The following is a 288,358-nucleotide window of genomic DNA, read 5'->3' as shown; positions in this document are numbered from 1 at the left end:
GGTGGAGATCTCCAAGCAGGCTCTGCACAACGAGATGGAGAGGGTCAAAGAGGTAAGGAGACTCATATGAGCTTTATCCTCATTCTAGAATTACAAAAAGAAAACCATCTCAGCGGCTTACACCCTGTTACCGTTGCTCACTGTTAATGCCACTGATTCAGGAATGAACAGATATTATAGGTCTGTGGATAAGAGCTTTAAGCAGTAGCTCTCAACCTTTCTCATTCCAAGGATCCCCGTTTTTATATGGATTCAATATTGTCTTTTTTTCATCTCTAAGACACAAACCTACACTGTAAAATCAAAATATTAATTTGACTCCCAAAAGGGTCCATTTGGTGCGAACCCCTGGTGGTCCCTGGACCCGATGTTGAGAAACACTGGCTAGCTACATAATGTTACTTATAATGATGACTGGCTGCAAGCTTGTGGACATCACTTCCACCCATGATCTGCACATTGTACTGTATCTAAAGAGGACAGAGTACGTTTCTAACTGTGCAGTAACTATGGGCTGTTATTGTGAGACTGGCCAATTATTGTGATGCCAGCCCCGCTATAAGCCTTCTCTGTGCTGCTGATTATGTCTTTTATATTCCTGAGACGATTATCTGACCCAAGGTTGCAATCATTCAAAAATATAGTTTGTCCATAAGCTGGTCCAGATGGCTGTCATTGACTTTAATGCATTCCATTGTACACAGTAGGTGGGTCACAGGTGCATGCCTGGCGTAGAACACTTCTCTTTCCTTATAATAAGTTCCATTGCATGTCACCATCCTCTGCTCTCACCATTAAGACCTGACTCGTACCTATATCTAGTGTGGCACTCGCTATGAGCTTGTAGATCTTTTTTATCGTGAAAATGTGTGTTTTATATATTCCTTCCCAGCGAGCGTTTTTAACAAAAATCTTTTCTTCTGGGGGTCCCTGGAACAAAACATTTTGAGATGGGTGTCTGCGGCCAAATTCGGATAATTCTGGGCGTCCTTGACATGGAAAAGGTTTGAGCACCACTGAAAGAAGACAGTTTTCTAGAATATGGTCTCATGTCTGTCTATCTATCCTGTCATGTGGTCTCATGTCTTAAAGGGTTTTAATAGGATACCTGTCTATCTATCCTGTCATGAAGAACGGCTACTGAAAGGGTCTCAGCGGAAGTACAGGATGTACCGGCCGAGTCAAAAAACCCTATAGGATTCTGAAAAATCCTATTAAAAATCCCATTAGAATTTGGAACCAATCCTAATGGATTTGTTCCAAATTCTAATAGGACTTTTTTATAGGATTATCTCTTACATTCCCCTAAAGTTAAAGAGTGATACGGAGTGATATATATACATTATGGGGTTACGTCTGGCGTCATCACGTCAGCCGTCACTTGCGTCTCGACTTGCTTAGTGTCCTGCTGGGCAAGCAGGGTTGTTGTGACATTTGAAGCAGGCCTCTCCAGGGTCATACTATAAACATAGCCATGGTTAACCTGCTATCTAATATTGTTGACATACCAGGAGGAGCGCCCATCAGAAAACAAGAGCAACAAATTGCAACAATGTTGGAATCACACAGTCAATCAGACACAATTTGACACAATTTGACACAATTTGATACAAATGACAAATGGTTAGTCAGTTCCAAGATGACATGCTAAAATAGCCTAGGATGTCATAACTAAATTATCCATAACTAACAATCAATATATATTGATGAAAAACGTGTTGTGATTGGTAGAACAAGACAGCTTCTGGGGGGAAGTACTGTACATAGGACGGATGTCCCACCCTACAGACAGACACTTTTTGTTTTGGGTGGTTACCAGGCTTTTCTCCTCGTGAGATGCGAAAAGGCTGGGAGCGAGGTTAGTCGAGGTTAATCATGAATAGACTCAATGTTTTATTGATCAACGGCACTAGAATCTGATCTAGTGCCGTTTAGTAGTCGCTGAAATATTTGCCTTCAAATGAACAAACGTTTTTTTCTTAGTAAATGGTTTTGCACACTTGAGAAGTCATTGATTTATAATAACCAGTCAGACAGAACCAAACAGATGGAGAGAATCTTAACCAAAATCTTAAGCGTCTGTTTGCCATGAGAAGCAGAATGTACTCAGACCTTTGAAGCTTTTGTCTTCATCTAATTCACTTACTCCAGACAGATATTCAATCATTAAAATAGAGCAGAAGATTAAAAAAAGGTTCATTGTTCATTGATGTTGGCAGCAATGCTGCAGTGAAATTGACAACACTGCTGAATGTTGAAATGTGATTCTTGTGATTGTTATGCTGGTAACGATTGACATTCAGCCTCTGTGGTGGATATAGAGTTGAAGGTCTGAAAGAAATCGTCTGTAAAGTCACAAGTGATGCCATTTCAAATGGACTGGGGGATCGTTGGCCCCCAGTCTCACTGAGGGGACTGGGGGATCGTTGGCTCAATCACTGAGGGGACTGGGGGATCGTTGGCCCAATCACTGAGGGGACTGGGGGATCGTTGGCCAATCACTGAGGGGACTGGGGGATCGTTGGCCCAATCACTGAGGGGACTGGGGGATCGTTGGCCCAATCACTGAGGTCGCCTGAGTGGATTCAATTCATTCATGCCCGGGAGCCCCGGCCATACAAAGATGATCCAACCTGTTCGTTCAACTGGATTTCTTTCAACCTTTACATAACCTGTCTTAAGCAAACTGAAAGAATTTTCTTATTTACAGAAGAAGCCCTGTGGAGAGTTAAAACCCTTCACCTGTAGATAGACAGACAGCTGGCTAGCTGACTGGCAGACTGGCTGGTTGGTTGATTGATTGATTGATTGATTGATTGATTGATTGATCGATTGATTGATTGCACTTTATGGGAGGACATTCAAGCGTTGCAGTAAACAAGCTGGTACAATGCATATACTGCATAGAACAACAACAAAAATACAAGGTTACAAATAGAACAATCTCATTATCAATCCCAATCGGTCATAGTATAGTACTTGTTGTACATGACTAGGATGAGCTCGCTGCACACCATTCCAGCAAGGAAAGGCTGACTCAGGTGCTTCTCAGGCACAGGGCCGTTTAATGAGAAACTTCAAAACAACTTTAACCTGCTTTTCTTGTGCAAACAGAACTCCCAACTAACGTCTGGACAGCTACTGTGTCTTCACCAGTGACTAAATGGACCTTATAGTGGTCCATGTTTACACTATTATCCTAGCGGTTATTCTATCGATAATTAATTGATTAACCACTTGAGTGTTAATTTATATTGCATCGCACAACAGTGTCATGCAAAGATTTGGATTTATCCTTTTTGAAACTTGTAGCCTATAATGACATCCCTAATAGGGAGCAATTGTCAACTATTATTATTGTTATACTGTTATTATTGTATTAACGTAATGTTTATAGTTTAGGTTTAAATGGTTTAAATAAAGTATCAATTTATAAAAAAAAATGTTATTAATTAGATCGATACGTCTGACTAACTGTTCCAGCCCTATGTTAACTGCATGGTGATATAATAATGAACCTTATCACTCCACACAAAGTGTGGTTGCCTTGGCGACTCTTCCGTGATGCATTCTGTTGCTAATGAGATGAGAGGAGGCAGCTATTCTGGGCACTGCTGCATTACATGGGGCTTGAGCTAGCTTAGCCTAATGGACACTGGCAACAGTGGCTAACGTGACACGTCTGCCACCAGGGTAGGAAGTAGTACAGTTGGAGGCCATCGATATTGTCCTTTTCTTTTTGCTGAGGTTTGCGTGATCTGCGCAAAAAAACAGTTAACCCATTTTGGAGGCGGGAACCCCTTTTGGTGTTTTAAACATTATAATTTAGCTATTGAAAAATAGCAGATCTACAAGCTCATAGCGCGCCACCGAGTGGCGCGCTACGAGCTTTGTAGGTCTGCTATTTTTGAAAAATCGTGAAAATGTTTATTTCAGAAAACTGGTGGATTTAGAAGGATTTAAAAAAAAAAATTGAGGTCAGGCCTAAATTTGTCAAATGATAAGGGACAATATCGGTGGCACCCAACTGTAGGCTACTGCCAAACAGTCAGTAATCATGACTTGGCATGTGTGGTAACTGGGTATAGTACCAAACAGTCAGTAAGCATGACTTGGCATGTGTGGTAACTGGGTATAGTACCAATGGTGGGAAGTGACTAATAAGTGCATTTACTCAAGCACTGTTGAGTACTTATACTTTACTTGAGTATATGTCCATTTCTCAGTATATTACAGTATACTCCTACTCTACTACATCTCAGACCCCATTGTTTTTACTCCACTATTTGACGGTGTTGGTTCCTACTTGCATTGCGGATTTAGATAATTATTTCGAAACCTACATTAGCCACTTACATTAAATCGTGTTTTATACTTTGGCTGTTGGAAAATGACAGATCTAAAATCTCAATGCATCGCATCACAATGCGTTGTGAGCTTGTAGATCAGCAATTGTTTGAAAAAGTGCATTAATACATTTACCGTGGCATCTAAGTACATTTTGATGCCTTTGTACTTTTACCCGAGTAAAATGTTTACTGCTCTGATTTTACTTTCTACATTGGGTTATCGCTACTTTTACTTCTATTAGTAATCAGAGTACTTCTTCCACCACTGGGTACTCCCAGTTTGTGTGACAATCACCTTTTGTCTGTCTCTCTGTCAGACAGACAGACAGACAGACAGACAGACAGACAGACAGGGGAGACTATTGATTTGTCCTTCCCAGATTAGTTATATTTGTATCAGCGTGTTTTTGTTTTGTTTCGATAACATCAGTACAAAAGATCAGCACAAGGACATTAGGTTGTTTAAACCGTAATGGTCTGCAGCACTTCAAATGGGGGAAATTAACTATAGATTGGTTGTTTTTCTTCTATTCTGTGCTTGTTTACAACATGCCATCTGTTTAAAGCAGCTTTTTCACCAGAAAGAAAGGGAGATGGCAAATATGTTGTTGTTATTGTGTCATTAGTGTAGAGCTTGGCACTGTTAGCCTTTTTTTTAGAGGACTGCGATATATGTGTGGGTGGGCACCAGGACTGATCTGACTCAAAAGTCAATCTCTAAGGTTGTTCAAATAAGATTCTTTGGGGGGGCAATTGGGCAAATACAGATTGGAATCAGATTGTTTTTTGTTTTTGTTTGCAAAGGAATGTAACGGAACCACATCCATAGGTGGTTTGAAATGTGATCCAAATCCTTCCTCATCAAAAGTAGCAGATCCCAAAGCGATGCGTTTTGAGCTTTGGGCTTTTTTTATTTTGGAATTTGGAATCTTGAAAAGTATCATTTGTGAGGTTTCCACCCGACAGAGACGATACAAGGTAGTTGTGTTGGCATTCCATGCTTTGAATGACAGAGAGAGAGAGAGTGAGAGACAGACTAGACAGAGACAGGAGCTGCTTGAAAATGAATTGAGATTCTTCCGTGTTTTCCCCATGAGCTTTGTCCCAGAGAACCACAGGCAGTCTATAGTGCCATACAGACAGGCAGCATCATGTGGTGCTTCTCTACTCGTCCTCTCAAAAGAAGTGCTCTTTGTTGTACCAACTCCATACGTTTACATTTAGAAAAGAAAATCACAGATAATTGATTTCCCTTCTTGCACTGCGCTTTTCACCCAAATAGGCATAATTTATCCCTACGATTTGAACAAGTGACTGGGATGTTGCAGACTTAAACGTTTATTAAATGTTTAATTCCTTCACAATCCAGATGGCATAGGTGCGGCCGCGCGGGAAAGTTAGAATTAGCGGTGTCAGTTAATCAAACAATAGATTTAGTCGAGTATAAAACATTGATTATCAATAATGTAATACAATAATCTGATTAATAATCAATGGCTAAAATTGTGAAAATAGCCAATATATAAGCTCACAATGTGTCTAAAAAGTAATCGCTCGAATAGATCTGAAGATCATTGATAGTTTTGCAGCCCGAGGTAAAAGTGTGATGTCTGCTCCATCAGAGTTTGTTCCCATGGCTGTGGAAAGGAGGAGTCCGGCGTTACCTCTAAGAATGCTGTTCAACTGGCCCAGAATGACGTTCCCTTCTCCGTTTAGCTTCAATTAGAGTGACTACTGATGTATTCACACAACATGTCGTGTTGTGAAACCAGGGAATAATCTTAACAGGCACATTTCACGATGACGGCTCCTGATTTTGGTGACATCATGGCCTTTCCTCTAGCTAGCCGCTATAGTGTTACCCTCGGCTTCAGCCAAAAATGTCTGGTTGTGTGTGAGAAGGAGCACAGCCTCTAGGGCCCTCTAGCAGGGCTTCATGACCAGTAGTTCTCAGCCTCTAGGGCCCTCTAGCAGGGCTTCATGACCAGTAGTTCTCAGCCTCTAGGGCCCTCTAGCAGGGCTTCATGACCAGTAGTTCTCAGCAGGGCCCTCTAGCAGGGCTTCATGACCAGTAGTTCTCAGCCTCTAGGGCCCTCTAGCAGGGCTTTGAGACCAGTAGTTCTCAGCCTCTAGGGCCCTCTAGCAGGGCTTCATGACCAGTAGTTCTCAGCAGGGCCCTCTAGCAGGGCTTCATGACCAGTAGTTCTCAGCCTCTAGGGCCCTCTAGCAGGGCTTCATGACCAGTAGTTCTCAGCAGGGCCCTCTAGCAGGGCTTCATGACCAGTAGTTCTCAGCCTCTAGGGCCCTCTAGCAGGGCTTTGAGACCAGTAGTTCTCAGCCTCTAGGGCCCTCTAGCAGGGCTTCATGACCAGTAGTTCTCAGCCTCTAGGGCCCTCTAGCAGGGCTTCATGACCAGTAGTTCTCAGCCTCTAGGGCCCTCTAGCAGGGCTTCATGACCAGTAGTTCTCAGCCTCTAGGGCCCTCTAGCAGGGCTTTGAGACCAGTAGTTCTGAGCCTCTAGGGCCCTCTAGCAGGGCTTCATGACCAGTAGTTCTCAGCCTCTAGGCCCTCTAGCAGGGCTTCATGACCAGTAGTTCTCAGCCTCTAGGGCCCTCTAGCAGGGCTTCATGACCAGTAGTTCTCAGCCTCTAGGCCCTCTAGCAGGGCTTCATGACCAGTAGTTCTCAGCCTCTAGGGCCCTCTAGCAGGGCTTCATGACCAGTAGTTCTCAGCCTCTAGGGCCCTCTAGCAGGGCTTCATGACCAGTAGTTCTCAGCCTCTAGGGCCCTCTAGCAGGGCTTCATGACCAGTAGTTCTCAGCCTCTAGGGCCCTCTAGCAGGGCTTTGAGACCAGTAGTTCTCAGCCTCTAGGGCCCTCTAGCAGGGCTTCATGACCAGTAGTTCTCAGCCTCTAGGGCCCTCTAGCAGGGCTTCATGACCAGTAGTTCTCAGCCTCTAGGGCCCTCTAGCAGGGCTTCATGACCAGTAGTTCTCAGCCTCTAGGGCCCTCTAGCAGGGCTTCATGACCAGTAGTTCTCAGCCTCTAGGGCCCTCTAGCAGGGCTTCATGACCAGTAGTTCTCATAGGGCCCTCTAGCAGGGCTTTGAGACCAGTAGTTCTCAGCCTCTAGGGCCCTCTAGCAGGGCTTCATGGCCAGTAGTTCTCAGCCTCTAGGGCCCTCTAGCAGGGCTTCATGACCAGTAGTTCTCAGCCTCTAGGGCCCTCAAGCAGGGCTTCAAGACCAGTAGTTCTCAGCCTCTAGGGCCCTCTAGCAGGGCTTCATGACCAGTAGTTCTCAGCCTCTAGGGCCCTCTAGCAGGGCTTTGAGACCAGTAGTTCACAAACTGTTTTTGTGCCAAGGACTCCAAAAATGTATTTGGCCATGGATCCTCATCTAAAAATATGTTTTGTGCCAGGGACCCCCAGAAGAGAAGATGTGTGTTTAAAAAAACTAATTATTCAACATTTTCCAATGCTTTCAAGATTTAAAAAATATATATATCTTTGAATATCCAATGCACAAATGGATGAAGTGGTTAAAATGATTGTGAAGCTGGATTAACACATTTTACTGGGGACCCCCTGGAACCCCCCAAGGACCCCTGGGGTTCCACTTTGAGAACCGCTGTTTTAGACTATTGTCTTATAAGGAAATATTCCATTTACTAGGTTGAGCACAAACAATGATGCATAATACAAAACAGACTTTATGCGCATACATAAAGTGAGTGGTAAATCATTGAGTGGCAAAGTGAGTGGCAAAGTCAGTTTAACGTTGTCTAACGTCATTTAATACAATCAGATAGGGCTTTCTGTGTGGATGTATGGGCTATCAAGGCCAGAAAGTAGTGTTTTGCCACTCAGTAGGCGTTCCCGCATAACTTCTGGGTATGGTGATGATGTCACGTGCATATCTTTCACACCGAAGGTTTTCCCCAGAATAGGAACGGACAGGTTCATGTGGTTAACTGACGAACGTTCTTGTTAGGGAGGGGTCCGATTAATCGTTATCAACTATAAAAAAAAATGTAATGTAAAAATGTAAAATCTGTTGCAAAAGGCTATTGTCATCCAAACCCTGACAATAGTAACTACATTTTAGAGGATACTATGGTATCCTCTAAAATGTAGTTACTATTTATTTTGTTAGCTGCAGGTGACTTAAATGCTATATGGTGCAATGTTGAGTCTTCGAGTACAGGGCTACAGGGATACCAAAGTGTGCCTGGTATACCTGTATCATTAGCCTGATTGAGGCAACATTTATGTGGATGGATAACAGAATAAAAATAGACCAAGTTTTCACCTGGCAAAAAAATCCCCCACAATTGATGCTTTTCTATGGTTTATTAACCTCCCCGTTAATATTGAATTATAGTAATCGATTTTCATTTTGGACACTTTTACACATCCCTACGATGGTGGTAAACAGGCATCCATTCAGCCCAGATACTGTGAGCTGTATTGGGGGCCGGCGGGTGTCTCTCATCTTGTCCTTGGGCTGTTCCCGCGGCCGTCTGAACTCTGCTATCAAGGCTCCACAGTGAGGCTCTGGCCCAGGGATTGGCACGGATCCCTCCGAGCCATAGATTAATCCAACTAGAAGGCCTTTTATGAAATGGCCCTGGCATGACACTCCCTCACCGGGGAGGAAGAGAGACAGAAGGGGAAAATAAGAGGAAAGAGTGAGCTACAAGCTAGAGCCCTGCCCCTGACCCATATACAGTATTGGTTTGGCAGACATACCAGTCATTATTTGACTTTTTTGACTGTATCTGGCATAGGGTTGCGATCCTTTAGGATTTTAAACGATTCCGGTTCCTTAACGATTCCCTCTTAACTCATTGGCTGCCCGACTTGACCCCCGCCAAATGGCGGTGCCTGCCACGGCTGCAGCCTGATGTTTTACTCTGAAGACCCCCACATTCACCCAACAGTGATTTATGACGGGCTACCGCCATAAGTCACCCGAAGCGTTGGTATTGTAATTGTATTGTATAGCAGACGTGCAGTCCACATAACCAGCTCTAACAGTTTGATTATAACCGACTTCCAGATCCACGGTTCCAAATGTGATGGAACCGAATCTGGTTCCTCAGCGCTGGATCTGGTTCCTCAGGTCTCCCATCCCAACCCTATTCTGGGACTGGCAGTCAAAAAAGTGTTATTAATTATTATTTCTTCCGTGGTGGGCCTGGGCCGTGGCTGAGCCAAAGGCACAACAAAAAAACAAAAAAACATCTGTGGTCTAGGACTGTCCCGAATTGGGTTGGGCGTCAGATCTAACAACGTGTCATCGGTGGTGCTCTGGGAGGAGACGCGCGGAGAAAGGAGAGAGGTGGTGAAACAGAGGAGAGAACACAGAGCTCATGAAGAGGCTTTAATCAGATGGCTTCAGGCTGTGATAATAATAATGGTCACAGCTCTGTTCAACAGTTCAGGCAGGCCGGTTGACAGTCAGGACCTTCTGTTGTTATTGGCTCGCGGGGTGGGGGGCCCCATTGCAGCCACGGCTGCTTCTCCGTGGGCGCCATTGATGCAGAACGGCAGATCTAGGGGGAGCTGCTTGGTTGTTGGTGCAAACAGGGATTCCATCGCGCTGGCGTTTGAAGAAAAGATGCCTTTTGCTGATGTGCGTAAAGAAACGGTGCTAATGAAGTGCCACTGTGCTTGACTGCTGTGGAGCATCATTGTGATCTTCATAAGACGGGTTTGTGTTTGTGTCGAGGCGAAGAAGATGGTTAGAACTGTCTTTTCTGTTCTGTCTTTGTGGCGCTTCTTCGGTTGACATGCAGTTCCACAGGGACTGCACAGTGCACACACACACACACACACACACAATAAATCTCAGTATTTCATCATCATATATCTGAACATGGTTTCGCTGCACAAGCAAGCATCAATGGGAATACCTAATGGGAACCCCCCCACCCCCCACCCCTAACAGACAGTAATGCTTAATTTAGGCTGCTCGCATCCGCGTTCCCCGTTCATATATATTGCTGTCTGTTTTACCTGGCACCTACTTTTATGCTTTTAATCTATGTGTGCGAAAGTCTTTACTAATGGAATAAAAATATATATGAGAGGGAGATTGATGTTTGAGTAAATGTTGTGATGGTGGAAGGTGGTCTCCTCTTATCTGTCTCTGGGAGGCAGGAGTTCTCTCCTCTCTTCTCCTCCCATCTCCTATCTCCTCTCCTCCCATGTCCTCTCCTCCCATGTCCTCTGCTCCCATATCCTCTCATCTCCTCTTCATCTCCTCTTCTCCCATCTCCTCTGCTTCGCTCCTTTCTTCTGCTGCGGTGTTCCGTTGGATAGCATATGAAGGAATCTCATTGACCTAGTTAATGTCTCATCATTTTCTGATCCACTCCACCAATGAAAGGGAGCCGAGATGGAGGAGTAGTGTGTGTAAGGGAGATTCTACCGCAGTGACACACATCCATATAAAGCTCACCAGCAGCCTGGCAGGGAGAAGTGGATCTTTACAAGAATCAGCTTTCCATGTGCAAAAAGAGAGCATTTAACTGTGTGTGTGTGTGTGTGTGTGTGTGTGTGTGTGTGTGTGTGTGTGTGTGTGTGTGTGTGTGTGTGTGTGTGTGTGTGTGTGTGTGTGTGTGTGTGTGTGTGTGTGTGTGTGTGTGTGTGTGTGTGTGTGTGTGTGTGTGTGTGTGTGTGTGTGTGTGTGTGTGTGTGTGTGTGTGTGTGAGAGAGACTGTGCACAGTACCTACCTATATTAATACCGGTATACATTTATTTATTTATTTAGAGAGAGAGAGATGAACGTATACTGATATTTATATGCTATGGTTTTATATATTAATATTAACACACACACACACACACACACACACACACACACACACACACACACACACACACACACACACACACACACACACAGAGGTGAAATATGTCTTGTTGGATTCCCCAGAGCTCTTGTTTACAGTAGTATAAAAGATATAATCCTGGCCGCTTTTTGGTTGGAGGTGAAGACCTCAACCCCGCTGCCCAAATAGATCCATCTAGAGTGTGTAAGCTCTTAATCTGCTCCTCTAAGATTAATCCTATATGACAGGAGAGATGAATATTTCAGTCCCATTTGGGGTGGAAAACCTCTGCAACCGGAACGTGAGCTGTATCTCTCCCCCCACCTCCCTCCCCACACAGTGAAGCAAGCTGTCCATGAATATGAATATGCACCCGTCAGTTCAAATCTAGGATAGTTACCGTCGCCGCCAGCCGCAGAAACCTCTTATCTCCATATTCTAAAACTTATTACTTTTCCATAAATGAAATGAATACTTGATCACATGACGGCATCACACAAAAGCATTAGAAGTAGCAGATCTGCAAGCTCGAATCGCGCCGCTTCACGCTTCGAGCTTCGAGCTTGACGATCTGCTACTTTTGTGCTATTTTTAAAATTTGAACCTTGAAAAGTAACAGGTTTGGACATATGAGGTGTCCTTCCGACAAACGATATACACGTTGATTAAGTAGTGTGACAGACCTGCTACTTATTCTTCTCTCTGTCTCTCTCTCTCTCTCTCTCTCCCTGTCATCTCCACTGCGCTGTCTCTCTCTCTGCTCTACAATCTGTCTGTTTTGGTAAACAAGAAGACAAATAAGAGGATTCTCTCTGCCTTTTTTTTTTTTACTATCTAGGTGGAATTCCTTTGAAAAAAGCTGAAGTGGGTTTAAAGCTACAGTCCGGGGCTTATTTTAATACATTATTTAAATGTATGAAATTGTGTTCATGTATTCAATTCAATTCAATCTAGCACATCTGCAGTGATTGGAGGTGGCCTACTCTTCCATTGCGAATTTAGACCCATTGTGTTGTCATGTAGAACAAGGACTGTTCGACAATGTCCATAAAGTTATTTGACGCAGACAGCGTACCGTCATCAAAAACATAAAAAAATTACGGATTGCAACTTTAATCTGATGCCCAGAGTGCAAATGCTTAAAAGCCTGGGTTATCATAGAACTGGAGATAGAACTGGAGATAGAACATACATGTGTGAACTGGAGCTACGAGAACATTTTAACTCAAATCTGGGCTTCTGGGGGTCCCTCCCTGGAACTAAATATTTTTGAGATGGAGGCAGTGGTTCCCAAACATTTTAGCCCGTGACCCAAAAGAGTAATTTGGGGACCCAAATTTGTGAAAATAGCAGATCTTCAATAGCTTCACTTAACACTTCCAGTGTGCCGGAATCTTTCAAAAAATAAAGGATCTAGCGTGCCCAGCAGGTGAGGCAGACTTTACTCTGAAAAGCCCCGCCTTCCATTATCCCCCAAAACTGGGAAGCATAATCTTCCATTACTACCTTGCGCTGTCACATCTGATCTCTCTTTAGAAGCGGGAACATGTGGGTACGTGTTGGGCACAAAAACACATTTATTGCCTTTGGCGGAATAATCCCTCATTTAAAATCCAACCGTTGTCTGCTTCTGAGGGATGTTCTTTATCGATATGAAACTGTCTCGCTGAAAATCAACATTTAACATTGACCCAGTTGCTAGGCAACGCCTTCGTCACTCCCAGCACAAGGAGACATGCGCACACATTCCATAAGATCATATGATCATAAGAAAAGTGGAATCGTCTTGGGCTTTAATCTCTGAAACCCACGAGCGCTGTCCATGGTGATGATCATCCATCCGAGGTTGCGGATGTGATCCCCCCCCCCAAAAAATGCAATGCTCAAAAAATGCGGTCGACAGCTCCACTGGCCGAATGGAGATCTGGCCTACAGGCCAAACAATATATATTCATTCTTAATGGGGGTTTTTTCCCCTGATGTTGAGGGTGGGTTTTACTTTCCAGGAAAACAGAGTGAACATTTGCACAGTGAGTCCCTGGAAAGTTCTACTTACTCTGGACTGACGTCTTAGTGGGAGCTATCCGAGTCATCCTCGTGAGTGAGCCCCACCCATGGTGTGCTCCAGGGAAGGCTTTGAAACGACACTAAGAACCACAGTCTCACACAGGAGACCATGAGCTCTACAGTGACATCTGGTGATGCTTATTTGGTGTGTCATAGTTTTGTCAGTGTGTTTGTCATTGGGTTTCTGTTTAACAACAATACAAAGCTTCTATAATAATACATTCAGGAAACCTTGAAAAACAAAACATAAGTGCAATCAAAGCGGGGATCTCTGTTTTTTGCTCATTTCATGCAGCCTGTACTGTTGCATTCACGCTTGGTTTTTCATTTCCAGAGCTAGCGAGCTACTTAGAAACACATCCCAGGGAGTGAGTGCATCCCTGCCTGGTCACGATCACACGCTCACTGCTCCACTTCTGTCCATAGATCAGCCTGAAAGCTGAGCAGTTTAAATCCCAGTGGTGATTTTTCATATAGGAGCGTATATTTAGAAGCCTGTGTTTGAGCATCGTGGGGAGATACAGTATGGAACGATTGTAAAGTACTGTGCGTGCGTGCGTGCGTGCGTGCGTGTGTCTGTGTGACTGTGTGTGCGTGTGTCTGTGTGACTGTGTGTGCGTGCGTGCCCTCTGGTTCCACAGCGGGTTAAGTATTACTGTAGCAGGTTAGATGGTGAGTACTTTTATCCTAAGTGCCTTGCCAGTTGCCAGAGTCCTAAATGCATGCAGAGCCTTAACATGGGTGTCCCCAGGGGGAATTGAACCCATCACCTTGCAGCTTCAGCTCTACGGTGCTCTATCAGTTAAGATGTTGTCTATATAATATTCACCGTGAACATGACAGTTGCACTTTCAACCTATTTTGGGCACGTCATTATAGCAGACCAGGCCACGATGATGTGGCGCGGGTCGTGACCTTGTACATCTGCTATGCTTTCACCATGTAATAACACTTCTGTTGTTAAGCTATTAAGACCTGAAACTGATTCTAAAAATATCTTCTAAACCCTAACATTATTTCTGGGAAACAAAAGACGTTTCTATATCAAAATCTTTCATGTCAAGACCCAAACTTATATGAATTTGGCCACGGACTCCCATCTCAAAATATTTTCACTCTAAAAATGTATATATATATTCAAAGATTTGCACAAATGTTCACTATTAAAAAAAATGGCAGATCTACAAGCTTGTAGCACGGCACGAAGTGAAGCCCTGACACCAACAACCAGCTCCTCCCCTATACGCCCCTTTAATTCAACCAGCTCCTCCCCTATACGCCCCTTTAACTCAATGACCACTTAACCCCCACGAGTCAAACTCAAGGCCCGCGGCCCGAAGTGTAAGTGTAAAGTGGTTAAGACTAAACCACCTGAACCCTGTATATTTCAGTTGACCGGGGGCCTCCCATGGGGTCTGTACTTGGTCCCTTCATTTCTTTCCCTTTCCGCAAATCTCTTGGCTGAAAATAACCAATGTACAAGTTGACAACGTGTCACACTCACAACACAATGTTGTTCGCCTATTTTGACATGCCCAGGGTTCGAATCCGACCCAATGCTCTTCAGTGCAATGTACCACACCCCCTTTTCTCTCCTGCCTTCCCTGTCCCTCTGTTCACTATGACAAATAAAGCAGAAATGATGAAAAAAAGAAAGAAGTAATTATCTGGGCCAATCAGGAGTCTCCATCTAACAGCTGTGTACTTTACACTACAGACTGCTGCTGACACCTGAGGCCTGAGGGTCAGGCCACTTCGTTATGTTTTTATAAGCCTCGGTGGCGGTGGGCCGGCCCACTGGGCTTTGGTAACGGCACAATATATCTCAAATGCCTCCTCCGTCGGTTCTATTCGGCCTCCCCCGCCCACCATTTGCAGGGGCCACAAAGGACCCCATGCGTGCAGAGGGCGTGGGCCCCTCCCCTCTGCTCCCTGATGGTGAAAGGGGAGGTGGAGGGCAATGGGGTTGGGGGGGGGGTGAAGTAGGCCTCATTACCAGCCAGCTGGACACCACTATACACTGACTGTCCCCTCCTCCACCCCCACACTCCCATCCCATCCACCCACCCCGTCCAAGCCTGTCTGACATACACTAATAAGGCTCCATTGTCTGGTGGTCCCCATTAACGAACAGAGAGGCGATCCAGGCCGCCACCCCTGTGGAGTCTATCGAGACAGATCAAGATTTATAATGTTACTATCACACGGATCTGAGATGTACGCACGTTTATCTCCGCTGACATGTGCTTCGGTGGTCACAGAGGAGGCGAGGAGGACCACAGACACCCCTTTAAAAGCAACATGAGTCACACTGATATATTATGAGTGCTCTCCAGTTCATAAACAAGATGCTAATCGTGAATCAGGTTGTAATTAGCTGTTAATAAGAGCTTTAGTTTATGCCCGGCAGCCATTCTGAAGAGGCTGTTTACAAAAAGGGGCTGGATATTGTGTGGAGTGGCCCAAATTAATTTATTGTGTTTTTACACTCACGGCTCCACCGAAGATGAGATTTGATCCAGGGAAGATAATATATCTTGTATAATAAACACTTTTAATAAGGTTGTGTCGTGGCTTTCGCAGCAGACTGCTCCAGTGATCTGTATTCTTCACTTGTCTTAGATCGTTATATCTGCTCTGGCACAGAACACCATGACAGATGTATAATCTCTTTGCCCGCTCTGTGATTTGTCAGTATTATTTTGCCTTGGGGGCCCAAGTCTGGCTGGACGGTCCAATCCAATCTTCCTCCTTGGGAGTGTGGCGAAAAGTTCCCTGTTCTCTGTCCACATTACACACTAGCTGGCAGTGGCCAGTGGCACCCTGCCAATCTCACCATCCCAGAATATCTCACAGGATTTAGCTGGGGAGTTTGCAGGCTGATGACATCATAGGCTCTCCTTCCGGGCTGCCCGCGCTGCAGGGGTGTCATTTATAGCTGTTGGTGTACCCTCTCTCCAGTCTCCACTCTCCACCCCACCTGACGTAGTGCAGGGGTGTCAATCATTTATAGTTGTTGGTGTACCCTCTCTCCACCCACGGTACGGTACGGCACAGCGTCTTCTCTGTACGCCGGGCGGGACATTTATATCGCCATTCTGCTTATAGCTGCATGCAAGTCAATGTTCAGAGAGCGGAGGGTTTTATGCATTTGTCATGACTCATGCAGTGGATCTTATTGCACAGAGAGACCCAGGTTAAGCGCCTCTCAGGTGTCAGGTGTACATACTGTGTGGCCTGTACCTTTATTTATCCAGGAGAGAATTATGCTGAGCACGCTGGGTCTTTTTCAGCAACGTCCCTGCGCTGCACATTCATAGTGCACACACACACACACACTGTTAGTGCACACAGGTGGGAGCCGGACTGTATGACTGTAGCCGAAAGCCTCAGAGATGAGAGATGAAAATATCGATTGTGAGCTTGTACAATAGATCTGCTATTTTCTGTGAATATCTTTCCTATTTTCACAGAATCTTCTGTCATCCTACTACAGTGTTGTTTTGTCCTGTTATCTTGGACTTAGTTCATTCAAAACCATGTTGGCGACATTACCAGACATGCGTCGATTAGTATTGTCTTGTAGATGATTGTGACCTGAGAGGTCTGGATGGTTCATGATGATGCATGTAGAACATCAGAGGTCTGGATGGTTCATGATGCATGTAGAACATGAGAGGTCTGGATGGTTCATGATGCATGTAGAACACCAGAGGTCTGGATGGTTCATGATGCATGTAGAACATGAGAGGTCTGGATGGTTCATGATGCATGTAGAACATCAGAGGTCTGGATGGTTCATGATGCATGTAGAACACCAGAGGTCTGGATGGTTCATGATGCATGTAGAACATCAGAGGTCTGGATGGTTCATGATGCATGTAGAACATGAGAGGTCTGGATGGTTCATGATGCATGTAGAACATCAGGGGTCTGGATGGTTCATGATGCATGTAGAACACCAGAGGTCTGGATGGTTCATGATGCATGTAGAACACCAGAGGTCTGGATGGTTCATGATGCATGTAGAACACCAGAGGTCTGGATGGTTCCTGATGCATGTAGAACACCAGAGGTCTGGATGGTTCATGATGCATGTAGAACACCAGAGGTCTGGATGGTTCATGATGCATGTAGAACACCAGAGGTCTGGATGGTTCCTCATGCATGTAGAACATCAGAGGTCTGGATGGTTCATGATGCATGTAGAACACCAGAGGTCTGGATGGTTCATGATGCATGTAGAACACCAGAGGTCTGGATGGTTCCTGATGCATGTAGAACACCAGAGGTCTGGATGGTTCATGATGCATGTAGAACATCAGAGGTCTGGATGGTTCATGATGCATGTAGAACATCAGAGGTCTGGATGGTTCATGATGCATGTAGAACACCAGAGGTCTGGATGGTTCATGATGCATGTAGAACACCAGAGGTCTGGATGGTTCATGATGCATGTAGAACATCAGGGGTCTGGATGGTTCATGATGCATGTAGAACATGAGAGGTCTGGATGGTTCATGATGCATGTAGAACACCAGAGGTCTGGATGGTTCATGATGCATGTAGAACACCAGAGGTCTGGATGGTTCCTCATGCATGTAGAACACCAGAGGTCTGGATGGTTCCTGATGCATGTAGAACACCAGAGGTCTGGATGGTTCATGATGCATGTAGAACACCAGAGGTCTGGATGGTTCATGATGCATGTAGAACATCAGAGGTCTGGATGGTTCATGATGCATGTAGAACACCAGAGGTCTGGATGGTTCATGATGCATGTAGAACACCAGAGGTCTGGATGGTTCATGATGCATGTAGAACATGAGAGGTCTGGATGGTTCATGATGCATGTAGAACATCAGAGGTCTGGATGGTTCCTCATGCATGTAGAACACCAGAGGTCTGGATGGTTCATGATGCATGTAGAACACCAGAGGTCTGGATGGTTCATGATGCATGTAGAACACGAGAGGTCTGGATGGTTCATGATGCATGTAGAACATCAGAGGTCTGGATGGTTCATGATGCATGTAGAACATGAGAGGTCTGGATGGTTCATGATGCATGTAGAACATCAGAGGTCTGGATGGTTCATGATGCATGTAGAACATCAGAGGTCTGGATGGTTCATGATGCATGTAGAACACCAGAGGTCTGGATGGTTCATGATGCATGTAGATTCTACATGCATCATGAACCATCCAGACCTCTGATGTTCTACATTGTAGAACATCAGAGGTCTGGATGGTTCATGATGCATGTAGAACATGAGAGGTCTGGATGGTTCATGATGCATGTAGAACATGAGAGGTCTGGATGGTTCATGATGCATGTAGAACATCAGGGGTCTGGATGGTTCATGATGCATGTAGAACATCAGGGGTCTGGATGGTTCATGATGCATGTAGAACATGAGAGGTCTGGATGGTTCATGATGCATGTAGAACATGAGAGGTCTGGATGGTTCATGATGCATGTAGAACATCAGGGGTCTGGATGGTTCATGATGCATGTAGAACATCAGGGGTCTGGATGGTTCATGATGCATGTAGAACACCAGAGGTCTGGATGGTTCCTGATGCATGTAGAACATCAGAGGTCTGGATGGTTCATGATGCATGTAGAACATCAGAGGTCTGGATGGTTCATGATGCATGTAGAACACCAGAGGTCTGGATGGTTCATGATGCATGTAGAACACCAGAGGTCTGGATGGTTCCTGATGCATGTAGAACACCAGAGGTCTGGATGGTTCATGATGCATGTAGAACACCAGAGGTCTGGATGGTTCATGATGCATGTAGAACACCAGAGGTCTGGATGGTTCATGATGCATGTAGAACATCAGACCTGAGAGGTCTGGATGGTTCATGAATGCATGTAGATTGTAGAACATCAGAAATGCATTTTGGCTCTAAACCATTCAGTGCTTTATGAACCAACAGTAATATTTTTCTAAAACAATTATTTGACAGGCAGCGAGCCACTGTAAATATCTGAGAAGTGGATTTATGTGATCCACTTTATTGGTTTTAATGAGGACTCGAGCAGCAGCAGTGTTCTGCATCAGCTGCAGCCGTCTGATTGATTGTGTTTTTTTATTTTGGGGGGCGGGGGGACCTGTAAAGACACCGTTACAGTCTACTGAAGATGAATGCAAGGACGGCCTTTTTTTTCCTCCAATTCCCTCCCTTTAATCCATGATATGAGGTCAGTTCGTCCGGCATGACCTTTCCTATCCTGTTTATAGCAGCGACATCACTCTCCCTGTATGGCCAACAGTGGTGGAAAGTACATTTACTTAAGTACTGTACTTAAGTACAGTTTTGAGTATTTCCAATATCCAATACTTTTACTTCTGCTCTACATCTCGGATCCAAATATTGTAGGCCTACTTTTTCTCCACTACATTTATTTGAAAACTCTATAGTTCTGTACTAGATTTTGATTATTATTACAAAACATACATTAACCACTTCAGCCCTATATATTCATTTTGTATTGATATTTAGGGCCCCTAATCACACCTTAGAAAGCACAAGTGTCTATTTCAAACACATGTTTTGACTGGGGGGTCATATTTTGACGGCAGTAACTGCCTGTCATAATTTCCTATATAAGTATTGGACAGTATTAAGATGTTGATATTGATTTTGTATTCTTCTCTAGGGCCCCTAATCACACCTTAGAAAGCACGAGTGTCTTTTTCAAACAGTGTTTTTTGACTGGGGATCATATTTTGACGGCAGTAACTGCCTGTCTAAGTATTGGACAGTATTAAGATGTTGATAATATACATTTCGGCCATTTGAAAATAGCCGATCTAAACTCACAATGTGTCGCGATGCGACACATTGTGAGCTTGTAGATCTGCTATTTTCAAAAGATTTCTTTATGCATTTGATGACTTGAATGGGACATTCTGCATAATGAGCACTTTTGGTACTTTAAGTACACTTTTATGCCAATACCTGTGTACTTAGTATTTATATATTGTATTGATACTTTCACTAAAATAAAAGTACTTTTTCCACCACTGCCCGTTTATAGCAGCAACATCACTCAACACTTTCCCTGCATGGCTAATAGCAGCCTGGGACAGCAGCCATGACCCTTCTGCCTGTCAGACCAGCAGCAGTGTGCTCTTTCCTTCAGGACCAAGGACGGGGTTGCCGGTTCTGTCATCTCTATAGATCATCAAGCAGAATAAACCAGGCCACTGTATAGCTGGCCATTTATCAAGGATGCCATGGTTGGCTTTTAAAGAGTGAAGACTCCTTTTGTGAAAACGACGCTATAGAAAATAGACAAATCCAGGGTGCGCCTCTCGGAAAAAGGTAGAAAAGGACTCTCTTTGAGCGCAGTGCTTCCAAATATGGCACATATTCGACAGCCCGTAGCCATATACTATTGATTGGCAAGGGCAGAATTCCATACTCCCAATGGTTATGTAATAAGTGAATTAGATTTTGTCCAACATTGTGATGTTCAATTCTCTATCCATGTGTAATATTTGATGTCATAGGGTTCAGTCTGCTTCCTGATCTGTGTAGCACATCTTTCCCCTGCCTGGATAGAATCCCTACAGTGCTCTCTCTGCTGTCTCCCTCCCTGCCAGTGGGGAGAGAGTAACCTACTTCCCTGCCTTGTTTAAAAAGAACAGGCCCAGTTGACTACCCAGCTTCAAACACCATTTCCAGTCCTGACTTTTCGATTTCCCAGTGTCCAGCCATTCGTCACAGTCGTCCGGTCATTACTTACTGTACATGTTGTAAGTTCACTGTACCACATGACTGTGAAAAGAAAGAAAATTAACATACTTACCTGACCGGGGTCAGATACCGTTTAGACTTTAGAAACAACTAAATGTTTTTGTTTTGGCCTGTTTGGACCATCTGCTTTGGATGCAGCACATCTGGACAATTCGGATACATCTGTCTGTAAAATTGTCCATTGGGAGAAGATACTTTTAAAGGTTATTGTGTTTGCATCCATCTGGTACTCTACAAGGAGGTTAGATAAAAACATTATGTTGGCAAATAATTTATTTCTTAGCATAATGAATAAAATAATTTACAGTGTGCAATGAACTCTAGTCTATTCTAGTCTACATGCCAGGATGTTTTTACTTGCAAAAGAAAACATCAGGCCTTCGTGATAAACATATTAGTCATGCACAGTGGTGCACGCTCACACACGCACACGCGCGCACACACACACACCATTGTTTCTCAACCTGTAGGATTTTGGGAGGGTCCCCAGATGACAATGAAGCTACAATTGGCTTACAATTAAGACCCATTAAATACCTATATAAAAAAAAAGCAAAGAAAGGGACCATTACTGCATCAAAAGTAATAAACAAACTATACTATAAAAACTCGTCAAACTTTGTCCAAATTGTCAAATAATATAAGAAAGCGGTAACAATTGTGAAAATAGATGATCTACAACACTTGTAGATCTGCTATTTATTTAATTATCCCAAGTTCAAATAATATGATTGTTTTGTGGGGTCACAGCCTGAAAAGGCATCGTAGTGACCTGCTGTTTGATATGATGACAGACAGAGAGGAGTCTGGCCTGTCCCTGTACTGGAAAGGTCTGTCCCTGTACTGGAAAGGTCCATCATTCATTCATGATTCATTCACCGTCTCCTGAAGGTGTAGAACTGAGAGGAATTATCTTTGTGTCTCTCTATCTCTCTCTCTCTCTTTCTCTCCCTCTCTCTCCTCTCGCTGTCTTTCTCCCACCCTTCTTTCTGCACTGTGGGATCCTGCTGATTCAGCACTATTTCCTTCTTCAAGGGGCAGCCTAGCCACCACCAGGCACTTAATGCATCATGCATCATGCACGGCGTGCATACATTTGCGGACGGGCACACACACACACACACACACACACACACACACACACACACACACACACACACACACACACACACACACACACACACACACACACACACACACGATGCACCCTGTGCATTTGACAGGCTGACAAATGACACTGCAGTATTAGCAGTCTTACTGTAGCAGGCAGACAGGTGCACAGCCTGAGGCCTTTCACTTTTATTTTATTGTTATTATCTACCAGTGTTTTTCAGTTTGGGAACCTGTTCAGATAGAATCCCATAATCAGTGGCATTAGCACCAACGTAGCGCAGCATAGCCAAGTCGTTGATGATATTTTATTTGAAACTAGCATGAAATAAATATGCTGTGTACAAAGGGACGAGGACTAGTGGTCCCTCGTTTGATTCACGGAGAGTTGACATGTGATTGAATCTAATAATTGTAAGGCTCTGCTCTGTGGAAGCGTTCCATTCCCTCAACCTTTTTATGTAGTCACTAGTCTTTCGGTCGGTGCCAGTTGGCATGTCGGGCTGCTCCATGCCAGTCTGTGCCTGCGCCAAACATTTCACAGGCTCGTGTTTTGTCTTTGTTTGTTTTTTTGGTGAATGCCATTCGAATGGCCCCATTTTTATGCCTTAGTACGACAGTTGTCACTTGCAGAATGGAACTGTGGTGTGACGTGGTTCTATAACACCTTTCTGCAATGTTTTTTTTAGAAGGGACTGAAAGGGAATTAATGTCACGTCAAAAACCAGCTTATTAGAGACAAACAGCCCTCTGCTGTCATGTGCCAAATATGTGTACAAGGACACACACACATGCACGCACGTGTGAACATTTCAGTTGTTTGTGATGATATACATGCACTGCGTGCTAGTGCACGGTGTATCACTATAGATACAGTACCACCGTTAATCCATCTGAGAATGACTGTTTACCCCCAATAATCGGTGGCCAGGTACAGGTCCCTAGTGGCAATTAACCGAGAATAGCAACACTATTGACGCCCATTTTATTCACCTGCTCTGTGTTTATCTCTTTAGAGGACGGGCCCATTATGTCAGGGGGGGACATCCACGGTTAACACCTTTTGGTGTTAGCATTTTGTTATGCTTTAGCTATTGAAAAATAGCAGATCTACAAGCTCATAGCGCGCCATACGAGCTTGTAGGTCTGCTATTTTTGAAAAATCGAAGAACGACTGACATAGAAACATAGGTTTTTCAGAAAACTGTCGGGATGTAGAAGACATTTTTAGAATCTGATCTCAGGTCAAAATGGGTTAACCTGAGATGTGTTGATCGTTTTACACGGGGTGAGGGCCCCCCCTCACCCCGTGTAAAATGATCAACATATCCATTAAGGGCTTTTAAGTGTCTCTTTCAGAGAATGTAACAGTCGGTAACAGAATGCCAGCCAGACAACCACAGCCATCCCCGGTTTGATTTCCCGTCCCGGAGACATGCGTCACACATCCCCTCCTTTTTGCCCTTGTCTAACCCTGTCTCTCTTCTTGTGACCTGTCCTCTCCAAATGAATCAATAGTAATTGCCGTAAAAACATAATCTTTAACCACTTTTGACCAGGGTCCCCCAGAGGTCTTTTCATGCCTGGAGTCCTGTAGTTCCCAAACATTTTAGCTCAAGTCGCAAAAGAGAAATGTGAATCTATGATGTCTCCCCAGGACCCAAACTAGTGAAAATAGACGATTTGAGTTTGTAGTTTGTGCTATTTTCACTATTTATTAAAAGTATATATATTTAGTAGTTTGAATTAGCTTTTAACTTGTGAATTGTTTGGCAGTAAATGTTGGAAAAATACAGGGGTATTTACTCGTAACCCATAGAAATTGGTCCACAATCCACATGTCCAGACCCACTGTTTGGTCTAGACTTTAATGTGCCTCATTCCATCGAATGTTCACCTATGATATATCCAGAACAGCGATACTAGTGTTCATGTGGTAAAGAATTAGTGAATAATACTGTACATTTAACCCTTCACTCTGTCTCACACAGCAGCCCTTTCTCTACGGTACACATAGACTGATCAGGTCAGCAGGAAATGTGCATTACAATGGAAATACAGAACAATAAGTGAGGATAAAAATGATTAACTGCTGCTTAAGTCTTAACACCTTGAATGCGCCAGAACTTTTCAAAAATAATGGCGCTATAGTGCCAAGCAGATTGGGCAGATTTTACTCTGAAAGTCCCTGCCTTCCATTACCCCCCAAAACCGGGAGGCATAATCTTCCATTACTACCTCGCGCTGTCACATCTAAAGTCTCTCTAGAAGCGTTTATATTCCAAACGAGATGCTCGATCCTGTTTGATATCATTAAAAAGGTCCTAAAGACGCCTATCCACATCATAGGCACCCTGTGGTTTGATTAGAAAAGATATACACGTCCTTTAGTGAGGACTCGAGCAGCAGCGTTCTGAATCAACGTCGTCAAAAGAAAATACATTTCTTTTTACAGAGCCCTGTAAAGACACCCTTTTGTATTAGTCAAGTCTACTTAAAGTATGCATCAACAACTTTTTCCCCAAATCCTCCTGAGACATGAGTCCTTTAATCCTTGATATATAAGGGAATAGTATAGGCTGACGTTGGAATTGTGTTAATGTTAATGTGTAGTCCATCACTACACCATGGTTTTTGTTTTGGGTTGTGGTTTTTAACATTACTGATTGAAGCTGAGTGCTTACTTCTACTCACAATCAGCTCTACTTGTGTTCCCCAATAGTTTAAACATTTAATACATTTTACAAAAAACTGTTTATGATCCTCAGTCTTTAGTTCTGGAGTCATCTGTTGGTTAACCCCTTAAACCCTGAATCGTTGATGTCAATATCTCCATATTTCAACTTTGTTCGAAAATGAATGCCGTACTTCATTATACCAATTTGTCGCACAAAAGTAGTGAAAATAGCAGATCAACAAGCTCACAACAATAATAATAAAAAAAAAACTGTTTCGGCCCGGCCGGCTGGTGTAGCCCTATGGGCACCTAGGCTGCTAATGCCGCCTGACAGCGTGTCGCGGTTCGACTCCTGAGCCCGACGACCTTTGCTGCGTGTCATTCCACATCTCTCTCCCTGTTTCCTGACAGTCTACTGTATCTATCAAAGGCAGAATAAGCCACAAAAATATATAAAAAAACAAACATACATACAAGGACATACAAGGTTTCCAGCCAACATATGCTGACCGGAGGTCCCCAGGGGTCTAGACTAAGCCCCCTCATTTCCCCCCCTCTCTCTATACCAAATTTCTGTCGCATTGCGACTCGTGTAGATCAGCTATTTTCACCGAATGTTCTGCCCTAGACTATAGGGAAGCTATAGGGTTCGTGGGGTTCATTCACAATGGATGAGAGAAAACCTGTTTACTAGATGCTCACACACACACACACACACACACACACACACACACACACACACACACACACACACACACACACACACACACACACACACACACACACACACACACACACACACACTGGGGCTGGGGCTCGCCTGGCATTGGAGTGACCTCCAAGTACCGCATCCAGCCTGTCTCACTGCCAGACATATGCACACGCTAGCGCACACACACACACGCACACACACACACGCACACACAGGCACACACACAGGACACTACTGTAAGCACACAGTCACATGCATGGAAATAGAAATGTGTAAGCGAACTTGATGAATGCAGAAACACATGCATGTGCACGCACACACAAACACGCATGGATGGGCATACACAGACACAGTCATTGCAGACACGCACACACAATTATGCATGCACACGTGCACGTGTGCGGGCACGCACATACACACACACCCTCAGAGCATACTCAACAGGATTATTTTAATGCAGTTAACTTTAATTGGCTTAGCAGCGCTGTTAGAAATATCACTGGAGCAGCAGCTCTTCTGGGTCTCCTGTCCCCCCCCCCGTCTGCATGCATTATGTCTGTCCCCCCCGTCTGCATGCATTCTGTCTGTCCCCACCGTCTACATGCATTCTGTCCTGTCCCCACCGTCTACATGCATTATGTCTGTCCCCACCGTCTACATGCATTCTGTCCTGTCCCCACCGTCTACATGCATTATGTCTGTCCCCACCGTCTGCATGCATTCTGTCTGTCCCCACCGTCTACATGCATTCTGTCCTGTCCCCACCGTCTACATGCATTATGTCTGTCCCCACCGTCTGCATGCATTATGTCTGTCCCCCCCGTCTGCATGCATTATGTCTGTCCCCACCGTCTGCATGCATTCTGTGCTGTCCCCACCGTCTGCATGCATTCTGTCTGTCCCCCCCGTCTGCATGCATTCTGTCTGTCCCCCCCGTCTGCATGCATTCTGTCTGTCCCCCCCGTCTGCATGCATTATGTCTGTCCCCACCGTCTGCATGCATTCTGTCTGTCCCCCCCGTCTGCATGCATTCTGTCTGTCCTGTCCCCACCGTCTGCATGCATTCTGTCCTGTCCCCACCGTCTACATGCATTCTGTCTGTCTGTCCCCACCGTCTGCATGCATTCTGTCCTGTCCCCACCGTCTGCATGCATTCTGTCTGTCTGTCCCCACCGTCTGCATGCATTCTGTCCTGTCCCCACCGTCTACATGCATTCTGTCTGTCTGTCCCCACCGTCTGCATGCATTCTGTCCTGTCCCCACCGTCTGCATGCATTCTGTCTGTCTGTCCCCACCGTCTGCATGCATTCTGTCCTGTCCCCACCGTCTGCATGCATTCTGTGCACCATTCATTTTGAAACAGCAAATTGAATTCCCATTAGGCTGTTATAGATCCACCCCACCATCCCAGCAAGCACGGTCAGGACCTGGACGAATTAGTGACGTCTCGATTGTGGCCAGATCAAGTCAAACCTAGACTAATCCTATCTGATCCAGAATATCGCCTGATTTCAACCAACATAAATTCTGCCCACTAAGACGGACATCCCTGGATGAATCAGAGGCCAAATAAACTTAAGTCATATCATAACTATAGTCGATCTGGCCCAGAATAAACTGTATTATTTCATCTGGTGAAGACGTCCTGAAAATGACGTAAAGATCATCCCATATGGGCTGTGATCTGGCCTAGTCCTGAACGTAATTAACGTCACAAGAGGATGTCATCATAACGTCTTCATGACATAGACATGGCTTTTATCAAGACAAAAGATTAAGAAAATAAGGTACTTGAAGTGAAGATTGTATATAAAGAACTTGTTTGTGAGCTATATAGTTCAGCTATTTTCACTACTTCTTTTTGTTTTCTAATTTCTGGAATTTCTCAGTGAAATTAAGTGTAGATATGAAGAAATATGAAAAAATACAATGGGAATGTTTTTTTTAAAAGGTTTTTTCAATAACAATAATTAAAAACAAAATGTAGGAAAGGGAAAAATAAAGGGACACCAAAAAATGTGTCCCGACCCACTGTTGGGAAATCAGGGTGTTATAGAGAATTAATAAACAGGCCAAGCTGTGTAGTGTTAGTGTAAGTGCACAGAAACACAGCCTTACTGTTCCTCTTAGGTTTTGGCGAACCAACGTCACTGCGTGATGTCATTGGGATTAGGTTCTGAGGAAAGTGCCCCTGGTGTCTCATGAAAACATGGCAGTGCGGATTTTTTTTCATTGGAGAGGAAACACAAATAATACATAAAGTAATATAACTAGCAAACCACTAAATCTACAAGTTCATGGTGTGTTGCATTGCGATGCGTGATCATGGTCTTGTAGATAATGTGATATTTTGGCTTTTTGGTTATTTAGAATTTTGCTTGTGGAGATCAGCTACTTTGTCTGTTTTCCTTTTTGTTTTTCTTCTTTTTTCATTTCACAATCGGGGGGCTGCAGCTTGCAGGCAGCCAGAGGCTATATGGCTATTTCGGGGTCCTTGGCAAAGCAAGCATTTCTTGCTTTGCTCATAATCCTCTCTCCCCGAATGTATTTGTTTGTACGTTATTGACGCAGACAGAAGGACAGTGTGATAGTGTCAGTCATGACACAAGACTGAAGGCTTCTTGTGGTGGGTTTTGGGGATTCTGGTCCGTCTGGTTCCACTGAAAGACAGACAAACAGGGGTGTGTGTGTGTGTGTGTGTGTGTGTGTGTGTGTGTGTGTGTGGGGGGGGGGGGGGGGGGGGGTGTATAAGCCACCGTGCTATTTCTGGGGCTTGGTAGTAATGTGATTTACCCCTACACTGAGCGCCAAGGTACTGGCTGTATGATGCATGTTTATTCAACCGATGAAAACACTCCCCATGAGTCCCCGTTTCACACATGCACGCACGCACGCACGCACGCACCATAATAGCAGCTCGTAATGCTTCATTACTTACACACATAGACGGATCAAAGGTAGAGACAGGTGGATAGACTGGTGGGGAGACACACTATGCATGTGCACGTAGTCGCACACACACACACACACACACACACACACACACACACACACACACACACACACACACACACACACACACACACACACACACACACACACACACACACACACACACACTAATGTTGGTATTACTTGTGTGATGATGCGTTGTGAACTTGTAGTTTGACCATTTTTGGTGCACAACACCGGCATTCAACTATTCAACTGTATAAATCATCCATAACCACCAAACCACCACAACCCCTCAACCTATCCTCATAACCTCAAACCACCACAACCCCTCAACCTATCCTCTAAACCTCAAACCACCACAACCCCTCAACCTATCCTCATAACCTCAAACCACCACAACCCCTCAACCTATCCTCATAACCTCAAACCACCACAACCCCTCAACCTATCCTCATAACCCCAAACCACCACAACCCCTCAACCTATCCTCATAACCCCAAACCACCACAACCCCTCAACCTATCCTCATAACCCCAAACCACCACAACCCCTCAACCTATCCTCATAACCTCAAACCACCACAACCCCTCAACCTATCCTCATAACCCCAAACCACCACAACCCCTCAACCTATCCTCATAACCCCAAACCACCACAACCCCTCAACCTATCCTCATAACCCCAAACCACCACAACCCCTCAACCTATCCTCATAACCCCAAACCACCACAACCCCTCAACCTATCCTCATAACCCCAAACCACCACAACCCCTCAACCTATCCTCATAACCCCAAGCCACCACAACCCCTCAACCTATCCTCATAACCCCAAACCACCACAACCCCTCAACCTATCCTCATAACCCCAAACCACCACAACCCCTCAACCTATCCTCATAACCCCAAACCACCACAACCCCTCAACCTATCCTCATAACCCCAAACCACCACAACCCCTCAACCTATCCTCATAACCCCAAACCACCACAACCCCTCAACCTATCCTCATAACCCCAAACCACCACAACCCCTCAACCTATCCTCATAACCCCAAACCACCACAACCCCTCAACCTATCCTCATAACCCCAAACCACCACAACCCCTCAACCTATCCTCATAACCCCAAACCACCACAACCCCTCAACCTATCCTCATAACCCCAAACCACCACAACCCCTCAACCTATCCTCATAACCCCAAACCACCACAACCCCTCAACCTATCCTCATAACCCCAAACCACCACAACCCCTCAACCTATCCTCATAACCCCAAACCAGTGAAACCACCACAACCCCTCAACCTATAACCTCTAAAATGCGTAATCATATCAACCAGAATCTTGTCATAATTGTACGCCTGTAACTCTACAAACAACCATTTTCTCTGGTAAGGAGCTCACAATGTCTAGTTCTACTGTAGGGGCAGAGCCAGCTGGTGCAGTTAGATGCCAGCAGTACTGCTGCTGATGGTGCTGGGGCTACTTACAGACAGACAGACAGACAGACAGACAGACAGACAGACAGACAGTCTCCCTGGCCCGCTGCCAGCCAGTGGGATTTACAGATTGTAGTCATTCATTACCCAGTCTGGACTTGATGAACCAGGGGGGCCTCCCGGGCGCCGTGGGACCCTCCCTGTCCCATTGGACCGTACTGTACTGTACTGTAGCTTCTCTGTGTCCTCCTCTTGCCTCTGTTCTACTGTAGCTTCTCTGTGTCCTCCTCCTGCCTCTGTTCTACTGTAGCTTCTCTCTGCTGTCTTTCTGCCTTCCTTCCTTCCCTCCTTCCGCCTCCCATTTCCTGTCGCCACCGCATCTCCGGTGAAGGACACCGGAGATGTTCTGTAGGGGGGAAGGCTGTGTGTGTGTGTGTGTGTGTGTGTGTGTGTGTGTGTGTGTGTGTGTGTGTGTGTGTGTGTGTGTGTGTGTGTGTGTGTGTGTGTGTGTGTGTGTGTGTGTGTGTGTGTGTGTGTGTGTGTGTGTGTGTGTGTGTGCGCGCGCGCGCGTGCGTGCAGTACTTGTACTGTATTTCTATATTTGTGAGGGCCAAATGACCCCACAAGTATAGTAAAATGTGGGGTTAAGCTTAGGGTTGGAGTTATGCCTATAAGCGGGGCTTGTTGTAAATCGACTATTTTTAAGTATGTGACGACGAAGCACATCTAGGTACAATTCAGTGTTCGGGTTAGAAGTGGTTTCATACATGTATAGAATGGCATTTATAAAGTCCTAAGATTGTTGATGTCCTCATAAGTCTAGTGATGCAAGTGCATGTGTGAATGTACTAAGGGTGTGCCTGTCTTTTTATTTATTTATTTATTTATTTTAAGTATGCAGCGTGCTGCTGGAAGACAGAGACATCAGATTGGTGAGGGGAGCGGGGTGGCAAGTGGCAACCTGAGGGCCATCTTGTATTAATGACTGAGCGTTTTATCGGTGCACATCCTGTTGCCACTCCAGGCATATTCAACACTCGCTCTCCATCTGTTACGACTAGTATAATCTCGCACACCCAGCAAAGACCCCGAGCGTTCGTTTGCATTCTGAGAGCGTGTAAAAAAGAAAGAGAGAACATGGCCCCTTAACGGTTCACGGTTCCACCGCGTCGTGCACTGGTTCCCAAACACTGGGTTGGGACCCATTTGTGGGTCATTTTGTGGCTTTATTGTTTTCACTTTGTTGTTTTTAATGATTATTATTTCAAAACATTTTCAAAAACATTCCCAAAATAGAAAAGAAAATCGTGAATTTAAAACAAAATTCAATGATTTTTTTTCCAGTGATTCCATAAATAGAAATAGAAAACAAATATTTAAGAAGTAATAAAAATAGCTCACAGTGCGGCGCGAAGCGAAGCATTATGAACTTGTAGATCTGCTATTGTCACTAGTTTGGGTCCCGGCCCCGGGCAAACGTCTAATGTCTCTTTTTTTGTCTTGAGCTAAAACGTTTGGGAACCATTGGTGTACACAGATGTTTTGAATCTCTTTATGTGGTGTCTTCTGGCGCTGTCCCTCTGTAGGCCACTAACCGTGAGGTCTTGTTGTCTTTGTACTGGACTGTGAAATCTGTCAAATCTGGAGGTGATATCGGTATATCTCGGCAGCAGCTTGTCAAACCACACAGAAGACACAATCGTTCATCTCCTGTGCTGCATTACAGTGGAAGTAATGGAGTGTGTAATGTTTGGTAGTGTTTATGCTTTTTAATATTCCCCTCCTTACCTTTATCGACTTTTGTCTCGCACTACTACAGTATAATCGAACTGTACACTTGACCTTGGCATGACCGCCTTTACCAACCATGAGCCCTATTTCATACGTTGTCATATGATGATGATGATGATCTTGTGCGGCAAAAATAGCGAATCTACAAGTTCACAGTCGGCTATTTACACCTGGTTGAAAGTGAATAAACACGAAAGCCAAAAATGAGTTACTATTAAGTTGCCTTCGGAGGGTAGCAGGGCCGTCAGATCTCATATTGTGGTGTTTTAATTGAGCTTTGGAGAGATGAAAAGCCCTCATTAGACCTTCTTACGTTATTATTTAAAAAGAGGGGGAGATATTGTTGCCCCCAATGCAAATGTTTTATGCCATGTTATGCTCATTATGGATATCCCTGATGTCGTTTTACTGATGTCATAGACTGGCCTCCAAGTACTATGAGAAAGGGTACAGTGCTAAGTACTCGGGTACAACAGCGGGTATACCAGCAGGTACAACAGCGGGTACACTGGGTACATCAGTGGGTATAACGGGTGTTGCATAACCAGAGGGGAAAGTGTTCCAAACGGGCATCGTTCCCAAACGCCACCAGGCATCGCCCCAGGCAGGGACTACAAATTTGGGCAAGCTTCCAGACGAATCCGAGCCCCATTGACTTCCATTATGGAATTAAAGTGAAATATTTCATAAAGTACGAAACATCATGTCCTCAGAAAATTAGTGGAGGTACTTATGTGGCCTACTGGCAGTATGTACAAGAAATGTGATGCTGATCGATCGGTGCAAACGTCTATGCTGTATTGATGTGGTACCATAGAACAGGGGTTCTCAACGTCTTTGGCTGGGGACCCCCGGAAATGCTTTGGCCATGTCTCGCGTTGGTTACTAACTCTCCATCATTTAGCTGGGGACCACCTGGAACCCCCTCAAGGATCACTGGTGGTCCAAGGGCCACTGGTTGAGAACCACTGTTTTAGAGCCATGCCATATAAACCAACAAAGACATGGATCACTGTGAGCCTCCCCGACATTGTTGATAATATTACTGAGGCATGTCACTGTCGTCCTCGTGTCCCCATGTGACCTCAGATTTACTACTAAACACATTAAGCAGGGATCCCCTGTAATGGTAGACAGGGCTCCCGAGGCGCTTCATGCAAGACGCTGTAATCCGCTGTCTCCCTGGAGAGATTAGCTGTCACCAGCCGGAGAAATTAAGCCATGGCTGTTAAAGCTCCGACCAGACGACACGCGACTCGCCATCACCACCACCCTTAGAGGCCCCGCCGCCGGTATAGCGCGCCTAAAAATAACCGTATGCATAGATTAGCAACTCTGTGTTACAACTTTCACATTCATCACGAGTTTTCACCTCGCCAAGCGTTTCCCTCCTTCATGCTGAGTTCACTTAATGGTCCCCGAGGGTGGTTCTGTTTCATGCATCTGGCACCGTGAGCTTGTGATGGATCTACTTTTGACAGGGACAGACATACAGACAATCCCTTTTCTGGACGGCTTTGGCCTTTGGCCACACCGTAAAAACAATTATGACTGCTGTGAAAGTGTTGGAGAGAGATCCTGACACAGCAACAACCAACCATCCCCACTGGCAGTCTAGAATGGACGGATGGCTTCATGGCTTGCTAGCTTGTTATAGCAGTGTAGAATGACTTGTTTTCTAGCTTGTTATGGCAGTGTAGGATGACTTGTTTTCTAACTTGTTATGGCAGTGTAGGATGACTTGTTTTCTAACTTGTTATGGCAGTGTAGAATGACTTGTTTTCTAACTTGTTATGGCAGTGTAGGATGACTTGTTTTCTAACTTGTTATGGCAGTGTAGAATGACTTGTTTTCTAACTTGTTATGGCTGTGTAGAATGACTTGTTTTCTAGCTTGTTATAGCAGTGTAGGATGACTTGTTTTCTAACTTGTTATGGCAGTGTAGGATGACTTGTTTTCTAACTTGTTATAGCAGTGTAGGATGACTTGTTTTCTAACTTGTTATAGCAGTGTAGAATGACTTGTTTTCTAGCTTGTTATGGCAGTGTAGGATGACTTGTTTTCTAACTTGTTATAGCAGTGTAGGATGACTTGTTTTCTAACTTGTTATAGCAGTGTAGAATGACTTGTTTTCTAACTTGTTATGGCAGTGTAGGATGACTTGTTTTCTAACTTGTTATGGCAGTGTAGGATGACTTGTTTTCTAGTTTCTATGCGCATTAGGTCTATTAAGCCTGATGTATACTTGGTTATGTGCGAGTGTCACTCAGAATGCTATAGACTAGCTGTGAACTCTGTTGTTGGTGGATTCATAATAAAAAGAGCATCACTCAGGCACTTGTCTGACAGCTTCCTTTGTTGGCGTTTTGTTTGATACGAGGTTCAGGCACTGATCTCATTGATGCTCGACTTGTTTTGAGCATCTGTGTTCAGGTGACGGTCGGTGAGGATTACTCTGCTCCTGTTGAGTTTTAAAGCGTCTTCTGAGTTACTATACAAAGCGCTCTCATAATAAAACCTTGCTGATGTGCTATGTTTAGTATTTCTTGTTGTCAGACTAGTACTTATATTACAGAATAAATCTCATGTACACTGTAAAACGCCAAGATATTTTAACTCTGAAAGTGTGAAAATTGTCCACATTACTGTGTAACGGCAAATGCACCGACCGCTTCTAAAGATTAGACAGCTCAAATACTTTCCTTCTCGCATGGAGGAGGGAGGAAAAAAGCACTAGAAGTCATCCCCGCCCACCTACTTCCCTCTGTTTTCATTCATGTTTTGGGTAAGGTTGCTAAGTGGACTTCCTGTCCTTGTCGCAGCGCCAGCCGGTGGGGTGGGTGGGTGTGTGTGTCTTCGCCCGCCCTGGGCAGAACGGGCTCCACCTCGCACTTTCCATCTGCCTGGCCATGAGGACTGACTCAAACTGCTCGGCGGTCTGTTGAGGCCGGTGCCACGCTGCTCCTTGTGTAATGAGTTCTCCCTTTTTTTTCTTTTTTTTTTAGAACTTTTAAACTGAGAGAAGCTTGATGTCCACAACAATATCAGTGTGACCTTCAGTCGTCTTGTGTCAGTTCCAGGTGACCTTGACTGTACTTAGATAGTAAAATCTGTACTGGAGCGTTAGCTACTTTTTATGCTTATAATTTTATAGTTTTTAACCATTAAATGTATTATTTATCAGAGGCATTTTTGAAAAATGTGGAATATTTTGAGCAATTTAGAAAATGTTTGACTATGTCACATCTGTAAGTGGCTGACCATATATAAGGGTGAACCTTTACACACTCAGAGTTAATTTAGCAATCTTTACTCAGGGTTTAGCGTTTATATGTTAGTCTTCAATGCCATGTCAATTAACCTCAATTCAACCCAATCAGTCACAAGCATTTGTTTCTACAATGTTTTTTTTTTTTAATGAAATGGAGGGACATTGAAGTGGAATCAAACATCTCAGCTGGTTGGCTTTCATCACATCCTGCCAATATCACCCCCATGCCAGCAATCTGCCCGTGGAACAAACACTTGTGGCTGGAAAGCACTACACAGGATTGTGTCATTCATTCAATTACTCTCTCCCTCCCTCTCTCCCTCCCTGTCCTCTCTCTCTCTCCCTCCCTCTCTCCCTCCCTGTCCTCTCTCTCACTCATTCCCTGTCACTGTCCACCCAGGCCTCTCTCTCTCCCTCCCTCTCTCCCTCCCTGTCCTCTCTCTCACTCATTCCCTGTCCTCTCTCTCACTCATTCCCTGTCACTGTCCACCCAGGCCTCTCTCTCTCCCTCCCTCCCTCTCTCCCTCCCTGTCCTCTCTCTCACTCATTCCCTGTCCTCTCTCTCACTCATTCCCTGTCCTCTCTCTCTCTCTCTCTCCCTCCCTCTCTCCCTCCCTGTCCTCTCTCTCACTCATTCCCTGTCACTGTCCACCCAGGCCGTACTCTAAATCTCCTTGCTTCTCTCACCCTCTCTGCTGCTTGCTCTCTCTCTCTCTCTCTCTCTCTCTTTCTCTCTCTCTCTCTCTCTTCTCACTCCTTCCCTCCCTCTCATAGCCTTTCAGGGACATTATGTGTGAAACGCTGTGAGAGAACTGACAGATTTTAAATGAAAATGAATGGTTTAATTTTAGTGTCTTTAAGTCTCTGTGCTAGCGTGCAGAGCGGCCTCATTTGATCCAGGCTTTGTGTGCTCGGAACACTCTGAATTAGTGGACAGATTTTGAAGCGTCGAGGCAGATGCTTCCCCCAGAGAGCATCGTGGGAATAAATGAATGAATGAATGCTGCGTGTTGTTGAATCTGAGCCGGGAACCAAAACGAGTCTGTCTGTCTGTCAAACCGAGCCTCTCTCTGTAATATGCAGTGGTGGAAAGAATACTCAAGTTTTTTTTACTTAGTAGTTCACCCAAAACATCATTATTTTCTATCAATTACACACCCCATGAAGCCTTGAATCAATGTATATTTTTGTTTTGTTCTGTGGCGGCAGTGTATTTATGACCCCTCATTTCAATGCAGAATTAATATCCATCTCCACTTGTAGTTTGCAGATACTGCACCCACTTATAATGTTATCAACCGATATCAACCAGTATGTTACTTATCAAAACGATGCAATCAAACTAGCTGCTGCATACTGGAGCCTCCTGGCTGCAATTAGGAAACACGGAAGTGAAACTGCCTTACGTGGCCGGTTAAGACTGATATGAGGTTAGGGGACTTACGTGGCCGGTTAAGACTGATATGAGGTTAGGGGACTTACCTGGCCGGTTAAAACTGATATTAGGTTAGGGGACTTACCTGGCCGATTAAGACTGATATGAGGTTAGGGGACTTACCTGGCCGGTTAAGACTGATATGAGGTTAGGGGACTTACCTGGCCGATTAAGACTGATATGAGGTTAGGGGACTTGCGTGCCCCGTTAAGACTGATATGAGGTTAGGGGACTTATGTGACCTGTTAAGACTGATATGAGGTTAGGGGACTTACGTGGCCTGTTAAGAATGATATGAGGTTAGGGGACTTACGTGACCTGTTAAGAATGATATGAGGTTAGAGGACTTACGTGGCCTGTTAAGAATGATATGAGGTTAGGGGACTTGCGTGCCCCGTTAAGACTGATATGAGGTTAGGGGACTTACATGGCCGGTTAAGAATGATATGAGGTTAGGGGACTTACGTGGCTGGTTAAGACTGAGGTTAGGGTTTGAAATAGTCGGACAACGCGACCAATGACACGTCGGACGTCTCCGCATTTCCTAATCGCAGCCAGTAGGCTCCAATATACATGTACATTACAGTAGGTCGATTGCATCATCTTGATAAGTAACCTGGACCCTTTACCCTCTGTCTCTGCACGAAGATCCAGATCCCAGCCAGATGTGAGCCCTTGATATGGGCTATTAACAGAGGCCACATGTGTCCGATTCAGACTGTAATTATTATGTCACGTGATCTCTGCAATCTGCATGGCGAGTAAATACTTCCTCATTAAATGCAGATTTGACCTGCCGATGGGCCATTATGTAAGACCGCCTCATAGATTAATGTCCCCTTCGTCCTTCCATACATGCCGTTGCATAAACCAACAGAGCCCTGGTTTTCATCAAGGATGACTGAGATTATGCTCTCATGCAGGGTGGGGTGTTTTCACTCTCATGCAGGGTGGGGTGTTTTCACTCTCATGCAGGGTGGGGTGTATTCACTCTCATGCAGGGTGGGGCGTTTTCACTCTCATGCATGGTGGGGTGTTTTCACCTGCCAGATTATGCACTCTCATGCAGGGTGGGGTGTTTTCACCTGCCAGATTATGCACTCTCATGCAGGGTGGGGTGTTTTCACCTGCCAGATTGTGCACTCTCATGCAGGGTGGGGTGTTTTCACCTGCCAGATTGTGCACTCTCATGCAGGGTGGGGTGTTTTCACCTGCCAGATTATGCACTCTCATGCAGGGTGGGGTGTTTTCACTCTCATGCAGGGTGGGGTGTTTTCAGCTGCCAGCGTTATGCACTCTCATGCAGGGTGGGGTGTTTTCACCTGCCAGATTGTGCACTCTCATGCAGGGTGGGGTGTTTTCACCTGCCAGATTGTGCACTCTCATGCAGGGTGGGGTGTTTTCACCTGCCAGATTATGCACTCTCATGCAGGGTGGGGTGTTTTCACTCTCATGCAGGGTGGGGTGTTTTCACTCTCATGCAGGGTGGGGTGTTTTCACTCTCATGCAGGGTGGGGTGTTTTCACCTGCCAGCAGCATAAAACCACATTTAAACTGTTGCACAGTGTCACGCACAGGAAAGGATTCAAAGCTCACTGCTATTGTGTGTGCGACACAGCATGCAACAATGTACATCAGGCCCCTAAAGTTGCTTTGATTTTATGTGTCTTTGTCTATGTGTCTAATATCTTTGCAGGCATATTGGCCAGTCTTTTGTGTTGTAATGTAATGTAGATAAATAAATGTCACAAATGTTGTCGATTATCTACCGGGCCAACTACTGTCTCGTCTTTTATGTGACGTTTTGCTTCCTGCATAGGATACAATGGAGTGACATTGTCATCACTGACATGTCAACGTCAGGAGTACCACAGAGGAAAAACAGTCCAAATTTCATTCTGACCCCTCCACGGAAAGGCCTCGTTGTCCTGAACCCTTATCTATCATTTATACATTATGGATCAATAGTGTGGACTTAGACTGTTTTTCGTCTGTGGCATTCAGTTATCGCAAATGTTTGCACAAGACCATCCGAAGCGGTATAGATCAGCGTGAGGTAATGTGGGCCTGTGTTCCCACTCATCACAAGCTGCACACAGCGGCTGAGTTTCAGGTGAACGTGAATAGCATACTGTAGCTGGCATTTAGTGTTCTGTCGTGGTTGTCTTTCTGTGCACAGCGTTCACTGTTGTCCTCACTCTCTTTAATGCTTGTCTTTCTGTGCACAGTGCTCGCTCACCTTTCATTCTCTCTCATGTCTCTCCACAGACTACACTGAGAAGAAGAGCAAGCAGGGAAACATTCAAGGACAAGAAGTCCACTTCTCAGGTGAGAGATTAACATTCAAGCTACCCGTGATTGTCTCTCTCCTCCCATAGTGATTCATTAACGTGAGGTCATGATCACATCTAGAATCCCTTAATGTCTGCTTTATACTAGAATACCTTTTTTTAAAGACTTTGAGAAGACTTTGAAAATACTTTAGAAACCCTCTGACATCTACCATAATATGGTAGAAGACTTTTAAAAGAGAAAACTTCGACACCCACTCACATCTAAAGTGTATTCTCACTATTAAGAATACAATGATATTGCCTTTGAGATTATTTCCCATCATGCTCCTGGTGGAAATTACACAAAGAAAAACTGTTGAACAATGGAGCAGAAAACAGAGGTTGCATGGACATTGAATTGCACATGAAAATGCGACAACTAAAGATCTTTGATCATATTTAAACATCTTGGATTTTTATCAGAGGGTCAAGAGGAGAGAAATACTGAGAGAAGACCGCTCATGGAATGCACGACACAACTCTAGCAAAACTCTTCATGATTTTATTCAGACATTGGAAAAGGGTCCAATGGAGTTGTCCGAAGCGCTTTTTACTACTTTTCATTGGTTCAATATTTTTTTTATCAATATTTTTTTAACCAACACACAGACATAAAGGATGTTCAATAGCACTGATTTGAGGTTTTTGACTAAAACCTCAAAAATGGAGTTAGGTGGTTTCCTCCCGACAACAACGATGTCGATATGTAAGTGAGGCCTTACACTGTCTTGTCACCACTATCAGGAGGACAGCGCAGACCTCAGATGCCAGCTCCAGTTTGCCAAGGAGGAGTCCTCGCTGATGAGGAAGAAGATGGCCAAGCTGGGCCGAGAGAAGGACGAGCTGGAGCAGGAGGTCCAGAAGTACAAGTCGGTGTACGGGGACGTGGACAGCCCTGGGCTGCCGCTGGCGGAGTGCGTGGGCGGTGGCCCGCACAGCACGCGCGAGGCCGAGCTGCGGCTGCGCCTCAAGCTGGTGGAGGAGGAGGCCAACATCCTGGGCCGGAAGATCGTGGAGCTGGAGGTGGAGAACCGCAGCCTGCGTGCGGAGAACGAGGACATCCGCTGCCAGTACGAGAGGGACTGCTTCGGGCGCGAGCCCTTCTCAAGGTTAGTATCGTTTTATAAATATATATTCAAAATATTTCAGTGATAGAAATCTCAAGGGCAGGCATACACAATTAGATTTATGATCTCAGATCCCATTCCTTAGGTAAAATGACAGATTAAAGTGGATACAACATGAGATCTGAGGTCTATTGTTTGCATGCAAAAGGCACAAAAACAAATAATGAAGAGACTATGCTGCTGAACACCCCATGCCCCACACAGATAAAAGAAAATATTTTCTCCCCTTTTGTATCCCAATTTGATAATAAGGCAGTTTCCAGCTCGCCTGCCTCTCTACGAGTAATAGTTTTGTATTTTTTATTTTAGTTTTATTTATTTTTTAATTCAGTTAGTTTTAATTAGTATTATTATTATTTTTTTTAAAATGCTAATAGTTTTAGTTTCATGGATATATTATCATAGAAAAAAGGGCTACTCCGGAATTGTCTTTTAACTATAACACCCTTGGCCCCTCCCCCAGCATGCCCTCGTCGCCCTATGGTGGCGACGCCCTGGAGTCTGCGGGCGAGCTGCGGCGACATCTCCAGTTCGTGGAGGAGGAGGCGGAGCTTCTGCGGCGCTCCATCTCGGAGATCGAGGACCACAACAAGCAGCTGACCTCCGAGCTGAACCGCTTCAAGTTCGGCCCGAGCAGCAGCGGCGAGGAAGGTAGCGGAGAAGGTTTCCTGTACATGCCCGGCAACGGGGGGAGTGGCGGCAACGGGTCGGCTGGCGGCGGCAGCTTGACGCTGGAGGAGCTGAAAGCGGCCAGGATGCAGATCAACGAGCTCAGTGGCAAGGTGAAACCCTTTACTTGTACTTTTTGTGGTAAAAGGGCTCAAACTTTCTTCTTTCCTGCCTTGATCTCCTTAACTCCCCCCCCCCCTCCTCTCTTCTTCCCTTTCTGTATTTATTGTTAAAAATGAGACGATGGGAACTATGGACAAAGACTAATTTCACCCACTTTTTACTTGTAAAACTGTGATGTGACAATAAGGTTGATTCTGATTCTGATTCTGAAGGTAATGAAGCTGCAGTACGAGAACCGCGTCCTGCTGTCCAACGTGCAGCGCTGCGACCTGGCCGCCCACCTGGGCCTCCGCACGGGCAGCCCGCGCGACAGCGACACCGAGAGCGATGTGGGGGGGCGCCGTGGGGGGGAGGTGGTGGCAGAGGACGAGGAGGTGGTGGCGGGGCGACTCCTCCTGCTCCAGCCCAAGCGGGAGGGACCCGTCGGGGGCGAGAGCGACTCGGAGGATCTGTTCGAGAAGACGGCCACCACCTCTGGGTTCGGCAGCAGCATTAAGCCCTCCGAGGGCAGCGAGCTCGGAGGCTCGCACGGCGACTCGGCCAGTCGCAGGAGGGAGGACCGCGAGTCGCTCACCAACGTGAAGAGGGAAGCGGAGAGGCTGGGGAAGACGGTGGACCGCTTGATCACGGACACAGACAGTCTGATCTTGGAGGGTCGGCTGCTGGTGACCACCGGGGACGTCCTGGAGGCAAGCTCGGGGGTGAGCTCCAAAGGAGACCCCCAGGTAGGGCTGTCACCATTACAAATTTAGCTTGACGATTAATTGTCACACAAATAATTGTGATTAATGATTTAATGTGTTTTGGGCATTGTGGGAACATGAATTCATGTTGAATATAAATGTAATCTGTATGGCTTTTAGGCTTCGCAAACAAAAGGTGCAATGTGCAGATACGACAAATAACTTAGATAATCTAATAACTTTATACTTTATATGAACAGTACAATTAAACGTGGCACAACGTGGCACGTTTCTTCAAGCTCAAAGCGAGTCACAACGTGACGCATTTTGAGCTTGTGGATCTGCTATTTCCACTTTTCCTTTTTTTTAAATCCAACATGGAAATGATTATGACGATTATGCAAAAACAATCTCTCAAATAATTGCGATGAGACGATGATGTAATAATAACTGTGACGGACCTATACCCCCTACCAGGTCCTGGACACCGTCAACACGCGCATGAAGGCCTTCCGCAGCGAGCTGCACACGTTCGTGGAGAAGGTGGACCACCTGGGTGATGGGCTGAGGGACAGGGCGGAGGACCTGTCGCCCATGCCCAACCTCACCGAGTCCAGCAGCTTCCTGTCCACCGTCACCTCCATGTCCCGCGACTCGCCCATAGGCACCCTGGGAAGGGACCTGGTGACGGACTTCCAGGTGAGCGCCACAAATAGCCCACCTTTTTTCGTCCAGGTCTGTTCCCCCGTGTATGTTGACACGACCTGCGCTACGTCTGGACGTTGCCTTTCGCTGGCGGCTCTCTGCTTATTTCTTTTGCAAAAAATATATATATATATATATTCAAATATATATGCATAATTGCGTATAAATAAGGGAGGAGTACGGCAGTTTGGCAGATAGCCAGGATGAATAATTCAATACCCTAATCATGGCTGGAGCAAAAAGATGGTTCTTTTAAAGGCATGCATTGTAATATTGATTAGCGTCCACCACCTTCAACAAAGCACCCAACCTGGCTGTTTAGTATCACAACCTACAAGGGGGAAGCTCATGAAAATATCGAGCAAAGACGGTGTTCATGACAAGCGACTTTGGGCTAATACTGGTTGCTCTTAACATTGATCCACGGGAAGAGCCCCGATTTATAGAGCCTTCGAAAAACCAACCGGTTGTTGCCGGAGCCCTGTTTATTTGAACACACCCAAGGGAGCAGTCATTAATAGATCATTTTAGGGATTTTAAATGTTAATGTTTATTCTAATGAAGCAAGGCATGCAAATAAGGAGCTATAATTAAAGGCACTGGCGGTCAGAGATACTATACAGCCCACCAGAAATGTCTGCCACAGCTTCCACAGCACAGGTCACAGCTTTGATCCTGAAGAAAGAAGACATTGGTGCTGCTTTAGCGCGCTGTGAAACATGTTAATGAATGGCTAAATCAACCCAGAGCCCTTACTATCTGAACATGCACTTGCAGTAGCCTCAAACATTGTGTACCGATAAAGCCAAACGAGCCTCTGTGGAGCCACCGGACATCCATTACCGATCCAGGGTGATACAGCAGCGCCCTGTCCCACCACGAGCCACCCAGCTCAGCCCCCCTGGCACCACCACCCACAGCCCCCTCCCTGATTCACCACCACCACCACCTCCACCCCCACCGCCATGGCTTGCCGCTGCACTTGCATCCACATCCGCATCCCCATGCACACACCCACCCACATAGCCAGCAGCCCTGCCTGCCTGCCTGCCTCCTTCACCCTGTTGCATACAGTAGCATCTGTAACCCGCCCTGCTTCCAGTCACCCCATAGAGGAAGTGCTTGGGAGTGTGCCGGGAAGGAGTTAAGGGAGTGCACAAGGGCTTAAGGCAGATTCTTCCATTTGGACTAAAAGCTTTTCTTTTTTTTTACTACAGTGTTTTGGTTGCTATTTGCTATAAATGCTATAAATAACTTTAAAATATGTCCATAATATGAGCCCTGCTACGCCCTGACGCCTTATAACGACATGACAATTGGTGTCACTGCTGCTATCTATGTTCGTCCAACACATCAGCATGTGTGTGTGAAAAAAAGAAGAATGGCGTTGCCACGAAGACGATTCACAAAGATCTGTCTGTCTGTCTGTCTGTCTGTCTGTCTGTCTGTCTGTCTGTCTGTCTGTCTGTCTGTCTGTCTGTCTGTCAGCATTATGTTTATACCTCTGCTGCTCAAGCGACTGAACTCAACCCGCTGCTTTGTGCAACTACGACTAGTGTTGATTTTGACAGCAAATTATGATATAGTTATAGTCTTTCGTGTAAAAGAAAGAAAAAATAAATTCGCACACAGAGCTTCTTACGCACAACCTGTGCACCGCCCCCGCGCTCGGTGTAACCGGGTTCCATTGATTATAGTGGCAGCGAGCGTACTGTTGTGGACTCCGCTCTGCGGACGGAGCAGAGCAATTCCGCGCCAATTCCGTGCCCAGTGTAGCACGGCCATAAATCTACAGTTGATTTAGTCGACTTAAATGTATTTTGGTGGGTCTTGATGGCGTCTTAATGGCAGGTTTTACACTTGGTTGCATGCTGAAAATAGCCGATCTAAAGCTCACAACGCTCGTTGTGAGCTTTAGATCGGCTATTTTCAGAGCACAACACCGGAAGGCACCCAAACATAAAATTACTTGTCTTTTAATTCTACTGGATCTGTTCTCCACTAGTCCATCCCTAACATTATAGTCTAGTTTTAATTGTTGATGATATTGTCAATATTTTTAGTCTTAGTTTTAGTCATCATGACGTAGTTTTTATTTCGTTTTCGTCAGTGAAAAAAGGTAGTCGATGAACATTTTTCATCATAGTCGACTAAATCAACAGTAACACTGGCTTAGACTCAACCTGCTGCTTTGTGGGAGTCAGCTCGTCAAAATACCGCTTACAAGTTCTTAAACGTTCTTAATGATTGACATTTTCGCATGATTGGGCTGAAAATGTCTTGGGTGTCATTTTTTTTGTTGTGTTTTCTTTCTGTGTTTTTGTGTTTTTTGTGAACTAAACTGATGGATGGAAGAAAGTCATCAATCCATCTTTCCATGTTGTTCATTTAAAGGGTGTTTTAGGCTATACTGTACTTTTGCCGCCGTAGATTGAAGCTGCTTCCATGTTCATTCTATCCAATTCTATTTTTGTTTTTATTTCTGCTTTTGCTTCACGCAAACAAGACTCCCTGTTTTTTGCTTGGCGAAGTTGGGTGGAAGGGACAAACGTCTAAGCTAACCTCCGTAGTCATGTGGCTCGGACAAATTGTTGTAGAATAACATCGAGTTCCAGGAGTGAAACCTCAAACATGCCCATATACAGTGTATTTAAAGTACTATTATTGTTTTGAATAACACAAACTTGTGTGTCATTTTCACCTATAGGGTGTAAGATCCGAGCTCACGCTTCTTCAACTTTTCACGTGCACGCGCGACTGTGCACGGCCATGCTATTAAAACGAACATTTTTGTCAGTGTGCTACTCTAGCTAGCTAGCTAGCTGCTGCTCTGCTGCAGTCTGCCGTGGTCTCTCTCTCTCAGCTGTTGGTTTGGAACTCATGTATCCCTCATTGCATGCGCTTCATAACCAGTGTTTTGCATTCTTTTCCTCCCCCTTGCCCTTGGACTCCCTCTCCTTTGTTCCTCCTCGCTGTACGTGTTCCTCAACCCCTCCAGATGTTCCAGCCCATGATTTTGTTCATCCTCATCCTCGTCCTCTTCTCATCTCTCTCATACGCCGTCGTCTTTAAGTTGGTCTTCCTCTTTGCACTCTTCTTCATGTTCTAGCTTGTTTTTGTCTCTCTCACTCTCCAAGCTGTCGGTTGATTTTTATTCATTTTATTATTATTATTATTTTTTTTACTTCTCCATCTCTGCTTGCATATTCTTGCACATTCTTTTTTTTACCCATATTTATTTTTAGTTTTTTGTTTGCCTTCTTTGCTCATAACCCCGACCCCCCCGCCCCTACTACCCCCCCCAACCCCGGACCCTCCCTCTAGTTGGTTTGTCTTATGTGTGTTCATGTCCATGGTTTGCTTCATGCTCTCCCAACCTCCCCCCTGACACCCATCATCCACCCACCACTTTGTAACTCCATAACCCCATCTTCCCCCATCATCCCTTCTGACCCCGCCCTACCCCCACCCTCTAACCCCTAACACCCCCCCCCCCCCCCCCCCAACGACCACCACCTCAACCGTACCCGACCCCACCCACCCAACCCACCTACCTCACACTCACAGTCCAGTCAGAGGGATGAGCTGGAGTGGCGTCTAGGACAGGAGCGAGGTGTGATGGAGCCCCCGACTCACAGCCAAGGCGGGGGTCCTTCTCAGGCCCAGAGCAGGGGAGCCCCGGGATTCACTAGGTACCACATGAGGCCCCTGGCTTTAAGAGCAGAGGTCAGTGCCCCCTCCCTTCCCTCCCTCTCTCTTTCTCTCTCCCTCCCTCCCCTCCTCCTCCCCTGTGGGACAGAGCTGACACTGGCTCTGCCAGCCCCACACACAAAGCCTGTTATGTAAAAGGTTAGAGTTGATTTATTGCCATAATACCATAATAATATACCGTACATAAAATGTAAAGGGAAGCATACAAGTATTTAATAATAATCCCCGGCATTGCCTCCTGAAGTGTTATATACGTTTTATTTATTTGCTCAATCACGATGAAACAAAATTGTCAGATTACACAACACGATGGGAAGAAAACGAGACTTATGTAATGGTCAGTCATCAAGTCGTCATCGATGCACCGCAGAGTGTATGGATTCAGGAGGGCAAGGGGGACATAGTTTAGGACCTAAACTTTAGGTCATGAAGGATGATAAAGATAAAAGAACGTCTTAGTGACACTCCAGCCACAGTCACTTAGATCAGTGGTTCTCAAACTTGTTCATGTCGAGGACCCCCAGATTGATATGCATTTGGCCACGGACCCCAATCTGGAAATGTATTTTACCAGGGACCCCCAAATTGATATGCGTTTGGCCACGGACCCCAATCTGGAAATGTATTTTACCAGGGACCCCCAGAAGAGAAAATGCATGGTATTTGTTTTTATTATTATTCAAAATCTTTCAATATCTGAAATAGCACATGTACAAGCTCTCAGTGGCATGAAGTGACATGCTATAGAGCCTGTAGATCTGCTATTTTTAAATAGCCATATTTGATCCATATACAAAATCCATATACATGGATATACTTGGTTAAAATTACCCTGTGGTACACCCCCCCCCCCCCCCCCCCCCCCCCAGACCCAACTTTGAGAACCACTGACTTTGAAGAAGATCTCACTTCATCCACACTCCACTTTGTTTTCCCACTAAATCTTCACTTCCCTCAGCCACTGGTGTTTACTTTCAAGTAATTTCATTTAATTTAGCATTTTATTATCATTTTATTTCATATTATTGTTATTATTATTGTTGTTGTTGTTGTTGTTGTTGTTGTTGTTGTTATTAATATTATTTGTGCCATGCACCACTGGACATTTCATGTTGTTGGTGGTAGCAGTAGGCTGTTACTTGAGTGTTCAAACTTGCAAGTATCTGTTTACTAGTTCTAAAATGGGAATAGCAAAGGGAGTTATTTCTAGAGCAGAGATTGAATTGGCGTACACTGTGAAGACAGAGACGGTTGCTAAACATTCAGGAAGTTGTCCTCTAAAACCAAACGACACAGCGACCGTGCACTGCTGTGTTGACATGAATGTTTGTGCTTGTGTGTGCACTGTGCACGTGGTCTATTACGTGAATCTGCACAGTGCACACTCTACGTTAAATGCTTTCTGACATCGGCTCACTGCCACATGCCCCACCGCGGTGTGATCCACTGCCACATGCCCCACCACGGTGTGATTTGACTCAGCAAATCGTCTGGAATCAGCCTTAATCAACATAGCCCATATAATGGCTATTATCTACCTTAAAATACCCTTTTATATAAAAATGTTTTCACTGGTTTAATTTATTATGGCTTTGCTCATGAATTTTAGCGTACTCGTTTTGACAAAATGAATTATTAAGCACGATTCACGTCGTGCCAAAATCGTTTCTACGGAATGAAACGAATGAGAAATATGAAAGTACTCTAAGTGGAAAAACATTAGCCCTTACTACATTTTGAATCTGACTGACATACATTTTGTTGTCACTGACCCTTCATTTTTCTTTTCGTTTCATCTTTCGAATGTCCATTTAATATTTTGTAAGACGTGCCTCATGGGCAAGTGATGAGCCGTGGCCGGTGTCAGCGTTTTATTGCCAGCGTCGAATTGGATCAATCAATGACTGTGCTGCTGGTCGATAAACGAGCTTAGTCACAGAGCACACTGCAGGCCGTGGTCGCTCGCTGCATCATCATCATACGGGCTTTCATAGAGAAGCCACACCGTTGTATAACACAGTGTCCTGGCAGGAGTGGATGTGAGATCCAGACACCTCCCCGACACCTCCCCTCGTGCTAAAGAGGCAGTGGCGGAAAGTAACTAAATACATTTACTTATGTACTGTACTTAAGTACAATTTTGAGGTATTTTTGTACTTTACTGGAGTATTTCCAATTTCCAATACTTTCAGTTGTACTTAACTACATCTCAGATTCAAATATTGTGCTTTTACCCCACTACATTTATTTTAAAACTTTAGTTACTAGTTACTTTGTAGATTTTGTATTATTACAAAACATTCATTAACCACTTAACCCCTATATACATTTCGGCCATTAGAAATGTAGCCGATCTACAAGCTCACTGAGCTTATAGATCTGCTATTTTCAAAAGATTGTGTGAAATGGGACATTCTGCATAATGAGTAATTCTACTTTTGGTACTTTAAGTACATTTTGATACCAATACTTTGGTGCTTTTACTCAAGTAAATTTAGAATTCCAGCCATTTTCTTGTAACGGCCGGAGTATTGCTACATTGCAGTATTGATACTTTTACTTAAGTAAAACATTTGAGTACTTTTTCCAACACTGAACAGAGGATACACAGTATAATCTATGAGGTACAAGTGAATGAATGAGAAAGGATGTATGCCTAGCAGGATTAGAACTACTATACAGTACTGTACTGTGCTGATCTACTATACTGTATATAGAGTACTCATCCCCTGGGATGTTGCGGAAGTAATTAGAATAATAACATTGGGTCATCTTAAAATCGTCTCTCATAAGCTTTGTGGTCCAAAAACAAAACAACTGTCTCTGCCATATTGTCGGGGAGGTATCTCTGTATTGTTTACGATATTCACTATTGTCACTCACATTTGATAGTATTTTTCTTTAGTCTTATTTGAAACCTTACTAATTCTCCAGTGGTCACATTAGCGTTTTCTCACCGTCAGTTGATTCTTCATATTCATGTAAGTGAAACCGCCGGAATTATTATACTATTAATACTATTAATTAATATACTATTTCCCATTCTGCATTTTCCTTTTTTTGCAAGTGTTGAAAGAAGTCAAGTAGAAAATTGCACCTGCCTGTATCTCCGTTTCTATCTCAACATTCAGCAAATAAAAGTGCTAACCTATATGATGCTCCGTCATTAGTTTGCTCAGCCGTCTAGATGAACCCATTTATAATGGCACCTTGGGGTTATAAGCCTGCTGCTCAGCTCAGTATGAGGTATTAAACCACCATCTATTGGTGTAACTGAAAATGGCTGCCAGCGCAGCATGAATTATATAGCGTTGGGTTGAATCAGAAAGCTTTGATGTAGCCGAATAGCAAACTAATTAGTCTGACGGAAACCGGGGTGCATTTAAAGTCCTCTTGTGTCCTCTAATGAATCTGTGCTCGTGACTGAGGACTGAGGAGACCAGATCTTGCAAGTGATTGTTGGTTTTCAAAGTTTCACTCTAAACGTCCATGGCTTTGAGTGATTGTTGGTTTTCAAAGTTTCACTCTAAAAGTCCATGGCTTTATGATGGACTTTCACAGGAGACAATGGCACATAGCCTATATGTTTTTAACTTTTTGGCTGTTACATATTCAACAGTGGTGGAAAAAGTACTTAATTGATTTACTTAAGTAAAAGTATCAATACTGCAATGTAGAAATACTTTATCATATCACTTTTACAAGTAAAAATACGGAATTCAAAATATATTTACGAAAGTACAAACGTATTGGCTTCAAAAAAAGGTTTTTCAAATAAATGTAGTGGAGTAGAAGTACAATATTAGCATCTAAAATGTAGTGGAGTAGAAGTAAATGTACTGAAATTTAGAAATACTCCAGTAAAGTACCTCAAAATTGTACTCGAGTACAGTACTTAAGTAAATGTTCTCTCCACCACTGATATTTAACGCATCATGACTGATTTAACCCTTTAAGACCACCGGGAAAGCATCTTTGTTGTTTTAGATTTAAGCTAAAAAGCATTCATTATACGGTTTTATATGAAAAAAACAAAAAAAGATTTGTGCAAAATAAATTATAATAATAATAATATATATATTTATTTATTTTACTCAAATCTCTGCTTCTGGGGGTTCCTCGATCAAAATATTTTCAGATCAGGGGTCGGCAACCAAATACCAAAACCTTTGAGACAACTGACATAGAGACGTATGTTTTTCCAGGATTTAGACGACATTTGTGAAATCAGCCTCAGGTCTTAATGGGTTAAATTGTTGTTGTTGTTCATTGTTAATGTGGGTAACTGTGTGCTATGCTGTCATGTGGTTGTGGGCTCAGCTGCGGGATACGTCTGCTTCCGAGATCCAGTTCCGTCTAGATCACGAGCGGAGGCTACGATTGGCTCCGGAGGAGAGGGAAGCTATTGGTTCTTTATCCCAGGTACAGTAAAAGAACCGCCATCAGATGTCCTTTCATATGTGGTCAGATGTCCTTTCATATGTCCTTTCACAGATAACACAATTTAGAACACTTTAATGTTCCTTTGTTACTAACTGGCTATGTATGTTGTATGTTGCTGATTCTGTAACGGGTCCATTTGTACACTCAGTTATGGGGGTCCTTGCAAATGAAACATTTGAGAACTACTAGTTGGACTCCTAATATGCCATAGTGTCGTAGTAAATCAGTGTCATACATATTCTGAAGAAAAGCTAGAGACTGACGTTCAGTAATTGGGTCTTATGATCAAAATAAGAACATTATAATGGTGTGTAAAAAGAGAAAATCTAAAATTTGCCACAGACAAGACCAAGTCTTGCCAAGGACACATTATGTCCGTCTACGAACATATTGATGACCCCTCCTGCTCTGAGATGTAGTGGAGTAGTAGTAAAAGGTATTGAAAATGGAGCTTTACTGGAAATACTCCGGTAAAGTAAAAGTACCTCAAACAGTACTTAACAGTACATATAAGTAAATGTACTTAGCTGCTTTCCACCACTGACTGACTGACAACGACCATGCATTCATTTCCAGGAGGACGAGGCGCGCCTGAGGCTGGAGGCACGTCGCGGGGCGCTGGAGCTGCAGGGCCTGCAGGGCCCGCCCCCCTGCCCCTCCATTGGGGGCGAGGTCCCCTGGGCCCAGGAGCGGTCCCTGCTGCAGCAGGAGGTGCGTCTGTTCAGGCACAACACGGTGGTGTGCTACATGAAGCTGCGCTGGATCCTCATCCACTGGAGGCTGGGGGGCCGGGGGGGCCGCCAGGACCCCGCCGACGAGACGCCGCCCTCGCCACACCCAGAGGTACGGCAGGATGGACAGACACGCACACACGCCGCAATACCAGTGTTTATTTTGTCGACTATAACTATGACGAAAAATGTTCGTCAACTACCTTTTGTCACTGACGACAACGAAATGAAAATTAACTGAAAACTAAGCTACGGTGACTAGCCCAAAAGTACTTTCAAACAGCCGAGTTGAAAATATTTCAGCTCTCCGCTAGCAGAGAAAAACGGCACACGTGCACAACGCGAACGCAAGGTAAATAGCCAGCACCACACTCTGCTGGGGTTTCCAAAACTGCGGCGTTCCCGATTATAGCCGCATGAATTACGAGATCCACATTGGAGGCACACCGTTCCCATGTGGATCCTAAGAGCCACATGATTCGATTTTGTGTTTTCCCTGCTTTATTTGGCAGTGCAAAGGTTGAGACATCCTGGACCTGTGGGAAAGATGGGCAGGACAGAGATGGAGAGCGAGAGTGAGAGAGAGAGAGTAACATCTGACACAGCTCATGCACTGGAGTCAGAATCAAGAATCAAGCCTGTCTTTAGGAGCAAAATGATGAGGAGAAAACCTGCTGCATGTCTGATTCCTCACTACCCTCTCTCTCTCTCTCTCTCTCTCACACATGCACACACACACACACAACCACATGATGAAGAAATATGTAGCATTACAGGACTCATTGATTGTTTGGCTAATCGGTTTCTCCTTTGTGTGTGTGTGTGTGTGTGCATGTGCATGCGCGTGTGTGTGACAGATGCTTTGAATCTATTCAATTAGTCTAATGATTGTCATTTTGTCCTGTCCCGTCATAAGCCTCCATTAAAGCAGTAATCCGGGACGTATTTGAATGGATGAAGTAGATATTGTTTTAAACCAACCTATATGGTAGACTAGAGTATGTTAATAGTCTTCAATATAACTAGTAGTAGTATATCTGCAGTGGTAACTTGGAGGTGGTCTCCATTGACATGATGTAGACACTGGTGTCGGCTAGCATACCGACTGGTTGACCTAGGTGTTACCACTGATACTAATGAAGGCTCTGTTCCATTCAGGTCAAACAGAGTCAGGGTGCTGCTATTGTGCGTGTTGGCTCACTGGAAACACTCTGCTACACCAGTGGGTCTCAAAGTGTCCTTGAGCAGGTGCCAAATGGCCCCGTACGGGTGTGTAACTCTGAGAGTGTACAAAAGGAACCAAATGGACCCTTATGGGTCCATTTGATTTCATTTGAAGTGTCAGAATTATTAAAAAGTTTGAGAACCACTGCACACTAAATGGAACAGAGCTTTAATTAGTATCATCAGTAACACCTGTGAAGAAGTAGGGAAGTGGCCCGGAAGTAGGAAGAGTTATTCTGTGTGCATTATAGCCCATTCAATCTAACATAATTATTGTGCAGCCGAACTAGACCAAAACCAAAGTGGTCATTTCAAGGCCATGTAACGTGTTGTTCCGTTGCAGTTGGAGAAGCTGGAGGATATTCCAGAGCTGGGGTCCATGATGGATCCGGTGGAAGGGGAGCCAGAGCGAGAAGACAGACTGTACACCCCGCAGACCCCAGGGGGGGACATCTGTGAGACGGTGCCGGTGGTGGTCCTGATGGCGTCCCCCGAACGACTGCAGCACCAGAGACAGGTACGCTCCACGCTTCACTTCCTGCTTACCTGGAACGCATCCGTGTCACCTTAGCTTTAAACCACTTTAACCGTTATTTTAGCTACTGAAAAATAGCAAATCTACAAGCTCATAGTGTGGTGCCCCGCTATGAGCTTGTAGATCTGCTATTTTTGAAAAATAGTGAAAACGTGTGTAAATCTTTGAAAACCGTATTCTTTTCCAGCGAATGTTTTTAAGTCATATCTTTGGGGGTGCCTGGAACAACATATTTTCAGATGTGGGTCGGTGGCCAAATACATATAATTTTAGGAGTCCTTGACATGAAAAGGTTTGAGAACCACTGATATAGAAACATAGGTTGAAATACAGGCCCCCCGGTCTGGACATTAGCATGTCAACCCGTAGTTCTAATGGACCACTGTTCCTTGAGATCTTGCTGTATTTGTTCCCAGAAACATAGCAGTGATGAGTAATATGGTACATGCATTTGCATTTGAATATTTTTTCACAAATAATTAATTTTACATGTTGCCTATTGTTATTGAGCACAAAGTAATGTTTCATTAGTGCTGTTTAGTTTGGCGCAGTATGCAAATCAGAGTGACGACCTAGATAGCATCGGGAAGGCAGCGATTCCTTTACTCACTGTAAATCCACATGGATGTACTGTATGCTGTTCATCCACATTGATGTACTGTATGCTGTTCATCCACATTGATGTACTGTATGCTGTTCATCCACATTGATGTACTGTATGCTGTTCATCCACATTGATGTACTGTATGCTGTTCACACACTGTACATCCACATTGATGTACTGTATGCTGTACATCCACATTGATGTACTGTATGCTGTTCATCCACATTGATGTACTGTATGCTGTTCATCCACATTGATGTACTGTATGCTGTACATCCACATTGATGTACTGTATGCTGTTCACACTGTTCATCCACATTGATGTACTGTATGCTGTTCATCCACATTGATGTACTGTATGCTGTACATCCACATTGATGTACTGTATGCTGTACATCCACATTGATGTACTGTATGCTGTACATCCACATTGATGTACTGTATGCTGTTCATCCACATTGATGTACTGTATGCTGTTCATCCACATTGATGTACTGTATGCTGTTCATCCACATTGATGTACTGTATGCTGTTCACACTGTACATCCACATTGATGTACAGTATGCTGTACATCCACATTGATGTACTGTATGCTGTTCACACTGTACATCCACATTGATGTACTGTATGCTGTACATCCACATTGATGTACTGTATGCTGTTCACACTGTACATCCACATTGATGTACTGTATGCTGTTCACACTGTACATCCACATTGATGTACTGTATGCTGTTCACACTGTACATCCACATTGATGTACTGTATGCTGTTCACACTGTACATCCACATTGATGTACTGTATGCTGTACATCCACATTGATGTACTGTATGCTGTTCACACTGTACATCCACATTGATGTACTGTATGCTGTACATCCACATTGATGTACTGTATGCTGTTCACACTGTACATCCACATTGATGTACTGTATGCTGTACATCCACATTGATGTACTGTATGCTGTACATCCACATTGATGTACTGTATGCTGTTCACACTGTACATCCACATTGATGTACTGTATGCTGTTCACACATTGATGTACTGTATGCTGTTCACACTGTACATCCACATTGATGTACTGTATGCTGTACATCCACATTGATGTACTGTATGCTGTTCACACACTGTACATCCACATTGATGTACTGTATGCTGTTCACACATTGATGTACTGTATGCTGTTCATCCACATTGATGTACTGTATGCTGTTCACACACTGTACATCCACATTGATGTACTGTATGCTGTTCACACTGTACATCCACATTGATGTACTGTATGCTGTTCACACACTGTACATCCACATTGATGTACTGTATGCTGTTCACACATTGATGTACTGTATGCTGTTCACACATTGATGTACTGTATGCTGTTCACACATTGATGTACTGTATGCTGTTCATCCACATTGATGTACTGTATGCTGTTCACACACTGTACATCCACATTGATGTACTGTATGCTGTTCACACAAAAAGCAGACCATCACTGCACTGTAGCCACAGAGGACAAAGGAGGCAGTGTTCTTCCGTTGGCCATTCAGTACAGTGTTTGTATTCAACAGCTAGTGAGATAATATTATGTCACAGTTTTTAATGTATCCACTTACGTTCTATGCCATCGTGGTCTACTTAGTCTCTGTCCGAAATGGGGGGGGACAAAAGAAAGTGTGGACATATTCCGGCTTGAATGCATTATTTAGCAGCTCTAAGTGCTTCTGCTTTGTCATGTATATTTTGATTTTGTTTTTGCCACAACTCCACTGTACAGAAATGTTTTTTTTACAGTCAGTGTGATGCTCTGACGAAGGGTTTACATCTTCATTTTGTCCAAAAGTATGAAATGATTGAATTTGATGCCTGCATGTGTGTGCATGGCTGTGTGCTGATCGAGCTGCTCCAGTTGTACATGTGTCCTGACAGTCTGGTGTGACCTCTCTCTCGTCCGCAGCTGGGGGAGAACCGACGCATGCTGCAGGCCCTCCGGGGCCTCCTGGAGGAGTTCCGCATGGAGCTGAGGGAGGAGGAGAGCAGGCGCTGCCAGCTGCAGCAGTCCTATGCCAACGACAAGGCCGACTGGGAGGTCAAGTGGGCAGAGATGAAGTGCCAGGTTGCCCAGGTAACGGAGCAGATGGCATATAGGATCACTGTCTATGCCACTATTGGATCACTGTTCGCGACCCATTCGTGGGTCACGGACACATTTCTGTGTCCCTTTATTAATTATATATTTTTTAACTTATAACATTTCTTTGATTTGTTTGTTTGTCGTTTCAATTGGGGTTTTTTTTATCGTTTTTGAGGGTAGAAATTAGAAAATCTCTCTCACACTGTTTTTCCTTTATTTGTTGACAATGGGTTCTCAGATTGGGAGTTCAGAGACAAGATGAGACTTACTGTACTAACATAATTCGGACTCATTGAACTTCCCTCATTTCATTGTCAGTGAGAGGACAGAACAGAAGTTCATTGAGTGCGAGGCTGACCCCAGCCTGATCTATTAATACAAGCTTTGGCCTCAGCCCTCAGCCCGGGCCTAATCAACCCACAGTGTCACAGGGTCCCGTTGGGGCCCGGCGGGTTGTGCAGTGGTGGGAAAAGTACTCACAATCTTTACTTAAGTAAAAGTGTCAATAATGCAATGTAGAAATACTCTTTTACAGGTAGAAGTCTGGAATTCAAAATGTACTTGAGTATTAAGTATTGGCATATTATTGTATTAAGTATTGGCATCAAAATGTACTTAAAGTACCAAAAATAAAAGTTCTCATTATGCAGAATGTCTCATTTCAAAAGTAAAACAAAATTGTCTACTTAAGTACAATGTGAAGTGAGGGGCGCTCTTATCATCATACATCATCTCATTCCAGCCAATCACAATTTGTTTGTGTTTATTACACAAACCCTCAAAGCTGGACATAGGAGGGGCTAGTGCCCCTCAAAAATGACCAGTATAATGAATTTAGTTTTCCATTAGAAAAGAGGTTTAATTTTACATTATGAAATTGCATTACAGTATAAAAGGGAGCATTCACATACAGTATCGTAGGCTATATATACGTAGAGTAGGCTACGGTAATTTGCCACTTATGTGCCTGTGTGCAGATTAAGTAGCTCCATTCTGCTGCAGGCAGGAAAGACTTTGAATTTGGGAGTCTCTCTTTCACTCTTTTTATCTTCTTTGATCATCGTTGAATCGCTACTGTAAGTTCGTGGCCTCTCTCCCACGAGTTTGACAATCCCCACTCATGTACAGTATACGTAGAGTAGGCTACGGTAATTTGCCACTTAACAAAAGCAAATGGTGCTGCGAGGCACGGCACCACGTGCCCACTAACCAGCTCCACTGGTGCAGTTGTGGATTAAGTGCCTTGCTCCAGGGTACTTAACCACATGAACCCTAGCATCACTATCCTGGGGGTGCTGTGACGCATTGTGAGATTGCAGATCTGCTATTTTCGGTGAAGACATTTTAATGTAGAGCCGAAGTGTAGGACCTAGTATAGAGCCCTGGGGGAACTTGAGGTCAAGTATGGATTTGAAGTGCTTATATGTTGGGTTATTGAAGGAGCGGCGACTGTCGCTCGTTCAACTCCCTCGGCCCACAATAGTAAAACAATGTAACGACGAACCATAAAGCATGGCAACGAACTTGTGCATAATATAGTCGTGTTACAGAGAGTTATATGTGGGCCTTCCGTGGAGGCTTTGCTGTTATTGTTTGCAGTGTCTGGTGTTTTGCCTCCAGACACTTCATTGCAGAGGAACTTGGCAGGGAGATGAGTGTGTTTCTCACCATCCTCTCCTCTTTGGCTCACAGTCACCTACAGCAGTAGAGCAGTGGTTCATATGGTCCAGGTTCTGTTCCATGCAGTCAGCCGGGGGGCATTGTTCAAGTTCAGCTTTGCACAGTAAAATACAGAGTGTTCGTTTACAAGAGCTGAGGCCGATTCTACAAATGCCTTCTAAATCAGTTCTCACCCCTTCAAGATTTTTCAAAGATGTTACAAATAGCAGATTACAGCATTGTAATATATCTGCTATAATCTGCTATTTTTTGAATAACATAAAATCTAAAATGACACAGATTCTTTCCCGGTTTTCATGGGTTAACTCTTGGGAATGTGCAAATGTGACTTAATGATCCCATCATTTCGAGTTGCAAATTGATAGATTAACAGTCGGTCATTTTAGTATGTGATAATATGCGTGCTCTGCAAGGGGTAAAAAAAAGTTCCTGATAACTACATAAAACAATGTTTCAAAATCAATAAAACGTAAACAAAATAAATCTCAATGAATTCAAAGCTTCATGGGCTGTGTAATAGATGGACAATAAGTTATTTTGTAAGTGTTTTACGGATACTGAATAATAAACTGAATTCAAGGTTGTTGTTTTGTTTTTTGTTTTCAAAGTTGTATACATAGAATTTTGTAATAGAATCCCTCATAACTCTTCACCTATCACGTATAAAAATAGTCATTCATTTTAAGCATCCGGTATTAATGACGGCCGGACCGGACGGTCACTTCTTAAACCAGGCGACCTCAACACGTTCTCTATTGGTCACTGGCAGTAAATCAAGCTCCCCTAAATATCGGTCTAATTTTATAATGAGTTACAGCCTGACTTCCACTTAAAACTTAAAACACTGACTAACCATTACTGTGACCACATTCGCCACACATCTCAGGTTATAATTAATAATTAAGATTTTTAAATAACACTTTAATAAGGATATAAAAACATTTATACGAGCATGAATGAGAGCTATGTAAACTTAGGTTTGACGGTCACTGTAGATCAAATTTATCACTAGGCTGGAGTTTCTGACTGCTGTTCAACACTACTTTGTGCCACTGTGTTGTTGTGGGATCAAAGCCTGTGTGCAGATTAAGTAGCTCCATTCTGCTGCAGGCAGGAAAGACTTTGAATTTGGGAGTCTCTCCCTCACTCTTTTTATCTTCTTTGATCATCGTTGAATCGCTACTGTAAGTTCGTGGCCTCTCTCCCACGAGTTTGACAATCCCCACTCATGTTCCTATTGATTATCTCTCTCTCTCGTTCTTTCTCTCCGTGACATGCGCTGTCAAATCTGGACTGCCAATTATCTATCTCCGCCAGCCGAAGGCAGGGTGAGAGATTCCGTTTTCACCCCTGTGTGTGTCTGCCTGTATGTTCAGGGCTCATCTCGTAAACCACTTTTTCCAATCGGCGCCAGACCGTCTGTGCACACTGGCAGTAGGTCAAGGTAGACACTCCCTCCCTGACCATGTTGTTTAATATTTTTGTGAATGCATTACCGCCATCCTACTGACCGTACTGTCAATCCATACTAGAGAGGAGAGTCCTGTGATGTCCCTGTTCATACGGAAGTGCTTCTGACTCTGTCAGCCACACATACAGGGCTGTGTATGCCAGTGGTGACATCATTGACTCTACCTTTATTTTATTCTTTTTTTTTTTTTTTTTTTACAATTCCTCAGACAGATGTAAACACACCTCAGACAGATGTAGACACACACAGCCAACACAAAGTGTCATAGTGACCCTGGTTAACTATGACGCAACACTTTCATGCTTACCCCCCCACACACATACAGTACACAGATACACCACGACACAAGCCGCACACATCTATGAGGCCTGCAACAACACAAATAGACAGAGACTACAGCGCCACACGGATAGACAAACCTTCTGTCAAAGCTGGGGTGACCAACCATCATCCGGTCTTGATACTAGGGATATAAATGCGACCCAGGTAGGATGTGTAAGTTACGTCAGACTTCTGTGCTCTAGGGGTCCTTGAGGGAATTCCAGGGGGTCCCTAGCTAAATGATAGTTAGGAACCAAATGGACACTTATGGGTCTGTAACTCAGACAATGACCCTAACGGGTAATATAAATTGGGGTCTCAGAGATAGAAATGCCATTAAATGGGGGTCCATAGCCTAATGCATATCAAACTGGGGGTCCTTGAAATTAAACAGGTTGAGAATCACTGCTAGAGCCGTAAAAATCTTCATTTATGGGGGTCCCTGGCATATATTTTCAAATGGGGGTCCGTGGGCAAATTAGTGTCAATTTGGGGGTGCTCTACAAGGCTTACAGATTGTAGCTTTAGCTTTGAAAGAGTACAGATGACCCAATTTGTGTGTGTGTGTGTGTGTGTGTGTGTGTGTGTGTGTGTGTGTGTGTGTGTGTGTGTGTGTGTGTGTGTGTGTGTGTGTGTGTGTGTGTGTGTGTGTGTGTGTGTGTGTGTGTGTGTGTGTGTGTGTGTGTGTGTGTGTGTGTGTGTGTGTGTGTGTGTGTATATGCATCTTGGCCCACAAAAAGCTGTGAGTGGAACTCTTTCTGGTCTATTTTGATCCTAATTAATTATACCAGTGATGTGTAGAGAGGCTTGCTTTAGATGAATACATTAACAAACAAACTAGGACATCAATGGCTGTTTACTTTGACCTTTGGTACGGCGATATTGCGTGGAAACCTTGTATGTCCTGTTGTACTTTTACTTACTAAGTACAAAAGTAATTTAATTATTTTGCCACAAGCTCTTTTTTATTCTTTTTAATACTCATAGGTTAAATATTTATAAAACCCACAGACTTAACCACATTCAATCTTTCAAATACAAGCTCGCCAGGCGCAACAGTGCAACGTGTTGTGAGCTTAGCTTGTAGATCGGCTATTTCCGCTACTTCCACGCAGCGCTCTTGAAAGAGAAAGTAGGGCATTCATTTACAAAAAAAACAAAGGTAAAAAAAAGTACAGTTTCATGGAAGAAGTATGAATTGATATGTACTGTACTCTCCCCTACCCCCTCTCAACCACTGACATCATGATTCAATATACATGTACAGTATAACTCCTACACCTACTTAAAACCCATATACCTACTTATCCTCTTATATATCAAAATAGCATACATATACTACTATATAGATATCTATACTTAGTATAATATATCTATACAAATGAGTTAAACTCAATGCAAGACAAGACTAATAAAATACAGTATACACAGGGAAAGCTTGGGCTCACTAAACTACAGCATAAATTGTGCAACGCTCTCTTTCCAGTTGACTACACCTAAGGGGAATAAACAAACTCAATGCAGTTCTCATGTATTTGGCATTTAAAGGACACCAGGCAGTCTGTCCTGTTTTTTGTATTGTTGTATTGAGACTTATCAAACTTATAGGGACACACACTGCGCAGAACCTTCTCTTATTTGAATGAAACAAATTCATACAGATATATCAGTCAAGTGTATTTGTAAAGCACATTTAAAAACAACAAAAATTGACAAAAGTAGAATAGAATAGTCCCCACTCCTTTCCTTTGGGGTGTTATTTTGTCAGTGTTTATATATGCACATACGTGAAATTCGTCTTCTGCTCTTAACCCATCCTATAGCAACTAGGAGCCGTGAGCAGCCATTCTACGGCTCGGGGAGCAATTAGGGGTTAGGAGTCTTGCTCAGGGACACACACAGACACATTGCTGGCCTGGTCTGGAATCGTACCTGGGACTCCCCAGGCAGGCTCACTAACCACTATTATTACTTGCGCGAGCAGAGTTCAAGTACTGTTTTCGGCTGCGTATGTCCGTGACTCCTTCGGCCAATCGGGGATTGTGAATTGTTGGTGACACGCTCGGCCAATCAGAGTTGGCAGCTTGCTGCGTATGTCGGTGGCCCCTCGACCGATTGGATTGGGTCCGTGTGTTGGTGGCATCGCTCGGCCAATCAGGGATTTGCTGATGACGTAACTATGTATGTTTATTAAAATATAACTCAAAAAGTCCATGGATGCTGATAGTATCCGGATTTAAAAGACTCAGTTCAGGGGGAAGACCTATAATAGAAGTGGTAAACTATTCCAAAGCCTAGGGGCAGAATTATAGAAGTTAAGGTCACCCTTATTTTGTAACCATAACCGAGGAACAGACAGTAGTAGAGTACAGTAGGTACAAAGGAGGTCAGAATATTATTTTGGTGCCAAGCCATGTAGTGCTTTAAAAACAAATTATAAAACCTTAAATTGGATCTTGTATTTAAGAGGCAGCCAGTGAAAAGAGGCCAGTGGGAGACTAGCGGCTGCATTCTAAACAAACTGGAGGCCAGATAGAGAATGACTATAATCTAAAGGGAATTACAGTAATCAATATGGGAAATACATTAAGTGTATCACAGTATTACAGTCTCCAGATCCTTAGATTAGAGGAACATTTTAGTTTGACAATGGCTCTAAGCTGAAAGAAGCTACCACCCACCACAGTGTTGATTTGTTTGTCAAAATGTGAAAATAACAAATGACACCTACTGTATACTGTATAGGGCCATATTTCCGTCAGTGCACCAACGGCCTAGGTTGGTGGCTGGCCACGCCTCTGGTGGAGTCAGGAGGACCAGGGGTTCAGTTCCAAGCTTGAACGGTATACCACCCTATAGCAGTGGTCAGTGGGGTCTGGGGACCCCCAGGGGTCTTCGAGGGGGTCCCAGGGAGTCCCTAGCTAAATGATTGATAGTTGGGAACCAAATGGACCCATACAGGTCTGTACATCTGAGATTGTACATTCTGGAGACCCCATAGCTCAGAGTTGTGGGGTCCCTGGTCTAATGTATACCAATCTGAGGGTCCTTGAAATTAAAAAGGTTTTTTTTTGCACTCTCACAACACTTCACGTTTCTCTTCATGTCTTCTCTGTCTTTTTGACCAGCTGGAGGATGCACGAGGGGGGTTCCGAGGGGAGGCGCAGGGCGAGGCGGAGGAGGAAGAAGAGGAGGAGAACCCAGAGGAGGTGCCCCTCATGCAGGCGCCGGCGCCCGGCGAGGAGCCCTTCAAGCAGGAGCGTGAGGAGCACCGGCGCCTCCTGGCGGACAGCCACAGCACCTCCCTGGACCTGCGCTGGAAGCTGCAGCACGGCGAGAAGAGGTGGAGCCGCGAGAGGATGGAGCTGCTGGAGCGCTTCGACCGCGAGAAGCAGGAGTGGGACGGCAGCATGAGGGAGCTCCACCGCAAGATGGAGAGAGTAAGAAGAAGCACAATGTTAACCTTCTCATTGTCATCTTTAACCAATTAAACCCTCTGCACATACTTCATTGACCCCCAGACCTCTATACTTGGTGGTCTCCTCCTATTAACAAAATAGTAGATCGACGCGCATTGTGTCGTGACCCGTGAGAGAGAGAGAAATAGAGGAGTGTAGGGAGGGAGAGATCTAACTACTAATTCTAGAGATTGCGTCCTAATAAGCCCATAAACTACACCAAACCGTTTTTAACGGTAACTCATTGCAACTCAATGAGTTGCATTGGGGTGGTTGATCTTAAAACCTGTTTTGTCCCGACGTGATCCTTTGGTGTGGTTTGGCCCAGCTTTGTGTGCTTGTGAGGATAAAAAGTGTGGAAAGAAAAGTTAGGACACCAAAAGTGATTGGCTGAGAACGGTATGTGAGGATAAAAAGTCAAAAATGATGGGCCGGAATGTAATGATGTATGATGATAAGAGCGCCCCTCACTTCACAGCACTTCAAGCAGGCCAGCAGTAGAGGTGCTCTTTTCGGGGGAAAGTTGACCAGGGGCCTCCACCTGAGTCCCCTGGCACTCCATGGCACTCCCTCAGGTCGCTGTGAGTGATGTGCGTGCCGAGTTTGAATTGGACAATTCTTGAGATACATGAACTACAGACGAACGTACGGACGGACGTACATACATACAGAGATTTTGCAAATGTATTGTGCGATGTGAGATGGGTGCTGTGTATAGGCGAGTCCACAACTTATGGACACCATATTTGGACATAACAGATAGCGGTAAATGGTAAAATGGTGCATTTATATAGCGCCTTTATCCAAGGCGCTTTACATAGATTGTGCATTACATTCACCCATTCACACACACATTCATACACCGATTGCGGCGGAAGCCATGCAAGGTACCAACCAGCACATCGGGAGCAATTTGGGGTTCAGTGTCTTGCCCAAGGACACTTCGACATGTAGACAGGACCTCTTGAGCCACAGTCGCCCCGGTCAATTTAAGATTCCATATTTGGAGATGGATGACTCATCACGACTTGGGTCACCACGATGACACATGTTGATGACATGTTGGTCTGTATAAAGCAGGCGCAGATTCAGTGAGGGCAGAGTTTTAATTGCGCCTTCAAGAACAGTGCTCTCAAGTCAACCTAATTCTTCCACAGAGTAGACGGCTGCTCTTCTGAGATAATCTTCCAATTACGTGGGAAAGACTTCTACTATACCCAGATTAATCAAGAACCTCACTGCAACAAATCCTAACCACTCGACTAGCAATCAACCTTCTACTTTTTCAGAATGGCTCGGAATGCGGGCGTTATTCAAAAACTGGACATGATGAAAAGTGAATTTGCTAAAAAGATTGAAAGGGTTATGCAGGCAATTCAAGAAGTTAAAACGGAGATAGAGTGTGTGAAGAGAGAGACGCAGAGAGAAGGGGAAACGGTAATGTCTAAGGAGGACATATTATCCACCACCACAAACAGACAACTTCCATCACAGTCCAGCAGCATTGATGATGAACGACCACTCATGAAAGGAGTGATATCCCAATTTTTCCTGACTCAGGCTTCCTGTTCTGAGTGTAGATGTGCTTTGAAATCTCTCTTCAAACACATGAAGGGGAGCCACAACGACCTCTACTGCCAAATGCTGAGGAATGAACTACTCCCGTCAGCCGGTCAGAAGATCAACAACTCCGTGACCAGCCAAATCCAAGGAGACACAGACGAACCAAGTCATGAACGGGTTCCCAAGACTTTAGCTCATACCGGAGAATCAAAGGCACTTCAGCTGTCTTCCGCAGGAGAGACGCCTCTCATCTGTAAAGAGTGTGACAAGAGTTTCAAAAACGTATGGACGCTGAAGAGACACCAGCAGGTCCACACTGGAGAAAAACCCTTCCACTGCACTCAGTGCGACAAGAGTTTCAGTCAGTGTGTTCATCTGAAGACACACATGCACACCCACAACGGAGAAAGACCTTTCCAATGTACGCTGTGCGACAAGGGTTTCAACGACAAACAGAATCTGAAGCGACACCAGCGTATCCACACTGGTGAAAGACCGTACAGCTGTAAAGAATGCGACAAGAGTTTCCGTCAGTTAGATTACCTGAGGACGCACCAGCGTCTTCACACTGGGGAAAAACCCTTCGACTGTGCTCACTGTGACAAGAGATTTAGTCAGTCGGGTACTCTGATGAGACACAAGCGTATCCACACTGGAGAACGGCCATTCTACTGTAAAAGCTGTCACCAGAGTTTTGTTCGGTTAGCTCGCTTGAGGACACACCAGTGTCTTCACACTGGAGAAAGACCCTTCCACTGCGAACATTGTGACAAGAGTTTCACTCAGTCGGGTGATCTGAAAAAACATCAGTGCATCCACACTGAGACCTTTCATCACGGTGTGACAAGAGTTTAAAATGTAGAGTGACACCTGCATAATCCACACTGGAGACTAATCTCGGACACTGCTGGACTGATCAGCATCAAACTAAAATACATTTTTAGAGATGACCTTCTTCCTTTTAACACATGCACTGCCATGTATTCATCATTCATTCATTCATCCATTCACCAGTGCCGGTCTTTTCAGCCGTATCTTATTCAAGGGGAAAGAAATTACCCCAGGTCCGTGAATGACGGAAATGTTAAATTTATAGCACCGTTATAAGTCACCTGTAATTGTCAGGGCCGTAATTGTAGTCTGGACCCTGCTAATGCACGGTTGGCTGTGGGAGTAGCATTGACAGACAACCCCTTCAGCCAATCAGCGTAAAAAGAAATGTACGTCATCTCCAGTCTCCAACCAGAGAACGCCTTATTGTGCATATTGCGTATGCTGCTTGCAGCTATATTATTATCATTGCAATATTAGTGTTTTGTCAATTATTTTGGGACCCACATACACTGTCTATCCTCACAGCCCACTCCTGGGCCCCAGCCCACAGCTGTGCTCTGTATGCTTGGTGATGGCTGATTGAAGCAGTTAGGACTGTGTGCATTACAAGATAAATCATCCACTCACACACACTCAGGCAGAGGCGTGTTGACAGGTTGTTTTATCTGCTCTTGTTTTGGATCTTTTTTTCTGTGGTGACTACTACCAATTATACTACCAGGCATTGGCAAGCAGGTGAATGTGGGTTTCTGTTGCAGCACAGTAATAATGAGAACTTTGAAGAAGCACCTGCTGTCATCTGTTCCCTGCTTTTGAGCATGTTACATGATTAAACCAATCACAGAAAACTACACGGCTCAGCTTACGCACTGCTACGCCAGTCGCAGCTTATCATTGAGCTTTTTGACTAAGAATCGTAAAGGTTGTAGTGTGTGTGTGCGTGCGTGCGTGCGTGTTTTTCACTTCATCATATGTCTTCACAGTGATCAGAGCAAAGTAGAAATGTTTTAAAATATAGAAGAGAGAAGAGAGGTAGGGGGAGGGGCTTTGGAACTGTGATTCTTTTGTTTGGTGTCTTCATCTAAATGTTCCTGTTTTAATCAAGTCCTTTTTTCTTCATGAACTCATTCACTTCCACTTAATGCGTGAGAGAGAGGGGGAGTGATACGCAGCAAAGGTCGCCGGGATCGGGAGTTGAACCCACGCCACGTCAGTCTGCAGATGGCTTTGCCAGCCGTCCGGGCCGATAGTCAGAGACTTTTGAGTTCTTCACAGAAAGGTCTCAGTGAAAAACCTGCACGACCAGAGACAGTGTTAATCGAACTCGCTAAAGTGTCACAACGTTTTGACACTCTCACAAGTTCAATTAACACTCACTGTCTGGCCGTGACACCTTGACTATAAATATTCTCGCCTCACACCTGGTGGTACACACCTGCACACTGAGAGAGAGAGAGAGAGAGAGAGGGGGCTGGGGCGTTGTGAAAGCAAGATGGAGTAATTCGTCAAAAAGAAAGAGAGGAATATGGGTGGAGGTGGGGGAAGTGTGAGAGGAAGTGAAAAGAATGGATGAAGACATGCAGGGTAGACAGCCGATAAGAAAGGGAGGGTATTAATCAAGTCAAATGGACTCAAAAATCACTTTAATATCGAGATGCGTGCGTACGTGCGAGAACGAGTGGTGGGGGGTGGGGAGAGTTGGTCTAATAATGATGTGAGAAAACGTTTGAATCCTTGGGTTCCCTGCTGGCTACCTTGCAGGAGAGCGTTTTTCTGACGGTCTGCACAAGGAATGTGTTACAGGGAAGTTGTGCTCTAGTCGACATGGCATCACTGCTGTCGAGTCAACGTGTCCTTGAGCCAGGCACTCCAGTGCAGCCGCTCAGAGGTCAGCAGCATTGGAAGACCTGAGGAGGTTGGACGGGACAGGTCCCCGGTGTGAAAATGTGTAGCCGGATGAATATAAAGCAGGTCATCCTCGGCTCAACCTTCCCTGAATAAGGATGCAGTGTTATTTTCAGAATCTTCTCATACTGTACGTATGTCTGCTACGACTAGTAGGCTGCTGATAATCATAGAAATATATTTGCCAGTTTGTCCACGAGAGGGTGCTGAAGTGGCTCAACCATGCACACCTCTAAACCTTATTTATACTCCTAGTATGGCCATGTCTCTTAAAGGGACATTTCACCACTGGAAGAAACTCCAGTCACTCAATGTTAATAGTATTTGTAGTAGACAACAGTAGCACAATTTGAAATTTGAACTCTATGGCCATAAAAATAATGTAGTCTGTGTGTTTGACTAGGGTTTGACTGGATTGCTGGATTACTACAAGGACCATAAACCATAATGCTTTGGTGCACTCACCCCACCTTGTGGAGAGGGGGATGGCTGTCATGTATAGTCCAGGAAGGAAGTGAGACCAGTGTCTGTGACATCACAGACACTTTGAAATACTAAAATATCTAAAAACACATATTACCCACATAAAACCCCCAGTAAAGTGTTTCTTGTATCCCAAACATAATTAAAATAAGATCTGGTTGCAGAAGGGGTGAAGTGGCCCTTTAACAAAAATAACTGATATTTCATTCATCATGATGTGAATATCATTCACCTGTGTTTATGAAATGGGCAACTAAACTGAAGTATTTAACCATGTAATTGTAATTCACAGAAATAAACTTTTCATTCATGCATTAATTTATGGCAAGCGGCACCAGCGTGCAATAAAATAAAGCTTAATATTAGTAGTAGTCACAAACTAGTTAACTAATTTGTAATTTCACAATCCTTTGGCACAGTTGCAGAGAGAGCTCGGTGCCCGGCGAGGGGAAGGCAGCGACACCAAGGACGGCAACGGCAACGGCCACCGGCCGGTCTTCTCCCCGCAGGACAGCCCCTGTAACGCCCCTCGCTCCCCGCGGTCTCCCCGATCGCCGCGGTCTCCTGTCCCTGCCCTGGTCCCCACCACGCGATCCCACTCCGACTCGGAGGCCATCCTGGAAGACCAGGGCGCCGCGGCGGCGAGGCTGAAGCCCCCGAGCGAGAGCCTGTTCCTGGACGCGCTGTCTCTGGACCCCATGAGTGGCCTGGAGGTGTCCCCGGCCTCCAGACTGGACAGCGAGAAGAGGTTCCCCTGTATGCAGGAGGTAAGCAGCATACCTAGCATAGATCTAAACAAGTTGAGGAAGAAGTGCACATAGTGGGTAAGTGGAGGAAGAAGTGCACATAGTGGGTAAGTGGAGGAAGAAGTGCACATAGTGGGTAAGTGGAGGAAGAAGTGCACATAGTGGGTAAGTGGAGGAAGAAGTGCACATAGTGGGTAAGTGGAGGAAGAAGTGCACATAGTGGGTAAGTGGAGGAAGAAGTGCACATAGTGGGTAAGTGGAGGAAGAAGTGCACATAGTGGGTAAGTGGAGGAAGAAGTGCACACAGTGGGTAAGTGCCAGACATGATGGTCAGAAATGTCACCAATGTTAAAAGAAAGAAGTCGCACAGCTCATAGTCACGGTGCCAATCAATACAAAAATGTCATGAGCACAAACCTATGCTTTTGTATTCTTCAGGGTTGGATTGAAACCTTTTTTTTTTGTATATGCATTGTTTATTGCATTGTGGCTTTATTTTACTTACTCACTGTGGTCAGCACCTCTACAACACTGGTGTGTGTGTGCTCCTCAAAACCGGTTCCTCTACAATACATGTACCCGTTCATTAATATTTGAGGTTACCTCAATAGTCCCCAGAGCCACCATTTAACCATTGTACCATTGTACCAACCATTGTACCATTGTACCAACAGCTACTGTACATAAGTGTCCCATCAAAGGCAATGAGCTGCTTGTGTGTTGAGCTCAATTCGTCGTTCGTCGCAGAAATACAACCCAGAATTACACTGATGTTTTAGGGTTGAGAATCGGTTCTTTTCGGCAAGCTTATAAGAGCCGTCCAGTGAACGAGAACGTCAGCTAAATGTCAGCCTAAAATCTAAATGAAGATTGTAACACTGAATACTCACTCCGGAATCAAATGTGTTCCAGATGGTCATTATTGTCATTTAATGACACCTCATCTAGTGCCAGGCTCTCATTCTAGCTAAGAAGACCCTCCTGACCAGTGATTATGCATTATGAAGACGAGGTTCATTCCAAAATGAGATAACTGCCGTTGTGATCCATACGCTTCTCAGAACAGATCATTGCGTGAATGTTAAACTTATTATTAGGGGCAGCTCTTCTTCCTCTTGTATTTGTGTTCCTTCGCCTTTCTGCCAGGAAATCTGGCTTCCCATGCATGAAAATCAGTTGTGGAAGAAGTAAAAGTACACAAGTATTGGCCAATACTTGTATTATACTGACAGAAGAATTACTACGTTTGAAAACAGCAGATCTACAAGCTCACAGCGTGTTGCAAGGCGACACGTTGTGAGCTTATAGATTGTCCTCTTCCTCCTCCTCCTTTTTCTCCCGTTGCTGCACAGCAGCTATAATCTGGATTGTTATTGAAGCTATTTTATGACCATAGTGAGTGAGATAAGAACATCGGGGAGCAACTCAACAGCTCTAAAACACGTTATGTCCATTTTAGAGAGCAAGGGAGAGTTGAGATGTTCATTCCAACATATAAAATGTCCATTATTTATCTTACAGTGAAAAATGGGAACGCATTGAATGACTCAATCTGCTGTATTTTAGAGTTGTGAACGAGATAATGTCACCATTTGAAGTTTCCAACTGCCTTAAAGATACAGTATGAACATCAGATCCCCACACTCCCCAAGAATAAATATATATATATATATATTTAAACAGTGTAAACCATTCACACAACTCTGTTAACAGAGTTGTGTGAATGGTTTACACTGTTCAACCCCAGGCTATTTCAGCCTGGATCTATACTATATTGTAGAGATATTAACCACTTGAATCCCACCAGCATAGATATTCTGGGGGGAACATTGTGAGCTTCCAGATCGGCTATTTTTGGAGAAGAAAGTTGGTGTTTTGGAGGAGAAAAAGTGGTCCAAGTTGTCACTCTAGTCCAGCCCCCATTTTGTTAAGACCCTGGCCTAGGGGTGCCAGGAAATACAGCAATGTGTATTTATCAAATAATCCAAAACAAATTAACAAATAAAGGCTGAACAGATCATGTGTGGAAATCACTAAAGTCAGTAGTGTAATGCGTGTAAGCATGCCTGGTTTGTGTAGTGTGGGTGAGAGTGTTGCGTGCATTCACGTAAATGTTGGAAAATGTGCATATAGTGGGTGAACTGCCAAAGGACTGAGAGACAGACTTTCAAGGGGCATGAGCACCCAGGCCCATGTGGTCCCCAATTTCAATGAGCATGGCCATACATGGTAAATGGTGCATTTATATGGCGCCTTTATCCAAGCCATGCAAGGCACCAACCAGCACATCGGGAGAAATTTGGGGTTCAGCCCGGGTTCGAACTGGCAACCTTGCGGTTACCATCCGGCCACTCTACCCTTGAGCCACCACCGCCCTATCACACTGCTCCCCTCCAGTCCTAGGAACCAATGAGAGAACATAACTGAGAAGGACAAATACACAACTCATAACCACAGAACCTAAGAGTGAAACAGAAAAGGTGACATAACTAATAAGCAGGGAACCGTCACAGCACCTTTCACAACATCGCTGCGTGGCCTTTCTATTCCAGGCCTTGAATGAGCTGTCGGAGAGAGACGAGCCACCCGCCTACGGCGCAGAGGAAGACATGGGCACTGGGAGCCTACACAGGTACAGTACAAGAGAAAAGCTTTTTAACAGGTAGTCCAGCGGTCAATCATTGTACGATCAATCTGCTTTGCAAATGAGGCTCATTGGTGTCAACAGCGAACAGACCTCTGAATTCTTTCCGCTCATACAGTGCATGCATACGAACAAATCCACCTGGAGAACGTCTGGTGCCTCTGTTTCCACAGTAACCAGAAGTGACAGTGAAGTCCGCCCTGGTGATATTTTATTAAAACTGATCTTTTGGAGGGCGTTTTATCTGGCTCACAATGCTGCTGAATAATTCAGCTCAAAACACTAGAGGGGAAGATAACTTTTTCGGGGGGGGGGGGGGGGGGGGGGGGGGGGGACTGCTGGACAGAAGTTCAGACTTTCTTTTCCTTGCACTGAGAAAGCAAAGTAGCCTATATGAAATGTCACTGTTCACTCTTCTGATTTCTGTTTTGTGTGGGGACTTGACACAGACACCTCCAGTCTTGTTGATCTTGTTGCTTTGTGTGTGTGTGTGTGTGTGTGTGTGTGTGTGTGTGTGTGTGTGTGTGTGTGTGTGTGTGTGTGTGTGTGTGTGTGTGTGTGTGTGTGTGTGTGTGTGTGTGTGTGTGTGTGTGTGTGTGTGTGTGTGTGTGTGTGTGTGTGTGTGTGTGTGTGTGTGTGTCGCCCCTCAGAGCCAAGTCCGTGTGCTCCATGAGCGACTTCCAGCGCTTGATGGACAGCTCGCCATTCCTCCCCGACAAGGATCACCGTGGCGACCGAGGCGTGGACGATGTGACCCCGCCCCTGTCCCCGGACGACCTCAAGTACATTGAGGAGTTCAACAACAAGGGCTGGGACTTCCATGCCTCCGGCCCCTCTGGCCCGCCGGGCCCCTCCCTGGAAGCGTGGTCAGAGGCCAGGGGGGAGGACCCCGGCGTGCTCCTCGATTCATTCCAGCCTCCCGCCTGGCTCCTCACGACCAGCACCACCCTGACCACCAGCACACTGAGTGGCAGCGAGCACTGCCACAGGTCCCCGCTGAGGGGCAACGGAGTCCACCTGCTGCACAGCCCCACCAGGACGGGGGCCGCCGAGCGACCCTCTGCTGCCGACTCGGACTTCCTGTACGCCAAAGGGCGGGGCGGGGGAGAGGCCGGAGCCGGCGGGGGGGACGATGGGTTTGGCGGCGCGAGGTGGCCGTGCGGGCTGCTGGGGACTCCTCCCACGCAGGCCCCCATCTGCTCCGCGGTGGGCTACGCCGCCTCCCTTGACCTGCAGCTGTCCCGGAACCTGAGCGACGACATGAAGGAGGTGGCGTTCTCCGTGCGGAACGCCATCCGCTCTCCGCCGGGCCTTGCGGTGCGGGACACCGCCTGTCAGACCAACGGCTTCACCACGCGCAGCACGCAGACCATGCAGAGCATCAGCGTGGGCCTGCAGACGGACGCGCTGCGGAACCTGACTAGCAGCCCGCACCGCTGCCTCACCCCGAAGGGCGGCGGCTCCACCCCCATCTCCTCCCCCTCGCGCAGTCTGCGGAAGATCCAGTACTCACCCGTGGTGCAGAGCAAGTTTGAGCGGCCCTGTTGCTCTCCCAAGTACGGCTCGCCCAAGCTCCAGCGCAAGCTGTCCACCTCCAGCAAGGCGGAGCTCCCCGCCGCGGCCAGCAGGGCGCCCACGCCCACCACACCCCAGAAGGGCAACAGCGAGTCGGCCTGGGCGCGCTCCACCACCACCCGCGACAGCCCTGTGCACACCACCATCAATGACGGCCTCTCCAGCCTCTTCAACATCATCGACCACACCCCAGTGGCCTACGACCCCATGCAGAAGTTCAACAAGTCCCCCAGCCGCACTCGCGCCAACCCGCCCTCCGCCACCACCACCACGCAGCCCAGCCCGACACACGGCCCCACCGGTGGCGCCACGGACCCCAAATCCCCGTTACAGGAGCTCTTGAGGACCGCCCGCGGGCGCTCGCCCAGCCCCGTGCAGCTGATCGTGGAGATGCAGGGGGGGGAGAAGACGCCGGAGGTTGTGACTGTGAGGCAGGACCTGTCGGCACCGCCTGGCTACACGTTGGCGGAGAACGCGGCCCGCATCCTCAACAAGAAGCTGCTGGAGCAGAGCTTCAGAGAGGAGAGGAGGCTGCAGGCTGGGGGACGAGACGCCAGGACACAAGCCGAGTCGGACAGAGGACAGTCTGGATGCATGGAGGTAAATATGTACACTCACTGGATTCAAAACTTCAAGCATATGATCTCTGGGTTTATGACACGATGACTTTTGGATTTTTCCTTGGAATGGGTTGACGACAAACTACGTGTGTATATATATTTATTTGTATATATTTATATGATGAAGCATGTGATGAGGAATCTGCAATGATTAATGAAAACAAAACAAAAAAAACAAAGCTAAACGATAAATTAGGTACATACACCATAACGACAATAGTCATGTCTTTTTCTCAGATCGAAAGCACTGATTGATGCGATGGTAATGTTTTAAAAAAAAGTATCTCACAATGTTTCTACTTGGCAGTGATACTGTACTCTTTGCTTCATTATAGAAACTTCAAGGCTTGTGCTGTATCTTTTAACTGTCTTGTAGTCAGGACTTCCATCTTTATGCTTCAACTGCTACCTGCTAGCCTCTAGGGTCCGGCCGATACCTTGATTTCTGCACCCAATAACTACAATGATGACCTATGATTACTCTGTCTAAGTTAACCCTTTATACCTACCTGCCACGTTATACTTGCTATTTACATGTCCCACATACAGGGCATAGCAGTGGCGGACATTTTGTGGTTGCACCGATCCAAAGTCCATTCTTTTTTTCTTTTTAGGATCAAGCCATCTGGTGAATAATTCATGACCATAAAACACTTGATTCTGTGAGAAAAAGAAAAGAAGAAAAACACAAAACAAAGGGTATTTATTAAATATATGATGTCGTATTATTACAAATTAATTTTTCCTTTTCTTTTTCACAAAATCTAATGTTTTATGGTCATTCACCAGGTTGATTCTAGTGTTAAATGAATTGATATATGTAAATGTATATATTTTTTGGTTTTGAATTTTTTGGAAATCTCTGTGGGCTTTCAATCGGTGGAATCACCAAATGGCCGCCACTACAATGTGCTATATTCTTAACCAGAGCTCTATACCACAGATTTATTCTGGAATTTAGCTTGCACAGTAGTTATTGCTTATTATTTGTTCTTAAAAGAGAAGTAAATATTATAATCTTATGAAAACAACCCAAAGTTATCGTGCCAAAATGTAATTTCAAAACCAGCACATAATAACTTCCAGTTTCATCCTCCTTATATTATATATGACTGGGAGAGGCCAATATCGCCTGAGAAATCGGTCAGGCCCTACTCACCACCCCATACAGCTGAAGTTGAGGAAAATAAATAAATGATAGATGATGTAAACCGAGTGGGAAATACTGCTGGTTATTTTGTAGATAATGATATTAAGGGGCATAAACCTTTACTATCGGACATATATGCTGCTAACATGTCTAATGTTGCCATTTGGAGTGTCACAATGATTTGGAAGTCAAGAAGAAAGTAGACCATGTTTTATATGTACACTAGACAGATAATTGTAATCTGCAATATGTAGAGTGAGAGGCATAATCCCTGATAAGATGATTGTCTGATGCCCACATTAGCAGGAAAGATTTGCTAGCTGCTGTCTCGTGTTCCCTGGTCTTTCCAACAGACAATACAGTACAGAAGTGTGTGTGTGTGTGTGTGTGTGTGTGTGTGTGTGTGTGTGTGTGTGTGTGTGTGCGACTGTGCGTGTGCGTGTGCGTGTGCGTGCGTGTGTGTGTGTGTGTGTGTGTGTGTGTGTGTGTGTGTGTGTGTGTGTGTGTGTGTGTGTGTGTGTTGCATGTGTGTGCACAGTGCACCATAATGTTGATTTTTATATAATAATGTGTCAAATGCTGTTGTTGTTTGCACCGCCCTGAAAACATTGACACACAGGGTGAGGACAATAGAATTGTATTAATCCACTGCATTTTCTGCAAACACAATACTGGCATTTTGACGTGTATTTGTGTGAAGCCAGACAAATGGCAAAATGTGTTCAGTGGCGAAGTGGCAACGCCCCACTACTGTGTATATGAAAAGTCCAGATGGCATCGTCACCCGCATGGATGCCATGCCACACAGGCTGCTTGAGGGCATGTTGATGTGATGGTCTTTGGCCAAATAGAAATATAGCAATCTTTTATCATTATTTACACTCTATACACTGCTATATGACATTCAAACTTCCAGAGTTTCACTTTGGGGTTTTCTGGTTGTTAGACTGGTTGCTAGTCCATGTTCATGTCTTGAGGACACATGCAAACAAGCCCACAGGCCCTGTTACAGTATAGGTGGCTTGGCCATCATGTACAGTGTAAAAATAAGAATATATATATTGTATACAGTATTATCCTTGTGTAGACAGCCCAATCAGAGATTTCCGCCATCCGATCATCTGGGGAAATCAAAATTCAAAGCTGGGCCTTGAAACGGAAACAAAGCCATATGGCCACTGCTTTAAAAACCCATCCTGATACTGTCCCAATAGAGTACCAAAGTCCTGATTCATATCAAAACCCATCCTGATACTGTCCCAATAGAGTACCAAAGTCCTGATTCATATCAAAACCCATCCTGATACTGTCCCAATAGAGTACCAAAGTCCTGATTCATAAACCCATCCTGATACTGTCCCAATAGAGTACCAAAGTCCTGATTCATATCCATATGAGTGAAACCGCCATGATCATCTGTTTATTTTTGGAACACAGTTCTTATGAGACAATTCTAAGATGACCCAATGTTATATGACGCAATATTAAACACATCTATGGGAATTCAGAATGGGGAGAAAAAAGGAGACCCAGATGGGATGTGTAAATGACGTCAGACTTCGGTGCTCTATACTGTATGAAGGACCATCCTAAAGGGTTTTCATTGGTTGCTCTATACTGTATGAAGGACCATCCTAAAGGGTTTTCATTGGTTCTGCATTGCAGTTTGTTTCTGAATCGCAGAATGTTTTCCACTCAATTCTAGAATTTACAATTTGGCATTTAGCAGACACTCTTTATCCAGAGCGACTTACAGTAAGCAAGGTAAACACATGCATCAAATGCATAGAGACAGTTGTGCCTCAGTAATAGGAGGACCATAGGTAAACCAATAACCTAGCATCAGTCTAATAATAGTATTATATAAAGATAATAATAATCTGTACATTGAAACTACAGGATGCCAGGTCAACAAATGAACCTTTCATCTGTCTAAATAACATGCTATCTAAATTATTGTAACTTTGCGTTAGACTGCATGGTTCTAGAGACCCTGCATGGCATTTTGATGTCTCCAAACGTATCGGTAGGTGGCGAAGTCTGCGTGCTGTCTCTTTGACAGCATTCTAAGGCACACTGGGTAGAAGGCGAATCAAAATGTCCCCCACACATACTCAGATGGCCTGTGTCTCTCCATGGCTCTGTAAACTCCCCTTCAAAGTCCTGGTGTTTCTTCCAGGTACCTCAGCGTTTCCTTATTTCCATCTGTGTAGTGCTGAAATCAGTTACCTCACTGCCAGCAGTCAACCTCTCTAGCCGATATGCTAGCCGAGTAGCCGTATCCTTATCCATACCCTTTCCTCTGTCCTCTGGCCCTGATTTCACTGATTAACATATCCCACTTTCCGTTTTCCTCTCCCCTCTCCTTTTCCCCTCTCTCCTTTCCCTCCCTCCCCCCCCCTCTTATCCCACCCCTATCCTCTCCTCTGGTCTGGGCTCTGTCTCTCCCTTCCTGCTTATCTTCTGTGTTCCGATCTAGAACCACACTGTCATACTAACAGCTCCTTGGGGACTCTAACCGCTTGTCTCCATGATGTAAGTTCCTACTCCTGCCTCTAGTCTGTGTCCTTTGACCTTCCTCAATATGGTGGGTGGGTTTCACAGGCTACACGGACCCTCCCTCTCTCTCACCTCACCTCACCTCCTCCTCATTGACGCATGCCTCACAGGACACTGACGACCCTAACAGTGTGTGAAATTGAAGCCATCGGAGTGGTGCGACGCTGTGTCATGCATCTGTGTTGTTGTTTTGTTGTTGTTGTTGCTATTGGTGTCTTTTTGTTTCTATGTCTGCATGCCTCGTTTCCTCTGTATTGATCACTGTTCTCTCAAAGTTCACAACCGCAACTCACGTGACCCAAAGAGTCATCAAGAGATTGTATAGGGAATCGATATAAATCAATATCAATGGTCTGTTGATATAGAGGGTATGCGCATGCATAACGTGAGTGTCAAAGTGAGTTTAACATCGTTTAACGTTGTTTAATGCAATCAGATAGGACTTTTCGGTTTGGATGTATGGGCTGTCAAGGCCAGAAAGTCGTTTTTTGCCACTCAGTAGACATGCCCACGTAACTTCCGGGTACGATGATGATATCACACGCATACCCTCTATTTATTGGGACTGATCGTGGGTGTGGGCGGGTGTGGATGGGGCAGGGTTTACAAGGAAACAGCAACTGGCTTCATAAATGTAAATGCGCAGCCGGCAGGTGTTCACGACATGAAACGGTGACTCTTTTGGACACGTTTGGTCTGACTCTTATAGCCTCACCCTCCTCGGCAGAAGTTGTTCTTGCGAATTACGGCCACTTCTAGAACATTCTAACATGAACTGCCCCCCAACCCAACCGTTGTGTTCCTAGCAGGTCCCTCTAGCTGCGTCTCCGTCACCATGCCTGCCAGTGGATGGAGTTTGTCCTAGCCTTCAGTTGTTGCTTCCATGCCTCTCTCTCTCTCTCTCTCTCTCTCTCTCCCTCTCTCTCTCTCTCTCTCTCTCTCTCTCTCTTTCTCTCTCTTTCTCTCTCCATCTCTCTCTCTTTCTCTCTCTCTCCTCTTTTTACAGTTTCGCCCCCCGCCACCTCTCCTCCCGCGCACTAACAAGCCCTCGAAACGACTCATTGACGAAGGCGGTCCTCTTAACACATCGGCCATTTCCCTGTTCCCTCTCTCACCTCTGTGGGTTGTGTGTGTGTGTGTGTGTGTGTGTGTGTGTGTGTGTGTGTGTGTGTGTGTGTGTGTGTGTGTGTGTGTGTGTGTGTGTGTGTGTGTGTGTGTGTGTGTGTGTGTGTGTGTGTGTGTGTGTGTGTGTGTGTGTGTGAAGAGGCGTCTGGTCTCTGCTTTGCGGTCCATTGTTGCATGCTGGACCCAATGGCCCACACAGCATCTACGGAGGAGTGGGTGAGACGAACAGCAATGGCGTTCGTTAGGTCACATTGCTGTTTTTCAGTCGGCCGCCCTGGTTGTTGACTTTGTTGTAGGCGTCAGAGCCGCATGATTCGTGGAGTTCTGTGAGTTTGTGTCAAGAACACACGACTTGTGTGTTATCACCCAGGCCACAGAATGTGTCATTTTAATAACCTGGTTAAACATGCTGTGCACATCATGGACCCATCATATAGTATTTATTCATTCATTCATTCTCTCTCTCTTACTCTGTCTCTGTCTCTATCTCTCTCTGTCTCTCGCTGACTCTTCAGTTAATTTAATGGTAGTTTGACTAGTTTCATATACCACTTATGATTTTGTCCATTTCTCCTCTATGCTCTGTCTCCATCTGCCTCGGCTGATCCAGTCATATAAACAGTGTTTGGCATATCATCTACTGCTGACCCAATCTGTTCTGTGTGCACTCCATCCGTCTTTCTTGACCTGATTTCCTGTCAGTTCGTCTGGGTCATCCAGTTCATCATCGCTGCAGACTGTCTGACCAGTGTCTCATTTCCTTCATCCCTCGGCCGAAATCTAACACCGGGGGACGGGGGGGGGGGACGGGGACGGGGGGGGGAGAAAAAATGACTAATTCTGAATCAGGCCAGCGTGGTGTGATGTCCTTGTGTGATTGTTCACCCCCAGCGTGGTGTGATGTCCTTGTGTGATCGTTCACCCAATCACTCCTTACTCCACATCATTCTGTGTGTGTAGTATGGCAGGAGTGACTAACGCAGTGGGTGGTTCTCAAACTTGTTTAATTTCAAGGGCCACCTATAACCCTGATACTAGTGTGCATTTGCACAGTGTCAGTGTTACAGACCGATACATACGCTTCCAACGTTCCGGTTCGGACATGCTTTCCGAACTATAGTTAGGAGAGTCAGGACATCTGGAGGTGCACTGGTTCCGACAAACGTTCTGAGACCGCCCATCAGAACTTCATAGTTATACTGTATCACCTCCCTTAAAAAACAGAAAAGTTCGGACGTTGGAGGTATGTATGGAGTATGTATTGCGCTTAAGGGTCCATTTGGAAACCCCTGAAGGACCCCAGAGTGGTCCCTAGATCTCACTTTGAGAACCACTGGACTAACGGCATAGCAGCAGACCTCAGACACCACTCACAATTTCTCTTTAATCATCATCTCATGAATCCTAATCAATCATGGTGCTCATCCTTTTTTGCCCATAGTTCGTTTCCCATGCCTCATGGTGAATTCTCCCAGGATGGATTTCAACATCCATTTCTCGAATTCACGTCATTTCTGTTTTTGCTCGTCTTTTGCTCCCCCTGTCCCCCCCGTCCCCCCTCCCCCATCCCTCCTCTCTGACGCTCCCCCCTCCCTTCTTGTCCTATCGCCTGCCAGGACCTGCCGCGCTCGCCGGTGGCCCCGCCCCTGGACTCCTGCTTCCTGCGGCCGTCGCGCCCCGCCAACCGGCGCCCGCCCTCGCGCTGGGCCGCCCACTCGCCCTCGTCCTCGCCCAAGTGGGCAGACAGCGACAGCGACATCCACAGGCTCCAGTGGGGCGACAGCAGCCACGGGTCCAAAGGACGAAGGTTCACCTACCCCCCGTCGGGACACGGCAGCAGCAGCAGCAGCACCATCACCATGCTGGAGATGGAGGAGCCAGCAGGACGCGGGCAGGAGCTGCTTCCTCTTCCCCTCAAATGAAGGTCTTCTACTCCGCCCTGCTCCTCTTCCTCCTTCCTTCCTTCCTTCCTTCCAGTGTTGATTTCGTCGACTAAAACTATGACGACTACGACTAACATCCACTGACAAACAAACAACAAACAAATTAAAAACTAGGCTAAAATGTCAGGGAGGGGCGTGTGGAGAAGAGATCCAGTAGAACTAAAAGACAAGTAATTTATGTTCGGGTACTGCGCTTTGAAAATGGCAGATCTACAAGCGTCCTACGCTGCGACGCATTGTGAGCTTGTAGATCGGCTATTTTCAGCATGCAAGTGTAAAATCTGCCGTCAAAGAGCCGGCGATATATGTTTTTTTAATAGACAAAATCAACTGTAGATTTAGTCAACTAAAAGTAGACTAAACATTTCAGATGATAAAATATGACTAAAACTAAAGGATTTTTTTTAAAGACTGACTAAAACTAACTCAAAATTTGCTGTCAAACTCAACACTGCGTTTGTTCGTTCGTTCCTTCCTCCATGGTGTGTCATCACTCAAGTGTCATCATCTCCCCAGCCTGACTCTCCTCTCAGAGGTTGAACAGACCCAACCAGTACCTCATCATCAACGTTAAGCCCTGTTTAAGTTTCGTCATGCGACAACGGTGCCACCCGCCTGAAAATCATAGACCGGCTTTATTTTCGGCTTGCGGCGCCATCGCACGACGGGGAATAAATTAGGCTTCACCTCTCTCCAGAGACACTCCCAAAGAGGGTGGGGGTGGCGGGGGGGTTGAGCTCCACCCACAGTAGCACCAGCCGACCAATGAGGAAAAAGAGCCCAGAAGTTCCTCTGAGAAGAACCTGGATTGTACTGTAACACCGACAAGAAAGAAAAACGACATTTCCATAAGAGGTGCCTGTAGACAGTTATTCACAGCCCTGTGCGTGCGTGTGTATACATTATATACACACACACACACACATTATATGTATGTATATGTTTTATATGTATATATATATAGACATACCGTGTATATATATATAGTATATACACACATTTCAATCACACTTCTGAATCTTTTTCTTTTTTCTCAATGGAAAAACTGTAGATCAGCTGTTGTATTTGTCCAAATCTGAAGTTTACACCGTCTAATGTCTATTTTTATTGTTTGTTTATTTGTTTGTTTTCTTTCTTTCTTTGCTCGGGGTGTATTTTATTTGTTATAATCGGTCCTGTGAAAAATTCACGTTAAAATTATTTTTTTATGTTAAGCGAGGGCATACCTTAAAATGTTGTTCCTAGCCTTTGAAACTTGAACTTCAAGAACTGCTCGTGTTTTGTTTCAAGGGTGATGAAAAAGACAAACAAAAACATGCCCTGCTTCACTGGGACTGAAGCAGGGATAGCAGGGACACATGATGTCAACTACGATACGCTAATGTACTTTATTTATTTTATATGTTCAGATGAATGTCCCGCTCTGTACTTCGACAAGGGGGGTGGTTGCTAAAAGAACAACTGAATAACCTTATTATGCATATTTGGAAGGCAGTTGTACAAATATCGGTCAAATATTTGCATGCCTTTTTTTTAACACTAGCACTTTAGTGCATGTACATAAAAGCTGTAGTCATTTGTGATCACACAGCGCTGCTGTAAAAGATCACACAGCGCTGCTGTAAAAGATCACACAGCGCTGCTGTAAAAGATCACACAGCGCTGCTGTAAAAGACGGAGAGAAAAGAGAAAAACAACTCATGAGGGTACGCTAACGGCTTATTAATACTTTGTCACTCGACTAACAAACAAACAAAACGTCTGGAGCGTCAAAAGGGTTGTGCCGACAAAGTACCAATTAGCCACAAAGCTGTCCTTTTGTTGCCACATGATTTGCATTGACTTTAAGTAAGAACATTTTTAAGAAAAATAATATAATCTACGGAGCTGTATTTGTACAGTTGTTACAATGGGATATGAATTACTTTTTCTTTTGAGAAGAAAAAGGGATTGTGGGTAGGGTAAAAACAAAAAACTATGAATGTTTTAAATGAAAAGTCTATGTCGGAAGTCTAACGATCTATAGTCTCTGTTTAATTGTTAATAAACATGAATGTGTATTTACAAGACCTTCTCCTTTGTGTTTATTGATGATTATGAGTGGAATATCATACGTACTTACACAGTACACATACCGGTGTATATATATATATATATATATATATATATATATATATATAACCAACCCCCTGGATTCGAACTCAGGTCTCGCGCGTGAAAGTCCAACATCTTAACCACTAGACCAAAGGGAAATCCCTATGGAGCCACTCTGCTACATATATATATATATATCTGTTCTCTGGAGTGTCCCTTATGGAAGGGACTGCACACTCAGAACAGAGAGATATATATATCTGTTCTCTGGAGTGTCCCTTATGGAAGGGACTGCACACTCTGCTACACATATATATATATATACAAGTAAGACGTGCGAACGCGGGAAGCGAACGCAGCTCGTAAATTGCAATAACAACAATTAGAATAAATTACGTACTTTAAGGTTTTTCTTTTTTTTTAAGATTTTTTTTAAGTTAAGTTTTTTTTTATTAAGTTAAGTTGTTTGTGTGTGTGTGTGTGTGTGTGTGTGTGTGTGTGTGTGTGTGTGTGTGTGTGTGTGTGTGTGTGTGTGTGTGTGTGTGTGTGTGTGCACGCGTGCGTGTGTGCGTGCATGTGTGTTTTTGTGTGTGATACATTCGTTTTTTTTTTTTTTACAATTTTTAAGTTAAGTTTTTTTTAAGTTAAAGGAGCATTCAGTGATTTGGGGGATTTGGAAAACCACCCAGTCCGCCCCGGTAACAAAATGTGCACATGCACGCTCTACAGTGGGGGGAAGTGCAACAGGCCAACAGCATGTGCACCAAGGCCCGCCCCCACTCGATCATGATTGGAGGAAGGCCCCTCTCATCCTGATTGGATGAAGGCTTTGCCACCCGCCACCAAAACTGAAACTAGGGTTTTTTGACCCCAGGGGCTCGCTGGGGACAGGGAGGAACTCCTTATATGGTCAGCACACTCTATAGTAGGGAGGATTATCCAGAAAAAAAGAAAAAATAAGTGATATTTGAATTAAGTCAAATCACTGAATACACCTTTAAGTTTTTTTTTTAAAGTTTTTTCTTTTTAAGTTTTTTTTTTAAGTTAAGTTTTTTTTTATTAAGTTAAGTTGTTTGTGTTTGTGTGTGTTTGTGTGTGTGTGTGCGCGTGCGTGTGTGCATGCATGTGTGTGTGTTTTTGTGTGTGATACAGCTGCGCCCTCTGGTGGCGGGCGGTTGGTGTTACAGCGTGACACACACACAGACAGACAGACAGACAGACAGGATCTGCTGGGTCTCATAGTAAATGCTCACTGCGTTCGCAATAATATATATATATATATATATATATATATATATATATATATATATATATATATATATGTCCCTTATGGAAGGGACTGCACACTCAGAACAGAGATATATATATATATATATCTGTTCTCTGGAGTGTCCCTTATGGAAGGGACTGGAGTGTCCCTTATGGAAGGGACTGGAGTGTCTCTTATGGAAGGGACTGCACACTCAGAACTTACTACTGCATCCAGGGATGTACAGACAATGTTAGAGAGGCAGGGGCTGAAATTCCGCTTTTGGCAAATGGTGGATCTACAAGCCCACAACGCGTTGCCACACGTTGTCAAGTGCACACCTCTGTTCTCTAGACCAGAGGTTAACCACTGGTATGTGTACCTGTGCTGGTATGCGGGACATGTCCCACTGGTACGTGAGAAGTTTTCCCGACCAACCGTGATCGAGTCACCAGGATCAATGATCTGGTCAATGACAATGATATAACATTATGTTGTGAATTGTGATATAATAATATAATAATAATATAATAATATATACTTGAGGCCATGGTCAACTGTCTTCCGTGTTTTGGTATGATGATGCGGTAACAGAAAGGTTGGGAACCCCTGCTCTACAGAGTGCAGTCCCTTCAGTTGTATGCCTGCTGCTTAGACTTGCTACAGGGTTTTATGGACATGCACAAATCCTCTTTTATTGTAGAGAGATGTGTGTGGATTACAGCAGAAAGCACAGGATTACTGTCGGTCAAGGTGGTACATAGTGAACCCTCTTGCATCACAGTCAGATTTGTTTTACCGTGGTCATATACTAACCTCTTTGTTATCCATCGCAGAAGATAGTCAATCTACACGCTTGTTGATCGGCTATTTCCAGGAGTGACACACATTGTACGATAATGTATGAATTATATGAGATCATCACTGGACCATGGAGGTCAATTTGTCTGTTTGCTGTGCCATCAGTAATAATACTGTATACTGTAGATCACGGATGGGGTCACGCTGTTCACGAAGGCTACAACAATTTATTATCTTACTTTTTCAATAATCGAATAATCAAGAAGTCTTTCGGGAGATGCATGTTTCTATTTTATGAACAAATCAACACCAAAGAATTCTAATATTTTTTTAATAACTGACTAAATCTATAAAACCGCCACGTAACCCCTATTTTGTACATCATACAATGGTGTTGCGTAAAAATAACTAATCATGAAAGTAGCGGATGTACATACAAAGTCACTTCACGATTTGCTATTGTTTGAAAATCGTTTCATTTATTATCTTTTGTGATCAATTCTATTTCATCGGTTCGGTTAACCCTACCGTTCATATTATCTCATATATTATCTCATATTATCTATCTTGGTTGTCAGTACAGTATAACCAACCATTAGGCATGTATCTGTGCTGTCAACTTGGAAGTTTACATTTTGGAAAGTATCAAAACTGACATTGTACAAATCATGTCCTTTATACTTGCAAGCCAGCACTTTTGTTGGTAAAACCCGATCCCTTTATTTGTCTCTATGGGAAACACAGACTGGATGATAGCATAGGAAAGATGCTGATGAAGACATGGATGGAGAGTAGTAGAGAGAGAGAGAGTTATAATGTTTAATAATTAATTTGGCCCCAGGCTCAGCTGGATGCTGGTGGCTACTGATGGACCAGTATCTAGAACTAGTGGTGGGCCGCGATGATTTTGCAAGTGGGCCCCCAAATAACATTTAACCACTTAACCCATTAAGACCTGAGGCCGGTTCTCAAACTTTTTCATGCCAAGGACCCCCAAAATGATGTGTATTTTGGCCCCAGAAGAGAAGATTTGTGTTAAAAAAAAAATTGCTTACAAGATCTTTTAAAACTGTTCAAAAAATAGCAGATGTAGCAACAACCTTGAAGATCTGCCATTTTTGAGAACCACTGTTCTAAATCCTGAGTTTTCTGAAAAATCTATGTTGCTAATATACATACCGTAGCTAAAATCCATCATGCTTTCCTAGTTTTAATGGGTGGTTAAGTAGTTTTAATGGGTGGTTAAGTAGTCAGATACTAGTTTTAATGGGTGGTTAAGTAGTCAGATACTAGTTTTAATGGGTGGTTAAGTAGTCAGATACAGAGACTTTCAAGGCCCAGAAAAGGTTGAGAACCACTGGTGTAAAATGTCCTGCATTTTTGCTTTACTTCTCCCTGAGAACCAGGAGGAGATGAAACCAGACTAGAACCAGACCATGAATTATCCTGAGAACCAGGAGGAGATGAAACCAGACTAGAACCAGACCATGAATTATCCTGAGAACCAGGAGGAGATGAAACCAGACTAGAACCAGACCATGAATTATCCTGAGAACCAGGAGGAGATGAAACCAGACTAGAACCAGACCATGAATTATCCTGAGAACCAGGAGGACATGAAACCAGACTAGAACCAGACCATGAATTATCCTGAGAACCAGGAGGACATGAAACCAGACTAGAACCAGACCATGAATTATCCAAGCAGAGCTTACTGGCCCCAGGCAGTGTGATAGAAGTGTGACAGACAGTGACCTGGATGCAGTGAAGGAAGAAGTACTCACATTTTAGCACAACTTGTGTTTACCGTAAGTAAAACATGTGCAGTATTGATACTTGTGCTGCACAAGTATCAATACTGCAAGGCCTGCCGCCTACTCTATTCAATGTCCTATATTCAAAATGTACTTGAGTAGTACACAAAAGTAGGCTATCGACATCAAAATATACTTGAAAGTACCAACAGTAAAATGACTCACTGTGCAGAATGCCCAGTGAGTGCCAAGTTAAAAATGTAAAGTATTTTGAAAATAGACAATCTACTTTGAAAAATAAAATTGGCTATTTTCAAATGGCCAAAATATATATACTGTATGGCTGAAGTGCATGTTTTATAATGATAATCAAAATGTACAAAATAACTAGCCTACTATCTAACGTTTTCATACAATTGTAGTGGAGAAAAAGTACAATATTTGCCTCTGAGATGTATAGTGGAGTAGAAGTAAAAGTATAGAACATTGTAAACAAGCCAGATAGTCTGTGGGTAGAGAATAGAGTACTTATGTGGCAGCGGTGGCCGAACGGTTTGCGGAGCGGTCTTGATACCGGAAGGTCGCCAGTTCGTATCCCCGGACCGGCACGTTAAAATGACCACCGCTGAAGTGCCCTTGAGCAAGGCATTGAACCACTACCATGAAATGTTCTATGAGCAGGGCCTGGCTGTAAACAAGTATCTGATGCTTAGTCCAGTTACCCTGGGTAAATATAGTAACTTTGCTTTGCTTTGCTTTAGAGAAGAAATCTTCCCCACTTTCCCCGTCTATTCTGGCCTTCATAGAGAAGGATACTTTCATACTTTCTTATTTTCTGATGTGATAACAGCATCCTGTTTTAATCATTAATATCAAGTAATATCATATCATTATCACATACATATTTACTGTTCATTGAAATTGCATTTAACTCTACAAGAGGAAAAAAGATTAACTTTCATCTTATTCCCAGCAATAACAGCCAAATTCTCCCATCGCTGAAATTACATGGAAAATTACAACGGCTAAGCCACTGCTAATACCACCCAATTAAATGATAAGATGTCCGAAACTGAATTAGGCCATTGGTCCTTTTGATAGGGGACTGTGGATGTTCTTGTATAGGACGATCATGAACAATTACACTTGATCTAAAATTATTCTTGCTAGACTCCCGCGTGCTCGGCTGATACAGACAATAAAGCCTCTCCGACCTTACTGCGGCCTACTTAAAGTCACTTTAGTTGGAATTGTAAATAAGCTCATCGCACGCAGATCCCATAAATATGTGCATTCTAAGTGAGTTGATTTGATATGGTAATATGTGTGGAGTTATCAGCCTGTTGCCCTTTGCTCGTTCTATTGTCTGTGTCACGAAGCCAACAGCATGAAACTACACGAATAATTAAAATCAGCAGGATGTGAACGGTATCTGATTGCCTTTTTTATTTTTTATTTTTGACACTTTTTAGACCTTTAAATATGGTTATGCAGGTCCATCCATCAATCAATGCAACACTACTCCCATAAACAAGATATCTAGACTAGAACAGTTCTCTCAGTGGGGTCCAGGGACCCCCATGGCAGGGTCCTTGAGAGGCATCCTTGAGACTGTACAAATGGAACCAAATGGACCCTTCTTGTTCCCTGGAGGAGTAAGCCTACTGATTTAGATTTGTGTACATTTGTAGCCAGCATTATAGTTCTGCAGAAAGCCTATTAATGGGGGAAATAGGCTCTATGTACACAAAATAACAATCCTTACTTCCGGGTCCCTTCCCTACTTCCTTCACAGGTGTTACCGATGTCCGATGATACTAATGAAGGCTCTGTTCCATTCAGGTCAAACAGAGCCAGGGTGCTGCTATTGTGCATGCTGTCTCACTGGAAAGTCTGGAAACAGTCTGTCTGCTACATCAGTGGGTTAATGGGTTCCAAATGTCCCCATACGGGTGTGTAACTCTGAGAGTTATGGGGATCCTTGAAATTAAAAAGTTTGAGAACCACTGTACGGAAAAGAGCCTTAAAGGGATAGTTCAGATTTTTTTTTACTTAAGATGTAATACTTACCATTAATATATGGGTTACAACTGTATTAATTGATTGCCCGATTCCCGTGGTGGGAGTACTTCTCTGGTTTTGGTGAAATATTAAGTAGTTCCGGTCATTTTGTGGGGGGCACTGGGGCCACGCATTAAAAGTAAATGAATTCACAAAACTAGTGTCATTTGTATTGTTGACCTATTTCTACCATATCGTGCAATTTTCGTTCAGTTTCTATCACACGCAAATTATGTTTTTTGAACTACTTAATATTCACCAAAACCAAAGCAGAACTCCTACCACGGGACTCAGGCAATCAATTAATACAGTTGTGTAACCACTATATTAATGGCAAGTATTTCATATAACTTAAGTAAAAACATTGTGAACTAGAACTGCACTCTGTCGAGTGCCTACTTGCTTGTTGCACACAAGTAGGCCATAAATGGCCTACTAGTGCGCAAGCAGAGCGTGCAAGTACTGTAGACCGCTACAAACTTTCAAATCTCAGCCTCTCTGTGAAAGAACGTTTGCAATATTGAATTATTAGGTTTAGCCATTTGCTACGTACCTTGCTTTTGGAGGAAAAAAAGTAGTATTTTGAAGTATGGTAATGATTACTTATGCCTGTTATGGCAGTGGTGTCAGATTACATACATGTATACATAGGGGCATTACCTTTAGTCCACCCGACACTGAAACATGTCATCATTACGTCACCATCGTAAACCAATTATACCCTGGCATTGGTACATATCTTCATCACGTCATGGGACATACGCGGAAAACATACCTGCACGGTCTGCTTCCGTATGTCCCGTGCCAGCATATGGCGTCATATCTTTTGCTGCTAAGGGACATTGGTACATATCTTCATCACGTCATGGGACACACGCTTCGTAGCATGACGGAAAACATACCTGCACGGTCTGCTTCGTGCCAGCATATGACGTCATATCATATGCTGCTAAGGGACATACGCATCATAGCACCTGACTGATAACATTACTTGCACGCTCTGCTTGCACAATTAACTATCCCTTTTAGGATCATCAGTAACACGAAGTAGGGAAGGGGCCGGGAAGTAGGAATTACGGTATTCTGTGTGCATATATATATACAGGCTATATTGTGAAATGCTATTTGGTACTTTTAGTTTATTTTTGAATCGGTGAAGGAATTTCATATGACAATCTCAGTGACATGGCTGTTTTTGACAAATAGCTCTAGATTTTGAGGTATGAGGCTGAGGCTGAGTTAGGATACTGTTATGAAACATTTGTTTGATATTTCATGTCGTGTCACAGAGCTGAGATACTTGAATACATGTATTCTTTTTTTTATTAGCTGTCTTGACATCCTGACTTTGATTGAAATGGACATGCAGGGAGGGAAGGAGAGAGTACGTTTTCTGGTCTGGCAGAGAATAAATGATAAATCACTGCTGAATTGTTTAGACGACTTGGACCCCTGTGTTCTCGGAGCTCTGTCGGCTGAACAGAACAGATGAGACAACTATTGTCGTTCTCTGTGCCTTTGTTTCTTGTGCAGACTTTGCTGCTGACATTTAAGGACCCCGGGTGACATTTAAGCTGATCGCAAAACATGTACCGAGTTAAACCTCGATATATCACACAGCTATTGATTTGGAGTCGCCTCAACCAAATGGAACTTAACGTATGTTAGACATGTCGAGGGAAGGTGGGACATTTTTCACATTAAAGCTTTTTCTGGGGGGAACCATTTGCTGAAAAAATTCACAAGGCATGAAAACAGAATGTCTCTCCAGGACCCAAACTAGTGGAAATAGCCCACAATGTGTCGCTCTGCGAGACGTTGTGACTTGTGAGCTTGTAGATCTGCTATTGTCAGCAAAGACGTTTCGTGTAGAGAGAAAAAGAGCAGATCAAGTACAAGTTTGCGGGTTTAAGAGGTTAACTCATGTCTGAAAATACACATTAACATGAATTAAACAACACTACACAATGACAGTGCTGTCAAACAAGTATATGATATCTGAGAAAAAGTATAATCTGCAACACAATTTTATACAATATGTAGTGGGGTTTCCCTGCTTCATCTGTCTCTTAGCTATAGCTTAGCTTAGCTTAGCTTCATACTCCAGTTTGAGGTGAAATGGTGGTTAGTAAAAACGGAAGATGTGTTGGGCTTATCACCACGGTGTGATGTGTAGTTTTTGATATTCACCATATCACCTAAAACTGGAGTATGAATAGGCCTTTAAAGGCCTATTCATAGTCTGGATTTTCGGTGGTGAGCTGACCACCGCTCCGGTGGTGAGCTGACCACCGGAGCTGAAATAACGTTGAGCGGTGGTGAGTAAAAACAGAGAGAAGGGCTGGAGCGGTGGCGGTGGTTTGCTCTTCACCGCGGCTCGTGACGTCATGTTGTAGTTCGGTGGTCACCTCACCACCGAAAATCTAGACTATGTATGAGCCTTAAGGCTCATTCATAGTCTGGATTTTCGGTGGTGAGGTGACCACCGCTCCGGTGGTGAGCTGACCACCGGAGCTGAAATAACGTTGAGCGGTGGCCGGTGGTGAGTAAAAACAGAGAGAAGGGCTGGGGCGGTGGCGGTGGTTTTCTCTTCACCGCGGCTTGTGACGTCATGTTGTAGTTCGGTGGTCACCTCACCACCGAAAATCCAGACTATGTATGAGCCTTAAGGGGTCCTTGGCCTTGGCCTGAAAAACCTTGAAGACTAATGAGGTCTGATGACGCTGCCACTCTTGTGTCTCCTCCAGTCCTAAGAGGATCAGTTCTAAGCTACTGAAGTTTCCACTCCGCCCTGTTCAGCGTGTAATCGGTCAAAATCTGTGCTCTGTAAAAAATAAAAGCCCAAACAACTGCAGCTGTGTGCAAAGGGGCTCAAGCAGACAATAAGCGACACACACACAACACAGCCCTGCGTGGCCGCGGGGCGATTAGCGGCTAGAGGTTGTCATGCCAACAATACAAAAAGCCCCACGCTTCTATCCATCCGAGGCAAAAAGGTTTGTCTCAGCTGAGAATTCCTATTGAGCCGAGAGTCTTGCCCAGAGGCCCTTCACTTCTGGCTTTCTGTTATGTCATTATTCACAGAGGGGAAAAAAGAAAAAAGCTGCATGTTCTCCAAGGTTGCTGTCAAGGCCCGCTGCAGACACGCAGAGCTGCGGTCCAATAGGCAGGGGGTGCTTTACAAGTCCTGTATTCAAAATTATACTTGACTTGAGTCAAGTAGGCTACTCATGGTGCAGAATGTTTTTAATTTTTCATAAATAATCTTTTGAAAATAGCAGATATACACTACAAGCTCACAACGATGTGTTGTAATCGATCTTGTAATGTAGATCGTCTATTTTTGAATAGTGAAAGTATACAATATAGGGTTTAAAGCGGCACTATGTAACTTTTTCTTTTACTGAATCAAGTGTATTTTTTCCGAATCTAGGGTAGAGTCTGCCTGCTCTTCTATTGAGACATTTAGATACAGACATAGGATCTGACTCGAATTTTCACCTGATGGTCAAGATTGAATTCATCCTCTGAGCAAAGACCTGTACGTGCCCGTCAGGCCGGCCTACTTGAGAACGATGCAACTTGGGAACCTAATAATACCCGTTGTCATAGCACCCGTTTTAACTATCTGTCTGTGTCCCACATGGAGATCTCTGTATCTGTCTGTCTGAAGAGTGACTGTGAAAAGTGGACTGGTTAAGTAATCAATTGGCAGGTGTGGGGTTGCCATGTCAATCAATTGGCTGAGGCAGAGGCTGGAAAATGCACAGGTGAGGGGATTTAGGCTGATTAGGCCCACTGGCAGAGCCTGACCAGAGCCTTTTGTGGTGGTTCTGGAGAACTGTGGGTCCGACCGACTCGATACTGGGCACTGCACTCCCTGCGGCCTGCGGGGGTCTGGAACGTGTGTGTCGATTTTGAGTCGGTGGGGCAAACGGTTCTCGAGTTACGTGCATTACAACCGTACACACACACACACACACACACACACACACACACACACACACACACACACACACACACACACACACACACACACACACACACACACACACACACACACACACACACACACACACACACACACACAGATGTGGCGCATTTATAGTAGGATGGTAAAAGTTCAGCACTTAAAACCAGGTTCAAATCCGGGGTAGAGAGGAAAGTTACATAGTTCAGCTTTGGTTAATGTATGCTTTTTATAGTATAATAATCTAAATATTTAAGTAAGTTGTAACATTTTCAATAATTGCGGGAGAGTGAAAGGCACATTGAGATGAAGTGGAGTACTCTGTTATAAGAAAGTACTATTCAAAATGTACTTTAGTAAAAGTACAAAAGTATTGGCATAAAAATATACTTACCAAAAGTAAAAGTACTGTTTGAAAATGGCAGATCTACAAGCTCACAACGTGCTGTGTTGTGAGAATATGTGACACATTATGAGTCTGTAGATTTCAAATAGCCTATGTATAAAATAGGCCTGAAGTGGTTAATGCATGTTTTCTAATATAATAATTTATATCGGCAAAGTAACTCAAGTAACTCAAGTTTTCAAATGACTTGTAGTGGAGTAAAAGTACAACATTTGTCTCTGAGATGTAGTAGAGTAGAAGTAAAACAAGAAGGCCTACTGAAATTTTAAAATACTCCAGTAAAATAAAGATTTCTCAAATGTGTTCTTAAAGTACAGTACTTGAGTACAGGACCTTTGTTACTTTTCAGCATAGTGTGACAAAGACAGGGGCGTAAGGTTTTAGGGTTTCAATTTGACAAGACGGACACCATTGTGAAACCAAACAGAAAGGCCCATTGTGCACGACAGTGGTAGGACTGTTTGAACCTTGAATCACACTGCTGTAGACAGAGGGCCGGGCTATATCCCCCATAGTCCATACTAATAATTCTGGCTGCTGGCATGATATCAGACAGAAAACAACAATTCATCACAGCAAATGTTTGTAGAAAATGTGTAGCCTAATCTGTGAGAAATGGCACAATGTGATATTAACCTATCATGGGGAGTTTGGGGGAGATATATAGTTTGACGATGTGAGTTCTATAATAATATACTGTAAAAGCTCTAAAGTGCAGATTACTTTATTTAGCCGAAGTACTGAGGCAAAGATTTGAATGGGTTAAGGACTAGCTCCCACAAATGTTGTTATCTGTACGCCTGGGTGACAGTCTAAAAATGACAGAATGACATGGTTGGGCCTCTTTTTCAGTTATGCCATCTGTCCAGCTTCTGAAGGCAAAAACAAAAAGCAGCCATTCATCTGGTGACTCCATGACTTGTCTTTTGTGTGCACATAATTGGCCTTGGACCCCCTGCCTTGGACCCCCTGCCTTGGACGTGCCCAGTGTTGCTCAGGACTTCATCTGCTCCTTGGACGTGCCCAGTGTTGCTCAGGACTAACCCTAACCCTTGGACGTGCCCAGTGTTGCTCAGGACTAACCCTAACCCTTGGACGTGCCCAGTGTTGCTCAGGACTTCATCTGCTCGGCGGCTGCAATGCATTGTGGGTATATGCATTGATGCAGGTTGAACTCAACTTTAATTACCATAACATACCGGCAACGCCGACAAATGCAACCATTTCAATGGCTTTACAGATCATAGAGAAGTAACAAGTGACCATGTTCTACAATTTTGACCCCAATTTGACACATTGGCAGACCCCATATATGGCGTCATTGGCTGACACACGCACACAGTCGCACACATGCGTACACACACATGCACATACGCACACGCACACACACACACTCGCACGCGCACACACACACACGCACACGCACGCGCACACACACACACACACACACACACACACACACACACACACACACTTAAGATCTATTTCATCGACCCCCAGGATCCCCCTACCCCCCGAAAATAGCCAATCTGCATCTTCTCCAAGCTTTCGACGCATCACATTTTGACATGTGAGCTCAGCTTGCCAATCGATCGGCTATTTTTGCAGAATGCTCACCTACTAGTGTTATGACATGCCCAGCTAGGGTTCACAACGTGGGTTGTCTGACAAATATAGTGTAACTATTCTTAGAACACACTGCACACACACACACACACACACACACACACACACACACACACACACACACACACACACACACACACAGCTACAGTAAGCTCTCTCTGCCATGCACTTTGGGTCCTACCCCCCCCCCCCCCCCCCCCCCCCCTCCTGGGATCTATAACAGAAGCCTAAAGCTGTTGCAGCAGCGGAGGGAGTGTGTGGAGGAGGATAACCAGTGTGTCTCTCCCGCTGAGCCTAGGTGATGCTGTATCAAAAACAATTCAGAGTATTTGGGGTCTTAATCCTCGGGAGGCTCAGGGAGAGGCTCAGGGAGAGGCTGCATGGAGACGGCTTATATTGTGCTTTTTACACGCAACTGTTCTTTTTCGTTCTATTGAAGTCTATGCCAGCGGTTCCCAAAACATAAACATACCAACATACAGTATAAGTGTATAAAGGGTATCTGCACCTTTTTTTTTTTAAGTTACAATTTAATGCTTTTTAAAACCTTTTTAATACAAAATTGGCCAAATTGTGAAATATTGGCTGGGACCGTGGCTACCCTGCCTAACAACAAGTCCTTCCATCCAAAAACTGCAGCCCCTACCCTAACTCTGTAAAATTATGTAAAATAGACAATTGTGGACACCAATTTTGTCCCCAATTTGACAACATTTCCTGACAGCACATTGGCAGACCCCATATATGGCCTCATTGGCTGACACACGCGCACAGTCGCACACGCGCGCACGCACACATGCACATACACACAAGCACACACGCACACACAAGCGCGCGCACACACACACACACACACACACACACACACACACACACACAGAGGTCTGTAATCGAAGCATGGCGTTTTGAATTTCACAGGTAGTGACTTTAAAAGGGCTGGTGGCTGAAATGAAGATGTCCTCTCTCAGCTGACCATGCAGTCCTTGACCTGACACAGACAGACACAGTGACAGTGTCGCCACAGCAGCAAGAGGGCACTGCATTACACACACTGTCCTAATGTAAGTCACAATGTCACATATTATAGTGTAATATATTCTTATTTTTACTTCCACACAACGTCTACAGTTTGCAGAAAAAGCACAGGAAAGTACAGTTCAATACAAGGTCTGTTAGAGGATTTATAACCTCTTATATATTTATAAGAGATTGGGGTCCTTCATATTCAATTCATCTGATTGGTAGATTGTTGAGCTGGTCATTTTACAAGTAGTTCTCAAGTCTCAAAGTGTGGGCAGTCTGGGCAGCCCTGGGCCCTGCCATATAAAGCCCGCAGTGAATGCGTGACATTCAGGGTATAGCAGTGCAGACATGTTAGTCCCCATTCAGGTCACATGGTATAGCTGCAGTGCAGACATGTTAGTCCCCATTCAGGTCACATGGTAGCTGCAGTGCAGACATGTTAGTCCCCATTCAGGTCACATGGTAGCTGCAGATACAGTAGGCCATTGAAACAAACCTCTGCGGACTAAATGCTGCTGCGGTGTGGGGTGGGGGGGGGGAACGTGCGTGCATGCTACAGTACCACTGTTGTCAAGGCAACCACAACTCTGCTGCCAGAAGTGATGATGTAACAGTAAGGTTTCTAAGGTGTTTCTTGCACTTGACACTACGGTGAAGACGAGCTAGTCGCACCACGCCTGCTGGTATCCTACAATATAAACATTTACATAAGGATAACATCACCACCTCATATGTACAAAACTGTTACTTTTCAGGATTCAAATTCAAAAGTAGCAGATCTACAACCTCGAAACATGTTGCTATTAGAGCTTATGGATCTGTTACTTTTGATGCTTTTGTGTGACACTGTGGTATGGATCAAGTAGGGTTAATTTACGGGGGGGAAACACAAATTATTTGAATATGGAGATAAGAGACTTCTGCCCGACAGCAATGATATGCTGGCGTCAACGCTCCTGGCTTTCCACATCACACATCATTTAAGGGAAACTGGAGATAAGGGATCTGCAGCCAGACAGTGACCTGCACCTCTTTTTTTCATCTTAAAAAAAAAAGAACCAGGTGATTGTTTTGTTCTTCTCAAGAGCCACTAATGGTTGTGATTTTAGCTCAAGCTAATCCGAGGCACTTGGGATAATGTTGTTAATCCCAACATTTCTTTCCGTCCCTAATCGCTGCTTCTCCTCCTCCATCCATTGGACCGATGAGATCATCAGAGTCCCCGGTTTCATTAGTGGCTCAATGGTAGACTGCTACACAACAAAAGGAAGAAGGCTTTGGCATATGGACTGAATGGCTTTCAGAGTGAACAGCAGGGCAGCTGACAGTGAGCCCTTTCTGTCACAAGGGGGCAGTATTGAGAAGCTGATCTATTTTCTAAATACATGTCTCTGACTCTCTCTCTCTCTCTCTCTCCCTCTCAAACAAGGATGATGAATTGGTGTGCAAAGTAATTACAATGGGCACTAAGTTGACCAGATCCCTCATAGAAGCCATGAGCTACGGATTTATATTTATATATTTTTGAGTGGTGCAACCACCCACACACATAGTGTGTGGGTGGGTGGCTGGCTGGCTGGCTGGATGGGTGCGTCTGAGCACGAAAACAGCATGGTTGTTTTTCACCACCTGTGTGCAACCTAACACACACACAAACACACACGCACATATTAACTGTATGTATGGTGATTTCAGGTGTACCAGTACAGTGACAGTACAGTACAGTAGAGGATACAGTAGAGGGACCCCCACACGGTAACTCTGTCATTTCTCAACCGTTTCGGACGCGGGGCGGCTTGCCGGAATCGGGCCGGTACCCTGGGTGTGTTTCTGTGGGCCTGGAGCTCCCCCCCCCCCCACCAGTCACTTCACACGGGTGTGATTTTTATATTTTATATTGGGGTCCATTGGTGTCCAGCACTCAACCGCAGTAGAAAGAGTGGGTTGGCGAAAAGGCCTTGTTGTCCCTGTGTCCCCTACGGTAGGAACTCTCTGCAAAAAACATGCAGTAATCCTGGTCTCTATACCGCCTCCCCCTGGCCAGCTGGGGCACCTGATGGAGGGGAAAGGAACTGGTTGGATTAACGAGTAACCTTCCACGTGCTACGTACTACAGTACCTAGTACCAGGGAACTCTCCCCTGGCAGGTGATAAGACGCCTGCTCACTCATCATGCATTGAAGGAAGCATGAGCTCAGTTTGGGGCTCTCCCCAGGTTGGCAGAGGGAGAATAGCGCCCAGGATTACAGTTTAGGCAATTGGCACCGGGTGAAAAATGGATTACAAAATCGTCGAGAAAGAAAGAAAAAAAAAGAAAGAAAAGTGGGACAAGAGTCAAATACATAGATAATGCACTTTATTTGCAGGTCATAGAAATACTATATCACACATTGAAAAAATATACATCAAATCAACCTTCCAATACAAGCCACTATGGAAACTGTGCAAAGCTGGCTTGCCTGGAGCTGAGAGCACCTAGGGCTATAGAACATTATGGAAAGACAAGTTCTAAGCAATGACAGAATGATTGTTTTAGAAAAAATAAACTGGCAGCAAGAGAGAAATATTCTGTGTCAAGAATATCTGAAATACTGTGTAATCAATAACTCGCCATTGAGAGTCATTTAAAAAGCGACAGAGTCATGCCCATGTACCGTACACGGTAAATGTGGACATTCAACCGTTTAGGCATGTGGGTCATGAATGATTTATATTCTTATCATTTTAGACCAGTGATTCTCAAACCAGGAGTCCCCCAGGAGTCCTCAAGGGAGTTCCAGGGGGGTCCCCCAGGACTCCTCAAGGGAGTCCCCTACTAAATGACGGATGGATAAGAACCACATGGACACTGTGGGTTCCATTGATACACTCCCAGAGTTACAGTAACCCATTAAGACCTGAGTATCCAATTCTAAAAAATGTCTTTTCTGAACAAAAATAGCCAATGTATAAAATAATAGAAAATCTAAAATGAGACAGATGCTTTCCCAGTTTGAATGGGTTTAACTGTGTAGATTTGGGGTCCCAGAGATACTAAATTCTTTATCATGGGGGTCCTGGTTGGGAATCACTGGTCTTCTAGACAGCGCGCCCTCTCCGTCTAGACCGAGGGCTTATTTATTATGCATTATGCTTATCTGTCCAGAGCAGACAGAGGCCTCCTCCTCCTCAGGCTGCAGCTTCGCACCTCTGGCTGATCAAGACCTCCACCACCTTGGGGTCAGCCAGGGTGGACAGGTCCCCCAGGTCCTTCTCGTGGCGCGCAATCTGCCTCAGAACTCTCCTCATGATCTTACCTGCAGAAGAACACCATTAGCCTAGTAGTTAAGCACTTGAATGAACCCTCAGCCATGCATCCCTAAATTCTGGGGTAGACATTGGTCACAAACAGCAGATCTACAAGCTCACAACGTGTCGCAACATGACACGTTGTGAGCTTGGCAGTGATGTCATTATTACATTGATGATTATCAATCGACATACACAGTAACTATTACAATTAAACTTCATGGATACGTTCCATCTGGCGTCCCTATTTTGGGCATGTCCTTTGTAAAACATGACCTTGTGAGCTTGTAGATCTGATATTTTCGCTATTGTCTCACGACACCATCGACTAAGTATAAAAGGCTTAAGTGGTTAATGAAGTCACATTAGGTAGATGATGCTGCACACAATGTCAAAATTACCTGAGCGAGTTTTGGGGAGTGCTGGGGCGTTCTGAATGAAATCCGGAGTTGCGATTGGTCCAATTTTTTCCCTCACTAAAATAAAAGAGGAACATTTAAAATATTTACTTGCATGTGAAATTTTAATAGAAAAATGAAACACACTATAGAGGAGAGTATAGGAACATGGGAACGGTCAAACATATTGGGTCAGTTGGTTCACCAGAGTGAGCTTCACTGATCTCATTCCCCCCACATTCAAATTCATTCTACTATTATGCCACAAAAATGTGGAATGTCCTACCAACAACAGCCATCAAAAAGTGTGACTCCCTATCCTCCTTCAAAACCACCATAAAGGAGTACCTGTCTGCAATTTGAAACTGGACCTATAGTCTTCTATCTTGCCAAAATAAATCACCACCCACTGATTTTTTTTACTGCTACTGCTACTGTACCGCTGTACGTTTTTGCAAACTGGTAATAAAGTATTCAATCATATATGAACTGGGGACCCCCCCCACACACACACCCTGATAAGCACTTGTTATGTAGTAGTTGAGGCATAACATTTTCCGGATGGCAACCGCAAGGTTCCCAGTTCTAATCCGGGCTCCCCCAGAGTTAGTGTCAAAGTGTCCTTGAGCAAGACTCTGAACCCCTAATTGCTGTGCCGATGTGCAGGTTGTATTGGTGCCTTGCATGGTTTCCTCCGGCATCGGTGTGTGAATGGGTGAATTGCACAATCTATGCAAAGCGCCTTGGATAAAGGCGCTATAAAAATTCAGTATTCAATCAATCAAAAGGTTCTTGCACTGACTCCTCTCTCTCACCCAGTCTCTTCAGCTCATCCGCCAGCGTGCCGCTGAACTCCCTGCTGTTCTTCAGGGTGACGAAGCAGTACAGACACTCCCCCTTCACCTGGTGGAGCCGGCTGACCACCGCCGCCTCGGCCACCGCCGTGTGCTGCGTCAGCACCGCCTCCACCTCTGCCGTGCTCATCAGGTGGCCTGGAGGACGCAGGCAGGGAGGCAAAGAGCAAGGTTAACATTGAAACGGAGGAAAACGCCTGTCAGTACAAAAATTTACTTTTAAGAGATGGCGCTGTTTTGAGGGTAGCCTGAAAGAGACCTATGCTTTTCTGGACATAGAGGTAGAGGGGCGGAATCATCTCCCGGCAGAGACCGCCGGGTGACTTCCTATTGGTTCACCAACCTATGTTTTGGAAACATAGATTCAAAAACTTTTTAGGATTTTTTTAAAAATACACTAGGGACACCGGGGTTAAAAGTTAACACTGTGCAGGCGTGCACAATCGTGGTTTTAGTGCACTGACCAGCATTGCAGATACAAATCCAGTAAGAATTTCTCAATAGCAATGTTGAGTTATGTCGTATGGAGAGATAACATGATCTTATCTGCCATCCGTCTGAATAAAGGATAGTGTAACATCCAGTAGCACCTGAGACGTTTAGCATGTCGTCTATCCTTCCGGTGATCCAGTAATAGCCGTCCTTGTCCCGCCTGCAGCCTGACAAAGAACAAAAACAAGACACTAAAATGATTAAAACACAAAGTAAACAAACGACTGCCTGGCATTCATCGTCCAACCTCAGGCAAGGCTGCTGATATGAGAACATTAGTTTTGGATAACATTGAATGTCTAGGTGATGATGGAAAGCCTTGTATGTCCAAAATCACTCCTTTTGTATTCAATGTATAAACAATATATAGTGAAAATAGCCGATCGACAAGGTCACAACACATCACAATATGAATAAATAAATAGCCTAAACAAACAAACATAAGTTAAATTATGGATTGGAGATACAGGGTTTATGCCCGACGGGCGACGGCAACAAAATAAGTATAAGTGAGTATTGGCATTAGAATGCTTATTCGCTGACAGGTTGACATGTTGCTTACCGTCACCAGTCACATAGAAGCCTGGGAATTTCTTGAAGTAAGTGTTCTCAAAGCGTTGGTGGTTGCTGTACACGGTACGCATAATGCCTGGCCAGGGTCTTCTGAAAACCTGTCATACACCCACAGCATGTGTACCAATATTAGACATTAATATTACTTCAATATTAATAATATGTGTACCAATATTAGACATTAATATTACTTATGATGATACTTCTCCTGCTACTACTACTACTAATAATAACAATAAGATCAATAAGATCTGAGGCCAAGGCCGATCTTGTGACACGCTGCAAGCTTGTATATCTGCTATTCCTGAATAGCCAACGCTAAAATATAAAATGACACAGATGCTTTCCTGGTTTTAATGGGTTAAATAGTACGCGCGCGCACACACACACACACACACACACACACACACACACACACACACACACACACACACACACACACACACACACACACACACACACACACACACACACACACACACACACACACACACACACACACACACACACACACACACACACACACACACACTACTACCAGTATGCATCCGCCTGGGTGACAGCAGACTGCTGGGCGAACGCTGGTGCTTTGGAATGGGGGATCAGATCAACATATCTGCCTGGGGACAGCAGACTGCTGGGTGAGCGCTAGCGCTTTGGCATGACCCTAATTTTCGGGCTTGTTGAATTGATTTTTGCCGGCTGCCGGGCATGGCTGCATTAATAACTTTGGGGCAGGCCCGTCTAGAGTTTAAATGGACAGGTATCAGTCAAAAGGGAAACATTGAAGAGGAAGGATGGATGGGGAAGGATCAACATATGGAATGTCAGAACAGGTCAGCTCCATATATGGAGATCTAACTGTTTGAGGTTTGAGGTCAGATCTAGAGTTGCTGGCCAATATTGATGACATCAGGGATCTCCATATACAGTATGGGCTTAATATTGATGACAGGGATCTCCATCCCTGATGATGTATGAAATGCACGATTCCATAGTTAACTGCGACCATCGGTCGCAACAATACATAGACTGAAATGCTGCATGCTAGAAAGTTACATGACTATAGCCAACGGGCAGAAAACGTCTATTGCGTGTCAGCAACATACGATAAGCACCAAAAGCAGACAGCAGAGTTCTATATTATGAACATGAGATGCAGTTACCAGGTACCCCTCCGCCTCTCCCTCCAGCTCCTCTCCGTGCTCATTGAGGATGGTGGGCTCCACGCCGAAGAAAGGAAATGTCTGAAATGTCCAGATGGATGGCCTCACATTAGCTCACCCACCGATGTAGATTAGATCACAGTGTGTTTTCAATACCCCGGCACAGGCAGCACAGCTTATCCCAGATCACAATCACATCCCCATGCACATATGTCCTGTATTAAAAATGTTTATGAAGAAAAGGTGTGTGTCTCATTTAATAAAAATGTTCCCGGTTGTCCCAAACGTTAAATCATTTACAGGCGGAAATATTTTGGTACTTATCAACTAAATCTACTAACTATAGTATTGTTAAGATATGCTATTATTGAGGTCTTGTTTTATTTCATAAACATTTCTAAAGCAGTGGTTCTCACCATGGGATCCAGGGACCCCCAAAGGTTACTTGAGGGGGTTCCGGGGGTCCCAAGCTAAATTATTGATAGTTAGAAAGCAATCTGACCCCGGGTCTGTAACTCTTGAGAGTGTGGAATTGGAACTGTTTAGAATCATTGGTCTACACACTACAGTGCCGTCTCTCCCATGTTTTCTGTATGGCACTGGACAAAAGCTTCAGCCAACTGACATCCAGGATGCAAGAGGTGTGGTTACTTACAGCAGAGCCAGGTTTCAGAGGCGTAGCAGCAGGAAGAGGAGTCAGGACGTGACCACCCTGTGGAGTCAACCGGGACATCCCAAAGGTCAACGACTGACACAATTAGCTGTGAACCGAAGTTATTTCAACTGGACTACAACTGATTTGGGTTGTAAATGATAAAATGTTGCACATTTTGCAGCTTTACACAACGGGCACAAGATGAATGAGCTATAAATTAAAATATTCATGTAGATGATGCCTTATTTGTGGTGCAGAAGCTCAGAAAATGTTCCAAATACAAATTGTGTTGTGCATAATTTATTGCTGCGTATTATTCTCGTTTTGTATGAATGTAGGCTGAACATGTGAAGATAAACTGTGTATCAGCTGGATTTACATCGGAAGCTTATTGTTTCAGTGCAGCTATAATTAAACTTAATTTAAATTAGGCTTTTATTCTGTGCTTTGTTCAGCCGCACAGTATTTACTCTCTAACCACAAGGTCAACAGCCGTCGTGTTCCACTGCTTGTATTTGGCAATTTGATTGAGCCATAACCACAGATTAAATATTGAGAAAGACCATGTACTGTAGGCTAAAGCCAACAATTAATTTAGCAAGACATTAGTTAAAGGGCCACTTCACCCCTTTTGCAACCAGATTTGATTTATGTTTAGGACACAACTTCACAAGAAACACTTTCCTGGTGTTTTTATGTGTGTAATATGTGTTTTTGGATATTTCAGTCATGGTTCCATGTTCATGACCACACTTTGTCATGAAAATGTGGTCTCACTTCCTTCCTGGACTAGTGCCACCTCCACGCACCTACACTACACTAGCTTTGAGAAGGAAAGGAAATGGTCACGTGACTTGGCTGCGCCATGACACTTTCATGGACGCTTTCATGGGAGCCAAACTACACCTGGAAGTTCGGCAGAATGCATTGGAGTCAATGTCAGCTCAGTGACAAGCTCATGAACAAACACTTTCTGAATGACTGAGACCTTTTGTAAAGTAATCGCTTCTGGAAAATGACAGAAGACATATAACACATTATTGTCTGCTGTGTTGCTTTTTGATGTGTACACTGTGTCATTTTATAGAGGTATGGTATCTAAAGAGCACAAAGCACCTTTCTGAACGTACCAAGTATCGCGAGACTTCCCGCCGGTTCCTGTCTGTCAGTCAAATCTCGCGATACCTCCGAGCCAGAAACGGTACCTGCTGCTGTTTAGATCCTCAAATAAAATGATGTACTGTGCACATCGAAAAGCAAGTGATTAGAAAACAACCTGTGATATGTCTTCTTTTATATTCCTGAACTGATTATATGACAAAGGTCATAAATAATGTTTGTTATGAGCTGGTCCAGCCGGCTCCATTCACTGCCATGTATGCATTGAACTTCTGGTGTGAGTTTGGCTCCCATGAAAGTGTCCATAAAAGTGTCATGGCGCAGCCCAGTCACGTGACCATTGCCTTTCCTTCTCAAAGCTTCCTTGTCCACAAGGAGGGGAAGTGTACCAAAGCATTATGGTCATTGTAGGAATTCAGCAATCCAGTCAAACCCTAGTCAAACACACAGATTTCATTATTGTTCTGGCCATAGAGGGTTATCGACTACAAATAGGCTACTGTTAACATTGAGTGACTGCTATTTCTTCCAGCGGTGAAATGTCCATTTAATGCTTACGGTCTCGGTTTGCCAGAAGGTGTCGACCACGGGACACCGGCGCTGGCCGACCACCTCGTGGTACCACTGCCACGCCTCTGGGTTGATTGGCTCGCCTACAGTACCCAGAATCTTCAGGCTGGAGAGGTCATACCTAATAACATAATGAAAATATTACGTTTTTAGTTATTGCAGTGCGGAGCTCATATAACAACAGATACAAATGACAGACTTCACAAGCAAGTGATGTAGTAACAAAGTACATGTACTGAAGTAGCAGTACTGTACTTAAGTACTTTTTAAAATATATATTATTTCAGTATTTACAATTTTCAACACTTTTACTGCTACTCCACTACAGCTCAGATCCAAATACTGTACTTTTACTCACAATGCGTCGTGATGCGACGCATTGTGAGCTTGTAGATTGGCTATTTTCAAAATATTTGTAAACATTTGAAAACTTGAAATGAGACATTCTGCATAATGAGTACTTTCTACTTTTCGTACATTAAGCACATTTTGATACCAATAGGCAATACTTTAGTACTTTTACTCAAGTAAATTGTGAATTCCGGACTTTTACTTGAAACAGAGTATTTCTACACTGCAGTATTGATACTTTTACTTAAGTAAAACATGTGAGTACTTCTTCCATCACTGAACACAGCTCAAGAATGATAACATCCCTTGTATTTCATGTACAGTAGATCCTAACGGTCCTGGCAGACTGGATGCGTTTTTTTTTCTTCTGAAAAATGCTGGAAAACACGCAGCTAAAACACAGCAGTGTGAAGGACCTTACTGTGTACCAGCATGGACAGCTGGCTCCACATACAGTTAAGGACCTTACTGTGTACCAGCATGGACAGCTGGCTCCACATACAGTTAAGGACCTTACTGTGTACCAGCATGGACAGCAGGCTCCATATACAGTTAAGAAAATGCTGGCCTGGCAACACCTACAGTAAATAAAACACACCTGCACTTCAAAATGATCACCGTCAGCTGTATCTACCCTATTGAAAAGGGTTTCTTAGCAAACACTAAGTTACGACATCAAACAGTACGTTATATAAGTTGAATTGTAAGTGTTATGTAATGAAATGTGTAGTACGGATCTGGGTAGCATGACTGTACCCCGTTTACACTTATTATGCATTAATTAACCACTTTCAACCTGGTTCAAGGTGAAGCATTTTCAAGCTGAAGCATGTAAGATTGTAAAACTGTTGTTTAAGGAACTTGAGCAATCTAATTTAAATCCATTTATAATGTGCTTTCGGTGCATTTACACATAGGTTTTTCAGTGGTTGGACAATGAGATATCTCTCTGATTTCTCAAGATGTAGTTCATGATCAGAGCGGCTTTCTCCTTTTGGCCAAAAGATGGCAGCTTGTAGTGAACGTGTGCTCCTAAGCACAGTTTCCCACGTTGTTCTTGGCAGGTGACCCTGGAACGAAGGCCGGCCGTTCCTGTGGCCCTCGCATAAAAAAACAACATGAAAATTGTATGTTTACACTCCTCTGATTGCAAATTGCCTGGAGAGCATAAACAATAATCCCCTTTTCTCTCCGGGTGGCAGAAATCTAACTGCTTTTGTGAACTAGTCAACAAGCGTGTAGTTGTATGTACAGTATGTAGCTCAAAGGTTATACTATTTTATTTTTTAGTTGACATTGACAAGAGTGTGCGTTTGTGTGTGTGTGTGTGTGTGTGTGTGTGTGAGTGAGTGTGTGTGTGTGTGTGTGTGTGTGTGCCACGTGTGCGTGCGTGTGCGTGCGTTCTTACTTCTGCAGTGGCTCTCTCCCATACTTCATCAGCAGGCGGATGGCTGTGGGCGCTGTGTAGAACTTGGTCACTTTGTACTTCTCTATGATCTCCCAGAAACGTCCCACGTGAGGATGAACTGGAATGCCTTCAAACTGTGAGACAAACACAGACACAGATCAGTATTACTATACTTGTGAAGACATCAATGTTTTAGGACAGCATGGAAAATAGCAAAGATTGCTAAATCTACAAGCTCACAGCGCTCGTAGATCGGCTATTCTTCTGTGCGTGACATAAGTGCACAACCAAGTATAAAATAGGCAAAACTCAAATCCGAAACCCTAAACCTAACCTCTACATGTCTAATCCTAACCCTACAAACTTTTACTTTTTTAACCATTTTTAACCTTTCTCAATTTATCTTGTGAGGACCAGGAAAATGGTCCTCATAATGTCAATTTCTGAACGATGGCTGATTCTTCGCTTGCGAAGATCATAGAAGGAGTTTAGAGTTAGGGGTCCTTTAGCTTTGCTTTGCGGCAGGCACGTTCATGTAGGTATAGCCCAACATTTAGACACTCGTAGCGTGTCTAAATCTTGGGCTAATGTTGGTATAATCCGATCCTTGATTCACAGATTTTCAGGCAACTGGTGTACTTGAGCTCCTGTCCTGATGCGGCTGCGGTAGAGGTCAGATTTATTTTATTTTTTATTATTTACTATAGTCCTACTAGACCCCAGGAAATTACATCTGGCCACAAAAGATCACAGGATCTACTGAATGTGAAGGGCGTGACAAACTGACATGTTGAGCCTACAACACAGTATGGCTTCCTTTTTCTATCTGCAAAGTTTTGTTTCATAAAAATCCACCGTAGACAATAGACATGTAATGTTATGAGCTACTTTCTGTCAATAATTTCCAATTAAGGGTCAGAGTTTGGAAGCACTCATTTTCAATAACGCAACCTCCTGCTGCCTCCTGCATTATTATGTGACATTTAGAAACACCGTTTCTAAATGCAAAGAAAACCGAGGTCATAACCTATAACATCCCCCAAGAACATCTGCCCCTAACAACAATAGAGGGTACTGCGCTAAAGGAAGTCAGTGACTTTAAATATCTGGGCGCATGGGTCGGCTCCACAGAGAAGGACCTTAAAGTGAGGAAAGCACTTGCCTGGATAGCTCTTAATGGTATGACCAGTGTGTGGAAATCCAACCTCCCCCGACATATCAAGATCAGTTTCTTCGCTGCGACCGTGGAGTCTGTTCTCCTCTATGGCTGTGAATGCTGGACACTAACACAAGCCCTACAGAAATCCCTGGATGGATGCTACACCAGAATGTTGCGTGTGGTTCTGAACATCAACCAGGACGAGCACATCACCAACAAGCGTCTGTATGGAGCATTACCAAGTGTATCAGAGAAGATAGCAGTAAGGAGGATGAGACTAGCTGGCCACTGCCACCGACACCAAGAACTCCCGGCCAAAAAGCTTGTACTGTGGGAACCAACACACGGGCATCGATCGAGAGGACGCCCCACACCTACCTATGTAGACGTACTAAAGAAAGATGCTGGTGCAGAAAGCACAAATGAGCTGGCCAGATGTATGGAGAACCGAGATGACTGGAGACGCCGATGGAGGGCTCGTCTGAGGACGACGTAGAGAGAGAGAGTTGAGTGATTTCCAATGAGCGCTTTCAATCTCCAACGCTCCATGCTGCTCAATGTTTTGCCATTTAATCTAGATGATTGCAGCACAAGTGCTGCATATTGTGCATACCCTCTATGGACACTTTTAACTTAAGTAGTAAATGTGAGTACTTCTTCCGCCATCTGCCTGTGACGTGACAACACATATGACAGATGTTCTCACTCACCAGGACGCTGGTGGCTCCGTTGGCCAGGGGGCCATAGGTGATGTAGGAGTGGCCAGTGATCCAGCCGATGTCCGCCGTGCACCAGTACACGTCGTCATGGTGATGGTCAAACACGTACTTGAAGGTCAGCGATGTGTAGAGCAGGTACCCGGCCACAGTGTGGAGAACACCCTGTGTACAGTACAGTACACAAAAAGACAATACACATTATTCATTTGTGTACAAATGTCATATCAAGAGTGTCACGCAAAAGTAGCGAAAATAGCTCATTTGTGAGAAAAGGTTGCATTTTTCAGAACATGTTTATTTTTATTCTATCAATCAATCGATTGTGTTCTGGCATGGAGCAGTGGAGCTAACATATTTTTTGGTATCAATACCGTACCTTAGGCTTGCCAGTGGAGCCGCTGGTGTAGAGGATGAACAGAGGGTCTTCCGCGTCCAACCACTCCGGCTCACACTCCTCCGAAACGCCTGTGATGACGTCATCCCACCACACGTCACACGAAGAGTCCCATGGGGTCTGAACACACACACACACACACACACACACACACACACACACACACACACACACACACACACACACACACACACACACACACACACACACACACACACACACACACACACACACACACACACACACACACACACACACACACACACACACACACACAGTTACTCAGTATCAGTGGTGTAAAGCACTGATAGTGACCCACAAACAGATTTGTTAAGATATTTTTGGGCCTTTTTGTCTTCATTGATAGTTATACAGTAGGTTGTATACATTTTAAACAAACAAACAAACAAATCTAAGATATTCCATAAATTGAAATATAATAATTAAGAAGTAGTGAAAATAGCCGATCTACAAGCTCGCAGTGCAAAGCGACATGTAGAACTTCTATTTTTAGGAGTTTGGGTCCCGGCAAATGTCTAATCTCTCTTTTGGGAACCACTGGTATAAAGTAACTAAGTAACTCCCGGTATGTACTCAAGTACTGTACTTAAGTACAATACTTTTACTTCTACTCCATTACATCTCAGGGGATGTAACAATGATATGAAGATTTTAGTTGACACTTCAGCCCTAGATATATTCCGGCCATTTGAAAATAGCAGATCTACAAGCTCACTACAAGCTAAAATCTAAAATGGCACGATGCTCTCCCGGTTTCGATAGGTTAAAGTGCCCACCTGTAGTTTGTTACAAGCAGCTGCCCGGTGCTTGACGACCAGGCATCTAGTGACGCTCACTGGGCCTCTGTAGGGACAACATGAGGAGGCTCATAAAGTCAAGCACAGAGACAAGACAAAAATCCTCCCCAAAAGCATGTCATGCTTTGCCTAAATTTCCAAATTTATAATCAAATGGGTTTTTCAAGCATGGCGGATTGACGGAAAAGACATTTCAAATAGCTAATTATTTTTTAATTAATTAATCTCTCCGTTAACCTCAATGGTTCCCTCTTCGTGTTTTATTGCAGATAACCATTAGCAGCACAGCCTTTTATTATTGCACGTCAACCACTTAAGGCCTACATACTTTTTCATACAATGAATAGCAAAAACAGCCTGTCTACAGGACATTGTGAAGATAGCGATGCTAGGCTGAATGTGCTTCAAACCTGCAGTGTTAATTTATTAACCAAATGACCCTATTTACAATGTAGGCTTTTAGCAGATGCTCTTATTCAGAGCGATGTACAATAAGCAAGGTAAACACATACATCAAATGCAGAGAGACTTCGTAGTGCCTCAGTAAACTAGGATCGCATGTAAGCCAGGCACCTAGCATCAGTCTGTAAACATTGTACTGTCAAAATAATAATGAACTCTAGTGTCCCGATTCTGGGCATGTGAACATTCGGCAAAAAGAGGCAAATATTTGGTGAAAATTGCCAAACTCACAATGCATTGCATTCTAGATCGTCTGGTTTCAGCAAATAGATGTATAGAGGGAAAAGGAGGGGACCATGTAGACCCCAGGGAGACACCAGGTCAATGAAGTATATATGAGTATGTTATGGATGTTACTTTGTGTGTAATTCTAAAAATTAATGATTGCAAGCTGCAGGTATAGCCATGCATGCTGTTCTACGCAGTCACCATGCTTCCCTGATGAGTCACACAATGCTCCTTGTTGCCCGGCAACCTGGCGCTGTTTCCCCAACAACCCCCAATAACAGCTGATAGGGGTCTGAGGCGTGTGTGCGTGCGTGTGCCTGCGTGTGTGTGTGCGTGTGTCAGTGTTCGCGTGTCTGCAACTATACAGCCTTGGTTTGGTCCCATCATTACCAGTGACTAGTGTCAATAGGAGCTTCTGTTTGAGCTGTAAACAGGGGCCCACCTTTCACAGCATTTTTCCAGAGCCTCGTCTGCAATCTGTTTAAGATTAATAAACTTCTCTCCTCTGTATACACCGTCTGTAAAATACGAGACACAGAGAGGAGAGAAAGAGAGAGACAGACAGAGATCGAGTAGGAGAGGAAGGATAAAAACAGAAAGTCAGTTGTCATGATTCCCTGATGGGCATGATTAGTCGAGAGGGTGTGTTTACACTCTGACACACTGGCAGTGTTCATATTTACTACCAGGACAAAGTCGCCCCAATAATGACAACAAACCATTAGACCCAGTCACCCAGATGCCGTCATGCTTGGATGCTCAGTGGTTAACCACTTAAAGTAAACTATCTAAAAAGGGGGTCTGGGACCCCCTCTGGGGTCCTCTGAGTTACTATGACGGGCCTCCAAATATGTTTGTGATAGGATATTTGTTTTTGAGTGGCACTAGCCCCTCCTATAAACAGCTATAGTGTAGATTCTGTCTGAACACAAACATTAAATGCCATTGACATGCATGGAGAATTTACGTCATGTGTCTGAGCAAATCGGCAAATGGCGGTGGCCACCCTTGGCCAATAAGGGACCACAATTCATGATGATGATGTACGATAATTAGAGCGCCCCTCACTTCACACGGGTGTGATTTTTACATACCACTTGAACCCTAGCATTTAGCCAAAAATAGCCGATCTGCAAGCTCACAATGCCTTGCAGCGAGGCAAAGAGGTTTGGTGTAGAAGAGAGAGTTTTGATTGATTGATTGAATACTTTATTAACAGTTTGCAAAGACAAGGCTTTGACTTTTTACATGGGCCAGTTCAGTTCCCATTGCAAGTTGCTGTACTGTAGTTGGAGATGTAAGGCCAAGCCATTGTCTGACCAGTTTGTTTTGGATGTCTGGAGTGAAAAGGCCTCTTTTGTCATTAGGGGAGCCACGTTATGTAATGTTAGCCATAATGTTGCATTGTAATTGTACTGAACCTGCTGTCACCAGGAGGCTGCTCTGAGCGTCTACAATCCTCTCACACAGAGACTCTGAAGAGAAGCCTGCAAACTGGAGAGAGAGAGAGAGAGAGAGAGAGAGAGAGGGGGGGCCATGTTTGGATCTTTACAGAATGTTGAAAGGAAGGATTAGCCAAACTGTATGGGAAAATAATTTCATTGGCGGTTATGTAACCTTTTTTGTATAGAGGCAGCCAGTTGGATGGCCTTATTATTTGATTGCCAGTTGGCAACCTTTCGTGAAACGCACTTGCGTCCTGGCTCAAGTTAATAGTTCATCGAGTTGACGACAGCTCTACAAATCAGTTCACCAGGGGACTCTGTACTCTGCAACATGTCACTGAAACCTCCAAGGTGCTTTTTATTCAGATTATAATTGTATGCCAAAACCACTTTCTATCAGTAGCAATATGGACACCTATAGAACTGAAATAGGAAGGATGGCCTCATCCCAACAAGTCTACCTGACATTTTGTATACTAGAAGATTGGATGATATAATATCCCACAACAATGACCATGGCGAGATGAGGTTGTTTATATTTAATCCTGTCAAAAGATATCCCTGGCAGCGGCGGGCACACTTGAAAGAAATCCCAAGAGCAGCCAGGGAGTATTTTTAACAGCAACACAAACCTCTACATGGATATGAAAGGTTGAATGGCTAAATGGCTAAAATAGCTTTGGCGGGGTGTCAGAATTTACTGTACGATCCCTTCATGAGCTGACAGTAAATGTTTGACCCATATTTCAACCCTTGGCGAGGTGAGGCCAACGAGACCCATCTGCTGGTGTGCAGGTGTTGCGAATGCTGCTGTTCACAGCCTGAGCAGCTGATCACAGGACCAGAGCAGACCAGACTAAACATGTATTCCCCGGTGAAATGGGGTCACATACAAACAAACCCTGCTGCTGATTAGGGGTGCAACAGTTAATCAAACTAGTCAACTTAATGGATCAAAAATAACGGTTTTAACAACATCATCGATTTGGGGCTAAATAATAGCTTTTTCTGTCATTTATATGGGTGACAGTGCTACAGGAAGTTTCATGACGACATGTAGCCTTGTACTTCCTGTAATTCTGGTTAGACACTTTTGCCAGTATTTCTTTTCCACACTTTATCTCCTCGTGAGATGGAGATAAAACTGGGAAGGAGGTTAACTTGTCTGTTATCACTTCATTGAATAAGGTTGAATGATGGAGTGGTTTCCTTCACACACACTGATAGAAGGCCACACAGTGTGAAGTGAAGGCCGTTTGAAAGGCAATGTTCGGACAACTTATCTGCCACTTGGAATAGACCTGACGGGGTGAAGCCCTCCCGCCTCGCAAACCAAGCAGCTTTAAAACCCTAAATGACCACTTCCAGATTCATGTTTAACACTGCCTCTTAATTAACCCTGGCATCCCTATTTTGGGCATGTCGTTGTGTAGACAAAAAGCTGTACGGCTTAATTGGTTTTTAGAATGAGCTTACCACAATGGAGTGAACAGCTCCTATCCGGGCACACGCCAGCATTGTGTACACAAGCTCTGGAATCATGGGAAGGTAGATGGCCACCCGGTCTCCCTTTTTCACACCTATAGTAGAAGACAGAGGGCGTGCGAGGGTCTAAGACTAAGTAAGGGCTGTGCCACTCTCCGTGGATTTGTGTAGGAGTTTTGTTTCAAAATAAGCACAAATGTATTGTATTATGCTTGATTTCAATAACATGTATAATAGTCCACAGGGGCTCGTGAGACACTGATACGGCACGTGTATCAGTCATTACAGTTGTGTTAACGATACCATGATAATGTCACTGAAAATGTAGACGGGTCTATGGCAGATGTAGAGTTAGGTTTCTTACCCATCTGTTTGAGGACATTGGCACACCTGCACACCTGGCTGAGCAGCTGACTGTATGTGATAACCATGTGCTGATCGGGTGAGTTCCCCTCCCTGGAAAAACAACAAACCAGCAATAAAGACAGCAATATTGTACCTTTAGCAAACAGTTCTCACATTTGTCTGTGATACGCTGTATGATAGTTTGACTGTGAATAAGACTCTTGATTGTCAACCAGCTGGAGAATTTTCATATTTTGGGAAATAGATGTTCATTGCTCGCATTAAAGCTGCAATTCATATGTTTTATGGGAGGTGATTGCAACTGTAACACGCAGGATTCAAACCCTTTTTTTTCACCCAATTTTCTTTGCCTGGAAATATAACCACAGACTTTGTGAACAAGCAAAATTGATCAATATCGGTGGATCACCTTTGAATTGTGGAGAAACTATTTAATAGCATCACAGCATGAACCTCTAGATTAACCTCTAACAATGTGAGCTCATACAGGAGATAACATGTAACCATTGCTGACTGCTCAAATATTGGGTTTGGATGTGTGTCAGGCTTGAAAAATTATGGTAGCACAATGTACTGTAGCACAGAGCCAGTAGGCACCGGCCAGGGCAGCGCCAGCATGCCTGCACAGCGCTTGCCTCAGTTGTGGGACAGACGCCAGAGAACCGCAACAACTTAACATTGACCTTATCGCCAGAACAGAAATGGTGAAACAAAGTGATAACAGTGATGAAACTATGAGTAACTGTGGACTGACTCGATATACAAATTCTGCAAGTGGGCAGATCAAGAGATTGGGAATAATCTTGGCCTAAATCCATCTGACATTATGAGTCAAACCTCCAACGGCAACCTGGCGGTGTCTCTTATCTAATGCTTGCGGCCATTAAAGATACAATATAACTTTGAGGCATACAATTTAAAAAATGAAACCTAGGTGTGATTTCAAATAAATACAATGTTATAATAATAATAATAATAATACATTTTATTTATAAAGCGCTTTAGTATCAAACCACCGTTCCGGTAAATAATGCACCACTTTAATTTAGTTTAAGTTAATATTCTACCTCTACAAGCACAGCCAGGTATAGTCTCATGGCAACCACTGAAGAGAACTGCACTTTCTCCACATTTCCTCACTCACAGAGACACACAATACACTGACAAACACATTGTAGCTGACATTTAACAACATGTCTTGGCAGGCACCATTCTCTCCAGTGAAAATGTCATGGTTAAAATTGTGTAATATTATACCACTGGCTACTTGATGAAACCATATATGTTTTGTCTAGTTTTTAATTTTAATCTATTTTTTGTCAGAATTTTATTAAGAGGGTGGCCCTAGACTAGAGGATGAGAATGGTCTATTTCTAAGTATGCTTCATAAGGACACAAAAAAACAATGAAAGGGTTCATTTAATTCTCAGTCTGCAGTAAACAGTAAAACATGACAGTAAAGTGACAATTTCAGGTAATACCTAAAAAAAAAGACCATTACTGCATCAAATGTTATCAACAAACTATACTATAAAAACTGGTCAAACATCAGCAACATTGTCAAATAATACAAGAAAGAAAGAAATCTTTCAATTAGCAAACGCCTCGCGAACTAAATGTAATTGCTACAATCCCATTTGCTTGTCAGAGTGGGGGGTACTCAATTCAAATATGATTACTTTGGGGGGTCCCCAGTTCAAATATGATTATTTTGGGGGGTCCCCAGTTCAAATATGATTATTTTGGGAGGTTGCAGCCTGAAAAGGTTGAGAATCACTGGTCGAGACTCTAGGCAGTCTCAGTGGAGAAGAATTCCCATCACTTGTGAAGTCCTTAGAACAGGGCGTTGATAAGACGTGGTGGGCTTTGTTGATGAGCTGTGATATGTTAGCCCTGTTCCTTTGCCACAGTTCCGTCAGATTAGATAATAATGTGAATGGCATGTAGTGGCATGGAACCAACATGACAGTTGACATTACATATAGACACTGTAATGTAACTTATGTGCATACTGGCCGGTCTTAAGTAGCCCAATCACTCTTCCAAGCTGGCCGAACAACAATTCCTTGTTTGCTGAGTCGTCAGGTGTACATGGTAAATATTTGCATGTAAAATGAAACCCTATAACAAGTACAGCCTTATACCGTAGCTGGCTTAGGATGTGTGGCTTTATTGTCTCAACCTTGGTCAAAAAGTCCTTAAAGGAATATGAATTCAATGAATCCATTCGAGGATAAAACTATTTTTAAACTGTAATTAAACTCCTTTAAGGTCCTTTAAGGTCCTCGTCAGAGTGTTCCTGTAAATAGACACAGGGAGACCGTAAGACTTTATTTGGGTCATTGGATCAGACTCTAATTATTCTATTAATAATAGGACAATATTATATTAAAACATATTATGCTTTTGTATTATGTATTTTTAAATAATATCTAAAGGGATATCTGTCTCTGGCGGCTGAATTAGTGTCTCCCAACGTGATCAATAAAGGTATCTATCTTAGCCAAGATTCTAATTAATTCTAAGAATTTTGGACTAAGTGGGTCACAGTCAAAGCTTGTTTTCATGCACTTGACACTGAGGGGACATTGCATTGCCATTGACACACATAACTCAGGGTAGTCTTTCAGATGAGGATGTGTAAATATTGTTGCTTACCAGTAATAGGCAACCTGGTCACCAAGATTCTTCTCCCTCACATTTCTATCAAGGACATTGTAGCACATGTTGGTTTTGGCGCCCTCCATGCACTTCACGAAAATGTCCCCTTTTGTCACGTCAAAGTTGTACTGCAGCATTGGTCCTGTTGCGGGCTTCTTCCAGAAGAAGTCACTGGCAACCTCTTTCCAGAAAGCTGAAAGAGAGTGACTTTATTGAAAAAAAGGTTTTTGCATGTTATATTCTAGCATCGCAAAAAGCGATGTCAGACAGAGAGATTGAGGCAGATATGGAGACATGCACACTGTAGGCAGTCAGAGGGAAGGAGGGAGAGGCAGAGAAAGGGGGAGATGATGATGACAGAGATGTTGAACTGCAGGTAAATGGTTTCAAGTACAACCAATAGACCTACCTTCAGGATCATCCAGAGACTTCCTGTAAAGTGCTAAATAGGAGCTGAAATCAGGCACATGAGCATCCCTCTTCAAGTCAGGAGGAGGGTAGTACAGTGTGTCCTGTATATGCTGGGATCCAGGAACAACCATTGTTGCGGATATAGATGCTGGCCTGGCCTATAATAGCATTGGAGGATGAAAGAGAGAGAGAGAAAAGGGGTTAATCCTGAGCCACTGCTGATCAGACTATTCTCCTGGGGGCCAGCAGGTAAGAACACTACAAGGCCTCTGGTATTGAAGCAGAACACTTCAGTACAAGTACCACCAACAGGACCCGCCCCTAAGACCGCTCTTCCCCAGTCTGCTTGGTGCCAGGCCAGCCAATCGCATCACACGCTTCGGCACTCCCACTTTTTCATTGGCTGCCCTGTCGCTCGTCTGTTGGTGGCATTATGCTATGGGGGAGGACCATGACTGTAGGGGAGGACTGACTGGCTGGCTGGCTGACTGACTGCACTGAAGGATGAATGCTGGGATTCACTGTGTGGTGTACTGTGTGTGTGTGTGTGTGTGTGTGTGTGTGTGTGTGTGTGTGTGTGTGTGTGTGTGTGTGTGTGTGTGTGTGTGTGTGTGGGGATGCTTTCCCCGAAAACATAAATCAAGAGAGAGAGGATCACTCCTGCTCACTACTGTACACAAATATGATCTCTGTACCTCTCATATCGTACAAATGGACTTGTATTACTCGTGATTTATATTCATAGTTTTTTTTAACAAAGACCAAGACTAGGCTGTCCTTGTTTTAAGTAATTTGGTTTATTATTATTATTATTACTTGCGCAAGCAGAGCACGCAAGTAATAGTTTTCGTCCATGTCGCCGTGTGATGCGTATGCGCCGTGTGATGCGTATGCGATGCGTACGTATGACGTAATGACTACTTGTGCTTGATATGGCAGTGGACACTAAAACATATCGTCATATTACGTCATCATCGAAAACCAATTACACCCTGGCATTGGGTCCTTTAATCCACATCTTTATTACGTCATCATTGAGAGCTAGTTATACCAGTTATACCCTGACGTCATATGCTGCTATGATACATACGCATCAAACGGGGCATATGCAAAGTAACCACAGTATACCGCTAATCAACTTACAAATTACATATACATATACATAGAGGCATTTCCTTTCCACCTTTCACCTTTCCTTTAATCCACCCGACACTGATCGACATATACGTCACCATCGAAAGCCGATTAATCCACATCTTTATTACGTCATCATTGAGAGCTAGTTATACCAGTTATACCCTGACGTCATATGCTGCTACGATACATACGCATCAAACGGGGCATACGCAAAGTAACCACAGTATACGGCTAATCAACTTACAAATTACATAGAGGCATTTCCTTTAATCCACCCGACACTGATCGACATATACGTCGATCAGTATACGTCGGTCACCATCGAAAGCCGTCTCTTACCTTCTCTTACCAATACTACTTTTTTACCTCCAAAAACTAGGTACGTAGCAAATAGCTAAACCTAATAATTCAATATTTCAAACGTTCTTTCACAGAGAAGCTGAGATTTGACAGTTTGTAGCGGTCGACAGTACTTGCGCGCTTATGTTAAAAGGGTGCCATTTCTTCTTACGCCCAAAAATGTGTTTTGCAAAAATTCACCTGTTGGTGGCGCTATAACAGATCAATGTGAAAAGGGTGGGATATATTCCTCAGCCTAGTAGGAAAATGCGTGAAAGATTTCACGTAAATTGCACGCTGCGTTCATGATTTCAGGCTTTTTGTTCAAAACGGGCCAATCCTGCAAACTCGGACAGGTCCGTCTTGAGCACATGACTATAGAGATATAGCCTACTGTGTAACGATTTGCGTGATCTTTGGACAGAATCTGGAGGAGTAATATAAACATTAAAAAATTGTTTTACAAATGTCGGCCTCCTGGTGGCGCTATAAAAGGCATATGTGAAAAATGCAGGTCATGGCCTCTAGGGAGTGTGCATGCAACGTTTCACGAAGATCGGTGGAGTTATAGGTAAAAAAGGTGAAAAGCTGCCTCATGGTGGCACTATAAAGGTGGTTGCACACCGGCCGCGTTTTTCGGAAAACCGATGGAGAAACGCAGCTTAAAAATCCGAATTCGCGCCCGGTGTGTGGAGACCTTAACAGGCCGTTCTGGAAAATTTGGGGCAGAGGTTCATCATTGGTATCCAGGGAGTGTGTGCGCAAAGTTTGGCATCGACCGGGTTAACAATCACTGTAAATTGTGCCACTGTACTATTTGCAAACTGTTAATAAAGTAGGCATATTCATATTTTTCTGATGAATTGAAAATGGTGTAAACAAGTCTTAGTGCTTTTTCTGGTTTTATCCTCATAACAGTTTTTTATCAACCTATACTTTCGTTTGAATCAATCAATCAATCAATCAATCAATTACCGGCGTCATTGTTGGGAAAGGGAGCACTTTAAAATAAAATGTTTATTTATAATACAATTGAGATACGAACTAACTTTCCAGATAACTAACTTTCCCTCTCTTTCCAGAGAGAGAGAGAGAGAGACAGAGAGAGAGACAGAGAGAGAAAAGGTTAAATGGCCACCTTAATATGGTTCTATTTACACTTTACAGTCATCTTTACTCGGTCGATGCCATACTGTAATCTGTGATTGATTGAGTTGAGAGCGAGATGTTACCACTACCAGAGCCATATAATAGAAGTGTTGCGATATTGAGGGGGCAGAAAACAGAACATTTATGAAGTGAACGGAGTTTGCGTAACTCTGAGGCTCTGGATGTTACGTACGTCTAGCGTCAGACCCTCTCAATCGAGAGGAAAAACATTGATGCGGTCGGCCATTGCAGTGCTTGGTCGCTGCTGTTAAAACACATCGGGACTAAAAGCTCGCTCCAAGATGTTTTTATCCTCCGTCGTTCGGTCTGCTGTGTCGCGAACGGTATGAGTGTTTCATATAAACAGTTATATCACTACGGATATTGACATTATAGACGTTAATGAACAGTCTTACAGTAATATGGTATGACACCTTCACAAGGGCAAGCTGTGTGTGAAGGCCAAGGCTGTCAAGCTACAGCTAACATTACTGAAGTGTTAATACTGCTTTAAACATAAGCGTTATGGCATTAATTAATATCAATAACTTAAAGTCTTAAACAATAATGGCGCACGACATATTACGAATTAACGGTACCATGTCCGACCTATTTCCTATAATGTGACTGACTTTAATACTATCACGTTACTATCACTGACATTAGCCGGGTAACCGACTAGCTAATAACGGGACGATGTAAACAGATTTAACACTAGCTCTGGTCTAGCCGCAATTTGCAACTCTAGATTTGTTTACAATGGGATGAATCTAGAGTTGCAATACCCTCCATTGACTCCCCACTCATCCAATTTGGTTTGTGATCTGCTTGTCTTAAACAACGTTAAACTCACCAACATTGCAGCTGTAGTCCAAGCTTGAATTATCCTCTTTCAATCTGCCGAGCTTGTTATTCATAAAAATCCCCCGTAGACATGTTATGACCTACTTTCTGTCAAGAAATTCTGTGCAGGTGATTCTTTTTCTAAGTGCTGGAGTTTGGAAGCACTCGTCATAAGTCACTGAACGGCCCAGCGTACCACCTGTTTCGAATTTGTACATAATGCAGGAGGCAGCAGCGCGACCCGTTAACAAAAACGAGTGCTTCCAAACTGCAAAAAGAATCACCTGCAGAGGATGTCTTGACAGAAAGTAGCTCATAACATGTCTACGGGGGATTTTTATGAAAAACAAGCTCGGCAGATTGAAAGAGGATAATTCAAGCTTGGACTACAGCTGCAATGTTTGAGTTTATCGTTGTTTAAGTAAGACAAGCAGATCACAAAACAAATTGGATGAGTGGGGAGTCAATGGAGGGTATTTCAACTCTAGATTCATCCCATTATAAAGAAATCTAGAGTTGCAAATTGCGGCTAGCTCTGGTCCATAGCTCTATTTGCAGAGCTAATTTAACACCTTGTTGCAACCACAACATATAAAAGATTAATGTTACCTCATTGACATGTACATTTTAGGGCATCCTTAACTGCAAACTGTCCATTACAATGTGATTCCCTTTATTTGTTGCAATTATAATATGAACCTACTACGTAGTGATTCCCCACTGATGAACAGTGCTGTGGTTGTATTTACAGTTTATTGTTCTGGGGAAATGTGTGTCAAATACACTCAAATTCTGTATTTGCACATTTACTGTCGTAGCAAAAAAATAGCCGATCTACAAGCTCAAAACGCGTCGCATTGCGATGCATTTTGAGCTTGTTGATCAGCTATTTTTTTAATTGAAATCGTGAATATTTTTTTTTATATTTTAATTGGAATCCTGAAAAGTAACCTATAATGTGACTGACTTTAAATTACTATCACGTTACTATCACTGACATTAGCCGGCTAGCTAATAACGGGACGATGTAAACAGATTTAACACTAGCTCTGGTCCATAGCTCTATTTGCAGAGCGAATTTAACACCTTGTTGCAACCACAACATATAAAAGATATACCTCATTGACATGTACATTTTAGGGCATCCGTAACTGCAAACTGTCCATTACAATGTGATTACCTTTATTTGTTGCAGTTATAATATGAACCTACTTATATATTGTGGCAAATATCTGTAGTGATTCCCCACTGATGAACAGTGCTGTGGTTGTATTTACAGTTTATTGTTCTGGGGAAATGTGTGTCAAATAAATACACTCAAATTCTGTTCCTCCCTAGCCCTGGTCCAGTGTAGCCCTGAAACGTGAAGTATGAGCAACATGTGAACCATGGCTAGGTCCAGTGCGTCAGCGAGTCTGAGGACCAGGGCTAGTTCCTCCCTAGCCCTGAAACATGACTGTCATGATTATCATGTGAAGTACGAGTGTCATGTGAACCATGGCTAGTTCCTCCCATACATTGGAAAACACTGACAGTATAGTTTGCAAGAGCCTTTTATTTAAATTAACATTAGGTCAAATTTCAGCTTTTGCAATAATAACTGTGTGCTGCTTGTTTCACATTAGATATTAATCTATAAGATTTAATAATATTGTCCATCTCAGATACAGGGATAGGGTTATTAGGCACGGGTTGTATGTATTAATTTATTAAACATTTAAAACAAAGAGATAATATTGTCCATCTTCAAAATAAATTAATGGAAATGAGCTAGTCAAGAAGTCATTGTCATTCCTTTTAATAAATATATTTATTATTGTTGGAATAATTCATTTTCTATTCTCTGTTGTCTGTTCGCTATATGGAATATTTAACATTTTGTCTTCCATGTCCACAGGCCAGACAAGTCAGGAGTTTGCATCAATCTGCAGCACGTGCTGGAGCTGGAGGCATCTTTGTGGTAAGTCAGAATCCAGTGGTTTTAAGTAGTTTTTTTTTTTTCATTCTTTTTTTAACTATACTGGAGTTGTACAGAATTGTACCTCCCAGTCCCGGCAGAGTAGTTCCGGAGTGGATCCAGCGGATTGTGTGGCCCTGGTCTTTCCCTAGTGGGTCTGATCGAGGGTAGCTACTGGGACGTAAGTCGGGACTTGATCACCCCGGCTGGGTCACCCGAGTGAGGAGTATGATGTTTGCGAGACCCGAAACCCCGATGACCTTGGGATACATACTATACGTCTTAGGTGCATCCAAGCGATCTATTTTCGTTCTGATGACTCATAGGAATAGACTATGTGACAACCAGGTATAGTATAGAGACGGGTGACAGCCGGAATGTAGACGGCACCCCGGGAGCAGTATGGGTTGGCGCCCCAGCCTGCATCCTCCGTGAGGAGGAAGCCCAAAAACCTTCAATGAGGCCTTTAGGAGGGCCATTCGAGCCGCAAGTGGAGCCACCAGTACCACCGTTGCCCAGGTGGAGCCTGCAGAACCATTGCGGCTCAAGAAACCACCACTCCTGAATTAAGTGTCTGGTGCTGGGAGTCTGGTGCAACGCACAGGTCCTGGCGGTACTCCTGGTGAGAGCAGGAGTGAGTGGACCTGGTGAGACGTAGGAGGGGCCCCGGACAGGAGTCAACCCACAGAGCCTAGTCCCTCCACATGCCAGAATTGTACCTCCCAGTCCCAGCAGAGTAGTTCCGGAGTGGATCCAACGGATTGTGTGGCCCTGGTCTTTCCCTAGTGGGTCTGATCGAGGGTAGCTACTGGGACGTAAGTCGGGACTTGATCACCCCGGCTGGGTCACCCGAGTGACGGGTATGATGTTCGCGACATCACTGAGGATACGTCCTAGGTGCATCCAAGCGATGTATTTTCGTTCTGAGTATTAACAATTTTCAGTACTTTTACTTCTGCTCCAATACATCTCAATGCAAATATTGTACTTTTTGACAACTTTTGTTACTTTTCACTTCAGCCCTATCTACAACCAACACTCTCCATTGACCAAAACATACTAGAAGTGTGTGACTCAGTAAAGGTTCTGGGGGTCACCATTCAAGCGAACTTGAAATGGGACAGCCAGGTAGACCATATGTTGACCTCAGCCAATAGAAAGCTCTTTGTCCTATGTCGCCTGAAGAAATTTGCGGTCCAAGACCTTGAATTGGTTTCAATCTACACAGGCTACGTGCGCCCGGTGCTGGAATATGCAGCCCCAGTCTGGCACAGTTCCTTGACTGCCAGCCAGACTAAAAGTCTGGAAAGAGTCCAAAAACGGGCTTGCAGAATCATTCTTGGCCGGAGGTACTCGGGATACACAGGAGCTCTCCGCACCCTCACATTGTGCACCCTAGCAGAGAGGCGCACCCACCTATGCCTTGACTTCGCCAGGAAGCTGTTCAAATCTAACTTAAGGAACTGGCTACCTCCCCTCAGAAAAGAGATCTCTGGACGTCAAACTAGAAATGGAGACGACCTGGACACCCCATCATGCAAAACTGAGAGATACAGAAAATCACCAATCCCATATATGTGTGGACTTTTAAATGATAGTGGATTTTAGATTTGAGTTTTACACCATTTGGATTTTTAGATAGGATATTGCATTTTAGATTTGAAGTTTTATATTTGTGATCGGCAAAATAATTCAGTGTTTTTAATGGCACCTGTCTTTTAAAACCTGTGATCATGCTGAAAGTTGAATAAACAAACATAAACTACCAACAGGTTGGAGCTTGTAGATCTGCTATTTTCAAAGCTTCTATACATTTGGAAACTAAAATTTGTACTTTTACTTCATACATTAAGTAAAAGTTAAGTATTTAAGTAAGTAGTAACATTAAGTATATTTTAATGTGATTAATTAATTAATTAATTAGTACTTTTACTTAATATTTACGTTTGTAGTAGTACATTTTGAATACTTTTATGAGTATTTCTGCATTGTGGTATTGATAGTTACGTACAAAATGTGAGCAGTACTTAAGAGACTCATACATCCTGTGTGTGACCGCAAATTATCTATTATTATGCAATTGAAGACCGACAGTGTCAGTTTGTCACAATGATGCGTTATCTTTAGCTTCATTTGGGAGTTGTCATTTTTTTCCTCCAATATTTTCAAAACTACACAATTTGCAAATTTTATTGTAGAACAGTGTTTGGACAACCATAATATTATTTTCATACACATACAAATCCTGCTAAAATGTAGTGGACAAAGGTTGCCAGATGTGTATGCCAGATGTTTGTCTTCTGAGCCAGCTGTGATGTTGCCGTTCTAAAATACATTTTCAGACAACAAAACAAAAACATGACACGTGGAAAGCCTATGTAATGGGAAGATGTCATGGTTACAGTCCCTTGATACTAGTGTGATGATGGCTTGTTAATTCCCTGTTGGGGGGGGATAAAAATATTGTAAGGCAGAATGCTGTCATCAATCTACATTTGCGCATTAGTGGTGGGAAGTGACCTTTTTCTTGCAATTTATTTTCATCATGAAGCCAGGCCATGCATTTTAAGGTTATATATTATTGAAAGAGAACACAAGTTATCTTTGCTGCTCACAAGGGGGCAGTATGTGCAGATATACAAACAACCTCAGTATGTGTACTTACTGTACTAGCTGTTGAGGTTGCTGTTTATGGTGTTTGGGTACCGGTACATGTCTCCCCTGTGGTCTTACATATGGGAGTTATTCCATAGTTAACTAGATGTCTCTCATAACCCTGATGCACTAGATCATTGTAAAATGAAGGTCTATACACAAAAATGAAAATAAAAAATATACATCATTCTGACTGTAGATCAAATCAGGATCTTTGTAAACAAACAGGTAGGGGTCTAGGGCAGTGTACATGATGGGTATGATATGTGTAGAGTGACAAATATCTGAGTTGCCTGTAATGTGACTGACTTTAAATAGGCTCACTGACATTAGCCGGCTAGCTAATAACAGGACGATGTAAACAGATTTAAGATTTAGCTCTGGTCTATAGCTCTAATGTTATAATATGAACCTACCTTTGTAGCCTAATATTATTTATATTTATTTTTGGGGGGTATGATATGTGTAGAGTGACAAATATCTGAGTTCAAATGACAAAGGTTTGACTGACAGACTGAAAAACAAATGTATTTATTGACAAACTAACACAAACTATGCTCTTTGTTTTTGTTTTGTTTATAGCACAGGGACACGGCTGACAACAATGCAGACACACCTTTTGAATTCACAGAGGAGAGCAAAAAGGTAGGCATTAGAGGAGTCACAAATATCTTTATTATTTACATTGTAAATTGGCATAAAGGGTTGAATACAAAGTGAATACAAAGTGATTGTTTTAAAATGAAAATTGAACTGTCTGCAATAATTTGACATCCTCTCTGTTAGCGCATCGAAGCAATCATTGCTAATTACCCAGTCGGATACAAGCAAGCAGCCACCCTCCCTGTGTTGGATTTGGCCCAGAGGCAGCATGGTTGGCTCCCCATCTCGGCCATGAACAGGGTACAAGGTCCCTTATATCACTGTTGGATATTGAGATTGGCTTCAGTTTGATTCTTCACTCTAAACCTGGGGTCCCTATTTTGGGCATAACATTGTTGGCATTTTATACCCAGTGATGGCTTTTATACATTTTGTAATGTAATATTTAATGAAATAATTTGCACAAACTAGACTACTGTGTAATGTTGTGCATTGTATTTCCAAATAATGCACACTGATAAATCCTGTCTCAAAGAAGCAGATTTAGACCTGAGGCCGATTCTAAAGAAAAAAAAATCGTAACAGTTTTCTGAAAAACCTATGTTTCTATGTCAGTGGTGCTCAACCTTTTTCAATTATCTGTATTTGGCTGCTAGTTCCAGAGACCTCCCAGAAGCAAATATTTGAGTTAAAAATGTTCACTGTGAAAGAATACAGTATATATCCAAAGATTTGCGCTACATTTTCATTTTTTTTAAAAAAATAGCAGATCTAGAAGCTTGTAGATCTGCTATTTTAATAGCTAAAGTAGAACATAATGCTTAAAACACCAAAAGGGGTTATTAACCCATTCTGGGCAGGAACCCCTTTTGGTGTTTTAAGCATTATGTTATACTTTAGCTATTGAAAAATAGCAGAGCTACAAGCTCATAGTGCGGCACCGAGTGCCGTGCTACGAGCTTGTAGGTCTGCTATTTTTTTTTTAACCTGAAAATGTGGTGCAAATCTTTGAATATATATTATTTCAGAGCGAACGTTTTTAACTCAAATCTTTGCTTCTGGGGAGTCCCTGGAACAACATATTTTCAGATAGGGGTCGGCGGCCAATTTAATAGAATTTCTGGGGTCCTTGACATGACATAATTTGAGAACCACTAATATAGAAAAATCGGTTTTTCATGATTTAGAAGACATTTGTCTTGACATAAAGGCGGTGTAAGTGATAACTGGTATTTGTTTTTGATACTAGTAATCATTGCTATAGTGTTTGTTCAGTAATGGGTCTCCTCACAAAATATATTTTCAGGTTTAGATACCAATTATATCCAATTAGAAGAGAAAACCCTGCAAAGACGACTTCAATCTTTTATTGTGTTTTGTTTATCCGGTGTCCTGTATGAGTCCTCTCTCCTGATTGGACCAAATTGATATCATGACCTGAAAATTTATTAAGGAGCTGGAGAGATCCCGGTTAAACTGAAATCTCTTGTCTCTAAGTACATGTATATAATTGCTCTATTATTTTTTCTTAAGTAACTTACTGTATATAGTACTGTACTGTGTATCCCTCAGGTTGCAGAGGTGCTGGAAATTGCCCCAATGAGAGTGTACGAGGTAGCAACATTCTATACCATGTACTTGCGTCAGCCGGTGGGGAAATACTTCATTCAGATCTGCACAACAACACCCTGCATGCTCTGCAACTCGGACAGCATACTGGAGGCCCTCAAAAGCAAACTGGGTAAGAGAGTGACAAACCAGTTCACCCCAGTATTAGAGAGAAAAACATTCATCAAAACAGAGACTTTGTAGTATGCATATTCAATGTAAACAGAGGTTGGTGGAACAAACATGTAAATATACAGTTGTCATTGCTAGTCAAACAACAGTGAGCACTCCGGTCCAGTTAGGCCTAAGCAAACAAGCTGAAGTGCAAATTTGGACGAAAGCCAGGAGAATGTTACTGGCGGGATGAGTGACTCTGCCTCAATCTGTGTAACATCTATGAAGTCAACATATTGCACTTCACTTTTAATCAGATGAACAGTGAGGTTATACTTTTGTTATGATTCAGGTGTTGTATTACAGCTGTGTAATGTCAACCCACACTGCCTGTGTCACCAATATAGTTTGTTTCAGTAACCCAATCTGCTAGGTTGTCGGGAATAGATCGGGCTAAACGCAGTGTGTGTTAATTGTTTTTCCACAGGTATCAAGGTTGGAGAGACCACACCAGACAAGATGTTCACGCTAATAGAAGTGGAATGCCTGGGTGCTTGTGTGAACGCTCCAATGGTTCAGATCAATGACAACTATTATGTGAGTACACGGTGCTTGACTACTCCCCACAGGCAGCCTTCTTAACTGAAATGAATTAAACTAAATTAATTTAGTTCAAAATGCCTTCTGAGGCACGTGTTTGCCCCTCTAATGTATAAGCATGTGACGTGAATGAAAGTCCATCTGCCTAATCACTAGATATGTTAGCTCATAGTTAACAATGAATGGAAATATTTAATAATTTTTTCTTTATTTGATTCATTTAGAAAAAATAAATCCAATTCGGCAGTCTTGCCTTGTGTCCCCGTAAATCCCAGAGAAAGGATCCAGTGATCCAAATGATGATGAGAAAGTCAGAGAGACACAAAGACAAAAGTTTCCATGCACAAATGTTTTGAGTTTACCTGGCTGTAGTTTGACTAAAGAAAACATTACATTGGCATAGTGTTACATTTGCACAGTTGCAGGCAACACAAAATGTTCTGCACAGCATTGGAGCAATCATTTCTGTCTTGGCATTGATTTCCAAAATGATGAAAATGCCGGTTCATAAGATGTTCAGCAGTAATTAGGACTAAAACTAAAAGATCCTACTTCTTACTTGTTTTCAGGAGGATCTTACTCCTAAGGACATGGACGATATCATTGATGATCTCAAAGCAGGCAGGGTGCCACTACCAGGCCCTAGGTGCGTAACATACAGATTTCACTAGGAGTCCTAGCACTCGTCATCTTGTATGTTTCTTTCTATTTCATCAGAGAATGTTATAATATAAACTAAAGCATTATGCTTTTGTACCATCCGTCTCACTCTTTTGTATGCTCTGTTTACCATCTGTTGTGTCAGAGGCAGCCAGGCAGGTATACATACTAAATGTATGATTATTCTACTGTTTGACTTGTTGTTGTCCATTCTCTACTGTGGATAAGAACATCAGGCCCATTGCTCAAATGTAATGTAAATTTAGTATGTTAACTGGTTCTGTTGAAGCAATTATTAAATATTAAGCTATACTGCTGAAATTAGTTTTTTTCTAATTGCTGTTTACAATGAACATGTCTAAATACAAACACTTTGTTTGTTTCTTTCAGAAATGGCCGTTTCTCCTGTGAGCCTGCAGGTGGCTTGACTAGTCTGATCGAACCCCCACCAGGACCAGGTGTTGGTGTGAGAGCAGACCTGTAGTCTCATGCCGAATTTAGCTTATTTAAGAAGCGAACCCTTCCCATACATGTTTGTCAAGTCAAACAAAATGTGTAAATAAAATGTTAATTTACCTGTGCTCTAGGTGTCCGTGTGTCACTTTATAAATGAGGTGGTTGTGGTTGTGTGTGTGTGTGTGTGTGTGTATATATATATATATATATATATATATATATATATATATATATATAATTGGCAATGGATGTTTTTGGAATAGACAGTGAGTGGTCTGGAATGCAGAAGTCATGAACCACAGGACACCGCATATGCACCTACTACTGTACATTTATATCATATTGCAGAGAAACAGAGGTCTCAACATTTAAATTCTCAGTACCATTTCAATGACAGGCAGCCCTTTACAACAACAACCACTGTCTCCTGTCATTTCCAAGTCCACCCTGGTGGCTCATTCATGTCTAGCCGGCGCCCCTCCCCCACTGCCATTTACAACTGTGATTTCAAGCTTGTTCTGCAACATAATATTATGCACCACTGCGCATGTGCGTCAAGCCCTCCGTGATGTAAATGTCACTGCGCAACAATTCAAAACTGGCCGACGACGCAATGAATTCACAAACACTGGTTTGTTTTAAACCTGGCCAGTTAGTTTATATGTAGGTATTATATATATATAGACGTTTACACCAAGAAGGAGCTCGTCTTTCTGCTATTATGTCCCCTCAGTGTGATGATGTTCCAGAACGTTCCCAGACTTCACACTGACCGCAGCGGAAAAGATGACGTCAAGTGTCCATTTATACTGCCCTGTGCTGCTTCATAACGTCTCTCTTCCTTCCAGCCACAAACTGGTTTAAATACTCACCATCAGATGATTATAAGACACCATCCTTTCGGCTATTATAGAACCGATAGTGTTCTCGACCACGGAGGTGAAGTTGCACCACACTACGCCTAGACCTAAAGGAGACTTTTATGTTTTTTTGACACATACACACCATGTCCATTCCGGAGACGTAGATAGACCTCGGTCGGTCGGTGTGTGTGGCAGTGAGGGGGATTAAAAACCTCGCGTCACGGAAAGCATGGCGTTTCGGATGCTCCGATCCGGTTTAGAGCCCGCCCTACTGTATCCGGCGACCCCTCCGCACACAATTCAATTCATATTAGCTTTATTGGCCTGAGAAAACATACGTTTACATTGCCAAAGCAGTCTCAAAATATAATAATCACTTTTGAACAGTTGGGGAAAGTGTATACAGTTGGACGGGGTACGGCATTTTGTAAACGGAGCAATGTCACGTTGCGTCGTCATATATATGTTATATACACACGCACTTACATCGGCCGTTTCCGCGTCCGCCCCAAGAGCGGATGCGCAAACGTACAAACGCGAATCGGTTCTCCTCGAGTCTTTTTAACGGGGATGGGGCTCTTCGTCACTCACAGCCAAGGACCGCGTGACCCGCGTTCGGCCAATGGGAGCAAGGCTCGCGTGTTTTGCTGCTGCTGGGGCTTTTCTCTCGGAGACGAGAGCGAAGCGAACGACGGAATGATGTTTTCAAAGCAGCAGCGAACAGACGTCACACAGCCGTAGGCTACGGTTATAAACGTCCAACATTTGAGCAACAACACAAACCCCATACCTAAACCGCTCCATATTTATATTGCGCAATATTCACTAGTTTAACAGCCGCGTCCGAATGACTTGGCGGGAACCTCATATAGGTCATATTAAAGGTAAGCCTTCTTTTCTTGTGAATATTTAAAGGTTTTGCTGCGATATAGTTTGATATCATAGACCAGCTAGGTTTAGCTAAGTAGGGGGAAGAGAAGAAGAAAAATCCCAGTTAGCATCCGGGCTAGCGAGTGAGGCAGGAGGAAGCTAGCGAATGTGCTAGCCTGACTGGTTGTGTGTGTGCGCTAACTTTGACGTAAATGGAATGTTGTGTTGTGTTGTTGCGTGGGGTTGTGGTGTATTATAGTTGTGTGCCACGTGCGTTATACACATTTCGAGTCTCTAATTAATTCGTGTTTAATGCCGAGCAGGTGCAAATGTGACCAGACGGACCCCCCTGGTCCATCTGGTGACATTTGTACCTTCTCGGGAGTTAAATGAACAGTCTGGTCCGGTGGGATTGGATGGTGGGTTCTCCTGCTAGCTTAGAAGCTATAGCTTTAGCTGGCTGCTGCCTGACTGGGAGGAGGGGGACGTTGTAAGGGCAGTGGGAGAGAGAAGGGGCTGCATTGGGGGCTTTTGTTTGAACGCGGGGTCTGTTGTTCTCCTGTTAAATGTGGTGTAATTAAAACGTTTCGCCTCGTTTTCATTTGACGTTATGCCCGTCAACATGAGACACTCGTCTTGTCTGCCAGAAAGCAGCGTTTTTTTAAAACGTCATTTACATGTGCTGGTGGGTGTTTTCTTAAAACGACACATTCCCGTTTGTTTTCTGCCTCAAAATGTCTGTTCCACCATGGACAATAATCCGTCATTATGATTCGGATGAAGAAAAACAAAACATGCAAAGTCCTCCAGCAATTAAACAGTTTTGGCTTGAATAAATGGGATCTCGTGCGCCTGCGAACCGTAGCTCGTGTGACACCATAGCGCGAGGGTTTTAGGGGGGTGTGTTGCTTGCTGCTCGATACAAAAGCAGTCTGTTTTACATGGCCGTCCTCTCTGCACAACCATGCAACCCCATGCAACAGAACCTGCAACACCACCTCCTTGCCTTATGCACTGTTCACATAGGAAGCTTTCAATTGTATACAAACATTATACTTTCTGCTCTATATTACAGATTATTAGACGAAGGATTAGATCAAGGTATATATATATATATATATTAAAAGACACTATTCAAAATTGAGATCATGATTCTATTTTTTAACATGGATTTTTTTTTGTCTTTAGTCTGTAGTTGTTGAACATAGTACTACATTAAAAATGTGGCACCTAGAGGCTGGAGCCAACTACTGTGGCTTTAAACAGACGACATCAAAGTGCTTGACTTAAACCTCTCTTAAATTCTCTGTCTTGAATGAGATCGCATAGGTGCCTGAATCTTGATTGCAATCTTTTTTCGATTAATTGTGCAGCACTACTCACACTTAAGTTTTAGTGACATCTGAAATGTGTTGTTGAAAGCACATGCAAAGAACTGTTGTCTGTCATTAAAATTATGGACCTGGCTTCTGATTTAAGATTAATTTAAATATACAAGAACATGCATAAAATTAAAATACCCTACTAGTCATTGTGCAATTTATTATTGGATACAAGGAGAGAAATATGACAGTGATTGGCTAAATGCAGGTAGATCTTCTAACATCTACTTTGGTCAGGATCTACAAATCAAGTTGTTTTGTAATAAAGTGAAAGTGACTGTTAAAATTCTCACTAACCAGCAGAAAACAGATGCCAGTAGTTAGTTGGGTTGGCAAAAGGACCTAGCTAGAACTCAGTCCTGCTCACAAGACACTGAAAGCTTAATCTTTTAAGATTTTGCACAAACCCTTTCTTTTTTTCTTCTAAACTCTGTTAACTTAGAAAGGCCATACTTTATTACTTTTAGTGAATGGTTAGGATTGTTACCAAGACAAATTGTGTGTGTGTGTGTGTGTGTGTGTGTGTGTGTGTGTGTGTGTGTGTGTGTGTGTGTGTGTGTGTGTGTGTGTGTGTGTGTGTGTGTGTGTGTGTGTGTGTGTGTGTGTGTGTGTGTGTGTGTGTGTGTGTGTGTGTGTGTGTGTGTGTGTGTGTGATATATATAAAGTCAAACTGCCCTCTTAACATCTTAGTATAGCATATAGCCCATACACAATGTACGTTATTTGAGATACATGGCCTTTAGTATTAAAGCCATAGATTGAGGTAAACCCAGTAACCCTGTGTGTGATACAGCTGTCTAGATGTTTGGGTTGAGTAATGTCATACGGTATGTATGCTTTACAACAGTTACACACATGAATTTCAATTTACATGCAGGTCAGTGATGAAGCTAGGGACTAAGGGTCCTCCCATTCCAATGTGTCAGTCAAATGAGCAAAGAGAGAAATATTTCTGTTGCCAGGTTTAATAGTATTTGTTTGCTTTTCCAATTATGTCGCTCCTTGTGGTTGTATGGTCATCAGGCAGTGCTTTTAATGGGCCTTCTTATCAGATGTGGCTTTTCTGGATAATGGTACTGTTTTGCAGCATAAAAGCCCAATATTTGTCAGAAAACCAGCAGTCATAAATGGGTAGCTGACTAGCAAGAAATCTTAATCAATATCAAATGTCAAACTAGCCTCAAGCAATTTGAATATGAACCTTTTATTTAATTTTAAAATGTGTTCTTGCTTAGAAGAAAGATATTATATAATGGAGGCAGCCAGCTACCTCCAGAAATAGATATTAACAAGAACAACCAGTCAAATGCTAACAAATCATTCAACTCTAGTCTCTATCATCATCTTTTTCACACAGCCAGGGTTTTGTGGTTCTTTTACTATACCAAATTTAGTTTGCTAGGGAAACCATAGAAGTAACAAACTCATAAATGCAGCTTGCAAATCACTGTGCACTGCACTGTAGACGATGTATCTTCCTGTTTTTCATGATGATTACCAGCTGTTTGTCTTCTTGGTTATCGGTGTGATGCAGAGGTTTCACTCTGATGTAGGCATACCATCAAGCCAGGCACAATACATTGTTTATAGACATTTTCCACTGACCATAATCTCTTGGCCTCGGAGGTTATTGTATTCTGTACACCTGGCATTCATGTATTTGCTGATCAGATAGCAAATTGATTCCATTTACGTGCATAAAAAGTCCAGGTGTAAATGCTACCGAGAGGCTTGGGGTGATTTCAGGAACATGTACCATCTCTACAAAACCGCAAATCGACAGGTGGGACGGTTAAAGAGTTAATTGAGGAAGAACAATTCCTCAATGTAAGTGCTGGCAAGAGGGTAATTTGGATTTCTATCTGGCCATCGTCAACACATTTTTTGACAACAGAATAAGGATAAATATCCAGATGTAATATAGATGCAAGATCCATTAAATACAAATTGTTGGTCGAATCATCAGACCTCAGTAATAAAGCTTTGATGAAAATTATCGTATATTATTTTTACCTCTACAAAGGTGAATGAGCAATTGCTCAATAGAAAGGGCTTTTATAATATCCCAAAGTTTTATTAGCCTTTGGTCTTAAGGCTATTCTTTATAAATTCACTTGTTTCTCATTATACGTGAGAAGGCTATAGCCTACTTTAATGTTTAGTGTGGAAACTGTGGATCCATCACGATTGCCAGACCCACAGGAACACACCCAGGGTGCTGGCCTGGTTCCGGCGAGCCGCCCCGCGTCCGAAACGGTAGAGAAATGACAGTTACCATGTGGGGGGTCCCCAGGGGTGGGGGGGGGGGGGGGAGTTCCAGACACTGGGAGTTCCAGTACACTGGTTCCGGTTCCAGTGTACTGTCACTGTACTGGCAAACCCGAAAGCATCATATATATACAGTTAATATGTGCGTGTGTGTTTGTGCATGCGTTAGGTTGCGCACAGGTGGTGAAAAACAACCATGCTGTTTTCGTGCTCATACCCAGCCAGGCACCCACCCAGTCAGCTACCCACACACATAGCTCCGTAAGGGAGTGGTTGCACCACTCAAAAATACGAACGAAAGGTTCGGATGTAATTTGTGGCGAAAGATAAACGGCGAGAGCTAACTGCTAACTAATAATAGCCGATCATGACTTGAGGACCATCAACTTAAAATTTGGCGTGTGTATCAGAGTATATGAGGGTGTGTTGTTGTTGTTGTTGTTGTGCTTATTCTGTGGCTCAGGAGGTAGAGCAGGTCGTCCAATGATCCATGGGTCGGCGGTTCGAATTCCGGCTCCTCCTGTCTACATGTCGAAGTGTCCTTGGGCAAGACACTAAACCCCAAATTGCTCCCCATGTGCTGGTTGGTACCTTGCATGGCTTCCGCCGCAATCGGTGTATGAATGGGTGAATGTAATGCACAATCTATGTAAAGCGCCTTGGATAAAGGCGCTATATAAATGCACCATTTACATTTACCATTTACTTATTGGGCAGTCTGTCGGAACCGAAAATCCTCAAATTGTTCCCAACGGGCATTGGCCTAGTTTATACAAATTTTCATTGCAGTGCATCACTAAAATCAAACTTAACTGAAATGTATATACTGTATGTAGATCATTTCAACCGTAATGTGCCACATGTTCTGATATCGATATTAGAGGATTTGTGGGGACCAGCAGTCATGAATATTACATGCATTGGATGAATTTAACCTAGAGTCAAATCACCAAGCTTTAGATGAATCCAACAGGATCGTGGCGCTGGCTAGAGAAGGCACTTCAGCTGTCACTAGCACATGAAAGGGCAGTGCACATCTAACATTAGAATGAAACGCTTGTGGGACTAATTCATTAATGTGTTAAATCCAGTCTGAGAACTACTGACGATAACTATGACATGCGCTACTGTGCAACGTGTAACACTTGAAGAGTATTGTATGAATTTAAATACATTCTATACAATATTTTACCTTTCGTACTTTTTCACTGGCAGCAGACACCTTCTAATGGATACTGACCAGTTCTGACGTTACATGTGGTATGTGCAGCATTTTCTATGCAAAATATGATGACACGACAATGATCAAATATTACATTAATTGAAATGCATGAGTAAAGCCATATCAAACACTACCATATAACTATATATAACATATATATATATATATATATATATATATATATATATATATATATATATATATATATATATATATATATATATAAAATTACTTGAGTGTGTGTGTGACCCACCTGGATTACCACCCTGTGGGTCAGGTCTTGGCTTCAACATAACTGAATGAAAAACATACCATACTATATTGTAGTAGGCTGTAAGCTTCTTAGCTGTCAAGAGTACAGTATGGACTCCATACTATGCTGTAAAGTGCAATAGAGCTGGAACATGGATAACAAAGCGTATTATTAGTGTCTGTTTGGAGACTTCGGGTGCTCAAAGACACGTGCCTTTCTTTGAAAAGATTGATGTCCCTCTTAAGGGAGCAGCGAGTATAAATGACAATGCTTCTATTTTTATGTTCTGGTTTCAACATGACTTGACACTTTTACAGTTTTGACATTCATCAGGTGCATATCCAAAGAAAGACATTTCATTAATATTATCATAAATGCATGTTACATTTGTGCATTTCACATTAAGTAAAGATTACACTCATTGCTGGAAATTACGAGTAAGAAAGCATTTATATATGATGCAAGGTTTGGATTTGTTAATGTTGACTCTTGAAAAGGCTATGAGGGTACTGCTGTACAAACATAGACAAATGGAAAGTATTGCCAACTTCCATTTACAATCTGGACAACACAACCCCTCGTTAAGAGAAATGGGTGTGTAGAATACCTCATAATATGGTAGCCTCTGTTGCAGGGTTGACAAGAGAGTACATTTCCTCATGAGTCCTGTGTGAGCCCCGTCTTTTTTCATGTGAATCACGATAAGAATGAGTCATAGTGTTTCTCTAATGGACGGTGCCCTTTGTGCTCAAGACTTTTTCCCATGAGAGGCCCTGCCTACCCAGCAATGATATGTTTGGGCAGATTTGGCTGTCATAGCTGGTCCTAGTCTATCTTTGCCTGATCTTAGTGTGTAGGCATCGTTTTCCTAGGTTGTTTTTTAAAACGAAGGTATTTCCACAATTTTCCAGCTTCATATGGGCACTGTATTCTCGAATGTTTTGCATTTACATTCTAAGACCTCAGCTGCAGCTTGTAAAGAGACTTGCAGAGAGACATGCAGTGATTGAGCATGTGGGGTTCAGTGTCTTGATTCAGGATATTTGACTGTGGGTATAGAGCGTCGCAGTCCCGCCCCCTACCAGGGCCCAGGAAATGATTCTCCGTTCATTTTCCTCATAGACATTTCAGAAAGTATTTATTTAAAGACGTTTACGCCGCAGACAAAGCCAACTCTTGTCGTGACAAATCATGACAACAAACACACTTTTTTGGGCCGAACAAATAATTAGAAAGAAGAAAAAACGGCAGGTTACAACACTTTTGTTGTTGTTTTTCTTCTTTGTAATTGTTTGGTCCAAAATATTGTGTTTGTTGTCATGAGTTGTGACTCGAGTAACCGTCTTTAAATACATTATTTTTGAAATGTCTATGGGGAAAATGCATTGGGAATCATTTCCTGGGCCTGGCGTCGTCATGAAAGTGGGCGGGACTGCGACGCTCTATTGAACCTTTGACCTTTTCCAACCAGTAGGCAATCCTGTTTCGCAATTGCGTCAGTATTGTTGAGGTGAAAGCCAGTTGTTTTAAGACGGCTTATGTGGTTGTAAGATGGCATGATGTTACAACCAAGTTCTACTTTTCTTTGTTTTGAGTACCATATCTGTCCTTTATCTTTTAGGGAAAGCCCCTTCAACGGTTAGTTGTAGTTTGACTCTCAGCCAACAAGGCCAGTACTGGGACAACTTTGAAATGTAAAACTGCTGTCAGTGATTATTGTGAACCATAACACACAACATTTTGGTGTCATTTAGAGCTGCTTGAACAGGATTTATGCAGAAGGGGAAGATCAGGTTCTGGAAACTGTCTTATAGGAAATTATTATATTTTTTAATTCCCTGACAAAAGTGACCAAGGAAAAAAAACCCTTCTTACCCGCCCTAATTCCAGGCAGGGCTGTAGCTTGGAAAATCTGCACTGTATGACTTCCCCCTTGAATTCTAGAGGATTGGCCACCTTTTCTAGTGCGTTGCAGTTCAAATAAGATTGTGAAAACACAAGTGCTGTTCATGATATGAAGTGCCTCTAGCAAGGCCCAGGCATATCTGCAGTTGAGTTTGGCAGGCGAGTATGTATCTGCGTCTCTGAGAGGCCCAGCAAGTGTGTCTGTGTGTGCGTGGAGGGTAGAGGGTGGAGCCTGCTGATTACACAACGTATGTGAGCATTGCCAGCAGTAGACTCTGTGCGGAGAGCGTTGTTTTGTTTAGTACGTTGACAGTCAGCGAGAGTGCCGTGTCTCAGTGTGTAACGGCTGCGGGTCATACTGATGTTGACTCGATAACCAATAATGTGCTTTCCGAGAGCTTGGCTCCTATGGCCGTTTGAATGCAGGGTGTAAATTCCAAGCAAACACGAGTGAGAGGGGAAAAGGCCAGGCTGTTTATCTGTTAAGTGGCTGATTAAGGCCCAGAAGTGAGTTTTTCTGAATGAGGAGATTGGCTGCATTGATAGTTGATGATTTTGACGATGGGTCCAAGGTTTTCATTCTTAATTGCCTGGGAATGGGACGCTCTCATTTTACCAGTGGCAAAGAATGCGGTCATATCCTGTTTACTTTTGCACTTTTAGTGACCAATGACCATGCTTTCATGCAGACCTGAGAGGATGACCAATGACCATCCTGTTCCTAAATAGGTTAAAAAATAATTTGCTCATGAAGGAAGTGGGCAAATGACTCCCTGCTATGATGTGACTATTATTTGGAACACCATGTGCCTTTACTGTATCCTTGTATTTTTGGAGCAGATTTGGTTAACATTTACAGTTGTGTGGTTTTTGCCACTGATTTCTGCCATTGCCTTAAAACGTAGTTTGTAGTAAAAGTGTTGTTTCACAATTCCATTCCATTATTCCAATCAAAATGATAGTTAAACTTCAACTGTGCCATAATGTTTTGGTGTAAATTATATTGGGATGATGTTTTGATGATGTTTCCTTCTTCCATACTGTACAATGCAATAATATTGTGATAGTCCCAATCTCAGTTGCATCACCAAGTAAACATGTCAGCATGTCACATCATTAAGGTCAAATTTAGAATACTCTGTTTGGCAGGAATTTACAAGACATTTTGAGTGTTCTACAATGTAAACATTAACTACACAAGTCATGAAAACCTGATGCTAAATGGGATAAGTTTACGTGCATGCATCAGTATGTCTGCCTAATGTCTGCTTGTCCAAGCTTATCATATCTGGGTTAGTAATAATCAGGACATGGGCTTACATCGGCTGTTGCAATAGCAGGGACAGTAGGACATAGTGTTTACATGTACAGGAGTCTGTCAAGCAATATTGTAAAATGCATGAGCTAGCAATGCAACACACTCATTGTAATGAAGGGTGCGTAGCCCTGCTGCCACATGATGCATCGCTTTAACTGTGAAAGATTGATTGACTGGAAATGTTTGTTGTTGAGAATGAGTTGCAGCCTCCAATCAGCAGTCCTTCGTTTATAGCACCATTATGTTAGTCTAGGCCTAGTGGCCTACTAGTTACTGTTCTGTTTTTATTCAGGGAAGAGAGATGGTAACAACATTAAAACATCATGGCACCATTGATAAGTATAATTTCTTCTAGGAAGCTATTTTAGAAAATGTTCAATGCTAGACTTGCTAGTGTATATTTAGAAGGCAGGCATACATTTCATCAGTGCATTTATTCGGTGATGATACTAATTACTTTAGCCTATTGTTTATTATGTTTAATAGACAATGTGACCCTGGTTCTCAATATCAAAAGCACTGTAGCTTACTGGAAGCGGAACACATCTGGTTCCATTAATCTCATTCTCATGGTATAATACTCAGTTAGTTGATCAAGGATCTTATATATGAAGGCTATTCCTTCGTTAAAGGACCACTTCACCACTTTTCAACTTATCTTCATATAATTAGTCCTCACTAATGTTCATGATAAAATACCACCATTTCTTACCAGCTGCTTGGAAAGCGGCTGGTTAAAGACTAACCAAGAAATGTACGTGACCAGTCACGACCTAGTCGACTCCACGGTTGCCCAAGTCTGCTTATTTCCAGCAAAACTTGGATTGTTTTTCCCCACGGTTGCTTGCCTGGTTTTTGGAGGTTGGTTAGCTTATTTCAGTCAGGACAGTTGCCAACACTGGCAACAACCCATAACATCCCATCGTCTGCAAGGCATGGCTAGTCGAGCAGTTCTGATTGGCTGCCTCGTCTCCAGCCATGTTGCCTCAGAATTCTTTAGGGCCACTAATTTGAGCATATTGTGGAGCGCAGCTAAAAAGTGCGCCGAACTCCGCGGGGACCCCCGCAGCCTGTAGGACTTCTACAGGACTTCTTTATACCTGCCAAGCCTGTCAACACTACCGACAGCCTGTGCGTGAGGAGCGATGAGGATCATGCAATATATGATGGTTTGGAGAATGGGCTACCTGAGTGTGTACAAATACAACCAAATGTATTTTGACTCTTGTTTTAGGAAAGATTGACATGTCAACGTGTTCAGGTGTCAATCAAATCAACTGTGAGTGAGTCGGACATTTCCCGCTGTTAAAAAAAGAGAGAAGGAAAAAAAAACATTTAGAGGTTGGAGTAGCTTAATTTTTTGAGTCGTCTCATTAACTCTTAGCCTGCCGCCATTAATTAATCCCTCGATTGCGTATTGCCATGGTTTAATCACGCGTGACACTTACTTTGAAGAGCCAAATATCCGTAATCGCATTTTACTATGAAACCATTCCGTGTGTGTTGACGAAGCTGGTGCTCGTTCTCTCGGTCGGTGGTGGAAAAAGTGGACCGCGAGTATCACAGCGCCTGCTACAGGCCGTTGAAAACGCTTGTCTGGGACAAAGCGTCCTCTGCAATGTCGCTTCTGTGAGATAAAGCCGTCTGAAACCAGAGCCGGCAATGTAAGTGGATGCGCGCGCATTTTCAAAATGGCCGCGCCCATTGTGTCAGAAGCATAACAAAGCTAACTGACGGTAGATTTCGATACGATCGTATTAAAACATGCATTAATGAATACATCGCTGTTAAAACGGCTTTTCCGTTTGTGGCAGGCTACAAGATTCTACGTTTTAAAATTCCTATGTTCCTGGCGGGTAAACGATTAAGAACGCCATTTAGGTCGACATCATGGTATAACTTCATGTTGTGATGATAATATAGCAGCAGCCTATGCTACACCATCATCCTATCCTTGTTTAAACATTGATCTAACTGGGAAGTTTTGAGCTTTTACATCATGACATGATTCGGACGGTGCGCAACAGAGACGACTCACTTGCTGTGCGCGCTGAGCGGCTGGGCTGCATATCCCTGCCAGGCCAGGTTGTATATCCCGGCCGGTAGAATTCATAGGCAGTCATAGTAGCCAATTTGAATGGAATCTGCTCTAACTGACAGATACTGATACAGAACAATATATTGCTGTCAGGTGGAAACCTTGTATGACCAAAACCATTCCTTCACAAAATATATAATAATAAAAAATTAAATAGTAAAAATAGCCTTTCTACAAGCTCACAGTGCATCATATTCATATCTCAACACGTTGGGAGCTTTTACTGTGGACCACCACCGCCGCAAATATAAAAGCAGCTGGTAATAATATGATATTTCTTGTTTCTACTCAGTCTGTGAGGGCTGTAGGTAGTTCAGAAACCCGTCCACATCATCGTTAGGCAGATTTTTTAAACAAGATTAAAATATATATATATTTAGATATTTAGAGTACGATGGCTTCCATTATCGTATTCCATAACCTTTCAGGAATAGAAAGCCTGCAATTTCTATTAGCTTCGATTCCCCATCGATGATGTCACTGGTGGACGCGTGTCTGAACTGCCCACAGCCCTCCCATGAGACACAGACCAATTATATGAAGGATGGTTGAAAAGTGGTTAAGTAGTCCTTTAAGGTTGAAAATAAGCATGTCAACCATTCTGTGTTGGCTTGCCCTAATGTCCTTTCTGACATGGACTGGACTTGAAAATAAACAAAATATTCATCTTAAAGATGAAAAGTGAATTGGCCATTGATATATATTTTTCAAATATGATCCCATTCCACTCCCAGTCAGGCAGTGGGCCTTTAGCAAAGTGGCTGATGCAGGCATAAGCTATGTCCATGTGGGGCTTTAGGTCACTGCATGGAGGGCCATGTGCAGAGCCGAGCCTATGATCGGATCGACGCCTCATGATGGCTGATAGAATGTGACAGGTGCACACTGCGTCATGTCTTGAATGTCATAATGCAAAGTGACACAACATTTCCCTGTAGTTTACTCTGCACTTCAGACCAAGGCCTGCTAGTTTGATCCAATGGAACCTAATAGCCAGGGATCCCCATGTGGTTGTAACACCCTTATAGCCGCAGACGCATTTCTGCTTTATGGTTGCGTAGCTTCTTCTCAGACTTCACGGCTTTAAAATTGCCTTCATCTTTTACTTGGCCACGTTAAGAGGCAAAGAGTTGAAAAGCTATTTGCTTTAAATTGCCAGGCATAGAATGGGAAAATGACCTTGAAATGATTGTTTTGAATTGTTCATAGAGGAGGTTAAAGTACCAGGCACAACTAAAGGGATTGACCAGCTTAGATTTTTGGTTGTCATCTTTGTTCCTATGGTATAAACGGATCCCGCACACGCACATGCTATTCCCTGCTGCTTTGCTTTGGGAATTGTTAGTAGTGTGTCTGTGTATATCATAGGAATAGAGCTGACTCTGTATATCATGGTCTGTTTTGGAAGACGTTTAAAAATGTTACCTTTTTATATTGATCATAAAATGAGCAAAATGTTTTTTCAAATGCTCTCTCGGTCAAAATGTCTTTCTCAATAAATGCAGCAATGTTGGTTGTCCACAACAAATGTAAATAAATCAGCAAATGTCTTTGAAATCAAGCAGTCTGATGATGCTGTGAAACGATCCCTTCAAGATACTTTTTCTATCACTTCATCTTTCTATACCCAAGGACAGTAAAATCCTCAGTGTTATTATTCTACTCATTTGTAACTCTGAACCAAATGAACCCTTTGGTTACATTTGTACACTTGAGTTAATTAGGATTTCACAGTGTAGCATTGCTGTTGCTTGTCTAGCCTTATCTAGCCTTGAAATCCTCAGCGCTTTGTCTGTCACGCTGCTCATGTGAGTCTGGCGCTGCGGTTGAAATCTGAGGACCGTCTGTGCAGAGCAAGACCCACGCCTAGGTCTTAACCTTTGGCCTGACCCCCCCCCCCCCCCCCCCCCCCCCCCCCCCCCCACCTCCGTTTAAACCCATATTCAACAGTAAAGGCTTCATTGTTCTCGTCCACTACTTGGGTATCTGATCATTAACCTACATTCATAATGGTGGTGATAGGGTTCTTAAGGCTCTCACTGACTCTCCCCCTTCCCTCACCCATTTTATTTCTCTGATTCTCTAACACCCCTCTCTCTCTCTCTCACTCACTCACTCACTCACTCACTCACTCACTCACTCACTCACTCACTCACTCACTCACTCACTCACTCACTCACTCACTCACTCACTCTCTCTCACACACACACACACACACACACACCATCTCTCTCTCTGTCTCGTAACTCTCGTTCTCTTATTTCTTCCTCTCTGCCTCCTTACACGCTGTCTCTATCTTGCTATTTCTCTCCCTCGCTTCCTGGCAAACTTAAAAAGTGTGTGTCTCTCTCACACTGACTCAAAGGTTGGAGCTGAGCATCTCTTCCTAGCAAAATGGCTGTCTGGGATATGCAGCCCTAACAAATGAGTGTAACGAAGGCCAGACATGGTGGTTAGGGCCTGCGTGTTTAGTCTGTCAAGGGGTTAGGCTAGTGAGAGGTGAACAGACGCCCCAGGGCATAATGTGTCACTTTTTGTTTGTCCATGTCGAAATGAGTCCAAAACCAGCTTGACCAAATCAGACATTTCTATTACGGTGACTTGAGAAGACGACAATAATGGCATTATTTAAAAAATATATATCTTTTGAGACTACAGTGTCAGCTAAAGCTCCCATGTCAAGTGCAATACAATGTATGCTTCTTTTCTTTTGTGTTTTATATATATATATATATATATATATATATATATATATATATATATATATATATTAATTTTGTACAATTGTGTTTTAGTTGTATTTTGTTATAATGTATGTATATGATCTTCTTCTCTAGTCACGTGATATTCGGACAAGGCATTGAGGTCATGGCTAGTATGCTACGTATGGTGTAATGCCACTGCAGGGCCAGGCGCGAGTCCAGTTGATTTCCCTCTCTGTCACCTCCATGTTGCTACACAGACATTGGGATTACTGACCACATGTTAAAGCATGGGACCCCACCCCCCAGCATTTTCCCTGCAGCAAAAATAATTTGAGTAGACAGTTCTAGGGCATGGTGCAGAATCAGATTTGGTGTACACACATACACATATGTGTGTTGTTGGTGGTGTGGTGGTGGGGGGGTGGACGGACATTGTGGTTTGTGTGTGTATGCTGAAGTGTGCAGTCAATGTATGCATGGATGTCTGCAGCCTGTGTGTGTGTGTGTGTGCGTGTGCGTGCACGCTTATGATGCCTGGGTCTTTTTGCTAGGTTATTGTTGTCTCTCCGCCTCTCTTCTCCGGTCTCGATAATCAGGATTTGCCTCCTGGCTTTGTCCTGCTGCTCATTAGGGGGTCTGAGGAGGAGGAGGTGGCTGAGTGGTGGGTGGGAGTACAGCTGAGAGACCTCCCCCATCATTTCTAGCAGCCTGATGGTACACAGCACCGTGGCCACGTGACCTGCTGTTTACTGTCGCAGCCAACGTAGTGTCTCCTTGAGCCCATTAGACGATCTATCCCCACTCCCTGTCCCTTTGTAAGAGGGAGGGGAGAACGTGGCGTCGCTTACGCTAGATTCCAGACCAGAACCTCAGATGGTGTTATTTTACAGCTGTTCCTTCCTTGTGTAATATTGAGCTGCATTTGATGCATCCTGTGCTTTTATTTGACTTGGTTTCTTTGTGTGCGGCCATTATACATATGTGTGCGTGCGTGCGTGCGTGCGTGCGTGCGTGCGAGCGTGCGAGCGCAAGCCTCATGGGAGGCCAGAGGGAAGAATCACATGTATTTTCCACATGGTGTGTGCGTATGTTTAGGTGTATTGTATGCACAGCAGGCGGTACAGTGGTAAAGCCATACTGCGGCCACACTGGTGGTGCTGGAAGTGCTGGTGTTCTCTGCGCCGTGTGTCAGGCTGACTGCTATTCTTAGCCTAACTCCCTCCCTGTTCCATCCTGCAGTCAGTGGATCAGGTTACTGTGTGTGTGTGTGTGTGTGTGTGTGTGTGTGCGTGCTCGTACTTCCATCTCTCCCAGCTTCACTACCCCCCCCAACCTCACTGTGCACACACTCCACCACTGCCACCATAACCCACCCCGCCCACATCTCTATTCCACAACTGTGGTGCACACGCAAGGACGTGTTCCCCTGTAAGTATTAGCACTGGGTCTCAGGAACAACATGCACCACCAACAAACCAGCTGCTACTACAGACAAATGTCTGTCATTGTTGTCAGTCAGGCTCGGCAACCAGCAGACGTAAAACACAGGAACACAATCGGGGTGTTCCACAAGTGCTGACCGCTGGCTGGATAGCCAGGCATTGAAGCATTTCCAGCAGTCTGGCTTTTTTTGTGAGCTGCTCACAAAAAAGGCTGCTGTAAGGAGCCTAAAATCTAGTCTACTTTGTGAAAGATCAAGTGTTTCCCGGATCATTTTGCAATTTGCCACGTCAAATATTTTATTTTTTATTTTATTATCGCCCACAAAATTATTTAATCATGCTACACATAGATATGTTTAGTTGATGTACACTAATATACATATCTATCACCCATGTTTGTTTATTAAGCCAATTTGTACGACACATTTTTGACAGTCCTATATGTTTTGCCACAATACACATTGGTAATTTGCTTAACCTACTGTATCAATAGTATTTTGTATTCGTAACGGGCAGACGGGCAGTGAAATGGTCACTGTCATATTAATATTTAAGTCAGTTGGACCATCCTCTCTTCTTTTGTTTTTCCTCAAAAGCTGAGTATCTAGTCTAGCCTGTTTAATTATTTACTATACCATTTGATTTACAGATCAAAGAACCCCAACACATCCTTTTTGTCTCGTTTTAATAATACTGTACAGTGCATCATAGAGACGCACTTGATGCTATCACTGAGTTTTTCCGCACAAGATGGAAAATGTAATAACTCGGCGCCTGGGTTTTGTTGTGGGATTGCAGGAATTTGTATTGATTATTGCTAATTTTGCACTTGAATGCAGGAGATTCCCACACACACACATAGCAATGTTATAATCGGCCAATGTGGAATGCGTAAGAATCAAGATGAAACAAACCGTGCACTACGTGCACTCGCTCTCCTCACACAGAGCCACTGTGGTCTGTGCCTCTATGGGCTACATGATGCACCAGCCACCCTTCCCCTCCCCTCCGCTGGCTATGCTTGTATATACTTGCGCTACCCGTGCACCGAAAATAACATGGCTTGCAACGCATTGTGTGCTTGCAGATCAGCTATGTTCGGCATGCGACACTGACATACCAATACAATACAGGCGCAAATGTCTCTCCCCCTTCATCTTTTACTTGGAGCACCAGCGAAAATGTAATGAGCACCAATATGTAATCCATATATGTTTTAATGAAAACAATCATAACGGTACGGTTTACTGTCTACAAGTAACATAACATTGTGAACATAGCCTTAAAAGTTATGGTAGGCCACTACTGGGGATAGGATTATGCAATAATCTGAAGCCAGGATCTATATTATAATAGCAGTGCGCCGGTGTGTCCCTCATCTCTGACTTCTCTGAGACTAAGGCATCTCCATAGGAGGACCCTTTACTCTGATTCCAAAGACACATCTGTGTTTTACTGTTTTGTTCAACTTCAAAGCCCATTTGGTTAAATATAGTAACATGTTGTATGAGGGTGTATGTGTCATTACATTGGCCAAATGTCTTATACCTAACCACTTTTAATGTGTGCATCGATCAGGGTTTTTTGTTGTCAATCAAGCATATAAATGGTAAAGGTGCATTTTTATAGCACCTTTATCGAAGGTGCTTTACAATGTGCACTGCATTACATTCACCCACTCACACTCTCTGACGCTAGAGGAAACCATGTAAGGCACCAACCTGCTCATCGGGAGCAATTAGTGGTTCAGTGTCTTGCTCAAGGACACTTGGACACTAACCCTGGGGGAGCCCGGGTTCGAACTGGAAACCTTCCGTTTCCCAAGTGGCTACATATTTATTTGGAATATTTCAAACTCATTTGCTGAAATATATAAGTCTGCGTTGTTCTATGCCTCATCTCTGCTTCCGACAGTGGCTGACACACACACACACACGCACACACAGCTTGGAGTGAGATATTTGTCATTATATATATATATATATATATATTCATAAACTTTCGTCATCAATGGCCTATAAGCAGCAGTGCTGGATGCAAATAATGCTTTATTAAGTAATGTATTATTACTTAGTTTAAACAAAGTAAAATATGAGTTATTAACAGGGCTGTACATAATTATTTTGGGCTAGTTCTCAAAGGAGCACCTGTACATGCAAGTTGGTGCGCATGGGGGGGTTACGGACGTTTCTACTCGGCCACAATATTATGCTGCCCACACGGGCAGATGCAAAAGATAAAGATGCTCACAGAGTGTATTTGTAGGCTAGTCGTTAAGCAGCAGGAGGACGTTTGTTAGTAGCTCTAGGGATGTTGAAAAAAGTTGAAAATCGACTCGATTTTCGACTCATGCCTTCCGCGACTCAAAAACGTATGAGTCGAAAAATCGTTTTTATTTTATTTTTTATTTTTTTGTAATGGCTTATTATAAAACGTTATAAACTTTACTGTTTCAAATGTTTTCCAAATGGGAGAGGTACGTGTTTGTCTGTGTGACACTGCTGTGCTGCGCCTGTCAGGAGCGCCGCTCCTCACATGCATGCCCTGGCTGCAGTGCGGCTAGACCCCATCGTCCAAGGGTGTGGGGTGAAGGGGGAGGGTATCTTAGCAACACTGAATGCTCTGTCCCATTGGTCGTGTGCTCGTATCATGAGCCAATGGCTGCAGCTCTGAGCCCCCAGACCCCAGGTTCGCATTTCATTGCTCACGCTCAAAGACAGGTCCGCTCTGTTCTGAGCTGTGAGCGCTCTTCTCTTCTCGTGAAGAAAGCAGGACAGCGTTGTCAAATAAATCCCGCCGTCATTCATACTGTATTTATTCCCCGACCCGACATTAAAATACGGAACAACGTGCGTCCCGTATCAGTTCATTACGGGACTTGTGACAGGCTGCTGCAGACACTTGAAAGTTGGGACTAGCTGATAGCATAGCAGCCGATAGCGCCGCTGCTCCTTCAGTGTCGTTGTTTACAAAATAAAGTTTATTTTTTATTATTGGGCTTTGATCATTGATGCAAATTCTAAACATATGGATGCAGCTGCAGAAGTTGTGTTGCTTAAAGGAATGCATAGTTGCGTTCTCCTCAACTGCTGCGCAGCAACAACAAAACAAAAATAAATACAAATAATGGAAAATAAATAGGAAAAAAAGTCGATCGACTCGTCGATTTGCGGCCTCGATTTATCGATTGGCCAAATATGAGTCGTTTGGCATCCCTAAGCTCAACCACTTAAACCAAAACATACGTCCAACACAGATAAAAGTAATTTCTCACCTACTGCTGCAGGTTTCATTTTTAAGTAATCCCAGTGTTGTTCAAGATGCATGGTTTTCATATTGTGAATAATTATGGTTGCGTGGTTTAGCAGGAGCACCGCGTAACTTTGGGAAAGTGTCATAGTAGCTTGTTTACTTCCTGTGCACTGACTTCCTCTTCAAAATAAGAGCAACGTGTAATGATTAGTTAACACTAGTTTTATTTCTAAGTCTACTTACAGGACGTTAACATCACATTTGAGTTCCTTTTGTTGGTTCCAGTTGTTGGTGCGCAAATGCGCCTGGCATGCCTTTGATATACCGCAGAGGAAACATTTTGACGACGCATGCACACTGGCGCTGGCACTGGTGGCCGCTAGTGGGCTAAATACGGAAGCGATGTTGTAACGTCAACGATTATCCTTAGTCCATTGGTTAGGCTTCAGTGCCGAGGTGCAGACAGAAAGACAGGGATATGCACCTGTAACTGTTCTCTGCTGCCTGAGTCACGGAACCCGTAGCCTGGCCCGACCAATCAGCAAAATGTAGACAATGTTAGACATTGAGGGAAATTACCGGGTTGGGTCTGATTTGGGCAGAATTTTAGCACTCTAAAGGCCTATTCATAGTCTGGATTTTCGGTGATGAGGTGACCACCGCTCCGGTGGTGAGCTGACCACCGGAGCTGAAATAACGTTGAGCGGTGGTGAGTAAAAACAGAGAGAAGGGCTGGAGCGGTGGCGGTGGTTTGCTCTTCACCGCGGCTCGTGACGTCATGTTGTAGTTCGGTGGTCACCCCACCACCGAAAATCCAGACTATGTATGAGCCTTAAGACAGCCCAGTCGAGGTAGGAGGTTGACACATGGAAAAATGAACAAATCTACAAACTATCAACAGTCAACGCATTGCCAATACGACATATTGTTTGCTTGTAGATCTGTTCTTTTTAAGAGAACGAGAGGGAAAGAAGAGAGGTGGACAGAAGTAGTAGCCTACAGTTTTAATAATAATTTGGAATTAGGTAGGTGAGGTATGAGGATTTATACAGTATATTTATATATGTATGTATTAGAGCTGGGACTTTAACTGATTAATTTTGATTAATTGTAGATACAATTACGTGATTAAAAAATTAGTTTTTGCACCAGGGAACCTTTCTCACTGGTCGAATTTCAAGCGTACTGATTATACCGGCGGCGGTGCACTCAATGGGAGAATAAGCCGACCAGACCATAGATATATATTCGAAAGGCTAGATGGCTCACCCATGCTGCTGGCCAATGGAGAGCGACATCGCTACGTGGCGGCCATCTTACTGGGGTGCAGCATAACATTGTGTCTAATGGGGCAGCATGTACTTTTTAAATAACCATAACTTGCTCAATTTCAACCTTGCTTGCTTAAATCCGTCAAGATTTGAGCGAGTTATGAGTATTTTTGTTTGAGCTGCCATAGAACATACTGTACCTCAGCAAGATGGCCCCCGGGTGAACTACGTCGGAGACGCCGCCTCATTGATTCACTCCTGTACCCTATTCTGTTTTTAATTTATTTTTTTTATTTTTTTTATTAAAATAATATTCAATTTTATTTTAAATCAATTTTAATCCTATTAACAAGGACCCATCCCTATGCATGCACAAACCATGTTTCTTTCCTGAACTTCATGTGTGGTAGAAGATGCATGCACAAGCCACGTTTCTTTCCTGAATATTGGAAACCTTTACATGTGTTCTTACTACTGCTGCAGCATCTGTGTGTACAACAAGCAATGTGAGGTGCATTGTCTCGTCATGACGTGCACAACTGTCGCAGCTCTTTTCTCCGTTGCTGTTTACCTATGAGCTATTGCCATCATGTATTCCTTGTCTGGTCAATGTGTCTGCGGTGACACTGATAGCAGTAACTCAGCACTCCTCAATGTCACTACATATGTTATGTTGCAGAGCTGCCGTTCTGCCTCTATAATCGCATTCAAATTTGAAAGCTTTATTTCTGTATTTTTGGGTGATAGATTTATTTTATTGCTAACATTTTAGCCTTTTAAGTCACTCTTCATGTGACCACCGCACTCTGACTGTACAGTTGGGTGCCACCGATATTGTCCCTTATCATTTGACCCATTTAGGCCTGACCTCAAAATTATAAAAAATCCTTCTAAATCCTCCAGTTTTCTGAAATAAATATTTTCACGATTTTTCAAAAATAGCAGACCTACAAGCTCGTAGCGCGCCACTCGGTGGCGTGCTATGAGCTTGTAGATCTGCTATTTTTCAATAGCTAAATTATAACAATGTTTAAAACACCAAAAGGGGTTCCCGCCCAAAATGGGTTAACTGTCCTTTTGCGCAGATCACACAAACCTCAGCAAAAAGAAAAGGACAATATCGATGGCCTCCAACTGTAGGTGCGCTACCCGTTCAGCCTATTAAGTCAAACACCACCAGCCTTCAAGCATGTACATGCATTCTCAACTGCTGTAGTATAGCGAAACAAACTGGTTTATCTGTGATTTGGATGTTCGATGTGTGGGAATGGAGAACAACATACGTTGGGGCTGATCAATTTCATAAGATGGCATTGGTGGTGAATCCATATTGCTAGTAAGTTACTAGATGCCAGTATTTCTATTTGGATTGGTAATGGCTATATTAAGCCTCATCAATCAACGATTATTTGTATAGATTACCTCAGTCTGTCGATATGAACATATGAACATTATCCAGAACATGGGGCAGCAAAGCAAAAATCTGTTTACTTTAGCAATGTCAATTATCGATTCATTAATTGATAATTGATACGATAACCTTATCGATTGATTAACCGGTTAGTTGATAACGCAGTTTAAAAAAAATCTGAGAATCTTAATTTCCCTCAATGTTTAACATAAACATTTACATTTTGCTAAATAATACAAAAGGGATATTATATTTATATTTACAAATATTTATTTGACCATTTGAGATACAGGGCCAGGAAATGGCATCTTTGTATGAGGAATGAAATAAAGTGCACTGTCTTGTCACATCACATGCAAAAGCAGAAATGTTTCTGTGGCTACCAAGGTGGGGGGGACCTTTACATTCACAGTAATTCCCAATGATAGAACCGCTGAATTTTCGATTAATTGTTAACTGTTACGTTTAATTGAATTATTTCTTAACGGCGATTAACTATTAACATCCCTGGTTTACTAATTTACTTATTTTGTTATGTCCTCGCATACCGCTGCCTGGAAAAAGTGCCTTGAGATAACTTATATCGTGAATGACTATACAACATTTTTGAATTGTTAATTATTTCAAATACAACATTTGGTTACTTTAACAATCCACTATAGCAGAGCAGGAGTGAAAACGGCTCTCCCTTTGCTGAGAGGCATAAGGTCAAAATCCGTGTCAGATCCTGGGTCTAGGTGAGACATGACCTTTGACACGAACTAAATGTCTCTCTCAATAGAAGAGCAGTGAGACAAAATACAACCATCATTCAGATTGGACTAAATTAAATTGTATTCATGAAAAAAGTTACATAAATTATTGAGTCTTTAATCATTTCTCTTTCAAATTAAATAAAACATTCCATGATATGAGTGTTGCTCTTACAACTACATTTATTACTTTATTTTTTCCAGTACAACAAATATTACTGGGGCCACTATGGAAAATTGCAGATGAGTGTTTTATATCCATGGATTCACATTATAGACACTGATATCATTCTAACAAATGCCCACAATTTCATACATTACCCATACAAGGTTCAGCCATAATACTGTGTTTTTGACCCAGTTTTGTTTGATGTAGCAAATGTCTGGCATGTATAAAAGAGATATGTTAGAATTAGGTTGCGTGCCAAGCTGTACTCTGCTTCAGTCTTTGTGAACTGTAGTGGCTGTCAAAGTGATTGTTTTGATCTTGCCTCTAAAAAGGCCAAGGTTAACGGCAGTCACTTTACGCCGTCCATAGTTGCTCATGAAACACTGTGGACACTGGACACGAATGGGCAGAAGGCCCAAATACCTCTGTAATTATAGTCACACCCTCCTGGCTGTGTCTCTGGGACACATTGGAGTCGTGTCAGCATTTGTTTTCTGGTCTGCTCTCGAGCCCTCCGCACTGCTTTAATACCTAACCCCAACACGCATCCCCCCGCCGCGTCCCGGCCCGGCCCCCCTCCCCAAACACTGGTCTCTCTCTTTACACTGGTCTCTTCACACCTACTGCCGCTCTGGCCCTCTCAGCTGTCTGAATGATAATGCTCTGGCCCCCTCAGCTGTCTGAATGATAATGCTCTGGCCCCCTCAGCTGTCTGAATGATAATGCTGGCCCTCTCAGCTGTCTGAATGATAACACCTACTGCCGCTCTGGCCCCCTCAGCTGTCTGAATGATAATGCTCTGGCCCTCTCAGCTGTCTGAATAATAACTCTGGCCCTCTCAGCTGTCTGAATGATAATGCCGCTCTGGCCCTCTCAGCTGTCTGAATGATAATGCTGCTCTGGCCCTCTCAGCTGTCTGAATGATAATGCCGCTCTGGCCCTCTCAGCTGTCTGAATGATAATGCTGCTCTGGCCCTCTCAGCTGTCTGAATGATAATGCTGCTCTGGCCCTCTCAGCTGTCTGAATGATAATGCTGCTCTGGCCCTCTCAGCTGTCTGAATGATAATGCTGCTCTGGCCCTCTCAGCTGTCTGAATGATAATGCTGCTCTGGCCCTCTCAGCTGTCTGAATGATAATGCTCTGGCCCTCTCAGCTGTCTGAATGATAATGCTGCACGGTGGCCATTTGCTGACTAATGCTGGACCCCTCACTGGCCTTGCCCAGCCACAAGGGCTTCGCATCAACAAATGATGTTGGTACTGTGTGGATTGTTGGCATTATTATTGAGTAAATCTTAAAGGATTTTGGAGAACTTAGAGATGTTGTATACTTCCAATGCAATGTTTTAATTAAGGGTTGCTTGAACTGTGGAAATCAGCTCAGTATGGTTTCATTGTTGTAAATGTTTAGGAAAAACACATTTACTTGTATGAAATATGCCTTGTCATTCGGCAAGGTAAGGTATTAGAAGGTCTGTTAGACCAGTGCTGGAACTGGTATCGCTATGCAAACATGTCAGTGGTGCTCAGCCAAACTGCTGACTAATGCTGGACATCTCAATAGTCTTGGCTGAGCTGTGAGGCTGGACTGTTATTGGAGCAACGTGGCTACCATAGCTCAGTTAGTTTTCACTCCATGTATGTATGTATGTATATATGTAAGTAGAGCTGAAATAATAGAGGTCAATATGGCATAGTTACTACTCGGCAGTAGGAGATTTTCTTTGGTTCTTATGTGTGTACACATACAGTAAAATAGGCCACAAAAGGCAATTTCTCGCAACCTAGAATAGATGAAAGGCCTTTTTTGGCCTTATATACACATGTTCACTACAGCATGTAAACTGATGCACTAAAAGTTGTCAGTGCCGGAAAACAATAACATGCTAATGAATGAACATGGTATATCACCTGCCTAGAAAACCAACATTCTTCATTAACTCTTATCTTAAACTTAGAAAAAAAAATTGAAAAAAGTCATACCCACAATACCCCCATTGATGTTACTGCTTTTACTACCAGCTTAATCTGGTAACACAAACCACATCACAAAACTGCTTGGTCACGGCGTCAAAAGGGAAGTTTCCTCAGAGGCCTATATGACGAGAGAGAGAGAGCCCCTTAAACGTTGTAATATCCCTTGCACTGCCTCTGTTTTAAGGTCAATCTCGAAAGAAATGAAATGGAAATCTCTGCAAAATTCCCCTTATTACTGCCTGGCACAGGCAGCTTTCATCAAGAAACAAAAGTTGAGCTCCACACATTGACAAGACTGTTAGTCTCGGGCTCTGATATCCTGCTCCTTGCTTCCTATGTGAAGCAGATGTTTTTCCGGAAAAACCAAGCTGCATGTATAAACAGTATCTGTAAAGCATCTGTATTTAACAGTATCTGTGCTTAAATCTCCGTCCTTGGCTTGCCAATGTTTTATGCAGGCCCCTTCTCAGTTTATATCCAGTCAAAACACTGGAACAGTTGTTCGCACAGAGTGAAGTAGCAACATGGGAGGGGATGCAAAAAATAAAGTCATGCCTAATCATACATCATGCTTTTCAGATTGCACAATTAATAATCATAGAGAGAACTGGCACTAGTGAAAAATGTCATTTGATTTAGAGAGCCTGCTGCATAATATGATAATGTAATGTGTGATATCTTGACCCACCAAGTCATTAATCAGGGACCCCTCTCATCCAGCCAATGCACTTTTTGTCCCGCTTCCTTCAGGAAAATGGTTACAACGTTAAGACCAGAACCACTCATTTCCGTAACAGCACATATCCTGAGGCAGTGAGGGCCCTTAACTCCTCATAATCAGTCCAGATCATCAATTTCACTTAACTATGTCCCCTAGTGGGGTTTGCTTTTTAATGCAACGATAAAGTGTTGTTTTATATATTTAGTTAGTTATGATGTTCATGCTGGGGTGTACTTGTGTTGTTTTGACCATATTCATTCATTCATTAAGGCTTCTGGCTAGGGTAAAGACCTATCTGCCCTAGTGCTGCCGGAATTGTCCAAAAATTACATTCGGATATTCGTTTTAAAAACCCACGTGGATTCGACCCATTCGGATTTCGATTCCGATTCGGGGCCATTCGGGGCCATTCGGATTTTTTAATAATTATATTTACACCAATACAACCTGAGACATAACATTTAAGATCGCATTGCTGGCGCAACTCTCTCTCCGCGCATTGGCGCTGCTGAAAACCGAGTTGGAACACAACGCATGCATTCTCCCTTCTCCCATAAAACTTCACGGCACGGAGGCAGTATTAATTCACAGAACAGAACACTGCATTGCTGCTGCTGCTGCCGGACCGACGCCGCAGTTCATCCATTTTATTTATCTTTTTATAATTTCCTGAAGGATAAAGTCGCTTCATGATTGAAGATTGATGAGTGATAGATCTGTGTGTTGTCTAAAAATATACTCTCCCGTCCGTCCGAAACAACACAACACAACACAGCAAAATAAGTTTCGGTGTAGGCCAGGCCTGTCTCTGATTCTGATCACTAGGTACGCTGTTGACGGAAGATTTCACCCTCCTGAGCAGCGTACACTCACTGCGCAAATAACGTAAAAGGCCCCGCCCGCCCTGTGCTCACCGTTATTTGCGCACCGTCCGTACGCAAATAACGTAGTGCGCTCTTTGCCGACTTTGCGCAGGGCGGGCGGGGGCCTTTTGTGAATCGGAACTACGCAGCCTGCGTAGTCTGCGTTTAGGAAGAGTGCGAGGCAGCTGATTTATTCTTCAATGTATGCCGGTGTCGGCGTGTCGCGTGGCAAATATAACTAATCTACAAGCTCACAACGCTTACCCACGGAACCGTCTCGCGAAAACTTGCACAGCATTTTTTTTTTTTTAATTCGAATCTTAATTTTATATATTCAGTTATTCATTTCTTTTTTTGATTCGAAAATTCGTTCGAATATGGAATATTCGTTGGCAGCTCTAATCTGCCCTGTACTGACCTTGAGAGAGTCATTCACGCTTTCATATCATCAAGACTCTACTATTGTAATGCTCTTTGCGCAGGCATTGACCTGTTCAGCAATTAGACGTCTACAGCTCGTACAGAACGCCGCCGCTGGCCTCCTCACTGGCACGAATAGGCGTGACCATATCACCCAAGTCCTCGCCTCCCTCCACTGGCTCCCCGTCCATTTTAGAATTGTCCCCTCCATATTTGGCGGAATTGATTAATCCGTATGTCCCAACAAGAGCCCTGAGATCAGATATAATGCTTTTCCTTCCTTTTTTTTGCTTTCATCTATCTTCTTAATCTTATCCTCTTCTTTTTTGCCTCCATGTATGTTTTTATGCTCTGTGATGTGAAGCACTTTTGGTCGTTGGAAATGTGCTATACAAATAAAGTTTGATTTGATTCATTTGAAATGTACATTATTTGAACTGGAAGCTTAAGACCAGTAAAGCTGTGATTCTTGGCAATATTGTTTGTTAGTTACTGCAAGAGTGAGGTCTAGTTTTTGTTCAGCTCTGTCAGTGAGTCAATGACTGGAGTTTTGTATTTCTCTTCAGATATGAAGGTCGGCAAATTTAGTTTACACACTCAGGTGTGGTGGAGACTTCATTTATGTTTTAATAGCAAGCAATAATCAGAGAAGATATCTGTGGTAACTTTCAAATCACACGGTTAAACCCAGTTTGCAGCGAGGTTTATCAGGGAGCATGTCATGTTGACATGATACTCACTCGGTGTGATCTTGTTTTCTGCAGGTGCATGATGAGTTCACTGCGTAGCTGTCGCAGCTAGTCAGGTGCCACACCATGGCCAAACCTGGGAGTGACCGAGATGGAGCCATGGTGGATAAGCAGGCGGGGAAGAAGGTACAGAAGAACGCACACATGCACACACACACACACACACACACACACACACACACACACACACACACACACACACACACACACACACACACGGTAGCACTGAAGGTGGCAAAGTGATGAGGTGTCTGCTTTTTTGACTGGGCTGCAATGTGGCGCAGCCAACCCTATAAACGTTAAAGTCTCTAACTGAGTCACTGACTAATTTATTTAAACTATTGGTCAGCCCACCCGAGTGTTGGCGTTTGGCTACACACTCGTTCAGCGCAAACAGTTTCCTATTATGTAATCAGGGTGCCATTCACAGAGGCTCCACAGTCTTCAATTACGCCTGCAGGGGTCTTCAATTATGTCCTAAGCGTCCTCAGAATACATTCCAACATTATTATTGTATGCTAAAACCGGAATATTTTGCTGCTTCTGTATCATTAATATCCTGGATTACTTTAAATGAAAGAAGTTGGCAACACATTAACCCTAACCCATAGCACATTATTTATTTTGATTATTGGTATCGTTCATTGTTATTTATTTTTTTGTGATATCTTCCTCACGCAACTCTTGTTTAAGCCACACAATTAAATCCTTAATCGCAATCATCCGTAAGACAACTAATCGTCAAGTAAAATGTAATATAGCGTGACAGCCCTACTGAGGAGAAGTACTCGTCTCACGAGCCACCTCCAGAAGGTACAAACACCTCTGTAAGCCCTCTCTCTAGTGGCTATGCATGAACACAACCTGTCACAAGAAATGGCAAAATATGAATGTAAGGGACATGAAGTACTCAGTTGCAGTGCTTTATTCAGATGTGGACACGGCTGAACAGTTGAGCTGTTAGATTTTCACGGGTCATGTAGATACTTGTGTCACGCCGCTACACTAATGCACTTTCAATTACTAACCATTAGCATTGCAAAGTTATTATAAAAAAGTTATTATAACAATACAAATAAAATGTGACCGAGTGTAGATAAATGAGCAGCAGTCTCATGGAACGAATGAATGGCTGGGTAAAATATGTAATTGTCTTCTTTTTGCTTCACCCAGCTTGTCCGCGTATCCACGGAGAAAAACCCTAGAGTGAGTCACTTATATGCTTTCTCCTGACCTTTACTCCTTAAACACCAGCTTGTTACAGGCCCTGCCCTGGGAATAGTGAGGCAGTATCCAGTGAAACTGGCCTGCTTGACTGCACGATCCAATACAACAACAAATACGACTTTAGAAACTCCTCATTAGCTGCCTGTAACATGACCACCATGTGCACTGTGGTGTGTTAGTGTCATGTTTTAGCAAAGCTTTAGTCCTCTCTGAAATATTATCCTGTGCTGCTGATCTCTCGCCCATTGTTATGGGCCAATTTCCTGCTAGTTTGCAGAGCTTTGTGATCAGATTCTCCTGTACTGGATTCACCGTCGTCGTTTACCCGGAAACTACACATGGGATGCTGCGGTGAATCTGTCAGGCACTTGCATTTTGAATGGAGGCAGCGGCCACCCCCAAAAGAAAAGAAAAGGTTGGGCCGTATTTGATCGTGCAGAGCTGCTTCACTTTGCAGCACGCACTGCCGATGTAGCATGTGCAATTGATTAGCATGGCAGCAGCCCAGCAGCAGTTTCTGATCGCTTCCATGATGGGGCTGGTGTAGTTTGGGATGTAGATTCACACAACACGTAAAAATATAGACACACCATGTATTTGTTTTTATTGATTGATGTCTATCCTTCATATATACTGTATGCTTAAATTTCTCTGATTTGGAATTAATTCATACTTTGTGTGTGTGTGTGTGCGTGCGTGTGTGCGTGCGCATTTTTTAACATTTTTGTATTAATTGTTTATTTCAGAGCAAGTTGTCGTCCTTCACCAAAACTCCGAAGCTGGATCGGGGTGATCTACTGGGGAAGGAAGGGAAAGCCAAGTCTTCCATGAAGCGCAAGCTCTCCTTTACAGCCAGTCCGCCACGGACAGAGGAGCGAGACTCGGACACGGGTAAGAAAGAGTCTCTGTCTGTCTCTCTCTCTCTCTCTCTCTCTCTATGCTTCCACTGCTGGCTGGGGCTCCTCCCCCTTCTTCCAGCCATGCTGCTGGCCCCCTGCCATGTCCCCACACTGCCCCCTTGTGGTCAGCTGTGGAGTTGAGTCAGATTCTCTTGGTTAACATCCACTCCAAACCTCAGAGACCAAAATATGTGTGTATATAAATGGATGCGGTCCAGTGAACTGAATATCTGATTAATATCTTAAAAGTTTAGGACACTGAATGGACCAACGATCTGTAGGGCTGCAACTATCAATTATTTTCTTAGTGGTTAATTTATTTATTTTTTTGATGAATCAAATGATCAAGAAGTGGTTTTGGAACTTATGTTTTTATATATCAACAAAACAACGTGATTTCTTTTTCTAATTGATTTGGTATTTACTAACTCACTTTGTCTGATTAACTGCACTTTATTAGTTCGTTTATTAGTTTAGTTTACTTGTACAACATGCAAAAATACGTGTTGTGAGCTTGTAAATCTGCGAATCCCCCCCAGATTTGTTCAATTAACCTAATAATAATTCAGGTCAAGTTCAACCACAAAAAAAACCTATGTCTGTTCAGCATTCTGTTCTCTCTTAGCCAAGTAATTTAACCATTTTAAGAACCAAGGCTGATTCTACAAATGTCTTCTAAATCAGTGGTGTGCAAACATTTTAATGTCGAGGACCCCCAAATGATATGTATTTGGAGCGGACGCGCATCTCAAAAGTATTTTGTACCAGGCAGGGACCCCCAGAAGGAAAGTATTTTGTACCAGACAGGGACCCCCAGAAGGAAAGTATTTTGTACCAGGCAGGGACCCCCAGAAGGAAAGTATTTTGTACCAGGCAGGGACCCCCAGAAGGAAAGTATTTTGTACCAGACAGGGACCCCCAGAAGCAAAGATTTGCATAAAAAGGTTTGCGTTAAAGTATACATGTATCCATAGATTTGTCTATGAATACTGAATTTCCCCTACAGGATAATAAAGGTATCTATCTAGTATCTACCTAATGTAGCACATCTACAAGCTCATAGCGCGTCACTTTGTGCCACGCTATGATCTTGTATATCTGCTATTTTTGAATAGCCTTTTCCGGTTTTAATGGGTTAAATGCAGTCAACCAATTTACAATAAAAAGAGAAATAGATTTTGTCAGTTGGTCGTCTGCAATAGGGATGTAAAACCAGCCACTTGTTTGTAAAATGTAGTAGTAAGAACACGGGACGTTAACTTTCATGCATTCTGAAGATAGACGGCTTCACACAGGCCTGTGCTTGTTGTTAGAGGCGTTGCATTTTCTTTTCTTTTTTCTTTTTCTTTTTAAACTTTAAACCTTAATCTTTCGGGTTGTTTACGTCTTTCCTTGTGCAAATACACTACATTCTATTACTGTCATTTAGTTAGAAGTTTTAAGTATAAGTTTAGGTCAGATCTGAAAATGGGCTGTTGTATGCTGCAGCTATAATTACAGCAATTCAAAAAACCCAGAGGCTTTTTAGCTGTGTTTTTGAGGACCTACTGATTTGACTGCTCTACGCTGTAGAGCAAAGCTATATAAACCTAACGATTTTCCATTGTGTGGTCCTGCCTTAGATGGTCCTTGCAAGCACCATACAGTGCAACAAGGCCTGTCACAATTATAATATAATCGCCCGATCGCAATTATTTGAGCTAATCACAATTATTTAACAGAATAGTTTCCATTCATCTGTATAAGAACAGCTGGATGAAATTACGAGTAATGACATTGGTATGGTATTTTCCGATCATTGTTTCCACGTTGCTGTCCACGCTATCTTAGCCACCTTCAACCTAGCGTCCACATTTTGTGCATTTAGGACAAAACATTTCCAAAATGTTGAAAAAGGTTCATACTTGTCTCCAAAATTGTGAAAATAGCCAATCTACTTGTCACCGTGGCCTGTTTTGGTCATACCGTCATTGTACATTAATTATTTGGATTATTGCTAACGATCACTGTCAGTCATTTCTTTGTGTAGTTCAGTAATAGGCTTTGCATTTTAAAGTTGTTTGTCTTCTCTGCCCTGTGCAGTTTCAGTTTACAAAGCCTAAAAGTCAAAGAAACATTTAGTTTTATTTAAATTCCAATGTACAATGTCAAAAGCCGAATTGAATCATTTACCATTCAATCTAGCACAGAAAAAGGGCTTTGCCTCTTTCTCACAGGGATTCAGGTGTCCTGTGTCAATCAGCTGTAGGATGAAGGGAACAGAGCGACTACTGACCTTCCGTAGGTCACCAACATCTCCTGTGTTGCCATGAGTCATGATCTGTGTGTGGTGGGTGTGGCAGTCTGGTCTTGTGTGTGTGTGTGTGTGTGTGTGTGGTGGGTGTGGCAGTCTGGTCTTGTGTGTGTGTGTGTGTGTGTGTGTGTGTTGGAAGTGCGTGCGAGAAGCGATGAACCCAGGGGAGCGTGTGGTGTAACACGGTGCTTTCCCCTCTGTGTTCCCTGCCTCCCTCTTCTCTCTCCCCTCCATCCTCTTTGCCTCGCACTGTAGATGACTCAGACCCAGGCCAGTCCAGTGAGACCTGGGGAGAGAGATTAGTGCCTCCCTCCAGGATATATGCAGGTAAACTGCTGCAGCCCCCTTGAGCCTCGCCCCCACAACCCCACCCTGCTCCGTGTCCTCAATTCGAGACACACACACACACACCTCATCTGTCTCTTAAGTTGCTATGCTGCAAAAGAACACACACCAACTCTTGTGCACGCTCTCGTGTGTATTTCACCTTCCCTCGTTGCCTGCAACTGGTCACCCCGTAGCTGCCCACGCATGTTTTCTTTTCAGTAGCAATTGACTTGACTGACATTGATAGGAATTTTGGAAGCCGAAGCAGCAACTGTTTGCACTTGGCTGGCTTAATAGAGAATGCTGGTTGTTATTCTTTTCTTTTCTTAACCCCGACCCTCTTTCTCTCTCTTTTCGAGCCTCATGCTTGTAATCTGTCCTCCGCTCGCGCGGCAGATACAAGGGCAGGGCGAAAAGACTGCACCGCCGTGCCATTGACGTCCCTGTTAGAGAAAGAACATCTTTCCCAAATTCCCACCCTTCTATTCCTTTTCACTCTACCCTTTTTTCCCTTTTCTTAATTTTTTACCATTCCTCCTCTGTTTTCTAAACGGCGCATTTCCCTCGAAACGTTCTTCTCGTAGATAAAGATGGGCCGGACAAGAAGAAGGTGAAGAAGGACCCCAGCAGTAAGAAGTCCCAGGCTTCAACCCTTTTGTTCGGCTACCCGCTGTCGGAACGCAAGCAGATGGCCCTGCTGATGCAGATGACTGCCAACAGTCCAGGTCTGTATTGCAGTGCCCTCTTGCCCTTTCCTCCACTTCCTCAAGATGCCTGCTGCTATATTTACTATGATGATGAGTCACTGTGCTGAAGGAGCGAGCAGCCCTTCAAATGTGCTCCACAAAGCTTCAAGGTTGTTGGACAAAGGGCTTTGAAAAGCTAACTGTCCTGCTGGTTTTACTGGTTTAACTGTTGGTTACGGGGACACATTTTTAACACTTAAGTCCTGTGTACTTAACGATGAATAGCCAAAATAGCCCACCTACAAGCTTGTGTTGTGAGCTTGGAGATCCACAATTTTAGTTATTTTTGATCTTTGCAATAAAATAAACAGTCTGCCTATAGGTAGAAAGGGATTAATGACTGGTTTAAATATACTGTAGATAAAACCTGTCTGGATACAAGTGTAAACGGTGCATATTGCTCTGTGCTTGTGTGCAGATTCTACTCCCAGTCACCCCTCCCAGACGCCCCCTGTCCAGAAGAAGCTTCCCATCAGCGCCTTATCCAGACAAAAGGATAAGGTTAACAAGAGGAACGAGCGAGGGGAGACCGCACTACATATGGCTGCCATCCGCGGAGACGCCAAGCAGGTCAAGGATCTCATAAGTCTTGGCGCCGATGTGAACGTCAAAGACTTTGCAGGTACGACGATTTTAACCCTAAAACACTAAACATAACTTTTCTCAAACCATCACTACACACGTGTATATTTTATCATCTTGAGCAAAATCAGTGAAAGTTTGGGGTATTTTAAAAATATTCATTAAAAAAACAACGGAGCTGGGAACTTCTCCTTTGCTCCACCCATTCCTGGGTCCACTGAAGAAAAAAAAAACATTGTGGGTCTATGGGATTATTCACTATCAAAATTTGTTCGGGAAATTCACCCTAACACCTGCCTGTAGAACAAAATAGTCATGTGGGCAGGGAAACAAACTATGATGTCACTGAGCATCATGAAGGTGCTGAAAGACCCACTCTCCTCCATCAGCAACATTATGAAAATTACAAAAATGTAATTTTCCGTGAAAATCACCCGGGTCTAGTGTTCTAGGGTTAAATCAACTAAAGCTTTCATCACGACACATGATCACATGTGTTTGTGTAAATGTAAATTGATTCAAATGCTTTATGTGGAGTTATGATTGACGAGCAGCGAGGAAGCATAACACAAGCCACACTAACCTCACCACTAGCCCAAGATTTACCAGCATGAAAATACATTTGCCTGTGTTTATACGGGTTGGGGTTGCGTGGCTTTAATGGCTTTCATACTGTCAAACGATTCCCTCAAATGACTGGTGTAATTAAAATAAAGAAGAGTGGGGGAAAAAGAACATTGCCGGGGGTTCGAAGGAGCTGTAATGCAAATGTTGCAGACTACAGTTCATACGCTTAGTATAAAAATAAAAAAACACCAGATGGTGGAAATAAAGGCACTCCAAAAGATAAAAAATGAGTGAGACTAGCTCAGATTCTCCCTTTGTGTGTTTTTGCATTAACATTCCATTGAATCTTGCTTCATTAAAGTACCACCTTCCACCCCACTACAGTATGTATCACTAGGAGCATATTGAGGGGGAAGTACAATAACAACTCAATAACTCTCAGCTCGATGAGTCTCTGAAGTAGCTTCCATGGAAGCCAACATCCACTGTTTCTCTGGTGTTGTATTAGCTTTGTTTGGAACCTCACTCTCCGCTATTGGCTCCGAGATGAGCTTCCGCTGCAATGGACCCCGCGAGAGGTCGGGTCCGGAGAAAGTCCCAAATGATTACCCCATTCCACACATCGTATCCAAAAAGTAAAGGTATTCTGAGACGCAAACAGATGTTTGCTAAATTCTCGGAAAGTAAATATTAAGCGACGGTTTGAAACAACCGGTTAAATAAATCGCTTCTTTAGTCAGCCTGTGCCATGTTTTTCCCATTCAACACTCGGCCGTGAGTGTCGGTACTCTGTCGATGCGGCTGCAATGGGAAAGCACAGGATGTCTAAATACGTGAATTTGAATTACATTGTAATGTAAAGCGCTTTGAAGAAAAGCTCTATATAAATGCAGTCCATTTACCATTTACTCTACCTTTTACATTTTGGATAAGATGTGCGGAAAAAGGTAATCACCGGGGACTTTCGCCAGACCCGACCGAACCTTACTACATGCTGTTCCACACTCTTAACTGTCTGTCTGTACGCTGTTATATGCTTTCCAGGCTGGACTCCTCTTCACGAGGCCTGCAACCTTGGTTACTATGATGTGGCTAAGGTTCTGATAGCAGCAGGTGCAGAGGTCAACACCCAAGGTCTGGATGATGACACGCCCCTCCATGATGCTTCCAGCAGCGGACACAAAGATGTGAGTTCCATACACTTCACTGTGTGCTTAGCAGTACACTTCACTGTGTGCCTAGCAGTACACTTCACTGTGTGCCTAGCAGTACACTTCACTGTGTGCTTAGCAGTACACTTCACTGTGTGCCTAGCAGTACACTTCACTGTGTGCCTAGCAGTACACTTCACTGTGTGCCTAGCAGTACACTTCACTGTGTGCCTAGCAGTACACTTCACTGTGTGCTTAGCAGTACACTTCACTGTGTGCCTAGCAGTACACTTCACTGTGTGCTTAGCAGTACACTTCACTGTGTGCTTAGCAGTACACTTCACTGTGTGCTTAGCAGTACACTTCACTGTGTGCCTAGCAGTACACTTCACTGTGTGCTTAGCAGTACACTTCACTGTGTGCTTAGCAGTACACTTCACTGTGTGCCTAGCAGTACACTTCACTGTGTGCCTAGCAGTACACTTCACTGTGTGCCTAGCAGTACACTTCACTGTGTGCCTAGCAGTACACTTCACTGTGTGCCTAGCAGTACACTTCACTGTGTGCCTAGCAGTACACTTCACTGTGTGCCTAGCAGTACACTTCACTGTGTGCCTAGCAGTACACTTCACTGTGTGCCTAGCAGTACACTTCACTGTGTGCCTAGCAGTACACTTCACTGTGTGCCTAGCAGTACACTTCACTGTGTGCCTAGCAGTACACTTCACTGTGTGCCTAGCAGTACACTTCACTGTGTGCCTAGCAGTACACTTCACTGTGTGCCTAGCAGTACACTTCACTGTGTGCCTAGCAGTACACTTCACTGTGTGCCTAGCAGTACACTTCACTGTGTGCCTAGCAGTACACTTCACTGTGTGCCTAGCAGTACATTTCACTGTGTGCTTAGCAGTACACTTCACTGTGTGCTTAGCAGTACACTTCACTGTGTGCTTAGCAGTACACTTCACTGTGTGCCTAGCAGTACACTTCACTGTGTGCTTAGCAGTACACTTCACTGTGTGCTTAGCAGTACACTTCACTGTGTGCTTAGCAGTACACTTCACTGTGTGCTTAGCAGTAGTGTCAGAAAGTGCCAAATCAATTCAAATTAAAAGACCTGAGGTCGATTTGACGAATGCCTTCTAAACAAGTAGTTCTCACACTTTTAAAATGACAGATACTTTCCCAGTTTTAATGGGTTAGATCAACTTAAAAGCTTTGATTTGGTTACACAGTGTGTAGTGTTTGAGTTACACAGTTATGCATCCATTGAGAAGTTGAGATGGGTCATCATCATGACTGACTCATGAGCTGTCGCTTTTATTGTTGTCAAAATACAAAATGAAGTAACCCTATGCTTTCAACATGGTACTATTAGGAATTAGCAGCTCAAAACATGTTATTTAATAAATCTGATATATACAATTAAAATTGGGTGTTATTGTCAATCACTATACTGCGACGAATGCACTACTATGATTTGAAAACACTGCATCGTGGCTTATGTGTTGAAAGTGAACTTGCTCTTGGTCAGCCCTGTGACGATTTTAATCTGCAGTTCCTGTATTTTCAAACCCGTTCCTGTTCTTCGCTCAATTGCAGTATTCCACACTTATCTCCCCTCCTGTTATCATCCAATGCAGATCGTGAAGTTGCTGCTGCGACATGGCGGTAATGCCTTCCAGGCTAACAAGCGTGGGGAGCGGCCAGTAGACGTAGCGGACTCCCAGGAGCTGGAACGGCTGCTGAAGGGAGAGCTGCCCCTATCGGACCAAGAAGACAGCTCCTCAGGTACACAATCTGCACTGACTAATTCAGTGCTTCTCAAAGCTTTTCATGCCAAGGAAAGGACCCCTGAAATGATATCTCAAAAATATTTTTGCCAGGACCTCCAGAATAAATAATAATAATATACCAGTATATTCAAAGAAATCAGACCTGTGTGTGCGTGTGCTCTACTGGCCACTTAAGGCGTTGCAGCTACATACACAATACATACACGTACATACGTACACACACACATACATACACACATAGCTCCTCAGCACCACTAAGAAATATAACACACACCGAGGATCCCTTGGGGACCCTGGATCCCACTTTAACACTCCCAACGCGGATCGCGTATCAATACGTTATCAATTAATCAAACGTCGGGTGCGGATCACGTATCAATACGTTTCAATCACTTTTTTATAGCATACTTTCATTCATCTTTTTACCCACCCGGACAATGAAGATCCATCGCCCTATCATTGCTGCTTAGTCCCGCTCACGTGATCAGAAAAAAAACCAAAAAAAAAAAAACCCCCTCCCCTCCTGAAAACAGGAGGGCGGGCCGCTTTACGTGTAGTAGAAGCCAGTGTAATGGATGCGCCCATGCCGATGTGTGAAAAGAATCACATTTCACCTAACCTCGCCTCACCAGGCTTTCCACCTCGGCTCGGACATTTGATTCCCCCCTCCCCTCCTGTTTCTCCAGGAGGAGGATCTTGCGAGGGGGTACATGCTCTCCTCTGTCTCTCGGCCGCCACGACAAGACAGTGTTCCGTTGGTGGATCACGTATCGCCATGCAGAGCCGTCATAATCGGAGATCGCTCAGACGTGTGATTGTAACGCTTTTTTATTCATTATAATTGTAGTGATAAGACCGCAATGAACGCGTCGGGGACGTAATCGACCCGGGTGTAATGTATAACGAACTTTTCCGCGACCTAAACCGTGGTGTTGTCATCTGTGGAAGTCATTTTTTCCTTCTCGTCGACATCACAGCCGGGTGACGCTTTTTTCCCCCTCCATCGCCCCCAAGCTGCATGCCCATAGCCTGGCTTGGCCAGCCTCATAGCGGGGATTCACTGAAGATTCTTCCCCGGAGGAAACATCAGTGAACCCTCGCTATGAGTCTGGCCGTGCCAGGCTAGCATGCCCAGGCATGTTCCCCTACACTAGCTTGAAAAACAAAATCAGCTGATGACAACGCGTCTCACCGTTCTACTATAGTTCTGAACCGAACGGTGGAATGGGACTTTTTATAGCCGTACGGATCAAGACTTTTGCTGCCCAATGTGCCCATGACCCCCCCCCCCCCCCCCAATGTTACTGCGATCAAAACAATGAAAGCAGTGAGATAGATTAGGCGAGGCGGCAATCATCATCAAAAAGAAAGCATAGTTATGAAGGTTTATAGTCAGACATTGACAGGCAGATATAACAATAAACACAATAAATATGCTATACATCCTATACATCGAATGAAAGCCCTGAATGTGTACTTTTACGAGGAAAATAGTAAACATTGATCCCATGTACAGTTTGTCATAAATTGGATACTGGGTGGATGCACATTGCGCCCACCAGATATAACTGCAGAGAAGACATGGACCCGAACTCAATATTCACAAAATAAGGCCTATAGCGACATATAAATACTATATACCGTATGAAACAGAAGACTCTCTGCTTTCATAAGAAAAAAACTTCTACTGTAGTAATAATAAAAATCACACCCATGTGAAGTGAGTGGTGCAACTCTGACAGAGTTGCACCACTCACTTCACATGGGTGTGATTTTTATTATTACTACAGTAGAAGTTTTTTTCTTATGAAAGCAGAGAGTCTTCTGTTTCATACGGTATATAGTATTTATATGTCGCTATAGGCCTTATTTTGTGAATATTGAGGAGTTCACGTCCATGTCTTCTCTGAAGTTATCTGGTGGGCACAAGCTGCATTCAATAACCAATTACTGTCTAACTGTACATGGGATCAATGTTTACTCTTTTCCTCGTAAAAGTACACATTCAGGGCTTTCATTCGGTGTATAGGATGTATAGGATATTTATTGGGTTCAATTTTATATCTGCCTGTCAATGTCTCTGACTTTAAACCATCCATAACTCTGCTCGCTGTTCAAGATAACCACTTCCAGGCAAATGCAGGTGTTGCAAAAAGGTCAATATCTCCAGAATGGAACATGGTAAAATCAAAATGTATTTTTTTAATTGAAGTGGACAAGTTCAGCTTTCTTTTGATGTAGGCGTGTGATTCTCGCTATAAGAGAACATTTTACTGTGGGCCCCCGACCAAGGCCTTTGTGCAATGTTAAATGGCAGCAACATCCAAATAGGCCTGTTGAGATCTTCCAGCAATCAAAGTGTTAAGAACCAATGGACTAATTAGAGGTGGTCGACCCCTAAATATCTTTCACATTTTGTAAAATATACAGTATACTGTATATTCTTCTGGGAATATTTTTCACATTTTGTGAATTCATAAGCTCAGATCTCAGAGCCAAACTCTGAGATCTGACAGTCTTTGGAGAAAAGATTATGTGAGTAAGGGGTAATATTCTCTGCAACATTCTAATAATATATAATTTATGTTTTGTTGTATGAACGGTGTCCAAAACAGTTTGATCAGTTCATCTAAGCAAATCTTTGATTGGGTGATGGTAGTGGGGGTGGTTCACCTCGGCAATCTCCCAGCGGTCTAGCACATTTCTAAAGTAGGTAGGCACCCTTGTTTTTTGGCTGTTCTAGTTGTTGAGGGGAGCTAGCCCCAATGTTCCCCCTAAGGTGTGCGCGCGTGCGCACATGGCCAAATGCTCTCGCGCACATCTGAAATGTGTCGCACACAGACACAGAAGCTGGTTTAAAAAAAAAGTATTCTTAAAAAAAAAAAAGTGTCCCAGTATCATCTACACACTACTACAGTAATAATACCTATCCCGAGTCGACATTTGCCCACACTTTATTTAGATTAGTACACAGGCGAGGCGACGGACAGGTCTCCTCCCCTCTTTTTATAACTCTATGGTCTCCTCTCCTCCTGTGTGACTGCGCGCAGTGCGCGGCGACGCAACAGCCTCCTGGCTGCTGCTGCAGGCAGCATCAAAAGTAATCTGCAAACCATGCTATAAAAACTGGTCAAACATTGGCCAGATTGTTAAATAATATAAGAAAGAGGCAACAATTGTGAAAATAGCCGATCTACAAGTTCACAACGAGCTTGTAGATAGGCAATTTTCACAATATTTATCTGTGGAACCATTCTGTTGTTTGTCTGGGTGGGGGGTCCCCAGTTCAAATATGATTACTTTGGGGGGGTCACAGCCTGAAAAGGTTGAGAACCACTGATATAGACTACCTGAATATTCCTAAAATTGCTAGCCTACCACCTTTGATATAAAATAAAAATGTTGTAACTTGTAGTGCGTAACCTTATGTAACTATTAATTGATTCACTCGTATACCAAAATCCATTTAGAAAAAAGGAAAAAATCACACCTGTGTGAAGTGAGGGGCGCTCACTTTGCATTATCTAACGTTTGGATAGTTGGTGTCAAGGTGACGTATGTTGCTGATGTCTGCTCAGGAGGTTTGAGTGTTTGCTCAGACCGAATTTTTTTTGAGGGATCTTTGGCTAGTAATGATTGTTTTTAGTTAAACAATCATTACAAATCACACCCGTGTGAACTGAGTGGTGCAAATCCCCCACCCCCACACTCTCTCTCTCTCTCTCTCTCTCTCTCTCTCTCTCTCTCTCTCTCTCTCTCTCTCTCTCTCTCTCTCTCTCTCTCTCTCTCTCTCTCTCTCTCTCTCTCTCTCTCTCTCTCTCTCTCTCTCTCTCTCATTAGCAGGCAACAGCGCAGCACCATCTCGCTCTCTCTGTTTCTGGCACAACAGCGCCACTTTTGGTACTCATTGGTACTGGTGCTCATTAACGTCGCACACAAACATAGTCACACACACAGTTGAACTTCACACATAGTTGAACGTCACAGACATTGCTGTTCCTTGGAGTGGTTGCACCACTCAAAAACGCCATTGACAATGGACAGTTTATTATTATTATATTAATGAGTCTTTACTTTTCCCTCCTTAGACTCTGAAGACCCTCCATCAGTGAACCCCTCCAGTGTAGATGACATCATGGAGGACTCTGAAGGCGAGAAGGACTCGGACGGCAAGCCAGTCGCCATGAAAGCCTCTTCATCCGTGTCGGGGCTGGATGAGTACGAGTTCAAGGATGAGGAAGAGGAGGAGGACCTGAGCAAAGCCCTGAACGACAGGCACATCCTCCGGAGGGAGCTACGGCAGAGGGAGAAGGAGGAAAAAGATAGGAACCATGTTGCAGGAAAGCAGGGTGGCAAGGGGGATACCTCATCTTCCTCCTCCAAAGCCAAAAAGCAAAAGGCGTCTCGTGTTCTGCACTGCAACTCAGACACGTCCAGTGACGAGAACGAGAACGTGTCCGAGAAAAGGAACTCGCCAACCTGCTCTCAGAGCTCGGAGGGACTCAAACCAGATGCTCGGTCTAAAAAGGAGATCGTAGAGCCACAAAAAGACAAGGGTAAAGTGAAGAGGAAGAGCAAAAGCCAGAATAAGAACAAAGAAAACCAAGAGGATGGAAAGGAGAACAGCAAGGCTCTGGTGTTCTCGGTCGCCACAGTGTCTGACACCACGGACAAGAGCCGGGACGAGGACTCCTTCAAGATGTCATTCAGCCCCAAAGACGACTCGTCCGTCCACCTCTTTCACCTCTCCTCCGTCAAGTCTCCCAAACTGAACCACAGCCTGTCGGACAAGCAGGCAACGCCACTAAAACAGGAAAATACTAAGATCGCCATCAGTGACAGTCCCTGTCCTATGGACGGTATGAAATACAACCACTACACGGACACAGATTACTGCACTGAAGGCTCCAGCTCCAAGGGATGCAAGCACAAGGAAAAGAGCAAGCACCAGCAGAAGGACCCTAATGTTGACGGCGACGATGGCGGTTCCAGCCCTTACAAGGAAAGCAGCATAGGAAACAGTTTAGACAGCGCTGAGGGCATCTTACGGAAGACCGATGTCGACGGCAAAGTAGTGAAAAAGCATAAGCTAAAACACAAGGAGAAAGACAAACACAGGAGGGATTATGATGCTGAGAGAAGCCGCCACAGGCCGAAGGATGCCAGGAAAGACGGCAGCCACAGGAATTTAGAGTTTGACAGGGAGTTCTGGAAAGAGAATTTTTTCAAAAGTGACGAGACGGAGGAGCCTCTGTCAGTGAAAAAGGAGAGCGAAGACAACGGCCTTCCGCAGAAGACCTCAGACACTTCCCTGGTCAAGGAGGAGAGAGGCGCAAGAGAAAAGCACTCTGCCAACAAGGAAAAGAAGCTGAGGGCAGAAGAGCGAGAGAAGGACAAGGCTGTTAAAAAGGATCGCAAAGAGTCCTCCGGGAAGGAGGAGAGGGTTAAGGACGAGAGAGCAGACAGCCACGGCTCAGCTCGGATATTAGAGGAGACGCCGCAGCTGAACACCGGCATGAAAGAGGAAGTGGAAGAGAAACCCATCAGCGCAAGCACAGCTGATCAAGACCAGCTGGGGCCTTCAGAAAAAGGCGCACGCGACAAGGCCGACAAGAGGCTGCCTGTAAAGGAGAAGGAGGGAGAGAAGATGGAGCGAAGGCATCCTGACAAGGAAAAAAAGGTCAAAACGCAGGAGCACTCTGACAAGGCCGAACCGCAGAACTCAACAGACCGCTGGAGGGAAAGGGAGCGAACGGCAGCCAATTCCTCCCACGCACTTGGTGATAAAAACCACAGAGAAGGCGAGAAGCTGAGATCCTTGTCCACAACAAAAAAGCACGACGACAACAGGAAAAATAAAGACAAGCTAGACAAACGGAGTGATAGAGAGAGGGAGTACAGTGGAGGGGAGCACAGAGAAAAGGACAGGGCTAGCACTGACAAGAAGGGTAAACCCCAAGATAAATCTACAGATCACTGTAAATCTGATCGCTCCAAAGACAAAGACTGTGATAGGAAAAAGAAAGACAAACTTAAAGACGCGGCTCTGTCCTCCAGTTCCAATCTGAAGTTGCTCTTGGAAGACAAGAAGGGCTACGTTTCTGAAAGCAGCAAGGCCATGCCCACAAAGTCAAGGGAGGAGGTCTTGAAAACACCAGAGAAAGACCGTGACAGGAGAGAGAGAGACTCTGACAGACACAGAGACAAGGACAGACACAAAGACCGCTCTCAGCCGGTCAAGGTCACTAAGCCCAAGCCCAATGAGACGGAGGTGGACAAGGTAAAATCTGACAGGGCGAAATCCTCATCAGCGTCACGAGATACCCGGCCCAAAGAGAAAAGGCTGGTGAATGATGACTTGATGCAGACGAGCTTTGAGCGCATGCTTAGCCTCAAGGACCAGGAAATTGAACAGTGGCATCGAAAGCACTTGGAGAAAATAAAACAGAAGGAGCGTGAAAGATTGAAACAGCGGCCTGCGGCAGACCTAGCAAAGACCAAGAGCAAAGACAAGGCCAAGACTGAACCTTGCTTGAGCAAGGATCTGCTACGCTCAAAAAGCTCAGAAGCCTCCGATAGCCACAGCAGAGACGCCAAGCCAGTCAAGGACAGCACTGGGTCCAGGACAGTGTCTCTGGATGGTAAGAGTCTGTCATCGATAAGTTCAAAGGTCATGGTGGGTATGGAGAACAGCGTGTGCCGGTCGCCTAGGCCGGATAGCGAACGGGCTGGACACATGTCCAGGTCTGTCTCTATGATTTCAGTAGCCAGCTCGGAGGACTCATGCCAAGCAACGACGCTAACCCCAAGGCCCTTCGAGTATGACTCTGACATCAACCTGGAAGCCTCAGACTCACAACCTCCATTCCTCCAATCTTCCCTCGTGGTGCAGACGACAAGGTCGCCATCTGTTCATGATAAAGAGTGCAACAGTCTTCCAGATGTGCCACAGCAGAGTAACTGGACACCGCTGTCTGGCAGACACGAATCTCCTTACCTTAGGGCTATTCTGGACGAGGACATCAACTCATCACCTATTGATGCTAAGCCCACTGAACATCCACCAAAGGCCAGTGTGTCTTTGCAGCCAGCAGAGGAGACGAGAACGGCACAGGGCCCTGCAGATACGGAGGAGAGTGTCATCAGTCATAATGCTGATGATGATAATTTGACTCCTCAACAAAATGTGAAGTGTGATGTCGATGCTAGCTCTGAGAGGGAAGGGGCCACTCTTGGCAATGGTACGCAACACATGTCCGCCAAAGACACTCCAACCATGGAGCTCGTGCTTCCTCAGCCCAGCCTTCCCCATGCTAGTGGTCCCCAGGCAGAGTCAACAGATCAGAAACCGCTTTCGATCCCTGACCTTCCTGTAACAAGGGAAGTCCAGTGTCTCCCCGTGGAGAACGCCAGTGCGGAGTCAGAATGTAGTACAAAAGACTCTCCTTCCGATCCACCACTGGTTTCGGCAGCTTCTCTGTCTGCAGAGTTGTCAGCTTTTACCAATGCAAAGACCCCCTCGCAGAGTTGTAGCCAACCGAGGGAACCCCTCCCAAGTGCCAGTATGGAGAGTTTGTATGAGTCAGAATCTGTATCTGCACCAAGCCCTGACCATAAAGAGACTCCTGTGGAGAGTGCAGATAGCAACGGCGCTGAAAGAGTAGGACAAGACATCATAGAGACCATTCCGGAAGGCTACGGATCAGAAACAATTGACACTCCTGTGCCTTCTACTAGCACACACATTAACAGCTCCAGCACAGAGGAATCAATGCCAGGCGTTGACAAAACTAACACTGATGTAAAACCTTCCCACGAGGACGTAGATGTAACTAAACAAGATGGCAAGAAATTAAGACCTTACATTGACATTGGAGGTTTGTGTTGCAGTCTGCAGATGGACAGAATGGACAGCACAACGCCGATGTCGTCAGTCATCTCAAACTGTGCGAGCCTTGAACAGAAATCTGAAGAGGCAGATGCTCCACTGAGCGCAGAGACGAGTGCTGAGACCCCTATGATGACTGAGTCTTCCTTAACCGAGGGTAGCCTGGTTTCAGAAAATGCTCCCGAGGTAGAATCAGAACCCTGCTCCGAGCCGATGGATATATCCCCTGTTAAGGAGCAACCTGAGACGTCACTGTCTTTTGCTGCACGGGAGCCAGGTCAGAGTACTGTGCAGTTGTTGGCTCAAGCAAGCTCTAGTTCCAATTCCTCAGGAAGTTCCTCCCCGCAGTCAGGAGAACGGGATTCTGATTCCTCCGGTGCCACGGCCAAGGTCCGCTTAGCGTATGAGGAAATGGATTTCCCTGTGCAACATCCGCACAAGAGGAAGATGGCCAAAGTCAGCGCCTCCCAGACTTGTTCTGACACTGAGCAGGGAAAGGAGAAGGGCGAGCAGTCTTTCGCTGAAATTGTGGACGCCGTGAAGCTGGAAGAGATAGAGCCCTACCAGACAGAGAGAGCCAACCCTTACTATGAGTTCCTGCATATTCGCAGGAAGATCGAGGAGAAGCGCAAAGTGTTGTTAAGCGTCATACCCCAGCCACCACAGTATTATGATGAATATGTGACCTTCAACGGCTCCTACCTCTTGGATGGAAACCCGCTCAGCAAGCTCTGTATACCAACAGTGAGTCTTCCCTTTTTTTCCCTTTTCTTCTCCATTGGCATTTTTCATAGATTGGTATTTGTTTTCTCCTGCTTAAATTTCACAGAGGATGCGGTATACCACATGGGCACAGTTCGGTATCGGATACGGATAGTGTCAATTAAGTTGTCTGCCACAAAATTGTGCTTTTACACCAGATTGTGTAAATTCCCCAGTAGTTAATTGTGTTGGCGTATTATGCCTGACCATCAGGCACCTAACTAGGGGGAAACATTCTATATAACGATTTGTATCTACAGACTAATCCTTCTGTTAGTCGCCATGTCTCAGGCATATGGATCCTTGTTAAGTAATGTTGAGCCATCCAAATAATATTCAATGAATTGTCTACATAATTGACTGACTAATTGTCTACTGAATATTCAATTAAATGTCTGTTTATTTTGTCTCTTCTTTACACAGATAACTCCTCCGCCATCATTACCGGAGCAGCTCAAAGAGATGTTCAAACAGCAGGAAGTTATCCGCATGAAACTACGTCTACAACACAGCATTGAGAGGGTATGTTTGAAACTGTATTTCCTTGGGTATTTTCACTTTATGTAGATGTTGTATTGTTGATTGACAAAATACATATACCGTACATCAGTGGTTCCCAAACTGTGGTGCGTGCACCCCTTGTGGTGCGCGAGCGTCTTCTAAGGGGTGCGCGACATGAAAAGGTTAATGTGTTTTATTTAAAATATATTAACATATTATGCCAATATATGGCAAGTATATGCAGAATATAGCCTATGCTGCATATATGTGGATAAATAGGAAATGTATGTGTCTATATAGCTTATGCAATTTATATTTCCATGTGGTCAGCTAGGTCAGGAGATAACAGGGGGTGCATGGCCAAAAAGGTTTGGGAACCGCTGCGGCTACATGAACATATATATATTTGTACATATCTGTCAAAAGGATAAAACACAAAGCTTGAGAGCTTATTTCCATTGTGGACAACTAAAACTCAAATATAACATGGGTATATGGAACTTGCTATAACTCCACTCAATTGATGGTTATAATGGTAGGACGAGGGGTGCGGAATTATGACAGATCTCCAGCTGGATCTCAAACTATGGACATTGGAGCGATGTGGTCATCACAGTAAACATTCAGCAGTCAGTATGTCCTCAGAATGTACGATTGACTTAAATTAACATCCACAATAAAAGCACATGCAAGATGGAAATGAAAGTCACAGACATTGGTACCTAGAAACATCCTTATCATGCTTGTAAAATCAGTTCACACAAAAAAACATTAACCATGTGAACCCTAGTGTTCCTATTCTAGGTATAAACAAAAAGAAGGGGAAATAGTCTTTACTTAGAAAAGTGCAAATAGTGACATGGTGAAAATAATGTGCCGCAGAGAGGACGTTTGGGTCCTAAGACCATCAACACTGTTGATGTTGGTAAAAAGAGAAGAGAAGATAAAGAGAAGAGAAAAAGAGTTGGTCTGAGGACCGAAACGTCCACTATGTGTCAAAGACTATTTTTTCCATCCAAAGAGCCTCATTCTTCCTCCAGTGTGCGAGCCCCTTCTTTTGCTTATGGACTTCCATGCTGGCCTCTCACACCTGTTTAACAGCTCTATAGTAAGCCTAGAGTTTACAGCGCAAACTTTGGTATGTCATAATAGGCGAAAATATAAGTGAATGTTCTGCGGACATTCTGCAAAAATAGGTAAACATTTGGCAGATCTACAAGCTCACACAATGTGTCTTAACATTTTGTGAGCTTGTAGAGCTGCTATTTTGGCGATTGACATACAGTGAAGTATAGAGGGTTTAAGTGGTGTTTAACTGAACTCATTCATTTCCCTCCTCAGGAGAAGCTGATCGTTTCCAATGAGCAGGAGGTCCTGCGGGTCCATTACCGGGCAGCAAGAACACTAGCCAATCAGACGCTCCCTTTCAGTGCGTGCACCGTTTTATTGGATGCTGAAGTGTACAACATGCCTCAGGATGTCCAGGCAAGCAACACAAAGTCACTCTTGTTTATCCCACTGTCTTTTAGATGGTGGTGATGACCACTGAAACCTCCAGAGCTAAAACAGACACTGCAGCAGATGTTCTTGATAATGCAGATGTTTAATAACACATTTGATTGTGGTTTGATGCGGCAGCATGAGGCTGATGATCCTGCTAATGCAGATGTGTTTAATAACACATTTGATTGTGGTTTGATGCGGCAGCATGAGGCTGATGATCCTGCTAATGCAGATGTGTTTAATAAGGCAGTGTCTGATTTGATTTTGCTCGACAGAATGAAGAAGGCAAAACGTCTGTGAGGGACCGGTTTAACGCCAGGCAGTTTATGTCCTGGTTACAAGATGTTGACGACAAGTTTGATAAATTGAAGGTAAGCAATGGTGATTCACATCTGTTTTCTGGCAAATCTATTTTTATTATTGGCCCATAATAATGCTTTCGTCATGTTGTTTCCATCCCTTTCAGATGTCATGTGTATTGTATGCACTATTATGTGTATCATGTATTTCTATTGACATTCCATTAAAGGTACAGCATTACTATAGAATATTCTAGAGGACAATATCAGTTGCCTGTTTACATATATAATGGTAACAGGTACGGTCGCCCCTTTTCCATCTCACCCCACTACTCTACCTAGCTGTAAATGACAAACATAATTCATGTTATTAATTTATCATTGTTAAGTTCACTCTGTATATCCATGGGCATAATAGCATGATGATGCCATTACAAAACATGAGCTACATGGAAGAAATGTGTTTAATAAAACGAAATTAACTGCTAGAAGGTCCTAAATTAACTTCATTAAGCAGTCACCGTCTCTCATGTTATTCTTTCTTAGTATAGAGATCGACTACTATACAATCAAATAAATCTGTATACAAGATAATTTCAGAGAGGGCGGGAAATACTAAATTAACTGTTAACTACATTAACATTTTTCGCGGGGGTGAGTTGGTAAAGGGGCGAGTCGTCTGGTATTCAATTTAATTATATAGAAATTACTTTAGATTGTTATGTTAGAAGATGTATTTGGAGTTTCGCCCCTTGGCCACCCTGGGAGGCACCCCAGGCACCTAAGGCGACAGTACAAAGTGGAATCACCGACCGGGCAGGGACCAGGGGCCTCCACCCGAGTTCCCTGTCCAGGGAAGAGCACTGCCTGGCGGCCAGGCGGAGGAGCTGCGCCGCCCTGGAATTCTCTGGCACTAAACCGTCCACTTTTTAACTCTGACATCTCGTTTTTTTTCGGCCACAGCTTGCCCACAGATTAGAGTCTGGAAAAAGTATGGAATTTTGAAATTCCAAATCGATAATCAAAAACGTAATTGTTAGAATATTTGCTAAGAAGATAATGGCAGCCCTATTAACACCTAGAACGCCCGGGGTATTTGTAACCATTAAATCAGGACGCCCAGGGATTTTGTTTCTTCAGGGGCCATTTCAAGGTGCACAAGGCGCCATCTTGGATGTAGCTAGATGTAGCCAAAACATCCCCGAGACGAACAACGGGAAGTATGATTACTTCTAACACGCCAAGCGACAGGACCGCGATGGGCCGTCAAAAACATAATCTTTGGTTAGAATTGGATGGATTGATTTAGATCAAGAGTTATTCACATTAGAAGATTTTTCCTCTCATCCACTAAAATGGAGGGGGACCACTTTGGATGACGTCCCAACCAGAAATGACATCGAATGTTGCCCAACAGGCACTCCCAGGCTGTGGAGCGGTGCGCTCGTTTATTATATTAATGTTCCGTCCTGTGATTAATCTCCGTCCTGGGTGACGAGCGGAATTATTTGATAGGACGGAGACCTCCGTTTATGCCGCTCGGAGTGTTAAGCTACATCATGTGTACGTCTTGTGAAGTGGCTGGGTGATGATGTTGTGTTCCTTCCCTCCTTCCTCCACAGACCTGTCTACTGATGAGGCAGCAGCACGAGGCGGCCGCCCTCAACGCTGTTCAGCGCCTTGAGTGGCAGCTCAAGCTGCAGGAACTGGACCCGGCCATGTACAAGTCCACCAGCATCTTTGAGATCCCCGAGTTCTACATCCCGCTGGTGGAGGTGAACGATGACTTCGACCTCACCCCGATATGACACGCAAGACAAAGACGGGACAAACAATGCTCCCTTTGCGGTGTCACAGCAGAGGTCTCCCTCGGCAACGTTCTTACGGAAAATGACATGAAGCACTTAACGTCAGGAGTGTGTGAGAGTGTCACAGAGAGCACTTAACAAAAGCGAGCATTTCCCTCCAGAGCGCTTAGGGTAAAAATAACAAGTTAACCGCCTTCCGCACGGATGGGACCCTCTTCCACAGGCGGCAGACTGACCTGCTTGCATATCCACAACGCTACCCCATGCCCTATTGGGCCTTACAAGGGGTCCAGCCCTCAATTTTAGCCCAGGGACCAGTGTCCGATGTCTGGGTAAAATTAGTTGCAGTGTGAGACAAGAAGCACTGAGGCCTCCCTCCATAACCGCCTGCTATCGCTCTTCATCAAGCAGGGTCGCAGAGCTGAAAAGATTTCATTTCTTTGTTCTTTTTATTTTATGGTTCATTTTGTCCTTTTTTTTTTTTTATCCTCAAGTGAGTGTTCATACATTATGTACAGACTGTGCTCTTAATTTTTAACTTATTTTATACATACAGATTGTGCATTTGTAAATAGCCATTGTAATTATTGTTTTGAACTTGTAATAAAAAAGCAAAACAAAAAAGGTAATAGATATTTTGATTGTAAAACTTTTTGTTCTGTCTCATGTTTTAATGGACCAAAGTTGGTTTTTATATTGTGTCCTATTGTCCTTGATGTTTATTGTTGTTGGCTTAAATCTTAAGCATGTGTTGGCTTTTTTTCTCTCGTAGCTTTCTTTCTTTTTTCTTTTTTTACTGTTTTTTTTTTCTTTTTTTTTTTTTCATTCAAACACAACACAGCTGGTGTTCCGTTTTTGAATTGCGATTTCAATGCTGTGCATGCGTTGCATTGTTTGTACTTTTCTTTTTTTTCCTGAAAAGCTGTTCTGTGGACTAATTGTGAGGTTTTAACTGAAGTGTTCCAGCTTGTTTTTCGTTTCGTTTTTTATTTTATTTTATGCCATGGTGTTCTGTCTTTTCGCAGCCTCACTCCTTGTGTGTTGTCCATTGTGTCTTGCGCACATTAAAAAAATAAGAAAGTTTGTTGTGGCTTCCAAGGAGGAAAAACATACTTTTACAGTTTCAATGTGAGATCACAACAAAACCTATTTTTTCAGCATAATGCCTTTTGAACGATAGTTCTAAAAAATATGTCTATTTTAATATTTACTTGTTACATGACATGTACATATTTGTAATATATAATTGAATAAATTTTATTGGTTGTGAAATTCAAACGAGTGTCTGCCTTTTAAATACATATATAATGCTGTAATAGGATACACTATAGAATACAAACGAATGATCTTAGCTATGTGTGTGTATATATAATATATATATATATATACACACTGTATACAGTCTTATTACATTTATACAACTGTCAGAACTGCAGTCTGCAGGTACTTTATATGATATACTTTACTGAAAACACAACTGTGTTCCTCCAGCAGATGGCAATGTACACATTCAAAGCATGGCATATTCAGTGCAACACAACTCAAGTCCACCACGCAATGGCTGAACACAGTGATTTCATTAAAGCGGTGATTTATTACAAATAACGTGCCAAAGTAATAACATTAAATCAAGTTAATGTGCATGCGTACGCATATAAATGTCATGCGCGAGCTTAATGTATCCCTGTTGTATTGTACAAACCATGGCAAGAATGTGTGATCAGATCACTAAACTACAATGAAAGTCCTGCTATTTGTCACGGTAATGGTCCTGACGCACACATGCAGCCTATGGGACAAAACTTGGCTTGAAACTGAAAAGCGGAAAGCCTATACATTATTATTTTCAAGGGGTTTTGAATGAATTGATCAAAGTCGCCACTGGCGAGCTACCTATAAGTTATAACTAGCCGTAAAGGCTAGGGGAGAATTCTATAGAAATGTTTTTGGAACAACATTCCCAGCGGGGGGGCGTCTACAACTTCAAGGCTTCACACCTAACGACGAGAACTACTGGAACATCATTCATGATGATGGGGCTCTGGATAAGATCGGGTACAAAGGGACGTCACCTCTGAATGGTTTGATTGTGAGATGGACTGGTATAGATTATCCAACTACTAAACGCGTCCCGTCCATGTGTTCTGCTGCACGTAGAATACATTTTACGCGCGGGGTTTTACGCACACGAGTATACTGGAGAGAGCAGAGCAATTCGTGCTAGTCCAGCTCGTATCCATAAACATCGACGGGATCTTTAAGTCCCCCTTTATTCGACTTTTTTAGAGGCATTGCCGTTGTTCACCTGGCGCCCCGGCGGTGCCTCCTTCTCTTTTTTTCCTCTACTTATTGAAAATGGAGTGTGCGCCTTTAAGGCGCCCGACTGCCTGTCGCTTTGTGTTGCGGAGAAACTGACGCCCTCTGGACAGTGTGGACACACAACTCCATCCTGGAAAGTGGAGAAGTTTTGAAAAGGGAAAAGCCATTGTCCTGTCCTCCTTTAAAGAAGAAGACCTGCGCTTGTCGCGTCGCTGTGGTAAGTGTTATGTGTGATACTAGTAATAATTGCCGATCTGCCCGGGGCAAGCAGTTTATGTGCGTGGAAAGTGAAACGGGGGTCTGGGTTTTCTGGCTGTGGTGGTGGTTGCGATGAGCTAAAAAAAAAAAAAGGGAAAAAAAAGGAATCGTACTAATGTTCCTCACATGTTTTCTCTCTATTATGGGGAATGACTGCACATTGTGCAACAACAAATGCGTGTCACAGGATGGAACGACTAGACCACGGAGTGTAGAGATCACTTTAGCTCCTTGGAATTAGTAGGCCTGGTAAAGTCCAAGTTGCCGAATATAGTTTTATCTGGTAAAGGCTGGAGCTGATGTCGCCAGATGTGTGTGTGTGTGTGTGTGTTCTGTAAACCTGTGATGTTTTACTTGAAAATGCGTTTGCTTTGCCTTAACACGTTATTATGAATGCATGCAAAAAAAATGATGATTGGCTACACTTTGCTGTCTTGACCCGACTCTGAGTCCTGACTGAGTTGTAAAATTCTTTCTCCATGTGTTCCTAATTTTCTGATTCATAACTCAAGAGTGTAAACATGTATGTAACCAAATTAACACTTACGGGTGCATTTGGGCCAATTTGGTTACATTCAAATTAACACTGATGATTTTACAGTTTAAGAATGTGTGTGTGTGTGTGTGTGTGTGCGCGCGCGCGCGCGCGCGCGCGTACGATATGTATGCTACCTAATACCTATACTGTATATTTTGTAGGCGAACAGATGCTCCATATTAACTTGTGTGACAGAGTATTTTTCCATGGCATCTGTCTGTCATAGGAACAGTAATTCTGTGTTGTGTTCTTACTAGTAGTCTGTCAGTCAGTATCACTGTGGTGGTCTGCTCTGCTGTGTGTTGGTCACGTAACACTGTGGTGGTCTGCTCTGCTGTGTGTTGGTCAGAAACATGGTGGTCTGCTGTGTATTGGTCAGTAACACTGGTGGTCTGCTGTGTGTTGGTCAGTAACACTGTGGTGGTCTGCTCTGCCGTGTGTTGGTCAGTAACATGGTGGTCTGCTGTGTATTGGTCAGTAACACTGGTGCTCTGCTGTGTGTTGGTCAGTAACATGGTGGTCTGCTGTGTATTGGTCAGTAACACTGGTGGTCTGCTGTGTGTTGGTCAGTAACAATGTGGTGGTCTGCTGTGTGTTGGTCAGTAACAATGTGGTGGTCTGCTGTGTGTTGGTCAGTAACATGGTGGTGGTCTGCTGTGTGTTGGTCAGTAACACTGGTGGTCTGCTGTGTGTTGGTCAGTAACACTGTGGTGGTCTGCTGTGTGTTGGTCAGTAACACTGTGGTGGTCTGCTGTGTGTTGGTCAGTAACATGGTGGTGGTCTGCTGTGTGTTGGTCAGTAACATTGTGGTGGTCTGCTCTGCTGTGTGTTGGTCAGTAACATGGTGGTGGTCTGCTGTGTGTTGGTCAGTAACATTGTGGTGGTCTGCTCTGCTGTGTGTTGGTCAGTAACATGGTGGTGGTCTGCTGTGTGTTGGTCAGTAACATGGTGGTGGTCTGCTGTGTGTTGGTCAGTAACACTGTGGTGGTTGCTGTGTGTTGGTCAGTAACATGGTGGTGGTCTGCTGTGTGTTGGTCAGTAACACTGTGGTGGTCTGCAGTGTGTTGGTCAGTAACACTGTGGTGGTCTGCTGTGTGTTGGTCAGTAACACTGTGGTGGTCTGCTGTGTGTTGGTCAGTAACACTGGTGGTCTGCTGTGTGTTGGTCAGTAACACTGTGGTGGTCTGCTGTGTGTTGGTCAATAACACTGGTGGTCTGCTGTGTGTTGGTCAGTAACACTGTGGTGGTCTGCTGTGTGTTGGTCAGTAACACTGGTGGTCTGCTGTGTGTTGGTCAGTAACACTGGTGGTCTGCTGTGTGTTGGTCAGTAACACTGGTGGTCTGCTGTGTATTGGTCAGTAACACGGTCTGCTCTGCTGTGTATTGGTCAGTAACACTGTGGTGGTCTGCTGTGTGTTGGTCAGTAACACTGGTGGTCTGCTGTGTATTGGTCAGTAACACGGTCTGGTCTGCTCTGCTGTGTGTTGGTCAGTAACACTGTGGTGGTCTGCTGTGTGTTGGTCAGTAACACTGTGGTGGTCTGCTGTGTGTTGGTGTGTACTATAGGTGTTCCAGAACATTGCTGCGGAGGAGCCCCCAGGATGAGGCCTGTTCATCTTCTCATCCCAGCCACGGCTGCCCTCCTCTTCCTCCTGTCAGGGATATCCGTGACATCCGGCTGCAACAAAGCCCTGTGCGCCAGCGACGTCAGCAAGTGCCTCATACAGGTGAGAAACATGAGTGTGGTTTGGTTTGGTTTACCTCCCCCGGTGTTTTCCATTGTCAAGCCAGGTGTTAGAACTCTTTGCCTGAGCCGACTGACGCTGAATGGCTGGATTTGCACAACAATTGTGTAATGCCTGTACCTACAGTAGTCACGCTGATTTCCTGAGTCACACAACCAACCATTACAATTTTAAATTTAGGCATTTAGCAGACACTCTTAATCCAGAGCGATTTACAGTAAGCACGAACAACACATGGTAATACATCAAATACATAAAATAATAGTCGTCAAGAATCATAAGGAAGCTAAGAACCTCCGTCTAACAGTAGAATATCTGTACAATAAAACTATGAGTATACAATGACTATAGAGTTCTGTCTGTATAAAATTCTATGTAAATTACATAAATTGAGCCTTTCCATATACCCCTGTAAGGTCGTCGAGGCTAGGGCTACGGGCTAAAATGGAGTCTGAAGAGGTGGGTTTTCAGACTACAGTGGAAGATTGGGAATGAGTCTGCATTAAATGTGTAGTGGACTGTAAAGTCACCTGATTTTGGTTTTAGGTCCCTTGAAGTGGAGTTTGAACTAAAGCTTCTCCACTTTTGTTTTACTTGATGTTTGTTATTGGTAACATCCCTGTGGGATGAAACCTTTTTCATCGACATCAAACTTACACCAGCATTTTAATCTTTTGAAGAAGAAACCACTTAAGATAATAGCCTTTAATCAGATACTTCAACACACAACATGGCTGTTGTTTATACATAGCGTCATTACTTTTTAGTTGATCGGTACTAAGAAGGTCCATTTGAGTGCAGCCAAGCATAATTGTCTTTCATCTTGGAGCGCTCAGGTTTTCCCATGTGAATAGTGACTGTTGTTTCTCTGAGAGTAAGAACAAAGATGGAATTTCTGCCCAGGCCTGTATTCAGCTGCACTTTTGCTGAATCTGAACCACGGCCAAAGAGAGACAAGACAGAGTAGCTGAACCTATTTCAAGATCACACTATTTATTTGGCTTGATATTACAAAGTAATATGTCACTGTATTTAAGTCACACTTTTATGTGTAGAGTATATCAGTCATTCAATCATCAAAATCACCATTTATGTAGCAAGTCCAATTATTTATTTTCAGTCGGGCTCAGCTATAAATTACAATTAAACACTGCTAATAATAATAATAATAATAATAATAATAATAATAATAAGAGGAACAACTCAACAGAGGCGATGTCAAACAAATTACATTGAGTTGAGACTGTAACACAGTTTTAAAATGGCTCTATAATAGAGTGGATATGGGCATTTATAGATTTGAGGACTTGATGTGCCTGACTGTGCTACAAGTAATGTCCAACATACATACAACATATAAAATTCATACAAAATATAAAGTAGGTAATAAAAAAGCTATAAAAGGCTTACATGTAGTACGGTACTACTAGCAGTAATATGTATACAGTAAGTAATCTAGTGTAGGTAAACCTATAAGTGTGCAAAAACAGTATCAGTATAGGTAATGGTGTGTAGTGAATAATCATAAGATATAATTAATACTGTACAGTATCCAATTTAGAATTGCACATTGGGCAAGAACTTGGAGGAAAAAAAAGTTCAAAAAATATAAACATCTTTATACGCTTCACATAGCTTGTTGTAGAAAGCCTATTTTCACTATTCATCATATGAAGAAGTACATAGGAGTTAGAAATGTGTCAACTAGAAAATAAGCAGACACGCACAAACCAGAACCAGAAACATAGAATCTGTGTCCAGGTACAGAAGAATGCAGATTCAGTGCATTCCTCTTGATAAGTCAAGTGAAGTTCTTGAAAGGGATCCCAGAATGACTTTCCCCGCAGCCCAGGGGAGGATTTATCCATCTGTGTTCTCTTTGTGCAGGCCTATACCTGTGGTATTTAGGTGGTTTGACATAGTTATAGCCATGGCTCCAGAGATATCATTACAGGACTGCTAATCATGTTTAAATGTGCAGTACAATAGTGCATAAGTATTCCCTGGGTCAGGAGAGGGATTGCTTGTGGCCGGTTAGATTTTCAGTCTGCACCTATTGACTGTGTTGACGTCACTTTCTTCTGTGCAGTCACAGTTTCCCTCATGCCCAAATAGTACCCATCTGGGTGATTTTCCATGGAAAGGGATGCTAGCTCCCTTGTGTTAATAAAAAACGGTGACATCCACATGCCGTCTTTTAGGAAAAGATGAGAACGTATTACTTTTTGCCTTCCTATTATCTGCTCTGCTGGAATTGGACAGTTCAGCTGCTGCTGATGTTTCAGATTTTTATTGAAGGGATAGCCCTATAAAATATTTATGTTTGACAAGTGTATTGTTGGTCCCGTGTGTGTGTGTGTGTGTGTGTGTGTGTGTGTGTGTGTGTGTGTGTGTGTGTGTGTGTGTGTGTGTGTGTGTGTGTGTGTGTGTGTGTGTGTGTGTGTGTGTGTGTGTGTGTGTGTGACTGTGTGTGTGTGTGTGTGTGTGTGTGTGTGTGTGTGTGTGTGTGTGTGTGTGTGTGTGTGTGTGTGTGTGTGTGTGTGTGTGTGTGTGTGTGCGTGCGTGTGTGAATGAGTCTGTTTGACCCACTAAGTGTTTAGTGGCCCTGCCTTGCCCATTAACACCTTCATGTAGCACTGTTCACACTCATTACTGATTTATAATCTGTAGTAGTATGGTGCTGTTGCTTGCCAGCAAGAACTACAATGATTTACAATCAGTCAATCAGTCCTTGACTGTCAGCATTGCAAGCAACACTGCCATGGAGCATAAATAAAGCTTTAGTTGTCTTTTAACCTTGGTTTGTCTGTAAATTAAGGCTAAGATCTGATCATAGCTAGTATATACTATAATGTATGTATATAAACTCTTTCAAATAAGTGGTATTTCTGTATTCAGGCCCCATCAAAATGCCCAGAGTCTGACATGGCCTGGTTTGTAAAGAAAAGGTTAATAACTTTAGCCAACATTTCCAATGGTGTCTGTATCTCGTGATGGATGCTTGCTAGGACAAGATCTCCTGCCAGTGTTGCCAGATTTTGCACGAGAAACAAGCAACCCAACCCGGTCTACTAAAACTAGCCCGGAAGGAAGCGTTGTTTATCAGTTTAACCACTTGAAATAGATTGGCTATTTGAATATAGCAGATTAAGATTATATAACTTCTATTTTCTCTTTCTTTTTTTCCCCCTTTTTTCTTTTTTTCAAGATGTGAGATATTTTGAATATCTTTTAAACATTGTATGGTCCCTGGCACAACATAGTCACAGATGGTGGTACAGGGACAAATACAACAATTTGGGGGGTCCTTGACATGAAAACGTTTGAGCCCAAACAGCAACTACCAATATTTAAAAGTGTAAAAAACAAGCCCAACGTTGCTTATAATAAGCGGACATGGCAACACGGTCTGTGACCCCGCCGACACAGACCTGCTAGCTGTCAGGGGCAGCATGGCTAGCCGGGGTGCCCCCCCCAATGCCCCCATATCCCCCCCCCCTGGAAGCTCCATGTTGCCGGTGATTAGTGAGATATGTTGTCTCCACGTTCACTTACACTCTGCTGCCATCTCAAGTCATTTGTCTGAATTCCCCAAACCCCCGAGGGGGAGAACATGAGAGGAGGAGGGTGTGTGTGAGTGAGTGCGGGGGAGATGGTAGGGTCACGAGGAGGTGTGTGTGTGTGTGTGGAGGTTGGTGGTGGTTTGGAATAACACCCTCAGTGCCTGTAAAGCTTGTAGAAAATAAAGGCTCATGTAATCCTTGTTGCGCGCCAGTATCGCGTACCGGAAATAGCCGATTCAATTTATTTCAATTCAAGGAGCTTTATTGGCATGAGAAAACATACGTGTGCATTGTCAAAGCAAGTGTCAAAAGTTGAAAATGGGGAAAGTATATATACAGTTGGAGGGGTACAGCATTGTGTAAAAAGACAAAAGAGCTATGTCACATTGCTTCGTTACATGTTATATATAAGGTATAAAGCTTTGAAACAATTAGCACCAATCTTTTCCATTCACTTTGGGACAAATAGCAAAAAAAATAAAAAATAAAAGTCAAATCGATTTAAATAGTAGGCCTATACAACAAGGCCTCAGATTTAAAATGTGTTTAAAGGTAGCAGCTCTGTTTATATATGCAGTAGGTAGTCCTTAAGGTGGTTGTATTCCATTTTATCGCAACAGTTCACAAATCTTGCTGTGTTAGTGTGTTCACACATTGTTGTATTTCTCCCAAATAGGTAGGCCTATGGGAGTTTCACAACACGAAGCACCTTGGGTGTTGTGAGCTGTGGTTCGGTTAACTTTCTGAACATGACACCGAACTGAGTATAAATCAGGCTTAGGCAATAAGCTAATAGTGGGGCTGAATTTATTCTTCATTCCATGGGCAACATTGCTCACCCAAGATGACTGTTAAAGGGCAACACTTTGGTAGAGGTTTGGGTTGTGTAGTAGTTATGTTGTCATGATGTAACTCCAAAGGTGGACAAGAAATAAATCGATAATTCAAAGTATGCTCCCCTTGACTTACATGATCCGGCTCTCAAAATCACTCTTTTAGCCTGAAAACAAAGGCAAACGAAGATGATTCTGTCTTCTTCTTCTGATTTTACAATTTGAAATAGCAAAATCTACAGGAAGTTAACACTTTTATTTAAAAAACAAACAGTACTGGTTTGTGTAATGTTCTATACTATACTGTCAGAATCAGCTTTGTTTGCGTACATTGCTTTCGTAGACGTGCTAAGAGTGACTTTGAGAGCTGTTTTGCCAAACAATTCAACAAGGAGCCTATTTTTTATTATCAATTTCTAATCAATTCAAAGGAGCTTTATTGGAATGAGAAAACATAAGTTTACATTGTCAAAGCAAGTGTCAAAATATAATAAAAACAGTTGAAAATGTACATTTGGAGAGCATCATAGCACAGTAACTACAGTACACAAAGTGTTCTTGCACTATTACTTTCGAGAATAGGTGATTAGGCGGTCATGCGGCAACATATACACATGTGTCTTTTTGATTGGCCTGTCTGCCTGCGGCCCAGCCAGCTTTGTCCTGACCCAGCCGTTAGACAGAGGGTGGGGCAGCAGTTTTCAAAGTATTACACAGCAGCGCTCAGCAGGACATGGCAGCACACGTTCACTCTCTCCCTCCACACACTTTCCCTAACGACTCCCCTTCTCTCTCCCCCTTGTTCACCCTTGACTGATTGCGGTGATTTCCGCCGGAGAGCTACCACTTGTTGCTAGGTTAATAAGGCTTTTAGTTTAACTCCATCCATCTCAGTTAAAAGGCCTTGTCGACGGTTGCAATGTACATAGCGCTGCCAGCCCATGCCGGCTGACGACCTTGTGATTCCAATTTTTGGTGTTGGAGGAGGTTTTAAATAGCCCCAACTGTATATTCAACATCGCATTTAACAGTTTTAAACAAGCAAAAAACAAACAGATGTTTGTCAGCAATTAAAATAAGGTTTTTAATTGAATGAATCCTTAAAAGGTGACTTCTTCGAAATGGAACGTGTTGTTTACGACCTGACTGCTTTGACGCTATGTGTGCCGTACAGTTTCCCACCATGACGAGTCAGTAATCACAGCATAGGATCAGACCTGGATCAGAGGAGGGCAAGGAGGTTGAGCAGCGAGAGATAAGCCGACTGTGTGTGTGTGTGTGTGTGTGTGTGTGTGTGTGTGTGTGTGTGTGTGTGTGTGTGTGTGTGTGTGTGTGTGTGTGTGTGTGTGTGTGTGTGTGTGTGTGTGTGTGTGTGTGTGTGTGTGTGTGTGTGTGTGTGTGTGTGTGCGTGCCATCACTCACTAGTGAGTCACCGAGGGTCTTTTATCTCGCCTACACTGTGTGTTTATGTTTAGGAGATGGCTTCTCCCCAGGCACAAAGGAATGGCCAGAAAAGGAGGGAGAGAAGAACAAACAGAGAGAGAGAGAGAGAGAGAGAGAGAGAGAGAGAGAGAGAGGCAAAGAGTGAAAGAGAATGAGGGGGAGAAAAAGCTATAAAGGTATTAGAGAGAAATCATGGTCTGAAGGAGAAGAAAGAGAGAGACAGGAGAGGGAACAAGGAACCCGAACAAGGGAGGCCATGTTCTGTTCACCAGGTGTTTTTGTGTACCCACTCACTCTTTTTTCTCCTTCCTCCCTCCCTCCCTCCTTCCCTCTCTCCCTCCTTCATCGCTGTGACCTTGACTTTGTGGAATGTGCTCCCTTCTCTGTCAGGAGAGGAGTGTTGGTGAAATAGAGACTGGCAGTCCGACCCGACATTACATTACTCCTTGCCTGGTTTCTCTCCATGCACACAGCTAAATCTGGAGTGTTCGTTTAACTCAGAGATGGCCAATTTTTACATTCTCTTGAGTTAACCGAACACCGTGTTGCGGCAGCCATGCCAATAGCCACAACCTGGCTTCAGTTTATAGAAGGAATGCTGGATGCTTTTGTATCCCGCCTCTGAATTTTCTATTTTATTTTCTTGATGGAGCCTGTATAGTGTATATACCCTTCAGATATGATTGCTGCAAGAAGCCTAAACTGAAAAACAGGCAGATGTTTGAGTTGAGTTTAGGGTAGGGCAGGCGTTCGTAAGTTGCATGTTTTGGATATCTTTTGTTTACTGGTCTTGTGACAATATCTATATCTCTGCTGATGAAGCCTTTTTTAAACAGGTTTCAAATCAAACCTCTGTCCTCTATGCCCATATGGCGATGATGACACATTGGAACAAGACGAAACAAAAATGAATAACTCAAACGATCAAACATTTTCATAAATAGCTAAAATAGCCAATTTGTTTGCCCACAGGCACAGCGTGTCACAATGTGATACATTGTGAGCTTATAGATAGGCTATTTTCACTATTCGTCTTATAACAAATCATACAGGGCATAACTGCTTAAAGTAATAAACATGTGGGTGCAACTATTTTAGTCAGACATAAAATAAATACAATTTGTTGGGTCTGCATGTTAGACATATATTCAAGTCATTTGCACATGCATAGTATTGTATCTAACAGTACATTTCTAACTGTAGCTACTTTTTCTCTCCCTTCGAAAACATCTCTGTTCTCCCTCATAATGCTGTCCCTATGTGATGCTGGGTCCTTTATGTTGGATTGTGTGTGTGTGTGTGTGTGTGTGTGTGTGTGTGTGTGTGTGTGTGTGTGTGTGTGTGTGTGTGTGTGTGTGTGTGTGTGTGTGTGTGTGTGTGTGTGTGTGTGTGTGTGTGTGTGTGTGTGTGTGTGTGTGTGTGTGTGTGTGTGTGTGTGTGTGTGTGTGGGTGGAAGTGTAGCTGTCTGTGTGGAACTCCTTTGCATAATTGACTTTGACTTGCTTCATTTGGGTTACAAGTCAGTGTGTACTGTGTACGGTACGGTATACATCTGGACACACATGCATGCACGCACGCACGCACACGCACACACACACTGTGGCCAGTTGGCTAGACTAGATTGAACATCATGTGATGGCTTGTCACGTTACACCATTGTAAAGTTCATGAAAATAGTTTTGTTTATACTCGTATGAACGTTTGACGTGCCGGAGCATGTACTGTACTGGAGTGAGTGTACAGTTCATTCTGTTAACAGAAAAGCACTTCATGAGAGCTTGTGATGACTGTTTGTTGTTGTGCACTGCTGCATCACATTGTTAACTCACTCCCTGGCATCTTTTGTGTAAACTTCGAAGAAGCAAGTTTCTCTCAAAGGACATTGATGGTTGGAAATAGACTTTTGTTGTTATTTTCTGCAGGCTTGAAGCTACTATTTTGTGCCTGCGCTTTGGAGGGTGTCACACGTTTGGATAGATACCATACATACCATGTGATGTGTACACTTCAGCTGTCTTGTAATTTCTTTGTGTCCGGTAATGGCTGTGCTGTGCTGGACACAAACCTGCTGTTGCTCTACTTGTTGACATTTTAATGGTATGTTTCCTGTTTGTATGTGAAGATGCTGTAGCTGTACACCGTGTTCCGCCTGTGTGCAATGTGTCTTCCAGGTCTAATAAAAGTGCTCCTTCCAACAGACGCTCTGCTCTGTTCAGATCCTGTACTTAACAGAGGCAGACTTTATCTGTTTCTTTATGGCCATATTATAGTGTTTTGGTAACAAGAGGTGAGAAGTTCAATGCTGTTCATATAACTCTTGTATTTATTCTTTCCACAGAAAGGATTATCGTTGTGAATAACTTTATTACAATATTACTTTCCATAGCTGTTAATACAATTATTGTATTTTCCCCCCCACAGTATTAGCATTATTTGTATTATGTGCCTCAAAAGGATTTGCTTTGTGAATAACTGTTTATCTCAGTTAGTTTCCACAATTAATAATATTAAATGCATCTACTAACAATACAATAAAGGGATACATACAAATAATACATTATTTAACCTTGATCAGGGCCCAAGAGTTAAAAACATTTTATCCCTATCTGAATGGATCAGATTCGGATTTATGTATATATTATTTGATTAATCAAACTGATATTTCTTATTGATATAATGTTTGCTTAGAAAGTTCTATGATCAACGATCGGATATCAATGTTAACTACTAACTACTGCTACTTTTACTTTTACTTTTCCCAGTGCTAATTTATCCAGTTGTTCCTTATTTCCAATCCTATAGTCAACATCTAACTCTGGGAGTGTTCAAATGTAACCAAATTAACCTACAATAACAATAATATGCAGTAAAATTATCAATGTTAATGAATCAATTTGTTTCTTATTTCCTGTAAACGTCTAACTCTGGGAGTGTTCAAATGTAAGTAACCCTCAAATGGACCCTCACGGGTCTATTCTCCATGTCTATTCTACCGGATAGACATGTGTCAGTACCTTGCTGATGGGTGTCTGTTTGTGTGTGTCACTACAGGAGCTGTGTCAGTGTCGACCGACCGATGGAAACTGCTCCTGTTGTAAGGAGTGCATGCTGTGCCTGGGGACCTTATGGGAGGAGTGCTGCGACTGTGTGGGTGAGTGCTGCCGACTGCCGTGTGACCGTTCATTCACTGGATCCTAATAATAGCCGATGCCCAAATGAGTCAGTGTATTATTTTTAAAATAAGCCATTGATAACCGCTATTTGTAAGAGTAAAGCATACTGTGCTTAGAGCACTGTTGACGTCACAAAAGGATTAAAATAAATCATCATGATCCTCATGCTTGGAGGCAACACAAGCCTCCTGGGTTTAGAGAATTGTAAATGCTTCGAGTACACTGCGTATGCTGTATACTATTTGAGCGATTCGGGCGGTCATGTATTTTTCCGCCCCCAAAATACATAAACGTTTGGAAAATAACTCCTCACTTGTGTGGAAAGTGCCGGTAGAAATAGTGCCCTTACATTTATAGTGCACTTAACATTTAAAAGGTGTGCCGGTTTAAAAAAGAGCACCAGATAAATCTTGAGTGTGAGGTGAGGAAGGCCAGACAGGCAGACACTGAAGACAGGCCTCAGCCTGGAGGTTAATCCAGGGTAGAGTCCGTACCCATCAACCCTGGTTAAGGACAACTGTTCAGTGGACTACAGGAAATTAAACTAGCTCTAGCTAGTAGCACATAACCAGATGGACAGGAAGTCTCCGGCAGGAGATTCAGAAGATCAAAGAGAGAGAGAGAGAGACAGAGAGAGAGAGAGAAAGAGAGCGAGACCTCTCCCAAATGAACTCCGACCTCGCTCTCTCACCGAGGCACAGTGGGGAGTGAGCTATAGTCACACAGGACGGTACTTGGAGAGATTTGTGGAACGGAGCAGCGTTTCAAATCGCCAAACCCTCCCACTCGTCATTTGAAATCTCCTTCATACTTATGGGTTTTTCAGATGTGTTTTGATAGACAGATATTGGTGCAGGTGTTGACAAGGAGGCTTTCTTAAAGCTCCTTCATGTGTAAGACGAATGGAAGCACATGATGATGACACAGCTGAGCGCTGCTCAACCCACTGCTGCTATACAGATGTTTTGCGGCGAAGGAGCCTTTGCTCCGGGAGCCAGGCTTTACAATACACAGATGACTAGTACTCTCGTAGCTTCGTGCCAATGTATAGATTCCTCATTTATGTGATTCCTTTGACGGCACTGTATCTACATCAGCATTTCAAGTACATTTCCACTCTAAACATGATTTCTGTGCCGAGCGTCGGGCTGCTTTTGAAGTGCGTATCTGTGAGTGGTTAAAGGCTACGGGTGCAGCCCAGTAGAACAGCGGTGGGGAAAGAACAGTTTGTATTTTAGGGGATGGGAGGACCCGTGTGTATGCTTTATCTGAAACAGCTGTTTCCCCTCTGCTTTTAGCGTTGGTTTGTAATCCAATTCTTGGTCAAACTCCGCTCACCATTAAATGATTTACCCATTAGCCCTAATTCACTTTGCCTCATTTAGGGGGGTTATGAGAATCATATTTTAGGCTGCAGACGGAGACATTGTCAAAATGATTGCTACTGTGTTTGGAAATGAAAGTGTTTAAATGACACTTAATGTAGGACAAGATCAAGACGTTTTTTGACTGGCATTTGATTTAGTTTTTGTTTATCACATTGCAAAAAGTGTTGCTGGTGTGAATTATGTTTAAAGTCAGAGCAATATATCAGTAGGATGATATTGGCTTATTGCATACAGTATATATTATTTTATCTTGTCGTTTTATGTTGTCTTGTCCAATCTAAAAACAAAAGCAATATGTAATGCAGAGATAATTATTTGTGTGGTGTAATCTATTTAAATCAACCAGTTAAAACTAGCGGGAATTTCAGTAGTTTTTTCAATATATATATATATATATATATATATATATATATATATATATTCCCGTAGAAGCAGACTGAGGAATAGTTTCCTTCCCCCAGGATATAAGACTGCTAAATAAGAAAAAAATGATGAACACCCTCAATGGGCCTCATGCGCCAACCGTTCTTAAGAAGTTCTTAAGAGGAAATTTGTTCTTAGACCCACTTAGGAAGTTTTTAAGAAGGTTTTGGGATCCCTCAATCTTTTCTTAGCTGTGATTTGTTCGTAGGTAAGAACAGAATCTACGCACACTGTGGAGCACTCTTAGGGTGCCTTTTTCGTTCTTAAGTGCAATCTGAAAACATAAAGGGAAAACAGCACCATCTGCATGATGCTCAAAGTTTGGTCTGAGGACCTCAAGAGGTCCTTGAGGAAGTTCCAGGCAGTCCACAGCAAAATATGGACTATTTTACCACTTTAATCCCATTTTATACTTTGAAAATAGCCAATCTACAAGCTCACAAACGCGTCCCATTACTGCCCATTTTGAGCTTGTAGATCGGCTATTTTCAAAACATTTAGATAAATCTTCAAAACATTACCCTAGCAGAAAATATTTTCATATGGGGGTCTGCAGAATGCATGTCAATTTGGGGGTCCTTGACATGAAAATGTTTGAGAACCACTGGTTTAGAGTTCACAACCCAACCCAAACAAACGCACCATACCCACCACATAACCCCCCCCCCCCGCCATCACCCCCCCCCCAGTTGACTATTGTGAGATAAATAATAAAATACATTCATGAATATTGAAAATATTGAAAATGTGAAAATTTCTGTTCACTTCAGTACCTCCACAGTATTATTGATTTTTAATGTTTGGAGTCTGGTGTTCCACCATATTTAGACTTTAGTTTAGGTATTCTTGACTTCACTCAACTTTATTTCTATGTGTGATGTCCTGTGAGCTGCAATCACACACAGGTGTGACTGCAGGCAAGGCCATGGAGTCATGCAAAACTACACCCATCTGGGTGAACACAGGTAGGAAAGTGAATTCCCAATGCCTTATATGGGATTGGTGGGGCGGTTCCCTATGGTAATTAGGATGCTAATTAGGATATGTGGGGCGTCTACCTATGATAATTTAAATGAACTGTCACACCCCTTCAAGTTACGAGGATTTGGATTCATCATCATAAGAACATGCTTACGAACAATTCTGCCTACTTAAGAACGTTTCATGAATCTGACTGGACTTCTCTTAGGAATTAACTTAGGAAGAAAGTTTTTAAACACCGTTTCAAACTCATTTTAGAAAAGGCTTTTAGGGCTGTTATTAGTTTAGTACTGTTATTAATATATTTTAGGTCTGTGAAAAACCCAAGTTTTTCCACAGACAGTGTACTGTATGTACACGTACATCCTTATTAAATCTCTTGAATCTGGGATGTCCCCGACAACTGTCATGTCTTTCATGCATGCATATATTACAATGAATGCGGTGTTAACTACTGTAGCTAGTTAGCCACGTACGTACGTAGCTACATTAATGTGGTGTTAACTACTGTAGCTAGTTAGCCACGTACGTACGTAGCTACATTAATGTGGTGTTAACTACTGTAGCTAGTTAGCCACGTACGTACGTAGCTACATTAATGTGGTGTTAACTACTGTAGCTAGTTAGCCACGTACGTACGTAGCTACATTATTGTCACAAGTTCACAACCCTACTAAAAAAAGCATTGCGAATATCAGCTGATATATCATTGTATCGTTGTTGTTGTTGTTTTTTCAGATATAAATATCCACATTGGCCCCAAATATCCAATATCTGACCGGCTAATAGCATTATAATGAATCTCTGCTTTCCCCACCATGCACCCACATGTTTATTTACTTGTCTGTGGTTGTTGTTTGCCAGGCATGTGCAACCCCAAGAACTACAGCGACACTCCAGCCACCTCCAAGAGCACGGTGGAGGAGCTCCACCGGCCCATCCCCTCTCTGTTCCGTGCCCTCACCGAGGGCGACGCGCCCATCAACATGATGGTGGTGTCGTTCCCCGTGGCCGAGGAGCTCTCCCACCACGAGAACCTGGTGTCCTTCCTGGAGAGCCTGGATGACCAGCACCAGAACGTCTCCCTGCCCGGCAACAGCATCCACGCTAGCTACGACACGCAAGGTAAGCAAGCACTTGAGTAAAAGTATCAATACTGCGATGTAAGAAATACTAAGTAGAAGTCCGGAATTCAAAATGTACTTTGAGTAAATGTGCAAAACTATTGGAAAATGTACGTAAAGCACCGAACGTAAAGCACAGAAAGTAAAAGTACTCATTATGCAGAAAAGTCCCATTTCAAGTTTTCAAATGTACAAAATATTTGGAAAATAACAGATCTGCAAGCTCACAATGCGTCACATCGCGACGCATTGTATATAGGGCTGAAGTGGGTAATGTATGTTTTGTAACCATCAAAATAAGTAATTAGTAACTAAAGTAGTAGTATAGAGTAAAAGTTTTGCCTCTGAGATGTAGTGACGTAAAAGTATTGGAAATCGGAAATACTCGAGTAAAGTACAAATGCTTAAAATTTGTATTTAAGTACAGTACTTAGTTACTTTCCACCACACAAGGTAAGCACATGGTTTCACTGTTAGAACTGTCAACGCAGGATGGCGACGTACTTCCACACATCACCACGGCTGTTTGTTTGAACTCACGACTTAGCACGCAAAATCTCAGAAAGATACACAAGAGCTGTTTAATATTTACGCTAAATGCCCCTCGCATGGAAGGCAGCTGAGGACTTTTGAGTCTGTAGTGAGTCATTAGTGTTTGGGATGGCAACGTGAACGTGGTTATAAACGTTGTACTGAAGCCATTTCTTATTTTCTTCTGTGGCTGTTTTGGCTCTCTACTCCTCCTGACCCAGTGCTTATTTACTATAAAAAGACACACTCATTGAGAGAGAGTTCCCACAGAGTTTAGCTGTGAACTCATTAAGCCCACTGAAACACATGGTCGCACTTAGTAGCTGCAAATTTATTTTTCTCTGCAGTAAAAACAGCAATGTTGAGGGCTAATGTTAATTGCTTTTATATACGTTCGAGATTACAGTCCAAGATGCTTATACCATTTTACAAGGTTTGTGACTCACGTCTCCTGTCCTTTCTCTGCAGATAACATGTGCACGGTGGTCTACTTTGACGACTGTGTGTCCATCCGCCAGTGTAAACTATACTGCGAGTCCATGGGGGGCTCCAAGTATCGCTGGTTTCATAACGCCTGTTGCCAGTGCATCGGCCCGGAGTGTCTGGACTATGGCAGCAAGTCTGTGAAGTGCATGAACTGTCTCTTCTGAAGTGTGGGCACATTATGTCTGGTACTAGATGTCTGGGCTATACCAGAGGACTGAAGAAATTGGAGTCTATGACTGATATGTGCTAACATTTACCTTGTAAAGTAATCCCCTTCACCCCCTTATCTCCTATAAATTGTTTTTTATTCTGCTGTTACGATTAACTGTATATTTTCTAGATGCGTTTTCAATAGTGTGTTTGTTTTGTTTTGTTTTTACTAGAGGTGTATATGAATAATGTATTTTTACAATAATGCTCTGCTAAATCCCCGTGTCTCATGCCAAATAAAGAAACGTTTGGTGACTTGGCATGTGTGGTGTTAAATGTGCACAGATTGTGTGATAGAATGCGAGCCGTTGTTGTTAAAATGTTGAGCTGAAGCCTCGTGTTCAGGGCAGGGATTTCAGGGAGGCCACGAAGGCCATGGCCGTCGTTGCCCCTCAGTTTGGCCTTATGCCCCTCAAAAAATATGGCATGCCCGAGGCCATAGTGACCTTAATGCCCCAGCTGACTGTACCACTTTCCTCCATCTTTAAACCAATCCAGTTATTTTGATTGGTGCAGGGCTTCACTGCAGATAGTCTACACATATTAATCCTTAACCCTTAAATTCAATTAATTATTTAAATGGATTATTTCAATCTTGTTTTATTTAATGGTCTTCCTCCCCTGGCATTTGGCCTTTGTGCCCTCAAAAATGGACTCCAAAGGCCACGGTGCCTTTCCCCTAAATTATGAAATTCCAGGCTTGCTCATGTTCATATTTTTTTAAATTGCTAAAATAGCAGATGTACAAGCCAGTATTTTATTTTATTTTGTCGCTATTTTTGAAAATGTTTATTCATGCCCAAAATAGGGACGACGGTGATTTAAAGGCATGTACAACACTATATATTATATATTTAATGAGAGTTAAACAAGAGTTGAAATGGCATGATGGAAATGTTTGTGTATCCCGTGTCTTTGGGACAGGCGGCTCCTGGGAGACCCAGTCTGCCGCTCTAATCTTAGCTTAGTGTTACCCGTGTCAGGAAACGCATCATTTCCTGGGGAAACAAAGTTGTTATTATACCATTCAGGCCCACAGGTGTTCCAGCAGAGCTGGCCGAGCATGTCATGCGAGTGGAGCTGTGGAGGGGGAGGGAGGGGGAGGATCGGTCGAGAGCTCGCTGATGCCAATCTCTCACCGCTGATACACACAGCCCACTCTTTGTAATGCCAATACTATGTTCAAAAGACTGCAGGGTGCCCTAACATTGATGCTGTTCCCAATTGGCAAGCAGGCGGTGGTGTGCAAAAGACTAATGTGCCAGACACACAATGAAGCTTTGTTTGTCTTTTTTTATGATATTGAATCTCGACCTCATTTCGCCGGCGCAGCTGTGGGGATCAGAGAGCCCCGTGCCAATGTGGAGACGGACTTTAATGTGTTCCATATGTTCCCCCGATGACCATCAGGCTTCTGAATCCAACCACAGTGTTTGGGGAGTTACACGTGATTAGGAATAGCATGTGGTTATTATACATTTAGATCAAAGTGCTTATTCAAAACAACTTTTGACAAGTTTTTCTTGTACACTAACATATGCAAGCAACACTTCTGTTTAGATCAAAATGATACCACAATCTAAACACGCTTTATGCGTTCCAGATTACTCTGGGGAGAGGGATCTACTTGGATTACTTGGGTGGGGTAGCCAGCACAGAGCACAGCAGACACACCACACCACACAGACACACACACACACATTCACACACACACACACACACACACACACACACACACACACACACACACACACACACACACACACACACACACACACACACACACAGCACTTGTAGGCTGGCTGTGTTTGTAGTTCACATCACATCCCATAGTTAAACTACACCTCCCACCATGCAGTTCGCGTCACTCGCGCAGACTCCGATTGGTTTATTTGGTATCTACAGACAGCCGGAAGCGTCGTTTTTCTGTGAATTGACCGAACGAACGGGATAGTAGTTGGTAAAGTTTATTTTTCTTCCATATTTTGAGAATTGGCCATTCATACGTCGATTGCGAACCACATTCGAACACTTGTGTCTGTCTGTCGGTTTCATTTCGGGGTTTGGCCGTCCAAAAAACACAGCATGTACTCAAGGAGGGATGAATAGGCTTGCTAATCAAATAGCTTTAGCTGCTTTAGCAGATAACGTTAGCATATGGGCCCTTCATGCAGGAGAATAGCTAGAGTTGTGTTGCTTTGAATGTATTGATGATGGCGATGGTTATATGATGATGATTGTGGGTGCCAGGTACGTATGGACAGGTCCTCATTCGTCACCCACACAGCTAGTGAAGTAGGCTGTTCACAATGATACATGTAGGACCTAGCCCTAGAATGCCTGATATTACATACATGCAGTGTTATTACATTGTACACAACACATCAAACCATGGCGGGTCGCACTCATAATTAAAAGTCCATCTTTTTGTATTATTTAATATCTTTTTTGTATTTCATGCTATAAATTGACAAGATGACAAACGTTTTAGGCTACCATGAAGGCTGAATAGATGGATCATTTATACCCTTGGATCAAGACTATCTTAGATGTATTTTTATCGAGTCTTATTTTTACTTTCGTATCATAGATATGCACATGTTAAAATCGATAAAATACATCTACTATAGTCTTACTCTTGATCCAAGGCTATATGATTTGTTGAATGGATCAGAGGGCTGTGGTTACTTAAGTTTGTTATTCTGTGCATAGACATAGATCACTCCGGACCCATGGGCATGGGTAATACATTAAATCTATGTAATAACACGCATTCGCTGGGGCTATACATACGTTGGTCAGACCCATCAGGGCAAAATGAGATCTGACCATTCACATCGAAGGACAGACAGTTCATAAAGATCAGATATTATGTACTTGGAGAAGCTGTAGGCTACATCAGTTATCACACATGTCTTGTATTTGGGCATATATGTAGCCTATATAATATGTAACAGCATGCTAGGTCTTGCACAAGTACAGGGTGTTACACTCCTTCCTTATTAGGCCTGAACTCTGCTCGGGGTTTAAATCTAAAAATATAATTAAACATTTGATTGATCCTGACAGACATGGTAAGGTAGGTATTAAAATTATGGTCCACAAGAAGCCATCTCTTCTTTTCTTTAACAGAGCTCCCTCTGCTGGGTAGACCTTACCACTGCAACTTACCAACAGTATACAATGTTATACAACTATGTATAATGTAGTGTAACATTGTAATAATCACACACAAAAAGAGTTGCATAGTATGTAATACATGAATGAATGAATTGTTTCGGTCTTTATTTACAAAAGAACCCCAAATTGTGCTCTTTATTACAGTTTGTGCTTTGTTAATATGATTAATTAATTGTCATCATCTTACGGTATCACGTTTGACCAAGTAAACGGAGAACACCAGTTCCCATGGTTTTTAACCAGATAAAACAGAGACTACTAGTAAAGGAATCTGGGCCATAAAACACAAAGTTGTGTGTTCTATTCATTACTATGTAATATATGCATCTCTGTCGTGACTTACAAATGAGTCTTAATAAATGAATAAAGGGCCAATGTTGGAATTGCCTTGCATCGCTCACTGTTCCTCAACCTTGGGTCCAGGGACCACAATGGGTCCAAATGAGGACACTTGAGGCTAGGGATGTTAATAGTTAATCGATTAATCAGCGTTAAGGAATTAGTCGGTTAAACTTAACGTTAATACCTAATCGTAATTAATTGAAAATTCTGCGGTTCTATCATTGCGTGGTTTTCTGTGACTGTAAAGCATACAAAGATGACATTGCCTGGCCCGGTATCGTCAATGTTCAAATAAATATTTGATTAAGGAATATAATATGCTCTTTTTATTATTTCTGTATATCAGCAAAATGTAGATTTGTATGTTAGACATTGAGGGAAATTAAGATTATCAGATTTTTTACAAAAATGCTGCTTATCAACTAACCGGTTAATCGATCAATATAAGCTTATCAAAGCTTATCAATTAACTATTAATGCATTCATCGATACTTCACATCCCTACTTGAGGCTTTTACTGTGAATATCGGCGTCCAAGATAACAGATTTGATCAAATCGTACTAAAGCGTCACACAAAATTATCAAAAGTGCTTCATGCTGCGTTTCCAGCTTGTAAATGTGGATCTGCTGCTATTTTTGAATTTGAAGTACTCGCTTTAAACTTATGAGGTTTCCACCCGACAGAGACGATATCAATGTGGTGGACCTTGAAATAAACAAGAAATGATCACACAGTGATATTTGTCAGGTGAAATAAGTGCTGGTTTCTTTATTTAGTAAGGCACGCTCCTCTCAACTGACCGGTCTCAATCATAACATTACGTTACATACAATTGCGTGTCTCTAAAGATTTCTGTTACCGGTTTCCTGGTCATGTGACCTGAGTAACCAATACAAGCAGCGTGTGTGGCAGCCAATCAGGACTAGGTCCCGACTAAATTGTCATTAAATTTGACTACCGTAATTCAGGTAATGTCAGGTTTCACCTGACAAAAAGGTTGAGAAAGCCCTTTCACATGCACTGTTCTCTTACTAACGACCAATCTGTCTCTTTGCTGCCCTCTGCAGGTGTGATGGAGAGGCTGGCTCGTCCCCGGCAGTGACAGAGGAGTGACAAGGGCACGGAGCAGCCATGACGGAGTGCTTCCTGCCCCCGAGCAGCAACAGCCCCGTGGAGCAGAGGCGGGAGCGCAGCGACCACCCGGGGGGGGTGGCCCGCACTCCGAGCTCCGAGGAGATCAGTCCCACCAAGTTCCCCGGGCTGTATCGCACCGGCGAGCCCTCGCCTCCCCACGACGGCCACCACCATGACCCGCCCGACGCGTACGTCTCAGACGACGACAAGGAGCATGGCAAGAAGAAGAACAAGTTCAAGAAGAAGGAGAAAAGGAGTAAGAGATGTGCCTGTAAAAGGAGTAGTTCACCCAAAAAACGACATATTTTCCAATCAATTACACACCCCATGAAGCCTTTTTTTTATTTCATCAAATAATAGGCTCGGGAATGCAACAAAAACCAGTTAAGGTGGTTAGTAAAAACAGAGATGTGTTTGTGAGAGCGGTGACCACCACGGCGTGACGTCATATTGTAGTTTTCGGTGGTCACCTTATCACCTAAAACCGGAGTATAGGCCTAAGGCTTCATGGGGTGTGTACTTGAGAGTACTGAAGTTCAGACATCAGAATCATGCCACCGACCTGGATCATGAAGATTTTTTTGTCCCAATTCAAAATCCCGTAAAGATGGATTAAAAACAAAAATCATAGAATATAAGAACTGTGTTCCAAAAATAAAAATGTCTATGATATTTAGGTAAATTTTATACCATCTGTGTTTGAGACAAAATATATAATTTTGCGGCGTTGGATTAACAAATCGCTTGATTCGATCTTCCCACTGACGTCACACTCAGTCAAAAACATTCCTGAGATCATTCCTTAGATTCTTTTACATGTGTGTTATGTGTTTTGGTATTTAATTTGTTTGTCATTTTAAATTCTTTATTCTACCTTGTCTTTTAGCAGGTCAGTCCCAGCCAAAAAGAGTAGCAGCAAACCTAGTTACAATAAAACATAAAAACTCACATGGAAAGAAATTGTGATTGATCATTGAGCTAAAAGTGAAAATACAATCGGATGCAAAATAACAGAATTGTAATTATTAAACAGAGTCTGATACCATACATAGACTGTACAGAGCTTAACTAGGCCATGAAGATTAACTTCCATCTGCAGCCTTTTTCATCCAAGCTGAGGGTGTAAATAAATATTGCCTTTGTAGGGCATTGCTCTTACTTGAACAGTAGTTGGGCCTATTGTCCCATATTTTTAACACAGTTTTCCTAGTGTCTATATTTAGCTCCACTTGGGCATGGTGAGGGAACATAAGAGACAGTCCTTGGGCAGCAGCAGAGAAAAGGGGAATAGAAAAAAAGACCAACCTATGGGGTGATCATTAACAGTCACTGTTTGGCAGTTATTCACTCAGAGGAACTTCAGCAAAGGTCTGTTGCACGTGAATAAAAAGAGATCTGCCAGGTGCCGAGGGAGTTGTGCTAAATTGGTGCCTGACCTCTTTTCGGAGTCCTCATTCTCCCCCTCCTCTGTCTCTCATCTACACTCTCATTTCCTCTTTCCCTCCTTTCACTGTTCTTGTAGCTCTGTGCTGTAGGTGGAGAATGTGAGATAGGGGAGTTCTTCATCCATTCTAACCCCAGGTCTGCTCTCCCCATCTTTCTCTCCCGCCTTTCTCATCTTCAGCGGAGGGCTACGCCGCCTTCCAGGAGGACAGCTCCGCGGACGAGGCGGAGAGCCCGTCCAAGATGAAGCGCTCGAAGGGCATCCACGTGTTCAAGAAGCCCAGCTTTTCCAAGAAGAAGGAGAAGGACTTCAAGGTGAAGGAGAAGGGCCCCAAGGAGGACAAGGCCAAGGACAAAAAGTCCAAGGACCTGACGGCCGCCGACGTGGTCAAGCAGTGGAAGGAGAAGAAGAAGAAGAAGAAGCCGGTGGCAGAGGCGGAGCCGGTGCCAGTGGAGGTGCCCACCTTCCGGCCCATCTTCGGTGCCCCGCTGGCCGAGGCGGTGAAGAGGACGTCCATGTATGATGGCATCCAGCTTCCCGCCATCTTCAGGGAGTGTGTGGACTACATCGAGAGCTACGGCATGAAGTGTGAAGGCATCTACCGCGTCTCAGGTAAAGTCACCGCAGGAAAGAGGCTTACAGGCTTTTAAAGGCATAGAGAAGGTTTCTAGAACATTTGACTGTATATGTTCCTTACCTCCATGTGACTCTCAATAATAATCATTGTATCAAATCAGAATGGATTAATTTGTTACTAATAGTGGCTCATGAGGTTGGAGAGTAGATTGTGTGTAGTAGGTCAAAAACGCATGTTTTTTTGGCATTGTACCAATTGAAAGGTTTGACCAAGAGGCCTTTCCTCCTTTTTCATTCTGCCAGCGTAAAGGCAGCTTATTAAAAAAGAGTATTTTGCTGTGCATTAGGCAGTGAATGCGAATTTCAAAATAAGACCCATGTTGACTAAAAACCCGCCTGCCATCTTGTGTTTTTGAGATTTAGCGCAAAGTCACTTTCGAATGGCTATCCCGATGTACTGTATGAAAATAAACAAAAATCGAATCCTTAGATCAAACAGATTATCGATTACCCTAACCCTTACATACTGACGTCATTCAACCTCCCCCTGTCCCCCCCGTCCCCTCCCAGGGATGAAGTCCAAGGTGGACGAGCTGAAGGCGGCGTACGACCGCCAGGAGTGTCCGTGCCTGGAGGAGTACGACCCGCACACGGTGGCCAGCCTGCTGAAGCAGTACCTGCGCGAGCTGCCCGAGAACCTGGTGAGCCGCGAGCTGGCGCAGCGCTTCGAGGACGCCTGTGGCCGGCCCACGGAGGCCGAGAAGGTGGCGGAGTTCCAGCGGCTGATGGCGGAGGTGGCGCCCGGCGTCCGGCTGCTGCTCGGCTGGCTCGTCGCGCACATGGACCATGTGATCGCCCGCGAGACGGACACCAAGATGAACATCCAGAACATCTCCATCGTCCTCAACCCCACCGTGCAGGTCAGAGCAGGGTGGAGGGAGGGAGAGGGGCGAGAATGGAAGGACATTCGGAAAGAAGAAGTAACGATGTATTGTCGATCATAGATTTTGATGGTACGATTATACTGTTGTCTGGGGGGAAAACACAGTTTCGTGATTATTATGCGTACGTTTATTCCACAACACTATTATGTATAATATATGATATAACATTAATATCAGTTGTTTATGTAATTACCTCAAAGTGTCTTTGTTGGCTTTCAAAACACAAAAACTACAGTAGACAAATAATACATACAGAAAATTAAACAAGTATATCATACTGTATATTATATAAGTTAAATCTCACAACCCTGGTGTCCTTATTTTGGGCATGTCATTATAGGCGAAGATTTCCAAAACCACAATTATTTAATTTGTTTTAAAGTCTAAAATACATACTTAAGTGATTAAACGTCCATGTCAGTATTATACTTATTCTTTAAATCCACTTGGTGTTGCTAAACCTCTACGGTTAGATAACCGTGACGTTTTAATAGTCAAATCGTGGCAACCTTACGAAAAAGTGAATATTGCACTGAAGGTGATAGGTGACGTGTAAAGGAAAATGTCAAACGAAATGTAAACGCCGACTTTCCACAGAATACAAGCGGTGATAAATGAGAGGAGAGACCATGGGTATAAGAAGCATTTAATGCGAAGCAAAGGGGCAACATGGGAAATCTCCCCTTATCGCATAGCAACAAGCCAGTGAAGACGGTGGGTTTTTAATGGGTCACACAGTTCATTCATATGTGAAACTCTGTCCCACTTTAAAGCGGCTAATGTATTCCCAAAGGAGAAATACTAGTTTCTAGTAGTGGTCATAATCAATCAATGTGGGCGCCGTGCACAGTATGTTATTCAGTGTATATTTACAGTAGAAACGTGATTTGTGTGAAAACGCATTGAGTTGAGAATTTCACAGTAGTAACATGGCAGCCAACCATAGTACAGAGTACAGACTAGACTCACTAGAGACAACAGGAACGTGCATTAAAATGCAAGAGAGACGTGCAATAGATGTATTTATTGGAAATTTGGTTATATTGACATGGTGTTTGTATATTTCTGTAGAATTCCCATGTATGAACTGAATAGTGTCTATTCCACAATTTTCTGTAGGATTAATTTTACAATTGTGCCCTCATAGTAGAATAATTTCTACTTAAAGCTAAATTAATTTATTTCTTGCAATATGACCATATCTCTTGGAAACTCTTGATATAACCCTTTAATTCTACCAGTCCACAGGCCAATCGGCTGTAGCCAACTAGCCATTGTGAATTAAATAATCTAATAAACATTAGAATGTTTAGTTCTCAATCTCACCAACCTGACAAGGCGGTTCTATGCTTGACTGTATGGATCAAACACAGATCAACTAATCACTTATTCTAACTAATTCCACTACATTCTATGATTATTAGTTAACTACGAATAACTATATATCAGCGGACAGCCCTAATGTGACTTGTGTTCTGTGTTCAGATCGGGAACCGTGTCCTCTACGTGTTCTTCACCCATGTGAAGGAGCTGTTTGGGAACGTGATTCTGAAGCCTGTGGTGCGGCCACTTCGTTGGTCCAACATGGCCACCATGCCGGCACTACCCGAGACCCAGGAGAACATCAAAGAGGAGATCCGTCGACAGGTGGGTTGATTTTACCGACCAGCCAGTTGTCTGATTCTTGGGGAAGCCTGAGTATATAGGTAGTTGTGCGTGAGTCACACAGCCGATCTACAAGCTCTGAACGTGGCACATTGTGAGCTACTGGAGTCCAGCTGTCGCTGTGGCAACAGATGCCGCACCGCCCATGGTCGGGAAAAGACAGGTGTTGACTCGGAGAGAAAGTTCAGATAGGAAATCGAGAGCAGAAATTCTGGAATTTTCATTCAAGTTGTTACGTAATACAATGGCCGCAAACTATACCAGAGAAACCCAGCTTATTTCCCCTCTTCGCAGTCTGTCTTTGGTGAATTGAAACAATTCCAACATGGACAGGTACAAGGAAAAAACATCACTGCTGAAAACGGAGTCAGAATGGTTTCCAAGTCCTCAGTCAGCTTGAGAAGGAATTCTCACTCTTTCACTCATCGTTTGTGGACAACGCGTCACATGTGCTTGTAGAAACTCCAAATGGAACTAATTGATGTTCAGTGGAATCTCAAATGTAATTTTAGATTGTGAGTCTGGACTCATTCTGTCAATACCTTGGACTGCAAGATTTCCTGAAAGATAATTTTGCGTGTTCAGGACAACGTATCTCTGTGAACAGGCATGTCCAGAATGAACATTGTGAATGCTTCATTCACAACAACTGACACACAGACATCTAAATGACATTACGAAAATCACAACAACCCTGAAACCCAGTTAAAGCCAAAATGTGTCTGGAAGAACTATTAAGTGCACAGTGACATTTGCACCTGGAAATATTGATATGTGATCTCTAGAAGTACAAATTGGTAGCTGGAAGAAGGCCTGGCACATAACATTTTTTTTACCCTTTTGCAATATCTTTTGTTAGTTTTATGTTTGTGTCTGCTAATGTTAGAGGCTACCAAGACAATCATAGTTAATCATAGGTTTTTAATCTTATCATCACAACGTTCTTGTAGCATAGACTGCCTGTAAGTTTACTAAGTTAATACTGATCATAAAACTAGTGCTTAGTAGCTCGGAAATCTTCATAATAAAGAATTAAATCGAAAACACTTTGCTGATACAGTACATGGCTGATTCACATGAGACCTGTTGACCTGCTGTGGGAGCAAGCACGTGTGCCTGACCCACAAGAAGTTGTGTTTTGTCCCATCAGGCCCTTGACATAAAATGAGTTTGACACCCCTGACATAAACAAAGCACTGGTCGTTAAATATTGCGTAGCCAGCCAGAACTCTCTCTTCAAGCTCACGTCTCTGTCTCACTTTGTGAGCTTGACAGTTCTGGCGATGTGAGATTACCATGTCATGTAATGCTTTTGAGGGCGGTAATGATCGGAACGGGTGCCATTTATCTTGAAATGTGAATGTGTAATGATTGCTTGTGTCCAGGAGTTCCTGCTGAACTGCTTACACAGAGACCTCCAGGCAGGCGTGAAGGACCTGTCTAAAGAGGAGCGACTGTGGGAGGTTCAGCGCATTCTGACGGCTCTCAAACGCAAATTGAGGGAAGCCAAACGTCAGGCAAGTTGTCTCATGCAGAAAAATCATCAAAGTCATCAAAAGTGTCCGCAAAGTCCTACCAGTTGTCTATACTCTATATAGGGTCAGAATAAATGAATAATGTCAGAATACTACACATTTAGCCTATTTATCCTAATAGTACTCCAAGTATCACCAACGAACACCAAAAGCAGGATTCACACAGAGTCTGGAATTTCTTGAAAATGCTTGATTTTGGAAAAATATTTTATTAGGCACATGGAAAAGCACTTGAATGTGCCTTGGATTCCTTTTTTCTTTTCAAGTCTGCAATTTACACCTTTGGGTATCAAACAGTACAACTTGAAGGAAAGATACCGTAGTTTTTTGTACATGGTTCTACCTGTATTACCAAAGAGCATCCATTTAGAGCCACTAACTGATCCCTGCAGCGCTTCCATTTCTCTATTTTTAAACCATTCAAATGATATGTCTTAATTAAAAGTGACGTCGTCTGACCATTTGATGTGCTGCTGTTAGGACTGTGAGAGTAAGATCGCCCAGGAGATCGCCAGCCTGTCAAAGGAGGACGTCTCCAAAGAGGAGATGACTGAAAATGAAGAGGAGGTGATCAACATCCTTCTAGCACAGGTACTGTATATACACGCACACATCATCATCATCTGCTTCATTACTTGTCCTAGACATGCAGGCAGATTTCCAAATGGATAAAACAGAAGAAAAGGAAGAGTCTACTACAGTCTAGAAGAGGGTCTGTCTCAGTCTGTGTGTCCACATCTGTGAAAAATATTCAGGAAGTTCCCATGTACTGGTAGTACGTTGGAAATTCTTGAATATTTTTCACATGAAACTTAAATTTTATGCTGGTAGTAAAGGGTGGGGTAAATAATTACATATTTGGAAGTCACAGCATACCTACCACCTCACTCGGTCAGAGTTCATTCCCATGCCGAGTCATACCAAAGACTATACAAATGGTACATAATGCCTTGTGCCTTGGCACTCGGCATCAAGGGTTGGATTGGCAAGTCCCCGTGACATACTAGAGTCATGTCCAGGGGGAGTACTTGTACATCATGGCTGGGGGATCTATGTCTACATCAAGCTGCCCCACGCTACAGAAACAGGAGATGGGCTCCTGACCTGTGGGCTAAAAAGCTCGAGAACCGATGGTTCCCAGGCCACTTGCACAACATTATAGCAATCACAGATCCACACTGAAGACGCTCCGTTATCAGACCCTGTCTTGTTTTCAATTGCCTCTCCAGGAGAACGAGATCCTGACAGAGCAGGAGGAGCTGATCTCCTTGGAGCAGGTGTTGCGGAGACAGATCGCCACCGAGAAGGAGGAGATTGAGAGACTGAGAGCTGAGATCGCAGACATCCAGAGGTAACAGGTTATTTTTCACTACCAGTATTAGAGATAGATGATTAGAGATCAATTTCAATGTACATATTATTTATTGTTGTTATTGCAACCGAAGGTCTGCAGTTAATTTCCCGTCAGTGTGTCGGGCACCATATATGGTGCCCAGGTCTCGTGACATCATGTGACATCATCAGGGATGGAGATGTGGAGACCCTGATGTCATAGTAAATGCGACCTGCTGTCACAGTTAAGCCCATATATGGAGATCCCTGATGTCATCAATATTGGCCAGCAACTCTACATCTGACCCTTAGATCTCCATATATGGATATACTGTATGTCGGAACCTGTTCTGACATTCCATATGTTGGGGTGTGTGTGTGGGGTGCAGTCGCCAGCAGGGTCGCAGTGAGACAGAGGAGTACTCTTCAGACAGTGAGAGTGAGAGTGAGGATGAAGAGGAGCTGCAGATCATCCTGGAAGACCTGCAGAAACAGAACGAGGAACTGGAGGTGAGTCACGCTGCAGACAGACAGACAGACAGACAGACAGATAGGTACCGCTTACTGAAGGTGAGACACGGTGCAGACAGACAGACAGACATGTACCGCTTACCACTGCAGACCATTTAGTATCGGCTGTTGTGCCGTTAAAGAGGTCTGAACCATAATATTTCTTGCACTAAAGTTTATTATATATATATATATATATATATATATATTATGCATAGAGTATATATGTTAAAATCTTAAAAGTGCAGAACTGTACAACTGTCTCTATACAGTAGGTGGGGAGAGAGAAACCTGTGATCCCCTGGAACCCCCCGAAGGACCTCGGGGTGTCCCCGGACCCCTCTTAGACAACCACTGGAATACAGAACAACAGTATAGAGCTAGCCTGGGTTCCAGCCTGAATCGATGCGTTCCGTGATTCTGAATTGTCACTCGCTACTTTGGAGAGAGGCTCGCATTTCATAAAGTCAACTGTTATGTAGCCACGTTGTTGATCAGCAACAGAGTGGCAGAGCGCCACTCTGTCCATGCTTCTCACTGTTGAAAAAAATAGCGCCGTTCGAGACTTGAGAGTAAAAACCTGCGGTAAAAAAAAGTAAACGATTCAGTAGTCCACTGTCAGATTCAGTGGTACAAAAAAAATGTACGGCTGTGTGGGGTGAGTTTAGTGAATGATAAGGGGACGTTGCAGGACAACAGCAGTAGCTGCGCAGTGCGCATTGATACAACATCAAACTGGTGTTTTTCCTCAACCCGCACCACAGACCAATCAGAAGCCATGGTTCCATTTCAACCTTCATATGTCCCGCCTACCTGTGGAGAATAGGAGACTTTCCAGACTGAGTTGCGCAGTGACATTTTCAGATCCGTGGAACGCAGAAAAACAGGCTGGAACCCAGGCTAATATAGAGCAGTGGTTCCCAAACTCTTTAGCCTGTGACCAAAAAGAGAAATGATACATTCCCCTGGGACCTAACATGGCGAAAATAGCAAATCTACAAGCTCACAATGCATCGTTTGGGCCACGTTGTGAGCTTGTAGATCGGCTATTTTCACTACTTCTTACACTCGTTTTCTAATTTATGGAATTTCTTAGATTTTTCTTTTATTTATTCAAGAAATTACTTATTCAAGAAAAACGTTACTGTTTTTTGAAAATGTTTGATTAATTAAAAATTTAACGTAGGATACAAAAAATTAAAGGACCCCAAAAAATGTGTTCCCGACAAACAGCGATTTAGAGATCTACTCTAAATCCCTGCGTTCCCCTTGCAGAACAAGAACACTCACCTGAACCAGGCCATCCACGAGGAACAGGAAGCCATCTTGGAGCTCCGCGTTCAGCTCCGCCTGCTGCAAAGCCACAAACTGCAGCAGGAACTAACTGTCCCGCCCCCGGCCGAACAGGCCCCGCCTACACAGCCTAGCCCGGAGGCCCGCAGCGAGGAGCAAACCAAACGCTCTGTTGCCGCCACCGCCGTGGCGGCAACAGTCGCAGAGCCCGTCGCCTCAGCCAATGGCAAGGACCCCTCAAAACCTTCGCCAAACAAAGACAGGAGAGAGAGCAACATGTGAGAGGTGTCATGTCTTGTCATCATCGGGCGGCTATGTATTGCTATGTATCTCTGTTGCTAGTCAGCTGTCCTGCTGAGTCACGCGTAGCCCGTTAAAGGTTTTTGCGCCATCAGCGAGTGCACGTGGCCGAGACATTTGAATACCAGAGTTGTTTCCGTCAAATAGCCAACAATGAAGAAGCTTTAAATTCTACTCTTGGCATACTGTCCGTGTCAATACAAATTGAGGGCCTTGGTTTTCCCTGATCTCTGCCACATGAACACATAAGCGTGCACACACACACACACACACTGATAAACGTAGGGATAGTGTAGTCGCTTTTAGAGGACAATTGGCCACTGTGTGACACAGGGTGGGACCATTCATTTAGATTGAACATCGGTGCCAAGATAGTGTGAAGGAACGGAGTTGTCAAGTGTTTGGTGACAAACGTAAGGGGGTTGGTACACAAACTGAGAGGAAGGCACTTTACAACTAACAAACAAAAAATATCTTCTTTTTTGTCATTGGAGCTCAGAAAGATTGTCATTTATTTTTCTTAGATAATTTACTTCGTCCTTTGCGTAGTTTCTATTTGGACACATTAGGATTGCAACCACTGTGCCATAACTGACACTGCAGAACTGGACAAGTTGCCCGAGAGAACCACTAATGCAAAAGGCTCTTTGATTTATGAAGAATTTGTTACATTATGTTAAATAGTATTCTGGATGATATGGGAGACTATTCAAAGAAAGACGTTGATTTTAAATGATATGCTTTTTAGTAATATATATATACAGTATATATATATAAATATATATAAATATATTGTAGATGCTTTCGTTTGTTTGAACTACAAATGCACATAAAGGTTGCGACGAATTTTCCTCGTGACTGCCCAGTGGAAGAAAAACATGTACAGTGTGTGTATAATACGTATATATAAATATGCAACAGAAGTGCATGTGTCACTGCGAAATATAAACATTTGGACACACATCACTGCTGGAGGCAACCTCAACACTTTAGCGGCTGTGTCCACCGTTTACAATGGAAACCTCCTGCAGCGGGCTGAGGTGCAGAGCAGTTAACGGTACCCATTGAGACCTGAGTCGTTCTCACACTTCTAAAATGACACATTTTTAATCTGCTTGCTGAGAGATGAAATGTTTTCAACTCTTGAGTGTTTACTTTGGAAGCATTCTTAGACGAGCACCTTGGTGTTTTCAGCCAGGAAAGAACTCCTCCTTGGTGGACACGGCTCTTAAGTTTGTACGTTTCCAATGCAGTCGCCATAACATAGATGATATTGTTTTTTGTTTTTTTTGTCTGTTACCCCTGCCTTTCACAAACAAAATGGAAAGTGGAATGTAGACAGACTTCTAACTAGACGGACATAACTGAAACATAGTGAAACTCGACGGACATAACTGAAACATAGTGATGAACTAGACGGACATAACTGAAACATAGTGATGAACTAGACGGACATAACTGAAACATAGTGATGCCAAGTGTCTTAAAATGGGTGTAAAAAGATATGCAGGTGATGTATTGACTTTTGTTGCATATTCAATGATATTTTCATCTCTCAATGGAGGGGAGTCATCGTCTTGGATATCGGTTTCGAGTGGAGTACTGTACATGGGGGTGGGGGGGGGGGAGATGAGATTACAAGTCAATCATTTCAGAGTAACTGGTCTACTACGACTATTACAAAGTGCTGTCTTATCTGTTTCATTCTTTGTGATAAGTAAAGCGAAGGCACAACCTACTTAATGTTCATATGTATTGTTACAATTGCAAACATACTGTATTTTCAGCTCTTGATGTTCTTGTCATGTTTTTTTTGTATTAATAATAATCTCTTAAGGCGTAGCCTGCTCTTGGTCGACTGCCCCTTGCTTTGGACACGGGCAAATTGAAGCAATCTGTCGTTAAGACTCATGATTTGAAACGTTCATTCATTGTTTTAATACGGTAATCACCTGTGATTTAAATGGATTAATTCCAGATTTGGGCTCATAAGCTTCTCATAAGGTTTATTTTCATATTGTTCAAGGCTTTTTGTAGCTTATTGTTGCAGACAGAATACCTAATGCTGTGAAGAATAAAGTGTCAATCTGAACTGAATAAGATGGACATTGAATCTAATTGTAATATCCTAATTGCCTCTAAAAGTCTTAGTTGGGTGGGTCTGAGAGTGGACAAATGGAACGACCTTTGATTCCACTTTGATGAACTTGTAACGGTCCATTAGGTTCCATTAATCCACTCAAGAGTTAAATAAATAGGATTTTACAGTAGGCTATAGATTGGGATCAAACTTGAGGTCCTTGGAATGAAAATGACTGACCTAAACCACTTCTCTTTTTGCTTGGAAGTGTATTCCCAATGTGCTGCCGTTTATTTTCCATCCTGTGGTCTCCTATGCATTCCTTCTTCCTTAACTCATCCTCAACCTTTTATAAGCTGTGGAAATGTGTTCTCCTTTTCTTTTTTGCCCACACGGATCTTTGAAGCCTTCACATTTTCTATATTGTCGAAGCCGATGCAGTGATGCACTGCTGAATGTTTTACGGCTACTTCTCATTGTAGAAGTCGTCACACAAAAATAGTAAATTGTGGCAAGCGACAACTTCGAGTTCGTGCTACTGGGACAAATCTCAGCCTTCAAACCACGTGACTGAAAGACGTCCCTTTCCGTTATATTTGGAAAGATGGTCAGTCTCATAAGGGGCTGGGTTTCTCTTCTTTAACCCACGACATAAAAAACACATCTGTTGTAGGCATGACGAGACAAAAGCATTAAGAGAACTCTAGGAACTATGATTAAGAAGATAATCGCTTAAAAATGGCAATAAGGGAGCTCAAAGTGTGTCTTTTAGGGGTAAGTACTAAGTGGCAGATGTTTTTTCTTCTTTCTGTGTTGTCTGACTGATCACCGTTTTGCACATCGACAACATTTTTGGGGATTCCGCGTTACTTCGTCTGGTTGCGGCGATACATCATTAAATAATTGAGTTTATTATTGGTCTTTAAAACTTGGTCAAAACAACTCGTCCCAGTGGTCGACCCACTTTCTTGCGGATCAGAACGGTTTGCTGGTCTGCCTGCAGACAGGCAAGCATTTATGAAATTCTGTTTATATACAGTAGGCTATATTGTCCGGCTTTTGGGATTTATTGTTGTCTGCTGTCCCCTTTTGCCATCTTTACTTCTTTTCCGCCCCTCGCCTTTGTCCTTTAAAATGACCAGGCATGAATGACGTCATCATCCGGCTAGTTGATACAAGTTAACCAGATTGTTGCTGTGTATGCAAAACACCACCAGACCAGTGTCTTTGTAAAGACAGTTCCGTTTAACGGTGTTCTGACAGTGACACGGAACAACGACGAGGAATGTGCATGACTTTATTCACTTTAGAAAAACGAGGAACTCCATCCACATACCACTGTGGTCTCATGCATTCCAAGATGTTTCGAATTAAAAGTTGAGGCAGTGTACTCTCAATAATCTCTCATATGATGTCTATTGTCTATGTATGTCCATGTTTACGTTTGTGTGTGTGTGTGTGTGTGTGTGTGTGTGTGTGTGTGTGTGTGTGTGTGTGTGTGTGTGTGTGAGAGAGAGAGAAAGAGAGATATTCACAAGATTTTAGTTTATTATTTTTTGTTACAGCTTATATATACAAATACCCAGGAGTCATTTGTTTTGTTTTGGTTCCTCAACTGTAGCAGCAAATAACAACAAATGCATTTAAGAGTTAAAGCTAAATATGTGTGCATTACTCATGTGGGCTATAGGCTACTGTGTGTGTGTGTGTGTGTGTGTGTGTGTGTGCGAGTGACAGGCAACAGTCAATTTAGTCATCATTTAGAAGGCCACAATGGAAATAAGCCTCAGGCCTTTGTTGTGTTTTTATAATTTATATTATATATATTTATAAATATATTATTTATAATTATTTTTTCAATGTTTGTAGATATTTTGTCTGATGTATGTTGTGGAAGTGCTGATGTGCTCTTCTTTTTATATGCATTCATCAACCCAACCTGATCGCTGCTATTGAGCCTATAACTATACTGCGTTTGGCCTTGTGGATGAGGAAGCACTTTCCATGTATCTGAAGCCATTCGTGGTTCGGATGGATAGGATCCTCACAGTGACGTTACGTAGTCTCTGCGGTCTCCTGTAGTAGTAGTCCACAGTCCACACCACGGTCAGCTCCTTGGTCTTGTCGACGCTGAGAGACAGGTTGTTCTCATGGCAATATTGGTCAGGTTCTCAACCTCTCAAGTAGGTCATCTCATAATCTGCGATCAGTCCTCATTTCACTGTCAAGACGTCGGCAAACTTGACCACTGGTTTGGAGCTGTGTGTGGTCTGTCCGTACAGGGAGCAGAGCAAGGGACCCTGTGTTGAGGGGATGGGACGATATGAAAATTACATGTCACGATTATTGTGGCAAAAATAATTGCGATTAATGATATCACGATAATCAAAATAATTTATGCTAAAAACTTAAAATGGACTTTTGTCAACCACTTGAACCCCCAACATCCCTATTCTGGGGGGAATGTAACACACACTGCGTTCTGAGCTTGTAGTTGTAGATCAGATATTTTTGGTGAATCGATTTGTGATTTTGTGTACACTGAAATAAGAGTGTACCAAGTGCGCTCTTTACAGGTCCCTTTTATCAAGTATAAGAGGGTTTAAGTGGTACTGAATTTGCAGCTCAACAACAGTTAATTCATCCTAGTGTATGACGGAGGACAATTTCTCAATACATTTATATATCCGCAATACGGTTATTTTTTTAAAAATCACGATAAAAGATAACTAATATCGTCCCATCCCTAGTTGAGGGTCGAGGGCAGAGCTGTCAGAGCCCATCCTCACCACCTGTCGTTCTGACTGAAAGTCCAGGATCCAGCTGCACAGGGTGATGGTAACCTGATATTGATCAGGTCCTTTATATGATTATAGTAGTATAGTATAGTATTTACGGTGCTCACTATTGAGGCAAGGGCAGCTAACTGTAGATGACAATGTCCTCAAATGCTCCATACGAATGGGTTGTGCAGCTGACCCCCAATGTGTGTGGGTTAACCTGTTGGGGGGGGGGGGGGAAATACCCAAGGAGCAATGATGTCTTTGCCGAATCATAAGTTGCACACTTGAGACATCATTGAGACATCATTGCTCCTCAGCACCGATCCAGCTTTTGTTAGCTGATTTGTTCGCTTTTTTGTTAGCTGTTTCGACACCTATGATGATCTACTATTCTACTTGAATGTTTACATATGCAACAATGATTTTATTGTATGTGTACTATCATGATCTGCATACATGTTTACATGTACTATATGTTTGCACATCCACGTGTATGTTTACATTTTGACTAGTCAAGACAAGTGTAATGACCTTTGATGCCTTGCTGTCATTTCTTCCATTTTTAGGACACTGGAGTTGGGAAGTCCAGTATTGTGTGCCGTTTTGTACAGGATCACTTTGATCACAACATAAGTCCAACAATAGGGTAAGATCATCACAGTTATTAAATACATTGTACGTAGGTGTGATGTACACAAACGTTAGACAGATAGCATTGAGCAATCAGCACTTTTAATCAGTTAGCAGGCAAGACGAAGCCAGCTTCATTTAGACCCAACTTCAAATTTGTTTGTAAGTAGCATTTCAGTAAACATTCTCAAGTGAACTTTAATAAATAGCAGTCAAGTATATTCTCTTGGCTTGCATGTGCACATATACTGTTAAGCCTAACTCTTGGTTAAGTCCACTATGAAAAAAGATAGGCTACACCAAATACCTATATCGCATTCAAATGCCTGTATATGATCATTATCTTTCTGGGATTTCGTTTTCACCAAGCCAGTATTCTTTGATCACCGCCAAATTGTGTGACTTTGTAGTAATTGCAGTAATTATAGAATACATTGTGCTGTAAACCATGCAAAATGTTGTTTATTCTTCACAGTGCATCATTCCTTACCAAGACAGTGCCGAGTGGACATGAATTGCACAAGTTCCTGATCTGGGACACAGCAGGACAGGAAAGGGTGTGTACTTGCACTACAGAAACATTTCACCTACCAATCAAGTTTATTATTATTTATATGCACACACATGGCCACTAGCCCAGGGGTCAGCAAAAGTTTGGCTTTGGGCCAAACTCTTTCAAAGACAGTAGATGGTGGACCAGAACACAATCAATGGCTAATTTAGGACCTGAAAGCTTATAACTATATTGTTATAAAAGTTGTGTGTATGGTATAACAATAGATGGAAAACCATTGTGGAACAAAATGTTACAGGTGCTAGCCTCATCCTTGAATGTGGCACTTAGAATTATTTAGTTCATCAAAAAGTTTCAAAAGAACATTTTATCTGTAGAGATATCATATATCATGCTCCTTTTGGAACAATAGCACTTTCATGTTTTTAAGGTCTCTTAAAATGGAGAGAAACAAATTGTTTCTCGTTTCAAACAATGTATAATTTAAGGCATGTGTTGACAGTTGACAGTGAAAACACAATTTAAAATGTGTGCATGCTACCCGGTTTCATAAATTCAACACTATTGCTGTCCATAGCCTGCTCTACGTGGACTGTCAGTCAGCTATTGGAAAGTATTTACAAAGTAATTTGTCAGGCAAAATATTCTCGCTGGCGGGCCAGTTCTGGCCCACGGGCCGACTGTTGCCTACCACTGCACTAGGCAGAGGAAGACATTCCCCCCTACACTTTTCAAATTGGCCTTATGGTAGCACTATAACAGGCCGATTCACGTTTTTACCTATAACTGGACCGATCAGCGTGAAACTTTGCACGCACACTCCTTAGAGGCCAAGGACTCCACTCCACCTCTGCCCAGCATTTTGCACATTGGCCTTTTATAGTGCCACCAGGAGGCCGATTTTTGCAAAACACATTTTTTACTCCTACAGATTTTGTCCAAACATCAGTCAAATTAATTGCTACACATTATCTCTATAGTCATGTGATCAGCACAGATCTATCAGGTTTGTCATAATCCATTCTGATTGGCTAAGATTGGCATCTAAAGTTTGCAGGATTGAAAAAGCATAAACGCAGCATCCGATTGCCGTGAAACACACACTTTCAAAGATCACCCAGGAGATTAAAAAAATGACAGTGAAAATATCAGATCTACAAGCTCACAACGCTTCACATTGTGTTATGTTCTTTTGGAATTAGACGCCCCCCCCAACAAATACACGAAAAACAAAACAACTACAAGCTACAGTTGCATGATGTGACTTTTATTTGAGGTTCACAAAAAGGCCTCAATCAACCCAATAGAAATTCATAATAGAAATATTCAAGACAATGATGAGTAGATGATACTCCCAGTGTCTTCCTTAAGATGCTGTGGGAGAAGCATTGTGTTTTGCCATTGCTCATAATCTAAGAAATTATTCTTTAATATATTTTTGCTGTTGTCCTAATAAATAGGAGTAAAACATTCACTCTGATTCACTGATGAAAGATGTTGCTGGACTGTTGGGTTTAATACATACATACATACATACATACACGCCACTGTTTAACATATTGAAGAAACGTTTTCAAATAGCTCAGAGCAATGTTCAGGGTTATTTGACACTCACACAATTATTGTTCCAGATACCATTATTTAATGTTGTGCATTTTTCATTGTTGCAGTTAAAATACAAGTAAATAAGAAAGATAAAATGAAAAACTCTAAAAGGGCTGTGTTGCGACCTTTCATAGCACCACCATGAGGCCGCTTTGAAGCATTTGGGGTGCTAGATTTTCCTTGTGATGGTTTTTCTTTTCTTTTTTAACGATAATGCTAAATAATTGTGATTATCTCAAATATTTCTGATCAGCGATTATGTCAGCAAGCACGGTCAGGACCTGGACGAATTAGTGATGTCTCGATTGTGGCCAGATCAAGTCAAATCAAGACTAGTCAGATCTGGCCCAGAATATCACCTGATTTCAACCAACATAAATTCTGCCCATTAAGACGGATGTCCCTGGATGAATCAGAGAGAGTCTGATAGAGGCCACATCAACTTAAGTCATCATAACTAGTCAGATCTGGCCCAAAATAAGCTATATTATTTAAACTGGTGAAGACGTCCTGGAAATGACGTAAAGATCATCCCCATATTGGCTGTGATCTGGCCTAGTCCTGAACGTCACCGGAGTCACTGGAGGACGTCATCATAACGTTATCATGACATCATTTGGCTTGCTGGGCTCCCCTAGCCAATAGGTTGGTAGCAACAGGGACAGCAGCAGTATATGCACAGGGAAATGGCACTGACTAAACCAGGGACAAACAACATAGCGTATTTCAGTATTTTCAACACTGTTATACCTTACAATTACATGATGTCCTGTTTACAAATCCACAAAAAACGAACTCTTCATTGATTGCAATGATTTAATCAAAAACAACATCTCAGGTGCTGTCTATACGAGGACGTATTCTGCGTTACCCGGACAAGTATTTAGCCGAGCTGCCCTTTCTGCCACACGGAGAGGCGTTTTTGGGGACGTAACCGGCTCTTTTTGAAACCACCTCCCAGAGTGGCAAACTTCCCCTCGCCCCTCCAAACTAACCTCACGTCACCAGGCTTATTTCCACCTCCAGTATCACAGCTATTTTATATTTGCACATAATGTCTATAAGTCTCTTCTCGGAAAATAGCCGATCTGCAGCCAGTGAGCTTGTAGATGAGCTATTTTCGGAGATTGATATAAATTATGGTGATTACCAATCTGGAAAGACAAGAAAAAAACGGATGATCTATTATTGTTACTAATGGTGTAGTGTAGAATAGATTAGTATATAGGCTATAAAGATAGGCAGCACGCAGCCACCGCTGTCTGTCCGATAAACACATCGTTTACTGTCCATATTCCTCTATAAACCGCCTGTTTTCACTGTTTCTAATTCCTCTTTTTTATACTTTTGTATAGTAGCCTATGTGCAATTTCTCTTGTTAACTAGCTGCAGAGTGCAGATTAGGCAAAATGTTTAGCGCTGTGCAGGCAGCAGGTGGAATCAATCTATTAACGAGCAATTATCTGACATTCAGCGGTGTTGCGCACCGGTGAATATATTCAATCTCCAAAGTCAAACTCAAAAGTTCACAATGCATCATGCCGCCCCTCGTTGTGAGCTTTAAGATCTGCAAACTATGAATCTCATGCTTATGTATACTTTGTAGCCTAATTCTGGCAGAAGAGGGTAGTTATGAGAATATTAGTAGGCCTATGTAAAATCATTAAAATTGTAATGATTTGTAATGAAAAGAAAGAAACATCAGCTACAGTTGAGTATGCCCAGTAGTCTACTGAATGATACTGACATGATACTGACCAGTGACCATGATACTGACATGATACAGACATGATACTGACCATGATACTGACATGATACAGACATGATACTGACCATGACACTGACATGATACAGACATAATACTGACATGATATTGACATGATCCTGACATGATACAGACATGATACAGACATGATACTGACCATGATACTGACATGATAGTGACATGAACCTGACATGATACTGACATGATCCTGACTTGATACTGACACGATAGTGACATGAAACTGACATGATAGTGACATGATAGTGACATGATACTGACATGAGCCTGACATGATACTGACACGATAGTGTCATGATACTGACATGATAGTGACATGATACTGACATGATAGTGACATGAGCCTGACATGATACTGACACGATAGTGTCTTGATACTGACATGATAGTGACATGATACTGACATGATAGTGACATGATCCTGACATGATACTGACACGATAGTGACATGATACTGACACGATAGTGACATGATACTGACCTAGCCTCGCGTAGCGATACTAATGTGTGTGGATATTAGTCTTGTCCCTCTCAGTGTTAGATTTATTTCCTGCAATGTCCCGCCCCATATTTGCATACTGGGCCCTGGTTGGTTATAGCCTGATCCAGACGAATCTGGTTGGCCTGTCACCCTTTCGGCCGTGAAGTCCTCCCACAATTGAGAGGGGCCAGGCTTAATCTGCCTGGGGCAATATGCATTGCAAAGGCAGATGAAGGCTGGCTTACGTGAGGCTGATACTGACCATGATACTGACATGATAGTGACATGATACTGACCATGATATTGACCATGATGTTGACCGTGATACTGCCATGATACAAACCATGTCTTTATTTAAAAAAGTAAAACATATAATGTTTGTTTACATCTGATAAAGCCCTTTAAAATGTCACATACGCCCTTGATCCAAGCCCTTGATATGCAAACAAGCCCTTGATATGCAAACATAACATAACCACATAGCCTGAGGTATTAATATCTATGTAGATACTGTTTGTTCTGTATAGAAAGTTAAACATACGATATTTACTGTACCATACCTACAGTAGGTGTGTCTGGTGGATCAGCCAGTTAGTATGTCAGTAGCCTTGAGCAGGGCTTGGGGGGTTTCAGGTAGAACCCCATCAAACTTAATATAGCATCGAAATCAGTTTATAAACCTTAACCATATTGGCATAGGAGCCTATCTCCTGTTTCTGTAACGTGAGGCATCATGATGTACAGTACAAGTACACCCCCTGGACATGATACTAGTATGTAACAGGGAGTTACCCCTATCCACGATAGACTTTACATTTATATTTATACGTACAGTATGTACATTATGTTAACTCATTCAGACCCAGTTCAGATGTGTAGTGTCAGAATCTAAGTCCAACTTATTTCATTTGATTGCATCAGGTGCCTGTGGTTAGTGCACTAACTCATTGGTTCCCAACCGTTTTATACTGAAGTACCACCTCAGAAAATATTTGGCCCTCCAAGTAGCACCATAATAACTGATGTTAAAATACAGGAGCGTATACTTGCCCTTTTTGTTCCATTCCTAAGCCAATAATGCTGCTGCTCTGACAAAACTCTGTCTAATCACTATCACTAATCAGCACAACTGATGATATTTCTAATGTGATTAATCCGTTCTCATCTTCTATTAACGGCTAGGTGTGCTTGTCATGCTCTGTCTGTCTGTCTGTCTGTCTGTCTGTCTGTCTGTCTGTCTGTCTGTCTGTCTGTCTGTCTGTCTGTCTGTCTGTCTGTCTGTCTGTCTGTCTGTCTGCCTGCCTGCTTGGGGCACCAACAGGTGAGAAAGTGGTGCTGTTGAGCTTTACACTGTGCACAGATGCATGATGGGAAACCGAGTTTTTTGTGTAACACCAATGTCTTTCAGTGACTATAATAATAATAATATAAGTATAGTTCCACCGCTCAGTTCAGATGGGTCTGATTTTATTGTCTGCCACACCAAGCTCTGGAGATTCCAAAAACGCTGAGCTCCCATTATGAACAATTAAAAACATACGCTGCACTCTCAAAAAAATAAACATCTTGGTGAACATGGCGACCTTACTGTGAATTGTTTTCCTTCATCATTTCCAGCTACAGTGACACGCACATGTTGAACAAATAAAAAAGAAAGATCCACTACAATTCAAGTGCAGGATGAACTGGTCAAGATGGGTAGTATCCTGCTAAAAGTCTGCACACTGTCAAATACAACTGCTCTCAGACTATTGATGTGGTTATTGTTGTGTTGAAACCACATACCATAGATGACGTTACTTAGGGAGCATGGCCCTATAGTTCACTGTATAGAGTAGCATGAGCTGAGCTATGGCTGGTGTTGCAGCGTGAGCTGAGCTGTATGGTTTCGGTCTAAGTCGGGCGGCGGTGGCTCAGGGGTAGAGTCGCCGGATGGTAACCACAAGGTTGCCAGTTCGAACCCGGGCTCCCCCTGTCGAAGTGTCCTTGAGCAAGACACTGAACCCCTAATTGTCTCCACCAGGCCGAAGGCATGGGGAGAGAGTATGTTTTGCACTCCGTCCATGTGTGTGTGTGTGTGTGTGTCCGTCCTTCCGTCCGTCTGTTACCAGCTAATCTCCGGCACCGTTAACCCGGTCGATGCCAAACTTTGCACACACACTCCCTGGATGCCAACGATGAACCTCTGCCCCACATTTTCCAGAACGGCCTGTTATAGCGCCACCATGAGGCAGCTTTTCACATTTTTTACCTAAAACTGCACCGATCTGTGTGAAACGTTGCATGCACACTCCCTAGAGGCCAAGGACAAATCTTTGACCTGCATTTTCCGCATCTGCCTTTTATAGCGCCACCAGGAGGCCGACTTTTGTAAAACACATTTTTGGATATTACTCCTCCAGATTCTGTCCAAAAATCTCACAAATCGTTACACAGTATCTCTATGGTCATGTGCTCAAGTCGGATCTGTCCGATATTTCATATTCCATCCTAATTGGCTATAATTGGCTTTCACAGTTTGCAAGATTGCCCCGTTTTGAACAAAAGCCTCAAATCATGAACGCAGCATGCAATGTACGTGAAATCTTTCACACATTTTCTTACTGGGCTGAGGAACCCTTTTCACATTGGCCTGTTATAGCGCCACCAACAGGTTGATTTTTGCAAAACACTTTTTTGGAACAAAATGCCTCAAATCATCCAATTGCCATTAAAGGCGTATGAAGAAATGGCACCCTTTTCACATTGGCCTATTATAGTGCCACCAGGCACTCTGCATTTCCTCAACAAAATGAAGACAATTGTTGCAAAAAACTAACAAAAAAAAAAACATGTTTATATTACTCCTAAACATATTGCCAAACATCTCACACAGTCCTATCCTCCTGTTGGAGACCTGTGCCCAGAAGGGCACTTTTTCTAGTTGCTCCTGATGTGCTGGTTGGTGCCTTGCATGGTTTCCTCCGCCATCAGTGTATGAATGTGTGCGTGAATGGGTGAATGTAATGCACAATCTCTGTAAAGCGCATTGGATAAAGGCGCTATATAAATGCACATTTACCATTTAAGTCTAGGGTTCGAATCCACCGCAGTGCATCTGTCTTTCTGTATCGTCTAAAATGGCCACAATTGGCTGTGTTTGAGGGATGGAAGTGATCTTTGTCACTGCAGAATAGATACCCCTACAGGCTTGGGCGACGCCTGTCAGTGGGGATTGTTGAACGGAAGGAGTAGGTGGGAGGTGCTACTGTACGTCTTCCCAGTGGGGTCTCCTCACTGGCAGTGAGCAATGTAGGCTGCAAACAATAGCTGTGGCAAGCAGAGAGAGTAATTAATTGACATAATGATTAAATTGAGGGAATAACTTTATTTTCTTCCATAACACAAACCCTTAATTTACAGACCAGCTGTTAATATGTTGTTAAATAAAATTATTTGGGGGCACTCCCTGAATATAAAAGTACAAACTTTTGTGTATGTTCACATGACCTGATGAAGATCAAATAGATCGAAACGTTGTCAGAATTTTCAATAAAGAACGTCTTTCTTATACCCATGGTGTGCGGGCTCCATCCAATACCTACTGAAGTTTCTTTAGCCCAGCACCCAGCCTGTTGATGTGCGTGTTCTACGTCCGCTCTAAATAAAATTATTTCCCACTGCTCAGTGGGAAATAATTATTATTTTTTTGCTCTGTAGACCAGGTGTAGCTACTAATCTATCTTAATGGTACACCTCAGTAATGGCTGCGCCCAGGGCACCCCTCTGTGGATTCGTCTATACGATGGAAAGCGGGTGATATTGTGCCATTATGGTCTTCACCCAGATTCGAACCCACAATGTTGATTCACACACTAATGGGTTGAGACCACTCAGTGTCCTTCAGCTTATCAAGCAAAGCAACTTCAAAGCAAGTCAAACTTATTCACACTTCATAAATCATGCCTGAATATTAGTGTATTGACACTCCCATTTTGTCGAGGAATGCAGCAGTTAGTTACACAATCTCTTATCTGCCATGTGTGTCATCGTGAAGTGGGGTGATTTGTTTGCATGAAGAGGATTATTCACACAGGTCCGGAGTTTGAGGAGCTGTTTTGTCACAGTGCAACATAACAGGCACTATGAGGGGAGGTAGGATTACTGGATGGACAGAATCAATCCTGTTCACGTGGGAAAGGCTAGCTTGAACATCATGGTACATGGAACACCAGTATTAACTCCTTCAACCTTATTTTAAAATTAAATCTAAAATATCTGATGTACAAGCTCACAACACCTCGCATCACGACATTGATGAGCCTGTAGATTATGCTATTCTTGTGTTTTGTTTGGAAAATGTTATCTATTTTCATGAGACGCCACAGTCTGAACTGATTCATGCTCAAATAGGGACTCTTTTTGTTATAGCCTAGTCGTACATACATGCACAACTCCTATTTATTTTGCACTCACTTTGTTATGTCATGCACTTTATGTTCTCTCTCTACCTCTTAACTGCAATATGAGCCTGCACAACCACGTTTTTCACCCACCTTACTTGTAATGTGATGTGACAATAAAGATTGATTCTGATTCTGATTCTGAAATAGGGAAACCAGGGTGACAGGGGTTAACCTATTTAGACTTGTTGTAACCTGGTTGTAACCTATACGTTGTTATACCTTTCAATCCGGGAGCTACCTCTGTGTACATGTAGCAACATCATTATTTTTGAATACGAATTTGAAGGTTTTGAGAAAGAGAAGGTTTTAAATGGTGTTTTTAGAATCGACCTCAGGTCTAAATGGGAAATGTCTGTCTTTTTTCTTCTTTTTTCTGAGGCATTAGCGTTTACATGCTTAACAACTTAAGCCCTATGTGATCGTATGACAAATAGCAACAAAAAAAGCCAAGCTTGTGAGCTTATAGATCTGCTATTTTAGCTATATTTAAATTCTCTTTTAAAATTGTGAACACAATTAAGGACACCAGGGTTAATGTGGTTTACCATGTGCCACCCTCTGTAGTGTTAATATTGTTTGTCAAGTTAAAGGTTTCCTTACAGTCTAAGTGCCATGTGCCACCCTCTGTAGTGTTAATATTGTTTGTCAAGTTAAAGGTTTCCTTACAGTCTAAGTGCCATGTGCCACCATCTGTAGTGTTAATATTGTTTGTCAAGTTAAAGGTTTCCTTACAGTCAAATTGTTTAGAGATATTCATTCAATGTGCATTCTTCTAATCATTGCATGAACTTATCCAAACCTTCAGGAATCAATTATGTGATATGTTTAGCATTCATTCTGTGACATTCCTCAATTATAGACTAGATCTCTAGTTGATCACAAGACTGTTGCATAGCATGATGAACTGATGAAGCATGCTGAATAATGTGATGTTCCATATGATGCCATTTTTACCAGCTGCTTGCAAAGCTGCTGGTCAAAGAATACCCTGGAAATGTACGCCACAAGTTCGCCACCTAGTTTGTCGTCTGACGTTCACTTCATGGGGCCAGTCCAATGGCGGCTCACATGCTTAAAATAATAGCCATAGTAGCCAATTTGAATGGAATCTGCTCAAACTGACTGATACTGATACAGAACCATATATTGCTGTCAGGTGGAAACCTTGTATGACCAAAACCATTCCTTTACTAAATATATAATAAACACAAAAAAAATACAATAGTTAAAATAGCCTATCTGCAAGCTCACAATGCATCATATTCATATCTCGACACGTTGGGAGCTTGTAGATCTGCTATTTTTTACTGTGGACCACCACCGCCGCAAATAATTTAAAAAAAGCAGCTGGTAATAATATGACTGTCATCATTTCTTGTTTCTTCTTCTTCTTTTCTTGTAGTTTCACTCACTAGCTCCTATGTACTACCGAGGATCTGCTGCTGCTGTTATCGTCTATGACATTACTAAACTGGTAAGAAAGATGGGAAGCTCTTGTTTGGGACATATCGGGGTAGTACTCATCATAGTATCTGTTAATTTAACATCATTGTGAAATACAGTAATAACATTTAACTTTTTTCTGTTGAGAATTCATTGTTTTGGTCTTTTCACAGGCTATGTTGACAATGAGAAAATATTCTTTAATGACACCGGCCTTTATCCTTTAACCACATACACCCTAGCATCCCTATGCTGGGGAAAATAGCCAATCTACAAGCTCAAATGTGACGCAATGGGCCATGTTGTGAGCTTGTAAAGTGGCTATTTTCAGTGAAGAGATGTTGTGTAGAGGAAGGAAAAGGGAGCGGAATCATGGGATCAAGTATAGAGCCATGGGGGACATCGGTCAGCTAAGTGTATATGGTTTAATTGTTTAATCAAGACACTTTAGCTTCAGTTCTCTTCAGTAGAACAGCAGAGTCACCAATAGCAGCACTAGTGGTACTGGGTGCTCACAGCTGTCATCATGTTTAACGTAGTGGTATTTGTTGACAAAGAGTATGTTTGCTCAGAAAAACATCCCAGTTAAAGTATTTCCTAGCCCTGAGGTGACTGTTATTTTGCTGTGTTGTCTAGGACTCTTTCCAGACACTGAAGAAGTGGGTGAAGGAGTTGAAAGAACATGGACCAGAGGACATTGTTGTAGCCATAGCAGGGAACAAGAATGATTTAGGAGACATCAGGTGGGTCAATAACTATGCTTCTATATTGTATTAGTGCAGTATTGATATGAGAGAGAGAGAGAGAGAGAGAGAGAGAGAGAGACCTTTATTGGAGGGAATATCATGTGTCATAGCAGCAACAACAATATGAATAAAACAGAAGCTACACTAGGTACAGGTAAGAGTAAAAAGAAAAAAACAATCTATACATTCCAGGATTGTCTGTTCTGTGTATCTGTATCAGTAATAAATAAATGCATACAGTCTATTACCTATACATTATATGAACCATCTATCAACAGTGAATATAATTGGATAATTGGATATACATATTGGCAATTACTTACAGAGAAACAAATGAAACCGGGTTAGACAGTTCATGGGCACCTAAGGGCCTAAGAGCACCTTTTCCTCCACACAGCCAAACTGCCTATAGCAGCTGAAACAGAGCAATATATAAGTTGTTTGGCTTTGCTCTTTGTCATGCCAGCGATTTTCAGGCCACTCGTGGTCAGTTTATATATATATGGCCTTTGGCCTAGGCGTCCAAATATGAGTATGCAGAGTCTACATCTGTACCCAAAGTTTGTTATGATTCGAGTGAGTGAGTGAGTGAGTGAGTGAGTGAGTGAGTGAGTGAGTGAGTGAATGAATTAATGCATTACATTTAATTGAAGGTGCTTTTAAGGTGCTTTCAATAAAAGCATCTACCAAATTGCATGAATAACAAATTTAAATCAAACCTGCACCCCAGTGATATTTAAGGTGGACTCTTTGACTGAAGCAACAATAGAAGATCTCCCAATATTGACAAGAATGCTGATTGCGGTGCTCCCGTTCCACTGTGGCCTACCACTTGCTGACTGACTTTAATTTCCCTCTCATTTACAGGGAAGTGCCTATGAAGGAAGCTAAGGAGTTCGCTGAATCGATTGCAGCTATTTTCATTGAGACCAGTGCTAGAAATGCTGTCAACGTTGAGGAACTCTTTCAGAAAATCAGTACGTTTCCTGCCACTTGTGGTTAACATCATGTGTGACATGTGTCACCAGGTCATGGTGCGTGCTGTGGGTCTAGAAATTGTCAGTGTTTCAAGCAACGGTCGGTCACCCATCAGAGGCCCCCTTTTGACCTAATTCAAACTAAAGGTCATTTTATGGTTGGTAGAAGGGTAATCATGAGGTTCCATGGAAATGACTGGATTATTTCCCTGTGTCAGTGTGTTATGAATTTAACTTGCTGAGTATATGCTAGGCAGGCCAAAAGGGATGAAAAAAATAGATAGATATACAGTTCTTAGAGATTCATAAAAGAATACAGTTAACAATAAATTCCAAACAATCCTTTGGTATTTGGCACGTCACTGGTAGAATAGACAGTGTTGCTTGCCCTAGTCAAAATACACTGGCATTTGGCAGTGGTGTGTGGTGTTACCATTAATGGAACTACTACTCAAACTGCTTTTTGGTGCTAAAAATGACTGATTAGTGATTACCTAATCTCTCAAGACGGATTCTGCTAACAGCTGACTCTGTCAGCACCACTGCCCTAAACATGTAGTCATCAGCTTTCGTGTATGGGTGTGAGGCTTGGTTACAAATTCCCTTAAAGTCTCTTGAAACTCTCGACTGGGGTGAGGGTTACTACACCTAACTTAACCTGCCTGTTGGAAGCAGGACTGCCCATTGGAAGCTTTCGTGAATCGTGAGAGAAAAGCCACGTTCTTCACCAAAATACAGCAGTAGAATGGCATGCTTGATGACCCCTTGTGGTATGTATGTTCTTCAATTGCGAAAGAAGTAGAACCAAGTAATGTATTCTCATTCATCTGAGATAATGGAAAAACGAGATCATATTGAGAGTGACCGAAGGGACATGATTCATAAATTGCAATCCAAAAAAGCAACAAGATATAAGCCCAGAAGTATCTGTTCTTTCACTCTATACCAGCACAAGCAGTACTCCTTACATTGATGACTATTTGAGGATAACCTTTACGCGGTTCCGGTTGTCCTCTCATAGACTGCGTGTGGAAATGGGGAGGTGGAGTTGCATACCACCTGAATAGCGTATTTGTCATCAAAGTTTTGTATTGATTTTACAATAAAGCAATAAAAAAAAAACCCCCAATGGACAACACCCCTCCATGAATAGCGTATTTGTCACTGTGAGACTGGTATACAAAACGAACAGTACATACTGGTGTGTCCCCTCACACAAGACATCAGAGTGAAATATGGACATGAGTTTACTGATTTGAGCTCACTCTTTGTGGGCACTAACAGAGGAACTGTGCGTATGCTACATGCTTGCCTGTCACTGTTGTATGTGTATAAAGGGATTTTTTGTTGTGTATTGTATAATGTATTGTACCTATTTTTAAGTTTGTATTCATGTGTTATCAATTATTGTTTGAACCCAATGTTTTATACATTTGTGTCAATAAAGTAACTAACCAACTAGTGTTGTTGTAAGTAGGAATAAACACAGAAGCACCCGGTATGAGGTAGTAGACTAAGAAAGGTGAGGAGCCAAACCGAGTTTCTGTTTCTACACAAAAAACTAGGGGGTGCCCACAGAGAGGCAAAAACAAAGAGAAATAATTTGGGTTCCCACTTCCCAGATTGGTGATTATCTAGTCTGAAAACCAACTCTGATTCTGATCGCTTTTCTTTGTAGGTAAACAGATTCCGCCGCTGGAAAATCCCGATGCAGAGAGCAACGAGTCCTTCAAACTTAACCGGCAGCCACCTCCATCAACCAGGAGATGCTGCTAATGACACTCCCCCACTGCACACCACTCCAACACACCACCTCATCTCCTCAGCATGCTGTACACAATATTCACAATGTGCTGGTCTGTGGCAATAGAGAGGAAGGTAATATGATAATGAACCTTATGAATAAGTTTAACACCCATCTGAACACTGTGTTGGACCAGGGGAATAGAGGAAGGTACACAACAGTTGGAAGAAACGTGATAGAAGTAGAAGTAGTAGCCTGTCCCCTGATTGGTCTTTGTGCTTCCTGATTTTGTACCTTCTGATTCTGATGGGGAACGGGAACAGAAAACATTTGGTTTGTCTCCCTCAAGTGGCCTTATGTCTGAATTACAATACAGTAGTTTGTTGGATGTCTAATAGGGCAGTTTTTAAGCATATCAGACGTAACCACTTGGTAAAATAAAATAACTGTTATATCACTAAAAAGTAAAAACACATTCTCACTGAAAACTAAAATAAACATTAATTGATAGCGAATCATCTAGTAACAGTTGATGTGCTATTGACAGGCAAATCTGAAAAGTGGAGGCAATATTAGTTTATTTTTGAAGTGTCAGTTGCTCACTTGCTCTGTAGAGGCTGTTGATGCACTGTGAACCTTAAATTACACTTTTTAGTATTATTATATATTTTTCCTCATGGAGATATTGTGTGTGTGTGTGTGTGTGTGTGTGTGTGTGTGTGTGTGTGTGTGTGTGTGTGTGTGTGTGTGTGTGTGTGTGTGTGTGTGTGTGTGTGTGTGTGTGTGTGTGTGTGTGTGTGTGTGTGTGTGTGTGTGTGTATATATATGTATAGAACTAGTGGTATAAGTTGTCGCTTCTAACTATATACATTTTATATTGCTAAAATTACAAAGGCTTTACATTCCATTGGCTCATGAGGTGTTGTGAGGCTGTGTAAGGATTTTACTGTAATGCCATCGACAGACCAGCTTAAATCTGTAATAGCAAGAACGGCCCCCAATAGAGCACCGAAGTCTGACGTCACTTTCAGTAGAGGGCGCCAATACACAGGTTCATGTATTGTTTTAGTTGCATTGAGATCCCCATAGGGCGATTGTAGGTCGTTTCATATAAGAACTGTGTTTGAAAAATAAACCGACTACCCCGGCCTTTCTGTCAGGGGAGTGGCTGTGCGTCGTTAATAATGTCCATTCATATTTGATACAGCCAGTTTCTGGAGAAAATGGAATTAATGTGGCCGCAAAAGCCTTGAAACTACATATGAAGGCAATGTCGCTGCTAATATACACCACGCCCAGCTGTCAACACATTGCGTTCCTGAGATTCCTCGTTGACGTAAGCTCAGCTGGTGGTGACTCCACCTTCAGTCGATGCTTCATATCCATATGAGTGAAAAGGCTGGGGTGATCGGTTTATTTTCCAAACACTGTTCTTATATGAGGCGATCTAAAATCCTCCTATGGAGATTACAATGCAAATAAAAAGTAGACGAACCTGTGGATTGACGCCCTCTACTGACAGTGACGTCAGGACTTCGGTGCTCTATGCTGAAACACTGCTATTCCATTGCCATTTTGTTTGCCAATTGTGTCATCTGAACTTGAGATACACACACTGCCACTATGTAATAGCCATTCACAAGTGTCAAATACATTTTAGTCTATTGAATCTTTAATTGTATTGTTTTTCTTTTTTTACCCTTTATCCTCCTAAATGTAAATGGTTAAATGATAGTTAAGGAAGTAATTTAGGCACCTGCGCAAACATGGAATTTGACCACTTGACAATTTTATAACAATTGTCTCTGTATCCCGACAGTATTGTTAATTATTTGTAAACTGCATAATTAATTGCAGTATAATTGCCACTTTGCCTTAAAGAAAGTCTGCACATGTATGGTTTAAACATGATTGCCAATCTGAGTATTAGTGAAACCACAGTTCCATACATCGGAGATGTTTACAGTTGTATTGTATAGTGAGTGAGTTACAAAATGTGCTACTTTTTACTCCCAGGCCGGTTGAGTTTTGACTTATTATGAAAGAGTATTTTACTTTGCACATGACTGACCACCATTCAACAGTGTTTATCATCTAATAATGTCTTACAGGTTATATGATATGTAGCACTATAGACTATATAAACAGTTTTGTGAAAAAAGAAAAAAAAGGAAAGGAGAAAAAAAAGAAAGATTTTTTTCCCATTTCTCGGATTGCCATTACGATGTTCATAGCCAAGTGCCTTAAAATAAAAATAAATATAATAATCAAAGCTGCTGTATGATGCAGCTAAAATGAGCATACTGCAAATTAGGTAGAGATGCGTGTATTCCTTTAATGCACTGGTTCTCAAAGCGGGATCCGAGGACCCCTTGATAGGGTTCCAGGGGGTCCCACACTAAATTAGTTAATATAGTATCAAACCATATAACCTTTTGAAAATGCAAAATCTACAAGCTTGCGACAAATTGTAAGCTTTTTGATGTGCTATTTTCAAAAATCTTGAAAAACATTGAGGGTCCTCGAGATGAAAACATTTGAGAACCACTGCTTCAATGTATGCCTGGGTCATGCAGCTAGATGCTACCCCCCTCTGTAATGTTTGTAGACCAGATGAACATTTGTACATTAATCTGTGTAATAAAGAAGTAATAATACATTTTCTTGGATATTTTCTTTGTGTGTTGTTTTTACTGTAGTGGAATTATGGAAATAATTTGATCTAATAGTGTTGTATAAGAAGTCTAAATGTTCCTGTTTAATGCTTTATGGCAATTCTACTCAAAATAATGAACTGTATGCAGTGCTGCAGAAATGGGAGGAGGCGAGGCAGAGGCCAAAAGTCAAACGAAAGTCATGAGCCAGATTTGACCCTATGACGACACAAGGGCATGCTTTGTCGGCCCAGGAAAGGGAAAAGAAAAACATGATGTGGCTGCAGTTCTTTCTCAAGCCACAAACACGTGAAGTAAGCATCCATTTTCCTTCAACTACAAGTTTGGCCACAAAACTGAATCACAACCAGATCTTACAGTTTACCACCTCCAACCACTGGTAGTTATATTGTGTTAACATGCTCTACTATACAGATATTTTATTTATATGTTCTGGGATTGCAGCTTTAAAGCGAGTGGAGCAGGACAGCAGGTATACTAATTGGAGATTAGTCTCAGTTAAACAGAATGCCAATGCACTGGACAAAAACATCATGATGCACTTCTGTCAATGTTCCCAGCAAGTTCCTATTTTTCTGCTTTCAGAGTCACACATGACATCAACCATCACCAATACCTCAATAAGTGTATAATCTAATCTCCTGAGGCTGGTCACGATAACCTTCTGCAGCTGGACGGAACATATGATGAAAACATCTTGCCGTGCAAAGCAACAAACCCCGCTCAAATAAATGGTGCATTTATATAGCGCCTTTATCCAAGGCGCTTTACATAGATTGTGCATTACATTCACCCATTCACAAACCGAGGGCGGCGGAAACCATGCAAGGCACCAACCAGCACCTCAGGAGCAATTAGGGGTTCAGTGTCTTGCTCAAGGACACTTCGACACTAACTCTGGGGGAGCCCGGGTTCGAACAGGCAACCTTGCGGTTTCCATCCAGCCACTCTACCCCTGAGCCACCGCCGACAGACCAACAAGAGACAGTTTAAAATCCTGAGTCTTAAAGGACAACTTTAGTTTGTTTCAACCAAGGTTCATGTTTTAGGTTGTTATTAGAGAAAGTAAAAGATGAGTGTTAATTTTCATTTGCTGCTTTCTTTCGTTTTAGGGATTTTAGCTGTTTTTGACAGGGGGGTAGGGGCATTCGAGCATGGGGCTAAATATATATGTTTTTCACAACATTTTATAGCGATATTTTTTGAAATTATTTACTATAGTCCTACTAGACCCCAAGAAATTACATCTGGCCACAAAAGATCACGGGTTCTACTGAATGTGTCAAACTGCCATATTGAGCCTATGACACACAGTGTGGCTTCCCCCAGTAGGCTACCTTCACATTCAGTAGATCCTATGATCTTTTATGGCCAGGTGTAATTTCTTGGGATCTAGTAGGACTATACACAGACACCACGCTAGACAGGAACGCCCAAAAACGAGTGGGCGGAGTCACAGTTTGAGGCGTTGTTTACGCGCCGTGGTGTCAGTGTATAGTAAATAATAAATAAATAAATAGCTATAAAATGTTGTAAAAAAAATACATATTTAGCCCCATGTTCGAATGCCCCCACCCCCCTGTCAAAATAGCTAAAATCCCTAAAACGAAAGAAAGCAGCAAATGAAAAATAATTAATACTCATCTTTTACTTTCTCTAATAACAACCTAAAACATGAACCTTGGTTGAAAAAAACGAAAGTTGTCCTAATTTGTTAGTGTGAAAATGGTATTGTACGTTTCCATGATCAAATTTACACCATTCTTCATGTCTATGTTTGTTACTGACAGTATACTATTGGGCTTGAGAAACTGAATTTAACAGGGCGCCACTTTGCCATTGAACTCAATGGCTGCGGCCGCAATGTTCTTCTGTCGCCCTATTACTTTCAATGGTGGTGTGCACGTTTTATATAGTATACTGTATATACTTGCATGTAAGCTGTGATTGATTGATTGATTGATTGATTGATTGATTGATTGATTGATTGATTGCTTGAATACTTTATTAGTCAAAGATACACAGAAACAGCACAGAAGTAGTGTAACACTTGGGCTAAAAGGATAACACCAAAATGTTTCCATTGTGGTCCTATGTATTCAATTCATCAACACAATATGTGAATAGTGCTTCCATTTAGGGTTCTGTTTCCACTGAGAGTTGTAACTTGCAAGAAAATGCAAAGCTCTTGACAGGGGGAAATGACAAGCAAATGACAAGGGGAAGAAACTACTTTCATTTCATTCTCCTCTCTCTCCCTCCAGATAATGAGGAAGACAAACTGTCCACAGCTGGAAGGGACACATGACAACATCTCTGTTGTATTCTACTGACTCGCCTGCCAGTGAGGAGCCTTCGTCATACTCCTCCCACGAACACTCCTGGCTGACAGGTGCATGCACATGCAGTGACAAATATCAACCTCCCTGCCTGGCTTCCCTCCCCAAACATGGGCCAATTGTGTTCATACAGACACTCAAAAAAGCCAGATGCACTGGGGAGGATTCGAAGTTCGAACCCCCTGCCTCCGCGGCAGGCACTTTTACCACTGCATCACCTGAGCGCCCGGAGGGTATCTGTGCATATATTTTTAGACTGTCATTATTCTTTTTGGCTTGACATCTACTGTATTGTATTGCTATACACTGTCTTGCTATTTTGCAAGATAGTGATCATAGGGTCTCCTCTGATGAGAAAAGCGAAAGCCTGTCTGCTAGGTATACCTGCCTGCCCCTCCACCTCCTCCTACTAGAGGAGGATGACTCAGAGTTATCTCAACCTGAAGATAACTTGGACATCCATGGTATATCCACCACCAAGTTTACTTTGTGCCCTCCTACCTCCCCAGTAACGAAAATATATTAAGACAGATAGGAAGCGGAAAGCTAACAACAGGTATACTCACATCAAAGACAACTTTTAGGATGTATTTCAATACTTCCTTTCCTTTTCCTTTATTTATTCAGGGAAGCCCATTGAGAACAAGCTCTCTTTTTCAAGGACTCCCTGATTACAGCATGAAAACAAGTACAGTTATAAAATACAATCCATTGAAAGACAATAACAAACATTTGGGTTACATAAAACAGGTGCAGTCACTATGTAATGTGTCCTCAAGAAGCACCCTATATATGTCTCTATAGAGACCAATCAAACCAGTTTCAGAGAGTCCTTAAATTTGTTCCATTTGTGTGGAGCATATGAAAGCAGTCCTTCCTTTTTCACTGTTGTAACTTATGGTACTGTTCAATACCATTTGTTATTCAATGTATAACTGTACTTAACAATAATCACAAGTTGGTATCCTTGTTTTTGTTTTGTTTTTTAAATGTTATCAAGGATAATTTTCAACTGGCCCGAATCATTATGTGATTGTAATGATAATACTGATAGTTGTGTTATTCCTGTGGGCGGGGGGTTGGACGGGTATTGATTTATGCTGTCAATGGCATACGTTGGAGCGGATCATTCCACTGGGGCCTTGTTTTGGTGCATAGCAGTGGATTCATCTCTCAAACAGTTCACAAAGGGGGAGGTCTGGTCTGCACTTATCACGAAGATGGACTTAACCGTGGCCAAGACTGTCAAAGGTCTTAAAGAGAGTGGAGCGGAATACTAACTGGAGATTAGTCTCAGTTAAACAGAGTCTAAATAGCTAAATACGGTGTACCAAAACCCCAGGATCCACTTCTGTCAACTTCCTCCTTTTCTGCTTTCAGAGTCACACATCCACCACCACTGATACCTCATTATGTGTGTAATCTAATTTCCAGGACCGCAATGTAAATCCTTCATGTGACTTTATTGCAATATCCTGATTGATTAGCTAATAGACTAGGCCGCTATATATCAACCAAATCAATATCTCAGTTATAATAGTACCCTCATTTAGTCATTTGGGAAACTCATGCTTAAATTATGGGCGCGTTCGGAAATAGCGCACTGAGCCCACTGTGCAATGAAAACTAATAGGCGAGTGCGCTCCGGTGCGGTATTTCCGAACGCGCCCTATATATGGCTGGTCCCTGCAGGCTGCAGCAAACCTTTTGTTTAGTTTTTTTTAGTCTTATTAGTCTAGAAATTTGTATTATGTTGTATTATATGTTGAGCACTGCCATTGTTGTCCCATTGTGAAGCACTTGAGGCATTGGTTTAAAATGGTGCAGTCAGAATACCGTGCTATTAAAGAAGAGTTTCGTGCTGCTGAAATGTCCAAGCCACATATAGGCCTATCTGATAAAAAAAACAAAAATGTGAATTGAAAGTGAAAGTGTCAGTGAAAGCAACAGGCAAAAAAATAAAATCAGCACGATTTGCATATCATATCAATGCTATTAGTGCACTGTCACTGGTGCTTGAAAAGGTTGTTAAAAGGAAAAACTGTTGTTCCTGATACTGCGTGTGAACTAATCACATCAATTGGTTAGCCACGCGGGGACGCGCAACAAGGCCGCGCGCACTCGCGCGTTCCAATATTTGTAGCCACATGCGCGTTCCGGGCGCCCAGTCAGCGTTTGACTCAGTCAGTAGTGGCAGTAGAGAGGGAAGAAGCAGGGATCCAGGATTTCCACTTGTCAGTGTGTGTGTGACTCCCTCATATTGCTATCAAGTGCACCCCCCACCCACACACAGCTAGAAAAATGTCCAAGTTGGAACAGATTCTAATTCTTGACCCTCCCGTCGACCTCAGATTTAAAGGTAGGTGAACGTGATTTATTTGTCTTGTTGATGTTGCTGCTGGTTTGCGGGTCGCGAGGGAGAATTTTAGCCTGAATGCTAAAGGTGGAGGAATGATTCCACTGCCACACTCCCTCTTCCGACGACTTTTTCTCCCCCCCTCCCCACCACACCCCCCGTTGCTAGTTAGCTTAGCTGGCTAACGTTAGCTAATAGCCTCCAGACCGTTCAAACCGCCATTTTACGTTAGCTAGCCCAGTAGCGAGCGACCTGGAGGCCGTGGTGAAGTCCTCGTGCTGCCGTGACGTGGAGGAGCTCGGGCGGCCTGCCCGTCATTCATTCTCTGTGTGTATGTGTGTGTGTGACTGTGTGTGTGTGCGTGTGTGTACACTAGTGACATTAGCGCGAGGCGGCTGTCAGTCACACCGAAGGATGAATTCAATGGAATTGCCGGGTTGACACGCAATCCCTTCACAAAAATGACGTAATTTCGACTAAAATGACGTGTAAAAATGAGAAGTGTCTGTACGCGGCCCGAGGTAGACACCCCGAGAAAAGTTGTGCTTCGGTGTCACACATTGCCGACATAAAGAGCTAAGCAACAAGCTAACACCACGTCACGTAAAGTGCTGTTATAATAAATTAAGCTATATGGTAACGTTTAAAAAGAACCAGTGATGTGTCAGTTAGCTGCAGCTCATGTTGGCTAGGCTAACTGTGCTAGTAGTAGTAGCCACTAGTAAAAGTTGACATGCATGTCCTCAACAACACTGTCCAAGAACAAGCTGCAATAATGCTTTTTTGGGGGTCTTGCTTGCGGTGATGTGGTGATTGAAGGGTGGACTGCTACATGCTCACATTTAATATCATTGTTGGACAAAAGCACGTGTATGAACTCTGTTCTTATTATGACATAACCTCATTTGCAAGTAGTGCCCATTACGAGTGTTTATTATCTCGTTGCCTGGCATTTGAGCTGACGTAGTAAAACTTGTGTGACTTGTCCCACTTATTGTGTGGATGCCATTTTTGCCAGTGGATGTGACTAATGACTATACAAAGTTGGTAATATTAATGAGGAAATGTAGAAGAGCATTTATGCCAGAGAGCCTAATTTATTTTTCCATAATGATTGTAGTTTTTCTTTGTATAATGCATTTAGTCCCAATTGTAAGGCTCACCTCCAAGGTTAGTAGTATTGGACAACCAAGAACTCTTTCGGGCCATTGTATTATGATGTTCATCAAGTGAGGAGGGTGAAACCGGCTTGCCCCCAAATATATAATATTTGTTCCAATGTTTTGGTTAATCTCACGTGTAGCTTTTCAAATTATATTTGGCCTTATCGTCACTCTTAGAATTGGACCAGAAGTGCTCTGTCATACATACTTTGGTGGTTATGCGCCAATTTGCTCATCAGTCACACAGTTTAGAGTCTCCTGATCAGATTAAAAATGTTGGAATAGGCACAAACAAGACTGATTTGCAATGCAATTGCATATGACATATTGGCAACACTGACACTGATTGATGTGATTCTACATTAGGTGAAAACAAGTCCATTTCAATTAAGTCCTGTGTACATTGTCGAAGACGGGGGAGAAAAACGTGAACATATGGTGACTTTGAGATGCAAATGAAAATGCAAAACTCTTGCAAATACATTAACATGCATTTTATTTTTTAGCAGGCTAAGTAGCAAAACCTGCTTTATGCAACTCCAGCACTAATACCACACATGCCCCTATGCAATTTGAGTACCCTTGAAGTGAATTTTAAGCTCTCCTGTATGTTAGCTTAGGTCTGAAATTCTGAATGCAATGTTATGCAAGGACCTGAGTTTTGACACAAGCTTATAATTCAACACTGTTAGGGTGCATTCTGCAAACCTGATGCAAGCCCACTGTGTTGCCACTGAATGTTGAAAGGATAGTAATTGAAGCGTAACACTGGAGTGAAAGGGCAGAGCTCATTTCTGAAAAGGTACACCAATACTAGGCAACATGAGGAGGCGGTGGAGGATGGCTGCAGCTCCTTAACTGTCACAGAGACGGTGCTAAATCTGTCCGTGTTGAATCTTGGAGCTGCTCTGTTTTAGAGACTCTGCTGGGATTCCTCCAGCAAGCTAGAGGGGGCAGCCCTCCTTTTCTTTCTCGGTTGATATTTTTAGAACGGGACTGGCCTGGGGGACCCTAACTCAGCAGCATACATGCAAGGAGATGAGGGATACTGGTAAATGTGGTCATGCTGTTTGAGCAAAAGTGGGACCTCAGAGTTATGAAACAGAATGCAAATGCAGGCTAGATTGGTGGGTGTGAGCCTGCACATTTTCTTTGCACTATATACTGCCTCTCATGGTTTTTTCTTTGCAGTTTGCAATGTGTTAGTCCCCTGGGGTATGTATGCTGAGTGTCTAAACTTTAGACACTTTAGACTTCAAAGTATTATGAATATCTTCATGATTGAGGTGCAGTATCTCATGCCACATGGCTGGTACGTTTCATTTAAAGTACAAATGTGTTAATGTTCATCTTACTATCAGATCGTTGTGATTACTCATTTGTGTGTATTTCCATTCCACTTTTTTTGTTTCAACAGACTTAATGGGATCTTAATTACACCCAATGCTATTCACAGAATTTGTACGAGACTAGTTAAAAATCAGACCTGTCTGAAGTGAGTTACTTGTACTGTACTGTACAAGCTCTCCTCCCTGGCCTCTGTCTGTGTGTTAGGCTGCACAACAGTGACACTTGGTGGTGACAATAGGCTATTACCGTGCTCGGACACAGGGACACACACACAGCTGTCTATAGGAGTGGTTGCACCTCTCAAAAAAATGCATTCTCATGTGGTATTTCAGGTTTAGTGGAATTCCTTTGACACACACCACCAGTGTTGTAAGTGCTGTAACCTTCCATCCACCACCATAGCTGTATGTTTTGCCCTTAGCTGGGTGTGACCACTCAATCTGGTCATGCATTTCTTCTTATCTCTGGGTAGTGGGACTGTGGGAGTGAAGAAAGGCCTAGCTTGTAGAGGCAATCTGAACACCAGGACTCCTGTCCTGTCCACATGCAGAGAATTATAGACATGTTTTTGTTGGTCCATTTCTGTTAACTAATCTGGGTATCATATGAGAAATATGAGTAATCCTGAAAGTTGGTCTTAAATTCAACACCACATGACCACACTGCAAATTCCTTGCTCTTCAGTAACACTATTTCATATGCATTGGTCATTTTCATAGTTTGCAGTTAAAGGTGTGAGAAATCTGGCATTAAATATTTAAAATATGTTGTAACACTGGAACACCCATGCAACAGATGGACATGGATGCAAATATTTAGAAAGCTGAATAAATTGAGCGCATATATATATATATATATATATATATATATATATATATTAAAAAAATAATATGCGCATAGCAGTGTTGTGGCGTTTAGCCTTTGCATATGCTGCACCATTGCAGTTCATCCATGAGCGTCCTGCATTTGCCGTTGTATGCCGCTGGTTGGCCCGGCGCCTGTGGGGAATGCAAGATTCTGATAAGGGCATATTTAATGACTAGAGAATCAGGCCTGACAGCACTGTATGTTGGAACATCACTTATTGGTATAGATTGCATCTAACTGGTTTAGCAGGGCATTGCTTTCGAGTTAAAGCTTTCAACAGGTTAACAGGTTGTGCTGGCTTTAGTTTCAGTCGTTTGTCAGATGGTCTACTCTTGTCCAATGGTTCCCAAACCTCTCAAGACCCAAAAGAGATATTTAGACCTTTTCCCGGGATGCAAATAGAGGGTATGCGTATGCATAAAACCAATGACAAATCGAGTGGCAAAGTGAGTTTAACATAGTTTAACTTTGCTTAATGCAATCAGATGGGACATTTCTGTTTGGATGTATGGGCTGTCAAGGCCAGAAAGTAGTTTTTTGCCACTCAGTAGCTGTTCCCGCATAACTTCCTGGAATGATGTCACACGCATACCCTCTATTAGCGAAAATAGGAGATCTACAAGCCCACAACACGGCACAAAGCTTACTTCTTCATTATTAATGTTTATTATATTTTATTAATAATAATAATTCTTATGGAATTTCTTAAATGTGCTTGCTTTTAAAACTGCCGGGATTGTTTAATTACCTTTGACCAGGTCCGCGTCAAATCCACTTTCTTTCTTATTATTAAAAAACGGACAATTAAACACATAAAACAAATAGCGGGTTTAGCGTATTAAGCAGGGGAAGAACATGGATTATAATGCAGGATTAGCGGGTTATGTAGTCAATGTGTTAAGTACATTTTATTTATAAATCAAATCTGAAGGAAGAGCAACATTTAATTGACACAATGTGTCCATATCTAGACTATATAAATAGCCTTTCTTTAAATTATTATATGGGAATGACTTAAATTGAGAAGTTGTGCATCACTGCTGAATATGTAGCAGTATGAGACTGTAGCAGAATGGAATTGAAGAATCCTGATCAGATGTCACAAGGGGAGGAAGTTGCTAGTTGTAGGCCTAGGTCAAAATGTACATATCTATTAAAACAGTGTCACATAGAACATATATGCAGAAACAGAATCAAGCACAGTTGCAGACCAAACTTGTAGGCTTAAGGTCTATTCATACTCCAGTTTTATGTCAGAGACCACTGACCACCGACACAGTGGTTACTGGTTACGGTTAGTAAAGGAGCAGAAGGGTGAAATCAGCCCTCAACGGCTTCTGCCAGAAATCTGGGTAGGGAATCCTCGTTCCGGGTGTTGTCATATTCTAATACAGCCCGAAAACCCATTCTGGCAGCCAGTTCGGTAGCATGTCTGGCTAGTTATTACACTCTGAATCCACACCTCAGGTTCGAATCCTACTTGTGCCACTATTTTTGTGCCAACCCCAACAAGTTTTAGACCATGGCCAGTTAAGACTGAGGCGAGGGAGTCCGACATACATGGCCGGTTAAGACTGAGGCGATGGTGTCCGACATACATGGCCGGTTAAGACTGAGGCGATGGTGTCCGACATACATGGCCGGTTAAGACTGAGGCGAGGGAGTCCGACATACATGGCCGGTTAAGACTGAGGCGAGGGAGTCCGACATACATGGCCAGTTAAGACTGAGGCGAGGGAGTCCGACATACATGGCCAGTTAAGACTGAGGCGAGGGAGTCCGACATACATGGCCGGTTAAGACTGAGGCGAGGGAGTCCGACATACATGGCCGGTTAAGACTGAGGCGATGGAGTCCGACATACATGGCCGGTTAAGACTGAGGCGGTGGTGTCCGACATACATGGCCGGTTAAGACTGAGGCGGTGGTGTCCGACATACATGGCCGGTTAAGACTGAGGCGAGGGAGTCCGACATACATGGCTTTGGGGTATGGTTAGTAATGTCCAACGTTCACCTGTGGCTTTGTGCGATGCCACTCAAAGTGACTACTGGGTTGGGCTGCTGGATGCAAGGGCCAACCCCTGTTATGTCTGGCAGAAGCCTTGAGGGCTGATTTCACCCGCATGCGAAAAACAAGAGTTGTTTGGGTGAGTCGCTTACCACCTGCACCACAGCGTGATGTCATGTTGTCGTTTTTGGTGGTCACCTTATCAGCTAAAACTGGAGTATGAATAGGCCTTTACGCTCCACAAATCACATCAAACAGTTTGAAACACTAATGCATTGAAGGTGGTGCTCTGAACAGATGGACCTGATTGAGTGGTATGCTAGGCTGTTCACAGCTACCTCTGTACACTGATTACACCTGAGCAGATGTATTCATTAACGTGTGTGTGTGTGTGTGTGTGTGTGTGTGTGTGTGTGTGTGTGTGTGTGTGTGTGTGTGTGTGTGTGTGTGTGTGTGTGTGTGTGTGTGTGTGTGTGTGTGTGTGTGTGTGTGTGTGTGTGTGTGTGTGTGTGTGTGTGTGTGTGTGTGTGTGTGTGTGTGTGTGTGTGTGTGTGTGTGTGTGTGTGTGTGTGTGTGTGTGTGTGTGTGTGTGTGTGTGTGTGTGTGTGTGTGTGTGTGTGTGTGTGTGTGTGTGTGCGCGCGTGCCCTTTTTTGAATCCACAACTTAACAGCAAATGTGTATTGATTTCTAATGTTCTATTCAATAACAATTGTCCATGTCAAGTTTTTGGATTTAATTAGGTTTAACACTCCAGATCAGCAGGTTCACACAGAGTATCTCTTGTTTTATCATTAAACATAACTGTGAAGTAAATGTTTACATTTTCCACTTTCTCTCATGTACCCCCCCGGTACCATGCACATATCGCCCCCATTTGAGAAAACTGTCTTAGGGCCCGGGAAGAGTGAGTGCAAAGTAGGTCAGTGATATAAAATATAATAATCTAAAACCCTATTATATTTTGTTGAGCGTGGTCCTGACTCCTCCAGGCCAGGGGTCTATACTAGGAACGTTCCTTTTTAGTGTGGTTGCCTATGGCAACTGGCAAGCATTGTCCCATTTTATTTACAACTTATAGATAAACTTTATTTTGCCATGGTACGCCTCAGTTTCCCACAGTGGCTTCATCAGCAATCGTGTGCTTACATTTTGCTAAGAGATCCGTTGTATAATTTAATTGCTATTAATTTATTAGTGAATTACTCTCTTCGACAAAAATGGACCATTTTCAACTTCACAACGTTGGTGAGCTTGTAGAGCTGCGTCCCTATTCTGGTGAACAGTCTGTGGCGACTGTTCACCAAAATAGGAACACTAAGGCCCGGGCACATAGGCTGCTATGCCTGACAGCATGTCGCGGGTTCGATTCCGCATCCCGCATTCCCCCCAATTTCCTGCTTACTGTAAACTATCAAATAAAGGCAGAAAAAGGCCCAAAACTATTGTTAAAAAAAAAATCTGCCGAAGAAGCCATTGCACACCCACTCTGGAGTGGGTGTCCCAGTGTTCCATGGTCAAAAACAGACTGCAGGATGTGCTAGTCAGTGGTTTATTTTTATTTTTAGGACAGCATGAAGCGAGGCTTTTGTATTTTGTGAGCGCTAGAGGGGATGCTGCTACCGGTATCGAGTAACGCTTCTACTGCAGTGATGGCTTATAAAATAGCCTTTTGGTTATTTAAATGGGTATAAACCAAATTCACAAGAAGGGACTGGGAGTCTGGGACCTCCAGTTGAGGGAGTTGCAGGATTCAATCATTCAACAATTCATCTGCGATTGACCGTTTTTATGAAGTCCAAACTGAATCTATGATAGATTTGACCAACATTACCTTTAAAGTTTCCACCCTGAATACTTGGGCTATAGACAAATCCACGGAGGGGTGCCCTGGGCGCAGCCATAACTGAGGTGTACCATTAAGCACATCTTGACACCTCAGTATTGATTGCCTATGTGGATTTGTCTATATGAACGTTTCTACAGAATTCCTACTAAATGGATGCATAAAGGGCAGGCATCTTCTCATGTAAAGTTTAATTTACATTTTCCAGATTTGTTTTTGTAGTTGCTCAGACAGCATCATACCTATCATGAAATGGTCTCAGAATGCGGATGACTCTTGATTAAGGTATCTGGGTTATGGTTAACTGGCAGTAACGGTTCCTTGACTTCCTCCCATGAATCATTTTAGTAGAATCAAATGGATTTTCAAGCAGCTGTAAGCTGCCTTTAATGGTGATCCGTCTCGCATTCAGTCCTGTGTTTAACCCTGTCAAACATAACATAACCCCTCACAGATGATGTAAGTGGGACAGAAAATCTGATTTCACAATCAAATGTCCTCAATGTAGACTATGGAACAGTAGCAGGGGAGTGGCAGGTAGAATATTATTCACCATGTCTATATAGTGCTAACTTTGGACCAGTACCCTGGTCTATACCACAACAGAATGAGGTCATTAGGATTTGTCATGCTGTGTTTGTGTTAGCCTGGCTAATAAACCAGACCGAATCAGCCGTTGGCAAAAAGAAATTGCCTGCCGGCGGATTACGGTCTGGAGAGGCTTAATTGTACGCCCATTTCCTACACCAGAGACCTGGTGTGGCCAATCGGGACACGGTATGCAATATGGGCGGGCTTTGGTACAGTGACGTTCAATGCTGGAGACCTTTGACTGACAGTAGCTCTGACCAATTGCGTCAAAGAGAAAATGTTTGAACCATACACAGCATCTCCAGACTCAAATACCACACGACAGTGTGATTTGAGTCTGGCTTATTAGCCAGGCTATGTTTGTGTAACTGCAGCATCATGGGTGCTATTTGTTTGACCCTGGCCCTGTACATGAGGCATGAGCACAGGTTCACACAGCACTCTTACCTGACCCTGGCCCTGTACATGAGGCATGAGCACAGGTTCTCACAGCACTCTTACCTGACCCTGGCCCTGTACATGAGGCATGAGCACGGGTTCACACAGCACTCTTAGCAGTAATTGTGTTGATTATGTTTGTGGCCGGTAGGGGCTGACGATGGGGCTTGCCGTGGTGTTCAAGTTGTGTTTTTGACAAAACATGGATCCATCACTGCCGGACCGTTAAAAGTTAACAGTCTAATTTGAAGCAAACCTTGTCACACAAGAACGGACCATCTACTCCCGATAATTCAACTGTATAGGTCAGGCCTTCAATTTCCAATATGGACATGAGGTCTCCATATGAAAAAGCATTAGCTGTCTGTGGTGACTGGTGAGGTGGTGATCTTCATCTTAGATGTCTGAAGATATGTGTCCTACTGATGTTCGCCATCTATGGGACTATGCTTGATAATGACTGTCTAGTGTCTATCAGAGCACAGATTTTAGTTTGCCATTTGAAAGAGGCTGTGATTTTCTTCCTAGCCCTGTCCCTTTCAGAATCCATGTGTGATGGTGAACGAAACTGAGTAAATATTGCAGAGATCTGTACTTTATATCTTATTTTAGCCTAAAGGACCTTGCTAAACACACCAGGAGAATACATAAATAAACAACAATACAAAATGTGTTGGTGATTTTTAAACAGAACCATTCATTCATTTTGTGATGCATGTGGATCGTTCGGGGGGGAAATCAACCTTGTTTTGAAAGATTCAAAAGAATTGCATCCTTTTATCGCTGCGTAAATCATGTTCAGTGTGGATGAACTCTTGACACAAACAGCAGTTTATATTAATGCAAATTAATTGCACAAAATAAATGCTGCTGGTGTCTAATTAGCCATAATTCAGGAGTGGAGCAGGGTTGGAAAAGAGGTTGAATTCTCCAATATGCTATATCTATCTATAAATGCACCAAGTCTCTGTGTGTAGTGTACGTCTGTAATCCCGTTCACTCCACCAACTTCAAATTCGACACACACGTTCCACACCACCACAGGGACTGCAGTGCCCGGTGTCGAGTCCGGATATCACTCCTAGATCTCCATATATGGAGCTGGCCTGTTGTGACATCACAATGTTGTTCTGATATCTGTATAGACTCCATATTTGGGCATGCCTGACAGAACTCCATATATGGGCATAAAAGTGACACAGACATAACGGGGTGGGGCATTCATTTACAACTTGCATCGTTCCAACTAGGCTAGTGCCCATTTGCCCAATGGGCACCGCTCTAGTGTATTGTAATGCCAATTCCGTGTCTTTATAATATATTGTATAAATGCATAAAGGAGATATAAACAGTTTTGTGTCAATTGTAGAAAGTTGGTTCCATAAATATCACCTATAAGCCAAGGCATGTCTACCATTTGACTTTTTCAACTGCTGAAGCAATGTTGTGACTCAGTCACTACTAGCCGAGGAGCTCTCTGTTTACTTAGTGAATTTAAACTACGGTAATTGAAGTTGAGTTACAGCCTGATGGCATTATTCAACTAAAAGACTTGTTTAGAACTGCTTTTCTTAGCCAGGCTGGAAATGACTGTAGTGTAGACGACGTATAGTACACTTTCCACTTGTCCATGTTTGCTTATGACTGCTTATGACTGTAGTGTAGACGACTGTGTAGTGACTGTTGCTTATGACTGCTTATGACTGTAGTGTAGACGACTGTGTAGTGACTGTTGCTTATGACTGTAGTGTAGACGACGTATAGTACACTTTCCACTTGTCCATGTTTGCTTATGACTGCTTATGACTGTAGTGTAGACGACTGTGTAGTGACTGTTGCTTATGACTGCTTATGACTGTAGTGTAGACGACTGTGTAGTGACTGTTGCTTATGACTGTAGTGTAGACGACGTATAGTACACTTTCCACTTGTCCATGTTTGCTTATGACTGCTTATGACTGTAGTGTAGACGACTGTGTAGTGACTGTTGCTTATGACTGTAGTGTAGACGACTGTGTAGTGACTGTTGCTTATGACTGTAGTGTAGACGACTGTGTAGTGACTGTTGCTTATGACTGTAGTGTAGACGACTGTGTAGTGACTGTTGCTTATGACTGTAGTGTAGACGACGTATAGTACACTATCCACTTGTCCATGTTTGGAGCACAACTTGGAATATTGAATTGCCTTTTTCTCTTTTGGTGTATTTCGATATAAAATATATCTTGACCGCCATAATATTCTGTATTGTACTGGAGAATGGTGTTTAATAATAATGGGCATACTAATTCTCTACTAAGTCTTTGGAGGCCTCCACTTCATATTTATGGATATTTGCAAAAGTATATGCTGTTGTTCAAATCATTTTTGTAGCAGTGGTAACTAGTAAGCTTCCCGAATATCACCACCAAATGAACTAAAGGAAAGGGGAACCCCCCACCACACACAAAGCCTTTGTTGACTATACTGTTAACATTTATCTTTCTCTCTCTCTCTCTTTCAAGGTCCCTTTACAGATGTAGTCACCACCAACCTTAAACTGAAGAACCCTTCTGAAAAAAGAGTATGTTTCAAAGTCAAGACAACAGCGCCGCGTCGGTACTGTGTACGACCAAACAGCGGCGTCATAGAGTCTGGAGCCACCGTCACCATCTCCGGTGAGTGGGTTTGCTCACAAGACCCGAACAAACTAAAACCAACAGCCCTACCTACCAGCATTATGTTATGCAGTCAAATCCAGTGTTAACCATTACGCTTTCACAATTATATTTACACTTAAGAATTTGTGTTTCATAGTCATTTAGATATTTAGTTTCTTGCAATGAACCTGCTTGCGCTACTAGTACATCATTGTTACATTAAGATATTTAATTGATGTTCTCATCCAGATGGATTTTAATTGAGGGAAACAAAGTGCAAGATTACTAGCAAAGAGTGCAGGAACCACAAGTCTTAATATTATTATACTATGGGATAAAAGAGATCTGTTATCCTACAATGTAAGGAAGTGGTAGGAGGAGAAGTGTGACAAAAGAGCAGAGACATCAAGATATAGCATACAGTAGGAGAAATGTAAGAGTGTGCGACTCGGTTGTGGGGAGTGGTCATGTTGATATTTGTTGGAGTTTGTTGGGGGGGGGGGGGGGATTCTGAACAAATCCTGAACCTATGTAACCCATCACCGTGGGAAATATAGATGGTGTGATGAGCATGATCATCAGGCCGATCTTGGATTTACATGGGAGAAGTTATCATTTCCTAGTCTTAAAGCAATCATGGCACCAGATCTTTCCGAATAACAAATTTGAGCCGCTCCACAAGTTGAAAAGAGTAGAGAGGCTTTCGATTGAAGAAGTATTTTTTTTGTTCCTCGTTCCGGTGTCACATTGGCCCTGATCTGATGATTTTGTATGTTTTCTTTTTCAATGCAGTACAAATATAAATTGGATTATATGAACATGATTGAGTTAGTCAAGTTAGACGGCAAGTTCTGGATGGATGCTGGCCCGTTATGGATGCTAATTCTGTACATCTGCCCTGTCTGGCACACAGTACCTGCTACAGTACAAACACGGGATGCTGTCTCAGCTAGGCGTGCAACGGTTCAGTTGGGATACTAACTGATCCTAATAGTGGATAGCACGGGCCCCAGATACGCATGTCTAAAAATGTGATCGGTTCAATTTGTATTTGTATGTGTGTATGCCTCCATGTGCCCAGCAGCAGCTAACTCATTCACCCTTGTTGTGCGCCATTTTACCCATTAAAAAGTGCTGTAAAGTAAACGGACCGCTGGGAGTCCTCGAGATAGAATATATGCTAATAACACATCATAATGACCGCCAGCGAGAGCCCAGCAGCAGATAGCTAATTGTGGCTAGTGATTCATCCAGCGTTGGGTACATAAATAAATAATAATATTCTGAAGTGCGGTGCAATAATTGTTTTTCCCGCATTAGCCATTAGTGTTTATCGGTTAAAACTTTCAGTTACAAAGGAGAGCATCGGCCCCTTGGGAGTATGGACACCCCAAGCACCTTTAGGTGGCACTCTTCCCCGGGCAGGGGACTCTGGGAGGACCAGGGGAGACCCCTGGTTGTTGTCGGTTGGTGATTCCAGGTCATGCTGTCACCTGCCCGTGGAAGAGTGCCGCCTAAAGTCCCTCTGACACTGAACAGTCCACTTTTTCTCTTTCACCTCGGTTTTTCGTCCGCAGCTTACAGACATTATTTTCTTTAATAATTTTTATCCCACGATTTTGTAACCCATTTTTCACCCGTGTCAATTATCTAATAGTCTCCATATATGGGGGACATGGGGAGAGCAACGGACTTGAACTCATGCTTCCTTCATGCCTGAGTGTCCAAGATGCTCCTTTACACCTGACAGGGGGGAGTTTACCTGGTTGGATGTAGAGCGTGAAAGGAACACATTATTCCAACCAGTTCCTTTCCCCTCCATCAGGCGTCCCGGCTGGCCAGGGGGAGGCAGTTTAGAGACCAGGATTACTGCATGTTTTTTGTGAGCGTACCTACCCTAGGGGACACGGGGAGAACATGCAAACTCCACACAGAAAGGCCCTTTCGCCAACCCCGCCTTGTGTATGGGCACTGATGACGCAGAGGAGGAAACACACTGCCAGCACCCACAGCCAGTCCCCAGCGTTAATCGAACCCAGGACCTTCTAGCTGTGAGGCAATGGCACTACCAACTGTGCCACCGTGCCCCAGAAATTATTTTCAAGGAAAAACTAGGGTCACTGACTTCACCGTGCGAGTTGAACACATGTACAGGAGGGCATAAAAGTGGACAGCATTTCTGCCACGGAAAGAGTAGAATGGTCTTCAGCCAGACTATTTTAAATTGTTCATAAATCACATTGTGGAGAAAACAAGGCAGGCTCTTAAACAAATGTTGCACTCAATTCAGTGAGTTTTATTTAATTCCAGATCCTTGATCTGGAATTCTTTCCTTATAGTAGAAAATAAGCAATGCCTGCAACCATAGTTAAAATAGTGTTACCGGCTACATTTTCATGTAGCTTAAATTAACAAGATACATGAAAATGTACCTTGAGAACGATCCTGATTCTTGATAATAATAATGGATTGCATTTTTATAGTGCTTTTCTATGCACTACGTGCTTAATCGAAGCGTTTTACAATGGTCCATTCATTCATACATTGGAGATGAAGCGGTGAACAGTCAATGCCAGCGTCCTCACTTGCCACATTCACACACCTATGGTGGCAACCACTGGAGGCAAGGTGTGGTTCAGTGTCTTGCCCAAGGACACTTCGACATGTGGACAGGCGGAGCCGGGATTCGAACCGCCGACCCACAGATAATTGGACTACCTGCTCTGCCTCCTGAGCCACAGCCGCCCCAATATTGATAATATTGTATTGGTATTTATTTTAACACTGGCCATAACATTTCACTCCTGTCCTGTTTTTTTTAATGTCATTTTAAAACCAGCATAACGGCAACTTGGATTAAGAAAACAGGGAAAGGGGATGCCGACTGATGCTTGGCATTCAGATGTTGACCACCTCATTATTATTTGTATGTGTAATGTATGTACTGACGCTGTTTCTCTTTTCACTTCACAGTAATGCTACAGCCCTTTGACTATGACCCCAATGAGAAAAGCAAACACAAATTTATGGTGCAGACCATTTTCGCCCCACCGAACGTTTCTGACATGGATTCATTGGTAAGTTAATTTAAACTAAACTGCACGAGGAAGCTCGCTATGAAGATTGCGTCTTCTGACGTGATCACAGAAGCATTCTAATACACTCACAGGCAATCCATTGGCTGGGTCTGGGACTAAGGTGCACCTTGACCACCCCCCCAGGTAAAGGTGATAAAGGTGCCAATAAACCAATTAGTCCCCACTTCTGTGTAACTTCTCATGAAGATCACATGCATTGCTACAAAGTCTTGATTTCAGTGTGTTTGAGTTTACTAGGACAGGAGCGAATTCTGGTTCCACAAACTGCACCACTGGTGAGTTCATGACTTTGGGGTTAAGAATTTCCTTGCACTATAAAATTCTATTGTTAATCGGACAGCCAGCAAACGGCCCTGATTATAAATCTAGCAGCTACAGCTACACTATATTCTAGTGACAGCTAGGCTAGCTACTAGCTACAGCTACGGGCTACTAGTTGGACGGCCAGCACACGGCCCTGACTAGCCACAAGCCTGCTGAAGCTAAGCTAATAACAACTTAGCGTGGTTCCTGCAAAAGGACGCCCGGTGTTAGCTATTGTTAGCATCCCGCTAAGCTACCCTCCCCTTGTACTACTCCTGCTAACGGCCTGCAGAACGCCAAAGCAGTGATGTCGGGGAAGAGCAGAAACCAACGTCGCAAGGCTAACGATAAGCCCGCGGTGCTGCAGAAGCACTGTGAGACATGCTCCAACTGGATGGCCGGCGAGGACAAACACGAGGACTGTGTCCGTTGTTTGGGCCTGCAGCACGCTTTCGACGCCGTTCATAACCCGGGTGCCTGCTCCCTGTGTGACGGCGTCGACGCACGCATCATAACCCGCAGGCTAGTGCGTGCTAAGCAGTTCTTCGACGGAGCCATCCGACAACCAGAACCGGCAGACGACCGAGAGGTGGCCGATCAATTGGCGGAGGAGAGACGGGACGCATTGGACCCCGCTCGTTACTCTGAGGGTGATTATGCCGACCTACCGTCTACTTCCCGCGCGAAGCGGGCGGTTAAGAAAGCCAAACAAGCAGCTAGAAAAGCTCTGGCTGACGAGGTTACGGCTCCAGCGGCTGCCGAAATCCCGCACTCCCCGCCTCGCCAACGTAAGAGGCGCACAGATCGTCCTTCCCCCGTCGAGCAACACGCCGGCGATGAAGAACAGTCCTCGGAGGGAGATCAGAGCCAGAGCTCCAGCGGTAGCTCCTCTTCTTCCTACTCTGAGGGCTCTTCTGAGAGTGAGTCAGAATCGGAGTCTGAGGGACGCCTCAGAGCCACTCTCATCGCAGGAATGCAGCCTCAGACGGCGGCCCGGACTGAGCCCGAGCCCCGGGCTGGGACTGAGGCTCTGGCTACAACAGCTCCGGATGTAACCGAGCCACAGAGCACGGCGGTGCCTGACACGGCACCCCAGACCGATGTTCAGAACCGAGCCCCTGCTCGGTCCCGAGTCGTCCTCGAGATGGACAAGTCAGAGCTGATTGATGTCTTCAAGAGGGCTACTGAACGCAGCGGTCTAACGTGGCCAGCTGAAGCTACTCCGGCGGCGGCTGCGACGGACACGGCCTGGGATGATTTCGGTAAGGATCCGGACGCTCCCCGAGCCAAACAGATCCTACCCTTGGCTAAGGGTTTCACGGGGGCGCTCGGTGAATCCTGGGAGCACCCCTACACCCACTCCTTCCTACCCACACATAAGAAAGAGCTTGATTGTGTCGCCATGAAGAAAGTGGGTCTGGAATCTCTGCCCGAGATGGACAGATTCCTAGCTTCTCATCTCCTACATGTCCCCGAAGTCGCCCCACCGAAGGAGCCGAAATTCGCTCTCACACAGGAAAACGACATGTCCACAATGGTGAAGAAGGCATACGCGACGCTTACGGGCTCCGTGAAAGCCATTAACGCCATCACACTACTCCAGGGCTCTGTCTCCCACATTTTCAAAACATCGGGAGAGGCATTGAATCTGGAGCAGCTCTACGAGCTACGGAGGCTCCATAAAGAGGCGCTCGCGCTGACAAGGTACAACACGGAGATGACGGGAAAGGCAATGGCTACTCTAGTTGTACTAGAACGGGCTAGATGGCTAAACCACTCCGAAACCAAAGAGAGAGCCTCTCTCCTGGACCAACCCATCCTGCAAGACAATCTTTTCTCTGGCACGGTGGCCGATCTCACGGCCAGACACGAAGACAGAGAGAAAAAGAAGCAGGCGGCGCAGGCTTTCATGCCGACGGAGAAAAAGCCTCCGCCAGGTAACAAAAGAAATAGATCCTCGTACGGCCGCTCTATGAACCGGAGGGACAACGAGAGGGAGCGCGGCTCCAGGCCTCCTTTCAAGGCTCCGGCGGCTGCCAGAGCCCCCTCTGCTTCGGGAGGCCAGTACCAACACCGACAACAGTCACAGCAGGATCGCAAGAAGGACACCGGGCCTCACGGTCAGCCTCCTTCCGCGGCGGCGGGACGGAAGCGTCAACGCCACACGCACAACAACAACAAGCAGCAGCGTAAGTGACATTGCGCCGAGCCTCGGGGAGACGTTGATGGAATCCGTCTCCCTCCGCCCCCACGTTCTGGGAAGAGCTTACGCTGGCGGCGTAGTAGCCTCGGGCTTTACGCCACTGGCGCAGAGAGCACCGGACAGGATGAGCGTTGTTGCACCGATTTTTGCGAAAAAGATGTCGTTGCATACTGTACCTCCCCTGTCCCCCTCCCTGATTCAAATAAAAATGTTGTGTGGAACAAAATGTTTGAATCCTTGCCAGAACACACGGGGTATGAGCCCACTGCCACGCAGGTCAATGAAACGACCCGCGGCAGTGGGACGAAACGCAGATATTTTGACAGCGCATCAGAGCGCTGCAAAAAGGCACAAGCACCATGCCAGTTTGATGGCCCCGTCGCTAGGGGGCGCCGTTTTACCACGGCTGAACATGGTGCCAGTGTTAACCAAGGTAACACAATGCCTGCCGCGGGAGGCACCCACTCTAACTCAAAAAAGAGTAGGGCTGACAATGAATCCTCTGACGCGGTGCGTTTCAAAATGGATAGAGTGCGGCGCACACACCTGGGTGGTGGACACCGTGAGAAAAGGCTACAAGCTGCAGTTCTCCGCAGAACCACCCACATTCGAGAAGATAATATTCTCTCAGGCAAGCGGACAGGCAGCCGTCATTTTGCGAAACGAAATAATTTCCCTGCTGGCCAAGAATGCCATTCAGGAAGTACCTCCAGATCAGAGCCTAAACGGTTTCTACAGTCGGTATTTTCTGGTAAAGAAAAAGGGGGGGGGGATGCGTCCTATTCTGGACCTCCGAGCCCTCAACCGATATCTGAAGGATTTTCGTTTCAAGATGCTGACAAATGCGGCACTGTTACGCATGATACGCAAAGGGGATTGGTTCACGTCAGTGGACCTCAAGGACGCCTATTTTCATGTCCCGATTTACCCGCCGCACAGGAAGTTCCTGCGGTTCGGGTTCGGAGGACGGGTTTACGAATACCTGGTTCTCCCTTTCGGGATGTCCTTGAGCCCCCGAGTGTTTGTGAAGTGTACTCAAGCGGCCATAGCCCCTTTGAGACAACGGGGAGTTCGCATAGCGAGCTATATCGACGACTGGCTCCTGCTTGCGCAGTCGGAAAGCGAGGCACGACTCCACACCAGCTGGGTAGTGAGTCACCTGCAGTCTCTGGGTTTCAGTCTGAACTACGAAAAGAGCGTGCTCATACCAGCGAGGTCAACAGACTTCATAGGTTTAACACTGAACTCTGTCTCCCTCACGGCTCGGCTGTCACAGGACAGAATGACTTCCGTTCTGAAGTGCGCGAGCTCGTTCCAGGTGGGACGCAGGGTCCCTTTTCGTACGTGCCAGAAAATGGCGGGACTCATGGCTTCCGCTATAACCGTGTTACGGTTAGGCAGACTGTACATGAGACCTTTTCAGAGGTGGATGCTCTCACTCAGGGTGCCCAACGATCGCCGTCATCGCCTGGTTACAGTCCAAACGGAGTGTATATCGGCGCTGCATCCATGGAGAGACAGGTCATTTCTTTCCGAAGGAGTGTCCATGGGTCTGGTCGTGTCGAGGAAGATCATCACTACGGATGCCAGTATGACTGGGTGGGGCGCCACCCACGAGGGCAGAACTGCCAGGGGAGTGTGGGGCGACGAACTGAGGACCGCCCACATCAACTATCTAGAGCTGATGGCAGTATGGTTAGCCGTACGACACTTCGAACCCCTCATCAAGGATTGTCACGTCCTGGTCAGGACGGACAATACGACGACCATGTGCTACGTCAACAAGCAAGGGGGACTGCGATCCCGCCTGCTGCATGCACTAGCACAAGACCTGACTCTGTGGTGCGACACACATTTGAGGTCAATCAGAGCCTCCCACGTCCCGGGGATACTGAACAGGGGAGCGGATCTTCTGTCCAGAGGGAGGTGCCACTATGCGGACTGGTCCCTACACGACGCGGTGGCAGCTCAGCTCTGGGACAGGTTCGGCCGTCCACAAGTGGACCTGTTCGCCTCGGGGGAGAACGCGAAATGCCCGGAGTTCTTCTCCATAGCGGGACAGGAGTCTCTGGGCCTAGACGCGCTAGCGCACGTCTGGCCCGGAAGTCTGCTGTACGCGTTCCCTCCCATTTCCCTGATATCTCCAGTCCTGGAGAGAGTGAGAACCCAGGGCCTAGCGGTAATACTGATAGCTCCAGGGTGGGGCTCTTGGAGGTCGGAGATATCACCTCTCCTCTACGACCATCCGTGGCAGCTCCCGCTGCGCAGGGATCTGCTGACGCAAGCGAAGGGGGAAATCTTCCATCCACGGCCGGAAGACCTGGATCTATGGGCTTGGCCCGTGAGAGGATGAACCTTGACGCGGAAGGCCTGCCGCAGAGTGTCATCGACACTATACAGAGTGCGAGAGCTCGGTCAACCAGGGAGGCCTACGACGGGAGGTGGCGTGCGTTTGAGAAATGGTGTCTACAGACGCAGGCGGTGCCTTTTCAGGCATCTGTGAAAGTGATTCTGTCTTTCCTTCAGAGTCTGATGGACAAGGGCCTGTCTTACAACTCCCTGAAGGTCTACCTGGCGGCTATTTCGGCCTGCCATGTTGGATTCGGGAATGGCACTGTCTGGGTGCACCCTCTAGTGCGTCGGTATATGGCTGGTGCGATGCGCCTCCTCCAGGTACCGAAGTCTATGGTTCCTTCGTGGGACCTCGCGCTGGTTTTGGACTCCTTGTCTCGACCGCCATTCGAGCCATTGGCGTCAGTGGGGCTGCAGTTTTTGTCGTTGAAAACGGCGCTACTGCTGGCGTTGGTGACTGCTAAACGGGTCGGTGACATTCACGCTTTTTCAGTGAGCGAGGAGTGCACACGTTTTTCCGTGGACAGGACGAGGGTGGTCATTACGACCAACCCGGCTTTTGTGCCTAAGAACCAGTTGACCACCTGTATACCGGTGGACCTGGTGGAATTCTGTCCTCCTCCTTTTTCCTCGGCAGAGGATGAGAGGAGGCATACTCTGTGCCCTGTACGGGTTTTACGAACTTACATGGACAGGACGGCGGCACACAGGAAGACAACTCAGTTGTTTGTGTCCTGGGCCCCCAAGACCTTGGGGAAGGCAGTATCCAAGGTGAGGATCTCACAATGGATAGTGGAAGCCATAGAACGATCTTACTCGGCCAGGGGTTTGCAGCCTCCCATAAGGTTGAAGGCGCACTCCACGAGGGGTATGGCGACGTCCTGGGCTCTCTCCAGGGGAGTGTCTATCCAGGAGGTGTGTACGGCTGCGAGCTGGGCATCCTCCTCGACGTTTGCCAATTTTTACAGATTGGATGTGACGGCTGCGCCAGTGGCGCATGCTGTCCTCAGCGTGGCTTCAAAGTAAGGTTTGGATCTGTCGGGCCTCTGAGTGGAGTGGCCCTGGGTCCGAGGTTCCTTCCTTTTTCCGCCGGCTTTTTGAGCCGGGTGGTTTTTCGCTCCCGTCACCCTACAGGCAGAGGTCGGGACCCGTGAGTCTAGACTTTGTGGTGGCAAGAAGGGAGTGTATCGGGTCTTCATAGCGAGCTTCCTCGTGCAGTTTAGTTTAAATTAACTATAGGTTACGAAGGTAACCCTGGTTAATTAAATAAACAAGCGAGGAAGCTCGCCAAAACGCCCTTCTTGTAGGCAATGCCTCATGAGAAGGTTCCACATGTTTGAAGTGGGGACTAATTGGTTTATTGGCACCTTTATCACCTTTACCTGGGGGGGTGGTCAAGGTGCACCTTAGTCCCAGACCCAGCCAATGGATTGCCTGTGAGTGTATTAGAATGCTTCTGTGATCACGTCAGAAGACGCAATCTTCATAGCGAGCTTCCTCGCTTGTTTATTTAATTAACCAGGGTTACCTTCGTAACCTATAGTTTCTTATTAACCTGCTGTGGTTTAACCCATTCTGACCTGAGATCAGATTCTAAAAATGTCTTCTACATCCTGACTGAAAAAGCTATGTTTCTATGTCAGTCGTTTCTATGTTTGTCTGCTTTTGTATGACAGTGTGCCGTTTGTCCACCAGAGGTCAGCAGATACCCAGTCTGACACACACACACACACAGTCAGTCACATGCCTTGTAGCTCTCAGGTCATAAGCTTTGTTGAGGGAGAAAGGAGTGCAAATGAGGAAGTGGTGCATAAGAAACCAGACTTACTGATAAGTAATCTGCTAGGGAGACCAATGCTTTACAGGAGGCATGTGTTCTCCGCTGTTATGTTACACAACCGTTCTGATAGACAATCTGTTGGTCATAAAGATCAGAACATCATGCTGAGACCCACTGGCTCTCTGGATGGAAAACAAACATTTGTTGTATATTATCCGAATATCCGTATTTACTGTAGTGCAACAACATACTCTAAACTGTATTGTCATACTACTGTATGTTACACTGCACATTAAACTGTAGCCACACACAGCTACACTGAATTGGGTCGTGTATACCAGTATATGTAGGAACCTTTCTGTATAAAACAAGCCAGTGGTCCGTCTAAAACAGAACGACTGATTCGTAATGTACCGTTATGGTTTTTTTAAGAGCATTTTAATTTTATGCAGCCTGACTCCCCAGAGCTTCATGGTTTTTTATCGTGCATTGCATGAAGACAGCGGTGCATGTGTGTGCATGCACACATGTGCGCATGGATGAGATCCAGCTGTTAACAGTTCAGCGTGATGAATAACACTCCCATTTTTCATGTCCGCCAGTGGAAAGACGCAAAACCCGATGATCTCATGGATTCCAAGCTGAGATGTGTCTTTGAGCTGCCTTCTGAAAACGACGTGAAAGAGGTAAGGCGCGTCTGGAGCGAGTTTGAAACTGATCCCATGTCTCTAGTTAACAAAAAAATTATAATAGAATCCACCAAAAACAACACACAGATACATATTATGGATGCACCTGATTCTTGGATCTCTGGTGTGTAATGGCTACTTCAGTGGTAATTAGTTATCGACCGTTTACAGAACATCCCTAGTAATGGCTCATGTACAACAGAATTATTTAAACATTGGAGGTTTGTAAACGTACGTACATGCAGTTAATCATTGTATCGTGGATCTCGTCTCACAGACTGTGTAAACGTCCAATTCATCTCTGTGACTTTGATTCAGGGACAATTTCACAGCTAAATGGAAACAGAACCACGTGTTGATGTATATGTGCAGGGTCAGCTGAACCTCTCATCAATCACGAGGACGACAAGTACATTATAGAGACGGTAAACTTGTACCCTGCAAAAATTGAAGAGTTTAATTGAAAAAAGGTTTCATTTTTCCAAAGTCGCACCTTAACACTCTTACCTGCCAAAACGCAGGTCTCCGTCCTATCAAATAGTTATGCTCGGCGCCCAACACAGCGATTACCGGTAATCAAAAGACGGAACATTAATCATTTCATAACCGAGCGCACCAGTCTACATGGTGGGAGCGTCTATTGAGCAACATTCAATGTCATTTCCGGTTGGCACGTCATCCAAAGTGGTCCCCCCCCCCCCCCCCCCCCCATTTTAATGGATGGGATGAAACATCTTAAAACGTGAATAACCAAAGATTATATTTTGACAGCCCATCGCGTTCCCGTCGCTTGTCACAATGGAAGTAATCATACCTCCAGTTGTTGTCGATCCCCTCGGGGGGTGTTTTGGCTACATCTAGCTACTTCTAGCTCCTTCCAAGATGGCGCAGAGCAACCTTGAAATAGGCTCTGAAGCTGCAAATCGCTGATTTAATGGTTCCAAATACCCCATGGCATTAAGGGTGTTAATATTAGATTACCATCAAAAATATTTTAGAAACATTTAACGATTAATTTAAAAGGACTTTGTGCATGTCTGTTTTAAATGAAACTCTAGTGGGTGTACATGATTTCCAGAAGGAAAGTGGGCTCCTATCCAGGAGCAGCAGTATTAGCCGGTGCAGACGGGCAGAGAACTAGGTTAGAAATTCAGGCTCTACTTCCAGCTACACCGGCTCATGTTCAACAGCTGGTTGATGCCCCGAGCTTGCCCACCCAATCCCCCAAGCCCATGCACCGTTGGCAACGCCAGCGACCTTTAGAGATTCAGAACAGGGTTCCAGCTCTGAGGTCAAACGCAGGAAGCATCCGAGAGGTTGTTGTCGGGATTAAAGCGTCATGTCTGCTGATTGGCACAGATACGAACGGGATAGCAGGTGAGCAGCTGGAGGGAATGGTCACTGCTGCCTTAGGTTGGTGGTGTTTAGTTGTTCAGAATCAGGTATTTGTACATTTGCCCATACGTGAAATCTTGCCATCTTAACTATATAATAATTAACTCATTTACAGCCAACATTGATTCATTCTGTATGTCACTAACTAGCTCCGGATGCAGCAGGGATTTGTATTTTGAAGACCCCAGAATTCACCCCAAAATGAACTGGAATCAAAATTGCCTAAAGCTAATGTGGCTACCGTCTTTTTATAAATCATCAGAAGCGTTGATAATGATATAGTAACCGCGAGGTAGCGACAATTTGGTAATGAGCCCCTAGCATCGACGTTCTGTTCAAACACCTGAGAGGATTCGGAGAAAAAAGGGTTTTAAGATTGCGGTTTTGATGGCAGTGGACGGACGGGGGAAGGGTCATTTCATTGACGAACCAAAGCGGAGCAAAGTGTTGCCTAGCGACGGGGACGCTGCTACACAATGGATATCAGCGAGACCGTTCTGAATTAATAATAATTTTAAAAAAGACGTCATCGGCAGCGAGCGCCATTGGCGAAAAAAGAATCTGCAGTAAATGAGTTAAGTACATGATATATGTATGTAATTGAATTTAGTGTATTGCAGAATACATCACATGTATGTGATGTATTTTACATAGTTACGTAGTTTTCTTGCTCAAGTGTGCCTCACTGACCTTGATGCATACCTCCTCTGTTGTAGTACACATGCCGTATATTACCTCATACCTTGTAGTACACATGCCGTATATTACCTCCTACCTTGTAGTACACATGCCGTATATTACCTCCTACCTTGTAGTACACAACCGTACCGTATATTACTAGACACGACAGTGTAAATGGTATTGTCAAGTGTCTGTGGACAGATCAGGCACCGCGATAGTTAAAGAGTCAGTCAGTTCACAATAGATTTGAGTCAGAGTTCTCGGTGATCGTAGCGTTGATTAAAAAAAACCTAGTGTCGATCGGACTATTTGACCAGTACCTCACAAAAACAAATGTTTTGGGTATAACTCGTACTGCCACCCTCTATATATCCATGCCATCATGTTTGTCTGTTCTCCAAAACTAAGCCACATCAAACGAGACTCGGAGGCACTGATTTCCTCCCCGGTCCCTTTGATGTGGCTGCTGTGTGCCTCCAAGCCCTGGACGAGTCTCCCTGTCTCTGGCACAGACTCCCGTCTGGAGGCTAACCTCCCTACTTAGTCCGGGGCATGCTGGATTTCACTTCAGTGGTCTCTCTTTCTCTCTCTCACTCTGTCTGTCTCTCTCTCTTTGTGCATGGCTCATGCAATGTGCAGATTAAGCAAGAGAAGAATGACGTGGATGTGACCAAAGCAGCCCCTGTGATGAACTCCGCTAAGGGCGACATGCCCTCTGCAGCCAAACCTGTTAGTGCCTCCCTGGACGACTCTGAGATGAAGAAAGTGTTGGAGGAGTGCAAGAGGCTGCAGTCTGAGATGGGAAAAATGTCTGAAGAGAATCGGCAACTTAAGGTTGGATTTAAAGACGAGTGATTTCATTTGTGTAGTGTGTTTTCAGACAATCTAGGAACCCATTGGCTAAAATTTCTGTATTTTCTTTTCTTTCTTTTTTTACAGACAATTAGCCTTTTTCATTTTTTTGTCAATTAGCCAATTGTGAAATTAGGAAATGTGTGATTAAACCAGACACTAGTTGGCTGGGGGGAAAACGAACAAAAACAAAAAAGATTAGTCATTGTTGGGTTCTTAGATTAGATTTCAGGTTACTTGAGGCAAAGCATTACATTGAAATGGAATTTGGAGATCTGGATGAGGCATTAAAGGCAAAGCAGCCACAAGAAAATCTTGTATGACTCCTACTATAATTTGATACATTTAACAGAGAAGCTAACAAAGAAGGTAAATAATCACATGATAAGATGTATATACAGAAAGAGAATAAAATCCTCACTCAGTTGTAAGAGTCTTAATAATGAAGAAAAAAATATATATATAATATTAATCATATTCGGTTTTCGGCCAACTGTTTCCTATATTCGGTATTCGGTTTCGGCCAAGAATTTCCCTTTCGGTGCATCCCTACTCTTACTACAACTGAGTGCGGATTTTATTCTCTTTCTACATGTTCCCTTCGAATCTGCACCCAGCACACGCCTGAATCTTTAAAAGACTGTTTGAGTTGAGCGTGCCTTTTCCCTTGAAGATGTGTATATCATTTTCACTATTGGCTCCTAGGGCTGTTTCTAATTAGCCCTTTGCTAAACCCCACCCCAAAAGAGATTGTCCAATGCCGTTCCAAATTGTTTAGCAACCGTTGCTAAGCATGGCAAGCTTTCGTCACCTCATAGCGGTCAGTGTTATTTTTCATGGCTTTGTTGTTGAACACATCCACAGCTTAACGCCAGTTACACGACTGACCCACTCCAGTGCTTTGTTGTTGAACACATACACAGCTTAACGCCAGTTACACGACTGACCCACTCCAGTGTTGTTGTTGAACACATACACAGCTTAATGCCAGTTACACGACTGACCCACTCCAGTGATGTTGTTGAACACATACACAGCTTAATGCCAGTTACACGACTGACCCACTCCAGTGATGTTATTGAACACATACACAGCTTAATGCCAGTTACACGACTGACCCACTCCAGTGTTGTTGTTGAACACATCCACAGCTTAACGCCAGTTACACGACTGACCCACTCCAGTGCTTTGTTGTTGAACACATACACAGCTTAACGCCAGTTACACGACTGACCCACTCCAGTGTTGTTGTTGAACACATCCACAGCTTAACGCCAGTTACACGACTGACCCACTCCAGTGCTTTGTTGTTGAACACATACACAGCTTAACGCCAGTTACACGACTGACCCACTCCAGTGTTGTTGTTGAACACATACACAGCTTAATGCCAGTTACACGACTGACCCACTCCAGTGATGTTGTTGAACACATACACAGCTTAATGCCAGTTACACGACTGACCCACTCCAGTGATGTTGTTGAACACATCCACAGCTTAACGCCAGTTACACGACTGACCCACTCCAGTGATGGCAATATAATACTAATTACCGTAGTTTTGCTGTGCATTTACATGAACAGCAAAACTCCTGTCGGACGGTTGTATGTTGATTGAGTTGGATACTGTTTCTCCCTCTAACATTTCCTCGTAATTCTAGTTTATTTAAATAATGTCATGCACATTTGTCCAGTGCATAGCCTACTGCAGGCTTGGTTGACTAGATTTAGAAGACATTTTTAAGCTCTAGTCTACTGAAACGATCGATTATTTTTATGGGTGAGAAGGACAGCTTGCCATCGCAGAGTTGAGTGGGTGGGGCTTAGCGAAAGGCTAATTATTTCTCCTCTTATTCCTTCCCAGGATGATGGACTTAGAATGAGAAAGGTTGCCCGCTCGGACCACGTGTCATCAAACTCCACCGTCCTCCACCAGGGCAGCACCACCTCGCTGCCCTCCCTCCTTGTCGTCATAGCCGCCATCTTCATCGGATTCTTCCTAGGGAAGTTCATCTTGTAAACTGGGAGACGGTGTGCCAGCATTGCTCTCTCACCAACCTCGCCCTGGCCCACGAAAAAAAAGAGAAAAAAAAGGAAAATAAACAACCAACCAGGCCTGGCTGAAATCGAAGTCTTTCTGTTGACTTTGCCATATCATTGGTAGTGCGGCCTACAGTGAAACACGTCTGTACAGCATCATGTCGAGGGTGTTGCCTTTTTACAATCTTCCTCTCACACACGGTTAGTACACACGTCAAGAAAGAAAAAAATAAAACAAAGTGATTGCTCCTTTATCGTTTTATTTTTTTGATGGCTGGATGTACAGGTGGTAATGTGGATGTGGGGAGGGGGGGTAATCAATCAATCAATTAACACGGACAGTTGAGATGCGCGTAGAGTGACCGCAGGCAAGAAGCAGTCAGAAAATCATTCTCTCTCTCTCTCTCTGTTTTAATAGAAATTGAATGGAATGTTAGGTGTCTTGTAAATGTTGTTTTAAAAAGATCCTTTTAAGAAAAAAGGAAATAACTTCCATCAAAAAACACCTTGCTACCTGTTGCTGGATTGCCTCTGAAGTTGACTTAATTTTGTTCAGTTTGTAATTTCTACTGTTTTCTCTTGGGGAATGTTTTGAGTCCAGCTCGGGATTTCGGTGCCTCCTTCCTTGTACATTTTCTGTCCTTTTCCTGTCCCTGACAACACCAATGCAGACTTTATATTATTATTAATTTTATTGTTCTTTTGTTTCTCAATACAAATATATTCCTTCTGAGGCAAAAAAAAATGTTGACTGAATTTAGGTCTCATTCTTACAATCCTGTTCCATGGTATTAAGCATTGAAGAAATAAAAATGAAAAATGTTGTTTATAACTGTCTGACTGACTGTGTGTCCCCCTTGAGCCGTACACCATCAGACATTGCATATTTCATTCATAAAAGCTTATCAAACATGGCTCTGAGAGTCACTTCCTGGTTTCTATTGTGGCTTCCTCCTGTTGGAACCACAGTCGCACTGTGTGATCAGCCAGCAGGTTTTATAATGTCAACAATGTTGACATAACACCACCCATTAAGGCTGGGTGGTGTGAATGTTTCCATGATCGTAGCTTTCCGTATACTACTAGTAAGCAAACATTACGGCTAGAAAGCTTCTCCTGTTTGAGTGTATTGTGTGTCCATGTCTGTTGGACAATCGCTGCTGTCTGTGTCTTTGCATAAATGTAACTCCTAGGCCAAAGCATGTGTCACATGTACAGTATGTGACTGGGTGCGTATTCGAACGGGTGTGCCCTCTTGTCGTTCGTTTATTTGGTGCACTCGGTGTGTTCGAAAATCTGGTCCGCACTGACCGACCCTACTCAGTAGATTGTCCAGTGTGAGTGCGTCACTGCGGTGTCTTGAGCGCTCCCCTCTACTAGTCCAGCAGCCGGGGTTGTGGGGTGGGAAATTATAGTTTTTATTTTTGTATTGGCCTAAAATATTGTCTATATACTGTACATACATACATACATTAATGAATCCACTTGCTGCCCGGCTGTCGTTATTGAGCAATTTCTTTTATAGGGGTTTATATGTGACCATACCATTGACATCCTATATAAGGCAAAAATGTCAAACTTTCTTTTTGCTTTAAGTAGCTACTAGTAGGGCGGCGTTTTATATAACCTCACAAAAACTATGCCTAAATTTGTAAAACAAGCACCCCCTCAGTGCACATCAGGTCTCGGTGTCCCCGAAAAAGTTAGTCCAGTTACCGCCCAGTGCAATCAAAACGGAACACGTTTAGAGTGTATATTCGAACGCACCCATTGTATGCCATCAACGTGCTGCTGGACAGACATGATGGCTTGCTGTGGTCGAACATCTCCCTGCTGATGCACCCTTAAGTCTACTTGTGGGTCAGTTCCCTTAGTGGTGCTGTGATGTCACTGATCAGAATGTAGGTCTTGCTGAGGTAACCGACTATGGGGGTAACGCTGAAGTGAAGTGACATCTGTGGGGACTGTCATGCTGTGACTGCTGCAGTTTTAGAAGGGTCAGTTTGGTCTGGCTAATGTGAACCTACTTGGTCCAGGCGAAATTTGCACTGGTCTGCTCTGGATTATCCTGATTTTGACCTCCCCACACATTTGTGGGGTCGTCCTCTATATTTCACCTTCATGGTGGTAAACCCCCTGTCGATGAATTATCTCCCGACAATGACCACCTAGGCAGATATTATCCCTTACTTAAACGACGTTAAACTTACTTTGCCACTCGATTTTCCATTTTAAGCAACTCTGCATGGAATAGTACAGTAGGCAACCTGTGTTGCTCGGTGGGAGTGGATTAGGGGTAAAGTGGTCGGATGGTGTTCCCAGTTCAATCCCGGGCTCACCCAGTATGGTGTCGAAGTGTCCTGGAGCAAGACTCTGAACCCTTAATTGCTCCTGGTGTGCAGGTTGGTGCCTTGCATGGTTTCCCCCGCCATCGGTGTATGAATGTGTGTGTGTGTGTGTGTGTGTGTGAGAGAGAGAGAATAATTATTATTTTTAAAATAAAAATTATATAAATGTACCATTTAGTATGTTAATACAGTATCACTTGTTGCAGTGGTTGGGACATGGACGTGGTCTCACTACTCATTGAGACATTTAGATGCTGGAGTAGGGTTGAAAACTGCACTGGTTGAAAATAAGTACTCCCTGAAGTGCAATATCTCCCCATACCAAGCGGGGATTCGTCCTGGACAAGCAGTAGATGGATACTAGGGATGCACCGAAAGGGAAATTCTTGGCCGAAACCGAATATAGAAACAGTTGGCCGAATACCGAATATCTGAATATGATTAATATTATATATCTTTTTTTCCTACCATTGCTGTCATGGTCGTACCTTAAAGCTACCTGATTTATGGCAAAATAAATTGTTATGGCTAAACTTAACTTAAATAATAATCACTATCATGGGTCCATAAAACATTTATTCAGCTCTTTTGAATGCATTCATTGCGTACCGAAAACGCATTTTTATCCATTTTCTGCCGAATATTTTCTGTGGCCGATTATTCGGTGCATCACTAATGGATACCATATAGCTCCGCTATAAATAAATAAATTATCTTCAAATCCAGGGTACGGACATGAAACTTACAGATTGCCGCTTTAAAAATGAAGATTCCAACATGTATGTATTCACATCTGGCTGAAGCATCCACAGGACCATTAGAATGCCCTCGTGAGAGCCATAAAACTTCATAAAAGGCAATAACAATATGTTCTCTATAAACAACTGGATTTATGAGCAACACGTACTGTACGTATGGGCAAGAATGTTTTCTTAGCCAATTTGTTTGTGTTCCCTGCAAAAAATAATGGAACACGACACCAATGATGAATAGTATCAAATCTTTATACATGTGTACTGAGTTACAGTTAAAGGTGTTTTGTGAGAGCCTAGTAGTTATACAGGACCTTCATATTCGCTGCTTATCACACAGGATCTACCATTTAGAAAGAAGTGCATTATACCAGTGGCAGCGGTGGCCGAACGGATTGCGGAGCGGTCTTGATACCGGAAGGTTGCCAGTTCGAATCAGCGGTCCGACACGTTAAAATTAGCACCGCTGAAGTGCCCTTGAACAAGGCATTGAACCACTACGATGAAATGTTCTATGAGCAGGGCCTGGCTGGAAACAAGTTCTTGAGCTTAGCCCAGATACCCTGGGTAAATATAGTAATCATTTCATTTCATTTAATTTCACCAAAATGATTTAGTTTTCTTCCACTGCACAACTGCACTGTACCATGATCATACTGACACAGCGGGGTGTTTCCACATTACATTTATAGTAGTGTAGTAGAGCCTCTTAACCCATTGAAATCGTGAAAGCACAGTGCTATTTTAGATTTGAGTTGAGTTAGCTATTCAAAAATAGCAGCTCACCGTGTGGCACTTCGTGCCTCGCTGCGAGCTTGTACATCTGCTATTTTTTAACATCTTTTAAATCTTGAAAGTGTTTTTTTTAAACACAAATCATCTCTTCTGTGCTGTCCCAGGCACAATACATATTCAGATGGGGATTTTCAGCCAAATATATTATCAATCTGGATGGTCCTTGACATGAAAACTACACTGCATTAGGAAGGCATTTGTAGAATCGGCCTCAGGTCTTAATGGAAGTATGGAACTATTGTAATGAGCCCTGTGTGTCTGTATGTCACTGCCTGCAAATCCGTCCACCAGATGGTGCTGAAAACTCAATCACTGAAAACACCCTCAACTACGCACACCTCTATGTTACCTTGTTTTCGCTCGGGTATGTTGCCTACAGACTAGAGACTACATATAGCCTATTTGCTTCTGTCCCACTATCAGTGCATCATTATGGTTTTGGAAGCAATTTTACAGTACATGACACCGTATTCCAGAGGAAAACCAAGCGGCGCTAATTTGCATCACGCATCAGGAGCAGAAAAGCATGCAAGCAGTGGAAATACTTAAAGGTCCTTGTCCACACAACAAGCACTAACCAGAGCCGTCTACTTAGTGTTACACCATTGAGGCGGCAGAAAACGGCGCTGGTCACGTGGCCCATGTAACTAGAAAAAGTGACAAATGCCCATAGACTCCAGTGCATTCTGTAAACTTCCGGTTCAGGGCTTTGTCACTATTCGCCAATAGGTGTGTTGTGTGGAAGACGTGGACCAATGAAGTGAACTCTCATCTCCTTCAATGGCTCTGACTATAACTATATTGTTCACCACTGTCATCAACATAGTTGTGGTGTGCTATCTTGAGTTTAAATGTGATAGTTAGTGCTTGGTGAGGATTTCAGACAGTGTATCAGGTTAGTGTACAGAATACACGGCACATAATGGCTTTCTGAAGTTGTGTTGCATCAGGAATTACTTAGTGATTCAGTGATATTTCATTTTACAAAAGATGACAGATAGCTGCTTACAGGTGCTACTGACCATTACATCGAGGCATACAGCAAAGCTATGTTAAAGAAGCTGCGTGTACTGTCATTTTCCCTTTTTTTTAAACTCAAGAGCCTGATGTCCTTCAAGCATACAGTATCTACTCACGAGATGGGGAGGTTATTGTCATAGACATAGATCATTGTAGAAGTACAAGTTTTTCACTCGCTGCGCAGTACCGAGGTGATTTTTCTGTGGGCAAAAATATGTTGTATAAAACGCATTCTCAAGAGGGTGATTGTGTGTGGATATATATACATAGGCATCTCAGAAGACTGTGTCTGTGTGCAAACAGACATGTCTAGAGTTTAGATCCACTCTTTACTAAAGTGCAGTTAGTTAATTACTGTGGTGCAGCAGTGTCAAGTGTTTGCTGTCTGGGAAGGAGTTCCGAGAACAAGGCACCATAGGAAGGAGTTCAGAGAACAAGGCACCATAGGAGACACTGGCTAGTTTCCACTCACTCGCCGGTTTGTTCACCTCCAGCGTCTATCGCAGAAAGAGCGAGTGAGAGAGAAAGGACAAAAGTTTTAAGTGCGCCGTCGGATTCACAAACGTACGTATCTCACTGGGGTCGAGTCTGCTTGTGAATGAATCTCATCTCCTGTTCATTGTTCTCCCTCCTTTGTGTCTATGTACAAAAAATTAAAAAGGAACCGCCTCCCCCGGCTAATGCCACCGGAGGGACAGAGTCAGGGCCAGCGCGACAAGAGCTAGCGCACCGCCTCTCTCTCTGTGACCCCGGTGTCGCCCTCTGCATCCGTTCCTGAGCCTCTGGGGATGGTCTCCGTCGTCGTCGTCGCCCGCGCCGTGCTCGAAGCGCTGGCTGCTGGAGGAGCACTGGACCAGGGGCATCTGGTAGGAGGTGGCCCGCTTCTCGGGCCGGTCAGGGCTGGAGCCGTCGCTGGGCCGCTGGCCGTTGTAGAGCAGGTAGCGGCCGTGCGCATCCTGCTGCATGCGGAACAGCTCGTACTCTGTGTGCGGCAGGCGGATGCCCAGCGCCACGCAGCCGTTGGTCAGCGTCACGTCCTGCTCCACGCCCATCTGCCAGGAGCCCTCTGCGCCGCACTCATTGCCGTTGAAAACGTTGAGGAGGGACGTGGTGGCCAGGTCCATGGGCTTCACCCGCATGTGGTTCACTGGAGGGAGCGGGGGAGAGCAGCAAGAGTCAGGTTGACATTTTAAAATCAATGGCATATCACGTCTTTTCAGTGGTTTACGCTAAAGGGTGGCCTTCGCCAACGTATAAATGATACTAGGTCGCTAGGAGACGGATACAACCGGAAGTGAAAACTCTGTCTCCATCCGCCTCAACGTTATCAGATTTAGAAAAATACATTTATCTCTGATTATTTTCCCTGATTGCTTTATTCAACGGACCATAACTAAAGAACAGATGATCGTGTTTACAAAATGTATTTTCCGGGTGAAAGACAAGATGACCGTCCACTGTTGCTTACATCTGAGACACATCACGGGTCCCATGGGCTGACAAAATAAGGTAAAAACACAGGCGGTTTTATTAGAATTAATTAATACCTGGCAATCAATATGTTAATACATTATAACTAACGCAATTACAAAAGTTGTATTTGGTCTCCCTGCTCTTCTCTTGATACATTTAGATGTTGTGGTCGGTTAGGACAAGTAGAGGTATTGCATGAAACTCAAATGGAAATAACACGCCATCCCAAACATGCTCTCACTCTGTTACGGCTCAGCAGTCAACAAAAAAGAATGGGGTGCTCATGCAAAGGGACCTGGGACCAGATTTAAGCTTAATTTATACTCCATCGCACAAGGGTGTGTCGCCTGCCAACACGTTCTTTCTGACAAGCAACGCATAAAAAGTACACTTTAGACAACATATGAATTAGACTTTAGGCTTGATAGCTACCCTGCCCTGTCATCACGAGCACACTGAGCAACACTAACAATTCCAGCCAACCTCAGTTCATCTTCCCATTCTTGTTCTATTATTGTATATACAGGCGACCAAGAGTGACTTGCATGAAAGTCACAACACCCACTTAAGAGAACTTATGTCCCGTCATTGCAAAAACTCTGTTTTACTCTTGAGAGTGTGATGTCCATTACACTCTCAGTGCAAGATCTGTTATCTGTTCTGTTTAGAATAGGATATGCAGGCAAGATAGAATGCAACTTTAGAACGAGAGCCATATTGGAAGGATTTCTGGGAGCAGGGTGGCAAGGGGGGAAGGGACGCAAGCTTGGCAAGGATCCTAGGAAGCAAATGTAAGTGTCCAAGTAAAATGCAATCATGTGATCTACTTCACACAATCGACCGCCAAGCCGAGTTACCTTTGAATACAAACTCGGTTCCTCCCATGACGCGCGTGGAGTGCAGCCCCCGGCTGAAGCGTCCGCGGGCGTATATGGTGAAGGTGGGGTGTCTGCAGATGGGGTCAGAGTAGTGGTAGTAGTGGCCCTCCCAGGTGTGGTTGTTGTCGTGGAAGATGAAGTGACGGGTGAGAAAGAGGACCTCGGGCCGAACCTCACAGCGCTGGCTCACCCACTGGCCGTACAGGCCGACGGTCAGGTCGGCCCGCGGGGGCAGGATGGGAGGGTGGAACTCGTCTGAGCGGTAGATGATGCGACAGGCGATGCAGCCGTGGTCGTGGTTCTGGAAAAGATAAGATACAAAGCCTTTGAAAATGACTATATATATATATACTATATATACTTGGTTGTACTTCATCCGAAGCGCTTTAGAAAGTGCATTACATTCACTCACACGTGCGCACACATACACACACACACACACACACACACACACACACACACACACCAACAGCAGAGGAACCATGCTCATCGAGAGCAGAGAAAGGACAAACCAAATGTACGCTTGTTTGGCTGTATAGGATTGCTTGATAAATCTCACGTGGACTTTGGCATGAGCTCATTCCTGGGCTCAAATGTAAGCTGGTTTGCACACTCCATTGATAAATGAGAGCCAGTGAAGCAGCCAGGAGGAGCCAGGGTTCAAACCGGGAACCGTCCGATTCCCAAGTGGCCGCTCCACCTGCTGAGCCACAGCTGTCCTATTCATCGGACAATATAGCGAAATTGGGCAATATACAAGCTCAAAAGTGCATTGCCATGCCTTGTGTGATTGTAGATCTGCTATTTTCGCTATTTTGATGATGTATGTGATCAAGTGGTTAAAGTACAATCCTCCTTGGGGTTCTTGTTGCTATCTACAGTATGTAGCAACATTCGGCCTCAGTCCTAAATGGGTTAATGCTGTTATATTGCCATATAGCCACGTTGAGACTATTGCAAAACGGTAATATTGAGCAAACCCTATAACATCAATTGTTCAGGTATGTTGGCTAGTTTGATTCATTGCACGGGCAAAATGTAGCGATGGACATATGGAAGCGTTTTAGTCCAAAAATAATATGACAGTAAGGTTTATTATATTTATTTTGTCCAAAAATGAACATATTGGTTTGGAATTAAACTCTTCATTTGATATGATCCACATGTCAGCGGTGAGGTATAGTCAGTGGTTTGCAACAGCAGAGTTCAGATTGCCATTGGATATATCACAGAGATTAGAAACCCTCTGCCATCCGTGTGCAGCCTGTCAGCGTTACATGTTATTTTAATCAATCACGGTCTGAAGTTGTGTCATGAAATCTACACAAACGGCTGGACTCGAGTTGAGAGGTGAAGAGAGCGGGAGGGAGAGAGGGAGAGGAAGGAAAAGAAGAAGGAAAAAAAGAAAGGAAAAAACAATTTCCTTTGTGAGAAAACCTCAAGAGAAGTGATGGAATCCGGACAAGGTCCTGGAATTTTCTCAGGGCGATCACATGATTTACTGAGAAAGACAGATGTCTGATGCCTCGACGGCACACTAACGCAGACAACAGAGCGGTGGGTGAAACAAACGGTGTTGCCAAGTCCGCTTATTATGAGTGACTTTGGACTTGTTTTTTCTGTAAAGTCGCTTGTAAATATTGGTATAGTTGTGGGTTTGCGGTTGTTTTGGGGCTTGTTTCTAAAGTGTTTATTTGGGATTCCGTCCTAATGTTGTTTAAACCAGTGGTTCTCAAACATTTTCATGTCAAGGACCCCCAAATGAATATGTGATGTATCCACAGACCCATCTGAAAATACGTGGCTCCAGGGACCCCCAGGGACCCCCAGGGACCCCCATACAAGATTTGTGGTTTGCATGTTGTGATGATGTTGAGATGTTTTTGAAAATAGTTGTGAGCTTGTAAATCGACTATTTTCAATTAGTCGATTGATATTATAGGGTTCAAGTGCTAAAACCGGTTGCTTCTTTTGGGCTTGTTTTCGTAGACCTGGCTGCTTGTTTCTGTTGCAAAAAACACTGGAAACAAGCGCAGCTTTTTAACATGAAACACAGCAGCAACGAGAAGAACCAACCAGGCACTGCGGACTCGTTTCATTCACTCTCATATTCATAAAAAGATGTCCCGTCGAGGCACAAATGACCGTTAATCACATTCATCGTTGCATGACATGTCTGGATTTGTAGGGGAGCCTCCGGATTGGACCTTGGAGACGCTAAGGAACCTCAGACTAGACAGCTGTTGGGCTCTGGCCGGGGAGAGAGAGAGAGACGACTATTACTCAGGCCTCATGGGACGTGAGAGCTGGACATATTTATTCCCCTGTCGAACAAACGTGTTCCAAAGACAAAAAGGCCAGGGAGCAGTGGGGGGGGAGTACATATTTGTTATTTGAGGGTGGTCAGAGTTTTTAGAGCCACTTCCCCCTCCCTCCTTTTCCTCTGTCTTCTCCCCCCAGACATGCGTTGTGCTCGCAGAGGAGATTTAAAGGCTGCAAGACAAGGGGGCCAATCCTAGCGGAGGAAAAGCAGGAGTTTTCGGTGCATTCTTTCAGCTGAAATAATTCCCGTTCAGGTCCATATACCACCTCAGTGTGAGGGGTTAATGGAAGCACTGGAGAAGAGGCCTCTCATGAATCCTGCACTATGTGTATAGGAAGAGGTGTCTCTGTGTGTGTGTGTGTGTGTGTGGGGGGGGGGGGTTATGGTACTTATTGCATGTGTGGAAAAGATGTTCCAGCTCTATAGGAACTCTCAGCTCATAAAACAGAGACTTGCTGACGGCACTGTAAAAGTACAGGGCTCATTCCTGAACACCTCTCCTCTAAAAAGTCGTGATACAGTCAGACTAAAAGTCGAATTCAGTGATTCACAACCTTTTGACCCCCATTTGATCCCTTTGTTTTTAATCTCTGGGACCCTAATTTACTCTGTAAAACCCTTCAACTCTGACAGTGAACAAATGGAACTAGAATGAAATGTACACAGAGTTACAGAGACCTGTAAGGCCCGGGTCCATTTGGACCCCTGTTGGTTACCTTGTCCTTCGACAAGCAACATGGTCATGTGATGTATAAATTAACCACTTTTCGTTCTTTTTTTGGGGGGCTTACATTCGTTACATGTTTATCTTTGGAAGTGCCTCATGTTGCTGTTGTTGTTGGACAAAATTCTTTGCCTCTTCAGAACTAAAAACCCACTAAAATGTTATTGCCTGTAATTGTTATTTAATCATTTATTTGCCCTCGGCATAAAACAAAAATCTGCTGCTGTTTTGCCACTTGTATCACTGCTTCAGATCGACCCAACAACAACAGCCACAAATGAACACATTTGGCATGGATAAATGTACCGGGCTTGGGACCAGCCCCCGGGTACGCCAGTTAAGATTAATGAATCGGATAGTTGCCACAGAATTAAAAATCCACCCCCCTCCAAAAATAATAAACCATTACAACCTCAAGTTTGTGGTAGGAGGTACTGAGGTAGTTGTAACACAGGGGGATTAATATGTTCCCACCCCATTGTTAGTTGTCTGGAGTAGTTAATTGATTCCTAATTACTACTTGTTGTCTCTTGGTAGGATCCACATGGTATAAAGGGGAGGTTTAGCTTTGTGTTGGGCTGACAACAGACCACAGCCAGGGCAGAGAGCTGCAAGGCCTTAGTTGGAAGGTATAGGCTGCTTTAGTATACCGTCTTTTTCTGTCTGTAACTTAAGTAATATTTTTAAACCTTATTTTCATTATTCATTAAGGTCCTTTCAGATGAGCAGTGATTAATGGACCTAGTAATTCAGCGTGGCCCCGTGAAATTGTCACACGCGTGCTCGTTTCGTGCACACGTCTGCGACTGACTAAACCTGGATTCTGTTGAAAAAAGCTAAACAGAATCCAGGTCTGGTGAGTCGCGGGCCTCCAAAGCAACTCGGTCACCTGCAGGTGCAGCAGCAAGCCACGCTCCTGGAGGAAGTGAGTATTTTCAAGTTTATTTTATACTTGATACTTGGCAATAGAGAGTATGCGCATGCTTAAAGTGAATGGCACATCGAGTGGCAAATCGAGTGGCAAAGCAACATGCAAAGTGAGTTTAACATTGTTTAATGTTGTTTAATGCAATCTGATATGACTTTTCTGTGTGGATGTCTGGGCTGTCAAGGCCAGAAAGTAGTTTTTTGCCACTTAGTAGGCGTTCCTGCATAACCTCCTGGTTTGATGATGATGTCACACGCATACCCTCTATAGTGGAGAGAGACAGGAAATGCAGCAAAGGGTCCGATTGGAACCTGGGACAGCTGTGCAATTACTGACATACTGAGCCCTAATGGTATGCACTCTACCAGATCAGTCTATTTATAACCTGTCTCTCATTCATGTGTGAGCTGATGACAGACTGACCTCTTGGACCAGGTAGTAGTGGTAAATAATACATATATGGTCATTTGTTTAAAGAGGAAACAATTGAAGTTAACTACCGGTGATGAACTGCATCTTCTAAAAGTAAGACTTTTAAGACACAATACAAGAATATAAATAAGTATATGTCTCTGAAGTGGACATTTATTTCCACAGTAGGTCTGTATTTAGCCAAACAGTACTACAACACCCTGCTACGGTTGCTGGAATTCTCTGATTATACCAGACACAAAGCAGAACGTTACCAGCCTGACATCCTATTCTTCTTTTATTCAGAGTGAAAAAAAGGAGAGAGAGAGAGACAGAATGGAAGAAAGAAAGGGAGAGTGTAAACTTTGATACGGGCCTCAGGCATGCATGAAATCAGACCTGGTATGCACTCTGGAATAATTCATAAAGGCCACATGATTCCAAATTCTAGGAATACCACATGTTGATCCCTCCCAGAGATAGGCTGACAGGGGTTTCACGTAGCCCTGCGTGGGCCAGGGGGGAGTTCCTTCTTCCAGGCAGTGAGAGAGCCTGTGTGTGATGATGAGTGCTGCTCCGTACTCTGTTTATATTATGATCAGCTATACCAAGGCCCCTATCATCCCACCCCAAGTACAAATGGATGTTTATTTAGACAGCAGAGTTGAACAGCATCGCGGGGTAATCTCTGTAAAGCGGTGACGGGCTAAAGCTTCACTCTAGGATTTCATCCAGCGGAGCAACTGCTGCTCCGACAGTGTAAACAGTGAAATGATATCCCCGGCGAGGACGGCGGATGAATGGGTCCTTTCTTAATATTAGATTTAGAGGATGAGGTCGGTATTTGCACCAGGGAGTTGTGCATGCGTGTCGCTGAACGTGTTGGGCTTACAATGGCAAAAATGTGATAAGCACAAAAGTCGGGAGGTCACATAACATTTGTAACTCGTAACGGTGTCAACTTGTATACACCGGTACTATACAAGTGAACAGCTCAGTCAGGTACTGTATGTTGTCAAATACAGATATTTTATCCAAATATAAATATAAATGGTGATTCTAAATCATCCCCAGAGCCTTATTCTGCACATTTGCCCCATTGCTGCTAAAGAGATTTGTTACCTTACCATACAGACAGTATACCCATTATAGCCGGGAAGGCACCTAGCGGAAAGCATGCAGCCTCTGCACTGACCTTGGCGTTTTGCAGAGCGGCCTGGTAGCTGGACGGCCTGTAGTACATCCTCTGGGCCGGCTCGGTGTGTATGTCTCCCAGGAACAGCTCCTCCACCAGGTGGTCCAGGTTCTGGTGCAGGTACTGCTTCTCCACGCGCAGCAGCTGCAGCTCGTGCATGGCGAAGTTGAGCTCCCGCGAGCAGTCGCAGCCGCCGTCCTCGCTCCACAGCTCGTAGCTGACGTTGGGCTCCCAGGGGCCCCGGTTGCCCCGCACGGCGCCTCGGCAGCTGCGGTTCAGCCGCTGGCTGAGCTCCTTGGCCACGGTGGCGGTGTGACACACCACCTACAAGTTACAATGTGGCCATTTTAGCAGACACTCTTAACCCATTTAGGCCTGACGTCGAAATAAAAAAAAACGTTCGCTCTGAAAGAATATATACCTATTCAAAGATTTGTGCCGCATTTTTACGATTTTTCAAAAATAGCAGACCTACAAGTTCATAGCGCGCCACTCGGTGGCGCGCTATGAGCTTGTAGATCTGCTATTTTTCAATAGCTAAAGTATAACAGAATGCTTGAAACACCAAAAGGGGTTCCCGCCCAAAAATGGATTAAAATCTAAAATGACACAGATGCTTTCCCGGTTTCAATGGGTTAATCAAGAGTGATTTACAGTACGCAAGAACATAATACATGAAATGCATAGACATTGTCATCTTCTAGGATCATAAGTAAACAAAGAACCTCTAACAGTAGAATATCTGTACATTTAAACTATTCTCACTATTGGATGCCAGATCAATAATGACCTGCATCTGTCTGCATAACATGCTATTTAAATGACATTTTTAGCCTTTACATAAGCCTGCAAGGTTGTCGAGGCTAGGGAAAGCGCTGCGGGTTAAGGGAAGATTGGGAATTTGGGAGTGAGTCTGCACTAGTTCGAATTGCAATGGGGAGTTCATTCCATAGTTTGGGAGCCAGAAGGGAGAAGAGTCCGCACCTGGGTGCGGTGCAGCTGGTAGTCTGCCTCGGTGCCGCCGCGTATGATCCAGGAGGCCTGGCGCAGGCGCAGGCGGCCGCGCACCACCAGTGTGTAGGTGGGCGTGCTGCAGTGGTTGTCGCCGTAGTAGAACTGGTGAGCCTGGAAGGTGTTGTTGGGGTAGAAGCGGTAGGAGCGCGTCAGGAACTCCGGGCCCGGCCTCACCTCACAGCTGAGACCAGAGACCAAAGAGAGTGCAGATGTTCAATAACGGCACATGCAGCTTGAAGACAGAGAAGACGATTGTATGAATTAGAATGATCATTGGTTCTCAAAGTGGGGTTCGAGGACCCCTAGGTGTCCTTGGTGACTTTCCCAGGGGGGGGGGTCCCCAGCTAAATTAGTTAATACAGCATCACACAATCATTTGAACCATTTTATCCATATTTTATATGGTTATTCAAAAATAGCAGATGTACATGCAGCGTGTCACTCCGTGCTGCACTGCAAGCTTGTACATCTGCTATATTTATATATATATATATATATTTTGTATCTCAATAAATCTTCTCTTCTGGGTGTCCCTGGCACAAAATGTGTGCCAGGGACCAGGGAAAGGAACACAAAACCAGGGCCTGCAGGGACACAAAACGCAAGGGTCCGCAGCCAAATAGAAATATTTGGGGGCCCTTGACATGAAAAGGTTTGAGAACCACTGAATTAGATTTCTGTGTTGGGATTACACCCGTAAAGATCCGTCAACACCGAGAACGATAACTATAATCATACTGTTTTAAACTTTGTTCCAACTCAAGTAGACGGAGGAGTCCACGCACCACAACTATAATGACAGTGCTTTAAACCCTATCGTTGGAATCACTTTCAGAGCCTTTTGATGAACGATAGAAACACGCTATGCTGGCCAATCACAATCCATTGGAATTGACAGTCACATTCAACACGTCATGTTCAACATGTTTACTGAGCATTATGCTTCATTTATGATTATCATTCTGGGTGTGGAGTGGACAGCCACTATCCTCCTTCAGAGTTACACAATCAGAGTTAAAATAACACTTCAGTATGGAAGTTCGTTGCAAAATAAAAGAGAGAAAATGAAGAAAATGTCACTATCAATCAATTTGGTCTTCAACAAAAACTTTTGGTCCAAAAAGAAAAGAAAAAGAGGAAAGGAAACAGCGTGACAAACACTTTTAACTAGTAACACCCTGATATGTTTAGATTATAATTTAAATGATGAACATCAGAGGAGAGACCTTTATTTACCTAAACCTGTTATTGATTAGGCTATATGAATTTTTAGTTATTCCCTACGGTAAATCAATCTACAGCAGGGGTCTTCGACAGGGGGTCCGTGACCCCTAGGGGGTCCTCAGGGAAAGCTTTCTAAGGGGAATACTGAGGGATTAAGTCGTTAACTGTCTGAGTGAAAATAAAGTGAAAATACACATTAACATGAATACAACACAACGCTACACATTGACAGTGCTGTCAAACAAGTCTATATGAAGCTATCTATGAAAAGGTTTAATGATTCCCCCATCTTCATTAAACGTTTTCATAGATGGCTTAAGTCTCTCTCTGAGCTAAGGGGTCCTTAAGTCTCTCTCTGAGCTAAGGGGTCCTTAAGTCTCTCTCTGAGCTAAGGGGTCCTTAAGTCTCTCTCTGAGCTAAGGGGTCCTTGGAATGAAAAACGTTGAAGACCCCCTGATCTACTGCATAACAATAACCTTCACCTGGTTGACACCCAGTGTCCCTCGATGTTGGGAGGCATCTGCACGGTGATGCGGGCTCCATTGTGGAGGTGCTTGAGCATGTGCTGGCACTGGGAGTCCTTCACTGGTCGGCCAAACGTCTTGGTCCTGCTGTCAGTGTAGTGCAGAGATGATCCTTCACCCCAGCCTAGGGAAACAACAGAAAAACAATAGTCAGTGATGCAAAGTAACTACCGGTAAGTACATTTACCCAAGTACTACTGCACACGATGGGCTCCATTTTCCTCACCGCTAAACCCCTTGGGCTATATCTTGCGCCACCCCTTATCCCTTATCCCTAAACTAATTTGCCATTTTTTACTATTTTAAAAAACCTTTTAAAATAGTTCAAATAGCCGATCTACAAGCTCACAATGTAAAAAATGGCAAATTAGTTTAGGGTTAAGGGATAAGGGTGGCGCAAAATGGAGCCCCTTATCCCTAAACTTCTTTGCCTTTTCTACTATTTTGAAAAACATTTTTGAATAGTTCAACTAGCCAATCTACATTAACACGTTGTGAGCTTGTAGACTGGCCATTTTAACTATTCAAAAATGTTTTGCAAAATAGTAAAAAAAGCGGTGACGAAAATGGAGCCCTAGGTGTCTTTTTTGAGCGGTGCCAACCGCTCCAATGACTGGCCGTGTGTGTCTCTATTTCTCTATGTGTCTATGTCTCAACGTATGTCTGTCTATTTGGGGTACAAACAGCTGCAATAGAGGGTATGCGCATGCATGAAGTGAATGGAAATCGAGTGGCAAAGTGAGTTTAACGCCATTTAACATTGTTTAATGCAATCAGATAGGACTTGTCTGTTTGGATATATGGGCTGTCAAGGCCAGAAAGTAGTTTTTTGCTACTCAGTAGGCGTTCCTGCATAGAATGTCAGATCTCCATTTATGGAGATCTAAGGGTGGCAGCGGGGGCAGTGTCTTGAGTGTACAGGGTTTGATGAGGTCAGATCAACATATGGAATGAATTCTGTATTGGCCATTATATGGAGCCTGTCACGAGGCGTAACGGGCGGTTGGACTGACAGGTTTTCATACTGTAGTTGCGACCCCAATAATTGTATAGTTGCACCGCTCACTTCACACGGGTGTGATTATTTAATTGTTTTACTTTACTGGAGTATTTCCAATTCATAATTCTACTCAAACATTGTACTTTTTACTCCTACAATTATTTGAAAACATTAGCTACTAGTTACTGTAGATTTTGATTACCACACTCATACATTTCGACCATTTGAAATGGGGACATTCTGCATGATGAGTTCTTTCTACTTTTGGCACTTAAGTACATTTTGATACCAATACTTTTTCACTGTTCCTCAAGTCATTTTTGAATTCCAGACCCTCCTCCTCCCAGTAAGTGTTTCTATATTGCAGGTTGGAGGTTTTAATCGATTATCCTCAATATACAGTACCTCATCAGTATCCATGCTAATCCAGCAAAGATGAGAATTCATTTTGAGAATTCAGGCTATAATATGGTAGCTGAAATAGTCCTGCTATCCGTGTGAAAGTATTTGTATTTATTAGAGCGTGGAGGTGGTGTATTCAACATATGCAAATTCCTGTCGATGTGCTGCATTCAAATGGCGGGGCGATGAAATGGGAATATAGATTGTCGTCACACAAGACTGCTGTTGCCTCAGCGCTTCATTCAACACTACTCTGTGGGACATATCCTGGCACTTAATTACGGGCAAATCTCCTGATAGTGCAAAGCCACCTCTATAATGACTAAACCAGAGAGCAAACAACCTGCTGAGCCTTCAGGTACACCTGGATCATTCTTTGGAGTCTCCTGATGTTTGGAGTCTCCTCTCTCTTCTGTCGGGACTTTGAAGTCATTTGTTGATCTATTTCAGTCCATTTGACTCTTTTCATCACAGAGAGATTACTGGGCATTACCATTAATCTGTAACGTGCAGAATGTGTGGAGTTTCAATATAATGTTATACAAATCGGGTATTATGGAGTCTGGAGAATAGAATCTAAAAAGCTCTTAAAAAACAGAGCACAATATGTTCATGACTGTCCAACTCCTCAAGACAACACAGTACACATAAGGGGTTGCAAACCATTCTATTTATCTATTTATACATATAAATAGTTCATTCCCTATCCTGTCAGCATGCCATCCGTGCACCACATGAAATAACAATAACTCTTACAAAGGGAGGAGCTCACGGGGATAAAATATCGGAAATTAAAGTATTTTTCAAAGCCTGGGGGCAGAGGATATCTACATCCAAAGAAAAGCCCTCAAAGCTCACATTCCAAGAGAGATTTATCCCATATAATACTGTAATATCATCAGAATCTACCTTGAAATACGAGGACTTTGCCTTAAATTCATTCTATTGAACCCCTCTTGCCTGGCAATATCATTTAGCGCTTTGGAATGCTGGTGTGGCTGCAATTATGAGGATCATTTGAGACGGGGTGCACAGCAAAACTCTGACAGTTATTTGAACTCTGAGTGCTCAATTATGGGGGGGAGGGGGGGGGGGGGGGGGAATTTATTTTGGTTAAAATAAGTGTTAAATACCTCTACATTAAAATAACTGGGGTCTGCCCGTTTTCAGGTGGAGACCAACTGATTGGACGCGCTGGAGAACCAATGAAAGTCACATGATCTCCTCAAAGGCTATCCAATCAGCAGAGAGAATGTATACAGGATAAATGCAATTAAATGTATGTACGAGAAAAGTTGTCTGAAAGAGATCAGACAAATTTGTAACTGGAACACTATCAAATGCATATACTTGCCCTGATGAAGACTCTGTTAGAGTCGAAACATGTCGGCTTCTTTTAACTTTGCATCTTTTAACTACATTTTTAACCCTTTGAGTGCTTGGATCGCTTGTCTTTAGTATTCCAGTCCCACTGATCTTTGAAGCACCAGCATACTTTACATTATTATTTTTTGCATCTCCATCGAGTACCTGGTTGATTTTCTTTTTGTCACTATCAAATTTAAATTGATCTTTGTGGATAACATTGGTATCCTGACCTGAATTTCTTTTTCTTTTTTCTGTTTTCTAAAGAGCTGGAGAGAAACCTTTCTTTCTGAACACTTGTTTAGCAATGATTACTATCATACTATAAAGCTTTAACCTTTTAACAAAAGATATACATATGTATAACTTTCACCCCTTCAACACTTAAAAGTATAAAGTGGGAGCACTGTCATAAACAAAACGCCACACCCTGTTCCAAGGGTTTACACACTGACAAATTGTGAGCATTAATTTGACTCTGAGAGTGTACAGACCGACCCCCCTGTGTTTGTGTGTAGTGTGTAGTGTGTACCAACCACGCTCAACACCAAAGGAGGAAACTCAGAACATTTGATTACGATGATTGAAAGCCTTGGCAGAGAACAAAAGAGAGGTGGATCCAGCTGTTTGAGGCTCCAATGATACACTACAGTATATAAGCGGAGGTCTTATCAAAGGCTTGGTGTGGTAGAGTACAGACGAGCACATCAGAGCCCCGGTGCTTTGTTGAAACACCGGACTCTAAGCGCACATGATCCCCGTCCTCAGCTGGTGGCATTAGTAACGCTGCACTGCTGCCTGCCGCCGCGCTCATATCAAAGAGGAGGGGAGAGGCTTTGCACTTTGCTTTGAGTCTCTGGGAGTTTTTTTTTAGATATGTAGGCAACAACCGTGTTTGCGGTCATTGCTGTGTAGGGTGTGTGTAGGGTGTGTGTACGTGTGTGTGCCCGATCAAATAATATAGGCCCTTGGGTTTGCTCTGTGTGTGTGTGTGTGTGTGTGTGTGTGTGTGTGTGTGTGTGTGTGTGTGTGTGTGTGTGTGTGTGTGTGTGTGTGTGTGTGTGAGTGTGTTTGTATGCTTACCTGTGGGTGTGTTTGTGTAGGTCTGTCTGTCTGTCTGTCTGTCTGTTTCAATTGTTAAATTGTTATTGTGACGTGTCAATGCGTTTGCATGCAGGCCTAATGCAAATGTGTGTGTGTGTGTGGGTGGGTGTGGGTGTGTGTGAATATACAGTAACTGTGCTTGTGTGTATGTGGATTTATGTGGTTGTGTGTGATGGTGTGCGTACGTGCGCGGCAAGCTTTTGTAGCACCTGCAGCAGAGTCTGGACCGCAGGAAAAACCCGGGGCCGCTGCCAACATCTTGTTTTCACAATGAGCACAGCAGAAAGCAGTGTGTGTGTGTGTGTGTGTGTGTGTGTGCTTGGATTACTATATTTGTGATGGCCAAATGTCCCCACAAGTATAGTAGAATTTCATCGCTGTCAGGTGAAAACCTCATATCGTTGCTGTCCAGAGGAAACATCATTACTCAATTTTTTAGGTTTTTGATTTTTTTCCATAAATCAGTGCTAATATTGAACACCCTTTACGTTTGTGTGTTGTTTCGAAAATATTGAACCAATGGAAAGTAGTAAAAAACGCATTGGACAAAACCTCTTAACTCCATTGGACCCTCAAACTGTCTGGTAGAACTCCACCACCTCTCTCCTTCTCATGCAAGTAATTGACAATATCTAAAGTCACAACACCAACTTTGATGAGGCAGTATTGCATCGTTTAAAAAATATAAGGTTTCATTAATTTCCTTAAAAATTTAGTTATGAGGTTTCCTCTGGACAGCAGAGAATAGAGATATGTCAAAAAAGTTCCTTTTTCAAGTATTTATTTTAAAACCAATCAAAATGGGGTAATTAGCCGATCTACAGGCTTGTTGTGAGCACGTAGTTCTGCCATGTTCACTATTTTTGTGTGACACTCTTCTGTGATGAAGTAGGTAGTAGACCATTCATTTACAACAAAGCACAAAAAGTTGAAGAATGGAGATATAAGCTAGGTTTCTGCCTGACCGCAACCATTTGATAAATGGTGAGGACCGCTGTCCTGTCCTGTCCTGTCCTGGTCCTCCTCACAAGAGAAATGGCTGTGTTTATGGTTTAAAACAATGTGTTTTAGAGTTAAGACTTCAGGGTAGGGTTAGGATCAGGCATGTGGAGGTTGGCTTTAGGGGCGGTTGTGGGCTGTGACGTGTTGTTGTGAGCTTGTAGATCTACTATTTTTCACCTATATTTCTTGGCTATTTTCAATGCCGTCCTATAATATAATTGTGATGTCCTCACAAGTAAAGCAATACAAACCTGTGTGTGTGTGTGTGTGTGTGTATGTGTGTGTGTGTGTGTGTGTGTGTGTGTGTGTGTGGGGGGGGGGGGGGGGTGACGGACTGTGGAGAGAGAGAGCCTGCTGAGATGTGTTATGTAAACACCCTTTTAACCTCCCCACGGGTTCGTTCTTTCACTCACACACCACCACACCTTTAATAACAGGTGAAATTTGGCATATGGGACCTTGAAATATACGACACACACACACACACACACACACACACACACACACACACACACACACACACACACAACCACATGAATCCACATGTATGTGTATTTCCACACACGTAAGCATAGTTATATATAGATACACACGGTGTCTTTCTTTTTCATGCATGTTATAGTTAAGGGCCTTTACGGAGAAAGCAAAGTACAAAGCAAGCACACACACACACACACACACACACACACACACACACACACACACACACACACACACACACATACACATACACATACACATACACATACACATACACATACACATACACACACACTACACAGCATGTAATGCCACTTTTACTAAATCATCAGTGGGGGGGGGGGGGGGGGGGGGGGGGGGATTTATTTTCTGTAGTCTAATGTGTTTTTATAACTTGATTGCTGGCTGCTATAAGCATGTTGGCCCTCTGGGATCATAAGGATTTATTCAATACAAATGTGCACACACACACACACACACACACACACACACACACACACACACACACACACCCTAAACCATGCACTTCCATCGAGGTTAACTATCAATGTGGAATTATGAGGGCTTGCGGTTAGGATTTGCACTGCGTACGGCCGTGAGAAGTGTAACCCCCTCAGGACCACTCAGAGTTTGAGGTGAGGCAGATATTATAATCCTGTATACTTCAGCCAAGACGAGACAGAGTCTGGATGCTGGAATACTAGTGCAGTGGTTCTCAAACTTCTTCATGTCAAGGACCGAGGGACTAGGGATGGGACGGTAATTGTTATTATCGTTGCTGTCTAAAAAACACTAAAAATTATTGTATCATGGAGATTTACATTTATTGAGAAATTGTCCTCCGTCATAGACTAGGATGAATTAGCTTTTGTTGAGCTGCAAATTCGGGACCACTTAAACCCTCTGTACTTGATAAAACAGTACCACTTAAACCCTCTGTACTTGATAAAACAGTACCACTTAAACCATCTGTACTTGATAAAACAGTACCACTTAAACCCTCTGTACTTGATAAAACGGTACCACTTAAACCCTCTGTACTTGATAAAACAGTACGACTTAAACCCTCTGTACTTGATAAAACAGTACCACTTAAACCCTCTGTACTTGATAAAACAGTACCACTTAAACCCTCTGTACTTGATAAAACAGTACCACTTAAACCCTCTGTACTTGATAAAACAGTATACCACTTAAACCCTCTGTACTTGATAAAACAGTACCACTTAAACCCTCTGTACTTGATAAAACAGTACCACTTAAACCCTCTGTACTTGATAAAACAGTACCACTTAAACCCTCTGTACTTGATAAAACAGTACCACTTAAACCCTCTGTACTTGATAAAACGATACCACTTAAACCCTCTGTACTTGATAAAACGATACCACTTAAACCCTCTGTACTTGATAAAACGATACCACTTAAACCCTCTGTACTTGATAAAACTAACCTGTAATTCAGTACCACTTAAACCCTCTGATAAAACGGACCTGTAAAGAGCTCTTATTTCACTCTACGCAAATTCATTCGCCAAAAATAGCAGATCTACAAGCTTACAACGTGTTGAAACGAGGTTGTCTGTCGGCTATTTTCGGTGAACGTTCCCCCCAGAATATAGGGATGCTGGGGATTCAAGTGCAGGTTAAAAAAAGGTGGCATTCTAAGTTTTAAGCACATTTTGAAATTAATTCTCGTTTTCATATCGTCCCATCCCTACCGGGGACACCCCATACAAGATTTGTGTTGTTTCAAGAATATTTCACATTTCTTTTAATGAGTTAAAGTGGTAAAACTGATTTTAATGCTATACATTGACCCATTTACTGTAGACCTGAGGCCGATTCTACAAACACCTTCTATAACAACATGTTCCACATGTTCCAGGTCTAAATGGATTCACTCATTTTGTTAGGGACCCCCTGGAACCCCCCCCCCCCCGACCCCCCACAGACCCCACAAACCACTGTACTAGAGACCTGATTCAATCCCTCCTCTGGAATGAGCCATGCAGTCCTTGAATACTGCAGAGCTGATAGCATCTGTGCAACAGCGGGCCGGATATCATGGAAAGTCTGCTCTAAGTTGCAGGAAAAGAGTGCTGATAAGATGCTGCTATCTCTCATTCATTACCACAGTGTTTAAGCAAGACGGGGCCTAATGACAGCATGGCTTCCAATGTGGATCTGGGACTTCATGTGGCCAGTCTATGACGTCAGAACTATGAGTTCAGAACTATGACTTCATAGAACTATGACGTAAGAACTATGACTTCATAGAACTATGACGTCACTCAGAACTATGATGTCAGAACTATGACTTCATAGAACTATGACATCAGAACTATGATGTCAGAACTATGACTTCATAGAACTATAACAGAAGAACTATGACGTCATATAACTATGACAGTCTTCTACAGTATACAAATAGTTCTCAACCTTTTCAGGTCGAGAAGACCCAAAAGAGAGCTTAGATGTTTGGCCGGGACACAAACTACTGAAAATAGTGCGTCATTATTTTCAGTACGTATTATTATGTATATTTTTTATGTATGGAATTTCTTAATTCTCTTTGTTTGTTTTAACATTTATAAAATGATACAAATATATATTAAAAATAAACCTTTGAAATATACTGTATAAATACAGTATCCTTTTTTAAATGTAGGGGGCTTTAACTCGAGTCGTGATCCATAGAAATTGGTCTGTGACCCACAAATGGGTCCCGACCCACTGTTTGGGAAACAGTGATCTATGACGTCAGAAGTCATAACTATGACTCAAAGTCGGTCATCTCCTTCATTGACTTCCAGTGTAAAATTTAAGTTTTATTTATTATTTATTTACACATACAAAATATCAGGAGACTTATACTTCCTTGGATTACTGACAGTGTGAGCGTGCACAACAAATTTGGCGCTAATCGGTTCAGTGGTTTGTGAGATTAGCCCAGCACACCCAAACGCATGCACATCGCACAAGCAGACACACACACACACACACACACACACACACACGCACACACGCACACGCACATGCACACGCACACGCACACACACACAATAATACTGGTGCTAAATAGCTCTAAAAGTGGTTATTTGGCTCGTACTCTTAGGGGAGCATCTTTGGTGCTATAGAGAACCAACTAAGCTGATCTGAACCAATAGAAAATCTCTAAACAACCACACAGGGGTTGAACAGGTTCTTTAACCCAGGGATCTTTGAGGGGGTTTCAGAATCAAAATCAGTGAGCTTGTAGATCTAGGCTATTTAAAAATGTATTATTAACAACAAAAATCTTGTATGGGTGTCCTCCTGGC

General features: G+C 43.4%; 9 protein-coding genes across 11 annotated transcripts in view; 7 read left to right on the top strand and 2 right to left on the bottom strand.

Moving 5' to 3' along the window:
- Positions 1–81,586, top strand: part of mtcl1 (microtubule crosslinking factor 1) — a 93,792-nt gene extending 12,206 nt beyond the window's left edge. The window contains exons 3-18 of one of the 2 annotated variants that reach the window (XM_079529933.1): positions 1–52; positions 38,684–38,743; positions 39,493–39,857; positions 40,339–40,657; positions 40,880–41,392; positions 41,828–42,049; positions 45,623–45,781; positions 50,087–50,188; positions 50,786–51,052; positions 52,508–52,681; positions 55,266–55,433; positions 62,043–62,354; positions 67,577–67,924; positions 70,456–70,535; positions 71,198–72,722; positions 79,193–81,586. The exon at positions 1–52 is cut by the window's left edge and continues 107 nt beyond it. In XM_079529933.1, the coding sequence (XP_079386059.1) occupies positions 1–52; positions 38,684–38,743; positions 39,493–39,857; positions 40,339–40,657; positions 40,880–41,392; positions 41,828–42,049; positions 45,623–45,781; positions 50,087–50,188; positions 50,786–51,052; positions 52,508–52,681; positions 55,266–55,433; positions 62,043–62,354; positions 67,577–67,924; positions 70,456–70,535; positions 71,198–72,722; positions 79,193–79,498 (4,972 nt within the window). In that variant the 3' untranslated portion in view covers positions 79,499–81,586. The remainder of the gene's footprint in view (positions 53–38,683; positions 38,744–39,492; positions 39,858–40,338; positions 40,658–40,879; positions 41,393–41,827; positions 42,050–45,622; positions 45,782–50,086; positions 50,189–50,785; positions 51,053–52,507; positions 52,682–55,265; positions 55,434–62,042; positions 62,355–67,576; positions 67,925–70,455; positions 70,536–71,197; positions 72,723–79,192) is intronic. The other variant, XM_079529934.1, reaches the window with a different exon arrangement.
- Positions 81,587–96,837: 15,251 nt separating this feature from the next.
- Positions 96,838–115,778, bottom strand: acss2l (acyl-CoA synthetase short chain family member 2 like). Its single transcript, XM_079529937.1, has 18 exons — positions 115,524–115,778; positions 115,112–115,307; positions 112,452–112,543; positions 112,079–112,182; positions 110,579–110,651; positions 109,600–109,675; positions 108,447–108,513; positions 107,632–107,769; positions 107,247–107,417; positions 105,378–105,511; positions 103,607–103,739; positions 101,930–101,986; positions 101,275–101,355; positions 100,098–100,206; positions 99,634–99,702; positions 99,005–99,181; positions 98,193–98,267; positions 96,838–97,799 (listed from the first exon to the last, which is right to left on the bottom strand). The coding sequence occupies exons 1-18, from the start codon at positions 115,654–115,656 to the stop codon at positions 97,672–97,674; spliced, it is 2,013 nt and encodes a 670-aa protein (XP_079386063.1). The 5' UTR covers positions 115,657–115,778; the 3' UTR covers positions 96,838–97,671.
- A 2,557-nt stretch (positions 115,779–118,335) lies between these two features.
- Positions 118,336–127,771, top strand: ndufv2 (NADH:ubiquinone oxidoreductase core subunit V2). Its single transcript, XM_079529942.1, has 8 exons — positions 118,336–118,494; positions 120,891–120,953; positions 124,188–124,250; positions 124,392–124,508; positions 125,781–125,949; positions 126,418–126,527; positions 127,100–127,176; positions 127,581–127,771. The coding sequence occupies exons 1-8, from the start codon at positions 118,453–118,455 to the stop codon at positions 127,672–127,674; spliced, it is 735 nt and encodes a 244-aa protein (XP_079386068.1). The 5' UTR covers positions 118,336–118,452; the 3' UTR covers positions 127,675–127,771.
- Positions 127,772–129,196: 1,425 nt separating this feature from the next.
- Positions 129,197–179,184, top strand: ankrd12 (ankyrin repeat domain 12). Of its 2 annotated transcripts, XM_079529935.1 has the most exons (13): positions 129,197–129,393; positions 155,573–155,683; positions 157,531–157,675; positions 160,232–160,303; positions 160,888–161,028; positions 161,468–161,671; positions 163,243–163,385; positions 164,993–165,140; positions 169,234–173,777; positions 174,219–174,317; positions 175,638–175,781; positions 176,075–176,170; positions 177,721–179,184. In XM_079529935.1, the coding sequence occupies exons 2-13, from the start codon at positions 155,624–155,626 to the stop codon at positions 177,904–177,906; spliced, it is 5,982 nt and encodes a 1,993-aa protein (XP_079386061.1). In that variant the 5' UTR covers positions 129,197–129,393; positions 155,573–155,623; the 3' UTR covers positions 177,907–179,184. The 2 variants fall into 2 exon arrangements, with proteins under 2 accessions (XP_079386061.1, XP_079386062.1); XM_079529936.1 differs by lacking the exon at positions 160,232–160,303.
- Positions 179,185–180,082: 898 nt separating this feature from the next.
- On the top strand, positions 180,083–197,181 carry twsg1a (twisted gastrulation BMP signaling modulator 1a). Its single transcript, XM_079529944.1, has 5 exons — positions 180,083–180,442; positions 182,588–182,748; positions 191,657–191,756; positions 195,435–195,695; positions 196,694–197,181. The coding sequence occupies exons 2-5, from the start codon at positions 182,623–182,625 to the stop codon at positions 196,873–196,875; spliced, it is 669 nt and encodes a 222-aa protein (XP_079386070.1). The 5' UTR covers positions 180,083–180,442; positions 182,588–182,622; the 3' UTR covers positions 196,876–197,181.
- A 1,581-nt stretch (positions 197,182–198,762) lies between these two features.
- ralbp1 (ralA binding protein 1) lies at positions 198,763–213,272 on the top strand. The gene is made up of 10 exons (XM_079529938.1): positions 198,763–198,881; positions 201,513–201,835; positions 203,204–203,635; positions 204,170–204,519; positions 206,029–206,190; positions 207,594–207,725; positions 208,224–208,334; positions 208,973–209,094; positions 209,465–209,585; positions 210,861–213,272. The coding sequence occupies exons 2-10, from the start codon at positions 201,577–201,579 to the stop codon at positions 211,158–211,160; spliced, it is 1,989 nt and encodes a 662-aa protein (XP_079386064.1). The 5' UTR covers positions 198,763–198,881; positions 201,513–201,576; the 3' UTR covers positions 211,161–213,272.
- A 443-nt stretch (positions 213,273–213,715) lies between these two features.
- On the top strand, positions 213,716–233,078 carry rab31 (RAB31, member RAS oncogene family). The gene is made up of 7 exons (XM_079529945.1): positions 213,716–214,032; positions 216,608–216,687; positions 217,147–217,228; positions 226,902–226,973; positions 227,579–227,685; positions 228,556–228,665; positions 230,344–233,078. Exons 1-7 carry the CDS (start codon positions 213,997–213,999, stop codon positions 230,439–230,441), a joined length of 585 nt encoding a protein of 194 aa, XP_079386071.1. The 5' UTR covers positions 213,716–213,996; the 3' UTR covers positions 230,442–233,078.
- Positions 233,079–237,574: 4,496 nt separating this feature from the next.
- vapal (VAMP (vesicle-associated membrane protein)-associated protein A, like) lies at positions 237,575–264,911 on the top strand. The gene is made up of 6 exons (XM_079529941.1): positions 237,575–237,782; positions 248,547–248,699; positions 251,655–251,758; positions 259,020–259,103; positions 261,822–262,016; positions 263,899–264,911. The coding sequence occupies exons 1-6, from the start codon at positions 237,725–237,727 to the stop codon at positions 264,052–264,054; spliced, it is 750 nt and encodes a 249-aa protein (XP_079386067.1). The 5' UTR covers positions 237,575–237,724; the 3' UTR covers positions 264,055–264,911.
- Positions 264,912–267,797: 2,886 nt separating this feature from the next.
- The window catches only part of LOC306943541 (protein APCDD1), a 24,473-nt gene continuing 3,912 nt past the window's right edge, over positions 267,798–288,358 (bottom strand). Inside the window, exons 2-6 of the mRNA XM_079529939.1 lie at positions 279,642–279,807; positions 277,906–278,116; positions 276,922–277,245; positions 271,320–271,641; positions 267,798–270,136 (exon numbers count right to left, since the gene is read on the bottom strand). Of these exons, the coding sequence (XP_079386065.1) occupies positions 269,667–270,136; positions 271,320–271,641; positions 276,922–277,245; positions 277,906–278,116; positions 279,642–279,807 (1,493 nt within the window). The 3' untranslated portion in view covers positions 267,798–269,666. The remainder of the gene's footprint in view (positions 270,137–271,319; positions 271,642–276,921; positions 277,246–277,905; positions 278,117–279,641; positions 279,808–288,358) is intronic.

The sequence above is a fragment of the Electrona antarctica genome (assembly GCF_951216825.1).
Source record: "Electrona antarctica genome assembly, chromosome: 19".
Taxonomy (NCBI): domain Eukaryota; kingdom Metazoa; phylum Chordata; class Actinopteri; order Myctophiformes; family Myctophidae; genus Electrona; species Electrona antarctica.
The sequence above is the reverse complement of the archived record's forward strand: the minus strand, read 5'-3'. Positions and strand labels throughout refer to the sequence as shown.

What these genes read in the sequence shown, in the direction of transcription:
- rab31 (XM_079529945.1), top strand. Translation starts at nt 213,997, where the DNA reads ATGGCAATAAGGGAGCTCAAAGTGTGTCTTTTAGGG. An exon ending in TCAAAGTGTGTCTTTTAGGG is followed by an intron (nt 214,033 to 216,607) that starts GTAAGTACTAAG and finishes TTCCATTTTTAG; the next exon opens with GACACTGGAGTTGGGAAGTC. An exon ending in ACACAGCAGGACAGGAAAGG is followed by an intron (nt 217,229 to 226,901) that starts GTGTGTACTTGC and finishes CTTTTCTTGTAG; the next exon opens with TTTCACTCACTAGCTCCTAT.
- ralbp1 (XM_079529938.1), top strand. Translation starts at nt 201,577, where the DNA reads ATGACGGAGTGCTTCCTGCCCCCGAGCAGCAACAGCCCCGTGGAGCAG. An exon ending in TGAGGGAAGCCAAACGTCAG is followed by an intron (nt 207,726 to 208,223) that starts GCAAGTTGTCTC and finishes TGCTGCTGTTAG; the next exon opens with GACTGTGAGAGTAAGATCGC. An exon ending in TCAACATCCTTCTAGCACAG is followed by an intron (nt 208,335 to 208,972) that starts GTACTGTATATA and finishes TTGCCTCTCCAG; the next exon opens with GAGAACGAGATCCTGACAGA.
- vapal (XM_079529941.1), top strand. Translation starts at nt 237,725, where the DNA reads ATGTCCAAGTTGGAACAGATTCTAATTCTTGACCCTCCCGTCGACCTC. An exon ending in TTTCTGACATGGATTCATTG is followed by an intron (nt 251,759 to 259,019) that starts GTAAGTTAATTT and finishes CATGTCCGCCAG; the next exon opens with TGGAAAGACGCAAAACCCGA. An exon ending in AAGAGAATCGGCAACTTAAG is followed by an intron (nt 262,017 to 263,898) that starts GTTGGATTTAAA and finishes ATTCCTTCCCAG; the next exon opens with GATGATGGACTTAGAATGAG.
- acss2l (XM_079529937.1), bottom strand. Translation starts at nt 115,656, where the DNA reads ATGGTTGTTCCTGGATCCCAGCATATACAGGACACACTGTACTACCCT. An exon ending in GACCAGGTTGCCTATTACTG is followed by an intron (nt 112,544 to 115,111) that starts GTAAGCAACAAT and finishes TTGTTTTTCCAG; the next exon opens with GGAGGGGAACTCACCCGATC. An exon ending in CCTTCTGGCAAACCGAGACC is followed by an intron (nt 101,987 to 103,606) that starts GTAAGCATTAAA and finishes TTGACTCCACAG; the next exon opens with GGTGGTCACGTCCTGACTCC.
- twsg1a (XM_079529944.1), top strand. Translation starts at nt 182,623, where the DNA reads ATGAGGCCTGTTCATCTTCTCATCCCAGCCACGGCTGCCCTCCTCTTC. An exon ending in TCAGCAAGTGCCTCATACAG is followed by an intron (nt 182,749 to 191,656) that starts GTGAGAAACATG and finishes GTGTCACTACAG; the next exon opens with GAGCTGTGTCAGTGTCGACC. An exon ending in GGAGTGCTGCGACTGTGTGG is followed by an intron (nt 191,757 to 195,434) that starts GTGAGTGCTGCC and finishes GTTGTTTGCCAG; the next exon opens with GCATGTGCAACCCCAAGAAC.
- ankrd12 (XM_079529935.1), top strand. Translation starts at nt 155,624, where the DNA reads ATGGCCAAACCTGGGAGTGACCGAGATGGAGCCATGGTGGATAAGCAG. An exon ending in CCAAGAAGACAGCTCCTCAG is followed by an intron (nt 165,141 to 169,233) that starts GTACACAATCTG and finishes TTCCCTCCTTAG; the next exon opens with ACTCTGAAGACCCTCCATCA. An exon ending in ACATGCCTCAGGATGTCCAG is followed by an intron (nt 175,782 to 176,074) that starts GCAAGCAACACA and finishes TTTGCTCGACAG; the next exon opens with AATGAAGAAGGCAAAACGTC.
- ndufv2 (XM_079529942.1), top strand. Translation starts at nt 118,453, where the DNA reads ATGTTTTTATCCTCCGTCGTTCGGTCTGCTGTGTCGCGAACG. An exon ending in GAGCTGGAGGCATCTTTGTG is followed by an intron (nt 120,954 to 124,187) that starts GTAAGTCAGAAT and finishes TTTTGTTTATAG; the next exon opens with CACAGGGACACGGCTGACAA. An exon ending in GTGCCACTACCAGGCCCTAG is followed by an intron (nt 127,177 to 127,580) that starts GTGCGTAACATA and finishes TGTTTCTTTCAG; the next exon opens with AAATGGCCGTTTCTCCTGTG.